Source organism: Carcharhinus amblyrhynchos, chromosome 3 (assembly GCF_965287045.1).
Source record: "Carcharhinus amblyrhynchos chromosome 3, sCarAmb.v2.hapA, whole genome shotgun sequence".
Taxonomy (NCBI): Eukaryota; Metazoa; Chordata; class Chondrichthyes; order Carcharhiniformes; family Carcharhinidae; genus Carcharhinus; species Carcharhinus amblyrhynchos.
The window spans coordinates 117,530,072-117,768,304 of record NC_137326.1 but is presented as its reverse complement, the minus strand read 5'-3'; the positions used below and the strand labels follow the sequence as shown (position 1 = coordinate 117,768,304).

Genomic DNA, 238,233 nt, shown 5'->3' with positions numbered 1-238,233 from the left:
ACCATTCAACAATTCAAATTCCACCGTGCAATGGGGCAGTGAGTTCCACAAATTTGCCATTCTCTGCGAGAAGTAGTTGCTCCTCATCTCAGTTTTAAATCTACTGCCTCTCAATCTATACCTGTGACCTCTTGTTCGAGATTGCCCTATAAGAAGAAACATTTAGTCTACATTTACTTTATCAATCCCTTTTCAAATTTTATATACCTCGATCAGATCCCCTCTCATCTTTCTAAACTCCAGCGATTATAAGCACAAATATTTAATCAGTCCTCATACGTCAACCCCTTCATTCCCGGGATCAATCCAGTGAAGCTCCTCAGAACTGCCTCCAACGCCACCACATCCTTTGTCAAATAAGAAGACCAAAACTCGATGCAGTACTCCAGATGTGGTCTCACTACCACCCTATACAATTGCAACACATCTCTACTTTTATACTCCTATCCCTTTGCAATAACTGCCAACATCCCATTTGCCTTTTGTATTACATGCTACATCGTCATACCGCCTTTTTGTGATTCATTCAAATTCTTCGTCAATTAATCAGTTAGTCTGGCCAAAATGCATCCTAACTTCCTAACATCTAAATGTCACTCAGTTTGAGTCTGTGTGTTTTTCATTGACTCTCATGCTTTTGTCTTTGTTTGATATTTATGTTTCAATCTTGTATGATTCTATATTCTTGTCAGGATAAAGTTTATTTATTAGTCACAAGTAAGGTTTACATTAACATTGCAATGAAGTTACTGTGAAATTCCCCTAGGCTCCACACTCCGGTGCCTGTTTGGGTAGACTGAACGAGAATTTAGCATGGCCAATGCACCTAACCAGCCCGTCTTTCAGACTGTGGGCAGAAATTGGAGTACCTGGAGGAAACCCAGGCAATCACGGTGAGAACATGCGAACTCCACACAGACAGTGACCCAAGCCAGGAATCGAATCCAGGTCCCTGGTGCTGTGAGACAGCAGTGCTAACCACACTACTGTCTCCCAGTTGCTCCTTCCTGTGCTGAATAGCCCAATATGCTTTCGAAGCACTTCATAATGATGGATATCAGAGCCACTGGACAATAGTCATTAAGGCACGTTGCTTGGCTTTTCTTTGATAGTGAGATAGTGGTCATTTTCTTGAAGCAGTTAGGGATCTCAGATTGTTGTAAGGAGAGGTTGAAGATGTATGTGAATACCCAGTTAGCTGATCTATGCAGGATCTGAGTGCACATCCGGGTACCCCATTCGGGCCAGTTGCTTGCTGTGAGTTGACCTTTGAGAAAGCTATCCTGACATCTGCAGTGGTGACCTCAAATACAGGTTCATCTAGGGCTTCCTGGGTGGAGGGCATGCTCTCGCTGACCTCTTGCTCAAAATGGGTGTAAAATGCATTGAACTCATGAGGGAGGGGTGTGGTGGAGCCGGTGATTTTACACACCTTCATCTTGTAGCCTGTTATGTCTTGCAGACCTTGTCATAGTTGGCAGGAGTTTGTGTGGCTAGCCTGGGACTGTAGCTTGGTCCAGTACTGTCTTTTGGCATCTTTGATGGATCTCCTTAAATCGTACCTGGCTTTCTTATATAGGTCAGGGTTGCCTGACTTGAATGCCTCGGACCTGCACTTCAGCAAGCAGTGGATATCCCTGTTCATCCATGGATTCTGGTTGGGAAACATGCGGATTTGCTTTGGCACACATCCTCTACACACTCATTAATGACATCAGTTACTTAGTGGCATATTCGTTCATCTAAATACATTTAGGAAATAATCAGACCCTCATCTATGAAACAAGCACCTTTAGATTCTGCACTGGACAAAAACAATAAGAACAAAAGAACAAATGCATATTCTGACCCAAAAACGAGACATACAAGCACAGGGACGCTAGCTAATAAAGAATAACCATCAAAACCTGTTAACAAAGTTCTGAGGTGGCAAAACTAATCACATCAGGGCCCCCAATTGGCCAAAACATTGGAATGTTCTGGAAGGTAGCTAGAAAGGTATAAGACCCCCAGTTCGACCGGGGCAAGTAGAAACCCCCCCTCTCCACCCATCCTGAGACATGGCTGGACATAATGAAGACAGCTTGCCTTCTACCCTGAGAGAGAGAGAGACCAAAGACCAGAGACAGAGAGAGATCGACAGTAATAGGCTGCAGGAATCAAGCAATTGGAACTAGCAAATCAACCAGGAATCAAGTTCTGGACGGTATTTGTATCCTAGTGAAACGGGCAGTTAAGTTAGATTGTGAGAGTAAAATTTCTTAGAAGTAAAGCGTATTAACCTATCTTAAAATTGTCTGAAATAAAGTTGCGTGGGTTAAACTGACTCATAGGTATTTGCCAGTAACTTGCTGAAACACCTGGGTAAAACTTATTGGACAAATACATAGGTTAAGTGGAATCTGCAGGGTCCTAGTGCGTCCTGCATACAACAGCTTTGATCTTATTGAATGGTGGAGTAGACTCCGAGGACAGACTCCTACTCCGAATTCTTGTGTTCCTGATCTAGCACACCTCCGTCTTCACAGTCTCCAGCGGTCAAGTTATGGAGGATGCAACAGACCTCCAAAATGTGTGAGACTCTTGCAGCACTGAGCTGCTTGGCACCACCTGACCAAGTCCAGACACTGGAAAAATCATCTTCAGAATCTTGGTGGCCTGCTTGAGGTGATCCTCGTGAGTATATGGCTTCAGTTGTAATGCATCTGGCCCTTTGTCTCAGGTTCTTACGAAGGAGCAGATATCCATCTCTTCAAGGGATAATCCTTGACCCTAGAATCCATCAACGTTGTTTGGGAGAGAAGTGGGCTGATGTGCTGCGGAACCCTGGACTGCTAGAGGATGAAAGAGCAATGGTAGCTGTCAGAAAAGCGAACGCACATGTAGAAAGTTTTTATTATGGTTGCAACCAGCTGGATGCTGAGGGAATACAAGGCCTTCCTGTTGTTCAACTGCTCAGTCATTTGGTGGTCACGTGGACACAGCTGATAACACCCTGCATGTCCAGGAATCCAGCAACTGAGGCAAAACCCACTGTTCTTTGTGCCTCCAATGTGTCATCTGTATGGAATTGAACATATGCCCTCTTATAACTCAGGCATCAGTGACTGTTGCGATGCAGTTGTGCGTAGCCTTTTGTGAAACATTACTAATATCTGCAGCTGATCCTTGAAAGGATTCAAAGGAAAATAAGTTCAAAGTTACAGTGAATGTGACAGCAATTGACTGGGCATGGCGAGCAGTGCTTCAGGGTGTGAGGTCTGCCACCACAAGGGTACAAATCTCTGTGACTATCTCCCTGGAAAGTCACGATATCCTGTGGCACTGCTTCTCCAAAATGCTCAGGTAGCTCCATCTTTGGTGGTAGATCCTGTGCTGAGGCCTCCAATGCCGCTATCCTACTGACATCCGGGTCCGGGGCTTTGCCCTTCATGTGGAGGATGTTGCTCTTCATGTCCACTGGACCCACAATCTGGGAGTCATATTCTCATTGCCAGTTGCTGCCTTCCTTGTGCTTAGGTGACCTCCCAGTTGTACCTGGAAGCCTTTGCCTCCTCCTCTTACAACGCTGAAATTCTAGGGGACTGACAGACCTTGCACTGCTCTTCTACATGCAGAATATTCCCTCTGCAATCTACACAGATCTTGGTGTGCCAAAGGCTGACTTGTTTGGAATGGGTTAACAGACCTTCAAATTAAGTCCTAATTTTATGTCAATTGTTCAGTAGAAGTCACTGATATATAAAGAAGTTATGGATGGCATGAGGTGTTGATGCAGAATTGTATGTGAAGTTGGATCAAAGAAATAAAGGTAATTTATGAAGAAGTAGAACTCGTGTCTCCTTTACTGAACTGCAACCGGAAAGCTAAAACATGAGTACCCCTCTGACTCTTCATTTTATGCACCCACCAAATTAGTTGGGGGTGGCCATGATTTGCTCTTCACTGAGCGTCCACCTCCATGCACTTGGCCCACTCCTGATCCAGCATGCAATCTATGCATTCTCACCAAGATCTCAATATATCCTTCAACACGCTCCCAATGAACACTGCAACCACTTAAAATTGACTCATTAGTGGATCGGATGTGTTCTTGAAGCTGGCTTCCCCCACCCCGATGAAGTTCACCAGTGGCGGGATTGGCAATGGGAAATGGGCATGCTGGCCTGCACTGCTGTTCTCACCACCCACCCTTCTCTATTCCCATCCTGGCAGCATCTATAAATCCCCTCCAGGAAGTTGACTATCATTCTAGTGATAGAGGGAACCCGTAAGAGACTTATAAAATTCTAACAGAACAAGACAGGGTAGATGCAGGGAGGATGTTCCTCATGGTGGGGGAGTCCAGAACCAGGGGTCACAATCTGAGGACTTGGGGTAGACCATTTATGATGGATGTGAGGAGACATTTCTTCACCTAAAGACTGGTGAGCCAGGAATCCATTACCACAGGAATCAGTTGATGCCAAAACATTGAATGTATTCAAGAGGCAGCTGGATTTAGCACTTGGGCGAATAGGATCAAAGGTTATGGGGAAAAAGCAGGATTAGGCTTTTAAGTTGGATGTTCAGTCATAATCGTAATGAATGGTGGAACAGACTTGAAGGGCCAAATGGCCTCTTCCTGCTCCCATATTCAATGTTTCCATAACATTCATCAGCCTCTTCTACTGACCCTCCTTTCTAAGCACCAAATCAAATGGGGAAAATGAAGAGCTGTGTACAGTGTTACGATGCTTGGCTAGACCCTGGGTGATGGGGGAGATCTGGTTAGGGTCCAATAACTTTTTGTTTAAAATAGGTAAAGTTTGAGGTTCAAGACATTTCTTAAGTGAATGAAGTCACAGGATTCCATGGTTTTGGACCAAACAAAAATAAACTTTACTGTAGAAGTTCAGAAAGATAAAACAATTTACAATATCTATCTTATGCTCTAACATTAAGGGGAAGTATGAAGTACATTAAGTTAATAAGCCAATTGTGATCCAACACACCATACTACAGAATAAATGCCAAATGTGACCAAACCTGATTCCATGGATTTCTCATCAAGCCATCCAGATGGTTGTTATATTGTGAGCGAACCAATCTCACTGAAACTTTGTCTTTCTTTTAAAAGTTTCCAATCTCCACCTTTGAAGATGTTGCCCTGGAATTCTCTCCAAACATTGCTCGCACTTGAATGGCTTCAACAATGACTCACTTCGGAGGGTTCAATCTTGCTTTCCAAGATTTGTTTTCCCTGGACCTCCATGTATGCTCAAACTTCACTTCCAAGCACAGTTTCAGATTTTTGGCCATGCCAAACAGAACACTACACCCCCTCTCTGATTTGGGGCTTTTTCCCTGTCCCCCTCCCTTGTACCTTACCTAGAACACTTGCTGCCCATGGTGCTCTGTACCTGGTCACCTGACCTAGGTATTTGTGCCCTTCTTCCTTTGCTCTGCACAGGTGCACAGGGCTGACCTTGGGCCTAAAGAAAGTTAAAAGTTAGTACTGCACATAGCTAGGCAGTTCCTGTCTGGCCCATGTGTGGGAGGCCTGAGATTTGTTATGAATCGGGAATTTCCAACCTCCAAACTTCAGACTAAGGTTAGGTTTGCGCTTCCTAATAACAGACAGATTCATTTCTGAAATAGAAAATGCTGGATCTTTTCTGAAATAGAAAATCCAGCTCTGACAAAGGATCATCCAGGCTCAACGCATTGGCTCTATTCTCTCCCCATAGATGCTGTCAGACCTGCTCAGATTTTCCAGCATGTTCTGTTTTCGTTTTAGATTCCAGCATCCGCAGTGTTTTGCCTACATATCAGATCTATTTCTGCATGCTTTCTCCCTTCCCTCAATTAGTGTGTTGCTTGTTTATATGCGCTTCAAAACCTTTCCCCTCCCCTGCACCCACTTTACACCACCTCGTTTGTAATTTATCAAAGTATGTTTATTGTCAGAATGTTTACATGCATGGACACAAAAGAAAATGTATCAGAAACTTGAATACTTCAAGGATCAGCTACCTTGTTTCTGCAAGGAAGATAAAAGGCAATATAATGCTTAAAGGCCCAGGAAAAATATACAAACATTAACAAGGCCACATATAAAATGTATAAATATCAATCAATCATCACTGAATAAACAAATGCACCAAGTTTTTGGTATTTGATGAAGATGCAACAAAATCAAAGTTTTTTAAAAGGAACACTGCCTCTCTTTGATATATTTGTCCTTATTTTCCAATGCATATATTTGAAATACTTTGGAAGGGGTTCATTGGGAAAATTACTGAATTTATTTAACTTTCTAAAGTCTCACTCTGGTTGTATGTACTTGACTTTTGCTCCTTTCCTGAACATGTTCATTCAGTTCCTTAAAACTCACCTATAACCAACCTTATGGACACTGCCCCCCCGCCCCCCCCCCCCAACTACCCCGTATCCCTTTTTGACTTGATGTCATATATTCTTTACCCCATACTTGGCAGTCAAACCCTGGGATGTTTTTCCACATTAAAGATGCTATTTAAATCTAAGGTGGTCGTTGTTGTCCTTGTTGATGAACAAAGTACTTGGCTAAATAATGTTCAAATTCCAAACTACCAGAGCTTTGTTAAAGGCAAATCATGTTTAACTAACTTTAGAGTTGGTAACATAGATAGCTGATGAGAGTAATACAGTAGAAGTGATGCATTTGGATTCCCAAAAGGCATTTGGTAAAGAGCTACATAATAAGTTTGCCAACAAAGTTAAAGTCAATGTAATAAAAAGGGAGGTGGCAGGGGGCATGGATGTGAAGTGACAGGAAAAAGACAGTTATGGTGAAGGACTGGAGGAAGGTCAACAGTGGGGTACCCCAGAACTCTACCCCAGACCATTCCTTTTAGTGGTATATATGAATGTGATGATGAAACTCCACAAAACACTAGTTTGGCAACAAGTGAAGTGTTGTATGTCCAATTCTGGGCAGCTCATTATAAGAAGGACGTGGAAGCTTTACAGAAGGCGCAGACGAGCTTTCCTGCAATGGTTCCAGAGATGAGGGAATACATTTACACAGATGGTTTAGACCATAAGATTTAGAAGCAGAATTAGGCCATTTGGCCCATCGAGTCCTCTCCACCATTCAATCATGGCTGATAAGTTTCTCAAACTCATTCTCCCATTTTTTCCCCCCACAATCCTTGATTCCTTTACCAATCGAGAACCTATCCATCTCTGTCTCAAATGCACTCAATGACGTGGCCTTCACAGCCTTTGCACTGAATTCCATAGATTCACTACCCTTAGACTGAAGAGAGAAGATGAGGGGGGGGGGGGGGGGGGGTGTGGGGTGGTCAGTTGTTCTCCTTAGAACAGAGAAGATTGAACAGAGGTGTTCAAAATCATGAAGGGCCTGGGCAGAGCGGATAGGAAGAAACTTTTCCCATTGATGGAAGGGTGAAGAACCAGTGGACACATATTTAAGGTGATTATCAAAAATGACATGAAAAAATGGTGGAGTCAGACTCAACTGAGAATTTCAAATGAAATTAGATGGAAAAAAAAATTATAGGATCAGGATGCAGAGTGGGGGAGTGGAATTAACTGGAGTGCTTTGCTAAGAGCCGGCATGAAGTTAGGGGGGCCAAATGGCCTCTGTCTCTACTGTAACCATTCAATAATTCTATGAAATGAAAATTACTATTATCGAGGAATGAAGCTGGAAAAAGAATTAGTGGTAAATGGATGGTAATCTATATTTAAACAACACGGAAGACCAATCCTCTATAGAAAATGGGCAATCGCCTTTGCTTTATTATTTAGTCCCTTTCCACATATAATAGAATTATAGTGCAGTCATGTCAAATAAGCGTGTGTTACCCATTATTTCAAGACATTCCACTAAGCAAAGTGTTTTCTACGTTAGCATCAGGATAGGAATGTTTAGAAAATTTCAGGGTAATTTACTGTGGAATCCATAAAACAGTTTATCTTGCAGTGGAGACACCCATAGCCAGAATGAAATGATTATTGATGATTATTGACCTGTAAGCTACAGTGTAATATTACATTTCACACCACACCTACCAATATGATTAATACACACAAATCTTTATTTTTATATATACAAGGAAGCATATGCTCAAGCTGCAGAGGATGTTTGGTGATTTTTTTTTAAAATTAAAACAGTCGTTTGAAGAATGGAATTCAAGTTAGGGGCAAATCTTATCCAGGAACCAAGATATTGCACCAAATAAATAGCTGATTAACCCAACGTGCCAAAACTGGATGGTGATTGGTTAAAGCATGAAAAATTCACACCAAAAAATATGTAAGTTTGTGAACTCAATGTAGTATGAAAACAAAATATTACTTATACTGGAAATCAGAAATAAAAACAGAAAACGCTGGAATTCTCAGGCAGCATCTGTGGAGAGCGAAACAGAGATAACATACAATGAAGGCTAACGCCGATTTTCTCTCTCTCTCTTTCTCTACAGATGCTGAGTATTTCCAGCATTTTTCTGCTTTAATTCAACGTTGTGTTGAGGATTGCACAACACATCCACTATTCAATGTTCCTGCTCAAAACCTCTTAGCAGATAGTGCTTTAGATATTGGGGTGAGTTTCTACAAGGCTCCCATCTCCTGTAAACAGGAGAATCTCCGGGGAGATTTAGGCATCCTTGCAGCAATTCTATCCCATGTGGGGACATGGAAAAATATGAGAATCAAATATTTAGTGCATTTGGATTTAAAGGAAAAAACTGTGGGTATCAGAAAGAACGCTTGCTACTAAAATCAACTCCGTTCCATTTTCTAAGTGGACACGTGTGGAACCTTCATTATTGTATCACAGTCAATTATTTCACTTCATTGGCTGATAATCAGCTCAGGAATTCTCTCACCACGTCCCCTCACTATTCCCTAAAGGGTAAAAAGCAGTATGGGTGCAAAGATACACTAAAGAAAATCGACCGTAATGAGCTGTGATATCTTGAGATCATGAAAGACACTATAAAAAATGCAAGACTTTAATTTTTAGTTACAAAAGGGTTTGAGAAGGGTGCTGCTTAATTTGCAGCCAAAGGTGTGCCGAGTACCGAGTCTCCTGTCTTTTGGCTATACATTCTTTGAAATGCCACAGAAGTGAAAGGCCTTTAGTGGTATTTATTTTCTGCTGTGATTTATGTTTTCATGAGACTTTGTGTCAGTAGTTACTTTATTTTGCCCTGAGACCAGCCAATGGGAATCCTCTAAGCTGACATTCTTGGAGGAAGAGAAGAGGCAGGAAATTAATACCCAATCACATCACCTGATAGGTGTTCCTTGCACTCCTATTGGCACTTTTTTTTAAATTCACTTGTGGAACATGGGCGTCACTGGCTGGCCTGCATTTATTACCCATCCCTAGTTACCCGAAGGCAGTTGAGAATCAACCACATTACTGTGGCTCTGGAGTCACATGTAAGCCCGGCCAAGCAAGGATAGCAGATTTCCTTCCCCAAAGGACATTAGTGAACAAGATGGGTTTTCCCGGCAATTGATAATATTCCATGGTCATCAGTAGATTCTTAAATCCAGACTTAAAAAAAATATTGAATTCAAATTCCACCGTCTGCCTTGGTGGGATTTGAACTTGGGTTCCCAGAGCACTAGCTGAGTTTAATAGTCCAGTAATAATACCATTAGGTCATTGCCTTCCACTCCTGCATCTGAAGAGAGAAGTGAAATTGCTGCACTTTGGTACAATACTGACAAGACTTCACTTCTCAAAGGTGGATGTGCAGAAGACCTTCTAAAGCACAGCTTTGAGAGGGGAATGCTTGAATAACCTTGATGCTAAAACAGTATTTAGAAGCACCCTAGTCATGGCGTGTTAAGCTTTACATAGTATTGTCAGAAAAAAGGCACTGCAAACTGCTCTAAGATTATCATTGGGGGTTCCAATGAAGATAGTATTAGCCATTTATCCTGGCAGCTCTCATGTGCCATTGTGGCGCACACTTGTCTTTGCAGGGATAGAGGTGTATCAATAGAGGTGTATGTGTCAAATGGCGCCATCTGCTGCAAGGACATCTACAGCGATCTTGCAGCAGAGGGTCTGAAAGATGCCAGGGTCTATTTGAGACCTGAGTGAAGCCTCATGGAAATTATGCCATGAAGTGCAGAGAAGGCAAACCTCGCAAACAGCTCGAGTAGCTGCAGCTCAGGTGAAATCATTCTGTTTTGCAATAGTATTTGTGAGGCTTCATATAAAGCACCAGATACTGCCTTGACTTCAGCAGCTATCAAGTTTAGTTGGGATGCTTCCTCGCTTGTTTGAAGACTTATTCCTTCACATTGAAGGTCAAATCCCTCATGTTGATCCAGGCACAAAGGGAACATGGATTCTGATAAGACTGCAAGATCAACTTGCTCCCTCTTCAAGTAATGTTCAGAGCATGAATATTCTGGATTGAATACAGCGTTCTAATTCCTTTCCAAAAGAAGCTTCAGTTTGAACAAAGAACAAAGAACAAAATCAGCCCGGGAAACAGGCCCTTCGGCCCAACGAGCCCGCGCCGCCATCTCAACACCACCAGTCCCCCTACTCCACCCACGATCCCTGTCTAATGTTTTATGGCCATCCAGATTGAGGGAATCTGATTTAGGGACAATTTATCCCTGCCAATCAGCCTAACAGCACATCTTTGGGGTGTGGGAGGAAACCGGAGCACCTGGAGAAAACCCATGCAAGCACAGGGAGAATGTGCAAACTCCCACAGACACCGGCCCAAATCCATATGTCTGAACAGCAATCAGCAATAGTCACTGAGCTGTCATCTTGCCCAGTATCTGGTCCAGTTTAGGCACACTAACGACATGAAGCACTAGGCCAATCTCGAATAACCAAGAGCAGCCCCAGTACGACCCATCGCGTGTATGCCCCTCATTGGACACGAGGTGGACCGACTTAAAACCTGTGAATGAAAAGAGAAAAAACATTGTTATCATACCATATCCATTTACTTTACCAGGGATGCCCCAATGCTAATGACCCTTATTTAAAACAATCTCCTATATCCACCCATCTCCAACCCAGTCATGTGCCTGTCTAAGTTACTCTTAAATGACTCTAGCATGTTTGCCTTCACCACCTTACTTGGCAGGGCATTCCATACCCCCACTACCCTCTGTGTGAAAAACCTGCCTCTAATATCTGTGTTATACCTCTCCCCCTCACCTTAAGTCCATGGCCCCTTGTCCTATGTGAATGTAGACCAAGTAATAATTTCCTATATAACTCTTGTTCCTACACTGCTGGATAACAAACTTTGAAAAGGACTGCCTAGATTCTCAGAGAACATAAAATAATCCCTCACTCTATAAAAGTGAAAGTTATTACAAGTTTGAGATAATTTGCTTTCCTGTATGCATCTGACTCAGAACATGCCAACCAAAGCAGTGACAAAGATAATCTAATATCTGCTGATCATTATGACTTCAGTTTTGCTGTGGTGTTGGAAATACCACATGCAAACTCTAACTAGCACAATATAATGTTAGATTAATATACGAGAGCTGTCATTGAACTTCAGACAAATTGAAATACCCTGCCCTCACACCGCCTTCCTGTGCTTAATTACTCACTTGATTTCATTTCCTGAGAGAAGGAGAGTCTGGTATGATACAAAGAATAGCCTTGCGATAGCTTTTATTGTTAACAGAAGTGGAGATGATAGGTTTTCTTTTTTTTAAAAGAGTGGCATAGTGGTTAGCACTGCTGCCTCACAGCGCCAGGGACCTGGGTTTGATTTTGACCTCAGGTGACTGTGTGGAGTTTGCATGTTCTCCCCATGTCTGTGTGGGATTCCTCCAGGTGCTCCAGTTTCCTCCCACAGTCCAAAGATGTGCAGGTTAGGTTGATTGGCCATGTGAAATTGCCCCTTTGATTAGCAGGGTAAATACATAGGGTTACGGGGATAGAAATTGGTTGGGATTGTTGTCGGTGTAGGCTCGATGGGCGAAATAGCCACCTTTTGCATTGTAGGGATTCTATGAATCATGGAAGTCTCACAGTAAAGTAATGTGTATTGTTATCACTTTTAAGCTATGTCCATTAAGCCTGCTTTCCTGGAACCACAACTAGTTGTGTTTGGCAGTGCCTTTACCTGTGGTTTGGACAGCTATCAAATTTTCACTCACTTATTCAATGATGCAGATTTCCATCAATCATATTCTACTGTGTTTTACCTGAGGTTGAAATTTGTGGTTCTCTGCTTGAGTTATCTCACAGATTGTTTTGTGATGTCGAGGGAACTATCAGTCATGTAGTCCCTCTTCACTCAATAATCGTTAAATTAGTGAGAGATTGCCACAAGCTTATTTCCTCAATTATAACAGTCCAGGATCTTCTGAGACACTTGTGCTAGGACACTTCACTGTGAATGCCAAATATACATTGAAAAACTAGTGAAAGATGGAAAAAATATATATAAATCTCAATAAACAAGACATATGAAAGTGGCAGAGGCACAAAATCTAGGAAGTCCAATCTTTCAGATGCTGTCATAAATAATTCTGTATTTCGAACAAGAACAGCTTTGGTTACTGCGATGCGGAATCCAGATTTCGTTTAAATTCCATTTTTGTTGTGAGCTTCTTTACAACAGATTTGACTGATAGTCCTGGTTGGCACCTGTGGTTAAAAAACAAAATAAACGCATGTTGAAGTAGTTTGTTAAGTTGTATTTGCTGCTGCAATGAAATAAAACAGAAATGGGCTGTTAAACATCAACCCACAAAAACAGAACAGATAAAGCCCTTGTGCAGTTGTTAAGGCTTTTATCAGTTGCAGTTAAAACTAAATACATTTTAGGGTGGCACAGTGGTTAGCACTACTGCCTCACAGCGCCAGGGACCCGGGTTTGATTCCCGGCTTGGGTCACTGTATGTTTGCAGTTTGCACATTCTCCCTGTGTCTGTGTGGGTTTCCTCTGGGTGCTCCGGTTTCATCTCACAGTCTGAAAGATGTGCTGGTTAGGTGCATTGACCTGAAAAGACGCTGGAGTGTGGCGACTAGGGGATTTTCATAGTAACTTCATTGCAGTGTTAATGTAAACCTTACTTGTGACTAATAAATAGACTTCAAACTTTATTTTCAAAGACGTTTGGAGCAGCAAAGTGGCCGATCTAGGCTGAATGTGCTACATAAGCCGATCAGAATCCTTGAAGTCCAAAGATGTGCAGGTTAGGATGACTGGCCATGCTAAATTGCACCTTCCAAAGATGTGTAGGTTAAATGGATTAGCCATGGTAGATGTGTGGGTTTATGGGGAAAGGGCAGGGGAGAAGGCCTGGGTAAAGTACACTATCAGAGAGTCAGTGCAGACTCGATGGGCTGAATGGCTTCTCCTACACTGTAGGGGTTCCATAATACTATAAAGTGAGATAATTGCAGTGAAACAAAAATAATAGTTGGATATGGTAATGTATATAGTTATTTTCATACTACACAACGATACACATAATTGATTGAAAAAGACCTTTATGAGACTGCAGTGTAAAGCCGTGGTGTTTGAAATGTTTTAACAGTTGCTGGACCGTTGCCAGATGTAGACAGGACGTGAACTTGGATCTGATACGTTGTCAAAGGCCGAAGATTAAGGATTGTCGTAAAAGGCTGATCCTGGAAACAATGAAAGAACAGATCAGCAATTACACAGTTACCAGAGAGTAATCACCTGTAATCTATCTAAGTGTATCAAATGATTTATATATAGAACTATGGTAACCTGGCTGTGTTTCCATCTGTCATGCAGATATGTTAAAGACTGTGTAGTACAAATTTCCAACACTAGAGACTGCTATTACTACAGAAAAGTGCTGTGTACAGCTGGAAATAAACAAGGTACTAGCAATGTGGACTCAGTGAATTAGTTCGCAGCTTCTGCTGTATTTTGATTCCAGATGGAAGTTATGGCAGATTGGAAAAAGTCAACGGGGCAATATTGTCACTTTTGCAGTGCCTAACTGTCAAATTAATTCTTGTTTTTATGAAGATGGAGCGGAGACTTAGGCTGGACAGCACCCCTCTGTTTGAGAGGCCATGAGGCGAGGAAGAGGAAGACCCCCTTCCTGTCTGGCAAGACAAGATAACCTGGGTCACGGAATCATGGAAAATTAGCAGCTCCACCAACTGGACTCTGCTACCCGGCTGGGTTGAGACGAGGAATTAAGCTTGTTGTGTTCTCCATGTGGATCAGGAGTGTTGGGTGTCACTGTCCACTGTATATAGTTTGGTTCTTTGAATTAATTTTTTTCATTAATGCTTATAAAGATTTGATGCCAGTGGGGTAAAAGATCCTTGTTTTATAATCTTCATGTTGTCTATGTGCTTGAATTCCATGTAACATTGAGTTTATGAAGTTGGTGTAGGGCAGTCAGACTCAAGGCTGTTAATATGTCAGACCTAAGGTACACACAATTTGAATATGTATTGCCTCTGGAGTTGATGCTATGGAGGTCTTCTCAGCTGCCTCTGGTGGACCTGCGTGGCCCTAACATTAGGAAGGGTGCATGCATGGTCATGGCTGGGCGGCACAGTGGTTAGCACTGCTGCCTCACAGCTCCAGATACCTGCGTTTGATTCCCAGCTTGAGTCACTGTGTGGAGTTTGCACATTCTCCCTGTGTCGGCGTGGGTTTCCTCTGGTTTCCTCCCACAGTCCAAAGATGTGTGGGTGAGGTTGATTGGCCGTGCTAAATTGCCCCTTAGTGTCCCGGGATGTGTAGGTTTGAGGGATTAGCAGGATAAATGTGTGGGGTTGTGGGCTTAGGGCCTGGGATGGAATTGTTGTCGTTGCAGACTCGATGGGCTGAATAGCCTTTTTCTGCACTGTAGGGTTACTATGTTTCTATGACATGTGTGTGCTAGAAGCATCTCAATTGATCAGATCATAACCTCAAACAGCCTTAGCAGCTTTTACTAAACTTGAACCATGCAGGGCCACTCAATGTATTCAATATCACTCACCAGAGGATATTCATTCAGCTGCAAGAGGGACTGACTACCAGTGTTAAAGGGCCAGTTCACAAATTGTACTAATGTCTGCTACTGAAAGGGTTCTGGAAGTGCTGTGGTCTTGGAGATGTGGTGGTTATGGGGGTGTGGTTTTTTGGGTGCTGTGGTTTTTTGGGTGCTGTGGATTTGGGGGTGCTGTGGTTTTGGTGGTGCTGTGCTTTCGGGGTTACTGTTGTTTTGGGGTGCGGTTTTGGGGATGCTATGGTTTCGGAGATGTTGTAGTTTTGGGGGTGCTGTGGTTTTGGGGCTGTGATTTTGGAGGTGTTGTGGTTTTGGGGTGTTCTGAATTTGGGTGTCCTATGGTTTTGGGGTTGTTTCGGTTTTGGGGGTGCTGTGATTTTGGATGTGTGTTTTTGGGGGTGTGGTTTGGCGGTGCTGTGGCTTTGGGGGTGTGGTTTTGGGGGTGCTGCAATTTTGGGGGTGTTGTTTTGGGGGCATTGTGGTTTTGGGTGTGTTGTGGTTTTGGGGGTGTGGGGTGTTGGGTGTGTTGTGGTTTTGGGGGTGTGGTTTTGGGGGTGTGGTGTTGGGTGTGTTGTGGTTTTGGGGGTGTGGGTTTGGGGGTGTGTGGTGTTGGGTGTGTTGTGGTTTTGGGGGTGTGTGGTGTTGGGTGTGTTGTGGTTTTGGGGGTGTGTGGTGTTGGGGGTGTTGTGGTTTTGGAGGTGTTGTGGTTTTGGAGGTGCTGTGGTTTTGGGGGTGTGCTATTGGGGGTGCTGTGCTTTCTGGAAATGTTGCAATTTACGGGTTGTGTGAACTGTTGTATCTGGCAGGCAATACTACTGCATACTCACAAGTGGGCAGAGAATGTTGTGATCTGTGGGGACTGTGGTTACAACGTCCGAGTCTGCAGTTTGACAGGGAGATGGAACAGAGGCTGCGGAGAGGATAAATTCCACACAATATCCTCTGCCAATTTGGAGCTGGACTCCTCCATTCAGGAGGTTGTCTGGCATTTTGGTGTATATCTTCATCAGTCTCATACGCAACCCCTTTGAGGTCCTCATCTGAGTCCTCTCTAGCAGAAGTCATTTATCATCTTGTCCTCCAATGAGCAGCACACAAACCATCCTTTCCCTTGGCTTGGCTGCAGTCTACTCATGTTCATGTGACCCATCACATGTTGTTCCCAACTCTATATAAGCTTCTAAAGTTCACACAGTGCCAGGATCTGAGCTAATGGCTGATAACGCCTGGTCAAGTGACTGTGTGTCTTGATTAGTTTTGTGCTGTTGCTCTCTTTCTTCCTCTTGACTAGGCTGTCACTCAGCAGGTTGATGTTCTTGGATGTTTGAAAGCAGAGAATCAGAAAGGGGAAGGCTGGAGTGCAAAGCAAGATATCCATGGTCACACCATCTGCAGCTTTCTCAACTTGCCAAAGAGGAGGATGAGGGTGAGCTGGAAGTTGAGAAGGAGCACGAGGCATGAACGTACCAACATCCTCAATGTTTTCAATGATGTCGGCTGCTATGAACAGTGTCGTAGTCGATCCCATGGTATGGAGAACTATCTCCTGTGCAGAGTTCAGGAGATGCTAGTGTCCTTGCCCCTGCTGATTCTGCTCTGTTCCCTTCTAATGTGTGTCATCTTGTCCTGCAAAAGAGAAGGCAAGGTGTCAGGACCTGTGTTGTGCCTTCCACAGTTGAATAGCTGAATGGTAGGTAGTGATAGCTGATCATGAGGCTGACAGTGTTGGAAAATGTGTGGGGATAAGCGGCATAACTGGATGATCAGATCTGAGTGATGACTTCTCAAGGGCGCTGATGGGGATATGCTGCATTGAGAAGCGTGACAGGTTGATGCTGTGGTAAGTATGAGGTATCATGTGCATTCATTGCATTCACTGACTCTGCATGAGAATATTAATTTTGTTATGCCCTTGTCAAATTCTCAGGGGCAGATTCTGGAAGGTGAGAAAAGGCTGAGTGCGTGGGCATATGCATGGCAGATGCAGTATAATGTGGATAAATGTGAGGTTATCCACTTTGGTAGCAATAATAGGACGACAAATTATTACTTGAATGGGTGTAAATTGAGAGAGGTGGATACTCAACGAGACCTTGACGTCCTTATGCATCAGTTGTTGAAAGTAAGTGTGCAGGTACAGCAGGCAGTTAACAAGGCAAATGGTATGTTGGCCTTCATAGCGAGAGAATTTGAGTATAGGAATAGGGATGTTTTGCTGCAATCGTATAGTGTTGGTGAAGCCACACCTGTGGAATATTGTGTGCAGTTTTGGTGTCCTTATCTGAGGAAGGATGTCCTTGCTTTAGGGGGAGTACAGCACAGATTTACCAGCCTAATTCCTGGGATGGCAGGTCTGTCATATGAGGAGAGACTAAGTCAATTATGTTATATTCACAGTAGTTTAGAAGAGTAAGAGGGGATCTCATTGAAACTTATAAAATTCTAATAAGGTTAGAGACGGTAGATTTAGAAAGAATGTTCCTGATGGTGGGGGAGTCCAGAACTAGGGGCCATAATTTGAGGATAAGAGGTAAACCTTTTAGAACTGAGGTGCAGAGAAATTTCTTCACCCAAAGGGTGGTGAATGTAAGGAATTCACTACCATAGAAAGTAGTTGAGGACAAAATGTTGCCTGATTTCCAGAAGAAATTAGATACAGCTCTTGGGGCTAAAGGGATCAAGGGATATGGGGTAAAGGGGGTGAGGTGGGGGGGGGAGGTGAAATCAGGTTATTGAATTTGATGATCAGCCATGAATGGCGGAGCAGGCTTGACGAGCCAAATAGCCTACTTCAGCTTCTAGTTTCTATGTAAGGCAGCTATGGAGTAGGCCTTTGGGGTTCTGAAGATATGATTCTGGTGCCCTGACTAATTGGGCAGTGTCCTCCAATAACCTCCTGCAAAGGTGTTGGTCATTTTGGTGGTCGGCTGTGCCCTTCATGACTCTGTCCTCAGAGAGGTATGGAAGCTGAGGATGGTGAGCGCCTGGATTAGAAAGCTCACTGGGGGAAGAGCAGGAGCTAGAGGTGAGAGAGGAGGAGGACGAAAAGGAGTCAACAGGGATGAAGCTGAACACAGGTGCCACCGCTGCATGATGTACTGGCTTCTGGGAAGAGGATCTCTCTCTCCCTCCACCTTCCTGATCATCTCCAGCATTAAATCCAGGTCAGCATCAATGAAGCAATCCCACAACCAACAGATCAGACCAAAGCTCTGCATTCCTGCCATATCCAGTGGACAATTAAACAACTAACAGAAGTGCTATATTCTGGTATATTATGAAATTCTGGGCATAGGCTGGAATTCTGCAGCCATTTACGCCGATGGGATCTTACAGTCACACTGACAGCAGATTTCCTGGTGGCAAGGGGTGAATCCAACGGGAAGCCCCATTGACAACGGCGGGAACAGAAGGCACTGCTGCTGGCCAATAGTTGACCACTTTTGCCGCTGCGAAACACGTGGCTCGCTGCACGGAGAATCCTGACCATACTGGCAAATTTTGAACAAAAAGCAGACTATTAAAATGGCTGCTGCATGCTGCAGCCTGAATTCAGATGCCCGTGTTCAGCAGGCCCCGGAGCAAATCTGCTTAAGGACAACATTGCATTAGAAACGTAATTTGGTATTGATTGCCAATTAAGGGTGGAACATGCCCTTGGTTTGGCAAGCAGGAGCTTGTTGGTCAGCAGGGCCAATGGGAACCCAATAGAGGATTTAGAAAGGACAGAGGCAGCTCTTTGGAGGGTTCCAAGAGTTGGGCCTTTGGGAACTGACATTCCAGTTCACAGGAGTCATGGCCTCAGCACCCAGTGGGCACGCCAGGTGGAAGGGCAAGACCAGTGGGCATCCTGCCCCCTGTTTTCCAGATGAGTGGCTTGCCATTCTGGCAGGGGCAGTAAGTGCCAGGTGGGGAGGAGGCATCACCAAGAAGGCCTGGTCAAAGGTGGCAATCCAGGTCAGTGGGCATGACATGGTACCCCATAAATGGGTCTCCGCAAGAGGTTTAACAATCTTCTGAGCTTGGCAAGGGTGAGTACCGAGTTGGCTTGGTATGTTAGAAGATGAGTTAAGGGATGGTCGTTCTTCATAGTGCTCAGTGGTGTAAGAGTGTGTGTGCCACCTGGCACTGAAACCTGCACTGGCCAAGTCTGGGAGATCTGCCCGCTTGGCCTGAGGGCAGTGAAGGATGATGTTGTTACTCTAACACACCCTGCAACCTGGTTCCCAGGGATGGAGGTGCACCAGGTTGAAATGTTTCTGCATGTAGAGGGTGCACAAATGAATTCTCTGCTGCTGTTCAGGAGAAGAGAGATCACAACACCATTAACCAGATAAGAATGAAGGTTGTGGTGCCCTCGGCATGAATTCAAAGTTGTGGCTTGGTGGCCTGGCTGAACATATATAGAATCAAAACCACTTTGGCATCCCTGCTTCCCTGTAGGCTCCTCAGGTTTGCCTTCATATTCTTATCCTATGCTTCCCTGGGCTCCTCATCAGATTTACCAGTTGAGTCATTCTCTGCAGCACGTGGACTTGCCTTGCCAGTGGGTCCTTCCTTACCAGACCCAGATTACGTACAGCATAAATACAATGACTATAAGTGACACGCGTTTTGGAGGATATTGCATGCTTCCCCTGATCACAGCAGGCATCTGAACCTCATCCTCAGCATCTCAATCATTGCCTTTGTGGAGCCATGAGTCCCGTTGTACCTCTCCTTGGTACTTCTGTCCTTGGATGCCGGAGTCGGTCATGAGCGGGTCATCTTTTTAAGGATAGCCTTTGTCATCCAGGAGCTAGCCACCCAACTGAACTGGTACCTGGGAGTGTCGCATGATGTAGACATCATAGGAGCTTCCAGGATACTTTACACAGACTTGTAGAATCTTTGTCTTATGATTGCAAACTATTTGCATTTTCATGGAGTGGTAGCCCTTTCTGTTCACAAAGGTACCTGGTTCACCTGCTGGCACCTTGATGGCCACAGTTGATGGCATTGTGGATGCAGGGGAACCCAGCAATTGCTGAGAAGCCTCTGGCTCACTCAGCCTGGCTGGCTTCTTCCATCCGGAAATGAATGAATGTTATGACCCATCTGAAGACAGTGCCAGTGACCAACGATACACCTGTGGGCAGCAGATTGGGACATACCACACAGATTGCCCAATGACCCCTGGAAAGAACCAGAGGCAAAAAGCTGAGGGCTACTGTGACCCTTAGAGCCACTAGCATAGGATGGCCACATAGTTGGGAGCTAATCGCTGGCCCAGTCATCTGGCATACGGAGTCTCCCTAGAGAGACAGAGCCTCCCTTGGCACTGGACTCAGACATGTGAGGTAGCTGCATTTTGGCTTTCTGTGAACCCTTCCACCTTGTCCTCCCTGCTGGCCTCTTGCTCCCTGTACAGGTTGCTCCCTTGGATGCTACTTACAAACATCTGGCCTCTTCTCCTTTCTGCCCCTCTCTTCCTCTTCCGATGAGCTCCCAACAGTAGAGTATATAATTTGCAAAGATGCAGAAGGCATGTTCTCATGCACTGAGGGATGCACGCGGCAGAAATCCCCCAATAAAGTTAGAAAAACAAGAACACTGGAGAAAAAGCTGCCAATGCAAAGGGGCCATCAGAAAACACAGTAAAAAGTCTGACAACACCAGGTTTTAGTCCAACCGATTTATTTGATAATAGACTCACAAGCTTTCGGGGTTAGCCCCTTCGTCAGGTGAATGGAGAGTTCTGGCCTCAGACAGAGCATATAAAGCACAGACAGTTTAGAGATTACTGATTAGAATGCGAATCCTTACACCTAACCTGCTGTTCAAGACCTGAAGTGGCTGACAATGTGAGTGGAAGGAGCACTGATCACAGGTTACAGAGATGTGTATTGTCTCCAGACAGTACAGTAAGTGAGGTTTTGCAAATGATGTGGGTATGCCGGCGTTGGACTGGCGTAAACACAGTAAAAAGTCTGACAACACCAGGTTTTAGTCCAACCGATTTATTTGATAATATACTCACAAGCTTTCGAGGTCTCCCTCTTCGTCAGGTGAATGGAGAGTTCTGGCCTCAGACAGAGCATATAAAGCACAGACAGTTTAGAGATTACTCTCTACAGTAATCTCTAAACTGTCTGTGCTTTATATGCTCTGTCTGAGGCCAGAACTCTCCATTCACCTGACGAAGAGGGAGACCTCGAAAGCTTGTGAGTATTATCAAATAAATCGGTTGGACTAAAACCTGGTGTTGTCAGACTTTTTACCAGGTTTTGCAAACCCAGACAAGTCACGGGGGTTACAGATAGTGCGACATGAACCCAAGATCCCTGTTGAGACTGTCCTCATGTGGGCGGACCATCCTCATGTGTGTGTTTACGCCAGTCCAACGCCGGCATACCCACTCCATCAGAAACCACAGGAAAGGCAATGAAATATCAGCTGTAAACTCTCACCTAACTCCAATCTACTCACATTGCCAATACTCTGGTTCCCATTTTACCCCATCCCGGAATGAGGAATGCATCAAAAAGGAATGCCTGCCTGCCCGTGTGACAACAGCAAAATTACGCAGGCAATGTAAAATGCCATACAACTGGCTTTTTAAAAAGTATATCTTTATTGAAGATTTTTCTCATTTTTACAAACATTGCAACAAACTCTCAAAGATTTTTTTCACACATAGAGAAAAAGACAAGAGAGCACCAACGCAGTTGGTTCAGATTATTCATTCATTATTCATCAGCACCTTCAAAGATACAAACAATGAAAGGATACTTCAGAAACGGGGCGGGGAGAAACAGGATAACAAGATAAAGCCATGAGCACACGGTATAATGGTGCATGCTCTCACTTACAGGATACCAGATCCATGCTACTTAAATTCCAGGATTTTCAAAGCAGTCCTGCCATTGGGTATTCAGCCAAGGAGAATATAGGATATTGACACCATACAGAAAAGGCCGATCAGCCAAAGATTCTTGCACCAGGCTTAGATGTGCACCAAAGTATACAACTCCAGCCATATCAGGGGCACTGTTGACACATATCAATGTCTTTTCCCAGGATATGTGCTCTGTCTGCACCTTTGCAGGCGTCCATAGAGTCCCTATAGTGCAAAAGGAGGCCATTCGGCCCATTGAGTCTGCACTGACCATGATCCTACCCAGGCCTTACTCCTGTAACCCCACACATTTACCCTGCTAATCCCCCTGACAGTAGGGTCATGTTAGCATGGCCAATCAACCTAACTCACACATCTTTGGACTGCAGGAGGAAACCGGAGCACCTGGAGGAAACCCACACAGAAACGGGGAGAATATACAAATTCCACACAGACAGTGACCTCAGTGGGAATTGAACCCGGGTCCCTGGTATTGTGACGCAGCAGTGCTAACCACTGTGCCATTGTGCTGCCCAGTCTGTCAGAAATTCTTTGACCCCAAAATAAGAACAAACCAATAGTTCTGAGGGGGTTAGCAGCTGTGAGGACCTGTTGGTCCATACTCACAATCTCTACACCAAACCATCCACCCACCTCACTGCAGTGGTGCTGCTCATATTAGCCATGGCAAAAATAAAGGATACCATATAGTATATACCACCTTTATAAATGCAAGGGTTACAAGCAGAAAAATGGATAAATATTGCACAGTCCTAGTGCCATACAACCTACCCTGAGTGCTCCTCATCACTCTAAGGATTTTAAAGGATATTAAACCACTTGATTCAATTTTGACACAGGACCAGAAGCAATGCCCCGTGCCACCCTGCAGCCCTGGCATCATGAGGATATAGTAGGATCAAATCTGTGAATTAAGCTTGGAGTAATTAAAGGAACACGCTGAAGGATGCATTCCATTGTAAACAAATGGACTTCACTGGTTTTCAAAGGGTAACAGGCAAAATTCACCTCAGTGCTCATATACTAGATCATCCCTGTCAACACGATAAATAACATCACAAAACCAAAAAAGGAGTGTAATGGCGAGGGTAAAGTCCAGGATTAACAATGAACAGCAGATTATGATTCCAAATTATTGCCTTCCAAGGAGTTTAGAGGGGCCAAAGCCTAAGCAGGATTATCGAACAGCCTTAAGGATCCATCAGATGTCGTCCTCAGGGTAGCAGGATAAAGCTGGACAAACTGCATGCAGATTGCTTCCAGACACTTTTCAGCCTCATTAAAACCTCTGTGACCAAAGCTATGAAAATGCATAATTACCAGCCGGGAGTCAGGCTTCAAAATCAGGATATAACATGTTCCTTCAAGATTAGTACACCCAGCTTTCAATAAAACATGGTAGCCAGTTCTTACAAAGTTTAGCTAGGAGTTGCCCTCAACTCCTCTGGAATGCTGATCCAGGTATGGACACACCTCCTTTGGCCCTGGCTCTGCACATCTGTCCAGGATATCTGTCATAAAGATTTCCTAAGGATTGAAAGCAGGTCTCAACTGAGGAAGCTGCACTGTCGACAATCAGGATTCTTTCCTCTACTTCATTAAGCTTCTTATCGGTACTCTGTAGTTCAGCAATATGAGCACTGAAATTCTGTGCCAAAAACTGTGTCGAGTCTATTGTTTATATCTACAACGCCTTCAACATTGCCAGGTCGAGAGTCTGCTCACTGACCAAATCGCCATAATGAAAACTTGCCTCTCTCCAGGCACTGCTTCTTTCCATCAAGGATTTCCTTGACCTTACCTGGTATTTGTCCCAAAACTTAACCAGAAAGAATCCAGGCACAAAGTATGGAATTTCCACTCCAAGATTAGATATTTATAGTTTGTGCACAGGATAAATGGGAGGATTAAAAGATGAGTAGCACCAGAGCTCATGAAAACACAGCTGTTCCCACGCTCTCATCACATGACACCCACACTTTTTAATGCGCTTAATTGCCCATTTTAATTGTCCGCAGATGCACTTCCAGTGATGACACCGGAACATATGCCTGACGTGTTCTCATGTGAGTTCAGGTCAGGTGTGCACGATATAAACTTCTGGCCCGTGTATCTTTTTGGCAGTATCGACTACAGACAGTCCTGACTGAGACTCACGCAAATAGCTAAATAAATATGGACAGTCACAGCCATGTGGGATATTCACACACTCTCCTGTTTAAGGATGGAACACTAACAAAAGGACTGTTGCTCCCTAGCTGACTTTTCTTTCTGGTTCACCATGGATAACATTGATTTTGGGCACAAAACCATTTTGCATGGCCTTTTCCACTGTGCCATATTTTTAGCAGTTTTAGAGCAATTCCTTGGAAAATAATATCTATTGTTTAGAAGCAGCCGTGTAAACACCTTTACCGATTTTCACCACAGTTGATATAGAGATTAAACCCATTCTTTCCCTCCACCATAATTCACGTGAACATAAAATGTTGCTGGTAACTTACTGGTGGCAGTACTTTACTTTGAGAAATGACTGTGTCCGGTACAACAACAGGTCTGTTAACAGTGGACATTTCCGTCCAGTTGAATTGGTACCCAGTGACTAACTGATGATGTTGGTTCTGTGAGACCTGCCAGTGGAACTCTCCAGTCACAGAATCATTTCCAGCTACAAAAGCCGCAGTTAGTTTCCCTGCTTTCAGTATGACCTTCCCAGAAGCTTGATTGGACATCTGGCGAAGCCCTAGTGTCAAGCCAAGAAAAAAGATTCTTACCATTCACTTCCATTCTTTATTCTTGAAAAAAGGTTTAAATAATAAGAATTCTTAAAAATAATTTGAATTTAGCGAATCCCTACAGTGTAGAAGGAGGCTATTTGGCCCCCATTGAATCTGCACTGACTACAATCCCACCCAGGTCCTACCCCCATGCAATTACACTAGCTAGTCCCCATGACACAAAGGGGAATTTAACACGGTGTCATAGTATCATGGGGACTAGCTAGTGTAAATGCATGGGGATAGGGCCTGGGTGGGATAGTGGTCAGTGCAGATTCAATGGGGGCCAAATAGTCTCTTTTTACACTGTAGGGATTCTATAACTTCAAATCATTTTTAACACGGTCAATCTACCTAACCAACACCTCTTTGGACTGTGGGAGGAAACCCATGCAGACACGGGGAGAACGTGCAAAGTTCACATGGATTTCAGCAAAGACTTTTGACAAAGTCCCACATGGGAGACTTATTAAGAAGGCTAATACATATGGGATACAGGGTGATCGGACAAGGTGAATTCATAATTGGTTTAGTGATAGGAGACAGAGGGTGGTGACAGATGACTGCTTTAGTGACTGGAGGGCCAGTGACCATTGGCATACCACAGGGGTTTGTGCTGGGCCCCCTATTGTTCGTCACATAAATGACATAGATAACTATGTAGGGGGTAGGATTAGTAAGTTTGCTGATGACACCAAAATTGGCCGGGTGGTTAACAATGAGGTTTTGGGTTACAAGAAGATGCTGCCTGAGATGGAACATTTAAGTCATGAAGAGCGGTTGGATAGGCTTGGGTTGTTTTCGTTGGAGCAGAGAAGACTGAGGGGTGACCTGATTGAGGTGTCCCAAGATTATGAGGGGCATGGACAGGGTGAATAGGGAGCAGCTGTTCCCCTTAGTTGAAGGGTCAGTTATGAGGGGACACAAGTTAAAAGTGAGGGAGGTTTAGGAGGGATTTGAGAAAAACCTTTGTATCCAGAGGATGGTGACAGTCTGGAATGTGCTGCCTGTGAAGGTGATGAAGGCGGCATGCCTCACATCCTTTAAAAAGCACCTGGATAAGTACTTGGCACGCCATAGCATTTGAGGATATGGGCCAAGTGTGGGCAAGTGGGATTAGGTGGGCAAGTCAGGACATTTCATATGTTAACGCAGACTCAATGGGTTGAAGGGCCTCTTACGCACTGTAGTATTCTGTGATTGTCTGATTCTGTAAAATGAGGTGATGAACAGCTCTTGTTTGACACTGATATTTGTAATAAGACATCCATCTACATTCCCTTATATTACTTCTTATTGACTTGCTAACCACCTATCACATGTTTGGATATATGATCAGATCTAGCACTGAGTAAGCAAGCAATCTGACTGGTCGAGGAGTCAGCCTAGAATCTTTCTTTATATTTCCATTTGGCTTAAGCTTTATAAGTATTCTTTTGGTCTCTTCTTGGAGATTGTAGATGGCTAATTGGCGAGGTTAGGGTATTAAGTTGTCCCATGACAATGTGACTGACTTGCTAGACCAGATCATCTTTCCTGACACTCTTGCTTGTATCATCTGGGTGAGAACTAACACACCAAGTGGGGTTACGAGAATAGGGCCTGGGTGGGATTGTAGTCGGTGCAGACTCGTTGGGCCGAATGGCCTGGTTCTGCACTGCAGGGATTCTATGAAAGTGGAATATTATTGATTATGTTCCTGTTGAGGTGGGTCCAGGAACACTGTGAATGGGTTTCAGTTTGGTGAGGGGTTTTTTTTTGAGAATTGGTTAAACCAGGCTGAGTTTATTTTCCCCGTTACAATGTCTGAGTACACTGGGTCACCTTGGTGCAGTACACAGAGCAAACATTCTGTCCCCATGTGATCGAAATTTAAATGGACAAAAAATCTCTGTTTGGCTTCATCACTAGTGCAAAAACTCTGTTACGTGCAGTTGATGAAGTACAGAAATTAAACAAAACTGGGGACATTTAGCTAAAAGGGGTCACACAAAAACCATTACTTCCACTCACCATTTCTTGCACAAAGTAGGCGTTTCAGCACTTTGAGTTTAACTGAGCTGCTGCAATGAGGAGTTGTTACATAGGTCACAGCCTGCTTTGCCTGACCCTGGAGTATGATGGGTTGCACTGTCACCTTATACTCACACGCAAATAAGAGGCCAGTGATAACGAAGTGAGTGCCCTGAAGGGGAAAAATAAATGGTGAAGAAGAATGTCTTGTTTTCCTGGTTACAAAGAAGAGAGATAAATAAAGCTGAACCATATCTAACCAATAGCACAGGAAGTGTAAATAAAGCACTCTTTACTCTGGCTACAACGCTGTGCTTCTTATACATTGATCATTATCCTCAATGATTTCAAAGACACAGGTGTTCCAAGTGTAGGTTACACTGCAATCTACCAGTTTAAAAAAAGAGTCAGGTAGCTCTACAGAATCATAGAAACCCCAATGTACAGAAGGAAGCCATTTGGCCCATCGAGTCTACACTGACAACAATCCCACCCCAGGCCCTATCCCCACAACCCCACACATTTACCCTGCTAATCCCTCTAACCTACGTATCCCAGGACACTATGGTTAATTTAGCCACAGTCAATCAGCCTAACTTGCACATCTTTGGACTGTGGGAGGAAACCGGTGTACTTGGGAGGAAATCCACGCAGACATGGAGAGAACGTGCAAACTCCACACAGACAGTGACCCAAACCGGGAATCAAACCTGGGTTGCTGGAGCTGTGAGGCAGCAGTGCTAACCACTGTACCACCATGCCACCTCTGTTTGAAGGTTGATCTGGCAGTGTCAAAAAATGAAAAAAGTCAAATGGTGCAATTTAGAAATGTAGCATAAAGTGATTTTAAAGGACTTCCAAGTGTTAAAATTATAAAGCTATTATAATTGGCTATTTAATTCTAAATTAAAAATTACATTGTTTTCCTTACCCACAAATCAGTCACAAACAATGCTGAGTAAGTTTTAAAGCTATTGCAGCAATGATTTCTTACAAATGGTAACCATTATTGCAAAATAAGTTATTTTAAATGTATTTTAGGTAACAGATCAAAGCAGTTTGACTGTTCAGAACAGTTTGAGTTCTAACTAACTCAAACTGCTAGTTTAGAAATTTCATGCTATTAAAAAACGTATTCAGAATTCTGTTTTGCAATCTTTAATGTTTCAGTTTTGTAGCAACAGCAGCTCACATCTTTCCTATTCTCATCACATTTAACCTGGTTACAGCATCAGACGGAGAAAGAGTTTTAAGTGAAGACACTTTTTGAATGGATATTAGTAAAGAGTTGCTGGTCCATAGCTGGACCCAGTGATGAAAGACGGCATTGTGTATTATGACTTTTTTACTGGGGGGGAGGGGGGAGGTGTAATGGCAGCATTAAAGGAAGTGGAAAGATCCAATATAAATTTAAAAAAATCATGTAAATGTTTTCCTTTCTCTTTATCAGAATGATTAATGTGGATGAGTTACCATCCAACCAATCCTCTTGATAGAAATATAAAGGATCTATCTAGGAGATGGTGGGAGAAGAAAGACAAAGCTAAGCATGTCAAATGGGGAAAGGACTGAAGGCCAACAGAATACTGAACCTTTGCTGAAGAGACATGCTGTTGAAGATCTTGGTCTTGCATGCATCAGGACAGATTTGCAAGAGTCTTTGTTCCCTTCACAATTGGTATTCTTGAAAACCTGTTCTGCTGAGTGCAGGACCAAACCCTTTGCCAGCATGTCTCTTTTTTCACAGTATCTGAACCTGTCAGTTTTAGACTTGGCTCAGGCGCACTCTTGTGTTGGTAATCTTGCATTGGCTTTGACAAAATTCCTAGTGATCCATATAGATTTAAATGATATAGATGACTAATTTTATCCTTACAATAAATTTCTTGTATCTGTTGTTTGCATTGTGCTTGTCACTATTGCAATTAAACCTATCAACTTTCTCCTTCCCCACTGATTAATTTTCTGGACCTAATCTACAAGGCTATTGAAACGAGTCTTGCCTCCTGACCTCAGCTGATAATATCTAACATTGGCCTTGCCACAAATTGCAGGGTTAGTCATTTAAATCTCAATTGGTGCTTCGAGAGACCAAATCCTTATCATACAGAAACTGTGCACAAGTTGGGAATTAAAATTCTAGCTAACAAAAAGCCAAGAATGGCTGAAAATTATAGTAGCAGGCCAAGGAGGAACAGGTAAGCATGGAGCAGAAAATTGGCACGGCATATTTCTTTCAAGAGGATTGGTTGGATGGTACCTCGTCCACATTAATCATTCTGATAAAGAGAAAGGAAAATGTTTACATGATTTAAAAACATTTAGATTGGATCTTTGCACTTCCTTTAATTCTGCCATTACAACTCTCCCACCAATAAAAAAGGAATTACAGTTTTGCAAGGAAATAGGATAGAGGATATTATTTCATTGAAAACAATCTTTGGACATTTCTGGAAGATGCATAGCGAAAGAGGACTACTGGATACTTATGGAAGGAAACCATATAAACATGTATCTAATGTATCCGGTATTGATACTTCCTCTGTCGGTGTGTGAGGAAATTGGCTAACCTGGATAAATGGGATGTAAAACGGAGTTGCAAATGTGTTCCACCGTATCTTATTGCCTTTATACAACAATCCAAAATTCAGCTACATCAAAAATAACCATTTGTGTGCTGGACATTTCTAGCCTGATAGTGGAAGTGTTGGTGGAAATACACCCCCCGCCCCCCACCACCACCACCACCACCACCACCAAGACTCTGTCAAGCTGATTTTAGCACTTGAGGTTTGCACTTGCACCATCACTCTGGTACCAGCATTTTCTGTTCCCAGCTTTCTCAGATTTGCTTTAGGAACAGGATAGGATGGCATTCTCTTAAAAGACTTACAATACTTTTGGGGATTGTAAGCAGACCTAAATTTATGAAAATGCATTTTTTTTAATGACAATGTCAAGATTTAAAAAAGTTCAGATAATTATTCACCCATCTGTTGATTTTCTCCATGTAATATTTATTTTACATTTTTTTCTTTTTCAGACTTGTTTGCAAGACACTATAATTCAGCTCCCAGGTATGTACCTAAATCTCAAGTTGGTACATGCACAAAATCAGCCACAAGTCTACATCCTAGCTCTTCAACTTCAAAAGCAATACGCCAGACTGACTATGTGAATACTCTGAAAATGCAATTGAAAGAACAGTGTTTTTGATCTAACATAGAGGCCAGTGTGCAGTATGACTAAATAATTTACTTTACCAGTTTGGTAACTCTGCTGTCAGTACAAGAATGATTGATGCTTATCCTGGGTTCATTAAATAGTGTTGTATGATAGGTTTCAGTGAACAGTCAGTTCATCTGTACTTTATTATAAACAGATGCCAACTTCAAACATGTTGTAATATATGACCAACATTACTGGCTGCAATTTCATAGTAAGCCACGAAAATAGAAGCATTGCTTTTGACAACTGTCCAAGCATGACTGCCCCCCCATAAAGTGTTTAAAACACCGCAGTGCATAAAAATTAACTACTACATATCCAGAAAATCTGCAGTTTCCCACATATCTGCCAATAATTTACGAGAGCCCTCATAATTTAAAGGAATGTTTTTCTCTACGCTATATATCAAACAGATTGACATTTAATGATGCTTGTCTTAAGTTGAAATGTTAGACCTTGATTCACAGGCAAAACATTCAGGGAAGGAAGAGAAGTGCAACAGCACCCATTAGAATGGATAAATAGATGGGGATTGATTTAAGTCCAATTAAACATTTGTAATGGGACTTATTGAAGGGATAGTCACAATATCCCCCCCAGGAAGACAAGAAACAATTAAAGAGTTAATAGGGAAACCAAAGAACAGATGGCACTGTGGTTAGTACTGCTGTCTCACAGTTCCAGCGATGTGGGTTCAATTCCCAGCTTGGGTCATTGCCTGTGTGGAGTTTGCACATTCTCCTTGTGTCTGCATGGGTTTCCTCTGGGTGCTCCGATTTCCTCCCACAGTCCAAAGATATGCGGGTTAGGTGGATTGGCAATGCTAAATTGCCCCTTAGTGTCAAGGGGACTAGTTAGGGTAAATTCATGTTATGGGGATAGGGTCTATGTGGGATTGTGTTTGGTGCAGATCCGATGGGCTGAATGGCCTCCTTCTATGCCAAATACTTGTCTACAAAATAGCTTTTAGTTCAAATAGGGAAAGGAAATTTTATTTAATATCACAATGCAATTCTCAGCTGTTACAATCTATGTGAGCAAGAAGTATATAGAAAATCTGTTCCCATCTCAAACAGAGGAAATTGAAATGAAGGCTAGATTTTCGCTACTGAGGCAGGTACCCGAAGTTGGGATCTTTCCCAACTTGGCAGATGTGGTTTTGTTTATGGTAGCTGTTTTCTTTTGTTCAGGAGTGGGGCGGGGCAAGCAGGGTAGAACCATGCCTGTCAATCCTGGAAGCCAATCGTAGATTGCTACACGGCAGATGAATACAGAGGCGGGTCAGTTAGAAGGCTTTCCTCAGTTCTCTGGAACTCTGTCCAAACTGTAATAAAAGTAGTTAGGTCTTCTGGCTCTTACTCCTCACACCATCTCACCCCCACCTATTCCCCATGCCCCATCATTCTCACCATGTCAATTCAATGCCAACCCAATCCCCTAGCCACTCCCCATTGCCCCTCATACTTTCCATGCTAACTCAGTGCCAGTTCATGTACCTTACATGTCTATTCACCTTGCATGCACTATGTACATCATCAATGAACCATATAATAAGGATGTGTGGATGTGCTCAGAGGTAAAAACATCCATTCACAATTGCGGTTTCTACATTCATGTAAATGTATCAGTCAGATCGACCATTAAACTATCGGTAACAGAGGCTTCAAATGCTTTTAATCTTGTCCAAATAAATATTGAGATATTGACAAAAGACATCACGGAAAGAACAACTTATTATAACCACTGAAGGATATCAATCAAGCAAAGCCAACAATCCATTTCATTTGTCAAAACGGATTCTCTACTGAGTGAATGCCTTTATTGGTCTGGGCTCTTAGTCAAGCATACTTAATGAGGACAGTTGGAAACCCAGGATGGCCAGAACATTTCTGAATGGGTGCTTTTTTTCTCAGCAGTTCCACACCTACCATTTTATTATGTGGTCCATTAGTTATGTAAAATAATGCATAGTGGGGGAATGGATATGGAAAGGGTATGAGTTGGTATTGAGACGGCATAGAGAGTATGAGATACCACGGAAAGTGGTTGGGGGCATGAGCTGGCATGGAGAGTTTGAGTGCCATAGGGAGTGGTTGGTGGCCATGGTTTGGCATTGAGTTGGCATGGGGATATGAAGGACCATGAGGTGACATGGGTAAGACCTTTTGAACTTACCTTTCAAAAGATCCTGAATCCACAATAGGGCTAACTATCCCTGAGGAACACTGAAACTTGCCAGACTCCATGAAAATGGCAAAGGATTAGGAAATACCTATCCCCGCAATATAGTTAACCAAAAGTCAGGAGTGCTAGGCTGATGAAAATTCATGGGACTGGGAATAGAAGGGATGCATTATTAGAACCAGATCCCACCTGTCATTTTTAAATGGCTCTGCAGTTGGTCTGACTCCATGAAAATCCAGCCTAAGCCAATTGTAGTTTCAATTTTTCTAAGCAAAGAACATGTCAGTGGAGAAACTCCTCCTCCTTCAGGTACCATGCCCTAAGACAGCATTGATGACTATGGACTTCCGTTGAATTGGTCTATGATTGTGTTTGGCAAAGTGCTGCAGTTGTTTGCCATTGCCCTTTGCAGTACAACTGACCAAGAAACTTTCCTGTTCTTTCCTGCCTGCCATTTAAGCATATAGGAAGGATTCACAGGCTTCTAATCAACCTGCCTGACCACATTATGCACATATCTTCCAGGGCCATCAGGTCCAGAAGTGGAACTTGAACCCAGAGCTTCTGGCCCAGAGGTAGGGATGCTACCACTACTCAGAAGATCCCCCTGAAATATAAAGAGGAAGGAAGGAATAGAGGAAGCATCTCTGATAAAGCATCATCCTGACTTGGAACATTGGCTCTATTTTCTCTCCACAGATGCAATCAGACCTGCTGAGATTTTCCAGCATTTTCTGTTTTTGTTTCAGATTCCAGCATCCACAGAATTTTGCCTTTATCTTAAGCAAAGAACATGATTCTTTTATAATTTGGTCCATGTCATGGTAAATGTTTTACTGATATTCTTACTGAAATGCAATGCTCTGATGGAACAGTTTGATGAATGCCATTAATTTTAAATTTCTCTCCACAAATGATGCCTGACCCGATGGGCGTTTTTTAAGATTCCCTGTTTTAGTTATTAATGGACCATTCATTCTTCTAATGCAAAATAAACAGGGTTTGTGTAAGTGGAAAGTACATCATTCAGCTGGTCAGAAACTTCATAAGACATCAGACTCCAATGAAACGTTTTGTGGTTCCAAATGTTTGTTTTAAAAAAATAAACTAAATATCTGGAGATCAATGTTGCCAAACCAACTCATTTAAACTAGAAGGAGAAATGCTCATTAAATAATATGCTTTTAATTAGAACACTCATATGCAAGAAATAAATCTATTGTCTGCTTTTACATTACTTAGAAGCTAAGCAGTTGCATTTCTAACCTTGACGGTTGTTTGCCGTTGTGTTTGCGAGTTGTTCTTGGCACAAGATTCAGGTACCCATGTTAACAGGTAGGTATTGTGATCCTTGAGACTCTCTAGGGAAACCAAGAAAAAATGTTATATTTCTATTACTTACACACACACACACACACACACACACACACACACACACACACACACACACACACACACACACACACACACACACACACACACACACACACACACACAACCAGCTTTTTAAGTCGGTTATAGGATCATAGAATCCCTACAGTACAGAAGGAGGCCATTTGGCCCATCAAGCCTGCACAGACAACAATCCCAGCCTATCCCTGTAACCGCACATATTTAACCTGACACAAAAGGGCAATTTAACATGGCCAATCAACCTAATCCGCATATCTTTGGACTGTGGGAGGAAACCTGAGCATCCAGAGGAATCCCACGCAGACATGGGGAGAGTGTGCAAACTCCACACAGAATGTGACCCAAGCTGGGAATCGAACCTGGGTCCCTGGCGCTGTAAGGAAGCAGTGCTAAACACAATGCCATCATGCCACTATGCTGATCTCAGATGGGTACCAGAAGAGTATGATGCACAGCTTACATTGCTGACTGCACACTGCACTCAGCTCACCAGCAAAACAGTTCTAGGCATTAGTGCTGATGTGCATGTGCTGTGCTTCACTCCCCACCTAATCTGTTCATGTTTGGCAACAATACTGCCCGCTAGCATTCAAAGAAGCCAAAAAGTAACTTGAAAAAATGCCCAATTTTTTTTTAAGTATGGCTTCGCACGAGGGGGAAATCTTCAGGAACTGAGGCTACCTGGGTGGTCTCAGTGCTACTGCCTTTAATGAGCTGTCAAGAATCAAATTCCCAATCTGTCTGCTGACTTCCCTTACCACATTTGTACCGATGCACTTTGGAAGCCACTCTGCACTGATACAAAAGAGGAAGCATGAAGACATCATTCATTTTTGAGCCGCTTTTGATGTTAAATTAGATTCTTGTAATAATATCACTTTGTTGTCGAATTCACTGAAATGAGCTAAAATTGTACACTACTTGGCAGAATGGTTAACCTTTTTGACATTCCAGAGGAACATTATAACTGTGTTTTACTGTAATTTACGTGATTTTGAAGATTGGCAGGCTGCCCGACAGCTAATATCCTTTTTTTTAACCACAGCCTATGTTGCATTTCTGATTCAGGATAGTAGTGAATCTTTTGTATTGAAATTTCACATCATTCCAAACTGAATACCTTGGCTACACAGGGGATTTAACAAATTAGCACTTCAATGCCAAAGTTTCTGTAATGGGAGTGTATATTGGGAATTTAGGAGATGAAAGATTGATAATTGGATAGGGTGTACTGAGTTCTGCAGTGAAAAATTCTTCACATGTACTCCATCACACTTATTCTAGCTCAAAAACCACAACAAGTGCAAAATGACGGCTCTTTCTGGGGGTTGCCATCCTAGTGTTCTGCATATTCAATCCCTGACAAGATAAATCATTAGTTAACTGCAGAACTCGGGTTAAAAAAAAGTCATTAAAAAAATGTTGGTATCACGGTGTCATTTCTAGAATGGCATAGCACCAAGAACACCTGGGCTGTGGTTTAACTTTAATGGGATGGGTATGCAGAGCAGTTGGAGGATTCTGGACTATCTATTGAAGACATGGAAAACATCTCCCTGATTCGTCTTGTGGATAGAAAAACATTATGGTGAAAGTAAGTAAAGTTCAGGCTGAACTATTAACTTCAATTTATTGGGAGACGTAAGTTTGTTTCACAGTGATCAGTGGCTGATCCAAAGAAACTCCTGAATAAGCCAAAGACTACAGCAATATCTTAGTAGGAGGCCTCTACATTCATAGTTATCATCAAGAAATTAACTAATTCACACCAGAACACCTTGACTGTGGCACCAGCTTGAATATTTATTGTTTCACACCTTTGGAATTCTTGAATCCCCAATGCATATTTTAGCAAGGTGTCATCATATTACACTTGGAGGTATCTGGCTGATCAGCAACTCAAAGCACCTGGCTTACGTTATACATATCCTCACATCTCTAGCATCACATTCTCAACATTAGATAAGAAAACATGGAGCAATTCAACGTCTTTCACATTTTCCCCACTATAACTGAACAGAAAAAGAACTTTGAATGATGCACTATTTAATGATCAATTGTTAAAAGATTACTAGACAGAGAAATCTGACAGCAGACAATCTCCTGCAACTCCCCAATCCCTGCTACCAAAAAGAAATCTTTTCCAGAAAGCAGTCTACAGTAGCCATTTGGAATTGTTACTGTGCTACACATACTTACATACTTACAAAGACATGGTATGGAATTTACTTGGATTTAAAATAGGGAGAATTATAAGTCAATTTACCTTGTTGGAGCACTATAAAATTCTGTTTGTGACTTTATAAATGAGTGAGCAGTGCCACTCACAATCCTCTGACCTGAACCATAATCTCATTAAAATAGGACTTTAAAAGACATCTCCTCCCAGTGTAGCAAGCAGCTGTAAAGCACAAACTGGTAACATAGGATGGCAGATAGGACAGTAAATTTACTGAGTATGAGCCACTTAGAAGACCAGAAGACCCTTTCAATGGGACTTGCCACAAAAACAATGAGCAAATACCAAATGTAAGGACTAGATGGCACTCTAACACATCTCCAGTCTTGTGTGAAACTGAACTACCTCTTAATAGTGAGGTTGAGATTGTGGCTCTTAAATTTCCCACACCTAGATCTGGCAAACATGCAAAAATACTTGTTCCGATTGAAGTGAATAGTTCAGCTCAATCTGTTTCTAACACGCCAGGTACAAAACGTGGTAAAAATAACATCAGCTAAGTTATTTGAAACAGGTACAAGTTCTATTTCTGAAGACAATAGTGTGAAAGTTCTTTACAGCAGAAATGTGATTGACTGTCTTACCTTCCTCTGATTTTTTCCAGTATACTTTAACTTGCAGTTGGTTGCCATGGAAATAGGGGGCTGCTGCCTCCAGACTTCGAATGTCAAACGTTTCATCAATAGATGGAAGTTCATTGGACACCTCATCTGAGGTGCTAGCGTGATTTGACTGGACGTCTAGATGAAAGAACCCTAGTCAAGAGCAATTTGACTTCCCATTCACCCCTCCCAAACACTGGTTGGTGCAAGAACTTGAAATATTTGTATAAAACATAAAATGTAGCAACAGTTGGAAAACGGCTTAATTCACATAATTTTTGGTCACAGCCACACAGTTGAGAATGCTGTCATTAAATATTTTCCACGGTATATTTTTACATCATGTAAATTCTTGATGTGGTACAAAGTTCTACAGTAATTTATTTCAGCTAAACTTCAAAGTGTTTTAAACATGCACCCTCCCCAACCCCCAGGCAGCATATTTACAAGACCTCAGACATAAAGGTTTGACCTGCGGAACGGATCAGACAATGTGACTGGCACTGTTCAAATCCCTTTGTACTCTCGTGGCCACATTTCCTTTTCTTGGGTTCAAGCTCCATTCCTCACACTTAAACCAGATGTTTCAGATTCAAGAGTTTCTCATGCTTCAACCCATGTTACAATACCAAATGTCCTAACAATTACTGCCCGCTGCATGTGAATTCATCACACATTTATCAAAACCAAAATACGTACACTGTGATTACACTTTCGAACTCTGACAAGTAAAATTGCACCTAAACTGTTTGCTCCATGACAGTAAAGATACTGTGAACCTGTGTTCAGAAATAACTGTACACATCTCTGAAGAGATCTGGAGCTGGCCATGTTCACATTCAATGTCATTTGGTAACTAAAACAGTTATTATTAGCAGATGTGAAGGACAGCAGTAAAGTGCACGGGCTGATTGATTTTGGTGTCATATATTGGAGTACCACTGCATTGTCCTGTGGAAAGATTTCTGTCTTTTGGTCAGCATTCTGGTGACCAAAAGACAGGGGCAGCATGGTGGCACAGTGGTTAGCACTGCTGCCTCACAGCACCAGGAACCTGGGTTCGATTCCCAGCTTGGGTTACCGTTTGTGTAGAGTCTGCCCATGTCTGAGTGGGTTTCCTCCAGTGCTTTGGTTTTCTCCTGCACTCCAAAGATGTGCAAGTTAGGTTGATTGGCCATGCTAAATTGCCCTTTAATGTCAGGGGGTTAGTAGGATAAATAAGTAGGTTAAGGGGATAGGGCCTGGCTGGGATAGTGGTTGGTGCAGACTCAATGGGGAGAATGGCCTCCCTCTGCACCGTAAGAATTATGAGTTTCTGTTCTCAGCCACTCTATCCACGAATAAGATTAGGCGTGGATTGAATAAAGGTGTATTTCCCCTGGATTGGAAAAGGACCCAGTGTTCTGTGAAGCCCACTTTTAACATCTACTCTAACTGTATTAGAAGCATTAGAAAAAAAAGAAAGGCTTTCAGTTCTCTCAGTGTAACCAATAACAATAACAAAAATTATTTCATTGTTCTAATGTACAATTATTAGCAATAGCAGGTATCGTTTAATTGTTCTAATGATGTGGAGATGCCGACATTGGACTGGGCTAAGCACAGTAAGAAGTCTACAATACTAGGTTAAAGTCCAACAGGTTTATATGGTAGTACAAGCCACAAGCTTTCAGAGCACTGCCCCTTCATCAGGTGAGCAGGAGTTGTGTTCACAAACAGGGCATATTCAACTTACTTACATTTATCTCTTTAACCTGTGCTTAACCCTCTCTACACTCACATTGTCTGTATCTTTAAAACTTGATTACCTGTAAAGACTCACATTTCAACCACTATTTTGTAAATTGAGTTTGTGTCTATATATGCCCTGTTTGTGAACACAACTTGCACTCACCTGATGAAGGGGCAGTGCTCTGAAAGCTTGTGGCTTGTACTACCAAATTAACCTGTTGGACTTTAACCTGGTGTTGTGAGACTTCTTCCTGTGCTTAATTGTTCTAAGTCATGGGTGGTGTGAATAGTAGGAATTGTTTCATTGCTCTTACCTGTGGAAGGAGTATTAAAAAACAACAAAGCTTTGCTGCTCTTTATGCGTTTTTGCCCCCAGTTGGCTACTGCCTGTACTTGTACCAGATACTCCGTGTTTGGCTGCAGGCCTTTAATCTCAACTTCATCCTTTCCCTATAAAAGAAATGTATAAATAAATGCAAGATTATAAACTGGCCGGAATCTTCTATTAATGCAAAGAATATTCCTGAATGCTGGCATGTTTCTATATTGTAACTGTGCGTGGATCAGTATTTCTACTGAACCCCATTCTCAACAGATTGGGAGGGTGGGATAACTCAAACAGCAAAATTCTGCAAAGACAGTCTTCAGTTAGCCCAGAGGTTGATTCACAAGGAGGTACATGAGGGCTAAGTATGAAAAGTAGATCCCTTTCCATCAAATATAACCTACTATCTATCCTCTCCATACCATTCCTCCACTCAGAAAATTCAATTCTGCAAGGTAGCAACATGTGCAAATTGCAGGTGATGGGCTCGGGGAAGAGGATGGCTGAATCAAGGAACAGACTTCTTCTTGTGGTTGTCAGCCTTTGTTCTCTGGGTTGCTGAAACCCTGCATGGTCTGGTGAAGACAGCTGGGCTGGAGACAGTGATATGAACTTGCTGTTTAAGTATGGCAGCAGGATCTTTGAACCATCCAACTGATGTGGGCGGACAAATCAGCTGTTGGTCTGCCAGGTGACTCAGAAGAGAACGCACCTGAGCATAAATAATGATGTTCCAAGCGAGGGATTTCAGCCTGGTCTATCCATGAAGATCTGAGATGGAGGCAAGAACTGGTCTGTCCTGGTAGAGTGGTTTACAGCGCATCAGGAGCAATGCTGCACTATGGCAGGAAGGCATTGTTGCACTCGCCCTGAAGTCTCTTGCAAACTGGGGACATGCCATTCAGTGGCATTCGGATTTCAGACCAACATTATTTCATCCTGGTGTGACACAAGATTGAATGGCCTGATGGGATACTGGTGGGCAGCAGTTTTATTGAGCATTCATGAGATGCAAATAAATACAAATGCCACCAGCCAGAGGGAAGACTGACTCACTATTAACCCTCCAGTGGGAGAATTACTACATGACTTTACACCAGTAGTTTTCCAACTATTTGGTTCCTGTTGGAATTTCTGTCCCCACCCGCCACCAAACCCACGGCTTATCAAATGACTTCTGGAAATTCAGCCACACCGTGGATGGAATTTTCCCTTCTTTTTCCAGTGTTAAGCTGGGTGGGAAAAGGAGTGTATAACCCACCAGCTGTGCTGCCAACTTTACACGTTGAATTTTTAAACACTCTGAAAACATACTTTGGGGGCAGGTCTGCCAGCACCATGCTAAGAGGAGCCTTGATCTAAAAAATAAAAATAGGAACTTTGCCAATGGACACACAACTCCCTGGTAACCCCACCCCAAACCTCCCCAACAAAAGCAACCCAAGACTGCTGCTTGGCACTGTCTCTGGTACAGTTCCCAGCATTGTGCCCTGGCACTGCCCAAGGCACAATGTCAGGCAAGACCCTCTCCCCTTTGGGAGCTGTTCTTACCTGTGCATGCCCCAGCGGGTTCTGTTCACTCGTTCCCTGTTTGTAAAGACTTGTTGGGAACCCCAGCAGTGTGATGTCATGCTGTCTGGGGGGGATGAGGGTGGATTTTCCCATGGGGAACCCTGCCAATTGTATTTAAATCACATGGCAGGAATCCCGTTACATCACTAGTGGGGGGCGGGGCAATCGAGTGAGGAAATCCCACTGGCATAAATGCTCTTTTCAGACTCCTGTCAATTCTCTGCCCCCTCTGCCATTCCCACCTGCTGAAAATGGGGACAGATAATTCTCCCCACACATTTACAAGTTCTCCTTCATCCAGTTGGCTTGTTGCTTCTTCAATGAATTTTAAATTAGCTAAACATCATTTCTGTCGCACAAAACCAATTGATTGCATTACGATTTTCTAACTATCTTGCCACAACCTCCTTAACAATAGGTTCTAGCAATTTCCTGATGACAGATGTTAGACTAACCTGTCTTTAGTTTCCCACTTTTTGTTTCCTTCTCTTCTTAAATTTGTTATTTTCCAATCTGCTGAGACCCTAAGGAATTTTGGCAGATTATAACCATTGCCCCTACTATTTATGCAGCCGCTTCTTTTAAGGTCCCACAATACACGCCATCAGCTCCTGGGGACCTCTCCACCATTAGGTCTAATAATTTTCCCAGGACCTTTTCCCTGCTAATGGTGATTGTTTTAAATTCCTCCCTCCATTTCACTTTCAAGTGTCTTAGGGATGTAAGACAAACATAAAATATCCCTCCAATGCTTCTACCATTTCTGTTTTCCATTATTAATTTCCCAAACTTAATCTCTTGAGCATCAACACTTGCTTCAGTTACTCTTTTTCAATTAAATGCTTGTAGAAACACTTACTCCCTGTCTTTTAAATATTTTTAGCTAGCCTTCTTTCATTTCTAATTCCCTTCTTTTTTTTCAGATATTCCTTGCTGGTTCTTAAAATCTTTGCACAAACCACTAATCTTCATAGAATTGCAGTGTTTCTTTCGATTTGATACTATCCTTAACTTACTTAGCTGTAGATGATGGATCCTTCTTACGGAGTTTTTCTGTTTCACTGGGAAAAATCTTTGCTGAGAGTCACTAAATAGCTCTTTAAAAATTTGCCACTGCATGCTTACATTTTAACTTAGTTTCCTAGTTCACTTTAGCTGTCTGATGCCAGGATAAGGGATATTTTGAGGTGGCTTGAAAAGAACCTGGAAAAGGAAGGGTGGAAATATTTGCTGTGATCTACTTTAGCATGGAAAAGAATAAGGAGAATGTCCTTCTGAAGGAGCATTGGCAACTAGGGGATAAATTAGAAAGCAGGTTGTCAAAGGTGGTAACCTCCAGATTATTATCTGAACCATGTGCTAATTGACACTGGTGCAAACAACGAGAGGGAAAAAATATATTAGAGGTACGATGTCAAAAATTGCAGATTATACCAAATTGGGGCAGATAGTTGATAATTAATAAAAGTACATAGGAAGACATAAACAGGTTTGCTGAATGGGTACATAAATAGCACATTGCAGTTTGCAAATCAATGATCCATAATCTCTTAGAATTATTAATTCAGTGAGTTAATCTAAGAAAAATCTTAACAAAAATAGACTTTACAAAATTTGTAAATCCTGGACAAAGCTAGTTAGCTGGTTTCTTACTAAAACTAGCCAAGGAGTTAATTTAATTGACTTGAGTTTTGCTGAACCACCAGCCTGAATGTTGTTGACCAAATTAGTATGGAATATTCTGCAATTTATCACATATGTACTTTGTTAGAGATGGGGCAAATTTTGCTATGGTTTTCATTCATGGACTATTATGAGGAATTTCCTCAAATTGTTTAGTGTATTATTCTTGAGAGAAAATTACTTTAAGATGGTCTCTTTGCTATCTTTATTCTACAAAGCAGCATGGATTTAATAAACTAATAATCAGTCTGTCAGTAATCGGACTGAGAACAATGCCACTCCATTATCTAATACAAGTATTGATTGTCTATGCTATGTCAACATACATATCATCGAGTGCAAAATTAAACATGAAATTTAAGGCTAGCTGAGTCATCCATAACCTCCTAAGGCTACACAAGAAATAGGATGAAGTTGAAAACTGTCCAAATAAAACAAACCATAAAAAGGAAGTGGTTTTGTTTTATGCTAGTTAGCTAGTTAACACCCAAGAATGACTCTTTTGTTTCAAGAAACTAATGTTAACATCTGTTCAAAATATGAAGAGTAAAGTAGCCAAAACAAAACTGATCTGTGTCATGCCAGTTAATAAAAATAACTAAATCAGTTATAACTGATCTCTCAATTACGTGTTAGTCAAAATAAGAAAATTTTAACCATGCTCTGAAAGATGATATGAAGCAACAAGCTTCCAGAAAACTGATCTGAAGTAGTCATCAAGGATCTTGAGGAAAAGTTTAATTATATGGGGACAATCTTTCTTTATTCTTTCATGGGATGTGGGCATTACTAGCAAGGCTGACATTTGTTGCCCTTTTTGAATTGCCATGGAATGGCTTGTTAGGCCATTTCAGAGGGCACTTAAGAGTCAGCTGCATTGCTGTGGTCTGGAATCACAGGTAAGGATGGCAGATTTCCTTCCTAAAAGGAGATTAGTGAACTTGAAGGGTTTTTACAACAATCAATGATGGTTTTATGGCCACCATTACTGAGACTTGGAGAGTGGGGAAGGGAATATTCCTGCTTTTGGGCGGGGTGGGATCAACAGCAAGAATGGAAAATCCCACAATAATCCCAAAATGCGCTCTGTGCCAGTGGGATTTCCCTTTCTGTTTGTCTCCACTCCCCACCAATGATGTATCAGAAATCCTAATGTTCAACATCTGGTTCCCCACTTGAATGCAGTTATGTCGAACATAGAATCCTACGGTACAGAAAGTGGTCATTCGGCCCATTGAGTCCGCACTGTCCACAGTTCCACCCAGGCTCTATCCCTGTAACACCATATATTTACACTGCGAGTCCCCCTGATACTAAAAGGCAATTTAGCATGGCCACTCAACCTAACCCGCAAATCTTTGGACTATATTACATAAGGCCTTTATACCTGACAGTCCTCCCTGCTGGACAGTCAGTGTGCCATGAATCATGACAGGTCCCCTATGACACGGACCTGGTGAGAAGGAGCTGCTGGAGGTACACAGGTGAGTACATCCTCCAGAGGGGAGACAGTCTATCTGGGGCAGTACCAGGGAGCCATGCCAGGGAACGTTCCATGAGGGAGGAAGAGCTCTGTGGCGGTGTGGGGGTGGGGGGGTGGGGGGGGGGGGGGGGGGAAGGGCGGGGGGAGATTACCTGAGTCGTGGGGAAAAGGATTTCATATTCCTATCTCTTTTCAATTGGGGTGCCCCTCTTTTACAGACTAATTGAGCCTGTCCCACCAGTGTGACTTCATGGGTCCCTGCCCTTAGTCTTATTTTATCTATGACCCTAAAAATCCAGCAGAGGAAGCTACCCTTATGGCCGACAGTTCATATGCCATTTTCGTCTCCCTTCGCCACCACCCCGCCCATCCCCCATGCCCTCTACTGCATCATTCTGCCTAAAAACGAGAAAATTGTAATCAGACTTTTCAATTCCACATTTATTTATCACTTCAAATTCCAGTAGCTGCACTGGTGGGATTTGAACCCAAGTTCCCAGAAAATTCTGGATTGCTAATCATAGAATCCCTACTGTACAGAAGGAGGCCATTCGACCCATCAAGCTCAGACCGAATTTCCTTCAGAATATCTCACCCAGACCAATGCCTGTCCCCTACAGCCGTAACCCTACAAAATTATCCTGCTAATCCTCCTAACCGACACATCTTGGGACACAGACGGGCAATTTAGCATGGCGAATCCATCTTTGGAGTGTGGGAGGAAACCGGAGCACCCGGAGGAAACCCACACAGACACGGGGGGGACGTGCAAACTCCACAAAGACAGTGACCCGAGGCTGGAATTGAACCCAGGTCCCAGGTGCTGTGAGGCAGCAGTTCTAACAACCGTGTCGCTTAGTCCAGTGACATTATCACTCAGCCACCATCTCCCCACCTCAGACAGTAGATTATTGGCTGTGACTTACAGTAATACCCTGGTTGTGAAAACTAGAATCCAGAATCCTCCAATTTTTGATCATAATTATACGCAGAAAGCCGTCTTTTTTTCGCTTTTGTTGTTGTTGTTGTTGTGGCAGGAGGAGATTTAGTGTGATTTTTTTGGTATCACTTATCAGCTCTAACAGGACTGAACTCTTTCTAGGAGATGCATCAAAAAATAAGGCTGATTCTCTGAATCACTCCTCCTCTTAGTGCCCTGGCAGAGACAGTTAAGTCAGTGTGTGGAAAAGCACAAGTGTAAAGCCCCTGCATTCACCACTCTGCCTTTCTGCTCTCAGACTACTAGCAACTATCACATTGATTAGGTTTTCTTTTCAACACTGTGTTTCATTTGCTTGAAACAATGAGGCTTTTCTTCACTGGGTACTCTGAAAATTATCTCTGATTTTAGTGCTGTTTGAACTCCCCCTTGATTTAACAGACTCCTTGCACCAAATATCGGACTTGACCGTAACATTTCAACTCTTCCCCAGCTGACACAGGTCAAGCAGCAACACAACAAGCGTGAAAACAACACTGCAGTAACTGATAGCTATGTGAGCCTACAAATTATTCTCATATGTTTATCTCTTAAACAGATGTGCAGCTGAGGCTCTCTAAAGCTTTTTGATGGTGCAGGAGGAATATTTTCAGAATATTTATTTTAAAGGCCTTTGAAATATCAAAAAGCATATTATCAGTTTCTATGGTTGCATAAAAATACGCTTGTGCTTAAACTTTCTAGAACCGGGTCCATCGTTGCCCACACAGCCACTCCACATTCTTGATGTTTGGCCACCTCGCGTGGAGTGGGGGTGTGGGATCTCTCCATGGGTCTGTTCCTGGGCCTGACCAAGGTGGTCACAGAAACATAGAAAATAGAAGCAGGAACAGGCCATTCTGCCCTTTGAGCCTGCTCCACCATTCATTTTGACCACGGCTGATCATCGAATTCAATATCCTGATCCTGCCTTCCCTCCCATATCCCTTGATCCCTTTAGCCCCAAGAGCTATAATCATCCGCAGCTCTTGTTTGGACATGTTGATGTGGCCTTGGTCTGGCTGTCTGCTTCTCTTCTATGGTTGTTTCTGTACCTGGGTAGCCCTTCAGAAGGTGCATGCAGTGTTCGCTGGTATGCCCAAAGCCTTCCGTAACTGTTGATGTTGGGTGCTGCAGGCTCTGGAGGGCATGTTAGAGATGGTGAATAATATAATTTAGTTCAATGGTTTTCAACCTCTTTGGTTGGAGAACTCCTTTTCAAATGGATTAGTATTCACGGAAACCTCACCCATCCCCACCTCATGATAGAATGTAAAAGAGCTTCATGTAAACTGTTTTCATAATACTTTTAAGAAAACATATATTTATTTGCAGGTATTAGTGAGATGGGTGGGCCGACTTAAACATTTAAAATTTCCTTCTTTTGAATAAGGCTGATATCTTACTTTAGCAGCACCTTTGTAACCTGCAACATATACTGAGTACAAGAACAAAAGCAGAAGGCACAGGGCAACACCAGCAACTGCAAGCTCCCCTCTACTATCTAATTTGGAAATATATCACCACTTCTTCATCCTGTAATTAAAATCCCTACCTAACCATACTACATGTGTACCTGTTTATCATGGACTGCAGCGGTTCATGAAGCCAGTGTGCCACCTTCTCAAGGCCAATGAGTGTTGGGTAACAAATATTGGTCTTGCCAGTGACACTTGCCACCTGTGACAGAATAAGAACCTGGTGCCCACTGCCAGCCTTAAACTGCAGCTCTGCCTGGGGGTGATCCTCTTTGTGCTCTCAGTGCTCCTCCATGTGTGCTTCCCTAGAGGAGACAGTCAGCCCACTGCACATGCAACCACACTCCAAACCACCTCCTGACTTGCACCAAGCTGCTGCTCATTTTTTTCAGTCAGGGGACATGGGTGTCGCTGGCTGGCCAGCATTTTTGCCCATCCCTTATTGCCCTTGAACTGAGTGCCTTGCTAGGCCACTTCAGAGATCAGCTAAGAGTCAACCACATTGCTGTGGGCCTGGAGACACACGTAGGCCATACCAGGTAAGGATGGCAGATTTCCTTCATTAGTGAACCAGATGACGTTTTACAACAATCAACAATAGTTTCACGGTCATCAGTAGATTCTTAATTCCAGATATTTTTTATTGAATTCAAATTCCACCAGTTGCCGTGGCGGGATTCGAATCCATGTCTCCAGAACATTAGCTGAGATTCTGGATTAATAGTCTAGCGATAATCCCATTAGGCCATCAAATTCCCACTCATTTGCTCACTTGTGGACCCACAGAGAGTGGACCTCAAGGAGCCAGTGACCCCTAATTTGAGAACCAGTAATTAAAGTTATATGTGTACTTCATTTTTGTTGAAGTTTTCTATTAGTTGTGTCTGAAAAAAAAGGCACTTTTTGTTTGATGATATGTGCAACCCAGTATCTCTTTATAGTTTTAATTTAAAAATGGTTTACAGAGCCATTCTCAATGTCAGTTGTTACAGTCTGTTCAATGTTGAGTATGTACCGTAATTCAAGCAAAGATAGAAGAATAGACTGATCACGCATTACTGTGTAAATTTGTTGCATATATTCAGCTGGTATTAGTAATCAAGGGGCTGTACGCCATTGAGAGTGCCCATTGAACACCCACTCAGGAATGTGTCCCACTCCCTCTATGCCCAGATAGTGTGTGACAAGAATTAAAGTGTCAATTATGCCAATGTGCAATATGCAGGAAGCTTCAATGATTTCTTCAGCTTTTGTCACTCAATCTTCCCTGACCTCGTGAGAGAAAAGAATCATATTCGCAGCTGCCTTCTATGGGACAATGTATAACCCTTGCTCTCATGCCTAATGACCTCAAAGTGCCCTAAATAACAGCTGGTGATTCAGAGGACTATCAGGGCATTGAAAAGCACATTTCAGCATCTGGATGAGTCAGAAGGACGTCTGTACTATGCTCCAGTTTGAATGGTCAGAATGTCCTTTTACAACTTTGCCATTCCATATGGGTTGTACTTCCTTTGAGCTCCCAGTAAATTTGGTTCTACCCTCAGTTCTCCTTCCCTTGCATTTTTACTCTTTGTTTCTGAATTTCTCTTTAATCAAATTCACTGGCTAACCTCATCATCAAGAATAATTGTACGTCTGTTTTAGATTTTCTTAGCCACTTCCCTAACATGTTTTCACCACCTAGTCATCTTGTTCTTTTTTTTCAGAGCCGCCTGGCCCCTGTCATTACAAACATTCCATTAAAATTGAGCTTTCCAAGTTGACAATTTGAAACAAGCATCTGTCAGTTAATTCCAGCCCCCACTGTCGAAAAGCGTGTGAGTATCTTGGCTACCACTTAAATTCAATTCTGAGTTTCCTTAACTGTCCTTTCCCGGACGCAATATTAACCACTGAGTTCCTTTGTCCAATTTGTGACACAACTGAATCAAGCAAGCCTCAAACCTGCCACAACAACTGGAATTTATCGAGTATACAAAAGAGGTTTGTTATCCTATTAAGAAAGATCATTTTAAAAAATTAATTCGTGGGACAAGGGTGTCGTTGACTGGATAGCATTTATTGCCCATCCCTAGTTGTTTGAGGGGAGTTGAGAATCAACCACATTGCTGCAGTTCTGAAGTCACATGTAGACCAGACCAGGTTAGGGTGGCAGATTTCCTTCCTTAAAGGACATTAGTGAACCAGATGGGTTTTCCAACAATCGACAATGGTTCCATGGTCATCAGTAGATTCTTAATTCCAGAAATTTTTTACTGAATTCAAATTCCCCCATCTGCTATGGCAGAATTCGAACCCGAGTCCCCAGAACGTTAGCTGAGTTTCTGGATTAATAGTTAGTGATAATACCACTAGACCATCACGTTCCCATTGCTGGGAGAATTGCAGCCTAGATCTTTACAGTTGCGAATCAATGGTTCTGAGGCATCATCTCATGCCAAAATATCCAGTCTTTTGTTCAGCTTGTTTAATGAAGCCAGCCAATGACTCAGGTTGAGTCTTAACAGGGCAGTATTCTATCTCTGAAGACAAATGATGGAAGGGGAAAAGCAGATCAAGGAATATTGCAATATACTTTCTGCAACCTTGTCCACACTTTATTAGCAGTGACCAAGAAAATGCCTAGTGCAGCACTTAGTATTCCCTGGACACACACAGAAGACTGAATAATGAAAACATAAGTGTGGCCCAGTGACACAGTGATTAGCACTGCTGCCTCACAGTACCAGGGACCTGGGTTTGATCCTGGCCTCGGGTGACTCGCTGGGTGGAGTTAACACGTCCTCCTCGTGTCTGCATGGGTTTCCTTTGGGTGCTCTGGTTTCCACCCATAGTCCAAAGATGTGCAGGTTAGGTGCCTTGGCCAAGGTAAACGCATGGGGCTATAGGGATAGGGTGGAGGGGAGGGCCTGTGTAAGGCATTCTTTCGGGAAGTCAATGCAGACTGGGTGGGCTGAATGGCCTCTTTCTGCACTGTAGGGTTTCTGTGCTTCTAATTTTTAGCCATGATGTGGAGATGCCAGCATTGGACTGGGATGTTGCAGCAATGACATCTTCTCTGGGGCCTTCAATATGTCATCGAAGAAGACAAACAACTTGCCAAGACCATCCCCACACTACCACTTCTTGTCTTCAAACAATCGCACAACCTCAAACAGACAACTGTCCACAGCAAACTACCCAGTCTTCAGGAGAACAGTGACCACAACACCACATAACCTTGCCATAGCAACCTCTGCGAGACATGCTGGATCATCGGCATGGATGCCGTCATTTCACGTGAGAGCACCATCCACCAGGTACACGGTACATACTCTTGCAACTCCGTCAATGTTGTCCACCCGATATGCAGCAGGAAATGATGTCCCGAGGCATGGTACACTGGGGGGACCATGCAGACACTACGACAGATGAATGAACACCGCTCAACAATCACCAGGCAGAAGTGTTCTCTTCCTGTCGCGGAACACTTCAGCAGTCACTGGCATTCAGCCTCTGATCTTCGGGTAAGCATTCTCCAAGGCGGCCTTTATGACACACAACACAGATTCACTGAGCAGAAACTGATAGTCAAGTTCCGCACACATGAGGATGGCCTCAACTGGGATCTTGGGTTCATGTCACACTATCTGTAACCCCCATGACTTGCCTGGGCTTCAAAATCTCACTAACTGTCCTGTCTGGAGACAATACACACCTCTTTAACCTGTGCTTAAGCCTCTCCCCACTCACACTGTCTGTACTTTTAAGACTTGATTACCTGTAAAGACTTGCATTCCAACCATTATTTTGTAAATTGAATTAGTGTCTATATATGCCCTGTTGGTGAACCCAACTCTCCACTCACCTGATGAAGGACCAGCGTTCTGAAAACTTGTGCTACCAAATAAACCTGTTGGACTTTAACCTGGTGTTGTGAGAATTCTTACTCTAACTCTTGGCACTGATGGGAGACAAAGATGCATTAATTCAAGCTGTTAGCCAGCTTCCCTACTCCATCCCACCCGAGAAGGCAGTGAGTAACCAACTGACCATGTTAAAAGTCTATGATTTGAAGCCATCAGGCAGCATGCTGCTCCCTGGAAATTCCAGGAAACAATGTAACTATCTGGAGTTGCCTTCCCAATGGCAGATCTGATGGGGTAAGGGTTGGGATGGGGCAGGTGGCATGCAGTGGAGGTTGATGGTGGGCAGGGCTTCTGGCTGATTTTGAGGCCTTCTCTCTCCTTGCCCGGTTGCTAAAGCCATTTGTGAACTGAAAGTCAAAAAGGTTGGAGTGGTATCTCCATCTTGGAGCACTTTATATCCTTGAAGAGGCAGCCTCCTTCTAGAAGGACACCTTCTGCCCCTCCAGCAGAAAAAGCCCATCCACTGCCCTTTACTGGATACTAATCCCGTCCTCTGACCATTATTTGGCAAAATTGGGAAAAATCACAGCTGCGTGACTGCGTCCGACACAATATGGGGTTTTGCTCCCTCACTCAACTAATTCAGCAAGGTTCCAAAGTCTGCAAGGGAAAACTGGCTTAGGGATACAAAAATAATAATAGTTTCCTGGAAAGAACTTTCCGAAAGGCATTGAAATACAGGAAGTCACAGCTATTTTAAACTTACTCCTTCAATTATCTTCCAATTTTCTTTCTTTGTGAGAAAAACAGTCTTCCTGGAAAGCCACTGACTCCAGTAAATTCTGTAATGGTGAATGAAGAGGTCTTCCTCGGGGGGTGGATCCCAGTGAATGAGAAGACTGAAAGCACCATTGTGGCTTGCAGTGAAGTTGCCTCTCCACAGATTTCTTGGTGTACCTGGTGGTGTGGGATCTGTAAGGAATGTTAAATAGCGGAGAATTAAGAAAGGAAGAGAATGCAATCGAATCAAAAGACTGAGTTACACTTGTTTGTGTACAGAATGTTCTAAACCACCTGGCAAAGAGGTACGAGATCACTGCATTTAATTCCCAGCTACTGCTTGCATTACCAGCTAGGTCAGGTTAAAAGAAAGGTTGTCTTAAGCACAATAATGTTCATGCCAAATCCTTAGGTAGAATTTTGAATTGAAACAAATAAACTGATCTAGTTGAGTCTCCTGACATGAGAACCTGGACAATACATTAACACTGCTCCTTCATGTGGTGTTGCACCAAGAGGATCAAATATTACCTGAAAGATTATAGTTCCTCTGTACAATTGGCTAGGTCTGAATAAAGAACATGCAGGCTTGGTGAAGCCTTTCTGCAATTTGTTGGGAAGTTGATGAGTTTTAGTTTAATGAGTACAATATATGACAAACCATATTGACCACTTGGATCCACAATACAATAGGTTATTCACAGTCCATGGAAGACACAGGCTTGATGGGTTATTTTTCATTTTATGGTTTATCATAAAACATTTTGGGAGTGAAATTCTTCCATCCCAGCAAATCATCAGCCTGTTTTATTTTCCAGTGACTTGGGAAAATATTGTCAAAATTTTTAATTTTGCACCAAGAAATTAAATTTTGCACCTTGAAAGAAATCTTTGTATCCTCGATGGCTATAAGGGAGATCCCACAGGATTGGAGAATAGCCAGTGTTGTTCCTTTGTTTAAGAAGGGTAGCAAAAATAATCCAGGTAATTACAGGCTGGTGAGCCTTACGTTAGTGGTAAGAACATTATTAGAAAGGATTCTTCGAGATATGATTTACTCCCATTTGGAAATAACTGGATGTATTAGCGAGAGGCAACATGATTTTGTGAAGAGGAGGTCATGTCTTACTAACTTGGTCGAGTTTTTTGAGGAAGTGACAAAGGTCATTGATGAGGGTAGGGCAGTGGATGTTGTCTACATAGACTTCAGTAAGGTCTCTGACAAGGTCTCTCATGGCAAACAGGTGCAGAAGGTGAATTTGTACAGGATCAGAGGTGAGCCAGCAGGGTGGATACAGAACTGGCTTGGTCATAGAAGACAGAAGGTAGCAGTGGAAAGGTGAGTTCTGAATGGAGGGCTGTGACAAGTGATGTTCATGCTGTGGAGAGCCGGCATTGGACTGGGGTAACGCTGATCCAACGCCGGCATCTCCACATTACAAGTGATGTTCCTCAGGGATCAGTGCTGGGACCTTTACTGTTTCTAATTTATATGAATGATTTGGAGGAACGTGTAACTGATTTGCTTAGTAAGTTTGTGGACAACACAAAGGTTGGTGGATTTGTGGATAGCGATGAGGACCATCAGAGGATACAGCAGGATATAGATTGGTTGGATACTTGGGCAGAGAGACGGCAGATGGAGTTTAATCCAGACAAGTGTGAGCTAATGCATTTTGGAAGGTCTAATACAGATAGAAAATATTCAGTAAATGGCAGAACCCTTAAGAGTATTGATAGACAGCGGGAGCTGGGTGTACAGGTACACAGGTCATTGAAAGTGGCAATGCAGGTGGAGAAGGTAGTCAAGAAGGCATACGGCATGCTTGCCTTCAGTGGCCGGAGCATTAAAAGTTGGCAAGTCATGGTGCAGCTTTATAGAACCTTAGTTAGGTTCAATTCTGGTCGTCACACCACCAGAAGGATGTGGAGGCTTTGGAGAGGATACAGAAAAAATTTACCAGGATGTTGCCTGGTATGGCGGGCATTAGCTATGAGGAGAGATTGGAGAAACTTGGTTTGTTCTCACTGGAATGACAGAGGTTGAGGGGCGACCTGATAGAAGTCTACAAGATTATGAGGGGTATGGACAGACTGGATAGTCAGAAGCTTTATCCCAGGGTGGAAGAGTTAATTACGAGGGGGCATAGGTTTAAGATGCGAGGGTCAAGATTTGAGGGAGATGTACAAGGCATGATTTTTACACAGAAGATGGTGGGTGCCTAGAACTCGTTGCCGGGGGAGGTAGTGGAAGCAGATACAATAGTGACTTTTAAGGGGTGTCTTGACAAATACACAAATAGAATGGGAATGGAGGGATATGGTCCCCGGATGGGTAGTGGGTTTTAGTTCAGTCGGGCAGCGTGGTCGGTGCAGGCTTGGAGGGCGAAGGGCCTGTTTCTGTTGTTAATTTTCTTTGTCTTTTGTTTCTTTGTTCTAACAGTGATGGCAAGTCAGGGAAATAAGTCTCCAAAAAGTGTTTGAACTATTGTTCTGTGAACTTCAGTGGCAAGAAGAGCAGAGCCTGAGTTTAGTGCTTGCCGAATAAGCACAGAAGCAGCTACAGAATTCTCTCCCAGATCAGATTGCGTTGTCAACACAGTTTCACACTGGATGGCCAATTAAGGCCTGCCCGGCGTATTCCACAGTCTTGGGGAGGATGGAAGAAGTGGGTGGGGTCGGGAGCAAGTTGGGTTCTACCCCGCTTGGGAGAGGAAGGCCATGGGAGCATTCTTCACAGGATCAAAGAAGAGATACCTGTAGCACTAATGGTTTCAGTAAACAGTGGACATGGAAGGTGGGGGGACATGTCCAGTGAGCACTCTACCCCTTGCTTCACAGACAAGTGCTGCATGGAGGAGGTCAGTGTCAGGCATGACATGCTTATGTTCTTGGGAAATAATGTGATGGAGCACCGAAGAATGGATGATGGGGAGTTCAATCTCTTGGTATTCAGCCATTACAAAATGGACACCCTAGAGCTCATTCCATCAGACACAGTGAGGCAGGGGCCTCTGAGAAAGCTAACAATGCAAAGCACAAATATGAAATAATAGGGAGAGTAAAAATTTTAATCTTTTCAGCTGAAATAAAGATGGCAAAGTCATCTGTCCATTTATCTTCCAAAACTGGCACCATGTGCCGTTCTCCATTGTACCATCAACATATTTGTTGACTATTTGATGATTGAATCTACTGGAATGTTATCTTTCTCAAGCAGATGCATCATCTGTAAGAGGTTCCCTGAGGGCCTCCCAAGGACGATACACTCACACCTGCACCTGCATCACACCCTCTCTCTGAGCCAGGCACCAGTACAGAGACTAGTAATTGGTGGGTCTAAGTTCACTGGCTCCCATAGTCCTGCATAAGGGGGAGGGCACAGCACACTCGCACGAGGAGCTGGCAGAGGCAGAGAGTGCCCGGGCGTCGTCAGTTGGAGGCCAAGCAGGAACATGCTGTGTTCAAAGGGGATGATGAGTCTTTGGAGTTATCCATCAGGAGGCAGATGCTGGGTGTCCAGCGGGATGCGTGGGAAGATCTGGTGACGATCCCTAAGGGTCTGTGTGCAATGTGCTGAAATCTTTGATTTGATTTATTATTGTCACATGTATTAGCATAGAGTGGAAAGTATTGTTTCTTGCGCACTAAACAGACAAAACATACCATTCATAGAGAAGGAAACGAGTGCAGAATATAGTGTTACAATCATAGTTATGGTGTCGAGAAAGATCAACTTAATGCGAGGTAAGTTCATTCAAAAGTCTGACAGCAGCAGGGAAGAAGCTGTTCTTGAATTGGTCGGTGCAATACTGACAGGATCGTATGGTCCTGCCAAAGGTGCACCCTGCCATGGGTTTCCCAGCGGCAAGGGATGCGTTCAAGAAGGAAACCCATTGACCATGGCAGGACAATAGGATTCTGCCATCGCAAAATACTCTGCGGAAAGGGAGAATAATCCTATCCATCATCTTTGTTGTGGTGATGTCCATGTAGAACGTGAGCATTGCGTTGACTCTGAGCACAGCCTCCTTCACTGATAGTTGTGACGCTAATGGAGAGTAGCTCCAGGAACAGAGTCAGGGGTTCCTGGGGTTACGCCCTGACCTGCAAGCCCTCACTGCCAGTGTGAGAAATGGATGAGGCACCCAGCTTCCCTGCTCTGTATCTGTCCATCAGTGATGAACAGGGAGGTTCAAATGAAGCTCAGGCTGGAGAATGGGTCTCCAGCCAAAACCCTAAGGTTAAGGCATCTTGAGCACATTATCTGAGGGGTAACTTTGTGTCTGTTCATATTTCAAAACTTTCTTGATGGTGTGATTGTTAACACCAGAAAATGTTATGTTTCTTGTTTATTCTGTTAACATTGATTTTACTGTAATGGTCTGAGTTTGCAAGGTGGCTCTTATTGGTGCAAGGGTTGGCAGGGGCTTTGAACTTTATTACATGGTTAGCAGGACCTTGAGTTTGTATGTTGTAAATGTCTTGTATGGAGGCAGCAGCCTTGGCATGAGCTGGTTTTGAAGCCATGGCAGCCTGGTTGAAGGTACACATTATCAAATCCTCCCTGGTGTCCCTCACTCCCTGAAGGTTCTTGACATCTGCATCCACATCCTCACCTTGTACTTCCCTGGGCTACTCATCAGGCCGATCAGTCAATCTATCCTCCATGGCATCTGGAGCCGTCTTGTGATCCTCATCCTCCAATCGGTCTCCCTTTGCCAGAGCCAGGTTGTGCAGAGACACTCACTCTGGATGATATTGCGGTGCTCCACCTGATTGGGCCAGGCATCTCAACCACATCTTCAGCAGCCCAATGGTCCTGCCAGTGTTGTACCTCTCCTCCGCCTCAGTTCTTGGATGCCGGAGTGGGATCATGAGCCACCTTTTCAGGTGGTAGCCCATATCACCTAGGAATCAGCTATCCAAACAAGCAGCAGTGAATAGCCTTGGCGCCTGTGAGTGTTGCAAGATGTAAGCATCATGTGAGCTGCCAGGGTAATGGGCACAGACTTGCAAGATCTGTGTGTTGTGGCTGCAGACGATCTGAAAGCTCATTGAGTGGAGCCCCTAGGATGAGAACTTGTGTTGGCCTGTGCTGCCTGTGAGATGGCCAACGGGCAGCATAACATTGATAAGTTAATGGCATTAATTGGCCCTTAAGTATTGGCTGGCAGACGGGCTTCTGACTCTGTAATGATTTCAATCAGGCCATTGAGATCGACCTATTGGAATATGAACTCCCTGATTAAGGAGTCAATTGATGGGCCAATCAGGGAGTTTTTTCTTTGTATTTAACCAGGAGTGTCAGTTCCTCTGGCACTTCCGAAGGTAGACTGCTTTCTGATAGCATCCTGAGTACTAATGTTGGAATTGTAAATAAACAGATTCTGGTGAGGGGGCTTCTGCCTCTGAAGACTTATTACAGTCTCTTGTGCATGTACTCCAACCATAATATTGTACATGGCTGTCTGAACGTTCACCTGATGTTTTCTCGTGTGAGTTCAGGTAGGGCGTGCACCAGTATCATCAGGTAAAACTCTAACCCAGGAATGGTGAAAAATTGTCTGCTGATTTGCTAACAATGTCAGCATTGATCAATTTCAATCCCTTAGCATCAATTCTTCACAAAAATGTTGACCAGAAGATGTCGATGTGGGAAAACATTTTATATGTGGGTGCAAGTATAAATCATAAAGTATTGGTCTGTAAACATAAAGGTGATGTTTATGTGTCACAATTAATTATTATTTATAAGATATTGCCCTACTTGCACAGCTAAGATAACAAATATAATCACATTTTTATTATTACAGATGAGCTTGACTGCACCATTTTTATATTTCTTTTCCTCCACGTGAGGCAATGCTGCCATAAATCACCGAGTGAAGTGACTTTACAAGCCAATGCACGGAACAATCTGAAAGTAAACATACTTATAATGCCTCAATAGTTTTGTAATTAATTGTCCTCATGGTAGATTACTGGCTAGAGACAATGTTTTTTTGAAACTCATGGGGATGACTTTTGGATTGTTTGGAACACACACAAAGACGTAGGAAATTCAATATTGCCAAATTAAGTGAGTGAGTTTCAAAGTTGGTTCTCTGATGTTTTTTTTCCCCTCCTGATTTATCAGCTTGTGTTGAGGAATAAAAGGCTGACAGCTCCTTTATCACTTGGACAAGGGCACTGGGTCCTCACAGTGGTCTATTGTCACAAATCAAACTTCAAGGCTTGGCCTCCTGCTCAAACGAGCTGCTGTTTCTTTTCCCCCACTGGCAGAGTTTGTTTGAATGGTGTTTCAGAGAACAGCAACATCACTGAGGTTTTAGCTTTTTTTAAAAAAGCGAGCGATCAATGAAATCTTTTTTATAGTTAACAAGGAGACTTCTTCAATGGGTAGAATCTGCTAATGCACCTGTTTGAGCTGTGATCCTCATTCAAGTCAGACTGAACTCTTGCCCTTTCACCTTGGGTTAAATGTTCCATGTGATGAAAAAGAAGACATCATTGTAGGAACAAAGGTTCTATTTTATATTAAGAAAAATGATGAACCTTTGATAATGTGGATTCCTGCCTCTAGTTTGAGGTCCAACATGATCCATTGTCAGTTGTATCTTTTCTTCATCATATTATCACTGTGGAGTTGTCTTTCATCAGGAGGACTTTGGGGTTACACATGGGAGGCCTGCAGGATGAAACCCCTGACCTGCCACTTTCTTATTCATCTCAAACGCTGTAAAACAAGCTGCTCAACGGAGGATTGCTTCTGGTTCTGAAATTCTTGAGCAGTGTTCGCATGGCTGGTCTTCCTACATCCCTCACTTCGCACCCAATTTATGGAGCAAAAGTATGACATGCAAATAAACATAGTGAAACTTTAATACTGTGTCTGTCTCAGATACACTGGCTGGAATTTAGTAACCTCCTTGGGGGTAAGTTCTGAAGTGTGTGCGTGTGCGTGTGTGTGTGTGTGTGTGTGTGTGTAGGGGCAATGATGTTTGACTGGATGGGAGGATGCAGGGTGAAGGCCCGCCACCCCCCACCCTGCCGATTAAGTCTGGGATGGGAATGCTTATGAGCAGGGTTTGGTCAGGAGAGACACTTGATATATGAGAAGGCTGACAAGCAAGGTTCGGTTTGTTTGTGGTCCAAAAAGGACGTTTCCCTTGTTCACAGGCACTCAGTAAGGATAGGCAACAACACCACCTCCACAGTCATCCTCAACACTGGTGCCCCACAAGGCTGTGTTCTCAGCCCCCTACTATATTCCTTATACTCCTACGATTGTGCGGCCAAATTCCCCTCCAATTCGATTTTCAAGTTTACTGACGACACCACCACAGTGGGTCAGATCTCAAAAAATGACGAGACAGAGTACAGGGATGAGACAAAGAATCTGGTGAACTGGTGTGGCAACAATAATCACTCCCTTGATATCAACAAAACAAAGGAGATTGTCATTGACTTCAGGAAGCGTAAAGGAGAACTTGCCCCTGTCTACATCAATGGGGACAAAGTAGAGTCGAGAGCTTCAAGTTCTTAGGTGTACAGATCACCAACAACCTGTCCTGGTCCCTCCATGCTGACACTATAGTTAAGAAAGCCCACCAATGCCTCTACTTTCTCAGAAGACTAAGGAAATTTGGCATGTCAGCTATGATTCTCACCATGGAAAGCATTCTTTCTGGGTGTACCACAGTTTGGTATGGCTCCTTGCAAGACTGCAAAGAACTTCAAAATGTTGTGAATGTAGCCCAATCCATCACGCAAACCAGCCTCCCATCCACTGATTCTGTCTACACTTCCCGCTGCCTCAACAAAGCAGCCAGCGTAACTAAGGACTCTACGCGCCCCGGATGTTCTCTCTTCCACCTGCTTCCTTCGGGAAAAAGATACAAAAGTCTGAGGTCCACGTATCAACTGACTCGAGAACAGCTTCTTCCCTGTTGCTGTCAGACATTTGAATGGACTTACCTTGCATTAAGTTGATCTTTCTCTAGCTATGATTGTAACACTACATTCTACACTCTCTCGTTTCCTTCTCTATGAACGATATATTTTGTTTGTATAGCACGCAATAATCAATACTTTTCACTGTATGCTAATACATGTGACAATAATGAATCAAATCAAATCACATCTGTGCCTGATTGAGGAATCTGACATCGCAGGTGAGGAGGCTCGCTGAACCAAGGCCGCCTCGCCCCGTGCCATTTCCTTTGACATCCCAATTCCCGTGATACCACCCTCACCTACTTTTTACCATGAATCCCACGATGATGTCTGATGAAGGGTCAAATGAATTGTGGCACTATGGGTAAAGGAGAAATGTCAGCCCCTGGCAGCCTCGAGGGCAGGATTTCCACCTGGCCGGAAGTCCTGGAGAACGTCCCCCATGGAGCAGGGATCCAGCAGTTAATTAAGGGCTTAAATCCCTCAGAGCTCCTAGAGATCGAGTCAACAGGGTTGTTGCCAGGCATTATACTACAAAGCTGAGAAAAGAAATCTCAATCAAGAACTTCCATTTCACCGAAGAAGCTTCTGGCTGATTCACATCCAACAACCTGTTCTGAAAACTCTGTAGTTTTGGAAGGAGCCACTTAGCAATGTCAGTTAGACTGAGATCAGGAGGGGAGGTTGAAGAATCAGGAGCTGGGTGAAGAGGGGATAGAGATGGGGGAGTTTAGGAGTGATCGGTGTGGAAGGAAGCGGAAGTAGTTTTAGAGACAGTTGTCAAACTTCTTCACTGTCCTCCAAAGATATCTGAGGAAGTACTTTAAATCTCAGAATGTTATAGTAATGAAGGAGGTCATCCAGCCCATTGCGACTATGTTACATATTTGAAAGAGGGATACAGTTAGTTCCAAAGTTCTGAAAATTTTCATGTCTAGACCCACAGTCTCTTTGAAAGTTCCAATTGAATCCCATCAGCCTTTCTGGCAAAATCACAATAACAGGATCAAGTTGGTCCTTTTCACTGTCTTCTCTGCCAAAGAAGTGTTTTAAAACATAAAGGAAAACCGGGAAGGTAAAGATCTCTTGCCAGTAAATCAATAAAAGGTGGCACTGCTGCCTCAGAGCGCCAGGGACCCAGGTTCAATGGCAGTCTTGAGACACTATCTGTGTAGAGTCTGCACATTCTCCCTGTGTCTGCACGTGTTTCCCCCAGGTGCTCCGGTTTTCTCCCAGAGTCCAAAGATGTGGGGGTTAGGTGGATTGGCCAGGCTAAATTCGCCCTTGTTTGGGGGGAATTAGCAGGGTAAATATGTGGGGTTACGTGGATAGGGTGGGATTGTTGTCGAGGCAGGCTTTATGGGCAGTCCTTCTGTACTGTAAGGATTCTATGATTCAGGAACACAATTAGCCAATTTTGTTTTGTGCTTAGAAAGCAAGCAGAGACAATTGGTCGGTAACATTATTAAATGTAGCATAATTTTCTCAATACCAGTGTTGATGAAAATGGGCCACAGTTATCTGAATGCTCTCTGCAGATTGGAATGTGACTGGGGTTATGTGGATGGCAAGGAAGGAGCTGGGGGGTGGAGGAGGGGGGGCAGTGCTAATATTTGATGGCTCTTTGTTACAAGTAAGCATACTTATTATCACTATTCAGCAGCAATCTCTTACCTCGGGATGAGTGGAAGTGTTTACTGGGGGTGGTGAAACCTCGAGTTCCATGGACGTTGACTGCAGCTACTCTGAACTGGTACCATATGTTTGGTCTCATATTTTTCAGATCAACATGCTCCTCTATTGTCTGGGGTATTGGAAAAAGGGAAATGAAGAGCAATTATTCACTGTGGACTTCATTGCAATATATTTATTTGGTCCATGGGGACCAAAATGATGAACGATGAGGTTCTGTGGCCTTTGTAAAAATGTTAAAATTAAATGCCAATTGATCTTTAAAGTATTGCATCAGAAAGCAATTAAATGCCTCACAATAATATCTTCACATTGCCAAGGATTAGCATATTTAGAGGAACAATTGTTGGCGTAAAGTCAAGATTGTAAAAAAATGCCGCCTTGCGGTGATGTGCTCAGTTTAAGGGCATTTATTGGCAGTAAAAAGTGTTTATTCCACTGTTCAACATACAGTGCAATGTAATATCTCAATCTTGTTAATAGAATCAATGTGTTGCTTGCATCGGACAAAGGTAATCTGCCTCAGCTCTGACTCTGCGACAATCTATAAACAGTTGGGACACTGTGATCCATTAATTACTATTGTGAGATTTTTGGTATTGTAATTAAAGCACTGACCAGTGTGGAGTGGACATAAGAGTAAAGAAACGAGCTGGCATCTGAGAAAAAGCATGTCATGGGGAAAAGAGCAGATTAAAATAAAAGCGATTTGATAGACACTTATGCAAGTTCTCAAAAATGGTGCATGGTACAATGAAGATTTCACAATAATTTTGCTGGTAAATTCAGTGACAGTCAATATTGTTCTAGGAATTAAGGTGATGACTGTTTTGCCAGGAGCAGTGTCACTTGTGGATATGGGCCACTAGACGTGTGCAAGGGGCACAAGATGTTATATTGTATTATAGAGGTCCTTGTCAGGATTGTGTTGAGTGCTGAAGCAGATCTCCTTGGCAGATAAGCCTGGTACCAGTGCAGTTATGGAAGATTTAAGTGGGTAGGGAGCCAAGGGAAGAATTCATAGTGCCTGGCATTTCCCCAGCTCCAGGTGTAGCCCTGACATAACTTGGTGTGCGCTACATTCAGCTGGTATGTGTACAGGCACTTGCTGTGAACAATTGAAAGTAAGGCATGGGCATTTTAAGAGCTGCTCTGAATAACATTTTGATGAGACATGTCCCTGTCAACGCTGACAGGATTGATGCCAGGGCTTTGGGCAGGAGCAGACATTCCAGGTTTCATTCCTTTGGGTCCCTGGAGTAAGGTTTGTGCTGAAAGGTTGAAAGATGGTGCTGACAATGGGAGGGAAAGGCAAGATTGGGACTTCAGAGGTCCAAGGGTACCATGCAAGGGCTCAGGGCAGGCCAGTGGCATTCCTAATAACCCTGCAAAAAAGTTAAATAAAAATAATTGCTGGCTTCTGGCATGGTAACATAGTGGTTAGCATTGCTGTCTCAGAGCACCAGGGACCCAGGTTCAAATCTGGCCTTGGGTGACTGGGTGTAGTTTGCACATCCTCCCTGTGTCTGTGTGGGTTTCTTCTGGGTGCCTCGGTTTTCTCTTATAGTCCACAGATACACAGGTTAGGTGGATTGGCCATGATCAATGTGCAGAGTTATAGGGACAAAGCAGGGTTGTGGGCCTAGGTAAAGGTGCTCTTTCGGAGGCTCAAAGGGCTGAATGGCCTCCTTATGCTCTGTAGGGATTCTTTGGATTTTGGTCACTCTTCTGACTCCCATGTGGTCTGGTCATTGAGTGAACATGCACAGGTCTCCTACTTTTCAGAGTTAAAGTTGTGTTATTGATACAAGGCTATAATATCTGAATGTAAAGTTGGTCCCGTCCTGCTTTAGCTAGGTGGTCAGTGCCTTGTTTCTGTGGGGGGGTGGGGGTGGAAATCTGAAATGGCGTTAGTAGAAAGGTGTCACAAAATGCAGACTAAACTCCTGATTGTCATTTTAACAACCTCTCAGTCCCTTTTCTTATAACACTAGGCAACCTCTCAGGGGTACCATCTGCCACAGAATAGGACAATACTGAATTCAGGATTGAGGTTTGCCTGGGAGGTGGCTCTTTGTTGTAGATGATCAGCTGTATGGTGAGTGGTTTGTATTTGATCAGCTGTATGGTGATTGGTTTGTATTAGATTTAATAGAGCTTTCACTCCTGGATGAAGAGATTGGCACAGAAAAAGTGAGGCCCAGATTTTCACCAGGATGGAGAGATTCTCTGTTGTGGCAAGAACAGCGAAATGGCCAAAAATCCTGAATCCCACCCCATTTAAATCCTAAATCCCAACCCTGGAGCTGACGCCTGTGTGTTTTATGGTGGCACTAGCTATTAAAATCATCAGCTACTCCCATTGAGATGTGACTTTTGTGGGTCAGAATTGCGAAACCAGGCATGTGCAGACTAGGCCAGGTCAGAACTAGTCTGAACTAGGTGCATTAGCCATACTAAATTCTCCCTCAGTGTACCCGAACAGGTGCCGAGAGTGTGGCAACTAGGGGATTTTCACAGTACCTTCATTGCAGTGTTAATGTAAGCCTACTTATGACACTAATAAATAAAATAAAATTTCAACAAAAAGAATCAAGAGGTGTCTGGTTTGAGAAGTCAGAATTATATGATATGCTTACATAAGCAACTGTCTCCCACTTGCTAGCATCATCTTCGATTGGATACATCCCAGAGTTCCATCTTCTCTGCAGTATATAAAATACCGGCTCCATTGAAACATTAAACTTTGACATCCATGCAACTGCTAGATTCCCATTTTTGGCTTCTGTGAAACTCAGTTCTTTCCTGGGCTTCAATGGAACACCTTAAATAACAAAGAAAAGTCTTAAAAACACAACCATATTCAGGGAATTATAATGTGGCCCACGGAGACAAATACAGATATGGGAGACCTGTAACTTCTGTACAAAAGATTATGCAGCCAAGATGCTGAATGAGTATCAATTCTTCTGTCACTAACTTTCCCTCAAATATCCACTCCTTTGCTGAGCAAGGCAAGCTAGACACTTAGGATGTGCACATTGAACATATACTGAGTCTTCCACAAGAAAAATAGCACTAGGTGGTTACTAATACACAGTGGGTAATGTAGAAAATAGGTCAATCATACACATACAATGATGAAAATGGATTATTACTGTCAAAGACTGATAGCCCCAAATGGAGATATTATCCAGTCAGGGTCTTTTCAGGCTTATGTAGTAATGAGGGAACCATAAAACCAAAGCAGGTAATATTATCCTGACAGGACTTTTCTATGTGTTTTTAATTAATGAGTGAGATATATGTGGCATACTATTTTAGACTATTTTATGAGGTGTGAGGTTATTTTAGAGAGGAGCCTTATATAGGTTCTGTCAGAGAGGGTGTCAGAGGCCATGTTGTCATATGCTTTCCCTCAAGCAAACTGCAGGTTTTATGGGAAACAGTTATGGATAAGTGTGTGGGATATGCATATCATATGCGAGAATTCTATCTTGAAAATGTAAGGGGGGATATTCCTGGGTCTGTCTCAGAAAGTTAGGTGGGCTGCAGCACACATGGCTTTCCCAAAATTAAACTAAAGGAGGGAAAATTGGCTGGGTTCCTTTATAAGTCTCTCACCTGCACAATTTTATGATGCAGTGGTTGCTATGCCTACATGATCCACTACACCAAGAAAATCTCCCCATTGATTGTCCAATATAAAATAAATTAGGGCTATTCAGATATAATTGCTGTCTAGACTGAGGACATGTACCAACCCACACAAGAACAACTTCTTCCCTGCTGCCATCAGACTTTTGAATGGACTTAAGTTGATCTTTCTCTAAACCCTAGCTGTAACACTACATTCTGCACCCTTTCCTTCTCTATGAATGGTATGCTTTCTCTGTGTGGCATGCAAGAAACAATACTTTTCACTGAATACTAATACAAGTGGCAACAATAAATCAAATCAAATCAAATAGACAATAATACAGTGCATCACAATAGACGTTCTAAAGGCATCATTGCCAATTGCCATTTTTGAAGCTTGAACTTGGATAAAATAGTTAGAAGGGCCATTTTCTGGAGATTTTGTTTGAATAGGGAGTGCTAAGGACACTGGGGGAACTGGACAGAAGAGATATTGAGACCAGTGAAATTAAGTCGATTAGTGGAGACAGCTATTAATCTCGGGTTGCTTCCTTTTACTTCATCTCGTCACCAAAATCGTGCTCCTGTTCTCGCCAGTCGGATTTTCCGATCTCGGGGCGTGCATGACCGGAAGAATCCCACTCTGTCCTGCTGACTAATTATCAATTTTTGTAAAGGCCAAATTACCCCACGTTATTCCTAAGGAAGGTAAGTTATTTTGTGCATTACAGATGTTTGTGTATTGTTTTAATTCAAATCAGCTCGAAGGGCTGGATGGCCTACTCCTGCTCCTATTTCTTATGTTCTTATTAGCATCTCTGCAATAACCAAATTATATAATACACTCGTTGAACAAGAGGCAAAACAAATGCCCAGTACACAAATATACAGACACTTAAATGCAAACTACAAAAAATTGTTTTGATTTAAACTGTTGTACATCATGCATACGCTGAATTATACAGCCCCATAAAGGCAAAAATAAGAATCAACTGTGCTCTAAGTGACTTATTAATCTGCCTGCATGTTCCTTACCTTTAAACATATTTGCTGGTGCTTGGCAGGTCTGGCCACAGCCATTAGAACAGCACTTTCGGGAACTTGGGCACTCTGTGTCTGAGTTGCAGCTCTGGACACAGGCTGCTGCAAAGCCCCAAGCTTTCTGGGGTGCCGGACAGTCACCTTGCTTCATCATCAGAATGGATTTCAGAAACTCACAGCTAGTCAAACATTCATGGTGATTCTGGAATGTAAAAACATGATTCAATTCACTGAATTAATAAAATAAAACTTTTTTCTAATTGCTCCTTCAATTTTGTTGAGATATGGAAGATTTGGTTGATCAAGTCTGGGTTGAGATATGAGTTTTGTTTTGGCAACATGTCAGAGCAGGTCAAGTTTCTTGTATGCAGAATGGGCAACAACACTGTGGTCCTTTGAGAACTCTGGATCATGGGTGGAACATAAGAACATAAGAAATAGGAGCAGGAGTAGGCCATCTAGCCCCTCGAGCCTGCCCCGCCATTCAATAAGATCATGGCTGATCTGTCGTGGCTCAGTTCCACTTTCCCGCCCTCTCCATAGCCTTTAATTCTCTTGCCTATCAAAAAGGAATACATTGAGAATTTGGCAGAGTGCCAGTTCTGGTGAGAAAACTGGTGTGGAACTCTCCGGCTCTGTTGCCCGGTTAACTGCCAAAAAAAAAGCATGGCTTCTGCCATTACTCTGGTGAAGTGTGGATTCTTAGAGCTAGGAACTGGTTCCGCTGAGATTGGCGTGCTCCAATTCCCCCCCTCCCAACATGGTTCCCCCCAGTCATCCCCCCGGCAGCCCTTCCCCATCCCTCCAGAGCATCTCCATTATTTCCAATTTCCCACTCAACAGTTGCAGTAAATTTGCTGGTACAAAACAGCTAAAAATATGTAACGCAGATAGGAATTGGGCTGTCACTGTTTCACACAATGCCTTCTGAATCAGACTCCACAATAGTGGATTGCAGAGAAGTTTCAATTCACTTGCTGGCTTTTTATTGATGGAATCTTTATCAAAAAAAAGTTTAAAACTGTTAAACCTGCCAGGTACTTGATCGAAGTTTTTTAAAAAAACAAAAAATAAAGTACACCAGTCTAGTTATCAAATTAAGTGGAATCAAAGTAGATTGGTTTGTACAAGTCCCTGGAAATTACTCATTATAAAGTTGGAAACATGCATTTCACTAAGTGTGCAGTGTGTAATACAATAGTTGAACAGAAGACAGAACATATACCCAGTACATAAGTATTCAGGTTATTAAATCTAAAATAACTACAAAAAGAAAATTGGCTGGAATTTTACTGCCAAGCACACAACAGGAATGACAGTGGGCGAGGGGCGGACCCTGGAAAGGTCCGTTGACCTCGGGTGGGATTTTATGGTTTCGGGATGAGAGAGACTGTAAAATCCCATCCAAAGTTGCCCTGGGTAATAGTGGCCATCACAGCTCACAATAGAATAGCTTTTATTTATAAAACAAAATCCACATACTAAACAGCCTATAATTTTATCCAATCCATTGCGACAGATATCAAAATCAGGCTGAGAGTGCAGGTCTGCACTGATAGATATGTTACCATTTGGCCAATTTGGAAAGGAATGAGATTGGAAATCATCTTTCAGCAGAATTCTTCTCCATTTCAGCATTTTACCATAACTAAAGCTATCTAGTGTGCATTTTGTTCTTCAGCTCGGATGAGATGAGATGCTCACTGCCTAGGTGAGTCCAAGATCAGTACTGCTTTAGACATCAGGGGTAATCAATAAACGAGCTCTTCTAAATGCACATTGTCTTATTTCTTTAATCAGTAAAGTACGGCAGCCATTAGCTTGCTTCTCGTGCATGCATAAAGGCAATGATTATATTAGATTGTGAATTATTCAGAAATTCATATGTGAAATATTCATGTTTAAGCTGCAAACATTTCCTCAAACTTGCTCATTCAAAAGTTTTCTCACTTTCTTCCTGCACCATTTCCAGAACAAAACAGCATCTTTTGAACTCTGAACAGAAGTTTTATGTTTCTAAAGAAAGAAATTCAGCTGAAAGGGAAATTATTTGATTTGAAAACACTCCTGTGATGGATATAGCTAAAGGGAGATTTGGAAATCTCATTCTTTGCCTTCCTGGTTTATGCCTGTCAGTGGCATTGCGAGAGGTAATTACATTAATCAGAACATGTTTGACGCTACTTCATCTAAATATCAGCTGAGTTTGTGGTTATCTAAATTCTCTCCATTTATTGACTACTTAGAATCTCTCAGACTAAAAGGTCTGCAGCATGCTTGTTCCAATGGCCCAATCTTTGATTTTAGGAGATTTGTGTTCAACCATTTAAGTTCCCATTAATCTCCCACCCCTCTCCCAACCACCATCAAACAGTTTTCTGGGATCCTGCGAAACAGAGGCATTGTATTAGGTGGAATTCATGTTTGATAGTTTAAAGTTTATTCATTAGTGTCACAAATAGGCTTACACTAACATTGCAATGAAGTTACTGTGAAAATCCCCAAGTCACCATACTTCGGCACCTGTTCAGGTACACTGAGGGAGAATTTAGCATGGTCAATGCACCTAGCCGGTGCATCTTTCAGACTGTGGAGGAAACTGGAGTACCTGGAGGAATCCTACACAGACACCATGCAGACTCTGCACTGATAGTGACTCAAGCTGGGAATTGAACCTTGGTCCCTGGCACTGTGAGGCCGCAGTGCTAACCACTGTGCCACTGTGCTACCCATAGAGAAATTTTGTAACCAAGGAATAACTATGGAAGCAAAAAGTCTGCACATATTATTCAGTAATGATGGTTACTCACTTCAGCTGAATGTTTTTGGGCAGCTTTATGCCTTGTTTGGCCTGCCTCGCATGCTCAACAACCCTCCTGCATTTGGCTCCTCTGCACTGAGCATTGAATAGCACTGTCCCACTTTCATTGCTAATCTCTCTTTTGGAGCATCATTGACCATCTGAACTCAAAGATTTTTTTTGGTTCTTTTTCCTCATTGTCCTCCATTTCCTCTGGTCCTTCTTCCATCCCATCCTCCTTCACCTGATGCTTGCTCTCTGCCTCCTCCTTTTCTCTGTCCATTAAGAGTGGCACGGTAGTACAATGGTTAGCACTGCTGCCTCACCGTGCCAGGGACCCAGGTTCAATTCCGGCCTCAGGTGACTGTCTGTGTAGAGTTTGCACATTCTCCCTGTGTCTGTGGATTTCCTCCGGGTGCTCTGATTTCCTCCCACAGTCCAAAAATGTGCAGGTTAAGTTGATTGGCCATGCTAAATTGACCCTAATGACAGGGGATTAGCAGGGTAAATATGTGGGTTGCAGGAGTAAGGACAGGGTGGGATTGTGGTCAGTGCAGGCTCAATGGGCCAAATGGCCTCCTGCACTGTAGGGATTCTATGATCTCATTCCTTCCTCTCTTGATCAAGTCCAATTTTGTCCTAACCTTCTGACTCCTGCATAATCCCTACACTGCACTTTGTCTTGGTTTCCTGCTCTCAATTCCATGTTATAAGAATAGATTAAAAATAAAGACATGTGTTTGGGATTTTTAAACTACTTTTTATCTTCTTCCTGTAACTTACCCAAGGATACACATGGGGATTTACAATCCAGAAAGGTCATAAACATTTGCAGAATCTCAGAAACCACCACGATGGGAATTGCAGCGAAAGCAACAAAAGGACACAACTGACACTGAGCAAATGAAATTCAATCAAAGTAATCATTAACATTCTCTGTTGGATGTTCTCCTACCTCACACTGTTGCTGACACTGGATTTTATCAGTGTCCCAGAACTCTTTGCAAGGCTGTAGGCACTGCAAAAATGGAAAACAAAATTAGCCAACAGCATACTAAACTACATTACAATTAATCCCCAGCAGCTTTTATCATATTTTTTTCTTTTCTACCCAATTTCTATTCATATTTCATTGTAACAATAATTTATGATGCTAGTAGAACAGCCTAGATGACCTTTAGTTCAGTTCTTTGAACATAGCCCAGTCCATCGCGCAAACCAGTCCCCCATCCATTGACTCTGTCTACACTTCCCGCTGCCTCGGAAAAGCTGCCAGCATAATCAAGGACCTCCCCAGACACCTCTCTTCCACCTTCTTCCATCAGGAAAAAGGTACAAACGTCTGAGATCACGTACTAACTGACTCAAGAACAGCTTCTTCTCTGCTGCCATCAGACCTTTAAATGGACCTACCGTATATTAAACTGATCTTTCTCTACACCCTATTTAAGACTGTAACACTACATTCTGCAGCCTCTTCTTTCCTTCCCTATGTACGGTATGCCTTGTCCATATAGCACGCAAGAAACAATACTTTTCATTGTATTTATGTGACAATAATAAATCAAATCCAAGCTCATTACAAATACATATCTGCAATATAATACACACATCTGCCTGTATCTAATATTTCTGTTACCCACGCAATGTAAAATTCTGTGCACATAGGATAAATAAATCAAGTGCACTTTGATTATAAGCAAGTCAACAAGGTAATACTATTTAAATAGTGGGAGTTGAGAGTAATTCCACTTCCAGTGAACAATGATAGGTTCACACTGTTCACTCTTTTCACATGTTCAAAGTGAGTTAACCCACCAGTTTCCTGTCGTTAACAGGTTTATTCTTTACAATATGTTTTGAGTCATTAAATGATAGTTTGAACTGTTTCATTGAAAATGACTTTTTGACCTAATTTTTCAAAGTTGTAATAAGGTGGACATCTGATCTGCATTACCCAAACAGACCATCTGCAATCTATCCAGCTTTTATGAAATGTATCTGCTGAAAACAGTCCATCAAAAGAAAATTAAATCTTAAATTATTATAATCTAGTAACACAAGAAAAGCTCCCATTTTAATCAAATTTAGGATCTCTGGATTAAAAAGTGTGTGGAATACAGAAATTATTCAATGACCATGAGACAGTAACATACTTTCCCACATCTCACCTGCAGTTTTAAACAAAGTACAAACAAACATATAATTACTTCAGCCAAACAGGCAAGTTAAATCATATTTGCTTGTGAAGACAAGATGAAGAACTTGGTACCAGAGCAGGGAACACCAAGCAAAAGCACCAGCACAAGACATACCCTTTTTGGGGAATTAGAAGTGTCAAAGTATAGAAGGAAAAAAAGAAGCAGTTATTTCACTACAGTTTCTTTCTGGTCTGGCACTGGAAATTTTCAAGTAGCTGCCAATCTGTAAACTTCGTTCAACAGCAGCAATTAACCCTCAATTGACCTCCAGTTGTCCTGAATAGGCATCAAATGAAATTACTTTACCTTAAAGGGACAGGCCAAGTTAAACACAAATGCACCTCTGCAGTGCATTGACACACATTGCATACCACCTCTGTGAACAATGTCACGGTTCATCTGGTAGTATATATAAAAATATTAGTCTGATTCATATCCAACACACTTCGAATATCTAGAAGTTTAAAAAGGGGGAAAATTAGTAACTTCCTGCTGGATTTCAGACCTTGATAACCTGCATTCTTCTCAAGAACAAAATTGGGGATCTCCAAATCACCACAATTTCACTTTACTCTAAAGATTTCAATTCTCTCCCATTGTGCATCAGGCTTAGCTCAAGCAGCAGCTTTTCAACATTAAAATAGACCAGTGGTGATTGTTCAGGCATCTTCACCTAGCTCAGCGCCATTCATGAGGCACAAAGACTTCACTGACTGATGACCATGACTATATCATTCATAAGCAACACATCTTCAGTTATTTACATGGACCCAATTGTAAGGGGAATATTGCATTCAGCAACATCGTTTTCAGTATTCCTAAAATGCACATGTGGCGTGGAAACTAGATACTTTTTATACCTCAATGACTGTAAAGTCGTAAAAACAAATCTTGTCAAGTTACTTTTTGATAAAGTGTAGACAGAAATGGGCTCTATATTCAGGCGTCAAACTGATTGGCTGATTCTCTATGTTTTAGGAATCTGCTTTGGGTAATTTAAATATGTGACTGAAATCTTCCAGACAATCAGGTTTATGATGGGTTTGGAAAAACGAGCTTTAAAATGAAAAGGCAGAATTTGAAAATAAAACTATAAAAACAGAATTTAAAAGAATAATTATCAAACTGTTTGCAAAGATCTCTAGTTGGACAGACTTGTGAAATATGACATGGACCCCAGAATGGACACTGGCAGAGGACATTTAAGGTTAGACAATAAATGACACAGCAATGTTAACAGTGATGGGAGCTATCCTTTTGATAAACTGATGCTCTGTGGGAACAGGAGACCTGAGTAATGTTGCTCATGTGGAAGAAGGATTGTGTTTATTAAAATTGTTCTCTTGCGAAAAATCTACATTGGGCATTGAGGACAGACTTAGAGGACCATTTTTTATCATAATTTTAGTATTCTCATGAATGACCTCTTTTGCACTACAGGGATTCTATGCTTCTATGATTTATTATAAAGGCATGGCATGTATTATGTAAATGATCACTGTATCTTCAATCTGCACCTTGTTACCCAGGAGTCTATTCAGAAGAGCAGAAGAATTCACTTCTTTTATAAATAATTTTGTTTTCATCTTATTCGGTGGCCTTATTCCTTAATCAAAGGAATCATCAAATTCAACATTCTCACTTTTAGAATAGAATCTCTACAGTGCAGGAGGAGGCCATTCGGCCCAATGAACCTGCAATGACAACAATCTGACCCAGGTCCTGTTCCTGTAATCCCAAATATTTTACCCACCAATCCCCCGACACTAAGGGGCAATTTAGCATGGACAATCAATCTAACCTGCACATCTTTAGAGTGTGTGAGGAAACCGGAGCACCCAGAAGAAACTCATGCAAACACAAGGAGAAACTGCAAACTTCACACAGATAGTGACCCAAGCGGGAACTGAACCCAGATCCCTGGCACTGTGAGGCAGAAGTGCCACCATGCCACCTGTGACATTCAGTGCAATTTCCATTTAATGGATCACAATTCACTGGTTTAGTCTCTAAATTATTTTATACTATTCTTTAGATCCATGTTCAAACACCAGGGGAGGTGATGGCATAGCGATATTATCACTCGACTGTTAATCCAAAAATTCAGCGAATGTTCTGGGGACCTGGATTTGAATCCCTCCATGGCAGATGGTGGAATTTGAATTCAACAAAAAAAATCTGGAATTAAGAATCTACTGATGACAATGACCATTGTCGATTGTCAGAAAAACTCATCTGGTTCACTAAGATGTCCTTTAGGGAAGGAAATCTGCCATCCTTACCTAGTCTGGCTACACGTGACTCTCGAGCCACAGCAATGAGGTTGATTCTCATTTGTCCTCTTAAGTGGCCTGGAAAGCCACTCAGTAAGGGCAACTAGGGATGGGCACTAAATGCAGGCTAGCCAGCGACACCCATGTCCCACGAATGAGCATGTAAAAAATAAGTCATAATGGTGGGCATTGCAGCCGCTCTCATACTTTTACTTATGCTCAGTTGTTAGGGTTATGCTTGAGCAATGTGCTGAATATCTTTATTTGTTGCCTTCTTAATAATATAAAGAACTGATTCATGGCAAAATTATGGATTAAAAACCAGTCTACAACTCTTTGGAAGAACGGAGACCACTGAGGCTCTGTGGTACCCCTCGCAATCTTAAAAAGGAATGCCACATTCTCCTTTCTCGCTAAGATTTTTCTTATTAGTCACTTCCTAGAAGAGTGTTGACTATGTATAACCAATTCAGAATCAGTTCAGATTAAAAAAAAAGTAATTCAGAGAAAAGTATTACAACTAAACAAACATATTTGACATTTACAATGTTGATTTACTGAAAAAGAAATCAATAACAACACAGAACTAGTGATATTTGTGCAAACCAGTTCTCTCATCTCTATTGGAACAGTCTCCACATCTCCACAAAAATCCAGCCCATTGGCTTGGGGGGAGTCCAGCACAGATTTACCAAGGATTGCACTCCATGCACAAAATTACGAGGAAGATTACGCAAACAAGGGTTGTATGTCCTGGAATTCAAAAGGTTATGTAATGATTTGACTTAGTTTTCAAGATGTTTATTGGTTTGGATGGGGTAGATAGGAAGAGTCATGATCCAAAAATCAGAGACTGGCTCTTCAGGAATAACATTAGGACACACTTCTACAAAGAATGGGAGAAGTTTGGAACTCTGTTTTGCAAATGGCAATTGCTGCGAGATGAATTGCAAATTTTAAGTCTGAGATTGATAGATTTTTGTCACTCAAAACTATTAAGGGATAAGGGGCATGGATAGTGTTACACATTGGCTAAGATCTCATTGAATGTCATGGAATAGACTGAAGGGCTAATTGCCTACTCTGTTCCTATATTCTTTGAGTGTCTCAGGGAAAATCCATTTTGGAGAAGGGGCATCAACCAGGCATTCAACCTTAAGAGGGTTAAAGCCTATTGCAGATTTGGGCAAATGACACATTTCTGGTAGATATCATTGTACCAGGTGGCTAGAGGGTGAAGTCCACAGTCACCAGGCCCACTGTCTCAAATTGAGGGAGAATGGTGGGCATAACATGAAGAAGGTAAGTTGAAAGGCAAAAAACTCAAAAGCAAAGTAAAATTAATTTAGAAGCAGCAACGTTAATAGCCTCATCTTCCTATTCAGTTTTCTACTCAACATTTAGTAATACACATTTGACAGTAATTAAGATTAATTCCATGCTTGGCTCTTGATCTTCAATAACCACAAACTCATCTATTGCTGAACCTGGCAATTCACAGGCAGCATGGAGATAGATTGAAGGAATTCACTGCTTTGTGTTTATGCTATATTTCATGCCAGTTATTATGTAATGATGCCATTTTCTTCATAATTCTACAAAATATACCACTTGCCTTTCACAGCCAAGACCTAGAATTGAATTTATCTAAGATCGATGTGACAGAACTCTCTTCTATCAGCTGTAACCGTCATAGGCAAAATTAACTGCAACCCAGTTCATATAAATAACAGGTACGGCACTACGAAATAATTCATTTCATGTGAAGCACTTGGAGATGTCACTGAGAGATAAAGTGCGATGCAAACACAGTCTTTTTTCTTTCAATTTAAATGGCTTTATTAAGTAAAGGAGAGTAGCAGAAAGAGGGAAAGGTCGAAGAACTTGTGCAGTCTTTTTCTCTTATTTTCTCTGCTTTCTGCATCGGATTGCACCAGGCATCCTGACTACATAAAAGAGACATGCATGACCAATTTGAACAACACTAGCTGACCACAAACTATCCCACAAGTTTAAACATTCATCCCTATCACAGGTAGCATTTTGTGGATGCTGTTTTACCATTTGTGAGGTGCACTGCAGTAACTTGCTGAGGTTTCTTCAGCAGTATCTCTCAAATCCTGACCTCCACAACCTTGATAGACAAGGGCAGTAGGCTGATCATTACATCATGAACTTCAAGATCCTTTCCAATAACACATCATCCTGGTTTGGGCATATGTCAGCTTTCAATTTTCAAACCCCTGGATCTCTCTACCTAACATCATTATGAGAAAGCCTATACCATACAGACTGCAGTGATTTTAAAAAAAGATGCACACGGTATCTTCTCTAAGACTAATTAATCTTTCCTGAGGTGCGGTGCTCAAAACTGAACACAGCACACCAGATGAGACCTAAACAACTGAAGCATAACTTTCCCTGCTTGGATGACAAACTCCCTGACATAAATGCTAATATTCTATTGTACCTAATTACTAGCTTTTAGTGACTGCACATGCATACTGAATTCCCTTTCCCATATTCTTGCTACTCCCTATTCTCTCCTCATGAGGAGAATATTCTTTCTTGGATCCAAAGTGGTTCAACTTTCTCCCCCATTAAGCTTCACCTGCTACAGTCTTGTTCACTTACTTAATCATTTGTCACTTTGTAACTTCCTACTCCTATCTGTAAAAGTTACTACGCCTTCAACTTTCCATTCCTTCATTCTTGGTATATATGGTGAAAAGCTGAGACTGTAGTATAGATTCCAGGGGAACACCACTTGTCAGCTCCATCCAAGCAGAATCCATCCCATTTATCCTTACCCATTGTATCCTACCTCCCAACCAATTACCAACCCATGCTGCAAAGTTGCCTCCAATGACCTACACCCTCATGTTTGCTAATAATGTCTTTGAAAACGCAGTTTGAAGAGAAGAATGAGGAGGGGAGGCATGATAGCACAGTGGTTAGTTAGCGCTGCTGCCTCACAGTGCCAGGGAACCAGGTTCAATTCCCAGCTTGGGTTACTGTCTGTGTGGAGTTTGCACATTCTCCTCCGTGTCTGCGTGGGTTTCCTCCAGATGCTACAGTTTCCCCCCACAGTCCAAAGATGTGCGGTTAGGTGGATTGGCCATGCTAAATTCCCCCTTAGTGTCAGGGGGACTAGCTAGGGTAAATGCATGGGGTTGAGAAGGGAAAGGATTAATGAATTTTGTACCTGGAGTTTGTGCAACAGCATTGCAAACCTTATCTGGTTGTGCAGGCTTGTGTGCTAACTAAACATAGCTAAATAGTTGTGGATGCTGAAGCGTGATAACGGCTGTTTGAAAGGGGCTGCGATCGTGACTGGAGCTGGGAGTTGTGATTATGACTGGAGCTGGAAGAACTACGGTCATGACTGGAGCCGGGAGCTGCATTGTGACTGAGGCCGGGAACCATAATGTATAAATATCCATCCTTACTTGTATTTGGGGAGATGGCTGGCAGACCGCTTTAGGGACCAGCTTCTCCCAAAAGCTTTTGTAACAAAGCCACTGTACTTCGACTCACTCACAGTCTCAAAGGTATTATTTTACCTACAACAGGGTTATGGGGATAGGGTTTGGGTGGGATTATGGTTGGTACAGACTTTATGGGTCAAATGGCCTCCTTCCGCACAGTAGGGTTCTATGAATAGGGAAGGCAAGAGAATTTGATGAGAGTGAGGAGTGGGAGGAAGCATGGGTGATGAGGAAGGAATGAGAAGTAAACCACTTTGGTCAAATCTTTTGCACAATCCCTTCACAAATATTGCTGTCTGTTATTGGTGATTACTTTCTTGTCCACACCACCCACCTGTAGGGAACAAAGGAAAAGGCAGAAGGAGAAGCAGAAGATGACAGGAAAAGAAGCCAAAACAAATAAATTGAGACAGAAACGATGGAGGCAGAATTAAGGGAAGACAGACAGAAGTAGCTGTTCAAAGTGGGCAACAACAGGCAAGGGAGTGACCATATGCTTCAGTTAGTGCACAATGTCACAGGAGATTGACTTGCATTTTTGAAAATGCTTCTATAACATCAAGATATAAACCACTGTGCAGAAATATCCATCTAAGCACAATTTTGGGGCTCATGAGTGAGAGCAGAGGTAATTGTTGAACTAAGATCTGTAATTCTTTCACGATAGGGCCTTTTGAAATTCTCCACAAATCCCCAGGGATGCAGCACCTGACTTCACAGGTTTCCCACATCTTGTTCAAAGCATAAAAGTTAGCATAAATGGTCTGTCAACACAATTTTCTAAATCTAAAATGTTTCATGTCTTTTTGAGAATGTTGGGATTCTGCACTTATGAACTGTCAAAAGGCACAGCGTGGAATTATTAAAGTTCGGTGATGGAATAAAATGGTTATTTTCGTTACCACAAAGCCACGTGTAAATGATTATGCATTTTTGAATAATAACTATTTGAAATACTAGCTGATATTTAACAGAAAATAGATCCAATTCCAAATAAAGGTAGGTGGGTGTGATATGAAGAATTGTTTGATGTAAAAAGTTATTGGTTATAACAAAGAAATCATAAAAGTCATTCAACTCTGTGGAAGGAACTGATTTATTGGTATCGTCATAACAACTCAGATTTTGCCACAACAGACCATCCTGCACCCACTAGTTACACATTTTCAGCTTGAAAAAAAAATCCTTTAATCTGCTTTAAGTGGCAGGGCCAAGCCAATAAGACATCTAGCACTTCTTTTTAAATTCATTCACGGAACATGGGTGTTGCTGGCTGACCAGCATTTACTGCCCATCCCTAGTTGCCCTTGAGAAGGTGGTGGTGAGATGCCTTCTTGAATCGCTGCAGTCCTTGATCTGTGGGTTGACCCACAATGCTGTTAGGGAGGGAATTCCAGGATCTTAGCCCAGGACTGCAAAGGAATGGCAATATATTTCCAAGAAGGACGGTGAGTGGCTTTGAGGGAATTTGTAGTGTTCCCATGAGTCTGCTGCCTTTGTCCTTCTAGATGGAAGTGGTCGTGAGTTTGGAAGGTGCTGTCTAAGAATGTTTGGTGAATTGCTGCAGTGTATCTTTAGATAGTACACACTGCTGCTACTAAGCGTCGGTGGTGGAGGGAGTGGATATTTGTGAATGTGGTGCCAATCAAATGGGCTGCTTTATCCTGGATAGCATCAAGCTTCTTGAGTATTGTTGGAGCTGCACCCAACCAGGCAAGTGGAGAGTATTCCATCACACTCCTGACTTGTGCCTTGCAGATGGTGGACAGGCTTTGGGGTGAATGAATGAAGGGTGCAACAGCCTAACTTCTCAAACAATTAGATTTAAAGGATCACATTAGAAACAGAGGAACAATGCAAAAGGAAGATGAATTAAACCCTTGAATCAGAATCAGGAAGTGAAATAAAATAATTTTGTAAAGAGGAAAATAATGATTGGATTAAGTCAGTATGAGGAAAGTGGCTCCCAGGATAATTTGTGTCATAATATTGGCTGGGGAGCTGTTGTATTGAATTTTTCACAACCTTTAATTGGATATCCATAAACATGCAAGTGCATAGTATCCAGGTCTGCAATAATACCTGATATTAAATGGAAAACTCAATTGAAATGCACATGAACCAATGCAAGAAATTTCTTGCACACAGCGTAAAGTACGTAGCAGCTGGTGACATGTTTGCTATGGTATGAAAATGTACCATGTGGGGCTCTTCCATGAGTTTGGATATAAAAAACTGCAATTGCTTAAGTTCTGAAATGAAACAGCAACTGCTGGAGCCCAACAAATCTGACATTGAGAAAGACAATATTAATAAATATTACATTTGAAATTTTATATCAAAACTAGGTCTTGAGCTATAATCTTTCTTTTCCTTTTTCAGATGCTGTCTGATTGGCTGTATATAGCCAGTTTGGGCTCTGTAGCCTCATGGTTATGTTACTGGGTAAGTTAATCAGAGCCCTGATACAGCGATGAATTAAATCCTACCACTAAGTGGGGAATCAAAATTCAATTAATTAAATAAATCTGGAATAAAAAACCAGTATCAATAATGACAACCAGTACCAGATTGTAGTAAAAACCAATCAGGTTCACTGAAGTTCTTTCTTCAATAAGAAAATCTTAACTGATCAGGTCTGCAGATAACTCTAGACCCACAGCAATGTGATTGATTCTTAGCTGCCCTCTGAAATGGCTGAGCAAGCTACTCAATTGTCTCGGCAATAAATGCTGGCCTTGCTAGTGATGCCCACACCCTGTGAATGAATAAGTAAGTTTGTTTTCAGGATCTTAACCTACCCCAAACAGCAATTACAAAATAACTTATTTTGTGACAGGTAGAAGTGGTGAGGGAAATAAAGGAGATGATTAAAAATAAATAAAAGTGCGACTTAATTTCGTGAATCAGAGTATTAAAAACAATGCTCAGAGCTGAACATGTTTTATTCTGTCACGGATTCCTCCAACATCTCTCCCTCTGTCCCCTTCAAAAGTTAACCAAAAGCTGAATATACTGCAGTACCTCATCGCAGTACCGAACCAATTATACCGGGGAGACGGGCGTCAGCTATAATCAGAGTACTGACAGTTAATGTAATCCAGTATCCCCAATATGGGTGTTGCATGAAATACACAAGACCAGGCCTTAGCCCCTCATAGTGATTTGACTTTAATCAGCACTGACAACTTTTGCTGGCTGGTATTGGACAACTCAAGATGGAAGAGTGCTACTGCAGGTCTGTCAGCTATCAGCATAACGCTGTGTTCACAATGCAGGCGTAGGTTCATGAGCATTGCACTTACATGAATTCTAACAGCTAACAACAAAGAACTGGCACCACAGTTTAGCCTTGAAGCCAGACGCTTGCATCTGTATTCATATTGTTATTGCTTTATGTATCTTAAGGCTGTTGGTTTGTATGAATGAGTGGAATTTTTCTGAAATAGACCCACTCACAGTGGGTACAGTGTCCGTGTGTTGAGTGATCATAGAATCCCTGCAGTACAGAAGGAGGCCAATCGACCCATCAAGCCTGCACCGACAACAATCCCACCCAGGGCCTATCCCACATATTTACCCTGCTAATCCTCCTGACACTAAGGGGCAATTTAGCATGGCCAATCAACGTAACCCACACATCTATGGACCATGGGAGGAAACTGGAACACCCGGAGGAAACCCATGCTGATACGGAGGGAATGTGTAAACTCCACAGACGCTCACCCAAGGTTGGAGTTGAACCTGGGTCCTTAGTTCTGTGAGGCAGCAGTGCTAACCACTGTGCCACCACGCCACCTCAAATGGATTAGGGCTCATCATAAACGTGGCTTTGCCATGACTCTACAACTCAGCTTGGTTTGCCGACAAATCACAGAGTGCATTCAGCGTGAAAACCTATACTTGGGCAAAGGAAGGGTCTCCACTTAAATGGAACCCAGTTACAGCAGTATGGCAAAACTCTACATCACTTCCTGGGGCTTCAGTTACCACAGAAATGGGAAGGCAATATGGGATGGCTAGCCCAGGTCTCTTCCCTGGATGTCTTGTTGTGGCAGTCTGGGGAGCTGAAGTGAAGTGTTGTTTCCCACTGGTGGAAATCAAGCCTCCCAAATCACGCAGACTGGGGGATGAAAATAGTTGTTAAAATGAGCAGTAGGTGTGTGGTCCCAGGAACCTGGAAACGGTGTCCTAGGAGGTTCAATGATCTCACAAGGACAGAAAAGGTGAGTGGTGTTACACTTTTAGGTATCAAGTCCCACATTCTGACTTCCCTGCAATCATTTCTACACAGCACTCCTTAGACCAACACATCTTACAGCTCACTGATTTCTCTCACTCACATCCCTATCTGACCAGCCAAAGCTCACACTCATTTTACTGACATCTTGTACCCATTCCCCAAAGACTCCTTCCGCAAATGCTGTCATTTCTTCCTATCCACACAATCTGTTCCTCCCTCTTGCTGCTTTCTGTCCTTTGAAGGTAGCCATGAGGTGGTGGAGATGCCGGCGGATGAACAGACACCGCTCGACAATCCTGTCTCAAAGAATCCTCTCCAATAATTTTCCTACCACTGATGTAAGGCTGACCAGCTTGCAATTACCTGGATTAATCTTGCTAGCCTTCTTAAGCAAAGGAACAACATTGGCTATTGTCCAATCCTCTGGGAACTCCCCTGCAGGAGACAAAGATTTCTCTCACGGATGCAGCAATTTCCTCTCTTGCCTCTCTCAGTATTCTGGGGTATATCTTATTAGACCTTGGAGACTTGTCTACCTTGATGTTTCTCCAGAACCCCAATACCTCCTCCTTTTTGATCTCAACATGACTCAAACTATCTACACACCCTTTCCCAGACTCATCATCCACCAAGTACTTCTCTTTGGTGAACACTGACGCAAAGTACTCTTTAATACTTTGCCCATTTACTCTGGTTCCACACACAGTGAATGTCTTTGAATGGGCCAACCCGCTCCCTGATTACCCTCTTGCTCTTTATATATGTGTAAAAATCCTTGGGATTTTCCTTCATCCTGCTGGACAATGCTTTTTCATGACCCCTTTTAGCTCTTCTTACTCCTTGCTTAAGTTTCTTTCTACTTTCCTTGTATTCCATACTTGCTTCGTGTGTTCCCAGCCTACTAGCTTTGACAAATGCTTCCTTTTTCTCTTTGACTAGGCTCACAATATCTCTTGTTACTCAAAGTTCCCAAAACATGCCATACTTATCCTTCATCCTTACAGGAATGTGCTGGTCCTGAATTCCTATCAACTTACACTTGAAAGCCTTCCATATGCCAGATGTTGATTTGCCCTCAAACATCGGCTCCCAATCCATATTCTTCAGTTCCTGCCTAATATTGTTGTAATTAGCCTTCCCCTAATTTAGCACCTTAACTTGAGGACTACACTTATCTTTATCCATCAGTACCTTAAAGCTTACTGAATTATGGTCACTGTTCCCGAACTGCTCCTCTACTGAAACATCAACCACCTGGTCAGTGAACTGATAACAATGTGGTGTGTGTGTGTGTGTGTGTGTTTTTTTGTGTGTGTATGTGTGTGTGTGTGTGTGTGTGTGTATGGTGGGGTGGGTGCAGGGATATGGTCAGAAATGCTTGTATGAATTTGATTTTCTTGTGGTGTTGCAGGGCATACACTGGAATATGGATAGCCTTTATGCTATAATTGACCTTACACTATAATTGCATAATCGGAACCCCAGACTTGGAAAATATGAAACATATTTTTTTCACAGGACACAATGACAAGATTAATGGTTTTAAAAAGAGAAGCACGCGCAGCACATACATTACAGAAAACACATGGATTTTAATCAAACCAAACACCATTGTGCATTTCCTGGAAATCATTGTTACATATGCTGGATTTAGAAGATTTATGACACAGTAATCTCTTTACAAGCTGTGGCACTGACACACTAGACATTTCAGCTCCTTCTCTATGTTTACCTGCTCTTAAGAATCAGTGGGTTCACATACACCCTTTCAAACACATCTGTCATAAAAATCACAGATTTCTTCAGTGATAATGTCATTCAGATTCACACAAAGTGTAGTGGGCTTTTCAACATAAAAATTATACACAAATTCTTCAATGTGCCTGATAAAAGGTTGCTTTCATATCAGTTACCAATAAGCTTCACAGGTGGCAAAGTTAAAAGCAGAAGGGAAACCATATACGCAGCTTCAAATTGCAGTGAAATAACTCGCAACATTCCAGACACATATTGCACAGGGGTCAGTAAGTAAAAGTGCAACTTACAACAAAAGGCTGCAGGTGGACTGGATAGTCCAGAATTCGCCAAAAAGCTGGTCTTTAGGAAAATAAATACAATCATAGAATCCCTACAGTGCAGAAGGAGGCCATTTGGCCCATTGAGCCTGCACTGACCACAATCCCACCCAAGCCCTATTCTCGTAAGCCCACATATTTACCTTGCTAACCCCCTGACACTGGGGTCAATTTAGCATGGCCAATCAACCTAAGCCTCACATCTTTGGACTCTGGAGGAAACCAGAGCACCCAGAGGAAACCCATGCAGACACAGAGAGAATGTGCAAACTCCACACAGTGACCCGAAGCTGGAATTAAACTTGGGTCCACAGCAGCAGTGCTAACCACTGTATTGCCCTAGTGGTGCAGTAGTATAAAACAAAAGCAAAAATTGTTTCCTACTGTGTTTTGGAGATTTGTTTTATTCATTCATCAGGTGTGTGCATTGTTGGCAAGGTTAGCATTTACTGTCTCTTCACAAATATCCATGTGATAATAGCGGTGCGGAGCCTTCTTGACCTGCTGTAGTCTGGCTGATGAAGTTACTCCCACAACATTGTTTACTATAGAGTTTGAGGATTTTGACTCTGAAGGAATGGCAATACATTTCCAAGTTAGGCTGGTGTTTGGCCTGGAGGGGAACTTGGGGTTGTTGGTGTCCCCATGCCCTTGTCCTTCTAGGTGATTGAGGTTGTGGGTTTGGGAAGAAGACTTGTTGGGCTGCAGCAGCTGGGACACATTGCTACCATTGCACACTGCCAAATAAACCTGTTGGACTTTAATCTGGTGTTGTGAGACTTCTTACTTTGCACACAGGTGGCAGAGGGTGTGAATGGTTAAGGCAATGCAGGATATGTTTTGCGTAGGCTCAATAAAGAACACTTCTGTATTTCAAAGTACAGCACAATGAGTACTTGCAGCCACTCACACCTATATGTGCCAACATGTGGCATATTAATGTGCTGGAAAACTGTGCTCCAGTCCATTCTGGGTAAAGATTTCCTCTGAGCAGCTAATACGGATAGTTTCAGTTTTTGAAGGCCACACAAACTCTCTCCCCACCATGTTGTAAGTTAAAAAGAGCCAAATTGCATTTGTGCAGCTGTGCTCAGGGCATCTTAAAACATTTGACGTCAATCAATTATATTTGGAAGTGATATCCTATAAAACAACATATGAGTGCAAAAGCAAAATACAAAGGATGCTGGAAATCTGAAATGAAGACAAAGAAACACTGGAAATAATAACTCTTGCTCCTATTCTGACCTTTCCTTCCATGGCCCAGCAGACAGTATTCCAATTTAAGCTCAAAGCAAGCCCGAGGAACAACACCTCATCTATTGCGACTCTCTTTCCTTCTGGACTCAATAACTAGTTAAACTACTTTAGAGCATGACCTTTGCCTCCATCTCATTCCATTTTTTTTGCTGGCTTGTTTCCTTCATGTTGCATACAGGTGGCTACTATATAGCCATTTTCACCTCATCCGGACACAACCCTTGCCTATTTACCATACCTATTGCCACTCTCTTTGGTTTTAATATCATGAAATTTTTTTCGTTAATCTCTCCTGTTCGCCACCTGATTACAGAATTACAGATCTTTCCTTTTGCTCTTCCCAATCTCTTCACTTCCAATAGTTTAAAAACTCTTACATTTCTATCTGCCTTCAATTCCGATGAGAGGTCATTGACTTAAAGCAGCTTCTCTCCACAGATGGGATGGCACAGTGGTTAGCACTGCTACCTCACAGCACCAGGGACCCGGCTTCAATTCTGGGCTTGGGTAACTATCTGTGTGGAGTTTGCATGTTCTTCCCGTGTCTGTGTGGGTTTGCTCTGGGTGCTCTGGTTTCCTCTCACAGTCTCAAGATGTGTGGGTTAGGTGAATTGGCCATCCTAAATTGCTCCTTAGTGTCAGGGGGACTAGCAGGGTAAATATGTGGGGTTATGGGGATAGGGCCTGGGTGGGATTGTTATCGGTGTAGGCTTGATGGGCCAAATGGCCTCTTTCTGCACTGTAGGGATTCTATACTGCCCAACCTGTTGTATATTTCCAACAAATATGAGTGACCTTCTTTTGGAGGTGCCGATTGAGCAAGGAATGTTCCTCTGAACACCAGGAAAATTCTCTGCTTTTCTTTGAAGAGCCATGGGGTTTTTACAAGTTTGGGTGAACAATTATCATTCAGAAGGCCGCATGTGAGACAGTGCAGCATTCTCTCACTATCGCACTGATGTGTGAGCCTGGATTATGTGCTCAAGTTCTGAACTGGGCTTGAAATCAGAAGCTTCTTATTGTCAAGTTTTTGAGCAAAGGGGACTAAGCTTAATTTTTAAAAATGATATGTTTCCTTTCTGCTGAATTTCTTGCTTGGATAAAGTTCCACAGCTGCTGGACACACTTCAAAGCTTTGAGAAGTAGTAAGTTTTCAACCATAAATGTAGACAGTGACAAACAAAAGGACATATGTCCCAGCTGGCCCAAATTCTGTTCCTATATAATGGCCACACATTTGCATTTCCATAATTGGCTGTTGTATAGCAATCATATAACTGCAGAGATTTTATAGCTTGGAGGTTTTTGACCCATTGTGTCAATTCTAGCCAGAGCAATCCAAAACTAATCACATTGCCCTCCTCTCAGGGATGGAAGCTCTCTTGGATTTCCCTAATTCAGGGATATTGTGGCTAACTAAACTGAAGTGAGGTAAGTTAAATGATTTGACATTAAATATTAATAGCTTTGAAGTGGATAAATTAATAATGAGCATCAACAATTTTTAAAAAAGTTATTTGAGCATTTTCTGAACATGCTGGTGTGGGAAAGTAACAATCGCAAACTTAATGACCTTCACAGAATGGGTAAGCAAAATCGTGATAAGGAGCACAAACATCAGCATTCAGTTAGTTAAAGAGCAGCTGCAGCCAGTATAATTCTGTTTATTAGGATTTTATAGTGGAAGGATGATAACCAAAAGAAGCAAATATGTTATGCAGCCCTTGTATTAGGCAGACACCCTGTAGGAGATTCACCAGGATGTTGCCTGGGATGGAGCATTTGAGCTATAAGGAGAGACTGGATAGGCTTGGATTGTTTTCTCTAGAGCAGGAAAGGCTGAGGGGTGACATGACTGAGGTGCATAAGATAATGAGGGGCATGGACAGGGTGAACAGGAAGCAGCTGTTCCCCTTAGTTGAGGGGTCAATCATGAGGGGGCATAGTTTTGGGGTAAGGGGCAGGGGATACAGAGGGGATTTGAGAAAACATTTTTTCACTCAAGAGGGTGGTGAGAATCTGGCATGTCCTACCTGGGAAGGTAGTGGAGGCTGGAAACCTTACAACCTTTAAAAAGTATTTGGATGAACACTTGAAACATCATCACAGTCAAGGATATGAGTCAAGTGCTGCAAAATGTGAGCAGTGCGACTTTAGTGGTAGTCATTGTTGGTGCAGACTCGATGGGCCAAAGGGCCTTTCCTGCGCTGTTTGACTTAATGACTGCAGGAACAGGTCTTACATCCTGAGCATGTTCATGAATGAAATCTCCGTTACTGCAATTTAACAGACTTTAAGTGGCTTCAATCTATTTGTTCATTTTGCAAAAATGTACTTTATTCATATAAAATCTGAAAGCCACCTTACAAAACATTTCCAATTATTATAGCAGTAAAATATGATATTTACTTTTTTCTCCAGAGATCATGATGCACTCTGATGTGCTCCAGTTCAATAATCAGAACATGGCATATATTTCATTATTTTCATTACAGAGAGGAAAAAGTCTTTACAAACCATATCCATTGGTCACGTTGCATCTGCAGTGCTTCAGTGAAGTTATATATCATTTGAGTTAAACACACAGGGCAGGATCTTACGAAAAAAGTTCTAAATGCCAAATGAGCGTGAAAACAGGAGAAAATCGCATCTATTTCTTTTGGATAAGTTCCCAGTTGCAATCGTTTGGTACTTTGTAAAAATAAAGAACCCAAATGTGATTCTCACCAGAAGGGGAGGGGTGGAGGGGGCATGGAGCCTAACCTCGCCAGGGAACCCGGCTGCTGAACTCCAACAACGCTATTGTGCAGGCACCCCGATCTCCCAGTGTACTTGGGAGATCTCCTGCCACCACCCCCCGCTCCACTAATCCTCCTCCCACCTCCGGCCATGGACGTTAGGACCCACCGCCGATCATCCCTGTGCCAGTTTCCCCCACCACTGCCTGTGCCAATTGCCGACCTTGTGGAGTTCCATCCACCACCCTCGATCACCACTCTGGACATCGCACCCCCCCCACCCCCGCTGCCCGATCACCACCAGGGTGCCCGGTGGGCAGTACCAGGTGGGCAGTGCCAGGCTGACACTGCACCCCTCCCCCCCACCCCCACCACCACCACCACCAGGGGTTTGTAATGGTATCTGGTCCAACTGGTGAAGCCATTATGTCTGTACCCACATGTGATCCTCACCGATGAGGACCTCAACCGGTGAAGGGGTAAGTACAAGTGCGCCCAGATGATAGTGTCCTGGATTCACTAATTATATTTAAATTATATCATGAATACTGAAATAGGCTTTGCACCCTTTCTGGGGTGGGGGTATTTTAAGCACATCCTGGGTTTAGGAAAAAGGATGAAATGCCAGAAGCATGCATATAGTTGGTACCATTGTCAGAACAGATGAGGTGTGTAGTCAGGCAATGGCTGGGAATCAGTGGGCTGTTGGTGGATATTGGGTGTCATTTTCAGACTTTGCATAAAATTAGACACAAAGTTACCAGAAATAAAATTCATATTCCAAGCATTGCAAGCAGCAGATCTAAAAACCCCAATGGTTGGTATGGTTGCACAGTGGTTAGCACTACTGCCTCACAGCGCCAGGGATCTGGGTTCAATCCCTGGCTTGGGTTACTAGCTGTGCAGAGTCTGCATGTTCTCTTCGTGTCTGTGTGGGTTTCCTCCCACAGTCTGAAAGACACGCTGGTTAGGTGCATTTACTAAATTCTCCCTCAGTGTACCCAAACAGGTGCTGGAGTGTAGCAACTAGGGGATTTTCACAGTAACTTCTTGCAACATTAATGTAAGCCTAACTTGTGACACTAATAAACGAAACTAAAATAAACCATATACATTAAAATACACTTCTGAAAAGCTGAGCCGGCTTAAATGTGTTGCATCCATTTGGCTATGAGCAGAAATAGCTCCGGTAAATTCAGCAATTTCAAGATGGAAACATATTCCTTGGCTCAATGGAAGTGAATACATTTCATGCTAAATGAACTAAACCTTTGCCTCAAATCCTCAAACATCAGCTAGATCATCTTTTCACATTGCTTTCTAGCTAATGTTAAACATTGAAATTCCCAGAAAATGCTAGTTTTGTATTTATTGTAGGGAAATCAGCATAATTTGAAAGATACCTGGGAAATTCCTAAGAGAGGGCATGTGTACAAAGCTCTCTTGTCAGCAACTGCCCATCTGGTTGATTATGCTTGGGTAAAGAAAGTAAGTCTTGTAAAGCGATGAAAACCCCAGAGTACAACTGTACTACATGAAGCATTTTCACTTTTTTTTCTATGTGTGAAGCTCAGAATCACAAAATCAGACAAATTTTACCAAAATTACATTTTTGTATATATATTTATAATAAATACAAGTTTTACTTTGGGAAAATGTTAAACTGATTTATATTTTAGATAAGGGTTTTTCTCTGCATTTGAGAGGTAAGACCTCGAAACTACCAGAATTTATCATTTGGAGAACCTCCCAACTCACACAGTTCAATTGAATCCACAGAAATGGAAGAAATACCCTGAAGGACCATTGCTGTTCCAATTATTACATGTCTTCTGGTTGTTTGCTAGAACAGCAACACATTACAGAGGGCAGATGGCATGCCAGACAGCTCAGAGCCATGGTAGAATGTAAATCACTCAAGGCAGCATGCAAACATTTACTAGGTGGTTCAAGACACTCCCCTCCTCCCCTGTACAATTCACTCCTCTGTACTTATATGATTAGTAAACATCACTTTTATGGAATTTAAAAAACAAAATACTACGCAGCATTGAATTTAAATATCTGAACTCTCATAAAATCCCTACAATGCCTAAAGAAGCCATTTGGCCCATTGAGCCTGCACTGGCATCAAGCCCAGCCATGTCCTAACCACATATCCCCATGTATTTATCCTGTTAATCTCCCTAACACTAAGGGGCAATTGACCATGGCCAATCAACCTAACCCACACACACATCTTTGGACTATGGGAGGAAACCAGAGCACCTGAGGAAACCCATGCAGACATGGAGGGAACATGCAATCTCCACACAGACAGTTATCTGAAACTGGAATTGAACCCAGGTCCCTGACGCTGGAAGGTAGCAGTGCTAACCACTGTGGCATAGTGCCGCTCAGTCAAACCTTACTAAGATGGAGTCAAGAACTTGTCAAAGTTGTCAACACAAGTTCCAGCTTCCACTATAGACGATAATAAAAATTCTGTGCGGTCACATGTTTTTTTTGTGGATAGGCTTGATGATAAGGTACTTTCTTCCTGACTCCAATCTCTCTGCACCATGCACCATCTATGGCCAAGAAACTTGCTTCAAGGTTTCTGTCAAAGCAGATGAAAAAGCAACTGCTATGAAGTGTAGCACAGAGTCTCAGACATTATCTCTCCAGGTTTTTTCTGCCCTCTGTACAATGAGCTTGTGTGCCTCTAATTAACACTTCCCTGCTATTATGTAACTATGTTGTAACCCCAGGAGTGTCAAGGTTGGAAAGTTCTAATTGTAATCTTCATTGTAGTCTTTCTCTAGCCACTCTTCCTTCCCATACACTCATCAATACATATTCCTATTGGACTGACATTTAAAACCAACTATACTGCATCTGGTTGAAGCCAGTGGTATATTTTTTTCAGGGAGTAAAAGTTATTGCTTAAAGTTACCTTGCTGCACTCCTAAGTAGTAATTTCTGGACTCTTTAAAATGGTCTTGAATTAAAAAAAATCTTAGCCTAATCAACAACCTCTTCCTCAGATTAGCGCAATTACTATTACGAAAATTACATACAGAAAGAATAAGGGAATGAAAGCCTTAAAAAAGACATTTTATATGAATGTTGCAAATATGTAAATACTCTGTACAAAAGATTCACTGATGTTCATGCACAATCTAATAACAAGTAAAATTACGTGCATTTTCCTCCCACCCCACTGACTACCATAGCAATTGTAAGTGAACCGTGCTGCTAAATAATTAGCAAGTTCAGTACAATGTGGCCTCCAGCCCTATACAGCTACTTTGGCACAGTACAGTGATCACGTGTTTGGCATAAATTTTACAAGATTTGAAGAGATAAGTCATGTTCCCTGACATAGAATAAGTGCTTCACTGATAAGACCCCAGAACAACACAATGTGCTGCTCCTCAGAATGGTGCAACCAGAAAAAAACATTGAATCAGCAAGTCTATAGCATCATGTAAACCACTAATTATATAAAGAACATGCTACAGTTTACAGGAAAGTTAAGCTTTCTTACGTGAACAATAAATTAAGATGAATAACCTGCAGTTAAAGGGATTTAGATTAACTTCATTTTCCTTGTGTTTTACGCTTGAACAATAGGCACTGATGGCAATCGATTTTCAACAGAGAGGAAAACATGTGCAATGTCCCTTGTAAAGTATTTGCACTGTTCAAGGCAATTCAAAGGGCTAACACCACCACTGCCCCATTCAAAGAAAGGTAGTGCCAACCATGATCAAAGTGGCTCACAGTACGTGTCTGGAACTTGAATGTGGTTGCAGGTTTTATTGCAATCATTATAACAATTTCAAAGATGTCAGCCGCTGATGGAGCACACTGTCACGCAAACTCACACAGATGGAAGATTTGTTGCATTGGAAACAACACGTCATTCCACATCTGCCACCTCAACATGCTCAACAGACGACAATCCCCTTTCTTGACAGTATGAAATGATTTACCAGCATGCCGTTAAAGCACTTTTACTGGAAGGGCTGCACTGAAGATCATGCAACACTACTCAAAATGGTACAAAAACTGACAGCAACCTTAACCAAAATTACTAAGAATCTGTGCACACCACAGAACCACCTCTCCACTTTGTGGATTTAAATTCTCTGTAGTTCAGATAATCTGTCATGAGACAGCATCTCACTGAGAATAATAAAGCCTAAAAAGATTCATTTCTGAATGGAGACCCATAAGCCTTTTCATACAGAGTATGACATTTAGAAAGAAATGCAAGGATCTACTGAAAACCCAACCTCAAGGTATCAGAGATGGTTTGTGGGTGCGCATTTAGTGAAAGATTTTCTGTTTTGCGCGACTGCTTTTAAATGACTGAAAATTCCATCCCATGATGATACTCTACTCTGTCCCTCAACTTTATGCCCTCTTGCCCTCATGCCTCATAATCACCCTCCAGAAATGTTTCCCTTCCTCCTTCCACACAATCAATTCTCCAGCAACCAGTCCAAAGCTATTATCAGCTCCCAATGGCTTGCTCCATTTTCCCTTTTCCAGCCAGATAACTTTAGATCCCCAAACTGACTGTCTTGATGAGGGTTATCCTGGAAATTCTAGCTGAAGCTAGGTGAATCATCCAGACTCTTAAATCCTCAGGAACATGATCATTTTGATTTGAGTGTGAGCTCCCGCTGCAATATGTGTAGCGAACAATGTAGGCTGGCTGCTTGTATCTCTCTGCTCTCTCTCTCTCTAATTCCTGCAGATTGACTGTGTCTGTGAGGGATAGTGATCTCATAGGAAAAATGAAACCTGATCCTACAATGGCTTCCGATGGATCTCTCCCTTCCCGAAGCACATGTCCATAACAATGTGAATTACACAGGCCTTATATCCAGGTAGCAACTGTGATTAGCTATTCTTTAGACTCCAGCTCTATTCTATCATGAAATTGAATGGGTTAAAGTTAACTGTTTACAAAACCTGACATTCCTAACACCTCATTGTGCAACTTGATTACCATTCTGTCAACAGTCATCACAGATGCCCTTGCCATTTTGTTTAAGTGTGAACATCTCGTACCATCTGCCCAGTGAAACAACCTTTATAGTAACCTTTAAAACCCAAACAACCAAGATGGTTGTTGGGTAGAATTCAGAACAGATAATATGATCTAATTCCTCCATTTTACATTAAAGAGACAGTCTAAAAACCTAACAATCTAATAAACGTTGTATTCATAACCACTTGCCTTGCACTTCATTTACCATGAACTGTATTTCCTTGCTGCCAGTCTTCACCACCACATGGGAGCAGACTATATAGCTCTCCCTTGCATCTCTGATGAGCAGCAATGTAAGTAGTCATAGCAAGACCAGGCACTTTCTTCTCAGCCACATGCTCCTCCACAGGACAGAGGGGTGGATGCCAAATTCCAACTCTAAGAAGATGAAGTTCCCAATACAAGTTCTACAGGTGGAGAGAGAATCAGTTCTCTCAATGTGTCTAAGCATTAGTGCCACAGGAAGTTAAGGTCATTGCTGAAATCTGTAGTCTTCTGGAACAAGACCTCCTTCCCATTGGATCAGCATGGCACACCTTGCCATTAAGGCCACCAAGGTGGCTATCACTGGAGGGCCAAGCCATCCCCTTTATTCCTCAAGTTGCGCTTTCTCCTTTCCTACAAGGAGAGAAAAGCCAATAATTTTGGGTGCGCAAAATGGACTGTGTGGACGGAGGAAGGGAAACATTTCTGGAGAGTGATTATGAGGCATGGATGCAAGAAATGTAAAGATGAGGATACATTTGAATGTTGCCTACCCTGATGGGCATGTGAAGAAGTGTCTGGAGAGAGAAAGGTGGGTGGAACAACAAGGTGTGTGATTCCAAGGAACTGGGGAATGCTGGGGAAGTCAGAGTGTGGGATTTGGCACCCGGAAATATTTCCCCTGCTCCCCTGAGGTTTTGGATTTGCTTGCTGCACTGTCTCCAGGTTGGAGAGATCACACTCCTGTTGGTGACATCCTTAGCCTCCTCCAAGCACACCTGCCTGGTTGGAGAAACTGGCCTCTTCCTCCCTTTCTTGGGAAGGATCATCTCACTGCAGTCCCTCAGAGAGATCCAGGAGGTGCACGGGTGATGGGGGTGGTATGTACTGGTGGTTCACCTTCCCAGGTCTCCTTTCCATTCCTGCGGCTACTGCAGCCTCAGGAACTCATGCTCAGTTGAATCTTTCTGACCCCTGCCCTTCATTTAGAAATCCTTTGAAAAGATTCAGCATGCCATTCTGAATCCGCATCCCCCTCAACTGCACTTTGACTGACTGGGAAAACCAGAAACAGGAAGTTAAAGAACAAAAGCAAATCCTGCTCCAGCAGCAATCCAGTTCCTGGCCCATCACACATCATCTCTGGAACTACAAATTGCCAATTATGGCTGTGTGGGTTTGTTAAAAACATATGGGGTGGGATGAAATTACCTCTGTTGGAGTGCATAAAGAGTACAGATACCTATACTGCCCATTTTGCAAACTCATTGCAATTGACTTTCTCCGCCATGAATCTCTTCCATATGTTTTGTAGTTTTTGGATTAAGGAAAGGGAAAGTAGTTTGCACTCACAAAAGAATGGAGTAATGACTTTTCATTGTGGATGCTCAATGGGGGATGTTGCAATTTGTTGAGCTAAGCTCAAAGCTTTCACTCTATAAAGTAAGTGTATTGCTGTACATGGTTTTAAGAGCACACAGGAAAGAAAGGGTAGTACGGTGGCACAGTGGTTCGCACTGTTGCTGCACAGCACCAGGGACCCGGGTTCGATTCCCGGTTTGGGTCACTGGCTGTGTGGAGTTTGCAGGTTCTCTCCATGTCTGCATGGGTTTCATCTGGTAGTGCTCCAGTTTTCTCCCACAGTTGAAAGTTGTGCGGGTTAGGTTGATTGGCCATGCTAAATTGACCCTAGTTTCAGGGGGATTGGCAGGGTGACTGTGTGGGGTTACGGGGGTAGGGTGGGGTTGTTGTTGGTGCAGGCTCGATGGGTCAAATGGCCTCCTTTTGTACTGTAAGGATGTTATGACTCTACGATTCTACAGCACAAGCAATCCAAACAAAAAGCAATAGTATAGATTGTCAGGGTGGGAATTTCCAGCCCCAAGACTGGAAAATCCTGCTCGAGGTCAATGGACATTTGTGTGGTCCGCCCCTGCCTGCTATGGTTCCAGTGTTGGGCGGGACAGGAAAACCCCTCTCTGGGATTCAGCAGGCCATAATCCATATCTCACTGGACATTGGAGCTCCTGTGTGCTCTGCCCATTTGCTGCCATCTGCAAATCATGATTCCACCTTGAATTTATTTACTTTTGGTTCAGGCTAGACACTGTAAAAACAACTCTAATTAAAAATAAAATCTGCCCTATTATAGACGGATCATAAAAAAGTGACCCCAACTAGAATCTCCACCTCTAATGCCCAAACATTTTCCTTAATTTGCCTTGAACATTGCAAGGAAACTGGGAGATTCTAAACCTGTTACTTACCCGTGACAAACCACCTTCTTCTGTAATTGAATTAAGCCAGGCCAAAATGGAATGTGAAAGGATTGGGTTTATTTTCATTGGAAGCATGACATTTACTTTGTCTATTACACTTAGCTGGTTTCGGATGACCAACTTCATCTGAAAGCAATTAGGCAATTTCAGTTTTGATATCGAAGTTCTGTCCTCACCTGTACAGTATCCAGATTAGGGAAGTGTGATACGTTAATCTCTGCCCTCTAGGATGGGGAGAAAATTGAAATCCTAGTGGTGAATTTAAGCTGATTTTCGACGGTGGAAAACAGATATTGAACAAAGAACAAAGAACAACACAGCACGGGAAACAGCCGTTCGGCCCAACGAGCCCACGCCGCCATCTTAACAATGTGCTTTTCCTCCTCCACCCTTGACCCATGTCTATGCTTATGGTACCCCCATTGGAAACCAGATTAAGGGGAGAATAATTTAGGGACAATTCGTTACACCAATCAGCCTAAGAGCACACCTTTGGGGTGTGGGAGGAAACCGGAGCACCCAGAGGAAACCCACGCAACCACAGGGAGAATGCGCAAACTCCCACAGACACTGGCCCACATCCATGTATCTGCACAGCAAACAGTGATAGGAGCTGTTGTGCTGCCCATCTGCTGGTCCAGTTTTAAGCATACACAAACGACGCGAAGTACTAGGCTACTATCGAACTTTCAAGAGCAGCCCACGCACAACCCGCCGTGTGCATGCCCTTCGTTAGACAACAAGGTGGACCAACGCATCTGCGGAGTAAAAGAGTGTGCTGATAAATTTCATCAGGAGACCACTGATGTTCTGCTCCATTCCTGCTATCTTCCATTATAGAATAGAATTGTGCAGTGGTTACAGTGCCAGGGACCCGGGTTCAATTTCAACCTTGGGTCACCATCTGTGTTGAGTTAGCACATTCTCCCTGTGTCTGCGTGGGTTTCCTCCAGGTGCTCCGGTTTCCTCCCACAGTCCAAATGTATGTGGGTGAGGTTGATTGGCCATGCTAAATTAACCCCAGTGTCAGAGGGATTAGCAGGGTAAATATGAGGAGTTATGGAAATAGGCCTGGATGGGATTGTGGTCAGTCTGGATAGGCCGAATGGCCTCCTTCTGCACTGTAGGAATTCTATGATTCTATGAAAAGGGTTGTACCTAATGCACTGGGCTAGATTTTTTAGCCTCCATCAGTGTGTTTGAAGCCAGGGCGGGGAGAACACATGAAATGCAGTACTTGGACTGCCCACTGCCTCCCCATCTGCATCTGACCTGTCTCCCTTTTAGCAGGGAGTAGTGGAAGCTTCAGGGAGCCCAACTCTCCCTTGGCCTATCGAATCTCTTAAATGGCCAATTAATGGCCAACAAAGAATCTCATCCCACCCCATTGCTATTTCACTTGTGGCAGGGACAGGCCAAGACCAAATTGGTGGCTTGGCAGATTTTACTGAGTGGTCTGGTGTCAGGGACTGGGGACCTTCTTGAGATAGTCCCTGTGCCCATCAGAGGCATCCCCCACCCCAAGTCATATCAATAGCATTCCCAATAGGTAAAGCTACCAAGAAGAATAAACAAATCCACCACAAGCATCGGTTCTGAGTTAAACAAGGTTCATGGTCCCAGTGTTAACAGGGAGATAGGGAGAGTATTGGGGAGCCCAGCACGGTGGGAAGATTCTCATTTAAATAGTGTCCTCCATACTCTGGACAGACAGCCAGACAAATTGTCAGTCTGCCTGGTATGTGGAAAGGCTACAGCTGGGGATCCGTAGGGATGATCCTCAGTGGTTTGCAGAGGCTGAATGTATTGAGTCTTGGAAAGTGCCAGGAGAGGCTGAAGGCTTCCTTGTGAAGTCTGCAAAAATCATGCCTGCCCTTCCTGGCCCACAGGGAATGCTTAAAGCAGATCAGATCTTCAGCGCTTACCTTGGGCAGTTGGCACATCCTGCTTCTATTGATTTCTATTAGAAAACTACTGGAACTGATTTTTGTTCCAAAATTGGTCTCATACTGAGTGTTGGGAAAGCAAATATAAAAGAATAAATACAAAAGGGTGATTACTTTTGTTCTGGTAACATTTTTGTTTCAGGACTTGCACCAGGCTTTGTTTTTGGCTGCTACGTTTGTTGAAATATTTTTAATTTCTTCCACTTGGTGGGGTAGCTGTCTCTATTCATAGAGTTTCAATACATGAGGAATTTTAATAAATGGCTGCAGGTAGAATCATAGGAATAAACCCATGTCTGATATTTGAAGAGGGGGATGAGGCTCATAAAATGGGAGGCCTGGCCAATGACTTCCAGTCTAGTCCGACCTGTCTCCATATTATGGTGGGTGGGTAAGGGATCAAGGAGCCAGCCTGCACTTGGGCCAGTTATTGGCCTTCATTGGCCACTTAACAGCCTCCGCCTCTATAACATGCGCGACAGGTGGAGGCATGGCAGGCAACCCAGCAGGTTTGACAGCACCGGCTGCTGTCAGTCAGGAAGGGGAGGTTCCTTCCAAGTGGGGAGGGTTCTCTGTGCCCATTGGAGGCATTCCCCCAGATTATACCTCCCTTAAAATCTCCCTGACCTTTAAAACATGCTCTTGCCAGCCCCAAGACCTTCCTCAGCTGCTGAGACATGGCATTGTCCAAAACTGAAGCCCAGGATTCACAATACTTCTCCCTGAACTGCTAGTAGTCCCAGCAGTGGGCAATGCTTGAATCTGGCACTGCTGAGATTTCAAGCCAATCTGTCAATCCAATTGGGACTTCTAGAGCAGGACTTCCCCACAGATGGGGGTGGAAGTCCCACTCTAACCCAATTAAGGCTATTCACAGCATGATATCGCAGTGGCGCAGCTGGGTTTCTGCTTGGTGCAGTACTTGGTTGCGGAGGTGGGTAATCCCACAGCCGGAAAATCCATTCCATTGAATCACAGAACATTATAACACAGAAGGAGGCTAGTTGGCACATTGAGTCTGCCCTGGCTCTTTTGATGTGATGCCGGCGTTGGACTGGGGTAAACATAGTAAGAAGTCTCACAACACCAGGTTAAAATCCAACAGGTTTATTTGGTAGCAAACACCACTAGCTTTCGGGGCTCTGCCCTTTCATCAGCTCTGTGGGCCCACTCACCTCACTCATCGAAAACGAAAACCATGTCAGGGACTCAGAGCTGAGTATAGCCCCCAGGTGATGAGCTACATGGAAACCCCTGGCACCCTGACACAAGCAGTTGCTGGCAACTTCAAAAGAGCTAAGAGCTTTTCAGTTCCCCTTTTGTGTAAACATTGTGGTTAGGAACAATGGGGATACTTGAGATGCAGACAGACGTGAAGGGAAAGGTAAGTAAACACTGCTGACTGCTTGCTGATCACAAACCATTGAGCTGTCAATCAAATGAGAGTTAAAAGGACTAGACTGAAATTGAACATAAACAAAGGTTTTTAAAGTTTTGGAAGGCATTTCAAAGATTCTAAGCTTTCTGGGAAGGATCAGAGACCTTAAATAAAAACTGTGTGAATAAAATGGGGCTGAGTGAACAGCTGTGGAGAAGGCACCCCCCCGCCCCCCAGTGAAAGTGAAATTTCCTTTGTGTCAGAGGGCTTCAAACAGGTCTGCTCACACCTGTAGAGAGTTAAAATTGAACCTTAAAACGTTGACTGTTTGCAAGTGATATTTGTGTGATTGCAGTATTCTATCCACATCTCATGAAGATCAACTAGACTTGCAACCAAGCATGTATGTAATTTCAATATGGAACATACGAAAACAGGACAGGTATCCAAAACTACCACATGTTCTAACCAACATCTTGTGTAAATATATCTTCTTTATTCTTACAGGCAAGACACTAATTTATAAAACCCAAAATGCTATTGAGCTTACTTCTATTACTTTATCCAGTATACTCTCAGAGAATTAAATATTTGAATACCTAGCTCTCTCTATCCATAGACACCCGGCAGCATCTTTCTACTGAATGTATAATCAACAACAAAATAGAGATTGTTTCAGAATCTGAAGTCATGAATGATACTGTGCACTCACCAGTCTATTAAATACACAGACTCTTAATTAAATACTATTATATCCAACATAACCTAATAAATGTCCATTGAAAAAATTGTTCCCTTTTCTCTGAAGCACGTGAAAAATATGCAATGTTTGAGAAATTTTAATACCACTGACTATTGAAATTCTCAGTGCAAAAAGCATCTGAAAAGCTCCTGCAAGCAGAAACAGGACATACTGATCAGACAATACCATGTTCAAGGATGTACTTTGAATATAAGGGATAACTTTAAGCTCTCTAGCTTTACAGATTAAAGGTATAATTTGAACCATCGATTAAATTACAATGCTTTAAATCATTCCCAGGTGTGTACCCAATTGCACTGGGTATTTGGGAGTAGGTTACAGGCTGTAATTTGAAGCAGGGCATTTAGTTGCTTACATATAAACTATCTAAAGCCTGTCTGTTTGACTAGATTGCTTGTGACTCACTATGACTTATCCATCTGTATTCTTCATGTAATCCATCTAAACCCCATCAATTAGATCTCCATCAAAGCCAATAATACTTCCTATTATTCAGTACAGAAACAAGACATTCGACTATGCAGACACTGTGCTGGAAGCAAATACAAGAATGAACATTTCCACAATCCTGTATTAAATAAACAAATTAAAATTGCAAAGTTGCAATGAAATGGGATGTGGTATATTTGGATTATGCTGAAATCAAAGGGAGTCTCCAGCTCCACTGACCTGAGCACATCTCCTGTGGCCTTCACACCAAGTTAGAATCTCATCATTCTGCAAAACAAAATTCATGTATTAATTTATTAACAACCTCCTATCTGATAAATAATGCATTCAAACATTGCAATCATTAAAAACATGCACATATTTAATTTGATATGGATATGCTGGATATGTTTCCGACATGGTCTTTCTAATTGTTTGTCATTTCTGGTAAAAAAAAACGCTTCATAATTAACAGGCTAAAAACAATGCAGCTTCTTGCTAAAGGTCATTTCAAAAATAATCACAATTATCTTGCAGACTGAACCAAGATAAAATATCGGGAAAAAAAGTGAGTTGCACTGAAAATCGTTCAGGTACAAGCTTCCATGATCTTTTACGCTGGTTCATCCAAATCAGACTTCAGCAATAAAACTGGTCATTCTCCCACATTGACGCTGGAATATTCCAACAATTACACTGATTTGGGAAGACTCTTCAAATTGCATCACAGTTTTTTCTCATGGGACGCTGGCATCGCTGGATGGTAAGAAGTCTTACAACACCAGGTTTAAGTCCAACCAATTTATTTGATCAAACAAATTGGTTGGACTTAAACCTGGTGTTATCAGGCTTCTTACTGTGTTTACCCCAGTCCAGTGCTGGCATCTCCACATCATCACTGGATGGGCCAGCATTTATTCCCAATCTCTAATGGCCTTTGAGAGTCAATCACATTTATGTAGGTCTGAAGTCACCTGTAGGCCAGACTAGATCAGGATGGCAGATTTCCTTGCCTAAAGGGCATTAGTGAACCAGATGGGTTTTTACAACTATTGGCAATGATTTCATGGTCATCATTAGACTTTTAATTCTAGATTTTTATTGAATTGAAGTTCCACCATCTGCCATGGTGGGATTCAAACCCGGGACCCCAGAGCATTACCTGGGGTCTCTGGATTACAAGTCCAGAGACAATACCAGTACCCCACCACCTCTCTATCATGATTATGTATTTGTAGGAATTAGATGTTTTCATATCAGTATGATATCATATTAGTAGTAGTTTCCATAACAAAAAACATTTAATTTACTAAGAAACCAAATAGGTATACCAATGAAAATACAAAATGACCCTGCACAGTTCTTTTTCCCAAAGTCCTTTTTAGTGATCAGATCACACACAGATGGAGAACCTCATATTTATTATTTTTGTAACACTCATTTTCAGTTGTATTATATAAGTGGACCAGGTTACCACTCTCAAATACTTCAAAGAATACTTGTCAGTAGAAAGAAAATAGAAATAATGATATTTCCTTATGCTGACCGGTTGTTGGATTCATAGAAGGTTTTGCTTTGCAATAATGCAAGTGATTTTTTTTTAAATTGGAAACTTGAACTGTAATCTAATCAGCGCAATGTTGAGTGTGTTTTTTTGCTCTCAATTTCCCAGTTGCACCCAAAGCAGTAACTCTCTCCTATATATTGATAGTAGAGGAAAAAGTGCTTGTCAAAGTGAGAATCCTGCACATGCATAATAAACCTGTCCAGACTTCAGTGACTTTCATTGGAAATTGGTTTATCATCTACAGATCACAGCACACAGAATCAATTTCACTTTACAAAAGCAGATGAATCTAATAATGAGGTCACCACATTCACAGCTGGCTGCTTAGATTACTTCAGAAGGAGTTTATAAACCTGTAACACATTTGGTAACTTGAGATTTGACGTATGATGACATCATAAATGAAAACACAGCATGCAGCAAAAACTTCAAACAAGTGTTCGAAAAATGTCAATCTGCATTTATCACCAAGACTGTTTTGCAAATACACAGTCACATTCAACTAATATTATAATGTTTTTTCTATTCCAGTAACAAAATTTGGCAATTTGACTTATTACATTTCAATATCACTACGAAAAGCAACATCTTAAAAAAATACAGCTGCTGTGACGACCACATCTTGAGCTGAAGATTGTGCTTTAAAGGGAGGTTATTACAGGCGGAAGTTTTTAGCTTGGAGAACTGACAAAAGGTGGCACAGCGATTAGCACTGCTGCCTCACAGCATCAGGGTTCGATTCCTGGCTTGGGTCACTGTCTGTGTGGAGATGGCATGGTCTCCTCATGTCTGTATGGGTTTCCTCCGGATGCTCTGGTTTCCTCCCACAGTCTGAAAGACGGACTGGTTAGGTGCATTGGCCAAGCTAAATTCTCCCTCAGTGTATCCGAACAGGTGCCGGAGTGCGGTGACTAGGGGATTTTCACAGTAACTTCACTGTAGTGTTCAAGGAAGCCAACCTGTGATGCTAACAAATAAACTTTAAACATCTACAGACCAGAGGGAAGAACATCTATTACACAAAAGGCAGATAGTGTTTGTGACTGGTGTTCCTGAGTCAGGGCACTGACATGAATTTCTCTCTTAAGACCAATTATTTTACTCCGTGAATTAGAACCAACCCACAAATGAATTGTTTATGTTGCAGGTTTCGACTTGCTGTCAGTATTGCTACCGTTTCTGCCACTACATTGATGTTGTGGAAATATAAGGGGCAATTCTCCATGATAAAATGGCTTGGCTTCAAGAGTAGCAGAATGGTCGAAGAAGAGAGATGGGCTGGGGAAGCTGCTCGAGTGTGTCCTCAGTATCTGCCAATAGAACTAGAATTTTCTGTTAAAGATGATTGTGGATACAACAGTCCATACTGGTGCAGACTTAATAACAGGAAAACACCTTCTAACACAGCTGTGGGCAACCGATTTAAGAAGTTCTTAATGTTAAAACTAGATACTCAAAGTGCATTCCTTTCTCATTTAACAAACATAAATAATGTTTATCATATTGAAGAGTTGTAATTATATCATCAATAGGATATCTTTCTATTTAAAAAAAAGTCAAATTCTTCGCATTTTCATTTGTCACTTGGATGATAATATGTGGCAGTTTTTACAAGCACTATTCGGGCAACTTTAAGATATCTTTCAATTAGAAGTTTTGAAGTTTGGTGAATTTTATCTTACGAAAATGGTTGCAAACATCTGGGCGTCAATGTGTGTTGGCAATGCATTAAGAGAACTTCATAAGTTCTTCACTAAAAGCGAGTTAGGAGTAACAAATTGCGCTGGTATGCTGAAACCATTAAAGAATGTGGTAAACCCTGGTTTTTGCAGTAGTAATGGCGGCAAAACTGTCAGTGTTTGCCATCGTTACTCTGCAACTGGCAACAACATCTGGTTTCTGAGTTAAATGTGGAAATCCAGAAGTTGCTGCCAGTGATTTTCAACTCATCCACATCGGACATCCTCATTGATGAAAAATCTTAGAAAGCACTTGAACTGACACTTAACTGTAAAAACCCTTGAAAAAGCAATGCCTTTCTGAATGAGCCGAGGATTGAGTCTTTAGTGATGTACTGGGTTATCATTATCACTAAGAGGCTAGATAGAATGATGGCAGGAAGAGGGAAAGTTATCTTTTGATGACAATGGGATATGAAGGAAGAGCGAGTGAGCCACTCTTCAAACACTGTAAACCTGTGTCCATGAGATTGCTTCAAATGATTTAAAATGTTGGATTGTATAATGAAGTGCTGTGTATTCAATAATGTTCATAAAGTTAAATTATTAATGTCACAAGTGGGCTTACAGTAACACTGCAATGAAGTAACTGTGAAAATCCCCTAGTCATCACACTTTGGGTACACTGAGAGAGAATTTAGCATGGCCAGTGCACCTAACCAGCACGTCTTTCGGACTGTGGGAGGAAACCGAAGCACCCAGAGGAAACCCTGGGAGACACAGAGAGAATGTGCAGACTCCACACAAGCCGGGAATTGAACCTAGATCCCTGGCGCTGTGAGGTGGCAGTGCTTAGCACTCAATGATCACATGATTTCATAGAATCCCTACAGTGCAGAAGGAGGCCATGCGGCCCATCAAGCCTGCACCGACTGCAATCCCACCCAGGCTCTATCCCCATAACCCCACATATTTACACCGCTAGACCCCCTGACACTAAGGGGCAATTTAGCACGGCCATTCAATCTAACTCACACATCGTTGGACTGTGGGAGGAAACCAGAGCACCCGGGGGAAGCCCACGCACACATGTGGAGAATGTGCAAACTTCACATAGATTCAATACTTCTCAGCTTCAAACTTACAATCTTTATTATCTTTAGCTCATGCAATTTTGCAGCATCCATAATCAGCACAGCAAATATATAAAGAAGGGAATTCATTGGCAGTGAGCTTTAGGCTGCTATTCACTCAGAGGATTCTACAGTTTAAGATATCAGCAGCACCATATAACTGGATAGCAGCAATGTGCCTTACTATCTCTAATCAACATCACTATCAGAGACTGGGCCTTTAGTTTGAGCAAACTGTGCTATACACAGCATAGGTAGCTCCAAGTACGTGCAATATTTATTGTGAACCCTTTCAGTCTATCCCTGAAATCAATATACATTAAGTGACCTTGCTTCAGCTATCATGTATTAATAATTTTAACCTAAGCAAAATAACTATGGAAGCAATAATGGCATTGTTTGATTACTCTGTGGAGAGGAGGTGGTCACCACTGACAAGAAAGTCCAGCCACGTAAATACCAGGGCTACGTGACTAAGTTAGGAACTGGGAACCCTGCAGTGAGTAACTAACCTCCTGACTCCCCAAAATCTTCTTATTATCTAGAAGGCACAAATCAGGATTCTGCTGGGTAATATTCTCCCCTTGCCTGGATGAGTGCAGTTCCAACAACACTCAAGAAGTTTGACAAGACAAAGACATCCAAGACAAAGTAGCTATTCCATGCTATCCACCATGTTAAACATTCACTCCCTTCGCCACCGGTGCACTGTGGCTGTATTGTGTGTGCCATACATACGATGCTCTGCAGCAATACATCAAGGTTCCTTTGACAGCTCCTACCGAACCTACAACCTCTACCATCTAGATAAATGAGAGGAGCAGGCGCATAGGAACAGCTGTAAATGTGTTCCCTCCAAATCACACACCATCCTGACTTAGAAAGATATTGCCATTACTTCACAACCCCTGGGTCAAAATGCTGGAACTCACTTCCTAACAATACGGGTTGTTCAAGATGGCAGCTCCCCACCATCTTCTTCAGGACAATTAGGGATGGACAATACCTGCTGCTCTTATCAGCACTGTTCATATCCCATGAACACATAAAAATGAAATGAATGAAAGATGCTGGAAAGACAGACAGTACTCTGTACTGGATGGTTTTATACCACTGGCTATTGTTCTAGTTCTGTGAGCACAGACCAAGGCATTGAGAAAAGATCTGTGCCAAGAGTGTACAAACTGCACATTCCTGAACAATACTTTGATGTCTTCAGGGAAAATGGTGCTGGGGTAGGAACAGTTCACTTGTGCTTAGATCAAGGGAACAAAAGAGCAATTGTGGGTCAATGAGACTTAGAAAGAATCTATAAACAGAATATTTTGCTTTATTGCAATGAAGACATACATTTGTTACCAGCTGGATTTAATCAATGTTATGGAAGCACATATATTTCTTAATTTAGTATCTCAAGTAGAATGATATATTTTCCTGCTGCGTGTAAAATGTCTTCACACACTCAATACTCATTATATACAAATAACCACATAAATGAAACATGTACTTGCTGTAGTAAATGTTTCAGAAAATATATCTCAAGTACATTTAGTTGGGGCAGAACACATACTTACTATATCATAGGCAAATTTTGTTTGAGACCTTTCTAACTAGCATTCGTGACGGCTTCATAATTGATTTCACTGTTTGCCAATATGTACTGGAATTCAAAGAGGCTCTGGATCATACGATGCTGATATGGTTCCCTTCCTGTCATGTAATGACTTTAAGATACTCCCCGCATGGTATGCTATTTATGTTTAGTTTGGATGCTACATGTTGGAAGATTTCACAGAGTTTTCACACTTTAGCTGATGTGCCAACTATCATCTTAGATTCTAGAAGAAGACAGAAGTAATAGCAATGAAGAACTGAGAGGTAGATAAATATGTGTAGTAATTTTCAGATTACAACAATTCTTGCAGTGTCTGAATGGCTGAGGTATCTGCATAGACTACAGAACACTGGAGTGGAAATACAAGTTGGATCCAAAAAAGGAAGAAATCATAAAAAGGAAAATTGTAAACGTCAGAAATTTGAAATGATTACTGGGAACACACAGTGGAATAGGCAACATCTATATTGGGCAGGTATATTGCACCCTTAATCAGAATGGTTGTGTTCTGACAAACAAATGTCCCTGAAATGTCATGACCAGTTAAGATGCTAACTGCCCTGAGCGTACTTTCAACATTTTCTGAATGTATGACTCATAATAGGGATGAGGATTTTTTAAAACCAGTTGCCGAAGTTCTGTTAAACATAATTAATTTTAATCCTGAAAATTGCATTTTCTGTATTGCACAAATACCCAGAGAGAGTCAGATGTTATTTATTATCATTATTACATTATTAAACAAATACCTATTTTGTGTACCTTATTTTACTTTTAGTGATAGTACCTGCAATACAGTGTTAGAGCAGGAGAAAATAATTCATCGATACGTGTGGCTGTCTTAAACCATGGGCAGAGTCCACCCCCCCCCCCTTCCTTCCGCCCCCACAAGCCTTGGCAGCTTGTTTTCTGGTGGCAGAGGCGGCTCGTCATTGGCTGCCCGTGAGATCTTCCAGTCCCGCCAATGTCGACAGTATTTTGCATGGCTTGTCCAACCCACTGCTAGGGAGCTCGCCTGGGGCTGGAAAACTCCCCCCATTATGTTTCAGACTACTTTTGAAAAACGTGCAAGATTTGCCTTCGGCCCAAGATATCTTTTAAGCTTCTTCGAATCCTCGTTTTATCCACTTCATCCTACTTCACGCTCCTGTTTTCAAAATTACACCACTGTTATTGTTTAGCAATGTCAGATGTTCCCCATCCCAGCATTTTTGTTCGATGTGGCTCCCCGTTTCTCTTGCATCTCCATTCCAAATATTTTCCCACATTCTCTTTCCAGCCATGTCAGGGTGTAACAAGACACCAGCAGGTGCACAAGATTGCTCTTTCATTCTTTGGGGGGAAATTGGCTTGGTCCCTTTGAATAGAGTCACCGCTGTTTCCTCATCTCTGCTTCCCCAGTCTCTCCATGAACACAAAGATGCTGCAGAGTGAACAGTTTAGGAAAGCACTACGTGCAGAAATACATTGTACCACTGAATCACAAGCCACTTCTTACCTATAGCTCAACTATACAATACTATTACAAATAATTCCCGAATTCTGTTAAGAAATTGAGATTTAAAATGCCATTTTGTATCCTGCTTAAAAGTTCTTCTTATAATCTTCAGCTTAAATTCAGCGGTTTTCTAGTTTTGTTATGTTAAGGTCCAGTGTGCAATGGCTGGAAGAATTAGTGTTGCTTTCAAGTTGAATAATAAAGGCAGACTCCGTTCCGCAAAAAAATGTTTTTTTTTAATTTAAAGTTACATCACTAATTTAGGAAGATTAGTCTAATTACAGATCCTAACTACAATGGGAAAGGGTAAACCTAACAGGGTCTTACGCACCACTAACTGCTTTAATCACAGGAAATACTCCAAAGGATTAAAGAATCCCCTCTATCACTGCACTGAGTCCAGCTTGAATGATAAAACACCAAAAGGAACAATACTGTAGAACTGCCAAAGCTTTGCAAACAGTAGAATATTGTTTTACAAAACAACGAAACCACAAATATCCAAAGAAAACATGCTTTCGAGTGTACGTTAATTTTAGTTGCGTCTATACTATCAAGTAACACAATCTGCGCTCACGACCGAAAATAATTCATTTTCCATGGGTCCTGTCCTCCTCCGCTAATTTGGGAAGTTATCTTATCAGGAATCAAATGCAATCACTGAAGGGGCTCTGACTCCATCAATTACAGGAGTGAGATCTGGGACACTGCCACAGGGCTTAAAAACCCTGCCCAACCCAGGTTAACCCCTTCTGTACAAGGGAGTTAGGGGATATTTGTGATTCAACAAACAGCACTTGATCAACTATAAGTTTTGCAATTGAATTTCACTCTGCAGTGCAATAGTTTCATTAGTAATGGATGAAACTTCATAAGCCATTTAGCAACTCAAAGATAATGAGCATTATTCACAAGCAATATTTAGAGAAATAGATAGGTGAACACCTATGGATGGCACGGTGACACAGTGCCTCACAGTATCAGGAACCCAGGTTCAGTTCTGGCCTTGGGTCACTGTCTGTGTGGAGTCTGCACACTCTCTCTGTGTCTACATGGGTTTACCCCCCAACAGTCCAAATATGTGTAGGATAGATTGATTGGCATGCAGAACTGCCCCTTTCTGTTAGGGAGACTAACAGGGTTACAGGGATAGGGCCAGTGTGGGATTGTTGTCGGTGCAGGCTTGATGGGCCACATGGGCTCTTCTGCACTGCAGGGATTCTATGATTCTATGAACAATGCCAAGGTAAGAGGGAATAGATAAAAGAAAGGAATCATGCCACTTTCCGAAAGGAAAGAAAGAAAAATCTTCTACATCTGCTAGTGTCTAGTTACACCCTGACATGGCTGTGGCCTAGAAGGAGTTTGCCAATCTCATTGGGGAACTAAATGTAGAACGGAGACACAAGAGGGGGAGCCAAAGAGAACAAAATAACTGGGATGGGAAAGAATGACATTGGTGAATGTAACTGCCCCCTAGGGGATCTCCCTTGGGGTGGCTCCCCTTATCTGCTGGGGGTATTTCCCTTTGTGCTTGTGTTTATTCCTCTTGTGTTTGTGGGGGGATGGAGATGTTCCCTGTTTCTACAAGGTGGGGGGCAGGAGGTTTCTGTGTGTGCATGGGTGGGGCATGAGCTCTTGTGCTTTATCTTGGGAAGAGCACCCTGATCCTCATTTTCTGACTGCCGGCATCCAGCATTTTCTGGACCCTTCCTGCCAGCGTGATGGCAAGAACCACGATCCAGATTCTTTCTGCACCGACTGCTGAATTATCTGAAGAGAAAGCCCAGCTGACTAGCCAGCCAGCGTCACAGCCGTTACCTCACCTCAGCCAGTACTCTGTGCAGAGAATGGAAAATTCTGCCCATTGTGCTCAATTCTGGATACTGCACATTAGGAAATATCTGAAGGCTTTAGGGATTGTGCAGAAAAGTTTTACTGGAATAATCCCAGGGATGAGGGACATCAGTGAGAAAGATAGACTAGTGACTAGTGAAGTTGGGATTGTGTGCCTTAGAGAAGAGAATGTTCAAAGGAAATTTGATAGGGATGTCAAAGATCACTGGGGGTTGAGACGGAGCATAGAGTCATAGAGGTTTACAGCATGAAAACAGATCCTTGGGCCAAACTTGTCCATGCCACCCTTTTTTAATGACTAAGCTAGTCCTAATTTCCCGTGTAGGGCCAATATCCCTCTATACCCATCTTACCATGTTATCATCTAGATGCTTTTTAAAAGACAAAATTGCACCTGGCTCTACTACTATCTCTGGAAACTTGTTCCAGACACTCACTACCCACTGTATGAAAAAATTGCCCCTCTGGATCCTTTTGTATCTCTCCCTTCACATCTTAAAATTACTTATTTGTATAACATTTGGTATCAGAAATAATCACAGAGCATCCTTTACGTTTTCACTCCCAAATGGATTCACCATTGAAATCCATGCGTTTACAAACAGATAGGGAGAAATTGTTTCCATTGGTGAGTGTGTTGAGAACCAGGTGATATTGACTTAACGTAAATAACATAAGAATCTATGGCAATTTGAAAAAAAAACTATTCTATGCAGTGAGTGGATAGGATTTGGAATGCACTGACTGAGAGTCTGAATAAGGCAGGTTCCATTGTGGCTTTCAAAAGGGAGTTAGATAAGCACCTGGAGGGAAATATTTGCAGGACTATAAGCAAAGGGCTGGCAAGTTGGACTAGCTGAGTTGTTCTTGCAAGAGCTGGCACGGACTCAACAGGCCAAATAGCCTCATTCCATAATCCCATCAGATAAACATAGCCATAGCATCCAGCCTAAGTAGCATTAAAATGTGCATAGAACAAGTAACTAGCCAATTAATGAGTGATTTATATCACTATCACATCAATTAACAGATTTTGATGGTTTCTTTTATGGGGAGCTCATCCTGTGTTACAAATGTTGACATTAAGATACTTTCCACATTATGTAGCATGACTGCTTTACAGTTCATTGTGCCATCAATAAAAATAATCAGAATGTCTCCAAAAGGCACAAAAATCATTATTTACCAAAAAATGTTACTCGTCCATCTCCCATTTACTGGCAAAAACATTTGCAATAATCTGGAATCAAGGCTTAGAATCAAGCCTTGTTGAAGAATTTATTTCTTGTTTTACAGTTTCATTTTCTTGAGGGGCAGCAATTACTGGTCGACTCAACTCATGAAGAAGAGAGAAGAGAAAGAACACTGAGAAGCAGAGGGCTAGGGTCACAGAAACACCATTAATTTTCAAACAACAGGAAATTATTTTTCATAAAGTTGCACTGATTAGGTCAAATTCCTTATGGGGGACAAGAAACTAAATGCTACATTTTTCATTTAAAAATCCATCGTGATCTAATCTCAGGGTTCACTTAATGAAAGCTTCTTTACATTATCTGAACTTTCATTGAGGTTACATCCTGTAACTCATTATCGTAGAATCATGTAAGCAATGTGGATTATATTCTCTCCTAGTGACCTTTAGCAGATACAAGCAATTCATTTCTAGGCTCCCAACAACACTGCTGTGACCTAGGTGCTGGAAAAAACACATTTACTCAATGTATCAGGGAAGGAAAATGGGCTGGATTTTCATGGATGTGGCAAGTAGGTCAAGGCGGGGAATCTCATGACTTGGTAGACTCATTTCTCTTACAAAGGTTCCTGCCCTCTATTTTTTGTTCCGGGAAGACAGGGACAGGATGGAGATGGGCCCGCCAGCTGTGGAGGCAAGCCCGAGGTAGCAAAGAAGGCAGGTGGATGGCGTGGCATCTGGTCATTTAAATCATTTTAGATTATTACACTAGAGCTCAGAAGAATGTTTTCTTCAGTTTTGAATACACAAGAACATTTTACAAATGGGGACGGTACTCTGGTAAATCTCAACACTTGCACAATGCTGATCAATGTGATGGTTAATTTATTTTTGCAGGACAGAGCTCTGTAATCGATCACTGCAGTAAAAACACATTTAACTTACAATACACAGCTAACTATTGAAACTGAAAGAGCAATCTGTCGTATGTCAAAGCCTGTCAATTAAAGAATTCCAGGAGCAGGTAGCATTGATACTCTGAGTTAACACTGGAGACTTCAGATAGTTTATAATACTTACCCGGGTAGTTACCAAGGTAATGTTTGACAAATTAAAACCTTTTCTAACATCTGGTAACTATCCACTTACCCACTCAGTAGTTTCCAAGAATTATCCTATGTGCTGTGAATTCTGACTCTTAACAATCAGGCCCATGAAAATAGCAAGGGGTCTAAAATTTTCACCCTAGCAATGGAATAGGCAAGAACAGAATGTTGGCTGTCCACCTACACAATTATCCTGGAGTCATAAAAATGTCAGACAATGGGAATATGGACAGGGATTATGGAATCTGGTTTTGCCCTGCCATTTTTAAATCCTACCCAGTTCTGTTTCAAATGGACACCAGCATGAAAATCTGGTCCCATGTACCTCTGGCTTTTTTTGTTCCCTATCCATGTCATGGGTTTCCCTATCCTCCTCCATTGGTTCATTTCTGATCTATACTGAGTGTGTCAGTGAGTAGTTACCAGATGTTAGACAAGGTTTTAATCTGTCGAACATTATCTGGGTAGGTAAGTCCTACGAACAAGCTGAGAGTTAGAGACATTCACCAAGGATCCTGGGGAGCAGGAGATTTGCCCATTGGGACTCCAAACCCCCTGGGCAATTCCTGTGAAGATCAGCACATCAGGATTTCCATATGGTCTTGATGCACATCTACAGACTGGAAGATTTCGCCTCATGTCATTTGTTATGCTGCTGCTGACATAGCCCTCATTATAGGTATGCCTTCACTCACTGTTTTGTGAGAATGCAGAAAGAAGGAAAAACTCGCTCTTACAAAGCATTTTCTCAAGGTGTCCTGAAGTGCTTCGTTTTCAATGAACTATTTTGTTTAGGGCATTCACTGTTATAAGAGCAAATGTTGCCTTCAGTTTGTGAATTGTGAAATCTCACAATAATAAATGAATGATGAGGTAGTCTGTTTTTGAACGTTTATGGGTTAGGGAGGAGTGCTGACCAGGAGAACACTTTGCTCTTCAAACATCACAATAGAATCATTTATGTTCAGTTTAACATACAGTCAGGCTTCAGCTGAGTGTCTTTCTCGAAAGACAGATCCTCTCATAATCCTATCAGTACTGCAATGAATTATCAGCATGGGTTATGTGCTGAAATTCTTGAAAAGGCCAGACCTGAAGACCTTTTACTCTGGCAAGATTTCTACCTTTACCTGCTGACACCTCAAAGTTTTTCCACTATAAGCAAGGCTCCAATCACCTGGAATACTTATCACTTTCTTAGATGTCTGCATTCACAACAATATTTAAGAAACTGGACATCCTCCATAACAGAGCAGTTTACCTGACTAACATCTCTGCCACTGAACTCATTATTCAACTCCTTCATCATCAATGCAATACAATTCACCATCTAAATGATGCATTGCAGTCACTCACTTGGGTAACTTCGACAGCACATTCAATTCTTGCATCCTCTACCCTCGGGAAAGATAGGAACACAAGAAATAGGAGCAGGAGGAGACAATATAGCTCACTGTGCCTGCTCTGCCATGTAACATGACCATGGTTGTTGTTGGGCTTCAATTCTACTTTCCTGCCCTTTCATCATACCCCCTGCTTCCCTGAGAGGCTAAAAATCTATCTACATACAAGATCTATGATAGCAGCAATGCCTTGGGAACACAATGACAATCAAAATCCCCACCGAGTCACACAATATTTCAGACTTGGACATTTATCACCATTCCTTTACTGGACCAACATGCTCACATTTTTTCCCAATATCATTGTGGGGAGAACAAACTACTCTGGTTTAAGGAAAGCCCACCAACATCTTCACAAGGGATGGGCAACAAATGAAGCCTCATTAATGCTGCCCACACACCAACAATAATACAGAAAAAGACAATGGTAGACATCACCTTGCAAATTTCACATGCTGAAGATTCAGACTGGTCAAAACACCAACCAAATTAAACTGAAATGACTGGGCTTTTGGGTCTGATTGCTTGAGTTTGTGGACCACTGCTTGGGGACCTAATAAAGTTGATGTTTATTTATTTGTCACAAGTAAGGCATACATTTCCACTGCAGTGAAGTTATTGTGAAAATCCCCTAGTCGCCAAACTCCCGCCCCTGTTCGGGTTCCACGAGGGAGAATTTAGCATGGCCAATGCACCTAACCAGCATATCTTTCAGAACATGAAAGGAAACCAGAGCATCCGAAAGAAACCCATGCAAACACGGGGAGAATGTGCAAACTTCACACAGACAGTGACTCAAGCTAGAAATCGAACCAGGGTCCCTGACACTGTGAAGCAACAGTGCTAACCACTGTGCCACCATGCTGCTGGATAATAACAGAGCACAAATGGAAAAGATCCATCCTTTCTGTGTGTGATGTGAAAGGGGAACATATAAAGAAGGAAAGACAGAGAACCAGCACTACGTAGTGCCAAAATAATAAGTGTGTCTTTCTATATCCGAATGCTGTTATTACAGTTTTATAGATTCTAAAGTCGTGCTTTTGCATAATCAAGACAGCTTTCCCAGGCTAAAGGTCACATTGATTCTTACAAAACTATATGAATTAACTACATAGAAGTGCAGATCCACCCAAGAAAATAGAGCAGATCTGCATGCCATGGCATAGCAAATAGCTTATAATTGGAATGAGAATGACTGGAAGGACTGTTTAACTATGTTGAGGAAATCTAACATTAAGCTAATCTTTGTGAGTATATAAAAAGTTGCAGATGCTAGGTGTTTCACAAAAAAAAGTCACAGACAGTTCATATATTTTTCTTGGTGACCTTCCTAAGATTTTAGAGTAATCCTTTTAAGCGCATCAAATGCCAGTCAAACAAGCGCTCGGTATAGCTGAATTATTATGAACACCTTCATAAGATTGATCCTGGATGTGAGAGATAGATTTGGGTAGACCTCCCACAACCGCTTCTCTGTTATTAACATAACTTCTAGTTATTCTGCAAAAATGTATTTTATGCTTGAGCACGCAGCTACATACCTTTGAGCGGCGGTTGTGTGATAATTTTAACAGAGGAATTTAGAACACTATTCATCAATTACATCTCCTTCCTCGCAAGATCAAATTTCAGCAGCAATTTCTTTTTTTTGAAAGAATCACATTTCTTCCCCCTTGAAGTGGAAACTATAGAAGGGCACAGGATTTGAGGAACAGATGGAAGAGGACTCCTAGAGCTTAGTACATTTTCCTTGCTCACCTGCAGCAACCAAAGCCTGTAAAGTGCATTACATTCATCACTGTACTCAACTATTAGGAGCAGGGCTTATTATTGATTGTAAAACTCATTTTGATTTGATTTGATTTGATTTACTATTGTCACATGTATTGGTGTACAGTGAAAAGTATTGTATCTTGCACACTATACAGACAAAGCACGTCGTTCATACAAAAGGAAAGGAGAGAGTGCAGAATGTAGTGTTACAATTACTAGGGTGTAAAGAAAAATGAACTTAATGCGAGGTAGGTCCATTCAAAAGTCTGGATGCAGCAGGGAAGAAGCTATTCTTGAGTCGGTTGGTACATGTCCTCAGAGTTTTGTATCTTTTTTCCAACGGAAGGAGGTGAAAAAGAGAATGTCTGGATTGCATGGGGTCCTTAATTAGGCTGGCTGCTTTTCCGAGGCAGTGGGATGTGTAGACAGAGTCACTGCGCGGGAGACTGATTTGAGTGATTTGGTAGCAAGAGGATTGTTGGAAACATATGGGCTCAGGCAGCAGCAATATATTTTTCATTTGGATGGATGGAAATTAGGGGCTGGAAATAATTTTGAGAAATAAACACAGAAACAGTGGCACAATAAACAATTGACTGAGAAATTTTCACAATATGAAAGGTATGACAAGTGTTTTAGGAACAGGAGGAGACCATCTAGCCCCTCGCATCCATTCTGCCAATTAAAGAGATCATGGCTGATCTGTAACCTTTCCCTACGCATAAGCCTTTGCCCCATATTCCTTAAAACATTTGGTAAAAGAGATAGGTTTTAAGAAGCACCAAAAAGAGAGAGGTAAAGAGGTGGAGAGGTTTATGGAGGGAATTTGGGTTTAAGCTCCGAAGCTACTGCCATCATTCAGATTCTTTGTCATAGTAAAGGGGAGGGGTAAGAGACATTAGAGCAAGAATGATCACTGTCACTCTCATGCACTTCATAAACAGCTACACCAAAAACGATATTGGAAAATACTTCGCAGCAGAAAGCTCTGAAAGCTCTTGATTCCAAATAAACCTGTTGGACTTTAACCTGGTATTGTGAGACTTCTTACTGTGCCCACTCCAGTCCAACACCAGCATCTCCACACCAAAATGGATGGTGAAGCCGGTTCAAAGGGCCAAATAGCTTCCTCCTGCTTCTAGTTTCTGTTTCTATGTCATGTGTGAACACCAGGATGAAACAGTAGAAAGGTACTTCCATTTCACCGGAGATCACATTTTAGAACAGTCAATAATACAGGAGTCATTAGGACCCTCTTAGCTAGGAGAATTGAGGGGAAATTGAAGGTAAAATAAATATGACTCATAAACAAAAAAAAATGCATCATATTTAGTTTTCACAATAGCATCTCAATTGAATAAGATAATTCAACTAAAATTTACAAAACGACCAATGACAACAAGCAGCTTAACAACAGCATTTTTATTTTCTGCATCAGCTTTACAGCAGCTACAATCACATGGAATTCACTACCACAGAAAGTAGTTGAGGTCAAAACATTGTGTGGTTTCATGAAGGAATTAGGTGTAGCTCTTGGGGCTAAAACGATTAAGGGATTTCGAGGAAAGTGAGATCAGGATTTTGATTTTGGTGATCAGCCATGATCAAAATGAATGGTGCAGTAAGAAGTCTCACAACACCAGGTTAAAGTCAATAGGTTTATTTGGAACTATGAGCTTATGGAGCACTGCTCCTTCATCAAGTGAGTGGTGATGAAGGGCCAGCACTCACCTGATGAAGGAGCAGCGCTCCAAAAGCTCGTGATTCCAAATAAACCTGTTGGACTTTAACCTGATGTTGTGAGACTTCTTACTGTGCCCATCCCAGTCCAACATCGGCATCTCCATACCAAAATGGATGGTGAAGTTGGTTCAAAAGAGACTAAATAGAGAGACTAAATAGACTGGCTCTATACTCGTTGGAGTTTAGAAGGATGAGGGGGGGATCTTATAGAGACGTATAAGATAATGAAGGGGATGGCTACAGTAGAGGTAGAGAGATTCTTCCCACTTAGAAAGGATAGCAGGACTAGAGGACACAGTCTCAAGATAAGGGGGGGGTGCAGTTTAGATCAGAGTTGAGGAGGAACTTCTTCACTCAAAGGGTGGTGAATCTCTGGAATTCTCTGCCCGTTGAAGTGGTGGAGGCTACCTCGCTAAATATATTTAAGTCACGGGTAGATGGGTTTTTGATAGACAGGGGAATTAAGGGTAATGGGGAGAAAGTGGGAAAGTGGAACTGATCCACTTCAGATCAGCCATGATCTTATTGAATGGCACGGCAGGCTTGAAGGGCTAGATAGCTACTCATAAGAACATAAGACCCTATTTCTTATGTTCTTATGTTCTAAAGGCCAAATAGCTTTCTCCTGCTTCTGGTCCCTGTTTCTATGTCATAAGAACATAAGAAATAGGAGCAGAGGTAGGCCATCTAGCCCCTCGAGCCTGCCCCGCCATTCAATAAGATCATGGCTGATCTGTCGTGGCTCAGTTCCACATTCCCGCCCTCTCCCCATAACCCTTAATCCCCTTGCCTATCAAAAACCTATCAACTCGCGTCTTAAAAATATTGAGTGAGGCAGCCTCCACCACTTCAACGGGCAGAGAATTCCAGAGATTCACCACCCTTTGAGTGAAGAAGTTCCTCCTCAACTCCGTTCTAAACCGCCCCCCCTTTATCCTGAGGCTGTGCCCTCTAGTCCTACTGTCCTTTCTGAGCGGGAAGAGCCTCTCCACCTCTATCCTATCCATCCCATTCAACATCTTATACGTCTCAATGAGATCTCCCCTCATTCTTCTAAACTCTAACGAGTACAAGCCTAGTTTATTCAGCCTCTCCTCATAGTTCAACCCCCTCAACTCCAGAATCAGCCTAGTAAACCTCCTCTGCACTCCCTCCAAGGCCAAAATATCCTTGCGTAAGTGCGGCGACCAAAACTGCACACAGTACTCCAGCTGTGGCCTCACCAGTGCCCTGTACAGCTGCAGCAAGACTGACCACCAGCATAAAATGGTAGAAAGGTGCTGCCATTTCGCCGGAGAATACATTTTAGAACAATCAATAATACAGGAATCACTAGGACCTTCAGTGTGCCCTGTTGAAAGTGCCACAGCTGTTGAAATAGGTTAGGAACACTTGATACATCATATGTAGAAGTTTTTCATTACTCCTCCAAGCCAGATGACAAAACATTACCAAAGAAAGTAAAGAAGCAGATAGGAATTTTATATCATGAAATCCATTTAGCTTAGTTGCTAAACAAAATAAGAGCAGTGTAAAGCTTCAGTGCCCAAATATCTAGGAGAGCAAATTGATAAAATTAACTATTATACTGTATTCCTATTTGTAAAGAGTTAGAAACTGGTTGTTATGTAAATGTAGATCTGCACTGTCATGAGATGCCGAGAACTGTGAGCCATACACTCCGTGAAGCTCCAGCAATTTGAGTCTAAAAATGTGATTGTTTTGAACTTTGGGAACCAGAAGACATAACATGGTGTCAGCAGGTGTCAGTGCGTAAGGCTCAAACATTTACATGGATTTAATGGATTGAGAAAAATCAATCAAAATAGTGCCAGAATGTGAGAGAAAAAACTGCGTGAATTGTGTAAAAACCAAATAGGCACCGCTGTAGCAATGAACACACAGCTCCGATCAATGATGAATAGGGAGGCTGATGATGTTGTGGAGGCATTTGAGCAGTTTAAACTGAAGAAGTGCAGACTGGCATTCAACAGCTTTCTAAAAGGCATGAGTGAAGATGAAAGGGTTGGCTCCATCCTTTTAGGGGCGAGGGAGAAAGGGTCAAATTTGTTGAATAGCCAGGAGATGAGTGAGGACAACACTAAAAACTCAGACAATGGGACTAATTTTACCATTTCGCTCCACCCAGCCAGTAAAATCGTGATACAGCCAAGAAATCAGGTCCGTGCCCAATTTCTCACTCATGCGATCGTACTGGTACTGGATATCCAGCACATTCAGCCTCCTGCCCATTTCCAGAGAGAGGCTGAATAAATTATTTAAATATTTGTAAAACTTCATTTCAATGTAAGTGACAAGCCTGGGATGCAATCGCCCTGGCTCACTTGCCTTTGTGGCTTCGCTGGGAGAGGTAGTGTCCAGCAAGGATCACGAATGGTTCCCATGAATAGGGACCAGTTGTGATGGCCTCACTGGTAGAACTAGAGGCCTCCCTGAGAGGTTGAGGGCAAGGGTGAGCATGCCCCTCGGGCAGTGCCAGCCTGGCATCGCCAGCCTGACACCCTGACAGTGCCCACTGGACACCTTGGCATTGCCCACCAGGCAGTGCTGGGGTGGGCCAATTGGGTGAGGGGACCCTGCTGTCACTCTGCATTGTGATTGGTGCAGGAGGGAAGGGTGGCAGTGGAGTCCTGCTGCTACTCTGCAGGCAATCAGTGGGGGAGGGAGGGGCCGCAGGGGGACAATGTTTCCGGGCAGTGTGGGGCTTGCCATCAGCTGCGGACCCCTGTGATAGGTGGTGGGGATGGACTGGGTTGAGGCCAGCTGTGCATCAGAGGCCTGAAAGATCCCTCTCTCAGACCTGTCAGGCCTTCGATGGTTGTCATTGTGGATGTGCTGCCATGGAGATCTGTAAATGCGCAATAGCAATCTCTGCTGCTATAGCAGGCTGGCTGGTGACTTAAGGCCCACCCCTTCCTTTACAGGTACACAATGGTTTAGCCCATTTTTCATGCGCTGAGTGCATTAAATTCTGGACTTGAACTCACCCAAAAAATGGGTGAGAAACTCCAGTCTGCACTTCCCATCCATCCTGGCTTAGAATTATTTTGGTAAGATTGCCCCCAAGATCTTTGAAAAATTCAGCACATATCGCCAGGCAAAGTCAAATCACCAGATCCATCACATTCAGCTTGTGGCAGGAACCTGGTGAGCCTGTTGACAATTTCTTAACAAGACAGAAAAATGCAGCCAGAAAAAGTAAATTTGTGGTATTGGTGAAATGTTGATAGATGAACTCATTTGGGGCTTTACGTAATCTGAGATACAAAAATGTTTGAGTGAAAAGGAAACACTCATAATATTACAGGCTGTAGGCACAGCCAGCACCATGAAGCCATGCAATGTCAGAACAGATAAAAAAGCTGACTATCCAAATAGCTAGCCTTCAGCTAAGTCAAAGAAAGGCAACAACAAAACGATTCCCACCAGAGAAAAAGATGTACATGTCGATGACAAAATGAGTTCACAAGCAGAAAGAAATGTCCCACATATGAATCAAACCTCAGACCTTATGGAAAGCCCCAATCACTGGGAAAAGATGTGTGGAACAAAGATGGAAGATGGTAAACAAGTTATCAAAGGCAGAGCTACATGGTGAATATGAAGGAGAAGAAACTGAACATCCATATCCTGGAAGATGATGGTGAGTTTGAGAACACAATTGACATAGGAACCATACAACTGTATGAAATGTCTGAGTACGACACTTCCCAGAGAAAAAGAATTCACATGATTCAGGAAGAAGGCGAGTAACACACCCAGAACCATAAAGCTGAAGCTGGAATTGGATACTGGAGCATAGGCTGTACCAAAGGATCTTATCAATGGTTACTTGACGAAACATGTCCTGAAGTTTATTGTAATGGCACACAGGGGAACTAAGAATCAACAGTTTTATTCAAGCCAAATGAGAGGGCCACACAAAGCAAAAGATGTTAGTTATACTCCACGTCACTGAATCAGATAGTCCTGCTATCCTGGAGTTGAGTAGTTGTGAAGAGCTGCAGCTTATCTTAGTAAATCATGAATCATAGAATCCTGCAATGCAGAGGAAACTATCTGGCCCATCAAGTCTCCACCGACCACAATCCCACCCAAGCCCGATCCCCATTCCCCACATATTTACCCTGCCTATCCTCCTGACAATAAGAGGCAATTTAGCATGGCCAATCAACCTAACCTGTACATCTTTGAACATGAGATGGAAGAAGGCAGCATTGAAGGTAGTACACCCACTGAAAAATGTTCTCCTGATCAGAAGTAATTATAATTGCCACTGTCATAGAACATATAAACTGGGTCAAGTCTTCGTTCAGAGGAATAACAGGCAAAGTCAAATGGATGGGTTGAATTCAGATATTATAGTTCTCAAGGCCAACACTGAAAGTCATAAACAGCTTTTGACAGAAAAGAGAAGGGCAAATGCAGAAGGTTTGGGCAGCTAAACAAAATCATTTCCAGAAACTTACAGCATCCAAGATGAGAAGTTAAAGTTTATTTATTAGTCACAAGAAGTTACTGTGGAATTCCCCTAGTTGCCACAGTCCAGCACCATGCTGCCCCGGTTAGAATAAAATCAGTGACTTGACTGAAGGCTGAGCAGCACATACTGTGGCAAGTTGAAAAGGAGGATATGGAAGAGAAACTGCAAGGTGCGCAGAGGAGGCATTCATGAGGGAGATGCTGAACTTCAGGTCAAAACTTCAACAGCATGTGCTTCAAACAGAAGAACTTGAGAAAGAAAAGAATGAGGTGTTGAATTCAGACAGCAAAATAGTGAGTCGGAGACACGGCCTAACACTATATCCCAGTTGGAGAATGATTTACTGGAGACAAATTAACAAACTGTGAGAAATGTTGGAAAGTTTAAAAGAGGAAATACAAGATGCAAAAACCCAACAGAGTAGGCACAGCAGGAAGATACAAAACTGGTGGAATACAGGTACAAAGAGTGGTTGGAAGAGAAACAGATACTGCAGAATCATATTGCAGAGCTTGAGAACTACTGGCAGGCCAATGACTGACTGCAGTGTGCGTCTCTACCTCAGAGAAATGGCACAACATTCTACCAGCTAAGGTATGCTCTGAATAACATCTTCTGAGGAAAGAAGGCAAACCCTAAAAGACTCTTTTAGTTTCAGATGAGGAGAAGTCCTCTACCTGGAAAAATATTAAAACTTGTTAAAGGATATTATGGTCCTGAAAGGACAGCGCCAATCTCTGAGTGAAATTAACTAATTGAATGGCACATTTAGAGAAAAAATACAGACATTCCAGCCAGCCAGGAAAAATATGAAAACTGTAGAAATCAGTTAAAAATCTTCTGACAGCAAAAATATAACTTAATAGTCTGAAAAAAGGGTCCAAGAAAGAGAAGCTGTAGTTTCCTGTAAAACTCTAAAAGTGCGAGGAAAACACAGACAGGGAGAAACAGCAGCTGTGGCAGTAAAAAGAAGTTGGCAGTCTTAAAACGGCAGCACATTTCAAGACATAAAGCATTTAACGAAACAACCGCCAGAAGGAAATGGTTGTGGTATTCATTTTCTGGTACTTGGGTTATGTGTTAAAGTTCCTTCTCTCTCCAGCATTTCCATTTGGCATCTTTTCCATAGGCCATATTGTCATATTAGTTCTCTGCCTGAATTGCTGCTTTGTCTAGATTCTCTCAAGGACAGAGTCCTACTCCAGGCATTGCTGGGCATGGAAGGTGCAATTGTAAAGTGGCCAGGTGAGTTGATTATCAACCTGCAATTCTTTCCAAAATGCCCACGGCAGACAGTATCAGTGGAGTGCCTCTGGTCACCCTACAGAAGGTGTCAGAAAACCACTGTAATGCCTTGGCAAACATAATCACAAACCGACACACAGAAGTCCATGGTCACCAAAACCCTCTTAGGACATGGTACCTGAAGAGAAGATGATCATTGAAACAGGGCTGAAAAGTCCTTGAGTTAAATTTAGGATCCATATAAAGAACAGAAAGTTTCAAAAGTAATTTATCTGGATGTGGGTTCAGCATTTTTGAAAAATGTGTCATTAAAGCCTCCTTAAAAATATATATTTCTAGATCAATGAGGGATCAGAGGTAATGTTGTGCTCACGCTTTTAATGAACATGCGCAGCTGTAGTCTAAGAACAAACTCAAGCATGAAGCCACCTACAACAGGTATGTTGTACAATGCTACAATTTTAATTGGAATAGGAAATTGATATGATTTGCCTCCTGCTTTTCACAGCTCCTTGTGCTTCATTACAAGATAATAAATTTGGCCGACTCATTCATTTCAACAAGATTCACAGGTTATGAAAACACTTTTATCTGCAAGGTTTCTCAGATTGCAACCAGACATTCCCACCTGCTCCTGTAATAGCTGCCAGTTTATTACTCCTGAACCCTCTGGCCAGTTGTTTATCACGGGTCACTTGTTTCAGTGAAAAGGGTGAATCAACAACCGATGATGAGCTAGGGGAACGTACCAAGTGGAACTGTCCAATCCCAAAGCCAAAATCCCCAGTGGTCAAGACCTGCATTAAATACCAATCACTGTGACATGTGAAATTCCCAGACAGTTCTTTTGAAGAACAGGCATAATTTTTGCCATGTTTAAAAAGCCTGCAAGTATGTTTAGTTCTAAGTACTGAATATACAGTAAGTAAAAGCACAATTTTAAAGAGTTCCTTGGAAAATGCCACAATTATTCCATGAGAAAGTAACCAAATAGAACAAGCCTGGTTTGAACCAAAGAAACAAGACCTGTAATGATGCATTCGGTTCTGCACTCTATGCCGAGGCTCAGTCTAATTTGTGCTCAGGTCTACATTTTTAAAGCTTTATACTGGATCTTCACGGCAGGAAACAATCAGTCTCCCAGTGAGTTACAATGGGGGAAGGCAAACTCTGATGTCTTTCACACTAAAGACTACGTTTGGAACTTATGATTAAAGAAGATGGGCAATCAAGACAGGACAAAGCTGCATCCAATTTAAAACATAACAAAACATTTTCTTCATAATATGCCTGACAATACAATTTGGATGGAATCATGTATAATAATACCAGGTTGATACATAGAATAGAACGAATTAGAGAGACATGTACATAAAAAGTGCACAACAGGCTTCCTCAAAAGCTGTTCATAGGTGTTCATTTAGACTACATATTAAAAAAACCTGTTTACCAAATCTCAAGAATAAGCAAGCCAAGACCTGTCCTTAAACACAGCATTATTCTAGTCACAGTGCTAATTTCGTTTAATTTAATGCATGATATTGTGATGAATGATGTTTCAACTATTGCTGTGCCATAAAACAAGATTGCAATTACTTCCAAAGTAGAAACTGCTGTATCTACTGGACCTTACCAACAGCTAACAGGATAGCTGTGACACTCTGGACATTTGAGCCTTCATGATCTATTGACCAAAAACATTGGATGTAATTGTGAGTTCTGCGTTTCTGTCATTCCTGAGTGTAAAACAGACAATGTCAATTCAGCTGTTGTAGCTATGAAAATCAGGAGAGATTGTCAAAATAAAAGGAACATAAGAACATAAGAACATAAGAACATAAGAAATAGGAGCAGGAGTAGGCCATCTGGCCCTTCGAGCCTGCCCCGCCATTCAATAAGATCATGGCTGATCTGTCGTGGCTCAGTTCCACTTTCCCGCCCTCTCCCCATAACCCTTAATCCCCTCTCTTATCAAAAACCCATCAACCCGCTTCTTAAAAATATTTAGCGAGGCAGCCTCCACCACTTCAACGGGCAGAGAATTCCAGAGATTCACCACCCTTTGAGTGAAGAAGTTCCTCCTCAACTCCGTTCTGAACCGCCCCCCCTTTATCTTGAGGCTGTGCCCCCTAGTCCTACTGTCTTTTTTGAGCGGGAAGAGTCTTTCCACCTCTATCCTATCCATCCCATTCATCATCTTATACGTCTCAATGAGATCTCCCCTCATTCTTCTAAACTCTAACGAGTACAAGCCTAGTTTATTCAGCCTCTCCTCATAGCTCAACCCCCTCAACTCCGGTATCAGCCTAGTAAACCTCCTCTGCACTCCCTCCAAGGCCAAAATATCCTTGCGCAGGTGCGGCGCCCAAAACTGCACACAGTACTCCAGCTGCGGCCTCACCAATGCCCTATACAGCTGCAGCAAGACCTCCCTACTTTTATATTCAATCCCCCTCGCTATGAAGGCCAGCATCCCATTCGCCTTCCTGACCACCTGCTGCACCTGCAGGCTGGGTTTTTGCGACTCATGCACAAGGACCCCGAGGTCCCTCTGCACCGTCGCCTGCTGCAGTTTTTCGCCCCGTAAGTAATAGTCCTTCCTACCATTCTTCCTACCAAAGTGGACCACCTCACACTTGCCAACATTACTAAAAGTATGTTTGTTACTCTATTGAGCCAAATGGAAACGTCCTACCTCTGATTTCAGGCCACTGCTGATTTAACTCCCTTCAGCTTATTAGGATGTCCATTTGAGCAGGCCATGACTTGTTTAGCTAACACTTTGCACATAAATGGTGCTGAATATGGGTTTCAGTCTATAATGCTTTCACAATGAAAGCAGATGAAGAAGCTGGGTGGTATTGAGGGCACAAGTATTAGCCTCGTGTCTTCTTGTTTGGTGGAGTTGGGATGAGGGAAGAATAAAAATATCAGCTAGGACTCTCACTGTGGATTATGAAATGGTAAAGGTTTCTCTAAGTTTTCTTTATTGTGCACAGCCTGTTCATTTCAATCCATGGTAGCTTAAAATTCTTATGCATGGTTGCATAACTGTTTCTTAAAGGGACATCTCGTGAGCAGCCTGAGTGCTACCTTCCCAATTGTTGCATGTCTCTGCACATGTGCAGATACCACCTAGGAACACTGTATAATGATTCCTGCTGGAAAGAGTGCATCAAGTGAGGACAGCACTGTGCTAAGTTGCAATGCTCTCCCATGGTTGATTAGCTTATTCATCTAGATTTTAAAAATCCAATGGTTAGAGCAGATCATGTGGGAAAAATTAGGAATTTTCCCATCCTGTCCACCATGGGAACTGTAACGGGTGGGACAGGGACCATGCATAGGTCTGTTGACCTTGGGAGGGATTTTCCGGTCTTGGGGCAAGAGTGGCTGGAAAATCCCGCCCTAGGTTATCAATTTGAAACTTTTTAAGAGCAATCTTTCAAAATGAGTTTAATGTTTTGACACTTGCCAACCAATCAGCACTCTCTTCTCATGCAGCATAAATTGTATTTTTTACATCTTGCATTCTTGCAACTTGTCCTGATGAGTGCAATACTAAAACTTCGACATGTGTCTTTTTCAGCAACACTCAAGTTCTCTACTATCAAATGACTATTTGTAAACTGATAAGATCTTCCCTCAACCATCCAAACAGTGTTCATGGAAAAATGCTGACTAACCACAAGGTGCTAATTTCATTTAACAAAAACAATAAGTATTATAAGCCATACAATATATTTAGCAAAAAATGGTGTTGGATGTTTTGTTCAAAACTCAAGAGAGTTTAAACCAAGTTTATGCACTGTGTCTTTGTAATATAACCCTTTAAGCCCCCGTACCATTTGGTAAATCTGCAGAGTATTCCCTAAAGAGCAAATATATATTTTCTGAGGTTAAGTTCTCAAAGTGAGGGCTGTATTCCAGATGGGGCCTGACAATTTTTTTTTAACAATTGAATTATCACTTCTTCACTTCTCTATACAAACTCTCTTGAGGTGAAGGCCAACATTTCATAATGTTGCCTTCAGGGGTGACACAATGGCACAGTGGTTAGCACTGCTGTCTCACAGCTCCAGGGACCCAGGTTCAATTCCATCTCGGGTCACTATCTATGTAGAGGTTGCACATTCTCCCTATGTTTGCTTGGGTTTTCTCTGGTTTCTTCTCACAGTCCAAAGATGTGTGGGTTAGGTTGATTGGCTGTGCTAAATTAACGCTAGTGTCAGGGAGACTAGTAGAGTAAATATGTTGGGTTACAGGAATAGGGCCTAGGTGGCATTGTGGTCGGTACAGACTCTATGGGCTGAATAGCCTCCTTCTGCACTGTAGGGATTCTGTAAGGTTACACCAGTATCTGTGTTCTAGGCCGAAAACCTCCATCCTAGTTCATGGCTGGGATTCTCCAGTACTGCTGAAAGTGAATAGAGTTTAGCTTAGAATGAATGAGGACATGTTGCAATTGGAGAATCCTGCCTTTAGATTTTAGTGATTTGCGTACATGGAAATGTATAAAATTAGAAGAGGGCTGGATTTCAGCTAATAGAAAGGCCAATAAATAGGGGGTATATAGATTTAAAGTAATAGATAGACAAGTAGACAAGGGGATTTGAGATTTCTTTTCACTCTGAGGGTGCTGGAGATTTGGAATTCAATGCCTGAAAATGTGGCAGAGGCAGAGACCCTCATCACTTTTAAAAAAATAAGCGCTCCGATATACAACTGAAGTGCCATAATATGCAGGGTTACAGACCCAGAGCTGGATGGTGGGATTAGAAGATTGCTCCCTTACAACTGGCTCATAAATGCCTTCTATAAATTTTGTTTCTTATCTCGCCCCATGGTCATTCCCTTTACTTCGTTCACTCCCTCCTGTCATTTATCCTATCATTGAAATCTTGATAGTCCTTTTCCCACCCATCGCTTCCTCAAAACCATTTACATTTCTAACTTTTCCCAGTTCTGATCAAAAGTCAGACCTGAAACGTTAACTTTGTTTCTTTCTCCACAGCTGCTGCCTGACGTGCTGAAGATTTCCAGCTTCTGTAGTACCCTGTTGTTCGATTAGACTTCAGGAGTATCATAGTCAAAACATGAATCAAACCTGTACAATTGGTGCTATCTGAACCACATGCTAGTCATTTAACCAACGGAGCTAACTGGCCCTCTCACACAAACACACAGCTAATCTAAATGTGGAACCTTAAGGGGCCAAACTATTTTCCCATTCCTTCACTGCACAGGATTCCAGTGGGATAAGCATCTTCTTTCTTATTTGCCCCATATAGAATTACCAATGCTAATACATAACGCAGAAAACATCTGTTTTTTAATGTTCAGCACCACACTAAATCAAACCAATTCACTGCTATTGTTCTACTGAGATTGAAGATCTTAAAGGCTCAAAGCAATAAATCCTGAAGGATAGACAACATCCATCTCAGCAGACTCTTGAGAAGATTTGTGAGGCATTAACAATGATTATGAGGGAATCACTCAAGATGGGGAGGCACCAACAAATTAGAACGAGGTCAGTGCGGTGCCCATATTCAGAAAGGGTGAATTGGATACAACCAACTACATAGCAAGTCATCTTACTTTAATCCCCATATAAAATGCCATCAATTGTTAGTACAAGGTACAACCTGCGCAATAATAATTGGTAGCAGTCAACATGAATTCAGAGAATGAACTCACTTGACCAACCATCATGGCCTCTTTGAAGAGGGAACAGTCCAAGAGAAGAAGAAATTAGACAACAGACTCACTACCCACTGTCCCAGCCAGCGCTGGCTAGAATTGCTAGCATCAGGAATCTGAGAATTGGGTCCAGCTCGCCAATGTAAAAGACCCCTGGAGTTGTCTGATTCTGCAAAATCCAGCTCTCAGTGATCAAAGCTTCTGACCAATGCAGAGCTGAAAACAATAAAGCTAATAGGATGCTAAACAACATAGTCAGAAAACAAGAAAGAATACAAATCAGAGAAAGTTGTGACCTGATCTGAAAACCTGATTTCCATTAATCCTTCCCAGACAAAATGCTAGAAAACAAGTGGAAACCAGGTCAAAGTGGTTCTCAGGCACACTGACAACCAGACCCAATTAGATTGAGATTAGGATTGGAATTTTACCGCTACGCTCACTCTGGAATCGGGGCACACGCAGCTCACAGAATGGCGTTCTCCGTTGGCCTCGGGCAGGATCTTACTAGCTTGGATGGGCGAGGCGGTAAAATTCTGGCATAGAACACCTACAGTGCAGAAGGGGGCCATATGGCCCATTGAATCTGCACCAACCACAAGCACAGCCAGGCATTATTCCTATACTAGGGTCAATTTAGCATGACCAATCAACCTAATCGGCACACCTTTGGACTGTGGGAGGAAATCGGAGCACCCGGAAGAAACCCATGAAGACACAGGGAGGATGTGCAAACTCCACAAAGAAAGTGACCGAGTAGGGAATTGAACCCAGGTCCCTGGCGCTGTGAGGCAGCAATGCTTTGTCAAAGCAGCTTTGACAAAGGGTCATCTGGACTCGAAACGTCAGCTCTTTTCTCTCCTTACAGATGCCGCCAGACCTGCTGAGATTTTCCAGCATTTTCTCTTTTGACCTCACAAGACTTGCTGTTGACGTTGAGTATAAAAGTGGCCTCATTCTCCAGTATTGATATCATTCATTCGGTTAACAAAAATGACCCCCACTCCACAAAATGTAAATCTGTAACTATCTCCCAGTTATTTACACCTAAATACATTTTTCACATCAAAGGCATTATAGCCTTTTGAATCAGTTTAGCCTAGTTATAATTTTTTTGTTTGCAGCTCAACATTTACAAAAAAGTTGGTTTATCTACAAGGAAATTATCCCCAACCACCACCGGCCCCAGACCTCTTGCTGAACCTGAAAAGGGTAAGGTCAGTGGAGAATAGGAGCAAAAAAGTTATGGATTGGCACTTTGGTAATCTGAGCTCCTGGAATTCAACTGACCAAATTTAACATCTGCTGCAGTACAATATTCTGCAATAGAGCTCTAAATACTTTAAAATAAGGTTTTCATTTAAACTATGTCATCAAACACAAGAATACAGTGGTATTAGAGTATTAACATCTGTACAAATATGCACTCCATGGACTACAAACAGTGCTTTTTACAGAAGAGACAGCTTCATGAACCGTCGCATATCTATGGGATTGTAGCCTTTTCTCTGAACAATAATACCAAAGCAAGGCATGATTCGCACTGTTCATAACTCTTTACTTTCATCAAAAATCAAGAACCATCAAGAAAGAACTCCTTATTGAATACCATTCCTGCCTGATTCAATAACCTCACTACCTTTAAAAAGTTTACTTTCAAAGAACAAAGAAAAGTACAGCACAGGAACAGGCCTTTCGGCCCTCCAAGCCTGTGTTGGTTATGATGATGTAATTAAACTAAAAGAAAAATCTTCTGTCCTTACTCAATCCATATCCCTCTATTCCCTCCGTATTCAAGTGCCCATCCAAGTGCCTCTTAAATGTTGCTAATGTGCCTGCTTCCACCACCTCCTCTGGCAGCACATTCCAGGGATCCACCACTCTCTGCATATAAAAAACTCCCCTGCATATCTCCCTTAAACCTTTCCCCTCTCACCTTGAACCTGTGCCGCTTTTGTAACTGCCACTTCCATCCTGGGAAAAAGCCTCTGACTATCCACCCTGTCTATGCCTGTCATAATTTTGTAGATCTTTTTCTGAATAAATTAGGCTTGTACTTGTTAGAGTTTAGAAGAATGAGGGGAGATCTCATTGAGACGTATAAGATGATGAATGCGATGGATAGGATAGAGGTGGAGAGACTCTTCCCGCTCAGAAAGGACAGTAGGACTAGGGGGCACAGCCTCAAGATAAAGGGGGGGCGGTTTAGAACGGAGTTGAGGAGGAACTTCTTCACTCAAAGGGTGGTGAATCTCTGGAATTCTCTGCCCGTTGAAGTGGTGGAGGCAACCTCGCTAAATATTTTTAAGACGCGGGTTGATGGGTTTTTGATAAGAGAGGGGATTAAGGGTTATGGGGAGAGGGCGGGAATGTGGAACTGAGCCACGACAGATCAGCCATGATCTTATTGAATGGCGGGGCAGGCTCGAAGGGCTAGATGGCCTACTCCTGCTCTTATTTCTTATGTTCTTACGTTCTTAGGTCTCCCCTCAGCTCTGTCCTTCCAGTGAAAACAATTCAAGTTTATTCAACCTCTCCTCATAACCAACACCCTCAAGACTAGGCAGTATCCTGGCGAACCTTCTTGCACTCTCTCCAAAGCTTCCATGTCCTTCTGGTAGAGATTGTTTCCGAAGACAGTAATACCAGAAGCATCTGAAAAGGTAGCACACTCAACCAAGAGCCATATAAAAGAGGTTCAGGACAGTGGGTCTCCTCTAAAGGGTTTTAATTTTCTGACCTGGTACAACCATGTATCTTTACATGATTCCTTCCAATTCAACTTATCATCTACTTTGATACCTAGATACCTGCAGTTGGTAATTATTTCAATGTCCACATCATGAATTTTCAGAGGAATAAGATCGTGAACAGGCTTTTTCCACAAGTCTCTAACCAGTTATTTCAACTTCTTTTTGCTCAGTTTAAGAAAATTACCATTGCACCATTTTTCAAATTTCTCCACCAAGTTCCTGTAGTTTCCTCAATTAGCTGTTCCTAACTAGGCCCACAAGTATCATCAGTATACTTCAGGATCATTATATCATCATGTACTGATCGAGAATCATTCGTGTAGGAGATGAGAAGCAAAGATCAAAATACACAGCCCTGAGGAGATTCAGTATTCACTACGTGGACTCCAAGTAGATTCCATAAATTAATACCCATTGGGTCCTGTTGTGAATGAACTCACTGATCCAGAGAGGGTTCTATCCTCTTTGAAACTAATGATTTCACATTTAAAATCTATTTGCCAACATTTTGCCCACTGGCTTAATCTACCTCTTTGTAATTTTATGCTTTCATCTACACTGCTGAGAATGCCACCTATTTTTGTGCAATATGCAAATTTGAATGTGTTTCTTTTTATCCTATAATCTAAACTGTTAATAAATACCATCAGTATTTGAGGCGCCAACACAGATTCTTGTTTAAAACCACATTATTTCTTCCTATCAATTACAGAACCTCGCCATTATTCTACTCTGTCTTCTGCTGCTGAGTCAAATTCCTAACCAGAGTAATGATTTGCATTCAATTCCATGAATTTCAACTTTAGTTAAGTCTCTTATGAAGTGCCTCTGAAAGCCATATAAATAACATCCATTGACGTTCCCCTGTCTGCCACTTTAGTCATCTCTTCATAAATTATATTAACTATGAGAAGAGGTTGGATAAACTCTGTTTGTTTGCACTGGAATGACAGAGATAGAGGGGCAACCTGATAGAGGTTTACAAGATTATGAGTGGCATGGACAGAGTGGATAGTCAGATGCTCTTTCCTAGGGTAGGAAAGTCAAGTACTAGGGGACATAGGTTTAAGGTGCGTGGGGAAAAGTTTAAAGGAGATGTGCGAGGCAAGTTTTTTTACACAAAGGGTGGTGAATTTCTGGAATGCACTGCCCAGGAAAGTGGTGGGAGCAGGTACAATAGTGACATCTAAGGGGCATCTAGACAAATACATGAATAGGATGGGAATGGAAGGATATGGACTCCGTAAGTACTCATGGTTTTAGTTTAGACATGCATCATGATTGGCGCGGGCTTGGAGGGCCGAAGGGCCTGTTCCTTTGCTGTACTGTTCTTTGTATTCTTTGTATTTCAAATTCAATCAGGGTCTTCAGGCATGGTCTACCCCTCATAAATTCATGCTAGTTCTCTCTAAAAGATTTAAACAGAATCAGTCACCCTGACTCCAACAAGTTCCTGATTTTAGTCGAACTGGTCTACAATTTGATGACTGTGTGTCAGCCACAGTTCAGGTGAGGACACTCTCATGTCTGAATCGTGAAGTTCAGGGTTCAAGTCCAACTCCAGAGCTTGAGAACAAAAATCTACAAAGACACTCCAGTGCAGTACTGAGGGAATGCCGCACTATCAGAGGTGCTGTCTTTTGGATGAGATATCAAGCCAAGGCCTTATCTGCTTGCTTAGATGGATGTAAAGGGTCCCATGGCACTACTTTGAAGATCAGGGGAGTAATCCCTCGTGTCCTGGACAACGGTTATCCCTCAATCAAAACTTCAAAAACCTCCCTGTTTATCTGGTCATAATCACATTGTTGTTTGTGGGAGTTTGTTATGTGCAATTGGCTGCTGTGTTTCTTACATTACAAAAGTAATTACAACTCAAAAAGTACTTTGAAACATCCAGTGGTCATGAAAAGCACTACATAAATGCAATTCTATGGGTTGGATTTGCATAAAGGAAGCAGAAAGGTTGAAGTGGGAAACTTGACAGACCTATTGGCTGGAATTTTACCATCCCACCCAACACAGGAATCAAAACGGGTGAGGGGCAAAGCATGGAAAGGTCCGTTGACCTCGGGCAGGATTTTATGGTTTCGGGATGAGCGAGGCTGTAAAATCCCACCCATTGCCTTTAAAAGGGCCCTTGCCTGCCATATTTTCATTTCAGATTGGAGGTGGGATGAAGGCCGTGGATCTGCAATATGGAGTTAAGCTCACAGCCTCCAGGAGCAGTTTGGAGGTGAGTGCAGAGGCGGGCTGGTCAGAGGGCCCATCTCAATTCTCTGGAACTTTACCAAGTCACATTAAAGCTTTAATGTCAAGCCTTAATGTAGCTCGGGTAAAGTTTCACCTCCAGCCTTACCCCTAACATGCCTTCACTCCCGTGCCTCCTCATATCTCCCATGTGTTCTCCATGCGTCTCATAGCTCCATGCCTGCTCTATGCCCACATATCCCCAACGCTACCTCCATGCCCTCATATCCCCATGTCACTTCCATGCTCTGTATACCAAGTATCCATCATGAGCAAACCTATGGAGCTACGTCCACGTGAAGAAACAACTTTTACCAATCTAACAGAGCTGTCACTCAAACACGCCTGACACTAGAAAAAAAAACACTCATTCATGAAATTCATTCAAAAACGTAAATCCCCCAAGTCTACATCAAAGACATCTAATCCTTTAATAACCTTTTAAAATTATCTGAAATAAGTGGACCTTTTGAAACTTAACCAAATATTCTTTATGGGCTCAGCTATCATAGCAAACCTTGGGAAATTTAAACAATTTTTTTTATTTGTTAGTGTCACAAGTAGGCTTACACTAACACTGCAATGAAGTTATTGGCAATCGTGTCTATTGCAAATCAAAAACAGATGACTAGTAGATTTTTCTGAGCTATATCAGATGGCCTGTCAATGTGTTCCAGCAGCAGCTGTGTGTCTGTTTTTTTTAATCTAAGTGAAACCTACAGATTGTTTCTTTCATTTTAAAGAGCCAAGGACTTAAATCACTTTAAATCATGACATTTAAACCAACTTTAGGCTGCTATAATGTATCTTCCATAAAATCATGATTACCAAACTGCAGATTAAGGTCATTACAGCAACAAAAACTTGGCATGTTTGTATTGAGCAGTCAACTCAAAGTGCCCTCATGAGTTTAGGTTCCCCACTTTTGCGAATCATACCCTACCCTGCTCTCCCTGTCTGCACAAATGGGATCTGACAGAAATGACAGCAGGCTTTCTACATCTGGGTCCTGTCTGACATTTTTAAAGGTCTTGCTAATTGTTCCTGCTCAGTGAGATGCTGGCTTCTCTTTTTTTGGTTTCCTTCTGTCACCTTTCCATTGAAGAACTTGGACTGCTAATGCTCTAAGCGAGAAAGTCATAGTGGCTTCTCCAAAACCTGGCTCCCACAACTTAATGCAGCACCAGTGATCATTTCTTTAGATTTGCCCAATTGCTTCCTGTTGCCTGACATTCCACCACCACCCACTGACTAGCTGCCTGCACCCATTTGTTTAGAAAGGGTAATTGACTAGATCAATGGGATTTGGGGCTGAATTCTCCAGCCTCCCAGTCTAATGTTTACTGCTGGCGGGATGTAGTGCGTGGTTTGCCCTGGGTGGGAATCTCTGGTTCCACCGTTGTCAATGGGAATTTCCATTGACCTCACCCCATGCTGGCAGAAAACCCACAGGCGGGGATCCGGTTGGATGGGAGAATCCTGTCAGAGTGAATGACTGGAGAATTCCGGCTGTGGTATTTACCTCAACCTCATCATCCAATTCCTTCTCTGGGTTAAAATTGGATCCTTGGGTTATTGAAAATTGTAGTGGCCTCTTTACACAAAAGGGATTTTTTTTAACAAGACAAATTTATTTTACTTACATCGATCCTGCTATAGTGAATGACGGTTTTACATCTTTCACAAAGAGTAAAATCAGCAACTTACAGCAAAAAATATTTGATAAAAACACCAATACTTGTATCTGCATTCATGTCTGCCTACACAGATGGTTCAAGCACAATTATGAAAAACAACTATATTGTCATTCCCATTCTGCAAGAACATGTTGCTGCTTTGAAATTTTGCAATCAGTTTATTTAAAGATATTTCTAGCCTCAAACCAGGCCATTTGACCTAACAGGCCAGTGTTTAAGCTCCACAGAAGCTTCATTCCCCTTTCTAAAATGAAAATGAAGTTATTTATTTTATTACATTATTTTTATTATATTGTTTTATTACATTTATTAGCACTTGATTCTGGAAATGCAACGGTGGATTTGACAAATCCTTGCTCCTGGCGTTTCTGCATCAGGAGAAACTATCAAGGAGGAGTTCTGGAGATCAGTGGGCCCTGCAAAATTAAAACTAATGGATGGAAAATCCTGTGGGGCCCACTGACCTCCCTGTCCAAATTCCTGATATGCGCTCCTGACATGAAAAGCTCCATGCTCTTTTACAGATTTGTAAAATCAACCCTGTAATGTATAATGGCACACAAGCACACACTGAACAGTGGTGTTTAAACTGTGCTTCAAGCATTATTTGTGATATACTGCTTCACTACCGTAACATGCCCTGCATGTATCCAGTCTAGCTTGCAGTAAATTACAATTACTGGGAAATTTAACAAAAAGTTTTTGCCTTATTATAACCAAACAATCCCCCCACACCCCAATCAATGTGACTCGACTTCAGCAAATTTTAAGATGAAAGCTTTTATTCAAACTTGACCTACCCATTTTTGTTTTCATCCTTCCTCCCCATAATGTATAATTCTGTGCAAGTTTCTTCTGATAAGTCTTCAAGAAACAAATTATGTTTTTTTTCCTGTTAATTTCTATGAATATTTACTTTGGCTTTAAATAAAGAGTATAGGTGGCTAACATCTCGAAACTGGATAACATAGAAATTTCAGAGCACTACTGGTAAGTTAAACAGACGAACAGTACAATACCACATTGTCCTGGCATTATTCCTGTACTTGAGCCAATTTTTCAGTACATCTTAACAAAATAATTTCAAATCAATACCAATTATCATTTTGGACTTGCAGGTATTTGAGAAGTACTTAAAAAGCAATTTTAATTTAGATGTCTTGGTTCAACGACAAATAAGCTAGCATAGAGGACTCAGGTAAGCTGAAATTCAGTCTCCCAAACAAGAATATGCAGTTACATAAACAATTATTTTTCTTTCTGGACTACCCCAGTAGCCAAACAATGAACACAGAGAACAAATATAGACATACTTATATTGTATATACATAATGTGTGTGTGTGGAGTTGCTTTTGGTGAATCCAATGAGGATGTTAAACCGTGTAAAGTTCATTCTATTGTCAGGGACACTGGATTATGGCTACGGAATATGTCAAATTTTGTTTTAATTGCATGATATCTGAGATTTCTAAACTGCATTTTGGGGATTAAATTGCATGATTCTGTTGAATTTTTTTATGAAAGCACTATTAGCAGCCTCGATTATTATTATTATGCTTCTATAAGAGCTAATTCCATGTTCCCAGGCGCATGTTACAAAACCACAGCCCATACTTTTCTACTTATTTAAAATTGATAGATGTGAATTCACACGGTCTATGCCTATAATACATTCTCTGTGGGCACCACTCCCTGCTGACAGCATGACAGCACAGAACCAGCCCTTTCATTTTTTATCTGTTACCTTTTTTTGAAATCCAAGACACAAAGGAAGATAGTAAGCAACAAGTAGCAGATTAGAGATTGTGTGTTTAATAGTGGTGTGGTGAGAGAAAATCATAGGGTTCTAGTCATGGCCCTGTGTGTGGCAACTCTTGGATGGCAGGGAGTAAAAAAATTGGTGTGGTGTAGTAGGTGCTTGACTGTGTCACCACTTGGAGCTAGGTTCATAGGTTACATGAATGGGGGTTATTGAGCTGTGATCGTTCTGGGAATGGGATTTCTGATTGGAATCTGGTAGGGTTCTTGACGTCTCAAAGTTTGGAAACTGGGGGCAGGACATTAGATGTCTGCAAATATTTCAAGGATGCCTCTAGCCTCTGAGGGAACCTATACAACAGTTCTGGTTCTGAGGCGCAAGAAGAGACTTTCAGAAATTGACGGTACAATAATGCACTATAGGCACAGAGCGTAGGACTTCACATCTATCAATTTTAAATAAGTAGAAAAGTATGGGCAGTGCTTTTGCAACATGTCACCTGGGAACATGGAATTAGCCCTTAAAGAAGCATAATAATAATCAAGGCTGCTAACATTGTTTTCATAGAAAACTCAACAGAATCATGTGGATAATTGCAGTGTCTTGGGCTGGGACAGCATGGGAGGGGAATGAGGTGATCTTTTAAGTGGGAGCACTGAGAAGCAGGGGGTCCCAGGATTTGGAGCTAATTAGAGAATAGCAGAGTGTTGGAGCACTAAGAGGGTTGTTCTGGTGCCTGGGAGCAAGGTCCAGCAACAATTTGACTGAGTATCATCTGGCAGCATTTGGAACAGATGTGTTGAGAATGAGTCCTCTGACCCACTTCTGCCTTTTTAGGTCTCATCCGTCTATTCCTCGACTAAGGGTCTCCTTGCATTCCTACCTCTGTCAGAAAGATCAAATTCAAAGCACATTCCAGGATTTAGGAAGATAATCTAGACTAACATTTCAATATGGTACCAAGGGAGTGCTTTGTTGCTGATTGGTGCATTGTCAGAACAAGTGGCTTTCCCACGTAATTTCAAACTGAATTCCCACTTGAATGCTCAGGGTTGCATGAAAAATCCAATGGCACCATTTAAAGAACAGCAGTAAGTTCTTCCAGTGTTGCGGCCAACATGCATTCCTCAACCTTAATCAGATTAACTGGTTATTTATCTTAGAATCATAGAATCCTACAGCGCAGAAGGAGGCCACTGGGCTCATTGAGTTTGCACTGACCACAATATGCTAATCTGGATCCCGTCCTCACTGGGTGGGAATCAGATTATGTATGAACGTGGGGTCTGGGAGAATCCCAAAGGTGGTTCTTGCTGGTGCTAAATGTGCTCGGCCCCTCCCCCATGATGGTCTAACCCTGCTTGGTCCTAACGCAATCCACGCTGGGCGCAACGAAGCTGGAAAATTGTCCCCCCTCTTCCTGTTTGTGGGATCTTGCTGTATGTAATTTAGCTGCTATTTTTTCAAAAAAGTCACAGTGACTACACTTCAAAAGCAATTTATTGCCTGTGAAGCACCTTGAGATGTTCTTAGGATATGAAAGGTGCTATATAAATGCAAGTTTATTTTTGCACCGGGCAGCATGGTGGTTCGCACTGCTGTCTCACAGGGCCAGGGACCAGCGTTCAATTCTGGCCTTGGGTAACTAACTGGAGTTTGCGCATTCTCCCCACATCTGTGTGGGTTTCCAATGGTTGCTCTGGTTTCCTCCCATAATCCAAAGATGTGCAGGTTAGATGGATTAGCCATTGTAAATGTGTGGGATTACGGGGATAGGACCTGGGTAAGATACTTTGTCAGAGAATCAGTGCAGACCTGATGGGTCAAATGGTCCCCTTCTGCACTGCTGGGATACTATGAATTCATTTCTTTCCCTTGCGTGTATTTATATTCCATAAAGTGTGCATAAACAGGCTCTTTCTCATCCTCTTTTAAATTTTCCCATGTATTTGAATCCTGAGGAATAAACATTAAAATAGGCTTGAGGTGAAAAGTCAGTAGATCGGGGAACCCCAGTCAGGACATTCTACATTAAACTTGAATGTCAACAGCTGTTAAAAGTGAGGTAGATGCTAAAGAATGAATGGGCTATGAAATACTTTCATCTTTAAATTAATTTTAAATAAATGGCTAGATCTCAAAAGACTTGCATGAGCTGCACAATAATAATGGGGAAGGTTGTGAAATATAAAAAATTGTACAGGTTGCTACAAGTACTTCATGGGGTACCATCAGCTGATGTTAAAGGAATTCTACTGCTTCATACCAAAGGTCTCAACTGACAATCTCAGCAGGATATTTTGCTTAGGAAAAGAAACCTTGTACAGTAGTACAGATAAAACATTCAAAAAAATATTAAATATAAATTCTGATAGTGAGATAATGTTTGGAAATCTCACCCAGTTTCCTTAAGTCTCAGATACACAATTTGCCTTGGTGAAAAAATCTCCATCCCCATTCTAGTTTAGGTCTCTTCCTTCTCCCAGATTGATAAATCTCACCCATCCCTATCCCCAATTCAAAAACTGCCCCTTCCTTTTTGTGTCTCAGGGACTTCCTTCTCCAGTGGTCACATTTGTTTTACAGGGTTGCAAAAGTTGGGTTAAAGGACAGAGTCCAGCCTTGATTGTACACTGCACAGGTTCTGGGGATGATGATGGAGAAATTCATAGAAACCCTATAGTGCAGAAAGAGGCCACCCGGCCCATCAAGTCTGCATCCCACCCAGGTCCTACCCCCATATCCCTACACATTTTACCCGTTAATCCCTCTAATCTACACATCTCAGGACACCAAGGGGCAATTTTAGCATGGCCAATCAACCTAACCCACACACCTTTGGACTGTGGGTGGAAACCGCAGCAAACCCAAACAGACACAACGAGAATGTGCAAACTCTACACAGACAGTGGCCCAAGCCAGGAATTGAACCCAGGTCCCTGGAGCTGAGAAGCAGCAGTGCTAATCACTGTGCTACCGTGCCGGTCCACACAAACGGGTTGTGGAGAAAAGGAATCGATTAGGGCAGCATGGTGACACAGTGGTCAGGACTGCTGCCTCACAGTGCCAGGGAGCTGGATTTGATTCCGGACTCGGATGATTGTGCAGAGTTTGCATGTTCTCCCCGTGTCGGCATGGCTTTCCTCTGGGTGCTCTGGTTTTCTTCCACAGTCCAAAGGTATGGAGGTCAGGTGGATTTCCATGGGAAATTGCCCCTTATTGTCAAAAGATGTGTAGGTTCGATGGATTAGCGATGGATGGTCACGAGGTTACGGGGATAGGGTGGCTGGATGGGCCTAGGTAAGAAACTCTTTTGGAGAGTTGGTGGATATTCAATGAGCCGAGTGGTCCCCTTCTACACTGTAGTGATTCTATGATTAAATTGAAAGATATATCAGCCAGGATAGACTCATGATATTATTGGTGACTAGTTATGGGGACTGAATGCACTAGAGCCTCTTACTGGCTTAGGTCCCAGTGCAACTGCACTGATAGGATGGCCAAGATACTGCTGCACCCCTTCTCTCAGTTTCTGGGTCTCCTTCTCCCAGATTCTGATATTTCCTTATTCACCTTTCAGGACTTATCCTTCTACTTGTCCCAGTATCGAAGGTCAGGACAGTGGATTGGGGGGGACGAGGGGGTAGTTGCCACTTGTTGGGATCTGTCCCTCCAAGCCCCAGTGGGATCTGCCCCCTCTCCATGTCCCAGTCTAAGGGGGATCTACCTCCCCTCCCCAGCCCAGTCCAATTAGCTCTATCCGTATGCCCCAGTCTACGGGGTATTTATCCATCTCCATGCTTCAGTTTAAGGTGGATTTGCTGTCTCTCCATGCCCCAGTTTAAGGGGTATTTGCCTCTCCCCATGCTCCAGTCGAAGGGGTATTTACCCTCTCCATGCACAATCTAAGGGGTATTTATCCTCTCCATGCCCAGTTTAAGGGGTATTTACCCCCTCTCCATGCTCTAGTTTAAAGGGTATTTACCCTTGCCCTGCCCCAGTCCAGGGGGTATTTACCCTCTCCCTGCCCCAGTCCAGGGGGTATTTACCCTCTCCCTGCCCCAGTCCAGGGGGTATTTACCCTCTCCCTGCCCCAGTCCGGGGGGTATTTACCTGCTCCCTGCCCCAGTCCGGGGGGTATTTACCCTCTCCCTGCCCCAGTCCAGGGGGTATTTACCCTCTCCCTGCCCCAGTCCAGGGGATATTTACCCTCTCTCTAACCCAGTCCAGGGGTATTTACCCTCTCCCTATCCCAGTCCAGGGGTATTTACCTTCTCCATGCCCCAGTCTAGGCGGTATTTACCTTCCCCCTGTTCCAGTCCAGGGGGTACTTACCCTCTCCCTGCCCCAGCCCAGGGGTATCTACCCTCACCCTGCCCCAGTTCAGGGGGTATTTGCCCTCTCCCTGCCCATCCAGGGGTATTTACCCTCTCCCTGCTCCAGTTCAGGGGGTATTTGCCCTCTCCCTGCCCGTCCAGGGGGTATTTACCCTCTCCCTGCCCCAGTCCAGGGGGTATTTACCCTCTCCCTGCCCCAGCCCAGGGGTATCTACCCTCACCCTGCCCCAGTTCAGGGGGTATTTGCCCTCTCCCTGCCCGTCCAGGGGTATTTACCCTCTCCCTGCTCCAGTTCAGGGGGTATTTGCCCTCTCCCTGCCCGTCCAGGGGGTATTTACCCTCTCCCTGCCCCAGTCCGGGGGGTATTTACCCTCTCCCTGCCCCAGTCCAGGGGATATTTACCTTCTCTCTAACCCAGTCCAGGGGTATTTACCCTCTCCCTATCCCAGTCCAGGGGTATTTACCTTCTCCATGCCCCAGTCTAGGGGGTATTTACCTTCCCCCTGTTCCAGTCCAGGGGGTACTTACCCTCTCCCTGCCCCAGCCCAGGGGTATCTACTCTCACCCTGCCCCAGTTCAGGGGGTATTTGCCCTCTCCATGCCCATCCAGGGGTATTTACCCTCTCCCTGCTCCAGTTCAGGGGGTATTTGCCCTCTCCCTGCCCGTCCAGGGGGTATTTACCCTCTCCCTGCCCCAGTCCAGGGGGTATTTGCCCTCTCCCTGCCCCAGTTCAGGGGGTATTTACCCTCTCCCTGCCCCAGTTCAGGGGGTACTTACCCTCTCCCTGCCCCAGCCCAGGGGTATCTACCCTCACCCTGCCCCAGTTCAGGGGGTATTTGCCCTCTCCCTGCCCGTCCAGGGGGTACTTACCCTCTCCCTGCCCCAGTCCAGGGGGTATTTACCCTCTCCCTGCCCCAGTTCAGGGGGTATTCGCCCTCTCCCTGCCTGTCCAGGGGGTATTTACCCTCTCCCTGCCCCAGTCCAGGGGGTATTTGCCCTCTCCCTGCCCCTGTTCAGGGGGTATTTACCCTCTCCCTGCCCCAGTCCAGGGGGTATTTACCCTCTCCCTGCCCCAGTCCAGGGGGTATTTGCCCTCTCCCTGCCCCAGTTCAGGGGGTATTTACCCTCTCCCTGCCCCAGTCCAGGGGGTATTTACCCTCTCCCTGCCCCAGTCCAGGGGGTATTTACCCTCTCCCTGCCCCAGTTCAGGGGGTATTTGCCCTCTCCCTGCCCCAGTCCAGGGGGTATTTGCCCTCTCCCTGCCCCAGTCCAGGGGGTATTTGCCCTCTCCCTGCCCCAGTCCAGGGGGTATTTACCCTCTCCCTGCCCCAGTTCAGGGGGTATTTGCCCTCTCCCTGCCCCAGTCCAGGGGGTATTTACCCTCTCCCTGCCCCAGTCCAGGGGGTATTCGCCCTCTCCATGCCCCTTACCTGCAGGCTCCTGAAGCTGGCGCTCAGGTGTGCGATGTGCAGCGCCAGGCAGCGCGAGGTGCACCTGGCCCGCGAGACGCTCGGTGCCGCCGCTCCGCTCCCCGGCCGCCTCCCGCTGCCCACCGGCAGCACGGAGCACAGCAACCCGGGGAGCAGCAGCCAGAGCCCGCTCGGCATCCCTGCTCCTTCCGCCTGCCTCACAGAGAGTGACAGCGCTGCAAGCTGCACCTTCCGATCCTCCTGTTGCTGCTCCGCACGCTGCTGTCAGCTGCCCTGCTGGAGGCTGGCGGGCACCACCACTCTGTGTCTTCACAGGGAGCAAAGTGGCTGCATGTGGGCTCTGGCCTCGCCTCCTCTCTCCAACCCCGCCTACCCCCCCCAGGATCTTCCAGCATCCTGAACCACCTTCAGAGATTTCAAGGTTTCTTTCCCAAGTTTATTTGTTTAGTGTCACAAGTAGACTCACATTAACGCTGCAATGAAGTTGTTCTGAAAATCCCCTAGTCGCCACACTCCGACAACTGTTCGGGTACACTGAGGGAGAATTTAGCACAGCCAATGTACCTAACCAGCATGTCTGTGGGAGAAAATAGGAGCACGGGCGGCGGTGGGGGGAACCCTTACAGACAAGGGAAGAATGTGCAGACTCTGCACAGGCACTGACCCAAGCCAGAAATTGAACACGGCTCCCTGATGCTGTAGGTGCTAACCACTCCAAGACTTGGTCACAAACTGTCAGGCTGACACTCCAACGGAACACTAATAGTATAAAGACAAAACACTGCAAATGCTGAAACCTGAAACAAGAATAGAAAATGCTGGGAAAATCTCAGCAGGTCTGACAGCATCCATGGAGAGCGAATAGAGCCAACGTTTCGAGTCTAGATGACCCTTCATCAGAGCTGACTAATAGTGCTGCGCTGCTGGAGGCATTGTCTTTCCGACGTTAAACTGTAGCCCCTGTCAACTCTCTCAGATGGTCATCAAAGATTATCCACACCATTTTCAAGAAGAACAGGGGAATTATCATTAGTGTTCTGGCCAATATGTATTTATATATTTATCTTTCAATATCTGTTGGACCATGGGAGGAAACCAGAGCACCCAAAGGAAACTCATTCAGACATGGGAAGAATGTGTGACACTTTGGGTGCACTGTGGTTATGAAAGGTGCTATATAAATTCAATGATCTTTAATACTTAACACAACAGGCTAAGTCTTTATATATGACAAATATTGGATCATTTCATTCTTTCTCTGCTTCCAATATATATGGAATAGAATATCCATGAAAGTTTAATGGAATGTTGCAATGAATTATGGCCACAAGTAACTTGCGTCTCTAAATGACTCACTTGTGACCCTATTGAATCTTGACACATTGGGCTTAATGACCTATTCCCACCCACCTCCTGTATGTAGCTGCCCCTGCTGAGGAAATGTGTTCATTCAGGCTTGTGGTACCCTACTTTATTTAAAGGACTGCAGTAGCCCTGCATGAAACAATCTGATTGTTTTACTGGTCAGCATTTGTATAATGCAGCATCTTGAACAAATTTACAAAGTGGGTTTTCGTGTTTCCCTAGCTCCTGAAGAAAACAACACTGAGCTTGGTACATTGCCCTACTGGTAGTGCGCACTTACGAAATGTCAGGTAAGTGCCTCTTTCATAACTACTATTTCCTGGCTGCAGAACTCTTACTGTAACGACCTTTTCATGGTTTTTGGCAATATTGTACTCTGGTGCTGTTTGTAATTGAAGCCCTTCCTCCACCATCTCTTTGGGTACTAGCATTTTAAAAAATGGTGTAGGCAACAATCTGAATGGATCTTGCTGAAACATTCACCTCCTCAAATTATTTAAACCTCCAAAGAGCTGTTTTATGTTGCCAATTGCCTGTTCTTTGATCTTGGGAGATGCAGGTATACATATATATATAATATGCATATATACACACATATATTCATAGATATACTATTGTACCTATTACACATTTTCTGACTATGAGTGTTAAACCTGTGAATAAGTTCTGTCTTTTGGCATCACCCTTCAGCTTCCTTTATTAAATAACTGGGACACGGGAGATTTGACTTAAACATCATTGCTGCCTGGAAACTTTCAAGTCTGACAACACCAGGTTTAAGTCCAACCAATTTATTTCATAGTAGACTCACAAGTTTATTTGATAGTTTACTATCAAATAAATCGGTTGGACTTAAACCTGGCGTTGTCAGACTTATTACTGTGTTTACCCCAGTCCAACGCAGGCATCTCCACATCATGGAAACTTTCAAAGCAGAGGAAGATGTAAAATTATGGGGAAATAACAGGACAGAGCTATTTGTTTCTGCATTTTGTCATTGATTCTTTTGCCTATCGCTTTAACTCTTTGCTCTTTGGCTCTTGACCCATCGGTTAATGGGAACAGTTTCTTTCCATTTACACCTAGAACCCTCATGATTTCAAACACCTACATAAAATCTTCACTTGACTTTCTCTTCTCTAAAGGGTTCAACCCCAACTCCTCTATTTATGATTAAGACGAGGCTTTTGCAGGGTCGGAGTTATTTTAATATTGGCTTTTGGGTTGCAGGTAAGGGAGGTGGTTGGAGTTGGGGTAAGCACCCAAAAGGTAAGAACATAAAGAACATAAGAACATAAGAAATAGGAGCAGGAGTAGGCCATCTAGCCCTTCGAGCCTGCCCCGCCATTCAATAAGATCATGGCTGATCTGTCGTGGCTCAGTTCCACATTCCCGTCCTCTCCCCATAACCTTTAATCCCCTCTCTTATCAAAAACCCATCAACCCGCGTCTTAAAAATATTTAGTGAGGTAGCCTCCACCACTTCAATGGGCAGAGAATTCCAGAGATTCACCACCCTTTGAGTGAAGAAGTTCTTCCTCAACTCCGTTCTAAACCGTCCCCCCTTTATCTTGAGGCTGTGCCCCCTAGTCCTACTGTCCTTTCTGAGCGGGAAGAGTCTCTCCACCTCTATCCTATCCATCCCATTCATCATCTTATACGTCTCAATGAGGTCTCCCCTCATTCTTCTAAACTCTAACGAGTACAAGCCTAGTTTATTCAGCCTCTCCTCATAGCTCAACCCCCTCAACTCCGTCATCAGCCTAGTAAACCTCCTCTGCACTCCCTCCAAGGCCAAAATATCCTTGTGTAAGTACGGCGCCCAAAACTGCACACAGTACTCCAGCTGCGGCCTCACCAATGCCCTATACAGCCGCAGCAAGACCTCCCTACTTTTATATTCAATCCCCCTCGCAATGAAGGCCAGCATCCCATTCGCCTTCCTGACCACCTGCTGCACCTGCAAGAAGGTTTCTGGATAAGATGCAGCATGAGTGGTTAGGGTCAGAACAGGGATTACTTTGTGGTTAGAGTGTCAGACAATGTAGAACCTCAAAAGGACATAGACAAGTTGGCAGAGTGGCAGTGAGGCGTCAGATGAAGTATGGGGTGATGCATTTTGGTAGAATATGGACAGACAATACAAAATAAGATGTACATTTCCTAAGGGAAGGGACCTGGATGTATATGTGCATAGATCATTGAAGATTGGACAGATGTAGAGAGCAGTTAGTAAAGCTTACAGATTTTTTGGCTTTATTAATAGGGGCATAGAGTACAAGAGCAAGAAAGTAGTGCTGAACTTATATAAGACACCAGTTGGACCTCACTGAGTACAGTTCTGGGTGCTACACCAAAGGAAAGATGTGAAAGCATTGAAGGTTGTGGAAGAGGTTTCCAGGAAATAGAAATGTCAGTTAAGAGGATAGATTGTTCTGTTCTAGGACCCTTGCTTTAACAAGGTCATTTTCATAAATGACCTGGATGAGGAAGTGGAGGGATGGGTTAGTAAGTTCGCCGACGATACAAAGGTTGGTGGTGTTGTGGATAGTCTGGAGGGATGTCAGAAGTTGCAGCGTGACGTAGATAGGATGCAAGACTGGGCGGAGAAGTGGCAGATGGACTTCAATGCGGATAAATGTGTAGTGGTCCATTTTGGCAGGACCAATGGGATGAAGGAGTACAACATCAAGAGTAGGAGTCTTAGCAGTGTTGAGGAGCAGAAGGATCTTGGGGTCCGAGTCCATAGGACTCTTAAATCGGCCTCGCAGGTGGAGGATGTGGTCAAGAAGGCATATGGTGTACTGGCCTTCATTAATCAAGGGATTGAGTTTAGGAGTCGGGAGGTAATGCTGCAACTTTATAAAATCCTTGTCAGTACTCCCACTTGGAGTACTGTGTGCAGTTCTGGTTGCCTCACTGCAGGAAGGATGTGGAAGCTATTGAGAGTGCGCAGAGGAGATTTACAAGCATGTTGCCTGGATTGGGAGGCATGCCTTATGAAGATAGGTTGAGGGAGCTAGGTCTCTTCTCCCTGGAGAGACGAAGATTGAGAGGTGACCTGATAGAGGTTTATAAAATGTTGAGAGGAATAGTTAGGGTGGATTCTTGGAGGCTATTTCCCAGGGCTGAAATAGTCGCTACAAGAGGACACAGGTTTAAGGTGCTGGGAAGCAAGTACAGAGGAGATGTTAGGGGTAAGTTTTTCACTTAGAGGGTGGTGAGTGAGTGGAATCGGCTGCCGTCGGTGGTGGTAGAGGCGAACTCGCTGGGGTCTTTTAAAAGACTTCTGGATGAATACATGGGATTTAATGGGATTGGGAGTGACAGATAGTTTTATGGGCTGGTAGGTATGGATATGATCGGCGCAACTTGTGGGCCGAAGGGCCTGTTTGTGCTGTAATGTTCTGTGTTCTGTGTTCTGTTGGAGAGATTGGGATTTGTTCTTCTTGAAGATAAGAAGGTTAAGAGGAGATTTGGTAGAAGTGTTCAAAATCATGAGGAGGTTGGACAAAGTCAATAAGGAAAAACTGTTCTCACTCGTAAAAGGGTCACAAATGAGAGAGAACACAAATTAATGTGATTTTCAAATGTGATGTGAAAACAAACTTTTTCACAAGGCGAACGGTTCAGGTCTGGCATGCACTGCCTGGAAGTGTGGTAGAGGCAGGTTTAATCGAGGCATTCAAGAGGAAATTAGATGACTATTTGAATAGAAACAATGTACAAGGCTGGAAAATGACCCTAAGTCACAATGCCAATTGGAGAACTGGTGCTGACATGATCGGCCAAATGGCCTCCTTCTGCACCATTACAATTCTGTGATTCTGAGATTCTGAGCATGAAATAATCTTACATTAGTTTGCATTTCAAAATAATCATTTAAAAATGGTGAAATGTGAGGAGGAGCAAAAGTATTTGCATGCTTTTGCTTTCAATGCATCAGAAACGTTTGGTTTAAGTGTAGCATTTTTCAGATGCACTTCATTGTATCTTAGATTGATTCCTGATAGCTCTTTCCACAGAAGCTGTTTTGTAACCATTCTGATTGAAGCTGCAAGTAATTGATTGTGGTCAAGTTTTATGTACTTTCTAGCATCCAAAATACAGTCCAAACTAATTTCACTTAGGACTCTTGCAATTGTCAGAGTTAATGTAGTACAATGAATCATCAATTTAATTGCATCAGCGAGTCTCCCTGTTTCTTTTCACCTCATGTAACCTGTTCTTTGATATGGATTTCCATTCCAAACATTTGTTATTTGCTAAATGCTTCTGAGTGCTCAGAAAAAAAACACCATCACTCAGATAAAATTAGGATTGAAGGGGTTATTCAGTAGGATATTGTGATTTATTCTTCCAGAATTACACCAAATACATGAAATATTCTAACAATATGCATAGTCCCCTGAGTGATAAGATATACTGGTGAGATATTCAAACTTGAAGAATTAAGGATTTCCTCTTTAGGTTAACATTTTCGATAGCTTCATAAATTTAAGTATCAAATTTGACAGCAGGAAGCTGTTATGTGAAGCTCCAATACTCAAAATTAAGAGTCAAAACATGAATAAGTGAATTTTGACCTGTTAGTCTTAAGAACACATTTCAAGTTTATTTATTAGTGGATGCCTTGGTGGTTATTTTCCAGACGTCGCTGGATTCCGGGGAAGTGCCGGAAGAATGGAAAACGGCTAATGTTACGCCGTTGTTTAAGAAGGGTGCCAGGCAAAAGGCGGGGAATTATAGGCCTGTTAGTTTAACGTCTGTTGTAGGTAAAACGTTAGAATCCGTCATCAAGGAGGAAATAGCGAGGCATCTTGAGGGGAACTGCTTGATAGAGCAGACGCAGCACGGTTTCGTTAAAGGGAAGTCGTGTCTGACAAATTTACTGGAGTTCTATGAGGATGTGTCTAGGGCGGTGGATCGAGGAGAGCCGGTGGATGTGGTCTTTCTTGATTTTCAGAAGGCGTTTGACAAAGTACCTCACAAGAGGTTATTGCAGAAGGTCAGGGGGCATGGAGTTGGGGGTAGGGTGTTAGCGTGGATAGAGGACTGGTTGTCAAATAGGAGGCAGAGAGTGGGGGTCAATGGGTGCTATTCGGATTGGTGGATGGTGACTAGTGGGGTGCCCCAGGGGTCGGTGCTGGGGCCTCAGCTATTTACCATTTATATAGATGATCTAGAGGAGGGAACCGAGTGTATGGTGTCGAAATTTGCTGATGACACCAAAATTGGTGGAAAGGCAAATTGTGCGGAGGGTGGGGAGAGTCTACAGAAGGATCTAGATAGACTGGGCGAATGGGCCAGGAAATGGCAAATGGCAAATGGAATTTAATGTTGGCAAGTGCGAGGTGGTCCACTTTGGTAGGAATAATGGTAGGAAGGATTATTACTTACGTGGAGAAAAACTGCAGCAGGCGACGGTGCAGAGGGACCTCGGGGTCCTTGTGCATGAGTCGCAAAAACCCAGCTTGCAGGTGCAGCAGGTGGTCAGGAAGGCGAATGGGATGCTGGCCTTCATTGCGAGGGGGATTGAATATAAAAGTAGGGAGGTCTTGTTGCGGCTGTATAGGGCATTGGTGAGGCCGCAGCTGGAGTACTGTGTGCAGTTTTGGGCACCGTACTTACGCAAGGATATTTTGGCCTTGGAGGGAGTGCAGAGGAGGTTTACTAGGCTGATGCCGGAGTTGAGGGGGTTGAGCTACGAGGAGAGGCTGAATAAATTAGGCTTGTACTCGTTAGAGTTTAGAAGAATGAGGGGAGATCTCATTGAGACGTATAAGATGATGAATGGGATGGATAGGATAGAGGTGGAGAGACTCTTCCCGCTCAGAAAGGATAGCAGGACTAGGGGGCACAGCCTCAAGATAAAGGGGGGGCGGTTTAGAACAGAGTTGAGGAGGAACTTCTTCACTCAAAGGGTGGTGAATCTCTGGAATTCTCTGCCCGTTGAAGTGGTGGAGGCTACCTCGCTAAATATTTTTAAGACGCAGGTTGATGGGTTTTTGATAAGAGAGGGGATTAAGGGTTATGGGGAGAGGACGGGAATGTGGAACTGAGCCACGACAGATCAGCCATGATCTTATTGAATGGCGGGGCAGGCTCGAAGGGCTAGTTGGCCTACTCCTGCTCCTATTTTTATTTTCTTATGTTCTTATTAGTGTCACAAGTAGGGTTACATTAACACTGCAATGAAGTCACTGTGAAAATCCCCTAGTCACTACACTCTGGCGACTGTTCAGGTACACTGAGCGAGAATTTAACATGGCAACGCACCTAACCAGCATGTCTCTTGGACTGTGGGAGGAAACCAGACCACATAGAGGGAAACCTACACAGACACAGGAAGAATATGCGGACTCTGCACAGACAGTGACCCAAGCTGGGAATTGAACCCTGGTGCTGTGAGGCAGCAATGCTAACCATTGTCTCATCATGCCACCCAAGATGCTACCTTTCAAGATGTAACCATTTATTACCATTGTGTGTGGAGACAATAAGAAATGGGAATTGGGATTTCATTATTTTAGTGGGTGAGATTCATTCAGTCAATGTATTTTACTTGGATTTTCAAAAATAATTTGTGGTTCTGCATTTGAAGATTTTAATATATGCATAGGCTTTTGCTGTAGTAATTATATCAAAGTTGTGAGTGTTCACTGTCATTACTCCTCGAAGATTGGCAGCAAATTCTGCACTGTTAAATACAAAAATTCAGAAGTTGCTCTTGGTGATTTAATGTTTTCCCAAAGGATTATTTATGAACACTCCATACTGTGCAATCAGTTAGAATCACTGAATTGAGGAGAACATGCCTGCTTACACTAGATTTGCAATGAAACCCTTGAAAATGATACACCTTGGTGAATAAGGTGTAACTGGATTTTTAACATCATACTAAGTACATCTTTTGCTCGGCCATCCTATGTGATCAAAGATGAATATGACATCAAATAGAATTCAATGGGTGGAATTTTTCCATCCTGCCCGCCATGGGAATTGTAGTGGGTGGGGGGAATGGTCTATGGAAAGGTCCATTGACTTCAGGTAGGATTTTCCAGTCTTGGGACGAACATGGCCAGAAAATCCTACCCAATCCTGCCCAATGAGTTAAATTTCAGGTGCAATGTGTTCAAAGATGACTAATCAGTTCAATTTGAGCATGGAAAGATACGTTGATGTTGGACGCACATGTATTTTGGATGTGGGAGAAGTGCTTGTAAAGTTTATGTTTCCTATTTGCCAGTGTGACTCTTGTTCTGTTCATAGGAAGTGCTACCTTTGCTGATGTGATGGCACCTGAGAGAATGATCATGAGCAACACTCTCCCATGTCTCAGGAACAATGTTAAAGCTCTTAAATGAGATCTTAGCGCAGTTGGGTGCCTGTTTCTTTGTGCACTCAGGGTCTGAGTGTGTTGCCAACTGGCACTGAAGCCTGCCTGATATGGCCAGAACGTCAGCACATTTGGCCTTAGTGCATTGGAAGATGTGATATGCCACAGTGAGATGGCTCGCTTAATACCTGGCTGCAGGGAGAGAGAGCTGTAATGGATCTTCAGGGAGGTGCAACACTAATAAGGCTTTCTATTGTTCCCTGTCGGGAGAAGACAAGTTGTATTGCTATGGAGCCCCACAGAACCGGTGGAGAGAATATCAAATTAGCTATTCCTTATGAAGCATGAAAGAGATGCACTGGAGCTGGGTGCCACCGGCCAGCTTGCTCGCCCAGTTATGGTGAAGTGGGGGTCTCAGGTGAAGGTAAGAGTGCTGGCCACAGATGTGTGTGTGGCAGATACTGGAATCATCATGGGCTCCTCTCAGTAGAAAGTGAGCTGTTGTGGCCAGAGTGCCCATTGAAGCTCCTGTGCAAATGGCACCATGCAGCAGGTTTCCATAATCTCCTCAGCCCACCTAACGTGCATAGTGACAATGATGATTAGATTTAATGATCTTCTTCCTCAGGGCAATTGCAAAGATCCCCCCCCCCCCCACCCCGCCCCAGCATTCAGCTTAGAGGAAGACTCTTGCACCAGCTTCACACTGTCGCATGGCACCAGGCACTATTGCAGATACTTACACATCGGTGGACATTAGATCATTGGCTCCACAAATAGTGCAAAGTGATGAGGGCACATCACACTCAGGTGAGGAACTGGCCTAGGCAGAGAGCTCCCAAGGTGCTGACAGAAGGAGCACAGCTGGAGACCAGGACTAATGCTGTTTCTGATGTAGATGATAAGCCTCTGGAGTTGTCCATCAGATATATGATATGGCATGGACATGGAGATCTATCAGAGATCCAGGAAGGTCTGCATTCCATGGTCTCCATCATGTTGGAGCCCATGCAGAGTCCGTGTTGACTCTTGACATTCAATGCACAGCCATCTCTCTGGACAGAATGGCAACCCTTTTGGAGGAGAGCAGAATCAGGAGTTCCTGGGGCTGCAATCAGATCTGTCAGAGCTCGCACAAACAATGAACTCAGGAGGCCACTGTCAGTGTGAGACATGGATGAAGTATCTGGTCTCTCTGCTAGCTGCTCATTCAGCAATGGTGAGCAGAGAGCTGCAAACTCACAATGCTGACAAATGAGCTGCCTGTCATCTCCAAGAACTCCTCTTAAGGTGCTCTGGATGAGGATGTCAGCTCCTCTGCTCATCTGTCAGTAAGAAGTCTTACAACACCAGGTCAAAGTCCAACAGGTTTATTTGGTAGTATGAGCTTTTGGAGCGCTGCTCCTTCATTAGGTGAATTAACCTGATGTTGTGAGACTTCTTACTGTGCTCACAGTCCAACACCAGCATCTCCACATCATCCGCCTGTGGCTATTGCATCTAATGATTCTGCAACAACAGAAGAGTGCCCAGTCATGGGGCTGGATACAGCTTTCCAGGCAGAGCCTACCCAGGATCTGGTGGCCAAAGGACAACAACCAAAATCACTTCACCCTTATTTAGCCCTGTAATTATCAGTGGACGCACATCCAGTTCATGGTCCTCTCAACTGCAAAGTTGCACCCTTGTGTGATGACAGTGGGAAACACACCCAATACCACGTGTCAAAGTGTCATGCTTGGTCAGATTGACCCCATGCCCAACCAGTGAATCTTAAATTGTGACCACACTATTAAGTGATTTAGCAGGATTCTTGCCAATACTTGGGTGGCATGGTGGCACAGTAGTTAGCACTGCTGCCTCACAGCACCAGGGACTCAGGTTCAATTCCAGCCTTGGATGATTCACTGTGTGGAATTTGGACATTCCCCTTGTATCTGCGTGGATTTCATCCAGGTCCACTGGTTTCCTCCCACAGTCCAAAGATGTGCAGGTTAGGTAGTTTGCCCATCTTAAATTGCTCTTAGTGTTGAAAGATATGTAAAATGGGGATTAGCAGGGTAAATATGTAGGATTACGGGAAACTGCCTGGGTGGAATGCTGTGCCAGAGAGTTGATGCAGACTTGATGGGCCGAATTGACCTCCTTCTGCACTGTAGGATTCTATTTTCTGATCAATGAGGAATAGAAAACTTCCTTGATGGTTGTTGCAAGCTGGACAGTTTCTTTTTCTTTTCTGAAGGTGGATGCCATCTTTGAATTCTTGAGGAATGGCTTCCTGGTTCCAGATTATCTGGAAAAATATGGTGAGTTAGGGAGTGAGAGTTGTGTCTTCTGTCTGGTATATTCTTCTTGGGAGACATCATGCATCTGACACTGCCTCACTATTTGATAGGAGATTTCATGATCTCAGCTTTGTTGGAGGTGTCAGCAAGTGATATGTTTTGACTTCAATTTGGGGAAAGCATGTAATGCTGAACATTGTTAAAATGTTATGCTCATCTCTCCCAGAATTTAATCTTGTCTGAAGTGATTCCATTAGTAACGCAGAAAAGCAAATTTCAGGTAGCCTGCAGACTATCGATTGTCTTCAGAGCATGATAGAGCTGTTTAATATCTCCACTGTCTGCATCTGATAGTATTTTCTCTGCCTTTTTGCTTAAGCAGTGATCTTACATCTCTCTAAGCCTTGAACGGATATTGTTATGGGTGGTTTTGGAGGTGCCTTTCTTTGAAGCAGTTGAATGGTTGTTTTGTTATGCTCTAATGAGATGGGAGTTGTACTAAATATATAGCCACTGCTGAGAAACCACTCTGGCTGTAAGAAAATAATTTTACATTGATGGGATGTCAAACTTCTCCTTTACGGTAAAAACAAATCAAGCTTTTGAAATACTGATCTTTTAAAATCTCAGCTTCTACCACAATCCCATATGGATGTCCCAATCATTTATTTTTATTTACATAAAGTGTTATTCTAGAAGTGAAAGATAATTAGTGCATTTTACTTCCTGGTTTGCTGTCTGTAAGAATATCAATGTTGTTGGATGCCTGGAGATCCCCTAGGTGCCAAACTTAAATGACAAACGATATTTACATTTACAAGCCTGAGGTGAGAGAGACACTATTTTATACATTTCTATACTGATCTTTCTAAATGGCTTCTGAATTGCACTCTGTTTTAAACTGAGAAATGTACTGAATCCGTAGTACATGATACTACTATTCTAGACAATATTTGTAAATTTGTAATAATATTCTAACTTCAGTGAATGCATAGTCAGAAGATGAAGGCATGCCTAGGTTGCAATGATCTAGTGAGATGGAGCAAATGTCTGGCTTCCTTGAATTGCACACTCCTGAATAGGTTCACAATTTTGAATAAGTACATAGACACAGTATTGCTGTCGACACACTGGTCACATATTACAAAAGGAATCCTTCATCGTTTTGTGTGGAAAACTCATTCAGCATTGGTTGTATACACAGCAAAGGATTCCTTCACCTTTGCAAAGACTATACATGACCTGTATATTGGCAGCAATGCCACGTCTATGTGCTTGTTTGACATTGCAAAGCTGTTCACTAATGTGGAGCTTAAGGAAGCCATAGGTATTTCTGCCATGTCACTATATCATGCCTCCAGTTTCTGAATTAATACTTTAAAGTTAGTTGATACTATGCTATGTACAAAGTGATCTGTGTTGGAAGCAAAGATGTAAAGATAACATAAGAACTAGGAGCAGAAATAGGCCATCTGGCCCATCGAGCCTGCTCCACCATTCAATAAGATCATTGTTGATCTTTTTTGTGGACTCAGCTCCATTTACCCACCTGTTCACCACAACCCTTAATTCCTTTACTGTTCAAAATTCTATCTATTTTTGCCTTACAAACCTTTAACATTCAAGGTAACCTTAACTGCTTCACTGGGCAGGGAGTTCCACAGATTCACAACCCTTTGAGTGAAGAAGTTCCTCTTCAACTCAGTCTTAAATCTGCTCCCCCTTATTTTGAGGCTAAGCCCCCTAGTTCTAGTTTCACCCGCCAGTGCTTCTATCTTATCAATTCTGTTCATAATTTAAATGTTTCTATAAGATCCCCTTTCATTCTTCTGAATTCCAATAAGTATAGTCCCAGTCTACTCAGTCTCTCCTCGTAAGCCAACCCTCTCAGCTCCGGAATCAACATAATGAATCTCCTCCGCACCCCCTCCAATACCAGTATATCCTTCCTCAAGTAAGGAGTCCAAAACTGTGCACAGTACTCCAGGTATAACCTCACCAGCATATGTTTGAAAGGAGCTAGCTAGTTTGTCTAACAAGAGAAATATTCTTTTATGCTCAACAAGCAACATGTTACCTGATGTGCAAAGTATTCCCAGCATTTTCTCCTTTGACATGAATGCATTCAAACATATTTTGCATTTTTGTTACAATCAATCAGATGGGCTATGAAATACTATTTGGAACTTCATAGAGGAATTCAATGATATATATATATATGTGCATAGTGGATATCAAGTATTTATATACAACAATCAAGTCTCTTTCGTTAAATAAAAAGCAAGATACCATGGATACTGGCAAAACTGAAACAGAAACAGAAAATGCTGGAAATACTCAGTGGGCCTGACTTATAGTAGCATTTTCTGTTTTTACTACAGTGTTAAAGATGGAACAGAAATAGAATTGTTTGTATTTATCAGTCATTCACTTCAACTACCTAGTCAAAATGAAGCTGCTGCCAGGAAGACCAAGTCCTGAAATAAAAATTGAAACAAGTTATTTGAAAGTTGCATTACTCATCAATGAGGACATACTCGAAATTATTAGGTAAGAAGAAGAAAAGCTAGTCTAATGACGCACTACATTTGTTTGTGTTTTGGTTCAATGCAGCTGCAAAACTTAGGAGTACTAATTATATTGTTATTGTGGGCTGTGGGAAAGAAGTGCTTTGCATATTTTTTTCAAAAGGATTTTCAAAGTAAAGATAGTCTAGTAATTAGACTGAAAAATGATCTCTATAAAATCTATGTTTCATGGAAACAACTTGTACTTATTGCATAATCCCAACAGGCGGTAACATAAAATGGGTAACGATGAATTAGCAGCCAATTTTAAACTCCACTTGATTGCCATTTCCACTGGTTTAATCTGGTGAAGTACAGAACAGTGTGATAATTTTTACCAGGTGGAATACAAAATAGTGTGCTAATCTTCACCGAGTGTGTTGGTCTTCATCAAGTAGAGTGTAATGCAATGGCTGGAATTTTACCGGCACGCTGGCCTGAGGCTGGTGGAATGGCATTCTCCGTTGGGCTCAGGCAGGATCTTGGGCAGGTGAGGCAGTAAAATTCTGGCAAATGTGTCAATCTTCATCAAGTGGAGTGTAATACAATGTGCCAATCTTCGTCAGGTGGAGTGTAATGTGGTGTGTCAATATTTATTGAGTAAAATATGATGCCATGTGTCGTAATTCCATGGATGCAAAGTTGAATACAGCACCTGGGGGGATCCCCATGACAGCTTCACGTCTGGGTGAACCTGTTATAAATGACATGATGTCACGTTGGCACAGTTTGAAAGCGTGCCTCTGGCTCAATATACAGTGAGGGGACTCTTTAATAATATGTTAATGTATGGAGGTGTATTGAAATCAGGTTCACAACCATTGTGGATATGTACCTGATTACATTGTGGGCGAGGGCTGGCAAAAATCAGCATTCTCAATCTTGCCGGCGAGACTTCCAACTTTCGGGTTTCACTGGATCTTGAACCCCCACTGCCATTCCCATGGATGGTGGGCCCGAGCTCAAGATCACCCCCAGTATGTCAATGTTCATCAAATAGAATGTAATACTAATGGGCAAGATTCGCTGATCCCCTCAACACTTTTCTTTGCAGCAGAAGACGGCGCGTCATTCACTGGTGGCGAGATCTTCTGGTTGCACTGCAATCATTGGGAATTCCCATTGAAGCCACACCAGACTGCTGGGAAACTCCCAAAAGTGTCAATGCCATTGGTGGGACTGAGAATCCTGTCGGCAGGAATAGCTGGAAAAATTCCAGCCAGTGTGTCAATCTTCATTGAGTAGTGTGTAATGCAGTGTATCATTCTTTATTGAATGGAGTGCAAAACAATGTGTCAATCTTCTCAAGTAGTGTGTAATATGTACATCAATCTTAATCCACTTGAATGTAACACAGTATGTCAATCTTTATCGAGTGGAATGTAATAGTGTGGTAACTGAAGCAGTTCCTGTCCAAATGCAGAAAGACCTGTACAACATCAAGGCTTAGGCTGACAAATGACAAGTAACAGTTGTGTCAAACAAGTGCCAGGCAATGACCATCCACAACAAAATGACCCTTTGACATTCAATCACATTACCATCTCTATTATCCACATCTTGGGGATACCATTGAGCAGAAACTCAACTGGATTTACTACATAAATAACACAGCTACAAGAGAGATCAGAAGCAAGGCATCTTGTGGAATGTAATTTACTTCTTGACTTCCCAAAGCCTGTTCACCATCTATAAGGCAAAAATCAGGAATGTAATGGATGGAATACGCTGAACATACTCGATGAGTGCAGCTCCATCAACAAGAGCTTTTGCAAGCCAGGATAAAGCAGCCCACTTTGATTGGCACTCCATCCACAGACATTCACTCCCTCCACACCAATGCACAGTAGCAGCAGTGTGTACCATCTACAAGATGCATTGCAGGAACTCACCAAAGCTCCACAGTCAACACCTGCCAAACCCTCATCCACTGCCATCTGGAAGGATAAGGGCAGCAGACGCAGGGAACACCACCATCTACAAGTTCCTCTCCAAGTCACTCACCACCCTGACCTGGAAATATGTCACCATTCCTTCATTGTTGCTTGGTCTAAATCCCAGAACTCCCTCTTTAACAGCGCTGTGGATGTACCTAAATGACATGGACTGCTGCTGTTCAAGAAGAGGGCTCACCACCACCTTCTCAAGTCAAATTAGGAGCGGGCAATAAATGCTGGTCTGGCCAGCGGCGGCCATATTCTAAGAATGAATTTTAAAAAAATTTTATCGAGTATGAAACAGCGTGTCCGTTCCATATTGTTTGTTTTGTGCAACTGTCAAGATAGATTTCACCCCCCTGGCACGTTTCTATTTCCTTGGTAATTGATTTTATATAGTGTGTTTCAGCAAAAACACACAACTGCCCATATTTTTGCTATGAGAAGTTTTGCCATTAGTTTCGCTGTGTGTTCCCCACAGGTTTTTCAGGGCTTGTGAGTGAAGACCTCCTCTCGTCTGGTGTCCTTTTGAATTTGGTGCCCTCTGCAGGGGAAACTGTGGCATCTCGGAACTGAGCAAGCAGCGGCTAATAGTTTCGGCTGAGGAATCCTCACTGACACATGCAGGCATCAGAGCAGTAAGGACAAAACGGGAGATATAAATGATATTTAAATCATTGTACAAGAAGCAAAGTGAAGATTTGGACATACCTGTAAGATTAAAGGAAGTTATTAAAAGGGCAAAACAGGAAAACTAGAATGCAATTATTCCAATTACATTTTTAAAACGTCTGCCACAGTAAATTTGTTCTGACAGAATGGGATTCCATCCTCATCAAATTAATTCTTCAGAGCTTTGGAATTCCTGAAGCTGTATTATTACTTGGATGCAATTAAAAGCCTTGTTAATCTTGATTGAACAAGATCTAACATTTTCAGCTATTTTTAATATGAGAATAATTAAGTTCACGTCATAAAATTAATCTCCATGCACATTCCCTCAGCGAAACCTGTACCAGCAGTACCTGTGGAAGTGTAGACTATCACTGACAATGGTGTCTACATTTTGGGTTCAACATGTATGTCTCCACGTGAGTCATTGTTCTGAAGTATTGTTTCTTGTGCACTATACAGACAAAGTAAACCGTACATAGAGAAGGAAAGGAGAGAATGCAGTATGTAGTGTTACAGTCATAGCTAGGGTGTAGAGAAAAATCAACTTAATATGAGGTCGGTCTATTCAAAAGTCTGATGGCAGCAAGGAAAAAGCTGTTGTTGAATTGTTTGGTACATGTCCTCAGATTTTGTATCTTTTTCCCAATGGAAGAAGGTGGAAGAGAATATGTCCAGGGTGTGAGGGGTCCTTGATTATGTTGGCTGCTTTTCTGAGGCAGAGTCAATGGATGGAAGGCTGGGCTGCATGATGGAGTGGGCTTCATTCACTAACTTTTGTAGTTTTTTGTGATCTTGGGCAGAGCAGGAAACATACCAAGCTGTGATACAACCAGAAATAATGCTTTCTATGCTGCATCTGTAAAGATTGGTGAGAGTCGTAGCAGGCATGCCAGATTTCCTTCGGCTCCTGAGAAAGTAGAGGCGTTGGTAAGCTTTCTTAACTATATCATCCGCATGGAGAGACCAGGACAAGTTGTTGGTGATCTGGACATTAGAAACTTGAATCTTTCGACCATTTCCACTTCATCCCCATTGATGTAGACAGGGGCACGTCCTCCACTAAGTTTCCTGAAGTTGATGACTTTCTCCTTTGTTTTGTTGACATTGAAAGGGAGATTATTACTATTTCTGTGTGGACGAAAGACCAACACCAATTTGTTGGATTGAATTGCCTGTTTCCGTGTTCTAACTGTTATTTATGTATGCATTTACATGGAAATCTATTTAATTGGTTGCACTTGATTACTCTTGGGAAAGCTCATGTTCTTCAATGGTTAAGGGGATGTGCTGGGGTGGTACATTTAGTTCACATTTGGTCAGAAGAGTATTGTTTTTAATGTACAATCAGTTTGTCATTTTAGACTTTTCATTATTTCTTGGTTAAAAAGATTGGTTCTCATCTTTAGCCACATTAGCAGCAGCTGGTCCTCCTACAACAGCTGCAGGCCCAAGGTAGGTGGACATCCCACCCCACTGAAGTTACAGCAGGAATCCCTTAAAGCAGAATCCTCTATTTTCACAATGTCCATCAAGATAAATAGAATCATTTCACCATCAAGTTGCGCTCATTTTCAGGCACGAAAACTTGGTCGAGTTGGACGTGAGGCAAGTAGCGCGATCCCCACCCACCTCTGTGTCAGTTCGCCCAAATATGGCTGCAATCGGGACTGAATGCATTTGCACGCATTTAAGTTGACTTAATGAGCTGCATGTCCAACCTTACCAGCACTTCTCCCTATACCACCACTTTCACCTATCCAGGTTCAGCGTGAAACAGACATGTTCTACAAAAATCCAATTCAGGTGCTCCAGCTAATAAGGAGGTAAGTGCCGAGCATCCAACGGCTTTCTACTTGAGAGTGGTCAGGGAGGATGGGGGGGGTCCACTGTCACTCTGCCTGTGATCAGTGAGGGGGAATGGGGAAGGGATCCGCGATCGGTCTGGGTGGTGTAGGGTGTGGGAGGATAAGTGGGTCAGTAATGTTGTAGGGGTGGGGAAATATCTATGAGGGCCTGGGGGAGGCATTATCTGGTCCAGGAGCAATGTGGCAGGGGAGCAGCATTCTATCCCTTTTATTTCTGCGCACATGCAGTTGGAGTCAGCGATGAGATCTGCAGGATTTCGGGCATGTTAAGCCCTGCCCACAGGCTTCTGCAGCGCGATTCGGAATTTCTGATAATTTTTCAGGCACAGTTCATATGGTGGCACCTGAGAACAGGCCTAAAAGTCAGATATGAAACACTCCCAGTTTCAAGTCCGCCCAGCACTTAGAAACAAAATGGTAAAATAGGGCTCATAGAGTCACAGAGGTTTACAGCATAGAAACAGGCCCTTTGGCCCAATTTGTCATGTCGCCTTTTGTTTTAAACAACTGAGCTAGTCCCAGTTGCCTGCGTTTGGCCCATATCCCTCTATATCCACCTATAATTGTACCCACCTCTACTTCTGGCAGCTTGTTCCGGACACTCACCATCCCCTGTGTGAAAAATTGCTCCTCTGGACCCATTTGTATCTCTTCCCTCTTACCTTAAACCTATGCCCTCTAGGTTTAGACTCCCCTACCTTTAGAGAAAGATGTTGACTATGTAGCTAATCTATGCCTCTCATTATTTTATAGACCTCTATAAGATCACCCCTAAGCCTCCTATGCTCCAGGGAAAAAAAAGTACCACACTATCCAGACTCTCTTTATGACTCAAACCATTAAGCCCTGGTAGCATCCCAGTAAATTTTTTCTGCTGGGGTTCCCGAAATGATTTTTGGCAGCTCCACTGGTCACATGAGTTCAATAAAAATGATGACCACGGATAGCAGCCCCTAAACACCTCATCGCACACCAATTAAAAATTCAGATTCCCAATTATTAAATGTGAAACAGGAGTCCATTCACTCTTCAGGTGAGACTTCGACCAAGGGTCAAAGTCTGGGTCAGGTGAATGCTAAAAATTAACTGGAAAAAAGTAGGGAGTTGACCTCGAGTCCTGGCTAATTACTTGTTTTAAGATTTTGCTGCATACAAATTATCTGCCACATCTGCTTGGATAAAAACCATCACTGTGCTTTCGAAAGTATTTCATTATATGTGACGTGTTTTGGGACATTTTAGAAAGACATAATATGGCATGTCTTCTTTTTTTCCTGTTTCTTAACAAGCTGGTTAATAATCTTGGGTTATGTGTGCCTCAATTCCCTGTACTCCACTTGGCAAAGGGAAGCTGTAAGTTTATTCAATTAAAGTACAGCTTAGTTTCAAATTTCTTTTCTTAATAAAGACATAAATCCCACCTTGAATTGAATACTACTGACTTTGCTTTCCCAAATGGTTCATTCACAGAAGTAAATATATTTCATGGGGACAGTTCCAGAAAAGGTGCTTTTCTTTGTAGTAAGTAAGGCTTTATTGTGAATGATTCTGCTGCATTGCCTTCAAAAAAGCATTGCACCATATGGTTTCCATCCAGCGAGGGCTCTCACATCATGTATCCTTAACATAAAAACATGAATCCTGATCTGTGCTTTTATTTATATCACACAAAGGCAGGATGTATAAAATTCATATTAACGTCTTTGGTTAGGGAGAGGAAATGAGATTCCTAAAGAAAATATTAGATGTTGCATCAACTGTCATTACAGCTCTGGTAACCCAAAACCACTGTGGGAATCTGTTCTGTCTCTAGTTGGCTGGCAGTGGACTCAAAGGTCTTGCAATTCTGATCCTCACAAGGTCAGACCAAACTTGCCAATGACATTTTGACCTAAGTAACACAGGTCAATAAAAAGGAATCAGATTGTGTTTTTTTTAACCTCTGGATATTACTGCAGCCTGTACAATAATGTGAGCTATTTCACTCTGCTAGTTGTAACAGCCCTAAATGAACTAGTTTATGGTTCTCACAATTCCTCGTAGGTGTATGTCCATAACACAAAATTATGTACAATTCTGAATGCATTGCCACTATTCACCATAAAAAAGAGAGATCATAACATGAACACGTGAAAAGAAATGTGTCAACTGATCCATTAAGCTCATGCTAACAAGATATGGTACAGTCACAGTATGCCACCATGCTAACCACTGTGCCACCGTGGGGCAGCACAGTGACACAGTAGTTAGCACTGTTGCCTCACAGTGCCAGGGATGTGGGTTCAATTTCAGCCCTGGCAAATGTCTGTGTGGAGTTTGCACATTCTTCCCGTGTCGGGTTTCCTCTTGGTGCCCTGGTTTGCTGCCAAAGTTCAAAGATGGGCAGGTTTAGGTGGTTTGCCCATGCTAAATTTCCCCTCAGTGTTTGAAGATGTATAGGCTAGATGGATTAACAGGTTAAAGACGTGGAGTTTCAGAGATAGGGAGGGAGATGGGCCTGGGTAAGGTGCTCTTTTGGAAAGTCGGTGCAGACCCGATGGCCAAATGGCCTTCTGTGCTGTAGCAATTGTATGATATGTACCATGAAATCACCCCTCCAATTATGCAATCTTCTGAGTGAGGTAATAAAAACAAACAGACAGCTTCAAACCCGACAAAATCTGGAAAATTCCTTGTTAACTGCTGAAGACAACCAAGCAGGGACGGAGTATATCCAAAATGATAGCTGTCTCCTATCAATTTGGAACATCCTCAGCTCCCAGGACGTCATTCAGTTCCTTGTTGACGATAGTAGTGAACCTACACTTGCATGTTATGGAATCTATCCCAAAGTTAGTGACCCTGTGAAAATAAACACTTCATAGCATCTAATCCAAGTTTTGTATTTTGTACTCCCATACCTGGTTCTCCTATCTCTATTTACTTTACTTACTAACCCAGACAAAATGTACTCAATTTATCATTTTGAAAACCTCAATCATCGTAATTTGAAGACTACTTTTCTCCAGTGAGAAAAGAAAACACATTCCTTCAATCCACCTTATTTGCCCTATGAATAGAAAGAGGCTGGAATTCCGTAGGTCAAATGGCCTCCTTCTGCACTAGAGGGACTCTATGAATTCTCCAGCCATTCATGCCCCACCACTTCTGCCAATGAGAGCAGGGAATTTGGCATTCAGGTTTGAAGGTTTGTGAAGGAACAACCGCTAAATAATTGACTCCAAGAATCTAGCAATGGGCAGAATTCCACAGACATGAGATTCATTGCTGCAGCTGGCCACTCTTCAGGAGGGCATGGTGGGGAGAGGAGGGTATTAAACACTAGAGAATAGGTTGAATAAGAAGAGTCCATTCAACAATATCTTCCAACAGTTTGTAGAAAGCTGTAAAATGCTTTTTTTCACTGTTAAGTTTACCTACTCAAACCTGGAGTTAATTTTCCCACCAAAATCACAGCTTCAAGAACGCTTGGGAAGGCAGCAACAGCTCAACAGCAGCACCATTGCAGTCAACCAACAAGCTGTAGCCAGTTAAAGTACTGAAAGTCAGGGAGCCACAAGAAATCATGTCCTGATGACTCTGAGATCCTGAACACCAACAGGTGTTGGGATTTTCTGGTTGGGATTTTCTGCAGTTGGGGAAGTTCATGCTCTTCCATGGTTAAGGGGATGTGCTGGGATGGTACATTTAGTTCACATTTGGTCAGTAGAATATATTTTTAATGTATAATCAGTTTGTCATTTTAGACTTTTCATTATTTCTTGGTTAAAAAAAGTAATTGGTTCTCTTTAGCTACATTAGCAGCAGCTAATGTTCCTGTTACAGATACTCCTACTAATCATGCAAATAAAAACACACAAGATGACCACAAATTTTCTAATTCTCAACTGCAAGGCACCAGACACTTCTGTGAATTCTTTCTGATAAGACGACACAGACAGGTTTGTTTTTTGGATTTGGATATTACTGATCTGGGTAAACAAGCCATTAAAGATAAAATTGCTGTAGGCAATGAACTGCTCCACAGACTAAACACTTCAGGTCTCTCAGATGATGACCTCAAAAGCCTAAACAAAGTGTGGTCAATACTCAAAGATACAAGTAAAACTCAACTAATGAATTCACTGTCTGGAATTCATGAGTGAGATTCTTTAGCCTTGCTTCAGCATTTTTTTTGGCAGTGGGAGATGGTGCACTATTCGCTGGTGGTGGGATCACCTGTTCCCACTGATGCCAATGGGAATTCCCACTGAAGCCATCCCACATTGCCGGAAACCTGTGGCCGGAGTTTGCCACTGGTGGGACCAGAGAAACCCATTGGTGTAAAAGACTGGAGCATTCCAACCCAGGTCCTTTAGAATGCAACAGAAGCTGACCTCAGATCAATTCATAAGTCAATGCAGAGAAAATTGGGGTATTTTGATTTTACGGCAGCAGAGCTAGTCAATGGAATGATCAAGCCCATGATAACACTTACCTCCAGAAAAACATTCCAAAAAGACCACATGGACTAATACAAAGGTTACAGAGTGCAAGCATTATTACAAAGTGAGTGCAAGTATGAAGCTGTAGTTCTGGGTAGACAGACTCTATGGACTATATGTAATGTGTCCTCCATTGGCATGATACCTAACACAGGCAAGCCTCATAAGCAATGTAGCTTATCTCAAACATGCACCTGGAAAGGTGGATTTAGGTGGATTGGCCAAGTTAATTGCCCCTTAGTATCAGGGGCGAGCTAGGATAAATGCATGGGGTTATGGGGTTATGGGGATAGGGTCTGTGTGAGAGTGTGGTTGGTGCAGACTTGATGGGCCGAGTGGCCTGCTTCTGCACTGTAGGATTCTATGATTCTATGATTTTAAATGTCCCAACCTTTAGTGACGTACGCAAGGCTTGTTGCATCAGAGGACACTGGAAGTGCCAAAGGAGAAAGCAAAGGCCAGAACAAGTTTTGACAGCATGAGAAGCCATATTCAAACACCAGAGAGGTACGGCATTCCAGCAACCAAGAGTACATACCAAACACTGCCAGAACAGGATCCATGCAATGTCTAGCCAAGCTATATGTTTAGATGATGAGGATGAACAGGATGGATGGAAACAATCTAATTGACTCTTATTGTTTCATACTCTCCTATCAGGTATGTAGATTGTTCGCGATTTTACTATTTGCAAGATTTTATGGGAGTATAAACTGTAACAGTGGGACTTTACTGTATAACCATTGCTTTACTATACCTGGTTCATGAGCAACAATAAAAAATCTTATTCATTCGTGGGACATGGGCGTCACTGACTAGTCAGCATTTGTTGCCCATCTCTAGTTGCACCTTAGAGGACAGTTGCAAGTCAACCACATTGCTGTGGCTCTGGAGTCACATGTAGGCCAGGCCTGGTAAGGACAGCAGATTTCCTTCTCTAAAGGATATTAGCGAACCAGATGGTTTTTCCAACAATCGACAATAGTTTCATGGTCATCATTAAATTCTAAATTCCAGATATTTTTTATTGAATTCAAATTCCACCTTCTCCCACGGTGGGATTTGAACCCAGGTCCCCAGAGCACTAGCTGAGATTCTGGATTAATAGTCCAGTGATAATACCACTAGGCCATTGCCTCCCTATTTAACGAAGGATTGAGGTTACTTCATTAAATATTCTATTTTACTGTTATTTATTTCACTGTTTGTTATGTTACATGAAAATTTCACTAATCTTAATAGATGCAATGATGAACTGAGCTGCTTTGGATGGTTGAGATCGTTGTTTCACTTAGTTGCTATGTAGATACTTACTTAGCCTTGACTAATGATATTGTTCCTCATTCACATTCCCATCCTCTACAGGTCTGCCCATACTCTGCTCCCCATAGACTTTCCATCATTGCTTAGGAGTAGTATTCACCCGCAACTTGCTCATGATGAATTTTTAAAAAATTCATTCATGGGATCTGGGCTTTGCTGGCTAGGTCAGCATTTATTGTGCACCACTAACTGCCCTTGGGAAGATGGTGGTGAGCTGCCTTCTTGAATTGCTGCAATCTATAAGGTGTAGGTACACCCACAGTGCTGTTAGGGAGGAAGTTCCATGATTTTGACTCAGTGACAGTGAAGGAACGGTAATATATTTCTAAGTCAGGGTGGTGTGTGGCCTAGACGGGAACTCCCAAGTAGTAGTCTGCTGCCTATGTATTTCTAGATGGTACTGGTGGATTGACAGATCCTCTCATAGAATCCCTACAGTGTAGAAGGAGGTCATTTGGCCCATCGAGCTTGCACTGAGCTCAATCCCACCCAGTCCCTATCCCATATAGTTAGCCTGCTAATCCCCCTGACCTTAAGGGGCAATTTAGCATGGCCAATCCACGTAACCTGTCAATTTTTGGACAGTGGGAGGAAACCAGAGCACCTGGAGGAAACCCATACAGACACGGGGAGAGCACACAAACTTCGCATGGACAGTGACCCAAGGCTAGAACTGAACCTGGGTCCCTGGGGCTGTGAGGCAGCAGTGCTAACCACTGTGCCACCATGCTGCTTTGGCTTGATATGTAGTATCGTAAATACTAACAGAAGCCTGTTGTTGTTCGTTTATTGCTGTTGTCAGGGCGTTTGATCTGCTAGTTTTCTGAAGCAGTTACTTCAGCAACTCTGATATCAATCTGCCTGATTTATGAAGGTTTGGATATGTTTAAAAGAAATGGTTTGTAAGGTTACTCAAAATGCGAAGGTGTTAGTTGCAGATGCCAAGCCCCAAATTATTTTCTAGTACATTATCTCTTGAGGATCATCCAATTAACCGTGTCTGTACCTAGATTCAAATTATTTGTGATGACGGTGACTGGCTGATGTGAGATGGTGTGAAATCACCAAAAAGAGTTTTGGACGAGGTATAAATAATTCCCAACATAAATGAAATGGATGGAGTGAATGGTATTGAATTTTGAAACACTGAGAAATTAAATAATATCTCTGCTGATTGAAGAAACATTCTGAAGCTCTTTAGTGCCACCCACTGAGTAATGAGTGAAAGCACATTGCTAAAGTTCACAATTTTATTATCATTAATTACATATTCACAAATCCACCCGCTGCAATGTGCAATGATAAATGTCACTCTGCATGATATTGAAACTGCATTGTGAAAAAATTACTTTGTGAGCACCGGTATTTAAATCACAAATTTGTGCACCAAGAATGGGTTTGCAAATTTGTCACGCATAAGGATGATCCCGTCAGCTGGCAATGGCACCAGGGAGCCACTGTGGAGGACAGGTCAAAATTTCGAGCGTAGAGAAAATCTTTCCATATTCTTCCAATGGTTGGATCATGGGTGGAATTTTCCCATCCCACCAGGCTGGAAAATCCCGCCCCACAAGACTAATTCCAGTTTTACAATTCCCCTAAATCAGGGAAAAGGTATCTGGATAGGAAGGGAAATTGTTTAGATTAATCTTGTTGTGACCAGCAGAAGGGATTGAATAGAAGAAAGGGGGAATAGTTCTTCCAAAAGAAATCCAAGTGCTGAATTTGTGTTAAAAACAGGAGTAACTCCCACTGTTTTTTTCTCGTGAGATTTTCAAACTGAATCTCCCACACTCTGAGCATCACAGAGTGCCTCAGAGATTCATGCTGAAAATCAGAAATGGGGCCTTTTCCCGCTGGAGAGGATGGTAGCAGAGCATTGCGCGGGCCACTGAGCACGTGCTGATCTGTCATAGCAGAGATCTGTGCATTCAGAGTGGCAGCAGGACCCTCCACTCCACTGATCCCCACTCCCATAGGTCCTGTCCCCCATAGGCCCTGCCCCCCTCTGATCCTACCCCCTTGGCACTGCTCGATGCCCTGTGGGCATTGCCAAGTGCCCCTTAGTATTGACACTTTGCACCTTGGGCAGCGCCTGGGGCTAGGCTTGCATTGTCTGGCTGGCAATGTCCAGGGGGCACCCCCCCTTACCCCAATCTCCTGGAGGGCCTCCATGGCCTCCCTTCACTCCAGCAGGGTCGGGCCACCAGCTCCCGGTTAATGGGGAGCTATTGTAAACCCTGCTGGAGTGAACCACTCCTGGTGGGGGAGTGAGGGGGTTTGGGAAGGAGGGGGGAGAGAGTAGCAGGCCCAAAGATTTCAGTCCCAGCCCGCTAATGATAAGCAAATTGCAATTTTAACATTTAAATCAGCTCAGTGCCAATTTCTGGTGTGCAGGTGCTGACCATGCCACAAATTCTGGTCCTGAAGATGTGCGTTGGCCGTGGCACTCAGTGGGGAGTGCACTAAACAGTCTCTGCTGGTGCCTCCTGGCCCGTTGTGCTGCTAGAGCAGTTTAGTGGGCTAGGAGAATCGCCCCCAGGGAGCCAATTCATCCCTTCTCTCCTGGGGTATAACAATTTGGGATGGCAACAAATTGAGGGATCTCGCTCTGGATAACAAATTTGGGAATCCAATCCTGGAGATCAATTGTCACAGGAGACATAACCGCCACCAGAGTATTAATGCTGATAAGCTGCCCTCATGTAATCGTGTTCCTTGAGGAAGAAAGATTAGAAACAGTTTTATCATACACCTCTAATAAAGATTTACACACATTTTTCTGACAGCACATGGGGATACAGAGGCCAATTCTGCTGACAATAATATCACATAAATGTTAATCTCAGAGTGGAACATGACCGCTGAATGGGAGGGTGGCTAATCCTCCGCGGAAGAGGATTCCAAGTACAAAATCACTATGGCTTCACTTGACCAAAATATTCACTTACCTAGCAAATGAATTCACAAAATGCACATGATTTACAGTGATAGCACACTCATGAACTAGAGGCATCATCAAAATGTTTTAACTTTCCTAACTCTGCCACTATGTCTTGGCGCAGTCCCAAAATCCAAAATCAAAATAGCAGAGGTGGAGGTGGAGGCTGTTTACTGATTGCTACATCCTGATGCCTGTAATGACCTTGGCAGATATCCCCTGGTGGACTGAGGCCTGGAGGGCTGACCTGATAAGGGTTTCCTGCTCAGGGGTAGAAGTGCCCTTGGCAGCCTGTGCTGCTGCAATGGGAGTGGGCACGGGCAATGGGTGTTATGAATGGGTGCACATCCTTGATGTAACCTGTGAGGAGGCCCCAGGTTGTCTGGCTTTCAATCAGCCTCCTCAGTGCCTGAGGGCCCTGGCCTACCTCCAGCAGGGGATGCCGTGTTTGAAGGGGGGTCAAAGTGCCACTTCCCATGTTGCCTATATCCTAGTGGTGTTCACCAGATGTGTGGTCATAGATTTCAGGGCCAAGCACAACCTGGCAAAACCTGCTGGAATAAGGTCTTCATATTGATGACCTGGGCTGTCCCTGGCTCCAACCACTGTGGGGATGTGTCAGTGAGGTGTTCTCCACAAAGTGAACTAGAGCCTACTCTAGAGCTGTGCCACACTGGGTGTGTTTCTCTGCACTGGTAGAGGGTGTGGGTGAATGCCACAAAAGTTCTTCATGAGCTTCCTCATCCTCAAGCATGTTTTGGGGACTTGGAGTGCTGCTCAGCTACCTGGAGGGCCTCAATCTGCTGGTCCTTAGAATTTTAGTTGAGATGCAGAAGTTATATAAGAGTATACATGAATCACTGTGATGGTCAGGATTTGATGGAGTGTTGGAGCTGTAATCTGTACTAGATTGGTGGACGAAGTCAACCTCCCCTTCCCCACTGAAGTGAACCTTTGTCCTCCCCAGCAGGGTCAGCTGCAGTGTCCTTGAATTTGGTGAGTGCAATGACCTCGGCAGTCCCTCTCCCAGTCAGGGTTCTCTGAAGCTTATTGTGTGCCAGCTTGCCTTGCCTGAAGACAAGAGACCCTGTGATTAGGGGGAAGGGAGTAGAGGCTGGATGAAATGCATCCAGCCTCTGGATGCATTTAGAGAGATGTTAGGGGTAAGTTTTTCACTCAGAGGGTGGTGAGTGAATGGAATCGGCTGCCGTCGGTGGTGGTGGAGGCGAACTCGCTGGGGTCTTTTAAAAGACTTCTGGATGAGTATATGGGATCTAATGGGATTGGGGGTTGTAGATAGGTCTATGGTTTAGTAGGTATAGAAGTGATTGGCGCAACTTGTGGGCCGAAGAGCCTGTTTGTGCTGTAGTGTTCTACGTTCCATGTTCTATGTCCCCTGTGTCCCCAGAAGGGCTGGAGGATGGAAAGTGAACAGTGTGATTGATGGGATGTTAGTGATGTGGAAGTCTCCATGAGAGAATCAGTATTGATTTATGAATCCTGCCAATGGTTGTGTGAAATCTGCAAAGACAGCAGCCATTTGAGTTCATGATGCAATGATGAGATTTTAGTACTGGAGAGAGTTGCAGGATTATTTACCCTGATGGAGCAGATGAGATCATTCGACCTCTTCCTGCACTTAGATGGTGCTTTGGCTGTGGTTGTCAGCTGCGCTGACTTCCTGGGCAACATCTGGAGATGTGAGGTTGCTGTGCTCCTTGACCCATCCTGGGGTGGAGGACATGCCTTTACACCAGGATTCCTTGGAGCAAGGCCTTACTGGTTTGGTGGGTGGCTGTGGCAGGGCGCAACCTTTCTTGAGGCTGCTAGCTCATTCCTTGTGCCTTTCAGTCATGTTTGGTGAGCTGGAGAGAGCAAGATGTATGCATTGGATTGGCACTTAAATATGTCACTGGGACTGTAGAATGTGGCATTTGACCCCATGTGGACACACCAGCTCCGGACACACCAGGGTATTCGGCCCAATACTTGGCTGTGCATAATTAATGAGCTTCCAAGCACAGAAACGAGTGCGGGTTTCCGCCATTCAGGCCACTGGGAAAGGTGCCGCTGGAACTGTCCGCCACTGGAAATTTCTGCCCTTTGTTTCTAATTGGAGCAGCGGCCAAGATTATAGTGGCTGTGAAGGGACCAAAAGTTGTTCTTTTTAAATTCATTCATGGAATATGGGTGTCACTGGTTGGTCAGCATGTATTGCCCATCCTTAGCTGCCCAATAGCAGTTGAGAGTCAGCCACATTGCTGTGGCTCTGGTGTCACATGTAGGCCAGACCAGGTAAGGACGGCAGATACTTATTGTATTTACTGCTTTAAGAATTGTGAGGGAGTGATTATCAGGCAGTTGTGGCCCATCAGCTTTAAATCAGCGCCAAGTTTAAAAGGAGGCCTGGTGTAGATAGCGGGCAGCGTCGGAGCGGGCAGCGGAGTGAGAGGGAAGCAGAGTGAGCTATTAGGGCTTAATATCAAAAAGGGCTTGAAGGTAAAAAGGCCAGGTGGAAAGAACAAGGAAAAAAAAAAATTTTTTTTTTTCAAAACTACTACAGCAAAAAACAAGGAAAAAATTTTTCCCACAACAAATTATATTGAATAATGGAGGGACATGTGATGTGCGGTTCCTGTATGATGTGGGAACTGGTGGACCCCAGGGTCCTTCCCAGAGACCATGTCTGCAGTAAGTGCAGGTTGCTGGAGGAGCTCCAGCTCAAGGTGGATGAGCTGGCCTCTGAGCTACAGACACTGAGGCTCATCAGGGGGAGAGAGGGTGTCATTGTCAATGGGGTGCAAGTGACATCCACCCCCTCTAGACTGTCTAAATCTAAGGGTCAGGAACAAAAGGGGGCTGCTGGGAGGAGGAAGGGGGGTGAGGAGCGGAGGCCTCAGCCTCTTAATCTGCATAACAGGTTTGAGGTTCTTGCTTCCACTCTGGAAGAGGACGAGGCAGGTGAGGTTGGTGAGCAAACTGCACACGGTACAGTGATGCAGCAGGACATAGGCAAAGAGAAGGGGAAAAGGAACGTAGTAGTGATTGGGGATAGTGGGGTGAAGGGTATTGACACTGTCCTTTGTCACAATGACAAAGTGCACAGAAGGGTGTGTTGTCTGCCTGGTGCTCGGGTACAGGATGTCGCAGCTGGGCTGCAGAGGAATCTGGAGTGGGAGGGTGAGAACCCAGTTGTGGTGGTACATGTGGGTGCCAGCGACGTAGGCAAAGTGCGGACTGAGGATCTGGGGAGGGAGTATGAGAAGCTGGGAATGGAATTAAAAAGTAGAACCGACAAGGTGGTCTTCTCTGGGCTACTGCCTGAACCGAGTGCAGACGGGCGTAGGGTTGACAGGATAAAGGAAGTGAATGGGTGGCTCAGAGATTGGTGTGGGAGGAATGGGTTTGAATTTATGGGGCATTGGCACCAGTATTGGGGTAGGTGGGACTTGTTCGGGCGGGATGGGGTTGGTCTGAATCGTGCTGGGACCAGAGTGCTGGCGAATCGAGTAAAGAGGACTGTAGACAGGGCTTTAAACTAATTGGGGGGGGGAGGGTGCGAGGGTAGGTGATGTTAGGAGGTCTACAGTTAAGGATAGGGTACAGGTAAGGGAAGAGGCTGAGGATGTCCCAAGTGGTGGCGTTACGGCAAATAGGGTCCAGAAGAAGGCTGGGATGAAAGCGCTTTATCTGAATGCACGAAGCATTCGGAATAAAGTGGATGAGCTGGTGGCGCAGATCGACACAAATGGATACGATCTGGTGGCCATTACAGAGACGTGGCTGCAAGGTGACAGGGACTGGGAGATGAATGTACAGGGCTATCAAGTGTTTAGGAAGGATAGGCAGGAGGAAAGAGGGGGTGGCGTAGCTCTGCTGATTAAGGACAGCATCAAGGTGGTAGCAAGGGATGATATCGGAGCCAAAGAGCAGAAAGTGGAATCGTTGTGGGTGGAGATTAGGAACAGCAAAGGGAGGAAGACGCTGGTGGGTGTCGTCTATAGGCCCCCGAATAATGATCTGGAGGTGGGGCGGGCTGTTAACGCGCAAATAAGTGCGGCGTGCAGGAATGGGACGGCCGTAGTTATGGGGGATTTCAATCTGCATATTGATTGGTCGACCCATGTTGGACGAGGTGGGCTCGAGGAGGAGTACTTGGAATGCTGCCAGGATAGTTTCCTGGAACAGTGTGTGTTGGAGCCGACGAGGGAGCGAGCTATCTTGGATCTGGTGCTATGTAATGAGGCGGGTAGAATTAGGGACCTTGAGGTGAAGGATCCTCTTGGAGAGAGTGATCATTGTATGGTGGAGTTTCTGTTGCAGATGGAGGAGGAGAAAGTGGGTTCCCGGACACGTGTCCTTTGTTTGAATAGAGGGGAGTATGGTAGGATGAGAGAAGAATTGGCGAATGTGGACTGGGGGAGCGCGTTGGAAGGTAGGTCTGCTGAGGAGCAGTGGAGGATCTTTAAGGAGATCTTTCTTGGTGCTCAGCAGAAATTTATTCCGATGGTTAAAAAGGACAGTAGGAAGAGAGGTAATAAGCCGTGGATAACGAAGGAGGTGAAGGAAAGTGTTAAATTAAAAGCGGAGGAATTTAGAGTAGCTAAGAGCAGTGGGCGAGAAGAGGATTGGGAAAGGTTTAAATGTCAACAAAGATTGACAAAAAAGTTGATAAAGGAGGGTAGAAGGAGCTATGAAGCTGGGCTAGCGCTTAATATAAAAAAGGATAGCAAGAGTTTTTATAAATATATAAAAAGGAAGAGGCTGGCTAGGGTGAACGTTGGTCCCTTAGCGGATGAGAAAGGGGACCTAGTGGTAGGGGATGGGGATATGGCTAAGGTCTTGAATAACTTTTTTGTTTCTGTCTTCACGGAGGAGGACGTGAATAATTTGCCGGGTGTTAGCGATGGAAAGGTGGTAGGACTGGAGGGTCTTAATGACATTACTGTTACTAGAGAGGTGGTGCGCGACAGACTGGAGGGGCTGATTGTGGACAAGTCCCCAGGACCGGATGGAATGCATCCGAGGGTTCTGAAAGAAATGGCGGAGGTGATAGTGGATGCCTTGGTGGTTATTTTCCAGACGTCGCTGGATTCCGGGGAAGTGCCGGAGGATTGGAAAACGGCTAATGTTACGCCGTTGTTTAAGAAGGGTGCCAGGCAAAAGGCGGGGAATTACAGGCCGGTTAGTTTAACGTCTGTGGTAGGTACAATGTTAGAATCCGTCATTAAGGAGGAAATTGCGAGGCATCTTGAAGGGAATTGCTTGATAGGGCAGACGCAACACGGTTTCATTAAAGGGAAGTCGTGTCTGACAAATTTACTGGAGTTCTATGAGGATGTGTCTAGGGCGGTGGATAGAGGAGAGCCGGTGGATGTGGTCTTTCTGGATTTTCAGAAGGCGTTTGATAAGGTACCTCACAAGAGGTTACTGCAGAAGGTCAGAGGACATGGAGTTGGGGGTAGGGTGTTAGCGTGGATAGAGGACTGGTTGTCAAATAGGAGGCAGAGAGTGGGGGTCAATGGGTGCTATTCGGATTGGCGGTTGGTGACTAGTGGGGTGCCCCAGGGGTCGGTGCTGGGGCCTCAGCTATTTACCATTTATATAGATGATCTGGAGGAGGGAACCGAGTGTAGGGTGTCGAAATTTGCTGATGACACCAAGATTGGGGGAAAGGCAAATTGTGCGGAGGGTGTGGAGAGTCTGCAGAAGGATCTAGATAGGCTGGGCGAATGGGCCAGGAAATGGCAAATGGAATTTAATGTTGGCAAGTGTGAGGTGGTCCACTTTGGTAGGAAGAATGGTAGGAAGGACTATTACTTACGTGGCGAAAAACTGCAGCAGGCGACGGTGCAGAGGGACCTCGGGGTCCTTGTGCATGAGTCGCAAAAACCCAGCCTGCAGGTGCAGCAGGTGGTCAGGAAGGCGAATGGGATGCTGGCCTTCATAGCGAGGGGGATTGAATATAAAAGTAGGGAGGTCTTGCTGCAGCTGTATAGGGCATTGGTGAGGCCGCAGCTGGAGTACTGTGTGCAGTTTTGGGCGCCGCACCTGCGCAAGGATATTTTGGCCTTGGAGGGAGTGCAGAGGAGGTTTACTAGGCTGATACCGGAGTTGAGGGGGTTGAGCTATGAGGAGAGGCTGAATAAACTGGGCTTGTACTCGTTAGAGTTTAGAAGAATGAGGGGAGATCTCATTGAGACGTATAAGATGATGAATGGGATGGATAGGATAGAGGTGGAAAGACTCTTCCCGCTCAAAAAAGACAGTAGGACTAGGGGGCACAGCCTCAAGATAAAGGGGGGGCGGTTCAGAACGGAGTTGAGGAGGAACTTCTTCACTCAAAGGGTGGTGAATCTCTGGAATTCTCTGCCCGTTGAAGTGGTGGAGGCTGCCTCGCTAAATATTTTTAAGAAGCGGGTTGATGGGTTTTTGATAAGAGAAGGGATTAAGGGTTATGGGGAGAGGGCGGGAAAGTGGAACTGAGCCACGACAGATCAGCCATGATCTTATTGAATGGCGGGGCAGGCTCGAGGGGCCGGATGGCCTGCTCCTGCTCCTATTTCTTATGTTCTTATGTTCTTATATCCTTCCCTAAAGGACATCAGTGAGGCAGATGGGTTTTTCTGACAATTGGCAATGATTTCACGGTCAGCAATAGATTCCTAAATCCAGATGTTTTTTACTGAATTCAAATTTCACCACTTGCAGTGACGGGGTTTGAACTTGTGTGCTCAGAACATTAGCTGAGTTTCTGGATTAATGATCCAGTAATAATACCACTAGGTCATCACCTTCCCCATAATTAAAACAGCTCTCCCACGACAGGAGTGGCTTTGTCTAATGGAGGTTGAGTTCTGTGCGGTAAGGCTGGAATTAACTCCAAATTGAAGCAGGAATGAGATTGCCTCCTTCAAGGGGTATGGAGAGTGAACAAAATAGCCCTGGATAGACTCAGCAAAGATCCAATGCTCAAAATATCTCCCTTGCTCTGCTATAAACCTCGACCGTTCTCAGATTTTCCAGAATCAGATGAACTGAAGAAAGAAAAATGACAGTGGGGGAAATCAGGTGATGAGGAAAAAGCCAAGCACATTGGAGAAGCCCCATATCTGAAGGTTAGATCAATCATTACAAGTTCCTGATTGCAAACATGATTATATATCCAAAATATATTAACTACTTTATAATTGAACTACCATAAGCAATACAGATGTAGGATCATGAAAATCAATTTGAAGATAAAGCCACAATCATTTAATAGCCAATCTAAAGAAATTATCACAAAATCATTGTGATAAAATAGTTGTGTTTGTTTTTTTTGCTGTGACAAATAACCCTATAAACCCTTAGTTGTGTATTAGACTTTAGAAAATTTGCTTATTCTAATCTTTACCACAAATCTGCTGGCTGTTCAGTAGCTCAGTAATTTGTCTATTTGTCTCTGTGATAAGGAAATCACCATTTCATAGAGTCATAGAGGATTACAGCATGGAAACAGGCCCTTCAGCCCAACTTGTCCATGCCGCCCAGCTTTTACCACTAAGCTAGTCCCAATTGCCCGCATTTGGCCCATATCCTTCTATACACATTTTAAAATTGTACCCACCTCTACTACTGCCTCTGGCAGCTTGTTCCAGACACTCACCACTCTCTGAGTGAAAAATTGCCCCTCTGAATACTTTTTTATCTCTCCCCTCTTACCTTAACCCTATGCCCTCTAGTTTTAGATTCCCCTACCTTTGGGAAAAGATGTTGATTATCCACCTTATCTATGCCCCTCAATATTTTATTGACTTCTATATGATCACCCCTAAGCCTCCTCTGCTCCAGGGAAAAAAATCCCACTCTATCCAGCTTCTTCTTATAATTCAAACCATCAAGTACTTTCAGTATCCTAGTAAATCTTTTCTGCACTCTTTCTAGTTTAATAAAATCTTTTCTGTAATAGCGTGATCAGAACTGTACACAGTATTCCAAGTGTGGCCTTACTAATGTAAAGTACAACTTCACCGAGACGTCTTAACCCCTGTATTCAATGTTCTGACTAATGAAACCAAACATATTGAATGCCTTTTCATCAAGAAGGCCTTCTATCCACTTGTGACTCCACTTTCAAAGAGCTATGAACTTGCGCTCCTACATCTTTTTGTTCTGTAACTCTCTCCATTAATTAAGTAAGTCCTGCCCTGGTTTGATGTACCAGATGCATCACCTTGCATTTATCTAAATTAAACTCCATCTGCCATTTATCAGCCCACTGGCCCAATTGATCAAGAATCCATAGCAATCCTAGATAACCTTTTTCACTGTCCACTATGCCACCAATCTTGGTATCATCTACAAACTTACTAACCATGCCTCCTAAATTCTCATCCAAATCATTAATATAAATAACAAATAACAGTTGACCCAGCACCGATCCCTGAGGATAACTTAATCAAGTTAATTGTAAATCAGATGAACCAATCAATGAATTTAGTTTTAGCATTGGGGTTGGTTTTGCTATTTTTGTATCCTTGGTTGGCAATTTACCAAAATGCCCTACTTTCTGGAAGCACACTATCACAAGGTCCTTACAAGTTTTTGTAGCTCCGTTTTAAACTGAGAAGGAAGACTTATGGCAGCACAAAGTGAAAATGCTTGTGGCAACAGTTCAGGGACCTGAGTAAATCAAGGGGGATAAACTGATAATGAATTTATCCACCAAGTCAATATGCACCAGTTTATTTCATCATGCTGTTCATGTCTTGCTGATAGTACATTGTATGCTTTAGGATGAGCCAAAGTCAGTCAATAACAAAGTATATATTGCAGTCTTTCGTAAACAGTTGGCCTGTCTACAGGAAAGAAGAATACACAATTAGTGCGGAGGCCCAGATATGATTGATATGAGTGAAGGCTAAACTGAATCTTGTGAAAGAGGTAGTTCAATGTTCATGATGGCAGAAAAAGTCCTTGCACTGATCTAGCTGCAGGAGGTGAGGTTAAGCTAAATAAAGTTTATTAGCATCAAAGTACTTGGTAACCTTCAGGAATATTTATTGCACATTCCATACAAAGAAACCAGCTCTTCAAATCGCGTGCTTGTGTCATCTTCAGTTTCTTGCGAGTCATAAAATCTTCCTCCTCTGGAGACAGTGGGCAGCACAGTAGTTAGCATTATTGCCTTACAGCGTCAGGGGCCTAGGTTCGATTCCTGGCTCAGGTCACTGTCTGTGCGGAATCTGCACATTCTCCCCGTGTCTGTGTGGGTTTCCTCCAGGTGCTCCCGTTTCCTCCCACAGTCTGAAAGATGTGCTGGTTAGGTGCATTGGCCATGCTAAATTCTCACTCAGTGCACCCAAAAAGACGCTGGAGCGTGTCGACCAGAGGATTTTCAGAGTATTACAGTGTTAATGTAAGCCTATTTGTGACACTAATAAATAAAAATAACAAATTAAAAAAACACTGCCATTCAGTTAACCGTTTCAATTCACAGAAAGGCACTATTAGATTTAGCAGCAAAAGCAAAAAATGCTGGAAAATCTCAGCAGGTTTGACAGAATTGTGGAGAGAGAATAGAGTCAATGTTTCGAGTCAGGATGGCCCTTCGTCAGACCTGAAGACAGATTTAGTAGTCTTGATCCTCAGCAACTTCCTAAAATCTTTGCAGAACAATAACTTAGGCACGTACTGGATCTGGGAAATATGATTCCAAATCTTTTTTAAGTGTTTGCATCGAAGGTCAGTTTGTAACTCACTAAGCAGCACTCAAGCTTGGCATTTCCTAAATGCAAATTAACTCTTACCTTGAATTAAAATGATTTGCCAGTCTCCTATTCTTGAATTCATAATGATGAGTACTTTTTTTTTAAACCGGGGAGATGGATTCAATAGTGTTTCAATAGCGGGTACAAGGGACGACTTTTATACATATATTAATGACCAGGAATTAGGTATACAGGACTTAATTTCAATTTTTTCCAGATGTGATGAACTCAGAAATGTAGTAAACATTGAATCATAACAAACTTCAGGAGGGCAGATAAAAGCAAAATACCCTGGATGCTGGAAATCAGAAATGAAAACAGAAAATGCTAATCTTAACCATAACTCTCATTTTACCAGAGAACAATTGCCTTTAACGATTCTGTTTTTATCATTCTCAGCTCCTCTAGAAGCTTGTTTTGTTTCTTTCATTGTCCCCCCCAAACCCTTTACCTTTTATCCCTTTTGTCAATTTATTCTGCCTGCTCTCCATCCTGCTAACTGAATGGCACTGTGTGTTTTTTTAAATTTGTTATTTTTATTTATTAGTGTCAAAAGTAGGCTTACATTAACACTGCAATATAGTTACTCTGAAAATCCACTAGTTGACACACTCCAGCGTCTTTTTGGGTACACTGAGGAAGTAGCAAGAGGGAAAATGTTACTCTTGCTATTTCCATAGCCCCTCCATCTTCCTGCCTCTGTACTTGTTTAAAAATGTGCTGCATCTCAAAGAATTTCCAGCTCTAATGAGAAAGCATCAATCAGTGACATTAACTCTGGAGGGAGAAACATTAACGACGTTGATGTTTCTCCCTCCATTAATGCTGCTGTACCTGCCCTGTATTTCCAGCATTTTCTGTTTTTATTTGAAGAAGACATAGACTGGTGAAATGCCAGGCATACAGCAGATAAAATTTAATGCTAAGCAATGCCAAGAGATACATTTTGATCAGAAGCATTAGGAGCAGCAATACAAACCAAAATAAGATCATTTTAAAGGTGATGCGTGAACACAGAGACTTTGAGGTACGTCTGCCCAAAACCTTGAAAGTCACAAATTAAAATGAAAACATATGGGCTCATTGGCTATAGAGCACAACATCAAGAAAGTTATGCAAATCTTTTAAAGCATTAGCCAGTCGCAGCTTGATTATTGAGTTCAGTTCTGGGTACCACACTTTAAGAAGGATTTCAAGGCCTTACAGAGGTTCAGAATCATAGAATTTTACAGCACTGAAGGAGACCATTTGGCCCATTGATCCTGCACCGAAACAATTCCACCAGGTCCTATTCTCATAACCCCACATATTTACCCTCCTAGTCCCCCTGATACTAAGGGGCAATTTACCATGGCCAATCAAGATAACCTGCACATCTTTGGAGTGTGGGAGGAAACCGGAGCACCCAGAGAAAACCCATGCAGACTCAGAGAAAAAAATTGCAAACTCCACACAGACAGTGACCCAAGGCTGGAATTGAACTCGGGTCTCTGGTGCTGTGAGGCAGCAGTGTTAGCCACTGTGTCACCATGCAGTGTAAGAGATTTACTAGAATCAGAAGTTAAGAAACTTGAGTTATGTGGAAAGACTGGAGAAGTTGGTGTTAAGAATATAAGAAGTAGGAGCAGGAGTAGACTCTAAGACCCTTCAAGCCTGCTCTGCCATTCAACATGGCTGATCTCCAACTTCAACCTCACGTTCCCGCTTGCTCCCCTTCCTTTGATTCCACCGAGAAATCAAAATTCTGCATACATTAGCACTAAATATATTCAGTGATGGAGCTCACATAATCCACTAGGATAGAGTTCCAAATTTTACAGTCCTTTGAGTGAATAAATTTCTCATTATCTTAATCCTCACTTACCCTATTCCTACTGGCAGAAGAGTTAGTAACCAGAGGATACAGATTGAAGGTGATTGGCAAAAGAACTCGAGGCAACATGAGGAAACCATTTTTACACATGAGTTGTGATCTTGAATGTGTATCCTGCAAGGGTGCTGGAAACTGATTCTACAGGAAATTTCAAAAGGGAATTGGATAAATAATACAAAGGCTCTGGGAAGATGAGGTGAACTGGGAGCAGTTGGAGAGCTCGAAATGACACAGGCACAGTAGGCAAATAGGCCTCCATTTGTTTCATTCTGTGATTCTTTGATAAAGGAAGCATTCTTTTTGATTCGATGGGCCGAATGAACTCCTTCTGCACTGTAGGATTCTATGATTCTATGAAGTAATACCAGAGAATAAACCAAAGCTGGGATTTTTTTTGGCAGAAGACATTTACACCAAGTTTTCACCTGGCAATCAATCAATCAGCCATGCTGTTTGGTCATTGTTGTAGTCGTTCGGGTTTTGACTAAACTAATTTTCATATATTATAATGAGGAACTGTGACTCAAAGCTTCCTGGTTGTAAACAGGAAAAGTGCTTGGAGTCAGAATTATAAGGTGTATCTGTTTCCAGGAAGATTAAAGTTTGAAGTTTATTTATTATTGTCACAAGTAGGCTTACATTAACACTGTAATGAAGTCACTGTGAAAATCCCATAGTCGTTACCCTCCAGCACCTGTTTGGGTACACTGAATTTAGCATGGCCAATGCACCTATCCAGCATATCTTCTGGATTGTGGGATGAAACTGGAGCACCCAGAGGAAACCCACTCAGATACAAAGAGAATGTGCAGACTTCACACAGTGACCCAAGCCAGGAATTGAACCCAGGTCACTGGCGCTGTGAGGCAGCAGTGTTAACCATAATGCTTCCACGCCCTCCCTCTGTCAGAGGGTCAGTGTAGACTTGGTGGGCTGAGTGACCTCCTTCTGCACTGTAGGGTTTCTATGGTTCTATGTTTACCATTAAAGGAGGATGGAACCAACCAGATATTATTCCTTCATGTAGAACATTCAGGAATACAGGTCAGAGAAGAAGTTTACCAAATATATGAGAGTACACTCCATTAAAGAGGTAATTAGACAACTCTCCTACATAGTGCATGAGGAATTGCAGTCATAATCATTTACCCACACTGTTATTTCCATGTTTTTGAAGATGATGAAAGCATTCCGCTTCTTTAGCCCAAGCTTGTGTAGGACACACACAAATCTCTGCAATATCAGCCAGTAGTCAATTCCTGAAAGGATAAATCAACACCAAGTTAAACGCATACTTCCCTGCATTACTTTGAGTGCCATGAATGATGAGATGAGTGCACATTATATTGAAACAAAGTCCAAAATTAACACAATGCATCCTTGCCTTTTTTAACACTCAAATTCTGCTATGACTACATGTTCTTCCTTGATGTTTTATTTAGGTATCACTTGAAGGCCAGTATCCCAAGAGGATGTCAGCTATTCACAAACTCCTTGAATGTTGTTGCAGTATTAATATACTGATGTATATGCTGCTTTGTCCTGTGCTCAGAAAAACATATAAATTATTTTCTGTGAAGTATTGCAATTTTTTTCTGTTTATTCACAATTATGTGGTCATACTTCCTAAACTGCATAAATTTGTAATGCATGTTGGATGGCAAAAAGAAAATGATTCTTTTCCACAAGAAAATTTTTGTACTGAAGCTGAGGTTGAAAAACTCCATTGATACGTGATCCTTACCAGAAAATACCTCCACTGGCGAGGCCGTTAAGGCAAGTCAGCCCAGACAATTCTTCCTGGGCTGTTTCCCCAGTTCCACATTAACCATTGTTCTGTTTTACACCCTTATCTTGACTTGGAGGCAAATCGTTCCTTCACTGTCATTGAATCAGAATCCTGGAAGTCCCTTCCAAACTGCACTACAGGTGCCCCAGCACCAGACTTATTGCAATAGTCCAAGAAGGTGGCTGGCCACCGCTTGCAAGGGCAATTAGAGATGGACAAGAAATGCTTACATTCCATTAAAGAATATATAACAGAACACTGTCTTTGGATGAGATGTTAAACTGAGACCCTGCTTGGGTGGACGTTAAAAAACCACAAAAGGACACATGAATTAGGAACAGGAGCAGACCATTCGATAAAATAATGCCGGATCTTATTGTGGCGCCAACTTCACTCTCCCGACTTCCTTCATAACCTTTGTGTCCTTTAACAATCAAACACCTAACTAGCTTAGCCTTGAATATGTATAATAGCCTGCACTATGACACTATGCACTAGTCAAAGAAGTCATGATGCGGAGATGCCAGTGTTAGACTGGAGTAAACACAGTAAGAAGTCTCACAACACCAGGTTAAAGTCTTTATTTGGTAGTAAACACCACTGGCTTTCAGGGTTCTGCCCCTTCGTCAGGTGCCACTCACCTGACAAAGGGGCAGAGCCCCAAAAGCTAGTGGTGTTTGCTACCTCATAAACCTGTTGGACTTTAACCTGGTGTTGTGAGACTTCTTACTTAGTCAAAGAAGGACAGTAGAAAAGTTTACTTATTTGTCACAAGTAGGCTTACTTCAACATTGCAATGAAGTTAGTGTGAAAATCCCTTAGTCGCTATACTCCGGTGCCTGATTGGGTACATTAAGGGAGAATTTAGCATGGCCAATGCACCTAATTAGCATGTCTTTCAGACTGTGGGAGGAAACTGGAGCAGCTGGAGGAAACCCACGCAGACACACTGAGAACATGCAGACTCCACACAGACAGTGACTCAAGCTAGGAATTAGATCCAGGTCCTTAACACTGTGAGGCAGCAGCGCTAACCACGGTGCCACTGTCCGCTCAGATTGTCCTGGGCCAATATTTATCTCTCAACCAACATCTTAAAAAGCAGAATATTATGTGTTATACTGTCACATTGCTATATGCGGGATTTTGCTGAGCACAACTTGGCTGCCGCATTTCATCCATTTCAAAAATGATCACATTTCATGAGTATTTCGTAAGTTGCAAAGTGTTAGAGATGTCCAATTGTTATGATAGATGGTATTTAAATGCATGAATTTTCTTTATTTTTGAACGAATCACTGTATGACAAATTCAGTCACAATGTGAAATTCAACATAGGTTGAGATTTTGATAAACTCCAGATTACGATGTATAATCCTCACGTTGTAAAGAATTAAGAATGCTAGATTATGGCAGGCTGAACTAAAGATAAAAGAATAGATTTTCCAAAAAACAATGCTTAAGGCACTTGAATTACATTCCTCTGTAGATGGCGAGGATCACATATGGTCCTCCATCAATGGAGACCTTCAGCCTCAGCTTTGATACAAACATTTTGCTGTGGAACAGCTTCATTTTCTTTTTGCCAAACAACAAGCAGTATAAATTTATGTAGAACCCATGGTGCCTGAATAGTAATTTGACATAATTCTGAATAAACAGAAAATACTTGCAACACTTGCACAGAAAATAAATATATGGTCAGTTGATTTTAAGTGGTTCAATAGGATGCACTCTTAAACCAACTAATTCAGTACACCAGAAACAATCGTTTACCATTGTGTTTAATCAACATCAAAATGCAGTGTTGTATTATCATTATAAATATTCTTATTATTCATTCGTGGGACACGGGCATTGCACTTATTGCCCAACCTTAGTTGTCTGAGAGCAGTTGACAGTCAACCACATTGCTGTGGCCCTGGAGTTATATGTAGGCCAGACCAGATAAGGGCGGCAGGTTTTCTTCCCTAAAAGTCATAGGGAACCCGATAGTTTTTCAGACAAGTTTCATGGTCATCAGTGGATTCTTAATTCCATATCTTTCTATTGAATTCAAGTTCCACCATGTGCCATAGCAGGACTTGAACCCAGGTCTCCAGGACATTAGGTGAGTTCCTTGAATTAATAGTCTAGCGATAATACCACTAGGCCATCACCTCCCCAATTTTCCTGCACTTTACCTAAAAAGTAGGTCTGTGAGCTACAGTGTGGGTTCCAATTGGGCAGAAACCCATTTCCAGTGTATGAATGGCATTGCAGTTCATTTGGACAAGACAAAACTCTTTCTTTGTGTGCATCGCTGAACTGTTTACTGATCAGCGAAGATTTAAATCTTTATAGAGGTCTAAATGAACTCCGCATGGGTTTAACAAGAGGTCCAAGGTAATGTAATGATCGATCCAACTAGCGTGAGCCTACCATTTCCATCACATTTCTTTGAAATCTGACATCACTCTGCAGCTGCAAATATACATTTTGTTATACTTATACATGGGATGTGGGCAACAACAACACTTACTTTGCACACTTTTGACTTGCTTTCTTGAACTACTGCTGCTCATGCAGATAAATCCATGGGGTTGTTACGTACAGAGCTTCATGAATATGGCCAAGCAACAAAGTATCAGAATGGGGATTTACTTAGGATGATGTGTGACTTGAAGGGGAACTGATAGGTGGTGTCATTTGCATGTTGGTTCAGAAGGTCCAGTTGAATGAGAAAGAGATATTTTAAAATTGTGCTTTAAGTGAACCCATTGTGCCTGAAGAATAATTTTTAACCAATGTGAATGGACAATAATTTACTGAAAGCCTGGTAATTCTTTTGTAGTTCGTGAATTTAAATAAACGATTAAATAAACTCAGAGAGATGACAAAAGATCCCTGTGATTGGCTTTCGGCAAGCAGTCACTGGCAGTTTCAGTCAAACTCTACTTATTTTCACCTCTTGGGGAGATGCTTTCCTTTTGCAAAATTAGCAGAATTCTAAAACTAAATAGCAAATGACTGCTTGCTCTGTAAAATTTGGAATTGATTACTTAGTTAAATTATAACCATCAAGGGCCTGATTGACGCAGCTACTTAGAACACTGTTCGTTCACCTAAGCACAGGAATTATATCCAAGCCAGATTGTACAAACAGAAGTTTCCTCTATCTTTGGATCCAAGCCAAAGTAACATGTGGACATTCCCTCTATTTGCTGCCTGCAAAATTTATCTTGCGGGATACTAGCATATAGATTTTTAATGGACATGATTGAAATTTCTTCCTTGGCTATTTTCCTACAGGTGTCATTTTAAATCTGAAAATTTTATTTGATTTATTATTGTCACATGTACTGGGATACAGTGAAAAGTACTCTTTCTTGAGTGCTATGCAGGCAAATCATACCACTCATAAAGTACATAGGGAGGAAGGAAAGGATAGGGACAGGGGAGGAAGGAATTTAAAGCATCACCTTTTGGATGAGTCTCCATCGGCCTATCACCAGGATTAGAAATGACCATGGCCATGATTTGAGGAGCATCCTTCCAGCCAGTTATCCCTCTACCAACAGCACTACAAACAGATTATCTGATCATCTCTCTCACTGATGTTTTTGCGTGTGCAGAAATTGGTTGCTGCCATTTCTCACAGGACAACACTGGTTACTGCAAATACTGTAACAATGACACTGCATACATGGGCACCTGATTATGTCACTGCGAGAGGCAGCAAAATTTGGAAATTGCGATCTCGCCACGAGATCTGCAGATTCTGGGGTTTCACTGAATCTTGATCCCCTCCGCCATTCCTGCAGGCTGCAAGTGTGGGCTCAAGGTAGCTTCCATTATAATTTTAATATAATGAAAACATATTTGAATGTTTTAATACAATATATCGGCTTCTAATGTGTTTGTCCCATTCGTTATTTTTCCCTGCAACATTTATGAAGATGAAGGATAATCATTACTTCCTGGATTGCTGTCTGTAATGTTGTTGGATACCTGGGGATTTTTAAAGTAGATTCAAATTAACACTAGGGATGTGGAAATTCAATCTGCCAACATTGCTAGATTCTTATGGGCAGCTTCTATAGAATCCCTACACGGCAGAAGGAGGCCATTTGGCCCATTGAGTCTGCACTGACCACAATCCCACCCAGGCCCTATTCCCCTAACCCCTCATATTTACCCTGCTAATTCCTCTGATACTAGGGTTATTTTGCATGGCCAATCAACCTAACCCATACATCTTTGGACAGTGGAACGAAACCGGAGCACCCAAAGGAAATCCACGCAGACACAGGGAGAACTTGCAAACGCCACACATACAGTAATCCAAGGCCGGAATTGAACCTGGGTCCGTGGTGCTGTAAGGCAGCACTGCTAACCACAGTGCCACCTTGCCACGGCATGGTGGCAAGTGGTTAACACTGCAACCTCTCAGCACTTGGCACCCGGGTTCAATTCCATCAGGTGACTGTCCATATGGCATTTGCATTTTCTCCCATGTTGGTTTCCTCCCATAGCCCAAAGATGTGTGGGTTAGATGGATTGGTCATGCTAAATTGCCCCTTAGTGTCAGGGGAACTAGCAATGTAAATACATGGGGATACGGGGATAGGGCCAGGGTGTTGTCAGTGCAGGCTCAAAGAGCTGAATATCCTCCTTCTCCACTGTAGGGATTCTATGATCACCTTTGCCTGCAAAATTCACCCAATTTGATTTATCATTACCACATGTATTTACATACAGTGAAAAGTATTGTTTCTTGTGCGCTATACAGATAAAGCATATCGTACATAGAGAAGGAGAGGGAGCAGAATGTAATGTTTCAGTCATAGCTAGGGTGTAGCAAAAGGTAAACTTAATGCAAGATAGGTCCATTCAAAAGTCAGATGGTAGCAGGGAAGAAGATGAAGAAGCTGACCTTGAGTTGGTTGGTACATTTCGTCAGGCTTTTGTATCATTTTCCTGATGGAAGAAGGTGGAAGAGAGAATTTCCAGGGTGCATGGGATTGTTAATTATACCTGCTGCTTTTCCAAGGCAGTAGGAGTCTAGACAGTGTCAATAGATGGGAGGCTGGTTTGAGTGATGGATTGGGCTTCGTTCACAACCCTTTGTAGTTTCTTGTGGCCTTGGGCAGAGCAGGAGCCATACCATGCTGTGATACAACCAGAAAGAATCCTTTCTACGGTATATCTGGAAAGGTTGGTGAGAGTTGTAGTGGACATGCCAAAGTTCCTTAGTCTTCTGAGGAGCTAGAGGCATTGATGGGTTTTCTTAACTATAGTGTTGGCATGGGGGGACCAGGACAGATTGTAGGTGATCTGGACATCTGAAAACCTGAAGCTCTCTATTATTTCTACTTCACCCCATTGATGTAGACAGGGGCATGTCCTCCAGTACGCTTCCTGAAGTTGATGACAATCTCCTTCGTTCTGTTGAGTTTGAGGGAGAGATTATGATTGTCGCACCAGTTCACTAGATTCTCTATCTCATTCCTGTACTTTGTCTCACCATTATTTGACTTCCAACCCACTATAGTGGTGTCATCAGCAACTTGAAAATTGAGCTGGAGGGGTATTTGGCCACACAGTCATTGGCGTGTAAGGAATATAGTAAGGGGCTGAGAACACAGCCTTGTGGGGCACCGGTGTTGAGGGTGACCGTGGAGGAAGTGTTGTTGCCTATTCTTACTGACTGAGGTCCGTGGGTTAGGAAGTTCAGGATCCAGTTGCAGAGGGAGGAGCCGAGCCCCTGGAGTTTGGAGATGAGTTTCATGGAAATAATGGTGTTGGAGGCTGAGCTGTAGTCAGTAATCAGGAGTCTGACATAGGTGTCCTTGTTATCTAGATGTTCCAGGTTAAGTGCAGGGCCAGGGAGATGGCGTCTGCTGTGGACCTGTTGTGACGATAGGTGAACTGTCGTGGATTCAAGCAATCTGAGAGGCCAGATTGATTTGTGCCATGACTAACCTTTTGAAGCACTTCATGATGATGGATGTCAGAGCCACTGGACAATAGTCATTAAGGCACACTGCCTGGCTTTTCTTTGGTACTGGGCTGATGGCCATTTTCTTGAAGCTGATAGGGACCTCAGATCATTGTAAAGAGTGGTTGAAGATGTCTGTGAATACCCCTGCAAGCTGGACCATGCAGGATCTGAGTGCTCGTCCGTGTACCCCATCTGGGCCAGTTGCTTGCCATCATGGGTTGACCTTTGAGAAGGCTGCTCTGATGTCTACAGTGGTGACAAAGAACAAAGAACATCCCAGCACGAGAAACAGGCCCTTCGGCTCAACAAGCCTGTGCCACCGCATCTTCCCACACCTACCCTGCCCTGTGTGTATGTGAGTGGAACCCCTAATGTAGCCAGATTCAGGGGAGAATAGTGTCAATTTGGTAAACCAATCAGCCAAACAGCACATCTTTGGGGTGTGGGAGGAAACCAGAGTGCCCGGAGGAAACCCAAGCAACCACAGGGAGAATGCGCAAACTCCCACAGACACAGGCCCAAATCCATGTATCTGTACAGCTAGCAGTGATAGTCACTGAGCTGTTATGGCACCCGTCTACCGGTCCAGGATCAAGCACACACACCGACACGAAGTACTAGGCCACTCCCGGAACCTCCAAGAGCAGCCCACGCACGACCCACCGTGTGCATGCCCCTCGTTTGAACACAAGGTGGACCGACCCTGTGGAATAAAAAGACAATACGTTAACATGTAATACTACATTTCCGGTGTTGTCCCGAGGCTCTGACCCTATTTAATACCCTCTACTATAACCCTCCATCCTTGCTTCGCTCATGTGTCTATCTAAGTAAACCTTAAACAAGTCCAACGTGCCTGCCTCCACCACCCTACTCGGTAGCACGTTCCACACCCCCACGACCCTCTGCGTGAAAAACCTTCCTCTCATATCCAAATTATACTTTTCCCCCCTCACCCTTAGATCGTGACCTCTCGTAATTGTCCCCAATCTAGGGAAAAGCCTACCACTGTTGACTCTATCTATTCCCTTCAGTTTTTTATATACCTCTATCATATCCCCCCTTAATCTCCGTCTTTCTAAGGAGAAGAGCCCCAGTTTCTCCAACCTCTCCTTGTAACTCAGTCCTTCCATGCCAGGCAACATCCTGGTAAACCTCCTCTGCACCCTCTCCAGGGTCTCCACATCCTTCCAGTAGTAAGGTGACCAGAACTGGACGCAGTACTCCAAATGCAGACTAACCAACGTTCTGTACAACTGAAGCATTAGATGGCAGCTCTTATACTCTATACCCCTTCCTATAAAGGCTAGCATTCCGTAAGCTTTCTTCACAACCTTCTTTACTTGTGTCGACACCTTCAGAGACTTGTGCACCTGCACTCCCAGGTCCCTCTGTATCTCTATACTCTTAATCGGTCTACCTTTTATGACATAACTCCTCCCTGCATTATTCCTTCCAAAATGCATCACCTCGCATTTGTCAGGATTAAATTCCATCTGCCATCTATCTGCCCAATATACCAACCTATCTATATCCTGCTGTGGCACCTGACAGTCCTCCTCAGTATCTGCCAATCCTACCATCTTGGTGTCATCCGCAAACTTGCTGATCACACCACGTACGCCCTCTTCCAAGTCGTTTATATATACTACAAAGAGGAGAGGTCCCAGTACTGAGCCCTGCGGCACACCACTGGTGACTGGCCTCCAGCCAGAAAAGGTCCCCTCGACAACTACTCTCTGTCTCCTATTGCCCAGCCAGTTTTCAATCCATCTAGCTACCTGTCCTTGTATCCCATGTGCCTTAACCTTTTCTACCCGCCTACCGTGAGGGACTTTGTCAAACGCCTTACTGAAATCCATATAGATGACATCAATGGCTCACCCATCGTCAACCGTTTTTGTCACCTCCTCGAAGAATTCCACCAGATTTGTAAGGCAAGACCTTTCCCGAACAAAGCCATGTTGCGTATCCCTAATCAGATCGCAACGCTCCAAATGCTCATACACCCTATCCCTAGGAATTTTTTCCAATAATTTTCCTACCACCGATGTCAAACTCACTGGTCTATAATTACCAGGGTTATCCCTACTACCCTTTTTAAACAGCGGTACCACATTAGCTACTCTCCAGTCCTCTGGGACCTCACCTGTGTCCAAAGAAGAGACAAAGATTTGTGTCAGAGGCCCAGCAATTTCATCTTTCACCTCTCTAAGCAGCCTGGGATAAATACCATCAGGCCCCGGAGCTTTATCCGTTTTTATGCTACCTAAAAACCTTAGCACTTCCTCCCTCGTAATGGATATTTCCTTCCACTGATCTACAGCTCCCCCCAAGACACTACACGACACCAAACCCCTCTCCTTCGTGAATACCAACGCAAAGTATTCATTCAGGATCTCCCCCATTCCCTCAGTCTTGATACATAGCTCCCCTCCTTTGTCCCTAAGAGGACCAATTTTCCCTCTAACTACTCTCTTGCTCCTAATATAAGAGTAAAATGCTTTTGGATTTTCCTTAATCCTATCAGCCAAGGCCATTTCATGCCCTCTTTTCGCCCTTCTAACTCCCCTTTTTAGCTCCCTCCTACTCTATATTCCTCCAGTGCACTTTCCGTTCCCAGTTGTTTCGACCTAACATATGCCTCCCTCTTCTTCCTGACCAAGTCTTCGATACCCCCTGTAATCCACGGCTCTCGAATCCTGCCTTTCCCATCCTTCCTCTTTACTGGCACATGCCTTTCCTGCAACATTTTCCGTTTGCCCTTAAAAACCTCCCACTTACCAACTGTGACCTTGGGTACAGGTTCATCCAAAGCTTCTGGAGTGGAGGGTGTGCTCTCGCTGACATCTTGCTCAAAAGGGGCTTAGAATAAATACGTTGAGCTCATCAGGGAAGGGTGCAGACGATTTTACATGCCTTCGTCTTGTAGCTTGTAGCTTTATCTTGTTGCCTATGTCTTGCAGACCTTGCCATAGTTGGCAGGGGTCCGAATGGCTAGCCTGGGACTCTAGCTTGGTCTGGTACTGTCTTTGGTAGATCTCCTTCGATCATATCAGGCTTTCTTGTAAAGTTCAGGGTCATCTGACTTTCATGTCTCAGACCTGGACTTCAGCAAGCAGTGGATATCCCTGTTCATCCAGCGGATTTGCTTCTTTGGTACACAATCTTCTACACACTTACTAATGAAGTCAGTTACTGTAGTGGCATACTTGTTCAGGCTGGTCACAGAGTTTTTAAATACTGACCAGTCTACTCACTCCAAGCTGTCTCATAGGAGATCATCCAATTCCTCAGACTAACATTGCATGACTTCCTTTGACAGATTCTCCCGTCTCAGTTTTTGCTTGTAAGTCGGGAGCAGGACCATAGCCTTGTGGTCTGATCTGCCAAAGTGTGGGCAGGCGATAGAGCGGTAGGCATGTTCGATATTTGTGTAGCAATGATCTAGGATGTTTGGGCCTCTGGTAAAACAGGGGACATGTTGATGGAACCTTGGTAGGCCGCTCTTGAGCTTGGCCTGATTGAAGTCCCTGACCACGATGAATAAGGCCGTGAGATGTTTTGTCATGAGGCAATTGAACAATAATACTTAATCAGTGGAGGGTGGGAAGAGTGAAGAATTAAGGAAAGAACTGGAAAATCACTAAGAAAGCTATTAAATCAATAAACTGTGTGGAGAGACTTGCAATTGGTTTGTAATTTTCCTACGCTCAGTGACCTTCATGTTTAGACTCCAGCAAGACTAATCCTATCTTTGATTTCATAATCAGTGCTGTCATTTTGCAATTGTTTACTTTGGGTCATGTGATATTTTCATTGATTTCTTCCCAACCCCAGAGCATTTAATGCCGAGCTTTCACTGCCATTTCTGTCAGCTCCATTTCTTTCTGGCCAGTCATCTATGCTGCATTAGACTGCATTCAGTTAAGTCAGAGGTTCAAACTGTCTGAACTTTTATCTCTTGCCAGTGCAGTTTCCAGAGCAACATGAAGTTACTTCTTGCACTAGTGGTCTCTCTGCAGCTGTTTACATCTTGGGCTGTGCCAGTAAATCCCTATGTTGCTGTAGCCTGCGACGGGGCGGAAGTGTTGGCTCTGGCTGAACTGGCAGTTGATCACATCAATGAAGAGCGAAAACATGGATACAAGTTAACCCTGGACAGAATAGAAAATGCCCAGGAAATGAAGGAGGTATGTATGCAAGCAGGCATGCCTAACTGGTTCTACCCCGCTGCACCCCCCACCCCCACTGGCTGCTAATGTTACAAACTGGGCAAAAATGTTGGTTCTCAGACACACTGGGATGGAATACACTTTGGAGATCAAATGTTAAGGACAAGTTAATGGCAGGACCCTGAATAGCATTGATGTACAGAGGGATCATGGGGTTCAAGTCCACAGCTCCCTGAGCGTAGCCATTCAATTAGGTAGGGTGGTAAAGAAGGTGTATGGCATGCTTGCCTTTAATGTGTGGGGTATTGAGTACAAGAGGAAGGATGTCATGTTGCAGTGTTGTAAGTCGTTGGTTAGGCTGCACTTCGAGTATTACATTCAGTTCTAGTCGCCACATCACAGGAAGGACATGGAGCCCTTGGAGAGGATGCAGAAGATGTTTACTAGGATGCTGTCTGGATTAGAGAGTATGAGCTATCAGGAGAGGTTGGACGAACCTGACGGAAGTCTATAAAATTATGGGAGGCATAGATAGGGTTGACAGTCAGGATATTTTTCCCAGAATTGAAAGCTGTGATTCTTTTTTCTGGCGGGTCGGGGTGAGAGACGCTTGTCTGCGGCCTTGAACAGGGATTTGCGCATGCGCCAGGAATGCACATGCATCTCCCAGAGCCGGTGAACAGTCACTAGTCAGACCATGCTGGAAACTGACGGGAAGGCAGGTATGTATTCTGAGCTTGTATATTTGTTCATTATCGAGATCTTTAAAGTCCTGATTGAATCTCCCACCTCACCAGGAGTACTTTATTCCAGCAGGGTTTAGAGTAGCTCCCCACGTTCAGGGAACTAGCGGGAGACCCTGCCGGAATGAAGGCGGGGGGGCAATCAGGGCCCCCCAGGGGGTCAGGTGGCAGGGGGTGGTGCCCCAGGCATTGGCACCCTGGCAGTGCCAGCCTGTGCCCCCTGGTGCTGTCCAAGGTGCAAGTGCCCACACTGAGGGGGCACTTTGCCACTGCCCAACAGGCATCAGGCAGTGCCAAGGGGTCAGAGCCCATTGTGCGTAGGTGCGATTGGTGTGGGGGTGGGGAGGTCCCACTGGCACTCGGCATTGGGATCAGTCTGGGATGGAGGGAAAGCAGCAATTGGGGTGGGCTGGGGGGGTGTGGTCTGCAGGTGGGAGGGGTGGCCTGCCTCCAGGGGGAGGGTCTGACCAGTGGCAGGTGGTCAGCAGGGGCGTGCTGCGGGGTGGGGGGATGGGGACATCATCACTGCTGGGGTGTAGGGCCTGGGCACTGGGGAGCTCTGAGCTGGGGAAGTGGGGGTTTCAGGGCTGCAGGGGAATTGCTGTGAGGGTTGCGATCAGGCCATGGGGGGAGGGGTGCTGGAGGGGCAGCACTGGGGGAGTCCCAGGCTGGCCAGTGATTCAGCTGGCCAGCAAACAGGGTGTCTGACAAATCGGGGCCACTGCGCATGTGCAGAGTTCCAGAACCGTCAGACTGTGGCTTGAATAGGCCCCGCCCCCTTGGGTTTTTAATGAGATTCACGACTGGGACCTCTGCAATGCACAGAGTGGGGAGATCCAGGTGAGAAGCTGAACCGTCAGGACAGTTGAGATTTAGAACAGTTTTCCCACTTTTGGGAGAATTGTCCTTGAAATGTGTAAATTTATGGGGCATGCACTTAAGGTGAGAGGAGGAAAATTAAAAGGAGATGTGAGGGGCAAGTTTTTTACACAGAGAGTGGCAGGTGTCTGGAACGCGCTGCCAGGGGTGGTGGTGCAGGCGGATACGATAGGGGCAATTAAGACATTTTAGATAAGCACATAGATATGTAAGGAATAGAGGGATATGGACCAAGAGCAAGCAGAAGGGATTAGTTTAATCTGGTGTCATGTTCAGCACAACATCGTGGGCTGAAGGGCCTGTTTCTGTGCTGTACTATTGTATATTCTATATGGGTGGAAGAACAGGGATGTTGGACTAAGCCAGACTGATTTTTCAAAGCCTGAGGGAATGCTGCTGATCCACTATACCGCAGATACCTATCCATTCTTTGACCCAGCTATCAGCTGGTGCACAGCTCATGTCACACCCAGTTCAAACTCAAAATGTCACCAGGGAGGGCCCTATCAGCACAATGGAATCCTGATTCTATTATTAGCAGAGTGCCCTCTGCAGATGGCTGCTTGAGTCATCGACTGGAGAAAGCCATGGGGGGGCACAGTGTGGTCACTTCTCCCACACTATTTTCTGACTGTGACTGCATACACTTTTGCCAGTCCCTCTGTGTCACAGGATACGGGATTGTGTCACATTGCTGATCTAACTGCCCTCTGGGATGGGCTGGCAGGAAGGGGGTGGGGTTTCATAGGCTGGCAGGGCAAGGGATGGGAGTACCATCATCTTCCAACACCTTGACCTCCATGCCACTGCCCCCCCACCCCCCAGAGGCCAATTGAGCTACTCAAGTAGCCTCATCCTGCCATTGCTGGATTTAACCATTGGCGGTTGGGTCATTTGCTGTGTGGAGAGACCCCTCAGGTGCACCCTAGTGTCCTCCCAGTGGACTCAGAGTGAGAGCAATAGCATTACCTGCCCTCACCAACACTCTCCACCATCACTGGGGCATGCCCAAAGCCCCTAGAGCACACATAGCTGATCTGGATGGTGATCTCCTTACATGCTGTACTCTTTTTCAATGTAAGTCCCAGCAGTGACCACTGCTTCCAATTAGTTGGAAGTTCCTGGGGGCAAGTGGCCATTCTTAATCAGAACAGCAGCCCTGATAGTAACCATTTAGTTGCCCGACATCTGTAAAACATGGCTCTGGGTCTGGGCCTACCACAGGAATAAAATTCCTACTGATGAGTTTTCCCACCCAAAAATAATGCTGGGGAGAAAAAGGGGAGATGGTGGGAGTTAAATTGGATAGTCCTCTAAAAAGGGAAGGATTGGAATGAATGATAATTCTGGGTCTGTTCATTGCAATGTTGGCAGCGCTAACCATGCACTGATGAGCTTGGTGAGGAGGTGGCAAAGGACATCCACACTTTTATGCTAGCCCTCCCAACAAGTAGTCAGAATGCAGTGGGAGGAAATGATACTTCAGCTATACACTCCAACAATAATCCAACATATGGGCCTGAATCACACTGCCTTCATTACTGCGCCTTCCTAAACATTAGTTTCAGTACAAAGATCCACTTTTCTTTTATGCAAAAATCATCACATTGAAACATTTCACAGAACACTCAAATTGTTCATATCTCCCTGCATGGACATTTGCTTCTACCAGGTTGCCCTTGGTGATAGTATTGTGTTGTGCTATCTACTTTCTAATTTCCTGCTTCTTCACTTGGTGATGAAAATGTGGCGACACCTTGCTGCTGTTCCATGACCCTTATGATTCACCTGTGATGAATGCTGTGTTGTTGCTGGAGTGTGGAACAGTCTTGCTGTCACTGTCAGCCATTCTGTGTCTGCGCTGAAAGGCTACTACTGTTTCCTACCTGCTTCTCTGGCAATCCTCTGAGATAATCCGCTGGCAGACAGGTTCACACCTATCCCTAAGACTTCCGGCTAATAGGAGGGTAGTGAGAGTTTGTCCTGTGCCAAGATATATGTCAAGGGGGATGGCTCCTCAGCCAGAAGTGAAAACAAAACAGCAAGAATGAGGGAAAGAGTGAATAACACCACTCAAAATAATGCAATGTCAAATGGATACCTGAATTGTAATATTATTGATTAAACTAATTAAAAACTATTAGAACACAACTAAATTTATTGTGCAAGTACCTATACTCACACAGAGTCAAACAATTCTACCACACTGCAAATACATTCTGAGAACATTTTAATATTCTTCTTCTATGTTGAGTACTAAACAACTATTTCCTTACAGGCAAATGAAACTACTGTCCATTTTCTGGATTTTGATGTCCGAGAGACAAAGTGCCATGTTCTGAGTCGTATGCCCCTCAAGGATTGTGAAATCCGATCATTCAAGGACACTGTGAGTATTCTTCTCTTAAACACCAATAAATGCATTGAAGTCACATTAAAATGTTGGAACTATATTACTTTTCTATTCTGTGTGTTGCAGTGGGAAACTGGTTATAGGATTCCAAGCATGGGTATCACGTGGCACCCATGTGTGTCCCTTCACTGCAACTTTATGGGAAGCCCCAAAAGTAAAACTTCTATTGGGTAAATCTGTGTTAAAGCACAGAAAATAAAACTTGGAGAATGCATTGACTCAAATCTCTTTCAGTTCAGCTTTTATTAGCTGACTGCCCTGTATCCAAATTAAGATCAATGGTTTAATGCTGATGTTAAAGTTCTGCTGATCAAAAAAAATCTAGTTTATGATGTTCAGAATAAGCACCAGATTGTGAAAGTATTATGAGCAAGTAAAAAAATGCTGTAGAATTGCTACCTTGTGAAAAACAAAATGAGGGAAAATGAAGTGCATGTACGGGGAGTGAAGTTCAATTAAGTTCTTATTTTCTTGATGACAAAAATTGATTGTTAGCTTGAAAAGAACCTGAAGAACTAATGATGCCATCATCAAGTGGGGGGCAATATCCAGGAGGCTGAACAGCAGATTATTCCTGCTGATTACATTGCTCCCTGTCTGAGCCCAGTCTAAAAAGCCAAAGTATCACCCATCTTGTAATGATTCTGAAAACCTGAAAAGTGTGCAAAGTACACTGGGAGATCGGGGCACCTGCACAATGGTGCCACAAGAGCTCAGCAGCCAGCTTCACAGCTGAGATTAGGATCCGCCCGTCCCCTTAGTGATGAGGATTGCCTCCTGGCTCGTTGCTGCGACTGGGAGCTCCCCAAAGAATCGTCACGATTCTCTCCCATTTTCATACTTGTTCGTCACTTAGAATTTTTTCTGTAAAACTCCACCCAGAATTTTTTTTTGGAAGATTGCATGTATTATTCCTGATGTGATGGCAACAACAACATGGTTTAACCTGTTAATTGCCAGGTGGAAACATTGCAAAATAAAACAACAACATTCTGGGTCAGTGGAAAAAGTCACTCTTTCTGCTACCTAAAATATTTGCAATGTGACAAACTGGCGGGGGGAGATGGTGGTGTAATCCAAGGTGCTGGGAACAAGGGTTCAAATCCCAATATCATAGCTGGTGGGAACTTAAGTTCAGGAAATGGAAAATAAAACTTGTCTCACTGATGGAGACCATGGGTGAAAGTTTATCTGTGTGTCCCCAGCAGGGACTGATTGCCAGGGCTCATTATGTTAGGAACAGTTGTAAAACCCATCAGTGTGGTGTCATGTCAGTGGGGCTGTTGAGGGGTTGGGAGGGGTTGGTCGATTTCTTATCCGGGCGGATAATAGAGCAGGAAGGCCCACTAATGACATTCAAGTGCATAGTAATTAGATTCCTGAACATTCAAGTCATGCACAAACCTGATATTTGTGATCATAATACAAGTCAACAAGTGACTGTGCAGCATTGCATATTCTACACCTATTTAAAATTATTTTTATCTTTTTGTCATCTTAGAAAGTAGACGGAGATTGTAAGGTATTGGTCAAGACCAAAGCTGGAGCTCCAGGTCATGTGAGAGGCTACAAGTGTGAAACATCTCCAGGTATTTATTTTTTGTTAAATTGATACATTAGCAGAAGTATGAGTTTTAACAGTGAAAAGTTACAGCTGAACATGCAATATCATAGGCTACAATTTCTGTCAACTGAATCTTGCTTTGGGTTTGTCAATGGTTGGAAAGAAAACTGCTTAACGCGTGATTTTACTGATTTTAGTAGGTGCTTTAAAATGTCCACTTTAATTCCCATGGGATGAGCATCCTAGTGATTTGAAAGAAGAAAAACCCTGATAATCAGCTGTGAACTGGAATTGAGAGCTATTTAAACAGCTGAAATAGTGTAGGCAAGGCCAGGACATCTGATAACTGAACAATATTGCTGAGGAATGGAGTACAGCACAGTGAGGAAAACCAGCTTTATTGGCCAGGAGCTGGATGCCCTTCTGGAAGCAGTCAGAGAGAGGAGGATGCCCTTCTGTATGAGATTAATGGCCACTGCACTCCCTCAGGCACATCTGATGCAGCAGAATTGGGCAGTTGTGTAACAATCAATGAGTGCAGTGTCCAGCCCTGCAAGACCTGGAAAGACATCAGGAAAATTGGTTTGACCTTAAGAAATCTGATGAGGTAAGGCAACAATACTGTCCTAAATGGCGAAAGCTGCCCAACTACATGTGCAAGGAAGTCATCTGTGCTAACAATTTGGTGCCATGATATTAGATGATGCTAGGTATCCCTGCCTTAAACATCCAGGAAAGCCAAGGCATGTTTTTTTTGAATGATGATCCTTAGGATGTGTGCTGTAATTTTAATTAGGAAATACATATGGAACATGTGTGCATAGCAACAACTCTTAAAGACTTCACACCAGAAATATATCTCCTCAATTTATAGCACATATCCCTTTAAAGCTGTATAGCACAGCAATATTTCTATTTACTCCTTCTACTTCTAGTCTTCTTCCATCTTCTTTCATTGAGAAAAAGATACAAAAGTTCGAGAAAATATGCTCACTGACTCAAGAACCACTTCTTCCCTCTTGCCATCAGACTTTTGAATGGACCTATCTTACAATAAGTTTATTCTTCTCTGCACCCTAGCTATGAATGTATCACTACATTCTGCACATTCTCTTTTCCTTCTTCTCTATGTATTCTATGAATGTGTGCTTTGTCTGTATAACAGCAAGAAACAATATATTTCACTGTATACTAATATACGTGACAATAATAAAGCAAATCAATCTCTCCACCCTGCTTTCATTTGACAAGAAAAGGCATGAACAAGAGGTAATCAAATAATTTAAGCCATTGATTCCACTCTTGACATCATTGCCTGAGAGTGCATTGAGGAGACACAGGGTGGGATTTTCCGGCCGGTGCTTGCCCAAGACCGGAAAATCGTCTGAGGTGAATGGATTTTTGCATGGTCCTGAGCTGCCTGCTACGATTCCCATGGTGGGTGTGGGGGTGGGGAGGGAGATGGGGTTGGTGGAATCCACCCACAATGTATCAAGAGGCTTTCCTTGATCTCAGGGCAGACGTCATAAAATTCATGTCGCGTCATGTTATCCTGGGAGCAAGTTCAATTGGAAGAGTGTTATATTTGAAAGTAGAGCTTAAAGATAATTGTTTGGGACAACATTTTGACATCTTGTTCTCTTCTCCTTTCTTAGATGGAGTGTCAAACTGCTGCCACTGCCAGTATCTCTGAGCAAGCCAGCGTCTAATGGCACCATTACCACCTCTGCTAATCACCAGCTCAGCTGCACCAAACCATAGAGGATCTCGATAGCGAGAGGGAGAGGTAATGCAGTTGAGTCATGGTGCTGGTGAGGAGGAGCAAGTGGTAAAAGCTGCTGAAGGCTAATGCCCCTGCTGGCCAATGGCCCAGTTACATTGCCAAGGGATTTCCAACCTTGTACAGCCTGCTTAGAAAGGAGGTTTGTGCAGGATCAATATAAGTCATTTATGTTGATTCCAAATGCACCATAAGAATCTGGGACACAAGATGAAGGTGTCTGCTACCTAGATTTTCATAGAACAGTTGATTGCACTGGAATTTATCTGGCAGCAGACCACAATGCTGTGGCATGTGCTGCAAGACCCTGAGCTCCAGTCGCAGGTATAACAGCTACATCTAACACTTGTCGAAGTTACTTTAGAAACCCTGTCTTCAATCGTAAAGGCCCTGACTTGACCAGCTTCAACATGTCAGGAGAAATAAACTTGAGACAGGAAATCACAGACCTCACAATGGCCCAAAGTTCTGTTCTCAGATAGAGCAGTGGACAAGCTGAGGAAGTGTCCAGCAGCAGGGGAACACCTGGAGTAAGAGTGGACCAGGCCAGTCACACATCCACTCCATCAAATATTAATGCTGATAGTGGAAGTGCAGTGGGCCATCTGTAACAACACTGTACATAGCTGTAACAACATTGAACATGGCTGATTCAAATCACAATCATCGCAACGTAAATCACAAGAAGGTATACAACCTTCAGAATCCTCACCCTGCACCATATCCCATACACCTCTATGGTGGCAATTGTTTGTTAGGTGCTACACAGCAATCACAATGCACATGCACAGAAGAGGAACACTTACCTCATGTCAGCAGTATTCACTGCTCTGCATGGTGGATTAAACAGTATATTGCACTGATTTGAACATTATTATGTACTCATTTGTAATTGTTTACAACAATGGATGAAAGCAACAAAAGATGAGATTCGATGGTACTTGAGAAACTTGACAGGAAAGATATAGGAAGGTGATTGAGGTACAGTTGATTTGATATAATTCATTGAAGGCATTCTTTTTCATTTCCTGGAGTAAGCAATTCATCCTGGTCAGAGTTCTAATTCATAATTATTCTGCTATGCGATGGTGGGAATTGCATTGAAAAGGACAGAATTGGATTTCATTGTTTTTCCTCCCAGGAATAAAGGAACTGCCTTACTCACTGCCCAGACTCATGCATGAAGAGCAATGATGTGTTCATGACCCTAATCCCGCATCCTCTTTTTCAGGAATAGTGGTTCAAGAATCTTAAATCCTCATTTCCCTAATAGCTCTGAATCACTGGAAAATTGAAACTGTCTTTTACTTTAACTGTTCCATGATCAAAATCCAGACCTGGCTGCTGAAAAGAATATACAATGGGATCAGTTTTTGATTTCACCACCATGGCTGTAACTTGCAGGAGGCACTTGCGTGGCCTCAATAGAAACCCCTTATTTTCCCTACATTGGCTGTGGGTTGGATGGTTGGGGTGGCAAGCTCTTTAAAACTCCTTTCGCCACCACAAACTGCTTGTGAATTTTTGGTGGTTGCCCATGATTGCCCCAAGTTACAAACAACTTTTAAAATAGTTCAAGGTAGGTGATGTCTGAAGATGAGTCTGAAATTGTTCAAATAACATCATTGAGTATATATCTCTCCACAACAGGTTCACAAGTAGCCACTCTCCAGGCAACAGCTCAGAAATGTTGGCGTTTGATAAAAGGTTGATGAATGAATTGCAATCTAACTTGCAAAAAAAATGTTTAAACAATGATTATGAAGAGAATGATGGAGGAGTGGAAAGGTTAAGTTACTGAAATACGAAGAAATGTTTACAAGATATTTTAATAGGTTGAGTTATCAATGTCAGTTAAGTTGGTATTAACTGGGATCAGTTAGGGTAATGGAAGGTGACTTGGCTCTGCCTGATACACTGGATGAAGTCCTGTACATTGCCACATTTTGTGTGGTATTTTATCTGTACCAGTCTTGATGGCATAACAGTCATGGTGCACTTCTTCTGCCCTATTCTGCTTTCCTGTTTTCCAAGTTTTCCTAAATGCTGGCAGTGTGCACTGAAACATGTGTGATTCCTTGATGGGGAAAACCTTTCGTGAATGCAACCCTACATTAGCTGAGAATGTTGCAGTTACTGGTGGGCTATAAGACAGTCAGTCTCCTGGACAAAACTGGAGGCTGTGCATCATGGCTACAACCTTGCTGCCAAATGCCAGTGCCCATTGGGGGCTGCATCCTGATCTGCCACCCCCTCTGGTGCTGCCTGCCACTGGAGTTGTAAGCTCAGTTGTTGACTGGCTATAGCCTTTGTTTGTCACATCCTCTTCCTGCTCCTGGGATGTTGGGCGTATGAGTTCCAGTGGTATTCCACCATTCGAACTGTGTGAAGAAGGCAGACAATGGGATGAGATCATGTGTGAACTGATGAGAAGTGAGAATTCCAATTCCTTCCATTGTCCATGACCAAAACTCCACCCGCCATCCTTAGGATGCTGGGCTCTTTCCTCTTCCAGTCCTTGATGTACCTGGTCACAATCCCCCCTGCTACCCCCCCACCCCTGACTGACCATTGCTGCTCCCGAATCTCCGTGCAATCACTCATACTTCAACTCCTCTCCTTTCTGCTGCAGAGTTCAAGCAAAGAAAACTGCTGATCTTACACACAACTCCATAAACCCAACAGGGGCACAAAAGTAAAGCCGGTGCCGTGTGATTCCCATGTGCTGCTGGCTTTATTTTTAAGGTAGAAGGGTTAATGAGCATTCGTAGTACGCAGATGTATTTATTGCAAGTACCAATCTGCTATGGGGGGGTAGGTGGGGGTGGTGGTGGTGAGGCGTGAACCACAGCAAGCTCACTGCTGACTACACCTGACATCTCGACCTGCAGTTGTGATAACAAAATTTCGGGCTCCTGCATAATGAAGCTACCCCACTCATTGCATTTCCCACCCTTGCAGTCTCCATAAAATCCCCCCCCATTTGTGTGCAGCGAGGTTCTGGTTGGAATTTGTACCGAGTCAGTGAAAATGCCAATTCTGAGCATATGTGAGTGACGATTATTTGTTTTCCCCACAAACTATTTGCTTTTGTGATGGTTTTAAAAATGAAACATAGAAAATAGGTGTAGCAGCATGCCATTTGGCCCTTCGAGCCTGCTCCACCATTCAATATGATCATGGCTGATCCATACGATTGTTTTGAGAGAGGTAGGGAACAATCACGCTATGAAATAATAACAGTGCACTCATTAGAGTCTGTCGCAGGCAGAGAGAAATGTTTTTCATTCTTTTTAAGGACTGCTATCCTTTAATATTTTGCAGATTCAGCCCATGACGTTGCTAAGAAATGCCCTGACTGCCCACACCTTATACCTATAAGTAGCGCTGAAGCTCAACATGCTGCACAGGCCTCACTTGCTGAGTTCAACAAACGAAGCAACCATCCACATGCCTTTGCAACTGAAGAAATTACAAGAGCTTCCACAAAGGTTAGTCACAAAGGTGTAAACTTTTTCTATAACTTTTCATTGCCTTCCTATCTCTGCTGGTAAAAAGCTAAGCGCAAGGCCTATTACACTAATGTCAATGTCTCTAATAGATAACCACAAGGAGATCCTGCTCCATTCCTGTTCAGTTGAATTTCCCTGAACTTTCATAAAGATGGGTTGGCACAGATTAGATTGAGAGGTAAATAGGATGGGAATTGTATCCATCACAAACCAAGCACTTGGCTCTTAGGCTGTCTGAAATGGCACCTTGGTTTCATTGGTCAGAACATTGAATACAGGAGTTGGGAGTCTTGTTGAAATTGTACAAGACACCAGTAAGGTATCACTTGGAATGCTGTGTACAGTTCTAGTTACCCTATTATAGAAAGGCTATTATTAAACTATGAAGAGTGCAGAAAAGATTTACTAGGATGCTACTGGGACTTGATGATTTGAGTTATAAGGAGAGGCTGGATACACTGGGACATTTTTCTCTGGAGGGTAGAAGGCTGAGGGGTGGTCTTATAGACGTCTATAAAGTAATGGGGGGGCATAGATCTGCTAGATAGTCAATATCTTTTCCCAGAGGTAGGGGAGTCTAAAACTAGAGGGCATAGGTTTAAGGTGAGAGGGGAGAGATACAAAAGTGTCCAGGAGGGCAATTGTTTCACTCAGAGGGTGGTGAGTGTCTGGAACAAGCTACCAGAGGTGGTAGTAGAGGCGTATACAATTTTGTCCTTTAAAAAGCATTTAGACAGTTACATGGGTAAGGTGGGTAGATGGATATGGGCCAAATGCGGACAATTGAAATTAGCTTAGAGGTTTAAAAAAAAGGGCGCATGGACAAGTTGGGCCGAAGGGCTTGTTTCCATGCTGTAATCCTCTATAATTCTATGAGTTAACCAGAAATTAGTAGAGATTTTAATTTCTCGCTTTTCCTGGGTAACTATTGGTGTAAACAAAGAACAAAGAACAGTACAGTACAGGAACAGGCCCTTCTTCCCATCCTGTCTGTGCCGACACAGGTGCTTCTCTTATGTTTTCTTGTCTCTACATGGTCCAGGCCCTTACGGGCCTCAACTGGGGCAACAGCAAGCTTCCCATCCGAGCATAAAATCATTGTGTGGTCAGGCAATGCAGGTACTTGGAGGGAATCCCATTCCTTCAATTTCACACTTCCTCACCCTGACTAAGATCCCACTGGAGGCGGAACCCAGGCTTGTTTTTCACTCTCACTAATCTGTCGTGATACTACTTTGCAGCGAAGATGCAGAGAAATGTTTCAAGGTCCAGTATCACTCTCAGATAATCCTGGCAAAAGTTAGGATTTGCAAGCGTAATAAAATCAATAATTGACTAACATTGGGTGTTTCCCATTAACATTACTGTGTCCACATTATGTTTCAGGGCCCTGGGACTCCGGTGATGGTGGAACACCTCATTCGGGAGACAACATGTGTGAAAGGCAGTCCTGCGTGCACTCTAAATTTACTTGAAAATCCTGTGAGTACATTGAAATCAGAAGAGATAATGCAGATTAAGTTACAGATTGTAACTAAATCGCAACATTTTGGCAGTTTATAAATAGAGCAATGGACATTTGGTTACACACTGTGAAATGATTGAGAGCTGATGTTTCATTTATGCTTGGGAATGAATAAACTTTGATGTAACAAAGGAATTTAGATGGTTTGGATAAAGAACAATGAAAATCTAGTGATGTCTCTAACCAAGTCAATAGCTTCAAATACTTTAAATAGAGAATACTTGAGTCTCAAGTTCAATTTACAAGTATTGTGTGTTTGCAAGGGATTTAGTGAGTGTTATTTGGAGGCATTTTTCAATTTGAATTGACTTGATTTATTATTGTCACATGTATTGGGATATAATGAAAAGTATTGTTTCTTGCTGCTAAACAGACGAAACATACCTTTCATAGGGTACATAGGGGAGATGGAAAGGAGAAGGTGCAGCTAGGCAGTCGGGAAAGATCAGCTTAATATACAGTCGGTCCATTCAAACGTCTAATGGCAACAAGGAAGATGCTATTCTTGAATTGATTGGCACATGACCTCAGACTTTTGTATCTTTTTCACAATGGAAGAAGGTGGAGGAGAATATGTACAGCATGTGTGTGGTCCTTGATTATACTAGCTGTTTTTGTGGGGCAGTGGGAAGTGTGAATAGAGCCAGTGAATGGAGGCTGGTTTGTGTGCTGGATGGGCTATGTTCACAACCCTCTATATTTTCTTGTAGTCTTGGTCAGAGCAGGAGTCATACCAAGCTGCGATATACCCCGAAAGGAGGCTTGTGGTCATGACTAAAGCTTTGTTAACTGAGCAAGCTGATGTTACCAAAAGTATTTATGTAATTTCTTGGCTGCACACCTCAATGATGGATTGATTAGATCGTTGTAGAAAATGTTTTAATTTATAGAGGCAGGGTCTTCACTGCCAATGGGCTGAGCTGATGTCCATGTTGTTGGTGGCAAATGTTGTTACACTTAATCCACTGGTGAAAATGCTAATTGTTGATTGATACCAGTTGATGCATTTTTAGTTAATTGGCAGAACCGGATTATTCTAGCTTCATAGAGTTAAATCATGGAGCTCCATGCCCTGGCACATACATCATGTAGCTGTTACATGTGCTTTGTATTATGTGTTACCTTGTGTTACTGACGAATCATCTGTCAAAGTAAGGAATCAGATCCATGCTAGTAGGTAAGTAAGCACAGTAGTATTAATTCAGGTTATTTTTGCACTGCCTTGAATTGGTTTCAGTGAGTTTTGATTTGACAGCTCTAATCTATAAACTTTATTCCACATTTGTAACCAGTGGTCTTAACATAATACGAAAATGCTATGTATAATGTTAAAATTAGAGCTTGGCCACTTAAGAGGGAAACCAGAAACACACTGCGAGTCGGAATTTGGTTCCCAAAAAGACGATGAATGCTGGGTCAGTTTAAAATTTTAAAGTTGAGATTAATAGATTGTTCATTTGGTGAAGTTTTCAAGTGAATGGAATATTGGTGGACAAATGGATTGGAGGTACAGATCAGCCATGATCAGATCCCCTTGCTCCCCCTGAGATCCAACCTGAACTGGCACACTGATCATAGAATCATAGAATCCCACAGTTCGGAAGAAGGCCATTCGGCCCATTGAATCTACACCAATTATACTGCCACCCAGGCCCTATTTCTACAACCCCAAACATTTACCCTAGCTAGTCCCCCAACACTAAGGAGAAACTTAGCATGGTGAATCCACCTAACCCACACATCTTTGGACTGTGGGAGGAAACCGGAGCACCTGGAGGAAACCCACGCAGACACAGGGAGAATGTGCAAACTCCACACAGGCAGTGACCCAAGCTGGGTCCCTGGCGCTGTGAGGCAGCAGTGCTAACCACCGTGCTGCCCCCTCAGATCTTGGCTTAAGGGGCGGAATGGCCTAGTCCTGTTCCAATGTTTCCATGTTCCTGTATATTACAGACGCATTGAACTCTGTGTTTAGTTGCACTTGACTGGATGACTCAATAGGTTAGTAACAGTCACAAGCAGTGGGCTTGGGCACTGTGGCAGTTTTTAATTCCAAACGGATCCAGAAGCTATTGATACGAAAATATGAGTTACTTACAAATTCCTTCATGAAGATTATTTCAAACTTTGTTGATACAAGTAAACATTGGAGGAATAGGTTTTCAGTGGTCATTTTAGAAGGTGTTGGAACTACTTCACAGAGGGTTAGATTGTGAGATGTGTGAAAAATTGTAGTTTAGGAATAGCAGGGTAAGGCTGTGATCATGTTGTTCTGTTGGACAGCGTTCACAGGATGCAAGAGATACAGGACTAATACATTGTTAGCTGCAAATTTGAAACCTTGCTCCCCACTTGCAGCATAGAGCTTGGAACAATCCCCCAAATTCCAACATTCAATTTGTTTTTCATCCTGCTAGATCAACAAGTAACTAGAATGGGAACTATACCAGGGCGACACAGTGGTTAGCACTGCTACCTCACAGTGCTAGAGACCTGGGTTCAATTCCCGTCTTGGGTCACTGTCTCCATGAAGTCTTCCCGTGTCTGCATGGGTTTCCTCCAGGTGCTCCAATCTCGTCCCACAATCCAAAAGACGTGCTTGTTAGGTGCATTGACCATTCTAAATTCTCCCTCGGTGTACCCGAACAGGCACCGGAATGTGGCAACTATTTTCACAGTAACGTCATTGTAGTGTTAAAAAATCACAAGCCTGATAGAAGAAGCTTTTGTAAAACAACTTAGCACCATCGCACACATTTCATCATTATATTTGTTTCTGTGTTTTCCCTTTTGTAGGATCGAGCATTCTGTACGTCTACTATCACTCCTGTGAATGCTACTAGTGAGTCGATTGACCAAGTTTGTGCGTTTCTCATGATAAAGGTAACGTCTTAGTCTTCAGTGTACTACAAACAGAGACTAATTTTGGTTCAGGGCTCTAGCTACAGACTTATGCTTAAACACAGACTGCATCGTCAGCAGCAGATATTCTATGAATAAAGTTTACTGCTTGCTCAGCATTATTCATAAAGCTCATGTCACCACAGCTCAGGGTGAACATATTGACCTTGGAGGGGGTACCATGCAGATTATGAGGTCAGCTTGCATACACATGCCATACATTCTGCCGAGAAATGGTTTAATTTAGTTTGTTTTCATTTGCTCACGGGATATGGGCATCGCTGGCTGGCCCAACATTTATTGCCCTTGCCTAACTGCCCTCCATTTCAGAGGGGCATTTAAGAGTCAACCACGTTGCTGTGGCTCTGAAGTCACATGTAGGCCAAACCTGGTAAGGACAGTAGATTTCCTTCTCATTAGTGAACCAGATGGGTTTTTTATGACAATCAACAGTGATTTCATGGTCATCATTCGACTTAATTCCAGACTTTTATTGAATTAAAATTTTACCATCTGCCATGCTGGGATTTAAACCCGGGTCTCCAAAGGATTACCTTGGGTCTTTGGATTACTAGTCCAGTGACAATACCACTAGGCCTCCACGTGCCCACTGTTAAGATATTTGGTAGATTGGGTACTGAGTTGTAGATATTTCCTCTGTAGGGGGAATCTGAAGCAAGACACAGTCTTAAAACTAAAGCTGAACTATTCACAGCAGGCAATGGCTTTGTGCTATTGTCACCGTGTTGGTAATGCTCTAGTGACCCAGGTTCAAATCCCATCGATATTTGAATTTGATGACCATGATGCCATTGCCAATTGTTGTAAAAAAAACCCATCTGGCTCACTAGCGCCCTGTAGGGAAGGAAATCCACCATCCTCACATGGTCGAGCCATATGTGATTCTAGATCCACAGCAAATGTGGTTGACTCTGAAATGGCTTAGCAAGATACTCAAATTAGGGCAATTAGGGATAGGCAATAAATGTTGGCCCATTCAGTGATGCTTGTAACCCATGAAAAAAGTTAGGAACCACTTCACACATGAACAGTGTAAACATGGAGCAGAATCATACCAAAAAAAGACAAAGGGCTGTTCACATCCCGGCAAGCAAGGACGGAGAATTTGGTGCTCAGAAAATCCTGCTGGTGTGAATGGCCAGAACATTCTGCCCAAAGTTTCAGAAGCTGCCTGAAAACCAGTGTGTTTCTCTCCAGATCTTATGACACTTTGTCAAAACAAAACAGGGGGCTACGTTTCATGCTGTCATTTTGAGGGACGGGGCCTAAATGCGCAGGTAAAGCCGGCTGCACTGAGATGGGGGCGTCCTGATCAGAGAAAAAAAATTATCTCCCCTCTCCACCCCACCCTGGACATCTCTGGGTCTCCCCACCTCAAACAGGCATTGTTGGCATTTCGCCCGATGCCCCCTCCTCCTCCTGATCATCGCTGGTGTCTCTTCCCTGAACTCCTCTCTAATCAACACCAGAATCTCTTCCCACCCTGCCCTCCCCAATCAACGCTTATGTCTCCCCTACTTCTTCCCTCCTTCATTAAATGCCCCACTACACTTATGTGCGCCTCCCCCCCACCCCACCCATGAAACTCCCACAGGTTGGCATTGTCCATCCAAACACATGTAAAGCTGATGATATCCCCAGTGAGTGGCAAGGAAGAGCCAAAATTGCAAGCTCGCCGGCAAGAACTGCAACTTTCAGATCTTGAGTACTCACCGACGTTCGCACTGATGGTGAGCGTGGGCTCAGGATCGCCCCCCCCCCCCTCTGCAACTATTGAAATTTTCAAGAGCGAGATGGAGAGTTTTTTATTGGGGCAATGGCGCCCTTCCTGTTGGAGTAGAGCTTGGGTTACTGTGCCAGCAGTCCAGTTATCTTCTCATTTAGAACTGCATAGAATCATGCATTAGATGCAGACTTTTGCATTTGACCAAAATGATGTAGGATAATATCAGTCAAATTCCCAAACCATCACTTCTGAGAGTATAGCGAAATGGGAACCACTCAGGAACTATAATCTTTTCAATTCTGATCCATATACTCCCCTATACATATATTATTATCCCTAAATGTTTATCAGTTGGCAGTAGCATAATACAACATGAAAACCAGTTCTCTGGAAATGTCCTCCAGTTTCCTCCCACAGTCTGAAAGTTGTGACGGCTAGGTGCATTGGCCATGCTAGATTCTTTCTCAATGTACCCGAACAGGTGCCGGAACGTGGCAACTAGGGGATTTTCACAGTAACTTCATTGCTAACATAATGTTAATGTAAGCCTACTTGTGACACTAATGAACTATAAACTCTAAACTTTAATACACTGTTTGGGACACTGTTCTAATGCAAGAAAAAATAAACTCAAATGTAGATCACATGTATTTAAACATTTCTTAAATGAACTGAAGGAAGATCATAAAAATCAGGTCAACATTTCAAAAAAGAGAATCGCTAAGTTTCTCAGTTCCTAAATCTGCAAATAGAGGAAGTATAGGTGGTGGAGAATGAATAATTGAAAGCTACGATATAACAGAAATGTTGTGACATTATAGCTAGTACAGGGTCCTGGACCTGCAGTGATGCCAGTTGGGGAAGAGGAACATACTACTGTGGCGGTACCAGAAGGAGAAGGAGGTGCAGCACCAACAGCAGCAGTAGAATTGGAAGAAGGTGAGGCTGCAGGAACAGAAGTCCACGAATCCCCCTCTGAGGCACCACACACCGAAAACGTTACTCCAGGTGAAGAAAATTCTGACGTTGTTCCTAAACGCAAACGATCTGTGCAGGACTCTTCAGAATCTTCTGAAGAACACCTTTCCAGCCCTGGGAAACAGGTTATCCACTTTCCTGACCTACCTGCAGATGCAGCAACCTGCCCAATGAAACACAAATATCCTGAGGATCAGTGACCTGAACTTTCAAAGATAATGCGAAACCATTCCTTACAACATGGTGCAATTTTTTACCGAGGTTAATCACATCGGAACAACGAACGTGCAATGCAAATTTCCCCTATTCCCTCCCTTTGGGAGACTTGCAGTAATAAATTGTAATTGTAAAATGTACATGGCAATGGTTGAAGAAAGCGTCCTAATGTAACAGCAACTTGTTAGAAGGAGACACCTAGCCGGTGTGATTTTATAAATCCTGTATTGTTGTAGTGTGACATTGCTACTCTTTATGTGCAATAAAATGTGTTTGGAATTAGCACATCAAGGCAGGAATGTTCTTTTATTCAGTGTTGCTAAGCAAAGACCACATTATTCTAATGAACATGTGTAAAGATAAAAAAGAAAGGCTTGCATTCATTCATTTCATGACTTTAGGATGTTCCAAGCTTTTCAGTCAATCCAATACTTTAAAAGTGGAGTCACTGTAGGAAGGATACAAGAAATGAGGCAATCAGTTTGCGCGCAAAAAAATCCCAGAAACAGCAGAATGACAGTGGCCAGGATCTGAGTTTCAGCCGTTCTGGCTGATGTATAAATAATGATCAGGACAGGTGGGAGAGTCCTCTGTTGTTCTTCAACACCATCTTGGTGAGGGGTTAGGAGTTTGTGCCAAAGGTATGCAGGGTAGGCAAATCCTGAAATAAAAACAGGAAATGTTGGAAAACCTCAGCAGGTCCAGCAGCATCTGTGGAGAGAGAAATGGAGATAATGGCTGTGATTTTACCAGCATGCCCTCCCGAGGCTCATAAGATTGTGCCCGAGGCTATTTCATGAGCCCCTGCCGGTAAAATCAAGGCCAACATTTCGAGTCCGTTATGAACCTTCTTTGGAGCCTGACATCACTCAATGTGCAATGCTGATTTGATACTGGAACATCATGTTGGAACATAAGAACATAAGAAAAAGGAGCAGGAGTAGGCCATCTAGCCCTTCGAGCCTGCCCCGCCATGCAATAAGATCATGGCTGATCTGAAGTGGCTCAGTTCCACTTTCCCGCTTTCTCCCCATAACCCTTAATCCCCTTGCCTACCAAAAACCTATCTACCCGCGTCTTAAATATATTTAGCGAGGTAGCCTCCACCACTTCAATGGGCAGAGAATTCCAGAGATTCACCACCCTTTGAGTGAAAAAGTTCCTCCTCAACTCCGTTCTAAACTGCCCCCCACTTATCTTGAGGCTGTGCACTCTAGTCCTGCTGTCCTTTCTGAGCGGGAAGAATCTCTCTCCCTCTACCCTATCCATCCCCTTCATTATCTTATACATCTCTATAAGATCCCCCCTCATCCTTCTAAACTCCAACAAGTACAAACCCAGTCTACTCAGCCTCTCTTCATAGTTCAACCCCCTCATCTCCGGTATCAGCCTAGTGAACCTCCTCTGCACTCCTTCCAAGGCCAAAATATCCTTGCGCAAGTGCAGCGACCAAAACTGCAGACAGTACTCCAGCTGTGGCCTCACCAGTGCCCTGTACAGTTGCAGCAAGACCTCCCTGCTTTTATATTCAATCCCCCTCGCTATAAAGGCCAGCATCCCATTTGCCTTCCAGATCACCTGTTGCACCTGCAGACTGGGTTTTTGCAACTCATGCACAAGGACCCCAGGTCCCTTTGCACCTTAGCATGTTTTTCCCCTCGCCGTTCCAGCTAATGCACTCTCTTAAATAAGCATAGCTAACATGTGTCCAAAAGCAGGAAGAAATTCTTTCTTCACTGCCACCTCCCACAAGTGGGTTGGATTTAACTGGCAACTCCTGCCGATGGGATGGTCTGGTCCTGCTGACAGCAACCCCCCTGCCATGGTTTCCAGGTGGCTTTGCCAGGATAGTGTGTAGGGTGGCATTGACTCCATACATGTGGCTTTGCAGGTCCCACACCTCAGTGCTGAGAGTCAGTACTCTGTAATCTCAAGCGTTACCACTCACTGAAAGTGCAATTGACTTTCAGTTCATTAGATGATGCTGGTGAGTACCCGCTGTCCTGGTCAAGATTTTCTGCCACTGTTTTGGGTGGGTAGGTGAGCTGGAGGGGGTGGAGAATTGAGGGGTAGCCCTAAACTGGCTATAAGCTGGTGCGATTTCCCCATTTGATTGCCCCTGTCCTCCCACCAATGACATAATGTGATTCCTGTCATATAACCCTCAAGGGGGAGAAGATCATGCTTGGGCAATACCCTGACAGTGCCCTCTGAAAATGTTGAGGTCATAGGGCTTCCTTTGGAGAGGTCTGTGGCGGGGATGGCAGCTGTGTGCCACCTGCACATACAACCTACTCAGAGAGGATGTACTGTACTCCCCTCTTTTGGCATAAAGAACCCATGCCACATTACTGATGCACCAACGGATGACAAACTGGCAGATGTTACATATGTTGCCTGCTCTGACTTGGAAGAATCCTGACATAAAGGCCGAAATTTTGCCATTGTGTTGCACCCTGTTTTGGGTGCAACGCGGTTGTAAAGTGGGGCATAAAGCAACCCTTGCCGGTTTTCGCGACTGGCACCATTTTACGAGCGCTGGTGGAACTGGAGGCCACTGAGGCCCCCCTGAGGAGGGCTGAGAGTAGGGGTACCCTTGGGCAGTGCCACCAGAGGGTGGGGCTAAATGGGGGAGGGGCCTGTGGGGATGGGGTCTGTTGGGGCAGGACTAATGAGTGAGGGGCAGGTGGAAAGGTGGGGCTAATGGGGAGGGGCCAGTGGGAGCGGGGCTCTCTCTTTTCTGCCAGACCCCTGCTATCGCTAATGCGCATGTGCAGCATTAGATGTCTGTACGCATGCACAACCTACCTCTGCAGGCTTTTCCACCCACAGGAGCAGCAGGCTTATTCGAATTTTGCAGCTAGTGTGCGTATGGCGGAGCCTAAAAACATGCCCAAAAGACAGACTTGGAACTTTCCCATGTCGCCGCCTGCCCGGCACTTAGACTAAAAATGATAAAATATCACCCAAAGACATTCAGGGTTGCAGTTTTCTTTATAGTTATCGGCCACATCATCCTCGCCCCAGGGTAGAATTCTGACATTGCAGTTCTTCCCTGGGGGAGGGAGTCCCTTGGGGTCACCTGGCAGTAGTTCCTATGGCCACAACCCCAAAATTGCCAAAGCATAAGAGAGACACATTTTACCTCTGCTTTGGCATTGTTAGTGTATTTTCATGCCCTCGCTTTGCTTCCCTTTCACTCCTGTCTTTTCTATACCTCGCTGGGTTAGACTTTGGCTGGTGTGAAAGACCAGTCAGGAAGGACCCTGGAGACCAGAATCTTGTGGTTCCTACAGGGCTTTTGGACCTCTCCAGATGTAACAATGGGAGTGCCACTAGAAGTGTTTTTAATGAACCGTCATCTCAGAACAAGACTGGGCCATGTGCTTCCAAATTTGCCAGAGAGGGTAGCAGCCAGCCAAAGCAATCAGATGACAAACCATGATCCAGGCAAGTCAATACAGTCACTTTCAGTGGATGAAGCTGTTTACATGAGGAATTTTGGATGTGGGTTGAATTGGGTCCCTGGAATTGTATCCTAAACTGAACCTCTGTCTTATCAAGAGGACCTAGAAGGAAGGATTGTCCGTAGACCATTTGAGAGAGGGTGAGTTGCCCTAGCAGCCAGTACTGCCATCAGGAGCTACATTGCCATCTAAAAATGTTGTTGATTATCCAAGCAGTGAAGTACTTGCTCACCTTGTGACAGGCATGATTGACGTCTCCATGGAAATGTCCAACAGAAACCGAACTGCTTGTGCCTGAAGAGGAACCTGTCATTGTGGTTTCAGATAACAGCAATCCTGTGGAAGTGCCCCAGAGAAAGGAGCTATGCCCCTCCACAAGGATTCACAAAATTTAATTTATAATCGACTAAACTCATGTATTAAATGTTTAGTTATCTTGGACTGTGTAAATTGAGTATTGACATTTGTATAAAAGAATTTGGGGGGAGGGATGTGGTGATTGTTCCTTTAAGGACCCATCTGCAGAATAAGGGTCACATGACTCCAAAGATGTTCGGGTTTGGTGAATTGGCCATGTTAAATTGCCCCTTAATGTCAGGGGACTAACAGAATAAATATGTGGGATGACGGGGAAAGGGCTTGGGTGGGGATTGTTGTCATTACAGGCTTGATGGACTGAATGGCCTCCATCTGCATGGTAGGCATTCTATTCTATGACTCAGTGAGCTAACTGGGGATCAGTGTGGGGTATCACTCCAGTGAGTTTGGCTTTCTGTTCCAGCACTTCTCGGAAGCTGAATCACAGCCATGAGGCTGCAAGCCTCTGCATTATAGTTATGTATAGTAAACATCAGAGTGAAGTGGTGAACTAGAATTATTACAAACCCCAACCCAGGGATCAGTCAAGTGAACTAGAAGCAGAAAATGTTGAAAAGACTCAGCAAGTCTGTCTTGCTGAGTTTTTTCAACATATTCTGTCTTTATTTCAGATTTTCAGCGTCTGCAGTATTTTATTTTTATATCAGTCGAGTGAACTTTTTCTGAACTGCTTCTAACCCATTTTGACCCTTTCTTAAATAAGGAGATTAAAACTGTACACAGTACTCAAGGTGTGGTCTCATCAACACACTGTACGACTGCAGCACAACTTCCCTCTTTTATATTCCAATCCCTTTGCAATAAATGACAACATTTAATTTGCCTTCCCAATCACTTGCAGTATCTACATACTAACATTTTGTGATTCATATGTCAGGACACCCAGATCCCACTGTACCTCAGAGTTATAGAGTCATAGATTCATAGAGGTTTACAGCATGGAAACAGGCCCTTGGGCCCAATTTGTCCATGCAGCCTTTTTTTTTAAACCCCTAAGCTAGTCCCAATTGCCTGCATTTGGCCCAGATCCCTCTATACCTATCTTACCCATGTAAGTGTTTAAATGCTTTTTAAAAGACAAAATTGTACCCGCCTCCACTCCCACTTCTGGGCAGCTTATTCTATAATCTCTCCTTATTTAAGTAATATGCTGCTTTTTATTCTTCATGCCAAAGTGGACAAGTTCATATTTTCCCACATTATACTCCATCTGCCAATTTTTTGCCCACTCACTTTAACCTGTCCCCTCTTTCTTGAATGGGGGAGTCACGTTTGCTACTTTTCAGTCTGATGGGACCTTTCCAGAATACTGGGAACTTTGGAAAGTTAAAACCAATGCATCTTCTATTTCAGCTGCCACTTCTTTTAAGATTCTACAATGAAGTTCATCAGGATCTGAGGACCATTGAGTGTCTTTAAGACAGAGATAGATAGGTTCTTGATTAATAAGGGGATCGGGGGTTATGAGAAAAATATTAGCCATGATTGAATGGCGGAGCAGACTTGATGGGTGAGTGGCTTATCCTGTTCCTATGTCTTATGGTCTTATGGACCTGTCAGCTTTTAGTTCTACTAATTTTAGTTCTAATAATGTGGACGCCACCTTACAAAAGGAACGGGACCACCAAGACAATCACGGATAGTTATTGCTTGGCTGTTTCCATTGTTCTGGTTAATACCTGATACACATATCTCACATAGGATGTAGCCAACATGTCTGCTAGTTGCTGCTTCCATTTTTCTGACTAATCTCTAGAATTAACACAAAGCCTTATCTGATAATCACAGCAAATTCTCACATGTTCTCGGCATTTCTTTATTCATTTTACCTATTTTTTATTGTAGTTTTTAAATATCTTTTAATAAATTTATCTACACTTGTGCTAAGCTGGTAAGCTCCTCAATAATTGGTACTAATACTTGTAGTGCTTCTCTTTCTGTTTGTCCCTTGAGTCGAAGATGATTGTTTTCATCTGTGATTGGTAGGGTTCTGGTGGGTATGTAGGTGACTGCAAAGGCTAATCTACGCCCAGAAGATTCTGCTGCAAATAGAATAGGATACCACAGATTTCCGAATTTTGGATGCCTTGGAATCCCTCTTGTAGGGTGGGATTTTCTAGACACACTCCCCCAAAGCTGGAAAATCCCACCCGAGGTCAACAGACCTTTGCATAGTCCGTGTCCCGCCTGCTACGATTCCCATGGAGGGTGGGATGGGAAAATTACCCCATGTGTTTTCTCTCTGCCTCAGATATGTGCTTGCTTTCAAAGGAGGCGGTGTTGTTTTTAGTTGCTTGTTCCAGGTGCTGAGTGAGCTTCTGTCGGGACACAAAGTCAATATCAAAACTCCTCAGTACAGAATGCCCCGGTAATGCTTCCTTTGAATGCCATGAGGCCACATCCCAGACCTATACTAACTGCAGTACTAACTGCAGTACTAACTACAATACTAATTACAGTACTAACTACAGTAATACCCGCAGTACTAACTACGTTACTAACTTCATTATTAATTACAATACTAAATGCAGTACTAACTACAGTACTAACTACAACACTAACCGCAGCGCAGTGCAGTACTAACTGCAGTACTAACCGCAGTATCAACTTCAGTACTAACTGCAATACTAACTGCAGTACTAATTACAGTACTAGTACAGTTTTAATTAAGGTACTAGTACAGTACTAACTGCAGTACTAACTACAGTAATACCCGCAGTACTAAATACTTTACTAACTTCAGTATTAATTACAGTACTAACTGCAGTACTAACTACAGTACTAATGACAATACTAACCGCAGCACTAACTGCAGTACCAACTGCAGTATTAACTTCAGCACTAATTACAGTGTTAATTACAGTACTAACTGCAGTACTAACTACAGTACTAACTAAAGTACTAACTGCAGTACTAACAACAGCACTAACTACGGTACTAACTATAGTACTATCTGCAGTACTAACTTCAGTATTAAATTCAGTACTGAGTACTAACTACAGTACTAACTGCAGTACTAACTACAGTACTAACTAAAGTACTAACTGCAGTACTAACAACAGTACTAACTATAGTACTGCACTACTGAATGTGTGATTCAAATGAACTTTGTTTTACAAGTTGCTGTGTCATTGAATTCTCTTTGATTTCATCAATTTTTATCTTTGCTTTGACATGTTTATTTTTCCCATGGTCAAATGCGTGATCTGAAATCAAACAGCATTTAGACAAGAAAGTGAACAAATGGCATCTCCCCAGTTGCAGTGAAAGTCCCTTTCCCACTGCTGGTGTGAGCTTCCCATATTCAGGATACCATTTGTGTTGTCTTTCAAACACAGTACAATCCCTTTATTGCAGCTCTCATACAGTATGAAGCTGTTGATTGTTCTGGTAGTCAGCACTCAGCTCTTCCAGCCCTCACCTGCAGCCCCTTACCGAGCCCTTTCCTGCAGTGAGCCACGGGTAGTAAATGCAGCAGAACTGGCTGTGGAACACATCAATGCCAATCAGCCAGGAGGATATAAGTATGTGCTGAACAAAATCGAAAATGCTCAAGAAGGCAGAGGGGTGAGTACAAAAGGGATGTAAAACTGAAATTATTTAATTTGCCATGGAACCAGAGTTGGAAGAGAAACAAAGAACTTTGAAAACTAACATTATCTTACAACAGGATTTAAATGATCCCGTGTTTGGCTATTTACAGTACTGTAACATTGGGATAGCCCCAGTGAATAAAATTTTTACCTGGTCTGACAAAGAGTCCTTTCTAAAATGTCACCTGCCTTTTCACTTTACAAGTACTGGCAGACCTGCTGTGAGATGAAATGTGAGGTGATGCATTTTGGTAGGAAGAACATGGAGAGGCAATAGAAAATAAGGGGTACAATTTTTGAGGGGGTGCAGGAGCAGAGGGAGCTGTGGGGTATATGTGCATAGATCATTGGAAGTGGCAGGGCAGTTGGAGGGAGCAGTTAATGGTGGCAGGGTGCAACAGCACTGCTGCGTCATAGCGTCAGGGACCCGGATTCGATTCCTGGCTTGGGTCATTGTCTAAGCTGAGTCTGCACGTTCTTGCTGCGAATGCGTGGGTTTCCTCTGGGTGCTCCAGTTTCCTCCCACGTCTGAAAGGCGTGCTGGTTATGTGCATTGGCCATGCTAAACTTTCCCTCAATGTATCTGAACAGGTGCTGGAGTGTGGCGACTAGGGGATTTTCACAATACCTTCATTGCAGTGTTAATATAAGCCTAATTGTGATACCAATAAATAAATCTTAAACTTTAATAAAGCACACAATATTCTGGGCTTTTTTAATAAGGGCAGACAGTACAAGGGCGTAGAAGTTCTACTGAAATTATACAAGACAATAGTTAGACTGCAGCTGGAGTGTTGTGTTCAGTTCTGGGTGACACACTATTGGAAAAATGTGACTAGAATGGAGAGTGCGAATGATACAAGAATGATTCCTAAAATGATGAAATATATTTATTGGAGATGTTGGGACTGTTCTCCTTGGAGAGAAGAAGGCTAAGAGGAGATTTAATAGAAATATTCAAAATCTTGAGGGACTGGACACAGCAGATAAGAGGAAACTTTTCCCACTCATAAAAGGATCAAGATCAAGAGGGCACAGGTTTAAAGTGATTTGCAAAGAAGCAAATGCAACGTGAGGTAAAAAAACTTTATCACACAGCGAGTGGTTCAGGTCTGGAATGCACTGTCTGAATTGAGGCATTCAAGAGGGAATTAAACGATTATTTGGACAGAAGCAGTGTGCAGGATACAGACAGAGGAATGACACCAAGTCAGAATGCTCATTTGGAGAGCTAGTGCAGTCATGATGGGTCAAATGGTCTCTTCTGCACTCTAATAATATTGTGGTTCTGTATGTCCAGTCTCTACAGGATGTTTACACTTAAATTCCCCTCTGTGCAATCATCAGAGTTCAAGATTATCTATTATTATGGTTATGAAATTAACTTCAATTATCAAATTATGAAGGAGAAAGTGGGCATAAAGCAGGAACTTCTTCGTAGCAGTAATGTTTTCATGCTTAACTTCTCCTATGTGAAGCAATTGCTGTGATATACTATCATGTTTCAGCTGTTCTGGCTAGTGGAATCTTCCAGTCATTTCGACGGCAAACCCCCCACCACAGCGAAGGTGCGAACAACAGGAAACCCTATTGACAGCAGCGGGACTGGAGGATCCTGTGAAGCATGCTGCATTGGTGGAGGGGGGAGGTGTGTGAGAAACACAGCTCACAGTTAAACAATTTAGTCAAGTCAAGTTCTGAAGGAGCAAGATTTTATTTGTCGTTCTTGCAAGACCGGGTGTCTAGTCAAAATAGGCACACCTTACATAGATTTGCAGCACATTTTATACTGTTTTTCAAACATTGTGATGGCTTGTATTGTGTTATTCCCCCTTATTTGGCTGTTAACCTTGTTAACTTTAAACACTGTAAATGGCTTGTATTGTGTCATTCCTTCAATTAACACTCTCTCAACTCCCATTTTGCGCTTAATCTCATCACTGCGGTTATCTGTTTCGTGTAACCTAGTTAACTGTCTGTCATGTGCCTCCCCCTTTCTGTATGCTGCTGAACTCGTCCATCACTGCTGATTGTACTGTTAGCTCTTGCAGCCTTAAAAATTACACTACTTCTCACAATCCCCCCTTTTCTTTTTACTGTCTGTAATTTTTCACTAGCATCCCTTTTTCCAGGTTTAGTCCAGATATGCGCGAGTAGGTTGTTCCAGTTTGGCTAACATACTATTCACTTGCTCGTCCCAATCTTATATAATTTATCCAATCTACGTTCTTATTTATTGTTACCCACCAAAACAAGGATTCAAACCCAGCTGTAATCTGATTTCGAGCTTTAAATTCATCTGGAACTCCCCGAGGCACTCCTATGGGATCTAGATATATCTTTTCATCAAAAGAAATTCCTATCACTGATCTCTTGTTTTTCCTGATCCTTTTGATTTTTCAAATGCCAGGGTAAATGGTATAGCCAATTGGACAATTGCACATGTACCTTTCCACTGAGGGGGTAGAGTTGGCCTCAGTACCCTTCCTCCACAATACCACCATATATCTGCTCTGGGGATTTTCAATGATGAATAGTTCCCTCCCATTCCGTTCTCTGTAATGCTCCTGACCTCTGAGCATGATTCTAACTCCCCCATATTATGAGTTAACTCTGCCCTTTGTCGGTTCACACATGAAGTGTGATTCACAACGGCAGTGAGAAACTGAGAGGGAGTTTTTAAGTTCTTTGCTTCCACAGGAGGGAACATCAGGGATAGGGATGTGCAGTTCGGGTTGCCCCATGCTTCCTTTTCTTGATACAGGGCTAACATGCACTCCATACCTCTTCTGTCGCGTTTCCATCCCAGAGGGAAGGGTACTATTTGGGCCACTGGCTTCCCAGACGCACAGGCATAGCAATTGCTTTTATTTAAGCTTTTTACAGTGTATTTGACCCATTCTACCCAGGCATTAGTCTCCTCATACCCAGTCTCTATTTCAAGGATTTGTTTTAGGTTGTTTACTTCGACCACTCTTACTGCCCTTGGGTCGTTTTGGGGAACCTTATCATTCTAGTCAGGTGTTTTCAAATTTTTATCTACATAGATTCGGAAACAACATTTCAATTTGCTATCTTTTCCTCCCTCCTTTACCCTAATTCCAAATACTGCCTGGTGCAATTGTTGGTCCCTGGTCCAGTTACCTGTAAAGAAGGGCCCACCAGCTATGGAGTACCGGGAGAGGTTCTTAGGATCTAAGACTGGACCGCTTATTTTTTTTTCAGTCCATTTGGTCCCTATAAGATTGTATTCCTTATCTAGGCATTCTGATCTTGGCTGCATATGTTTCTGATGAAGGGATATTATGGAAGGGAGTTTACCCCAAGGATACTTTCCGTCGGCATAACTACCGAATATTTTCGCTGGCTCACCAGATCCCCACATATTACCAAAGAACACAGGTCTGTCTCTACTACCTGTGTTGTAGTGAGATCCAGAACCGTAACTGAGCTCATAGTGTTTCCCTTGTCCTCTTCTAACTTATCTGAATTATATCCCATACTTGTAAGTACTCTCTTGGACAAGAGGAAGGAAAGCATTATCCAGGTTACCCCTTCCATTCTATCCCTTTCTCGTTACCTTTTAGGAGAGAACTTAATTCAAAACAGTTCCTTTCCCGCGCTCACGCCGCAACTAAAAATTGATTATTTAGAGTCTTTTAAATTTCAGCTTCAAAGGTTCTTCAGTCAGTTTGACCATCCACGTGTTGGAATTATCTGGAGGTTTTACCAGTCCCTTGATTATAGTATGATGTGTCCACCCCTTTTCAGCAGTCCTGATTACTGTCTCAGTTGTTAGGAGTGCTTGATATGGTTCCTCCCATTCCGGTTGCAGCTTAGTTTCTTTCCATGACTTTACCAGGACCCAATCTCCTGGTTGAATTGTATGTACCGTGAAGTCGAGGGCTGGAGTCTGCGACAATAATCCTTGTTTCCTAAGGGAAGATATCGAGGAGGACAGGCCCAGTATATATTTCTTTACAAATTGATCATTCATTTCAGGAACCGGTAACTCCCCGACTGCCCCCATATAAGGTAGTCCAAATAGCATTTCATAGGGGGATAAACCCAAATCCTTTCGAGGAGCTGTACAAATACGCAAAAGTGCTTTTGGTAAGCACTTAGTCCAAGGGAGTTTCGTTTCTATTATCAGCTTAGATCCTCTGTCCACTTTAAAACATTACGTTCTTCTTCTAACAGTTTCAAATATAGTTGTTTAGTTTTCTGTGCGTACCCTTTGATCCACAATCTACAGTATCCTACTAATCCCAAGAACCTCCTAAGTTCCTTTTTAGTCCATAGTATATTTAGATCTAGGATTCCTTGTATTCTTTCTGGATCTATTCTTCTCCTTCCCTCACTGATTAGGTGTCCAAGGTATTTAACTTCCTTCTCTACGTACTGCAGCTTTTTCTTTGACACCCTGAATCCCTGTTGTCCCAGATAATTCAATAAGCTATTTGTGGCTTCTATTACCTTTTCCTTTCCTCCTCCTGTTACTAGTAGGTCATCTACATATTGTAGTAACGTGATTTCATCAGGCTTTTTAAATCTTTCTAACACCTGCTCTAAGACTTGACCGAAAAGATTTGGGGACTCTGTGAACCCCTGTGGGAGCACTGTCCACCTGAACTGCTGTTTCCGTCCTGTGATAGGATTTTCCCACTCAAAAGCAAATAAGTCTCAACTTTCTTCCACCAGTGGGCATGTCCAAAATGCATCTTTTAGGTCCACTACACTGAACCATCCGTGATCAGGAGGAATCTTGCTTAATAAAATATAAGGATTAGGGACAATGGGGTGTCGCATCGTCACTATCTGGTTCAGGGCCCTTAGGTCCTGTACCAGGCGGTACGTTCCCTCAGGCTTCTTTACAGGCAATATAGGGGTATTATAAGGGGACATGCAGGGTTCTAACAGTCCATCTCTAACCAATCCTTCAATTACTGGCCGTAATCCTTTTTTCCCTTGCAAAGGTATAGGGTATTGCTTAACACACACCGTCTCTCCTTTTTTTAAATTTATTTGCAGAGGAGGAGCGTCTAATCCCCCTCGGTTTCCTTCCCCTGCCCAGACTATCGGGTCTATTTGCTGTTCCTGTCCGTCTGTTAATACTGCCGGGGTAGGGAGGTGATGTCCCTCTGCAGTAGTCTTCTAACACTAGGTTTTGTTTCTCCAGTTCCCTTACTCTGAATTCTAATTCCTTAATCTTTTTTATCCCCACTCCACTTCTTAGTGGAAGTGACTACTTGTTCAATTAGTCCAGCTAACTGATGTATTAACAATACTGCTATTAATGATCTGGATGAGGGTATAGTTGGGTGGATTAGTAAATTTGCTGATGACACCAAAATTGGAGGTGTGGTAGATTGTGAGGAAGGGTGTCATAGTCTGCAGGGAGACTTAGATAGGTTGCAGAGCTGGGCCGAGAGGTGGCGGATGGAATTTAATGCGGAGAAGTGTGAGGTAATTCACTTTGGTAGGAGCAACAGATGTGTCGAGTATAGGGCTAACGGGAGGACTTTGAATAGTGTGGATGAACAGAGGGATCTAGGTGTGTGTGTACATAGATCCCTGAAAGTTGGGAATCAAGTAGATAAGGTTGTTAAGAAGGCGTACGGTGTCTTGGCGTTTATTGGTAGGGGGATTGAATTTAGGAGTCGCAGTGTAATGTTGCAACTGTACACTACTCTAGTGCGGCCGCACTTGGAGTACTGTGTGCAGTTCTGGTCCCCGCATTACAAGAAGGATGTGGAGGCGTTGGAGAGGGTGCAGAGGAGGTTTACTAGGATGTTGCCTGGTATGGTGGGGAGGTCCTATGAGGAGAGACTGAGGGATTTAGGGTTGTTTTCGTTGGAAAGAAGGCGGCTAAGAGGGGATCTTATTGAAACATATAAGATGATTAGAGGTTTAGATAGGGTGGATAGTGATAGCCTTTTTCCTCGGATGGAGAAAGCTAGCACGAGGGGGCATGGCTTTAAATTAAGGGGGGGTAGCTACAGGACGGATGTCAGGGGTAGGTTCTTTACCCAGTGGGTGGTGAGGGATTGGAATGCCCTGCCTGCTGCGGTTGTAAATGCGTCTAGTTTGGGGGCGTTTAAGAGATCTCTGGATAGGTTTATGGACGAAAAGGGATTGGTATAGGCTAGTGGGTCATTGTTTTTGTAACTGGTCGGCGCAACATCGTGGGCCGAAGGGCCTGTTCTGCGCTGTAATGTTCTATGTTCTATTTTCTTTGTTTGGTTTCTCTTTTCTAACTCTCTAATCTGTGATTCTGACGTTTTAATTTTCTCCTTGTCGTCAGCCCAATATTTTTTTTACCCAAGACTGAGATGTGTTCAATTAATCTGGTTTAAACCTGTTCAATTAATTCAAACTAAGAGAATTCCAATTTTCTTAGTTCTGTCCTTTTTTTTCCAATCATTTCCATTGTTGATCTAGTGGGTGAAATGGATCCCACCCCTAGGTCGCTCTTATCACAGTCCGGTGATACCTATCAGGGGTGATCAGTCCCCTCCGTACCACCGCTTACACTCGTGAGCTTACACCTTTAAGCTCACACTATTAAGCCAGCTTTCTTTCTTACTCACGTCTGAACATCACATCCCAGGCATCCTTCTCTAGCCTTTACACCCACTTCAAACTCCTGAGCTTTGCGTAGGGGGCTACCCCTCTTAACAACTGGTCTAGGGCTAGGTGTAAAGACAGATGCCTCCTTGTCTGTACGTGCTCAGCTCAGACCTCTCACACACACTCACACTTTTTCATCACAGGTGAGCACCTACTGTACTCTGATTCACTCCCTTAAATTTGGTAATCTGTTCCGGAGCTCCAGTTGTGGCCATTCAACCGGACCCGTAAACAGATCCCAGGTTTCAGCACCAATCCTTGTAGGTAAAGATACCTCTGAGACTAACTGTGAGTCAAAGTACAGCAGTTTAATTAACTAAAGCCTGATTCAGAAAATCCAAAATAAGATTTATTTTTATCACCATTAAATATCCTCACTAAATCAAGACCCTTGCACCTTCTTACAATTCTGGTACAATAAAACAAAACATCACTTGGAGCACAGATGCACGAAGAAATACTGAAAGCATTCTAATGTGCAATCTATATGTTTAATTATTTCTACAGCTCTGCCTTTGTAACCAACACAGGCAGGTACAAAATCAAATCTACTATGTGCCTAAATGGTTATCTCTCCTCACAACTTTAAGATGCAATATAATGCCACCTTTCCCACTTGGCAGAATTCAAATTTCTGTCCGATCCCTACATAATTTAGTAAACTTAAAAACTTAAAGCAATTCACTTTGGCTATATCTATTACATCACATGAGGGTCTCAATTACACAGTTACACCCTCTCTCTCTCTCTCTCTCTCTCTCTGTACCATACAGAGTCAGCCTGCTTGTCTCTTTTTAACCCTTTACTGATGGGAGCTCACTGGCCTCTAATAAATTTGACCATGTTTGATTCGGGTGCCTCATGTCGTGACAAATCCCTTTCTCTCTCAAACAGTCATATAGTCATGCACAATTCCAAATACATAACCACTATTAGCGTTCTCCCCGCACCTCAGTAAAAGCCCATGTCAGGGTTCCCAGTTCCACTGACATACTTCTCTCTACCTCTTTCTGCTCAGACCAATTGTAGGTCCATCCCATTCATGCTGATCCATCTATATACTTCGTGACCCATCCACAAACTCCAGTGCCTCTAGGGGCACCTCCCTTATTCGACTTTCCTCTGCTCCCTCATCACATAACCTCCCCCGCAGCCCCTAAATTAACATTATCCAGCAACTTGCATGATCAATTCCTTCCTGGGACGCCGGCTGCTTCTGTCTCACATATTTATTAAGAATCTGACAAACCCAATCCTCAACCGAACCGTACTTTGGCCAGAAGACGGACGGACTCCTGATTGGTTCCTTCACCCAAACAAAACACAATATTTCATCATTGTCGTCTTGTTTTTATCCCTAGTACAAGTACTAGTGCCCAAACCTTCCAACATCCTTCCCAACGGACTTTCTGGAGGGATGTTCCCTGGGGCCCCACCCTTCTTCCAACATCCGTCCCAAAGGACTTTCTGGAGGGATGTTCCCTGGGGCCCCACCCTTTCTCCGCGGATTCCCAGCACCTTTCCCGGGGGACTTTGTCCTACTACCCCCACTTCCCATGGTTTACCTACCACGACCCGGTCGCCAAGGCAATACTTAAAAGTCACTTTTCTTACCTTGGTCCGCAGCGTTGCCCGACCACACGACGGTGCCTATCGTTTCCCACTTACTCGTTCAGAACAACTTTCCTAGGATTCTCAACAGTCAGTGGCAGAGAAGTCCACCGATGAACACCTGGGACCATTCAATTTGGAACGGGACGCGTCTTCCCAGTTGTCACCGGCAACCTCCCTACCAGGGATGTTAGGATCCCGGACGAGCCCCCAGTTGTGAGAAACACAGCTCACAGTTAAACAATTTAGTCAAGTCAAGTTCTGAAGGAGCAAGATTTTATTTGTCGTTCTTGCAAGACCGGGTGTCTAGTCAAAATAGGCACACCTTACATAGATTTGCAGCACATTTTATACTGTTTTTCAAACATTGTGATGGCTTGTATTGTGTTATTCCCCCTTATTTGGCTGTTAACCTTGTTAACTTTAAACACTGTAAATGGCTTGTATTGTGTCATTCCTTCAATTAACACTCTCTCAACTCCCATTTTGCGCTTAATCTCATCACTGCGGTTATCTGTTTCGTGTAACCTAGTTAACTGTCTGTCATGTGCCTCCCCCTTTCTGTATGCTGCTGAACTCGTCCATCACTGCTGATTGTACTGTTAGCTCTTGCAGCCTTAAAAATTACACTACTTCTCACAGGTGGGGTTGAATTCCACCCGCTGTCTAATTAATACATCACTCCGTTGTTTGCTGGGCAACATTTGCAGTGAGGCTGATACCATATTGGCTGACACGTATATATTTACAATTGTACCTCAATGTAAATGTGCTGTAAAAATAGAACAGATGCAGTCAGGAATTCAACTGCAGTGTAACACTTAAGATCAGAAGAAATAGAAAGAGGTGTAGGCCGTTTGGCCCATCAGTGCTGCTCTGCTTTCAATAAAATTGTGCTGATCCAAATGGCCTTATCTCCGCTCACCTGCATACCAACCAAAGGACGGAGTTTTTCCGTCCTGCCCGTTCCACAGTGGGTGAGACATGGATCAGGCAAAAGTCCATTGCTCTCAGGCAGGATTTTCCCTTCTTAGGGTAGCACGGCTGGAAAATCCTGCCCAAAATGTCTGATCCCCTTCTAGGTCAAAAACCTGCCTAATCCAGCTTGGAATATATTCAATTACCCAGCTTCCACTGCCCTCCATGGAAGAGAATTCCAAACTCTAACCACCCTGAGAGAAAAGAAACTCTGCCTGATCTCCATTTTAAATGAGAACCCCCTTCTTTATAAACTGTGCCCCCTAGTTTTAGATTCCCCCATTAGGGGAAATATTCTCTCAGTATCTAACCTGTCAACCTCCATCAGATTTTTTTATACTTCAGCAAAGATTACCTCTCATTCTTCTGAACTGCAATGAGTCCCAACCTGTTCAATCTTTCCTAACATCAATCTCTCCCTAGTGAAGGCTAGTCTTCACTAGGGACTAGCCTAGTGAACTTTCTCTGAACTTCTTCCAATGTAGGTGTATCCCTCCCTAACTAAAGAAACCAAAAGTTTAAAGTTTAATTATTAGTGTCATAAGTAGGTTTACATTAACACTGCATGAAGTTACTGTGAAAATCCCCTAGTTGCCACACTCCAGTGCCTGTTCGGGTACACTGAGGGAGAATTTAGCATGGCCAATGCACCTAACCAGTACGTCTTTTGGATTGTGGGAAGAAACAGGAGCACCCAGAGGAAAGCCTCACAGACAATGTGAAGACTCTGCACAGACAGTGACCCAAGCCAGAAATTGAACCCGAGGCCCTGGCGCTGTGTGGCAGCAGTGCTAACCACTGTGTCATCGTTCTGCCCATGTACACAGTGCTCTAGATGTTCTCCCAGCAGTGCCCTGTACAGTTATAACAAAACTTCCCTACTTTTATATTTCACCCCCCTTATAATGAAGGCCAACACTCTATTTGCCTCCCTAATTGCTTGCTGTACCTGCAGGCTTATGTTTAGTGATTTGTGTATGGGGGGGGTTCAAATCCCTTTGCACTGCAACATTCTGCAGACTCTCTCCATCTAAATAATATTCTGCTTCTCTATTCCTCCCAAAGCCCTCACATTTTCGAACATTATACTCGACCAATTTTTTGCCTGCTCACTTAACTTCTACTTTTTGGGAGTTTCAATCTGATTTCAAAGGGCTTTTGATATTGTCCATTTATTAATGGTCCCTCAGATGTGACCAGATTGTTCTTGTTCAGTGATTCATCTATTTTTTTCTTTCAGAAACAAGGTGCATCCACTGTTAATTTAGAGTTTGAGATATTGGAGACCAGATGCCACTCACTGAACCCAAAACCTGCGGCAGAATGTGGAATACGATCAGGTCCCGAAGCTGTAAGACTCCCTTTTGAATGTTTTATATTGGCTGAAAAATTCACATTTAAAGGCATTTTACTTTCCTTGGTAACATATATGGAGGTACAATTCTGCATCTATAAAAGGACTTATATAACGTAGAAACATAGAAACTAGAAGCAGGACTGGGCCATTTGGCCCTTTGATCCTGCTATGCCATTCATTTTGATCATGGCTGGTCATCAGATTCAATATCCTGAATCCATTTTTCCCCATATCCCTTTGAGCTCTTTAGCCCCAAGAGATATATCTAATTTATTCTTGAAATCACACAATGTTTTGGCTTCAACTACTTTCTGTAGTAGTGAATTCCACACATTCACCATCCTCTGGATGAAGAAATTTCTCTTCACTTCAATCCTAAAACCCTTATCTTCAAACTATGACCCCTAGTTCTGCACTCCCCCACCATCAGGAACATCCTTTCTGATTCCACCCTGTCTAATCTTGTTAGACAACAGAATCAACACCCACTCCAATACTTGCTCACTCATGATCTGCACTGTTACGGTGTCTGAGGAAGGTTGATCTAACAGTGATGTCTCAACCCAACAGGTAAGTTCATTCAACACAAAGGTATAGTGAACATCAATTAAACTGAATCATTAGAAGTGTACTGGCCTCAGTCTCAGTGAAGTACATTAGCCACTACCATTATTTGATTCCTGGGTGTGAAAGAATTACTTACAGATGTATACACCTTTCATAATCATAGGACATCCCAAAGCACTTTACAGCCTATATACTTGAAGTATATTGTTATATTGTTGAAAACATTATAATGTTGCATGTAGTAAGCTCCCCAAACTGCAATCAGATTTTTTTTGATGTTGATCAAGAGATACATATGGCCAGGACGTAGGAGATTACTCACCTGCTCTTCTGCAAAATAGTTCCTCGGGCTATGGGCCCCAAAATTCAGTGTATTTTCCAATCATTAAAAAAACCTAAAGTCTATTACAGTTAGTAATCATTTCTTGCATCCTCTTACGTTTCTAGTGAATCTTCATACCAGTGAATAGTTGGTAATATAGAAGAGGGGGGGAGGAGTTTCTCATCAATTTTCTCCCCAACATTTCTTTTAGGAATTGACACTTTACTGAAGGACGATCGCAACAATATCGATCATTCTCCAGCACCTTACTCAGGTGGTTATTAGTCACATGTGCATTGTGACAGTGGATGTTGACTAACTGTTTGACTGAGGCATCACCTCTCATTCTGATCCTCTGTTTTTTAACTTGATGGTCAATACAGTACACTGAATAATGATCAAGTCTCATGAGATCCAGGGTAAGGTAGCCAAATGGATACAAAATTGGCTTGATGACAGAAGACAGAGGGTGGTTGTAGAGGGTTGTTTTTCAAACTGGAGGCCTGTGACCGACTGTGTGCCTCAGGAATCAGTGCTGGGTCCACTGTTATTTGTCATTTATATTAATGATTTGGATAAGAATTCAGTAGGCATGGTTAGTAAGTTCGCAGATGACACCAAAATTGCTGGCATACTGGACAGTGAAGAAGGTCATCTAGGATGCAATGGAATCTTGATCAATTGGCCCAGTGGGCTGATGAATAGCAGGTGGAGTTTAATTTAGACAAATGTGAGGTGATGCATTTTGGTTGATCAAACCAGGGCTAGACTTACTCAGTAATGGTAGGGCATTGGGGAGTGCTATAGGACAAAGAGATCTGGAGGTACAGGTTCATAGCTCCTTGAAAGTGGAGTCATAGGTGGACAGAATGATTGGTTTCATTGGTCAGAACATTGAATACAGGAGTTGGGACATTTTGTTGAAGTTGTACAAGAGATTGGTAAGGCCACACTTGGAATATTGTGTATAGTTCTGGTAATTCTATTAAGAAAGGATATTAGTAAACCAGAAAGAGTGCAGAAAAGATTTACTAGGTTGCATTTGGGACTTGATGGTTTGAGTTATAAGGAGAGGCTGGATAGGCTGGGACTTTTTTCTTTGGAATGTAGGAGACTTAAGGGTGATCTTATAGAGGTTGATAAAATAATGAGGAGCATAGATCAGCAAGATAGCCAATATCTTTTCCCAAAGGTAGGGAGACTAAAATTAGGGGGCATAGATTTAAGGAGAGAGGGAATAGATACAAAAGGGTCCCGAGAAACCCTTTTGTGAGTGTCTGGAACAAGCTGCCAGAGTTAGTAGTAGACACAGGTATAATTTTGTCTTTTGAAAAGCATTTAAAATGTTACATGGGTAAGATGGGTATAGAGGGATATGGGCCAATGCAGGCAGCTGGGGCTAGCTTAGGTGTTAAAATAAGGGGTATCGTGGACAAATTGGGCTGAAGGGCCTGTTTCCATGCTGTAAACCTCTATGACTTTATGACTATGAGAGGTTTCATGACATCAGCTTATTGTCCAACACGTTTATTTGAAATCACAAGCTTTTTGGAGTGCTGCTCCGTTGTCAAGTGAAGCTTGTGATTCCAAATAAACCTATTGGAGTATAACCTATTGTCGTGTGACCTCTCATCTTGTCCACTCCAGTCCAACACTTTCATCTCCACATCATAAAGAATGCTCATGAGCTAGAACTCCAATTGATTTTCCACGTTATAATCAGTGATTATACAAGAGATTATATTTGTCTGAGATCATGGAACTGATTGTTTGACATATTCCAATCCTAAAATCAAGTTTAAAAAATCGGCAAAATGTCTAGTCCTTGAGAAAGATGAAAATTTGATGTTAATAAGAGGCAACCTGCTACAACCAATTGTCAGCTGTATGTTGGCTGGAGGCCGGTAATTTTTACAAAACATAAAGGAGGAGAACTTTTATCGCACCCTGTTACAATGGCCCCTCATTCTTCTTCTATTTTGAGAAAATGTGCTATGGAGGTGACAATAAAACTGTAAATAACTAACAAGGGATATTTCTTTTTATTCAAATAGATTTCTGGTGACTGTAAAGCCCAATTACAAATTGATCCAACAACACAACGCCTCCAGGTCCAAAAGTACCAGTGTTTGATATCACCAGGTAGGACAGATTTCTGGGAATGGGATCTTTATTGTACACTGGATAGAGTTGGCACTTATATTCAATTACAAAGGTGTGACTGCTCAATATGGGCAGGCTCAATAAGAAGGTAACTTACTTTTTCTGTCTTATTTGAAGATTCAGATGACATGGTTTTGAATCGATGCCCGAGCTGTCCACATCGCATACCAATAAATCACACTGACGTCAATCCATCTGTCATGAAGGCACTACAAAAATACAATAGAAATAGCAGCAGAACAAACTATTTTGCAGTACAGGAGATAACAAGAGCTTCCTCTCAGGTAAAGATCATAGGCATTTTGTTTTTAGTAGAGCTTAACTGTTTAGTATTGTAAAGCAATGCATCTCAGTGTGATTTAGTTTATTTGTTAGTGTCACAAGTTGGCTTACATTAATCTCACAATGAAGTTACTGTGAAAATCATCTTGTCACCACACTCCAGCATCTGTTCTGGTACACTGAGGGAGAATTTAGCATGGCTAATGCACCTAACCAGCATGTTTTTCAGACTGTGGGAGGAAACCGGAGCACCCGGAGAAACCCACACAGACATGGGGAGAATGTGGGAACTCCACACAGACAGTGACCTGGGTCCCTAGCTCTGTGAGGCAGCAGTGCTAACCACTCTGCCACCAGGACATGTTGTGATATCACCGGAGGCATCTCGCTTCCATGTTGGACTTCAGCCAACAGGGGATTTTCAGTAAATAAAGCTACAATAGTTTGTTTAAGTAACGCCGAGTGTGGCACATCAGAAATATTTTATCCTTATTGTCAGTCAGAAACAATTCCACATACACAACAAGGAAAAACTGGCGACGAGATTGGTTTTAAAGCCAAAATTGACCAGATTCTCAGTTTCTGTTTTAACTGTGAAGTTGGAAGGAAATTCAGCAGCTTGACTCTGAAACAGGCTGAAGTAACCTCCTTTGCAAGAAAGACCATGAACAGCCTTGATAAAAAAGAGTTTGCTTCTTGTTTAGCAATTGGTAGGACCTCACACGTGGAGGCTGCAACAAGGAGGTCCTTGCTCTCATTAATAAAAGTGAGAGAGAGTGAGGCAGTGCATTCTGAAAAGGAGGGCTACTACTGCAAATAAAATAAAGCCAAATGGGAATTACAAGTAAAGTCTTGTTTAGGGAGTAGAAATGCAGTTGCCACCAAGAAATAGTTTACAAAAAAATCCAAATTACAGATCCAACTAACAATAAAAAGAAGTAATACAAATTACTGAGGAAGATAAGAAAGAAAATAAGAGGGGAGGAAAAGTTAAAAAAAAGTGCTACGATTTAATAACTGGTAATGCCAATGATGGGCAAATGCAGGGGCATAGAGGCGTTTGAACAAAATATGGAAACATGAACTGCTTATGGAGGAAGGTTTTAGTGTTATCTGGCTGCGAACAAGATACTGGGTGAATTTAAAGTGGTCATTTTTCTAAGCCAAAGTCAAATTCAACTGGGGACCAGTTATCCAATTGGCTAACAGCAAGAACATGATCCATAAACTTCTAGAGAAGTATAGGAAGGTGTTCGAGAGTACTTTATAATCCATGACTGGGCTGGAGGCAAAGTTCAAGATCAAACCTCGTACCAACCCCACGTGCTTCAAGGCAAGGACTGTGCCTTAAGCAATTAAACCAAAGCTTGAATTAGGAATGTCGGATTAACCATGATCTTATAGAATGGGGATGAGAAAAGTAACAGCCATGATTGAATGGGGGAGCAGATTTGATGGGCCGAGTGGCCTAATTCTGCTACTATGTCTTATGGTCTTATGATCTTACTGAATAGTAAGCAGGCTTGAGGGATCAAATAGCCTATTCCTGCTCCTATTTTTTATGGTCTTATATACAACTTATGGAAAAGTACAAACTGGTACATGCGTTTAAACATTCTACAAATTACAAATATATATTTCTTTTACAATTACAAATATCTTATATGAAAAGATTGATAATCATCTGCTGCAATTATTCCGGTAGGTTATTCGCTGCCAAAATATATTTTTATGTGGTTTTGTTTCAGGCTTTGGCGGGGAAGAAAGTATTTGTTGAATTTGCAATCCGAGAAACTGTATGTACAAAAGCTTCCAACCTTCAAAATTGCCCAAGGGATAGAAGGGAATTTGCTTCTGGTGTAAGTATTGTTGCAAAACAGCCTCCTGGCGCAATACATACTTACATCATTGTACATTCTGCCAGAACAACGGGGAGGCGCCGACACAATGATATAAGTATTGTCGCTGGACTAGTGATCCAGAGGCCCAGGGTAATGCTCATTTCCTTATCTTAAGCCTCTGACCCCCTGGTTCTGGACTCCCCCACAATCGGAAGCATTCTTCCTATATCTACAAAGTCCAGTCCTCTTAGAACTTCATAGGTTCCTATGAGATCCCCTCTCATTCTTTTAAACTCCAAGGAATATTATGCTAACTGATTTAATCTCTCCTCATATGTCAGTCCCACTATTTCAGGAATAATAGAGTCATAGAGGTCTACAGCATGGAAGCCAACTCTGTGACAGCCCAGCTTTTTGCCCTTTTTTTAAGCTAGTCCCAATTGCCCACATTTGGCCCATATCCCTCTATACCCAACTTACCCATGCAACTGTTTAAATGCTTTTTTAAAAGGCAAAATTGTACCCACCTCTACCAATACTGCTGGCAGCTTGTTCCAGACACTCACCACCCTCTGTGTGAAAAAATTGCCCCTCTGGACACTTTTGTATCTCTCCCCTCTCACCTTAAACCTATGCCCTCTAGTTTTAGACTCCCTTATATTTGGGAAAAGATATTGACTATCTAGTTGATCTATGCCCCTCATTATTCTATAGACCTTTAGAAGACCATCCCTCAGTCTTCTACGCTCCAGAGAAAAAAGTCCCAGACTATCCAACCCCTCCTTATAACTCAAACCATCAAGTCCCAGTAGCATCCTAGTAAATCTTTTCTGCACTCTTTCTTGTTTAATAATATCCTTTCTATAATAGGGTGACTAGAACTGTACATAGTACTCCACGTGAGCCCTTACCGATGTCTTGTATAACTTCAACAAGACGTCCCAACTCCTGTATTTAATGTTCTGACCAATGAAACCAAGCATGCTGAATGCTTTCTTCACCATTCTGTCCACCTATGATTCCATTTTCAAGGAACTATAAACATGTACACCTAGAGCCCTTTGATCTGTAACCCTCCCTAATACTCTACCATTAACTGAGTAAGTCCTGCCCTGGTTCAACCTACCAATCTGGCATTTATCTAAATTAAATACCATCTGTCATTCATCAGCGCACTGGCCCAATTGATCAAGATCCCATTGCAATCCAAGATAACTTTCTTCGCTATCCACTATGCCACCAATCTTGGTGTCATCTGCAAACTTACTAGCATGCCTCCTATATTCTCATCCAAATCATTAATATAAATGACAAATAACAGTGGACCCAGCACCGATCCCTGAATCACATCACTGGTCACAGACCTCTAGTTTGAAAAACAACCCTCTGCAACCACCCTCTGCCTTTTGTCTTCAAGCCAATTTTGTATCCATTTGGCTACCTCACACTGGATCCTGTGAGATTTAACCTTATGCAACAACCTACCAGTTGGTACCTTGTCAAAGGCCTTGCTAAAGTCCATATAGACAACATCAACTGCACTGCTGTCATCTATCTTTTTGATTACCCCTTCAAAAACCTGATAAAGCTTCACTGCACTCTCTCTATTGCAAGAACATCCTTCCTCAGATAAGGAGACCAAAACTGCATACTGTAGAATTGCAGCAAGATATTCCTGCTCCAGTACTCAAATCCTCATACCGCCTGCTGCACTTGCATGCTTACCTTCAGTGACTGTTATATGAGGACACCCAGGTCTTGTTGCATATTCCTCTCTCTTAACTTATGGCCATTCAGATAATCTGCCTTCCGATTTTTGCCACCAAAGTGGATAACCTCACATTTATCCACATTATTCTGCATCTGCTATGCATTTGCCCACTTACTCAACTTGTCTAAAACACATTGAAGCAACTCTGCATCCTTCTTACTGCTCACCCTCCCGCCATAGTTTGTGTTGTCTGCAAATTTGGAGATATTGTAGTTCCTTCATCTTGATTATTAACATATATTGTGAATAGCTGGTGTTCTAGCATTGATCCATGTGATACCCCACTAGTTGCTGCCTGCCATTCAGAAAAAAGACCCATTTATTCCTACTCTTTGTTCCTTGTCTGTCATGGATTTCCCGATGGTGTGGGTGTCCAGAACCAAGGGTCATAGTCTAAAGATATGGGGTAAGCCTTTTAGGACTGAGATAAAGAGAAATTTCATCAGCTAGAGAGTGGTAAGCCTCTGGGTATTTGCTACCACAGAAAGCAGTTGAAGCCAAATCGTTGAATGTTTTCAAGAAGGAGTCAGATATCGCACTTGGGGTGAAGGAGATCCAAAGATATGGGGGGGAGGTGGGATCAGGCAATTGAATTAGATGATCAACCATGAGCATAATGAATGGTGCTGCAGGCTTGAAGGGCCGAATGGCCTACTCCTGCTCCTATTTTATATATTTTAAATGCTTCTATGATCAGATCTAAGACTGCAGTTATATCCCTCCATGAATGATTGTGGATAATTAAACAACTCACTGCAGGAAGAGGCCGCACACATATCCCCATCCTCAATGATGTCAAAGGCCAGCACATCAGATGTCAGTCTTCAGCCAAGTCAATTCACTCCACGTGATATGAAGAAATGGCTGAAGGCACTGGAAAATGCAAAGGCTGTGGGCCCAGACAATTATCCATCAATCGTACTAATAACTGTGCTGAAGAACTTACCATACCCCTCGCCAAGTCATTCCAGTACATCAACAACACTGACTATGTCCTTTACACAAGAGACAGGACAAATCTAATCCAGTGAGTGAGTGGGCGAGGACCTGGTAGATGGAGTATAACGTTAGCAAATGTGAGGTTATCCACTTTGGCAGAAATAATAGTAGGAGGGATTATTATTTAAAGGGCGAAAAGCTGCAGCATGCTACGGTGCAGAGGGACCTGGGGGTCCTTGTGCACGAATCGCAAAGACCCAGTCTGCAGGTGCAGCAGGTGATCAAGAAGGCGAGTGGAATGTTGGCCTTTATAGCGAGGGGGATAGAATATAAAAGTAGGGAGGTCTTGCTGCAACAGTACAGGGCACTGGTGAGGCTGCAACTGGAGTACATTGTGCAATTTTGGTCGCCGCGTTTGCGAAAGGATATATTGGCCTTGGGAAGAGTGCAGAAAAGGTTCACAAGGCTGATACCGGAGATGAGGGGGTTAGCCTATGAGGAGAGATTGAATAGACTGGGTCTGTACTTGTTGGAGTTTAGAAGGCTGAGGGGGGATCTTATAGAGACTTACAAGATAATGAAGGGGCTAGATAGGGTAGAGGTAGAGAGATTCTTCCCGCTTAGAAAGGACAGCAGAACTAGAGGGCACAGCCTCAAAATAAGGGGGAAGTTTAGATCGGAGTTGAGGAGGAACCTCTTCACTTAAAGGGTGGTGAGACTCTGGAATTCTCTGCCCGTTGAAGTGGTGGAGGCTACCTCGTTGAATATATTTAAGTCATGGGTAGATAGATTTCTGATAGACAAGGGAATTAAGGATTATGGGGAGAAAGTGGGAAAGTGGAACTGATCCACTTCAGATCAGCCAAGATCTTGTTGAATGGCGGGGCAGGCTCAAAGGGCTAGATGGCCTACTCCTGCTCCTATTTCTTATGTTCAGTCAATTATCTCCCCATCTGTCTGCTCTCGATCATCAGTCAACTGTTGGAAGGAGGTCATCTTCAATGCTACAAGCGACACTTTCTCAGCAATAACCTGCTCATGGAAGCTTAATCTGGGTTCCAACAGCGTCACTCAGCTCCTGACCGCATTACACCCTTGGTTCAAACATGGACAAAAGATTTGAAATCCAGAGGTGAAGTGAGAGTGACAGCCCTTGACATCAAGGCAGCATCTGACTAAGTGTGGCATCGAGGAGCCCTAGCAAAACTGAATTCAATGTGATTCAGGGGGGAAGCCCTTGCTGGTTGGACTCATAACTGGCACAATGGAAGACGGTTGTTGTGGTTGGGCCTCAATCATCTCAGTTCCAGGACATCACTGAAGTAATTCCTCAGGGTAGTGTCCTCTGCCCAACCACCTTCAGCTACTTCATTCTTCCATCATATGGTCAGAAGTGGGGATGTTCGTTGATGACTGTAAATTGTACAGCATTATTTGTGAATCCTCAGATAGTGAAGTATCCATGTCCAAAGGCAGCAAGAGCTGGACAATATCCAGACTTGGGCTGACAAGTAGCAAGTAAGATTTACATCATACAAGTGCCAGTCAATGATCATCTTCAAGAGAGGATCTAACCATCGCTCCTTGACATTCAATGGTATAAATATTGCTGAATTCCCTTCTATCAACCTCCTGGGGATTACCATTGACCAGAAGTTGAACTGGGCTAGCCAGAAATACTGTGGATACAAGAGGGGGGTCAGAAACTAGGAATCCTGCAGTGAGTAACTCACCACCTGACTTCCCAAAGCATGTCCACCATCTACAAGATACAAGTCAGAAGTGTTATGGAATACTCTCCACTTGCGTGGATGAGTGCAGCTCCAGCAACACTCAGAAGGTTGACACCATCTAGGACAAAGCAGTCTGCTGGATGTTTGTACTTCTTCCTTCAATCCTTCCACCACAAATGAACAGTGACAGGAGTTCTACAATCCACAAGATGCATTGCAGGAAATCACCAAGGTTCCTCAGTCAGTAGTTTCCAAACACATGACTGCTCCCTTCTAGAAGGACAAGAGCAACTGATACACGGTAACACCACTATCTGGAGATTCCCCCCCTAGACACTCACTATCCTGACTTGGAAATATATTGGTGTTCCTTCACTGTCACTGGGGTCAAGATCCTGGAACTCTCTCCTTAACAGCACTGTGGGTGTACCTACACCTCAGGGACTGCAGTGGTTCAAGAAAGCAGCTCACTACCACCTTCCCAAGGATAACGAGGGATGAACAACAAACGCAGCCCTAACCAGCATCCCATAAATGAATAAAAGAAAAATTTTGCTCAATTTCCAGTGTGGGATTGTGGAAGAATACTTCCTGTTCTCTGTATTTAATTTCTAGATGTATAACCCGAATGAAGACATTTAAATTAGATAATCACTTTAAGAGGACCTTGCTAACTTTTGTTTGCTTAGTATTTCCCATTGCCTTTGCTTCTTTTGTAGAGCAAGGGCTTCTGCACCGCATCAGTCTATAAACCCATTTCTGGGAAAGAAGAAGTTGAAGTGAATTGTGAGCTTTACGGACCAAAGGTAATCAATCACTAAGGAATCAGATTAACATTCATAACATGGATCTCAAAGTGGTTGTCAAAGATTTTGGGATTGAATTTCCATGGATGCACTGTCAAAATGACAGTGAACGTCCCACACTTCCAGCAAGTGAACCCCTCACCATGTCCCCCTTTCTGCCATCAATCACTCATGGCCTGTGTCCCACCACAATCCGAAGTCTCCCCCTGAGCACTTTGTCAGAAGGAGCTTTTGTTGGACGGGATATCCTCCCCGAGTTCTGGATTCCCAGTGAAAGCACGACATTGGCCAGTCAATCAGGCCTTCCCCAGTGTAGGAGACATGGGACTCCCACATGTTATCCAACCAATGGGTGGGACCCCTGTTGCCAAGGCTAACTTCAACCCACCACCAGAGCAATCTCTGCAAAAGACTATTCCCATTTTGTTCTGCCACCAAAACTCTCGGCTGAATATCAATTCAAGTCAGTGACAGTCTTTAAGTTGTGCGGTTAGATTTGAAAGAACTCTATGATACAGCTGACATAATCTTTGTATTGTTAAAGGTGGCGGTCAGTTCAGCTAAGATTGCGGGTGCAGGCACTATCAAGCAAAGACCCAGCAAAAGGAAAGGACAAGGGCAACGAAATAAGAGACAGATCAAACCTTTGCGTCGTATTAAACAGCTGAATCCTCAAAGTGGAACCCCCAGGAGAATCGAATCCTCGGAAGAAGTGCGTGGCGCTCTGAGTTTTATTATTGGCACAGGCAGTGGGACTAACTTCCCAGTGCTGCCAGTGCCTCGAAATACGTGCCCAGGGAGGGCCAGGCACTTTGGAGGAATGGTTCGTTGAATCTGAGCTGTCTCTGAAATAAATCCAGCAAGAGATTGGCAGCAGATAGAATACCCATACCGTATTTTGAAAATTACTAATTAAAGCTGACAGCAAAAGGCACAGACCTGAAAGTGAGAATTGCCTCTTTGGGATCCCACATTCCAAAAAGACCAGAAGTGATGTGTATTCAGGTCAAAATAAAACTGCAGTCTCCAATAATTTCATAATTTCAAATATACTCCATTCCCAGATTCAGTTATAATGTTATCCAATACCTCCACTCTTGTTATAACCCTTTCAGATAGATTATTTCCATTATTCAATTTACCCTCATTCTCAGGCTCTTTGCATTAAAGGACTATTAGATTGTTCCTGCACTTTTGTGTTCATTCCATTCAGTGTAAAATGAAAACTCCTTAGCTTTTAGATT

The 238,233-nt window shown here is 43.0% G+C and overlaps 2 protein-coding genes across 2 annotated transcripts; one reads left to right on the top strand and one right to left on the bottom strand.

Annotated features, from left to right (window-relative positions):
* Positions 1–13,504: 13,504 nt before the first annotated feature.
* anos1b (anosmin 1b) lies at positions 13,505–140,117 on the bottom strand. The gene is made up of 13 exons (XM_080186482.1): positions 139,941–140,117; positions 97,929–97,976; positions 68,323–68,385; positions 64,562–64,769; positions 62,527–62,711; positions 59,870–59,999; positions 50,223–50,428; positions 38,400–38,535; positions 36,337–36,492; positions 33,367–33,461; positions 26,689–26,860; positions 24,403–24,641; positions 13,505–13,645 (listed from the first exon to the last, which is right to left on the bottom strand). The coding sequence occupies exons 1-13, from the start codon at positions 140,115–140,117 to the stop codon at positions 13,505–13,507; spliced, it is 1,956 nt and encodes a 651-aa protein (XP_080042608.1).
* A 75,648-nt stretch (positions 140,118–215,765) lies between these two features.
* On the top strand, positions 215,766–237,821 carry LOC145341504 (alpha-2-HS-glycoprotein-like). Its single transcript, XM_080186481.1, has 7 exons — positions 215,766–215,963; positions 226,449–226,559; positions 229,509–229,596; positions 229,735–229,901; positions 231,648–231,758; positions 236,903–236,989; positions 237,534–237,821. The coding sequence occupies exons 1-7, from the start codon at positions 215,766–215,768 to the stop codon at positions 237,819–237,821; spliced, it is 1,050 nt and encodes a 349-aa protein (XP_080042607.1).
* Positions 237,822–238,233: the final 412 nt, after the last annotated feature.

Coding starts and splice junctions, on each gene's coding strand:
- anos1b (XM_080186482.1), bottom strand. CDS start 140,117: ATGCCGAGCGGGCTCTGGCTGCTGCTCCCCGGGTTGCTGTGCTCCGTG. Junction 38,536..50,222: donor ATTGGAAGATAATTGAAGGA/GTAAGTTTAAAA, acceptor TTTCTTTTATAG/GGAAAGGATGAAGTTGAGAT. Junction 24,642..26,688: donor CCTACTTTGTGCAAGAAATG/GTGAGTGGAAGT, acceptor GCTTGACACTAG/GGCTTCGCCAGATGTCCAAT.
- LOC145341504 (XM_080186481.1), top strand. CDS start 215,766: ATGAAGCTGTTGATTGTTCTGGTAGTCAGCACTCAGCTCTTCCAGCCC. Junction 226,560..229,508: donor TACGATCAGGTCCCGAAGCT/GTAAGACTCCCT, acceptor TTATTCAAATAG/ATTTCTGGTGACTGTAAAGC. Junction 231,759..236,902: donor GAAGGGAATTTGCTTCTGGT/GTAAGTATTGTT, acceptor CTTCTTTTGTAG/AGCAAGGGCTTCTGCACCGC.